This window comes from Apus apus, chromosome 3 (genome assembly GCF_020740795.1).
Source record: "Apus apus isolate bApuApu2 chromosome 3, bApuApu2.pri.cur, whole genome shotgun sequence".
NCBI lineage: Eukaryota > Metazoa > Chordata > Aves > Apodiformes > Apodidae > Apus > Apus apus.
In genome coordinates, this window is record NC_067284.1 from 36030613 (window position 1) to 36297459 (window position 266847).

General features: G+C 39.4%; 5 protein-coding genes across 15 annotated transcripts; 4 read left to right on the forward strand and 1 right to left on the reverse strand.

Moving 5' to 3' along the window:
* The first annotated feature begins 12114 nt into the window (after positions 1-12114).
* On the forward strand, positions 12115-41598 carry SAMD3 (sterile alpha motif domain containing 3). Its single transcript, XM_051613826.1, has 10 exons — positions 12115-12211; positions 12962-13151; positions 16344-16454; positions 24104-24289; positions 24585-24669; positions 30034-30195; positions 38222-38425; positions 38794-38965; positions 40612-40694; positions 41323-41598. The coding sequence occupies exons 1-10, from the start codon at positions 12133-12135 to the stop codon at positions 41596-41598; spliced, it is 1548 nt and encodes a 515-aa protein (XP_051469786.1). The 5' UTR covers positions 12115-12132.
* A 1405-nt stretch (positions 41599-43003) lies between these two features.
* On the reverse strand, positions 43004-125118 carry L3MBTL3 (L3MBTL histone methyl-lysine binding protein 3). Of its 6 annotated transcripts, none has more exons than XM_051615289.1 (22): positions 124978-125118; positions 115488-115599; positions 102326-102437; positions 99981-100140; positions 98846-98984; positions 97651-97735; positions 95241-95332; positions 90602-90706; positions 88903-89038; positions 85167-85258; positions 84466-84617; positions 77576-77652; positions 76041-76126; positions 73647-73757; positions 71957-72071; positions 68658-68760; positions 58198-58344; positions 56725-56889; positions 53859-53944; positions 48776-48939; positions 47674-47736; positions 43004-44899 (listed from the first exon to the last, which is right to left on the reverse strand). In XM_051615289.1, exons 2-22 carry the CDS (start codon positions 115587-115589, stop codon positions 44756-44758), a joined length of 2436 nt encoding a protein of 811 aa, XP_051471249.1. In that variant the 5' UTR covers positions 115590-115599; positions 124978-125118; the 3' UTR covers positions 43004-44755. The 6 variants fall into 6 exon arrangements, with proteins under 6 accessions (XP_051471249.1, XP_051471248.1, XP_051471245.1 ...); XM_051615288.1 differs by having other exon boundaries at positions 56725-56892; positions 84466-84632; XM_051615285.1 differs by having other exon boundaries at positions 56725-56892; positions 124978-125055.
* On the forward strand, positions 120272-125168 carry LOC127382350 (proline-rich protein 2-like). Its single transcript, XM_051613827.1, has 3 exons — positions 120272-120298; positions 123353-123874; positions 124302-125168. Exons 1-3 carry the CDS (start codon positions 120272-120274, stop codon positions 125166-125168), a joined length of 1416 nt encoding a protein of 471 aa, XP_051469787.1.
* A 29675-nt stretch (positions 125169-154843) lies between these two features.
* Positions 154844-166511, forward strand: TMEM244 (transmembrane protein 244). Its single transcript, XM_051616027.1, has 6 exons — positions 154844-154876; positions 159612-159697; positions 160269-160342; positions 163545-163670; positions 165482-165526; positions 166417-166511. The coding sequence occupies exons 1-6, from the start codon at positions 154844-154846 to the stop codon at positions 166509-166511; spliced, it is 459 nt and encodes a 152-aa protein (XP_051471987.1).
* A 10802-nt stretch (positions 166512-177313) lies between these two features.
* ARHGAP18 (Rho GTPase activating protein 18) lies at positions 177314-265522 on the forward strand. 6 transcript variants are annotated; one of them, XM_051615099.1, is made up of 15 exons: positions 177314-177346; positions 225897-226096; positions 228441-228676; positions 231426-231498; positions 237177-237346; positions 239361-239526; positions 242424-242515; positions 245127-245204; positions 247958-248117; positions 250634-250716; positions 252295-252501; positions 253290-253436; positions 259135-259259; positions 260456-260514; positions 263179-265522. In XM_051615099.1, the coding sequence occupies exons 2-15, from the start codon at positions 225919-225921 to the stop codon at positions 263268-263270; spliced, it is 1866 nt and encodes a 621-aa protein (XP_051471059.1). In that variant the 5' UTR covers positions 177314-177346; positions 225897-225918; the 3' UTR covers positions 263271-265522. The 6 variants fall into 6 exon arrangements, with proteins under 6 accessions (XP_051471059.1, XP_051471057.1, XP_051471060.1 ...); XM_051615097.1 differs by lacking the exon at positions 177314-177346 and adding an exon at positions 200125-200293; XM_051615100.1 differs by lacking the exon at positions 177314-177346 and adding an exon at positions 200421-200438.
* The last annotated feature ends 1325 nt before the right edge of the window (positions 265523-266847 follow it).

Below are 266847 nucleotides of genomic sequence, written 5' to 3' on the forward strand. Positions count from 1 at the left end.
ATTTTAAAGTAATGGAGAATTAGCTGTAGCTTGCTTTTGTAATTCACTACACTGCTAGAGACGTGAACCCTTCCAGCCTTCCATTACCTGAAGGTAATGCTTCATTAGCAGCCTTCCAGTACCTGACAGATCCTACAGGAAAGCTGGGGACCAACTTTTTACAACGACTTGTGGTGATAGGACAAGTGAGAAATGGTTTTAAACTGACAGAGGGTAGATTTAGATTAGATATTAGGAAGAAGTTCTTTCCTGTGAGGGTGGGGGCCCAGGTTGCCCTGGAAAGCTATGGATGCCCCTTCCAACCCAAACCATTCTATGATTCTATGATTATAGAAATACTAATGAAAACCTGTTAGTTTCTTTGGAGTAGTTTGGTGTAATTCTTTAGTATCAAGAGATATTGAGTCAAAACTGAGGATGTAGCTAATTATTTCCTCTGAATAAAACTGGATTTCCAGACAATGTTGCAAAACATAGTTGATAATACACCTTGTATCTTTATAAGCATTTAGAAAATGGATAGAATAAGTATGATAGAAGTATTGCTGTGTGCTAACATTTGAAACTTCATTTAGCTGTCACTGCACTACTCTTTGATTGCCTTAAGTATGTTTTAATTACATAAGTAATAACAGTCAGCATTGATTTTTTTTTAGCTCTTTAAGATATAGATGAGTTTTAGATACTTCATAAACTTTAAGGCTATAGAGATAGAGTCAACCATCTAATCTTAACATCTATGTATCATTGGCAATTAATGACATGGGTAATCCTTAGGTGATGTAGGACAAGGTGATGTGAAGGGCAAAACAATCCTGAGGTTGTCAGATTTTACAGTGAAAAAAACTAAAGAGGACACAGCTACTTGTCTGGACACATTTTGAGGCTGCTTGTGCAGCTGTGCGTTCCCCATGACCTCCCAGCTCTGCTTCAGGCAGCAGGATGAAAGAGCTGCTGAACTTGCCTCCAGTTCACCCAGGACTGCAGAGCACAGGCTTTGGGGTGAACCATGGCACCTGTGGGTCAAACTGAATGAAGAGCAACCCATCTCCAGGTTCTGCAGAGGCGCATAGACCTGTTTTATAGCCAGAACCTGTCCTGTGCTATGCTGTGCTCCAGGCACAGCTTTCCAAGGTGCTGGACTGGCCTGAGCAGTGACAGGACATCTGAGCTCCAGCACTACAGCATCTCAGACCTCTCGCTGTGACAGGAGGAGGTCTCAAAATTTTGAGGGTGTTATTAAGGAGCCCAAACTCCCACCTATACTTGTGCAAGAAGATATAAAAAAGAAACATCTGTCTGCATTTATAAGGAAAAGAAGATTTGTAAGTGTAATGTGAGAAATTTCAAATAGCAGGAGTCATAAATCAAGTTGCCTAGTAATGCTGATTTCCCTGTTCTCCCCTCACCTATAGCTAAAGATCATCCACATCAAAATGGTAATGAAACGTGTGCCCACCTTTAGCATATCAGTAAGGAACCCAACAACTTAGGTTAAACTAACAAAGATGATTTAAACCATGACCTTATATTAAAGTGACCATGAACACATTCTCTTCCATGGACTGTTTGAGACTGGGGAGTAATGCGCTGCCAAGCAGCAGTAAGACATGGCCAAAGCACTGACTTCCTAAGTGACTGTCCCAGCCATTTCTGCTACAAACAAGAAACTGGAGCCTTCTGGACTCACATCAAACCTAAAGGCTGGATCTCTGCTGTACTGAATTTGGATCTGAGAAACATGCGGTTTTCAGAAGACTGAGTCTGAACAGACAGCGACAGCAGTATCAGCTTCAGAAATGCAGAGAAACCATGGTACCAGCCATTGCCTGAGACTATGTGAGCATCAAGACATGGATGAGATGAAATGTCTGGAGAATCCCAGAGGCCAGCCATCCCCTAACTTGGACGTCCTACCTCCTTTCACTCACCCTACCAGTATGATTTGTAATAACTGCTGCAGATACGGAGATCAGTGTGATACTAAAGATGATAAAGACTCACCCACCCACTTAGCATCTAAACATTTTGGTCAGGGTCATTCTGAAAAACAGATGTGGTGATTTAGGTTATCATGCCCACTCTGCATGTGATTACGTACTGCATATCTAAACTGACATACAGGAGTGCCCTAACAGCTTGGTTTTAACAGCCTTCCAGCTGCGAAGCAGTAAGCAGCAGGAGGTAATGCTTCACATTAAGGCAGCTCTTTCCAAAATGACTATTTGTCTACATCCTTATTTAAATCAGCACTGGTTCAACAGAGATTTTAAGCCAATACTGCTACCAAAATGAAGTCTTCCTCCACAAATCTGAATGCATGATGTCTGCCTGCCTGGAGGGAGGTGTTTCCTTTCCCTTGAGATCCTCACCCCTGGCAGCTCTCCTGGAGAAGGCACTTAAGCTGAGATCAGACCTTTTCTACATCTCCTCTCCTCCAAACAACTATCCCACCTCATTCTGTAATTGTTGACAGCCTGAAGGTGTAAAGCATATTCCCAAATCCCTGCTAAACTTAATCTGAAGCAGGGATTTAAGAGCAGTTTTCACGTATCCTATGTGATAACCAATAGGTTCTGGGCTAATTTGCAGGGAATTTCTCAAACTGAGGGGTTCCTCTTTACATAAATAATTCAGAAGTTCTGAAAAGCATGGATTACAGCAATCAACTGGGATGTGGGCTTGCTAACTGATAGACTGTCTGAGGGTGCATTCTCCGTAGATCCTAAGACTGGGAAACCCGAACCCTTGTCACTCGGTTACACTTACATAGAATTCCTTAAATATTTGGGGTGGACTTTTCTTCAAGATATCACTTATAACATGGGTGGAAAAGGGGAAAAAAGCAGGGTGAAACAGTCCCCTGAAGGGAGTTTGTGAAGTCTTTTACTTATGTCACAATTACACTATCACAACAAAATAGGAGTTTACAGATGTTCAAACTTTCAAGTTCCTTATCTCCATCTTGCAGATAGAGATTATTGATTATCTTTCACTTGCTGGTTTCAACTAATGTTCTTGTAGCAGATGTGAAGTGTCTTCATGACTTCATCTGGATGTGAAGACAGAAAAACACAGGGAATGGGCAATAATGACCAGTTTGGTGTGGTGGTGTTGTAAGAAATGGGCTGTGTATGCCCTAAATATCAATGTACTAAATAAATGCAATCACCCTGCGGGGACACCTATTTTGGATTAATGCTGGATTACTTAGTTCATCCTTTCAAGCACCTTATACATAAAGAGTTTGCACCAGTGGTTGCCAAAGAAGTTAAAGTGCTGGTACTAGTGTATAAAATAGGCCTATGAGACAGCCTGTTCTGTTTTACAATCCAGCTCAATAATACCCACCTCACCTGGCTTCATATGCCAACACAATTCCTTAACACAAAAACCTATGACTAACTGGATCCATCCTTATGAATTAATAGTATAAAACAAAAAATGTGAATCATGAAGTGGGTTAAAACGTCATTATTCATCATTGTCTCCATACTCGTGTGATGGATAAACTGGAGGAGGATTGCCAGTGGTATTTAGGAATGGTATAATTCAGCAATCCTCAGTCATGCTAAAATAAGAATCCAGAAGTGCTAGGTGGTGGTGTGCACTGCTGAGCAGCAGTGCTCTGCTCTTTGACTCGGTGATTCCTAGAAGCAACCAGTATCTCTTACTGGGCAGGTGCATGACTCCTCCTGCCTAGGGTGTCCTGCCCAGCTTGCTTGGGGAAGAAGGGAAGCCTAGTGCAGGAGAGACCAGGCAAGCCCCCAGCCACCCCCATAGCTGGCTGTCTTCACCATGAGCCAAACAAAAGCCAGAGGTGTTTACACTTGGGTGGGTCAGAGCTGGCTCCTGGGCTTTAAAAGCATCCATCCCCTTGCTGTCCTCTTTCAAAGTGCTGGTGAGCTGCGAGCATCCTACTAATGGTTCAGAAGGTATAGCAATCTCTAGTTTTCCCAGTTATGCAGTGGTCACCTGAAAAGGAACTTCTGGTCAGGTTCTCACTGGCTGGTCAAAGCTGAGTGTGTGCAGTCACCTGTTTTCACTGGTATGACATCAGTTTGCTCAGTTTCAGGGTTTTCTTGTATGTCTTTCCAGTAACTCACACTCTACCTGGCTGATTCATCCAACTGATGAAATGCCAGAATTCAAAAACCTTGTTGAGGTTCTTGTTTCTTTGCTGCCCGGTGAACTTTTCTGGACCTAGCTAGTAGCTCCTTTTAAGATTCCTGGGGTATCTCAGACATGTGGCTATGCCTAACGATGTTACATTTCACAGAGGCTAGTGGAGACCCTTCTCAGTGAAAGGTCAAATCCTGACTTGAGGCACAACTAAGTCACTTGACAAAGTCTCATGTAGATGCAAGACTTAGAATCATAGAATCATAGAATGGTTACGGTTGAAAGGGACCTTAAAGATCATTAGGTTCCAACCTCCCTGCTATAGCAGGGACTTGTTTTAAAGAGATGTGCAACTGTTTGTTGCAGTCCCTGTGAATCTGGAAGGAAAACGCAAGTAAGAAGCTCTTAAGGGACAAATTCTCGTACATCTTTTTTTCCACCATAAAATGGATGCCATCTGGGCTGGGGTGTTACCTCACTGTTTCAACACTGCTGAAAAATCTTACTCTGAGTGCAATAATACAGAATAAGAACCATTGAAGTTTGTGAACAAAATTAAAATTATATATTTCATAATGCCTCTTGTGTATCAAAGGTGTAAGTGCCTTGTAGATCACTTACTCACTGGAAAAACACGTAAATGCTGTGTATCATGTGGTTCCACTTGGGAGCCCCAACTTATGTCATAGTTCAGCTCTGCAGACTCAACTAAGGATAAGCATGGCTATCTAAATATTACCCAGGTTAAAAAGGTTTCTGTATCCTTCTCTTAGGAACAAATATCACCTTTGAGTACTTGCCAGCTGAACAACTTACAACTTGCAACCAACCCTTTTTCATGAGAAAAGACTTGACAAGCCTTTTTTTTCAACCCCTTACCCTATTTTTTGTAAGGTCACTCTGTCTGATGCTTCAGTTGTCTGAAAGTTTTTATGATTCTAAATCAGGAGTGGAGCAAGCAAATAATAGAATCTTGCACCCCTCCTTCACAGTACTTAAAGGATTAGCTTTGTTATTATAAGTACTATACATCATATTAGCATGAGTCTTATTCACCAGGAAAGCTTGAATAGACTTTGAAGTGGAGCAAGTGTAACCTTGCAAGAAGCAGAGCCAGTATAATTCAAACAAAAATATTTCAGAGAAAAGAGATTAGTTCATTTCTCAATTCTTAATAAAGTTAAGCCAGAAAACCAAGCAGTGAGTAGCAACTAATCCTCCTCCATTATGACAGAAATCTTCATAGCTACAATGCACTGCTTATCTCTACACCTGCTTGATGGATCTGTGGATTCTATTTTCAGGCAACTGCCCAGGAAGTTTGTTAAAAGGCACTGATTCATCCAAAACCCACCCAAACAAAACAAACAAAAAAATGTGTTTAGCCTAAATCAGTTTAGCCTGAACTGCTGATGGCATGATCAGATGGATAGCAGCAAAGAAGATAGCTGGGTTATCACTGCTGAGATTTAGGCATTTGGAATGCTGCTGCAGGGTTTAAGTGTCAAAGGTCTCTACTGCTCAGTGACAGAAGCTGGAATCCTTCGCTAAGCCAACAAACACTATCAAAAGTACTGAAGGTCCTGGTGAGAACTTGTACTTTTGGGAAAAAAAAAAGTCAGTGTGATATCATTTACAAGAAGAAATTACTTTTTTTGTTTAGTTTCCTGAAGCAGTCCCAGTTTTCTACTGAAGACCTTCAGCCTGGTTGCTTTCTTTGTGGTGTAGGAGATTTTATTTTTATGACTCATTAATTTTTAACCTTTGCTTGATTTTTCCCCCCCTGTTCTCATTATCCAGTAACCCTGAATTTTTATTTTGGAATAGTTTTCTTAAAGTTGAACATAAAATAATTTGATTTTACAGGGACAGAATTTCCAGAAGTTGTGTCGTTAAAAAAAAAAAAATGGCTTTTTCTTCCATAGCTACATGTATTATCTCATGGCTTAAGTACTGTTGCAAATAATAAGGACAGTCTTATCTTCATGACTATAAATTCACCTTAAAACACAGACAATATAATTTTCTTCCTTTCAAATTACAAAATAATTTGTACAGCTGTAACAGAGAGATAAACTTGGTACTTGGGATGAATCTTGTTGCTGAAATGGGTCTGCTCATTTTTTCCAGTAGCACTGTAGATAGTACAGTGCCTTAAAAAAATAAAAATTTTTAATGTCCATATAGTAAAAACTTGGATGCTAGAAAAGGCATATTTAATCAGAAGCATGTGTATTAAGGAAATAATTTATTTTAAATAATATTTTTCAGAGTTAATTCCTGCAGCAGAGCCATTTGTCTGCTTGATGAACTCAATAAATAGGCACGTTGAGAGCCTTTGATATTCCCCTTAACTCTCATCAAGGTTTAGAAGGGCTGTCTAGCTTGTTTCTCTTTATATTCATCTGAGTGATCACTGTTTTCTTCCTAGATCTTTTTATATAGCCTTACTTTTAGGTGGTACGGGTTTTCCCTTGCATCTGCTATACATTCATATGTATCAGGAGATGCTGCAGCTCTTTGTGTCTTACTCTACAATAGGACAGAAATGAGATCTGAGATGTGCACTTTGAGATTTGCTCCTACATTGGTATTTGAAAGCTCTTTCCTTCCCCTCACATTGCTTCTTTCAGCCATCTCCGTGAATGTTCAGTGCAGTGCTTCACATTAGCCTGCGCACGATGAAGGTCTGTAATAAATTGTTGGCATTTTTTTTTTGTGGGGGAGGCAGAGGTGCTTTCTTAGGGTATTTCCCTACGTGTTATCTTAAAGGTTTGTGAACAATGGCTGTTCTCACAATAACTCAACACTGGTCCAAGACCATGTATTCCACCTTTTAGAAAGCTGCCTGAATCTACTTTTTATTATTTTAAAAATAGATTGGTAGTAAGTGGAAAGAAAGAAAAAAATTCTCAGTAATGCATACAAAGTTAAAATCTGATAGCATCCAAAAAATGCACAGAGGATACTTTGCTTGTATATTTGATATGCACCAATTCTTACTCATCACACTTGCAACTAAGGAGATCTGGCCCTGTACAAAATGTGTCAAATAGCTGTGGTGAATAGACCTGCACGCATCACATTCCTCCCTCCTGTATTAAAAAGTACTAAAATTAACCTTAATTCCAACCTCTACTTCCACGTAGAGGCCAGTTAAATGCTAATAATATATTTGTAGTCTGTGATGCCATAGACCCGCTCACAGGTCAACATGTAAAGCAGATATAGCAACTCACTTTTCCTGTCTAAAATGTTTTAACATATAGGTCAATTCATTTAGAAGTGTTAATTCAAGATGATGAACTACCATTAAACCATTATATTTTCTCAAAGAACAAGCTGCATGGTGAATTAGTTCACACACAGTATGGAACCTCATCTCCTGCTACTGTCTAACCAACTACATCAGCAGAAATCTATACCATAGGTAGGTCTTTAGCTTGATCTGATTAAACCCCAAGATTTTCATCCTTTGGTCTTGAACAATTTTACAGTAGAAGCAAGTGTTGTCTTGACTCACTCGAGGGAAAATTAATTATCATTACTTTAATTACTTAATTTAATTAACCAGGGCTGGTAAAGTCCTAATGACAGACGTTCATCCTAAGTGTTTGAAGAAATGGGTCCCAGTGATCAGCTGTATTTTTAAAGAGACAGAGATCACTCACACTTGAAGTAATGCTGTAAATTGCTAAAATACTATCTTTAAAATGTTGACATTATTGGGTTTTTGTTGTTCTGACTTTTAAGATTTGACTGAAGAATATAAATATTCATGTGTTTTATCAGTCAGAGCACAAGGAGCCCTTCACTGGATATTCATTTGATGCTAGTGTAATGAATATAATAATTAATGAAGACAAATATCAACATCCACGCTCTGTCTTTCCCATTGCCTCCATAATGCTGCTAGAAGACTGGTGTGCTCTTTTCCTAGCTCCTTTACTTACTGTATATGCAAGTGTAATCACTTTTGAGAGGCATTTCAAAGTATTTCTGTGTAGTGACCCTTAAAATGTGTAATCTGAGTTTTTTAAAACAGCCTTTAAACTCACCTCCTTCCCCCCCTAAAGTGTGCAGCCTGCATTTCCATATGTAAATGGACACATTGCTGCAGAGCCAGCTGCATAGGGCTATATGTGCATATTGCTGAGGATGGCTGTAGTTTGCCTGACATTTTTTGAAATGCTGGAATCTGCATGTCTGGGTTAGCAGGACTAGGATTCTAGGATGCTGATCTTCTTATACTGATATTGGAAGACACTGGCCAGCATGACCAATAGAAAGAGGTACTTGCTGAGCTCTCTTGGTGTGAGCATATATTGGTATGAATGCCTGTAGCCACAAGAGATGGGTATCACAGGTAGCAGAGAAAAACGAGTAGTTAAACTGACTGGGAAGGACCCACGTCTCATGAAAGCATTTGCCAGGTAAGTATCATAGACTCATAGAATGGCTTGGTTTGGAAGGGACCTCTAAGATCATCTAGATCCAACTTCCTTGCATTGGCAGGGACACCTCCTACAGGTTGCTCAGGACCCCGTCCAGTCTGGTCTTGAACTCTTCCAGGGAGGGGGCATCCACAACTTCCCTGGGAAACTGTTCCAGTGCCTTACCACCCTCATAATGATGAATTTCCTCCTACCTAACCTAAATCTCCCCTCTTCCTGTTTTAATCCATTACACCTTATCTGATCACTACACACACTTGTAAAAAGTCCCACCCCAGATTTAATGTAGCCCCTTCAGGTACTGGAAGTCCACTATGAGAGGTCTCTTGTAGGTAACCTGCCATGTAGATGTTAATATTGGTGTACATGAGGGATAAGATGAATTTGCATTTTTTGATGTATAAAAGAAACCCTGTATTATGAGGAAGGTGTGCTTGATTTGTACAAACCTGGGATAAACACTGTCTCCTTCCTAAATGTAGTTTCTTTGTCTGTGTTTCTGGAGCTAACTTAAAATGGTAACAGCAGGACTGTTGTAGTGATGTCAGTTTTTAATTGAAATAAGTGATATTTGGGGAAAAACCACATATGGGAAAAAATCACATAAAAGAGAACATAAGGGACACACAGAATAAAAGCAGGGCCTAGATAACAGTCAAACAGTGGGAATTAGACAAAACTAGATTCCAATTAGAGAAAAAGACTCTCCAAGTATTCAACAGCCTGGCCTTGAGACAGGCCTGCAGGACGCCTGCTAGGCAGATGAAAAGGATGGAAAGCAGTACTCCCTTCAGCTTCTCTTGGTTACAGCCTTGGGTACTGGGGAAAAACACATTGAGTAATTGAAATTATGGTATTAATATATTAATGATCCATTAGCATACTAAAATTCACACTCACAGGCTAAAGGGACCACTGCTAACCACAAGCCCCTTGCTCTTTGAGCATGCACAGTGGAATTCCTGAGCATTGCCACTTTAAATGGAAGCGAGGGATTAGTTCACCAATCTTGTGTGCCAGTGGAATACTATTAGAGATAAAGTTCTGTCGCATATTTTTGGGTATAAAAGTAGCATTTGCATTTCAGGAAACTGAACTAGCTTTGTGGAATGCCCCTCTGCTCCGTTTTCTGTGCAGAACTGGATATTAAAGCAAACATCTCAAGCATGTGTGTATTGGCTTCTGGCACATCAGGTGACAGACCCTGCTTTCCAGACAACAGTAGGATGCTAGTCTTCTTATAGACTTTTACACTATTTTAATGTATCTCTCTACTTTTATACTGTTTGGTTGTTAAGGCAAGTATCTCTGCTTTGCATTAGGTTTTATGTTTCAAGTTTTTGGAGCATTTTTTTCCCCCTACTCTTTGCAAGGAAATAAGAAGTGTGACAGGAAGGTGTGATTTTTAATTTACACCAGAGTTCTCAACAAATAATGACTTTTCACACCCTGTTATTGCTGCTTAGCCTGGGGGAGGAGTTGTATGGCTACTGTTGTCATACCAAATTAAATACACCCATATACTTCAGAAGGACATTCCTCTTAACCCTTTTAAGCTGCTGAAGTCTACTGGCACAAGAGCATCAACTGAAGTGCACCTATTTAGAGGGTCTCTGCTATTGAATGAAAATATGTTTTTATTGCAGGATAGTGGGCAGAGTTTTTTTAGTGCAGTGGAGCAGATTCTGATATTTGTGAAGGAGATAAAACCTCATAGAATCATAGAATGGTTTGAGTTGGAAGGGACCTTATAGACCCTCTAGATCCACACCCCCCCCCCGCATTGGCAGGGTCACCTCCCACTAGATCAGGTTACTCAGAGCCTCGTGTTAGCCTGGACTTCACTGCAGGCTCAGGGTATGTCGTGGATCACAGAATCACAGAATTGCTGGAGTTGGAAAGGACCTCTAAAGTTCATTTAGTCCAGCTCCCCAAAGTAGGATAACCTAGAGCACTTTACACAGGACTGTATCCAGGTGGGTATTGAATATCTCCAGAAATGGAAACACCACAACATCCCTGGGCAGCTTATTCCAGTGATCTATCACCCTCACTGTAAAGAAGTTTTTCCTCATATTTATACTGAACTTTCTACATCACAGCTTGTACCCACTGAAGCAAGAAAACATTTGGCCAACAATGCCAGACACTTGTGTTCTCATCTGAAAAACGTTGTTTGCTGTGGATTGCCAGCTGAATTGAGTAAATAAGGGTTAAGACTTTTAACAGACAATAGAAGGCCAGGATGTGCTATATGCCTTAGATAAGGGAAGCTGGAGTCTCTTATCTGTGGTGAAAAAGTTCCCCTTGGCTACGTGAAGTCCAGCTGCAATTGGACTTGTGGTTACCAGCTCAGCCAAATTGCCTCAAGTCAAAAGTTCACTGCGAGTTCTTCTTCCCAAAGACCCCGGCCCACAACCGCCAGACGGTGCTGCACATGCGGAACTAGGCAGAGACTTATGTAAATTATTTTGGGTAAATGATTAGCATAAGCAACACCTCTTCTGGGAGATGTAATGAATATGTGTCATAGCCTTAAGAATATGCATGTAACTGCTAGATAAAAATTGAGCTTTACTGATGCAGGGCATGCAAGTTTGGAGGAGTGATCTCCCTTACGCGTGGTGCCATAATAAACGTACCTACTTTATAACCTTCCCAAAGATGTGAAGTTTGTTTTCTGCACATCAAGGGAAAACCATGGAGCACTCAGTCCTTCTTTCATAGACCTGAACCATATGAGTAAGAAAATTACCCTTGGAGAGTTTTCTTCTGTCAAGAAGAAGGCAGAGTAGAACAAGCTTTGTCTTTAGAAGTCACCTTCTGTTGAGGAGGTTGCTGTTGACTTTGGTATGCAAACCAAGCCACTGTTTCAAGGATGGGGCATGTGGTACCTGCTGGTACCTCGGGGGCCAGGTCTGCATCCCTGCCAGCCCCACTGGTCCTGGGGAGCAGCTCCAGCTGTTCTTCCTCCCCAGGGAGCACAGGAGACTGCAGGATGGGACTAGCAAATAATAGGAGTAGTCCCCAGCCCGCCATTTTCCATGTGCTTTATTGCCCCTAATTGTTGGTAGTTGAGGGTTAAGTGTTTGCTTGAGTACCTGTTTGGTGGTGCAGAGAGGGTTAAGGTGCTTCATTTACTGTAAACATCCATGTGATAGACTCTTTTCTGATGGTGTTGGGATTTTTTCTTTCTGTAAAATGTCAGCCATTTCCTGACGAGCTTGGTGGTGGTGAATTTCACACCTTTTTTCTTCTCTGTGTGGAAACTTGGGTGTTAATGGTACTGGAGCAGGTCTTGTTTTATAAGGAATGAGCCTGTGTCTTAGAGCAGAGAAAAAGCAGGGAAGGGAGAGGAGGTGAAGTAAAGGATCCAAGGAAATTGCCACAGGCATTGGATTATTTTGCACTTTTTTATTCAGAGCATGTAAATATAACATTATTTGCTAAGTGTATTTTTTTTCCTATGAAATATTTGAGCTCAGTTTAGCGTTCAGCATAAAAATAATCCTCTCTTTTGATCTCACAGTGAAATTTAGTATTGCAACACCTGAAGATGGAAAACTGGTCTGTTGATCAAGTCTGCAACTGGTTGAGACAGAGAAATTTAGGAGAACTAGTTCCTAAGTTTCGTGGTAAGCAATTTTGTTGTTTGTGTGGGATTTGCTTAGTATTTCTTTCTGTGCCATTGCCACTGCCTGCCTTGTTTTGAAGCTGTGTGTGTGTATATTATATACTAACTTCAGACTTTTATAGACATTTACTAAGGTGAGAACTGACAGATCTGATAAATCAAAATATGTGTGCAGATGTATTAGGAAGCCTCTGTGACATGCTGGGGGATGAGACTGAGTCTGTATATAAATAGATAAACCTCGAATCTAAACTGGCAGTTTAAAAAGCTTGACAAGGCCTATTTTACATTGGTTAAATATTTTGAAATAGTGTGATGGTTGTGTGAAAATGTCCTATGTCTGAGTATATAATCACTCTACACAAGAGTGTATGAGAAACTGTTACATGAACAGGCTGTTGTGTGCTCTCTTCAAAGACTTGCTTTCCTTCATTAATGAAGTTACAGTCTGCTGTGCTCTAAGCAAGGCTTGAATTAAAGCATTAGAACAGTCAGCTCACTGCTTTTCTATGTTTCAGACTTAGCTTTTTGCCAGGGGAAGGTATCTGACCAGTGACTAGGACTCTTGGCACTGCTTTGGAAAGGACAGTAGCTAAAACATCATCTTTTTAGCAGCTGAAGATGGCTGTCAGCAGCAGGAAGCATCCTTGCCTTTGACCTGTCTTCCATCACCATGTTTTTAGGCATATAGAGTGTTACTGCAACTATGATGCTATTTTACAGTAATTCTTTAATCCCCTTCAATGGGCAGAAGAAGAAGTCAGTGGAGCAGCTCTTCTGGCTCTTAATGATCGTATGGTGCAGCAGCTGGTGAAGAAGATTGGGCACCAGGCAGTGCTGATGGACCTGATTAATAAATACCAGCAACAAAAAAGTGGGCTAGAATCCCTTGCATACTGCTGTGAAACAGCTTCTCCAAAATGTCTAGAAGTAAACAGTGGGTGAGTTTGTACATGGTACAGCAAATATCAGTCCGGGTATGGTTGCATTCTTTTCATAGCATTTTAAACACTTCATTTACTACTAGCTCTTCATCGGTAAGTTCTGACTGTTTTTTCTGTATTTCAATATCTCTAACAACATGTGAAATGCAAAATAAGGTTATTACCTTTGTTTTAAACAGAGCATCAACATTCCATTAATTAATTTGAGCTGCTCTTCATTTTTAGTTCTAGGATCTAGTTTTCATTTGGAGGAAGCATTGTTAGACTTTCACTGTAGCTAAAATTTTCTGTATCTATAATAAAGCTTTTGAAGCACTGACTTTTAAGTATTTGCAAGTCTTGGAGTAAGATAATAATTTAGCCAGAAATAGTGTTTGTGTCACAGGTGTCTTTAATTCAGTCTCTCGAAGGAAGCTCTGAATTTGATCTAGGGTTAAGTATTCTATAATTCCATGGTGTGAAACTAGAGAGATTTTTAGGAAACCAGTTCCACAGAGGTTGTCTTTGCTGAGCATGTTCTGGTTTTTGTTTGAGCAGGGTTTATTTCTTCTTTTTGTGTGTGTTTTCTTTTGGAAGGGGACAGAGGTTGTTTGTGGGGTTTTTTGTAGAGTGTTTTGGTGTGGATCGGCTGGGGTTTGTGGGCGGATGGGTTTGTTGGTTTGGTTCCTCCCGTGCCTCCCCTCCATTCTGATCTATTGTAAGTCTTGCAGTATTGTTTTTCCTGAATGTCTTGAGGAGAAAACATCCTGAGCTCTCAGAGTTGTTTCTTCTAAGCCCCAAAGTCCTGACAGTAGAGAATGGCTTACCTTGAATGCAAAATGCTATTTTTTTTTAAAGAAAGGACTCAAGCACTAAACCTGCATTAGTACACAGTAGTAGCCCAGTAGGAGAGCTCTAGAGAATTCTTAGTAGCAATTGCCTTCATCCCTAAGGAGTTCAGGTTGTGCACCCTGAGATAACTTCACAGTGCAAACCAAAGCACGATAAATGGTCATGACCGGGGTATTTCCAACAAAATTGCACTCATGAGCAGAACTAAACTGCTCATGTAGATACAGGATCCTCTCATCCTTGTGGAATTATTTATGAAACCCTTTGGGTAAATGGTCCTGCACTGTTGAAGGGGAGGAGGTTGTATGAAGAAGACAATGCCACTGCATGTATGGTTTATCACAGACCTGAAGTGTGCAATCAGAGCCAGTCTCAGATCTCCACAATGGGGTCCTGCCTCGCTTGAGTTATAGGGAGCTCCCTCTTTGGAGGTGGAGCAGGTGTCTGCTGTAAAGAAGCGTACTGTATGTGGGCCTTGTACTTCACCCAAAGTGCAGTAGATGCACAATGATTTCAGCAAGGGGGTTTGGAAGAAAATACTTGCTTAGGCTTAGGGCAGTTTGAATGCGCCTTTGGATATTTAGATTTCATCCTTGGCTTTCTCAAGGATGTTTGGCTAGACTGTGTTTCAGGTGTGACTGTTCCCTGTGTACTCCTCAAGTCCTGCAAGTTAGGCCTTGTCTCACGGAAGAGCATGCAGTTGCAGTAGTGTGAGGGCACAGCTTTTCTGTGAAGTTCTGCAGACTCCAAAAAAATCCAATGCTGTAGATTTCAAATATTAGTGAGTATAATAAACCCTAAAATCTTTCTACTTAGTCTTCTTCCCTGGAAAATAAGATACTGGTATTTCTCTATTTACAGGGAAGTTAGGTAAATAAGCTGTTATTTCTGAAACATTTTCTGTGTCAGAGTCAAGAACCACAAAATAAAACTCTGGCGTGTTTAAGAAATATATTCAGTCACGTAAAGGAAAGAGTAAGAGACTTGGGGCTTTTTAGTCTAGAGAGGAGAAGTCTGAGCGGGGGATCTAATTAATATGTATAAACACATGAGGGTTGGGTGTCAAGAAGACAAGGACAACCTCTTCACTTGTGCCCTGTGATAGGATGATGGGCAGTGGACTCAAGCACAGGAAGTTCCACCTCAACATGAGGAAGAACTTCTGTGAGGGTTACAGAGCACTGGAACAGGCTCCCAAGAGAGGTTGTGGCGTTTCCTTACTGGAGCTTTTCAAGACCTGTCTGGATGCCTTTCTGAGTGATCTGCCCTAGTTTTTTGGTCCTGCTCTGGCAGGAGAGTTGGACTAGATGACCTTCAGAGGTCCCTTCCAACTCCTAACATTCTGTGATTCTGTGTATTTTAAGATATGGCCTGAAGCTGTGCCAGGGGAGGTTTAGACTGGATATTAGAAAGAATTTATTTACCAAAAGAGTGGTTGGACAGTGGAGCAGGATGCCCAGGGAGGTGGTGGAGCCACCATCCCTAGAAGTATTTAAAAGCAATGTAGATATAGTGCCTAGCTACATGAATTAATCACTGAACAGGTAAATTAGGTTATGGTTGGGGGATTTATAGGTTATGTTTAGACTTGATGATCTTCAAGGTCCCTTCCAACTAGGATGATTCTATGATTCTATTCTATGATTCTAAGATGATTTTAAAAAATCAAGTTATTCCATGCAGTTTGGGATATAGAATGCTGAAAAAGCTCTGACAGTAAAAGTAATAGTTTATTATAAAAATAAAATCTGTATCCTCGTATGTTGACAGCTGAAACTCTTATTTCTGAACTCTAGAGTGTTCATCTTAATGATGTAGTTTTAAAATTATTTGGTCTCAAATTATTTGCTCAAATGAAGTGTACAAGACAGTATTTTGAAATAATGTAATAAAATACATTTTTTTGTAAGCTGCTTTGACAAAGAGGAACAGAGTATGTAACAAAACAAAAAATGTGTAGAGTGGCTGGAGTAATGCAAAGCAGACTGAAAGGTTCAAGATGGATTTAACCTCCAGAAAAAACAAATGTTCAAGGTTCTAGTTTAATAGAAACTGCCTTACAATACTCTGTAAATTGCTCTTTCATCCCACCCCTTGCATATTCTAAGGGTTAGTTATTCCCAGATATTAGGAGATGCCGAGCTATGGAGACGGAGATTGATTTTCTTGGAGCTTGTAACTGTGTAATAATTAGAATATCATTAGGCAGTATTATTTACAGTTTTCCCTTTGAATTGTCAGGGTTTGATAATTTCTGTCACTGGCATTAATACCTCTTTTCAATGAGCTGCACAAAACTCGACAGTGAAAATACTTTTTTCTTCTTTTGTTTTTTTAATTATTTTTTTTTTCTTTCAGGGTTACTGACAGACAAATTTTAAAGTCTTCTGGTCCTGTGGAGCAGAAAAAACATCTGTGCTCACATGAAAATGAAAAAGGAATAATTGATAGAAGAGTGCGAAAGCAAAAGTGAGTTTCTAATACATTTTCTAAATTTTCTTTGCCATTTTAAAATAACATAGTGAAGCAAAAAGGAATGTTTAGGTCTAAACAAATACTTTATAAAAAGTGATCCTAATTATTGGAGGCCAGGCTCAGGTGTATTTAGAAAACAGCAGGTGCAGAAATTTATTTGGATTCAACTGAATGCATTAGTCAAATGGTGTTTTCTTCCACTCTCCATCTTCGGTCCTTCTTCGCTACCTCATGTTGCATCATGCAGAGGGTGAGAACTAAGTTTGTCTTGTGTAGTTTTTAAGGATAATCTTTTGCAGATGTGTTTCCAATAGCAATCTGGCAAATGAATCATTACAGGATGGCATATGGCTATAAAAATAACGGTCTGCTTCAGGCACCTCAAATGTAGCCCTTGGGAAGGTAGGCACGCTGCTTCCATTTGCTCGCATGTTTTCCTTGGGATCAAAATGAGTAGTCTTAAAAACTGGAGGCAAGGTGAGGAGGTTTTGGTGTGTGGTGGTTTTTTTGTTTGTTTGGGGGTGTTTCTTTGTTTTATTTTTCTTTCCTGCATATGCATCCCTTTGAGATGGGCAGATAGTTTGAAAGAACCCCTTTCCTCTTTTCAAGGCAGTCGTTTTCTTGTTGCAAATGTTTCTCTGAGGGTCATCACCTGCCTTCACTCCTGCCTGATTTCTCCCTCATAGATCTCATTGATTGCTTCGTTATCAGTCTGATGTTTTGAGAGAAGGGGAGGTCTTTCTGTGAAAATGTCTATTTTCTTCATTTTAAAAAAGGGACTAAGTCAGGAATAATGCTATCTGGGAACAGACAGAGGGCTTAGTGAGTCACTTAGTTAACTCTTAAAATGAAGTCCTGCTACCAACTTTGAAAGAACAACACAAAAAACCTAAACCCAAAAATCTTGTCAGTATTGTGTTAGACACAACAAGCCCAAATCTCTTAAAACCCTTGGAATGACCAATTAAAATAATGTTGCAATGATGGTTTTTAGCCTGTACTTCTAAAGGTTGTGTTTTGGGTTTTTTTTTTAATTAATGATTAATAATTTGCCTTGTGCTGTGTAAAGATTTTACATGGGATGTGTAAATCAGTGAAACCCAGAATAGACTGGCTTTAGGAAATGTTTTCAGGAAACGTTGTCAGTCTATAGCTTTCAAAAGCTCATAATGGCCTGTTAGAGGAAAGGGACTACAAAACAGCAGTGCCAGTTGACCTTGGGCAAGGCAGCTGAAGAGGAGGGAAGTCTGCTGCTGCAATGGAAGTGACCCTTCTCAGTGAAGTGCCCTAAAAGTCAGTGGAGCTGTGATGATTTGTATTCCTGAAGACCTGAGTAAATTTTATGAGGGCTTCTCTTTAAAGGTCAGATGAGATGCTGGCAAGTGTCCTCCAAAACAGCTGTTTTAGCTGACTTAAGACTGAGGATAAAGCTGAACAGCCACTAACAGCTGCTATATACTATTTTTGGAGGTGAATACTGCTGTTTAGATATGTTTGTGACTTGACCAACTTTGATGAATGTGATATTATAGAGTTTAGGTTCAATACTTTGTTTTTTCTTTCTTCCTGCCTTCCCTTCTCTATAGAATTGTCTGCATTTTCGACAACTGATGCAAAATTCTAATAGTTTATATGCTTGGGGGGATTATGCCAGCTATAAGCAGGTTGTGTACAGTTGAACAAGACATTTGTTTTAGAAATTTGATTATGGGAACAAAAAAAAAGTCACTTTGACTGTAATATAATGATGGATTCTTAGCCTACAGCATAAAAGTAACCCCCCTGTCTATTCTAGCAATACACTTACTTGGAAAGCTGGACTGGTTGCTTTGTTTCTCATTCAAGTTCCAGTCTATGGGTTTATGTGCCATGGTGAAAAGGTTTTTTTCACATCAGATTAATGGCAGCTATTTTTTGTTTTTTGTCATAATATTAATGACTATTTCTGTTCAATCAACTAGTGCTTTTTTTCCCACTGCTTTAAATTTGGAATATTTGAAAGTTCATGTGTTTATCTCCCCTAGCCTCTCAACTAATGGGGAAGGGAAACTTGAAGGTATTATAGGGAGTTGGTTCTGCATGTAAAACACTCTGGGCTGTCTTACCCTGATTAAAAATTAGTGTAGTTACCCGTTTCTCATTAGCCTTCCTGTATGGAAGAACAGCTAAGAAAAATGATTACTTCTACTCTTCTTTAGTAGGTGTCCCCACGTCATCCACTTGCTTGGCAGCAGAGCAGTTCATTTACAAACACTTCTGGAGTCAGTTCTGCCAGAGGTTAGTTTAACTCAGAGGGGCTGGTTAAATGTTCAGTTCAAATGATCAGTATTTGGCCAGGGTTACACTTGTAGCCTCTGTCTCCTCATTCATTTAATCCAATCTGGAAAGGAAGAACTTAACATTAATGTGGCTTTGGGTTTTGAGGTTTTCTTATTGTTGCTGTTTTTTCCCCAAAAGATCCATGCAACTACAGCTTCAATAACTGGTGTGTTATTGCTCAAAATGAACTCATGGATGCTTTCATGCATTATTAGCACTGGTGAAGTGACTTGGAGTTTCTCTGTGTAGATATCCAAACAACAGTGTTAAATACAGTCTACTATATTACTAAATATTAGAAAAAGATCCGATTATTAAACACACACACTTTTTTTTTTTTTTTTTTTTGGTAAGAGGATGCAGAAATTGTACACTTATTTTTCTTGTATTTAAATTGTGCATACCTATAACCAATGAGGTTTGCAGGTTACCTCAGTGGAATAACTTCTTGCTGGCAACTACAGAAGTAAAAACAGCCAGTCTCTTTGTTAGCATCCCAAGAAGATTAATCTCAAATCAGTGTTTTCCTGTGAAGGCAATAAGGTAGCTACAAAGAATGATTCAATAAATACATTTCCCCTATACCTGCTTTTCTGTATCAGAGTACCAGCAGTCTGATGGCTCCTGGCAGCCTGGTGTTTAACTTGTTGCTAAGACAGAGGCTGTCATTACTTGTAAATGCCTTACAGTGCTGTGAAAAACCAACCTTTTATTGGTTGGTTTATAAGTCCTGTCTGCCTTTCCTCAAGGTGTTTGTTTATCAAATGACATCCCTAACATATCCCTTTTTCACTGTTTCCAGTATTATGGTCCAGCTGTTTTCCTTCAAAGTGTTATTCTGATACAGGTTTATTTGTACATTTATTATTTCTATAAAAACATGTTCTGTAACACTCGAGTGTTGGGTAACAGATTTACTGTCTGAAAGCCTTGAAGTAATTTGCTCAGTGCAGGCTTATGTGCACAAGCAGGATAATGGATCTTCTGGCCAGCCTCAGCAGCCTTGAACTTCTCCGTTTCCTGTGAATTTGGAAGATGTGGTCAGTGCTCAACTAAACCTGGCTCCACTAAGTGATCATATACCAATAAAGCCATTGACAGTTTATTGGCACTGGTGCCCACCTAAATTTGGGCTGATATCACAGACAATTAATTGGAAGATTCATTTGAAAATAAACTTGGCTCCTATCTCCACAACGGCCGTGCTGGCCACCATTCTTTCATGCAGCGGGTGGAGCTGGCCTGGCCCCCCCTGGCCTGCACCCCTCTATGGCTGAAGTAGGGACACCTTGCTGAGAGGGACTGAAGGTGAACACTCCCACATCCAGCTTGGGCAGGCTGAGGGCAACTGCCCTGGCTGCTGGCTCTGACACTTCATGCTGCTCACGATCTGTAAAAAGCTCCTTCCTTTGCTTTTCCATTGCCCACACACCAGTATTGTCGGTCTGTGTTTTAAGTGGTTTATCAGAAATAGACTTATGTTTGCACTTTAAAAAGAAAAAAAAAAGAGGGAGGAGCTAACCTGAAAAATGGTCACTTATTTATTTTAGGTGGTTTCCCCATAGTGGCCTTCCAGTACCTGAAGGGACCTATTGGAAAGCTGGGGAGGGACTTTTTACAAGGGCCTGTAGTGAGAAGACAAGGAGCAATAGATTAAAACTGGAAGAAAGGAGATTTAGATTAGACATTAGGAGGAAATTATTTAACATGAGGGTGGTGAAACATTGGAACAGGTTGCCCAAGGAAGCTGTGGAAACGCCATCCCTGAAAGTGTTCAAGGGCAGTTTGGATGGGGCTCTGAGCAACCTGAACAAGGGGGTGGTGTCCGTGCCAATGCAGGGGTGATATTTAAGATCCCTTCCAACCCAAACCACTCTATGATTCTATGATTTCTTTAGGAAGGGTACTGAAAGAAAAGTTGAAATGGGAGCTCCTCTGGGAAATGGGTGGCTGTGGGGTGTCTATCAGCTCCCATGTCCTGCCCTTGTTGAAGCTGGCACTGCTGCGGGTAACTTCGTGCTCTGCCTAAGGGATACCTGCTCCTGCAATTAACAGGAACTGAAAACTTGAAAGACATATCAAGCACTAGGTAGATTGCAAGTCCCAGGCTGTAGGGAATAACTGGGAAACTGCATTTGTGCTGGAAAGTAGGAAATGTCAGTCAAGTACATGAAGGGAAAAGCATGAGAATGTTTCAGGCACAGATCTCAGAACTGTGAATAGAAAAGAGCGCCCTATTTTACCCTGCTATTGAGAGGGGGGAAAAAAGAGTTTCTTTTTAAATTTCATCAGCTCTCATAATTTCTTCCTTTTGATGGAAATAACTTCTGCAAACTTAAACATTGTCATAAAGTTGAAAGCATGTAATACATGTGTTAGTGAAATGCAACATTTTCTACAACTGCAGACTTTTCCTTTGCTTCATATCGGCAAACTCCAGGTTTTCTTGTCTGTGTCTTCCTTGGCTTTGCAGATATGGGCTTTTTTCCAGCCTACAAATCTTTAGGCAGGAGTCTCTTCCTGATGTTTGGTGTAGACATGAATTTTATCTGGATGTGCCAGACATGGTAACCTGTTGATGTCGGCAAGGTTCTACTGAACTGTGTTTGTCCTCTGAATTACTGGGACCCAACATGATAGAAGATGTAACAATGGGTGTCATAGACACATGGACTTCAGTGAAGCAGACATACAATAAGAAAAGCATGCAGCATAAAATCTATTTATGCTTGTGTTCAGTTGTCCTTTGAGTCTTTTTTTTTAATAAACTAAATAAATGCAAGAAACTGACCCTACTTACCAGTATGCTCAGAAGCTTAAAAATGACAAAATCATACAATAATATGATCTAGTGTTTGAATCCGTTCCTTGGTCTCTAGTGCACTTTGCACAGCTATCTTGATTGAGCTGTCTATATTGATGTCAGGTTTATTTTTGCTGACTTGTTACAGCTAATTCAGGCAGTTTTGGGTTTCTGCATGAGGTTGCACAGGATGCTGAGCTTGGAGACCATGATCTAAAACCTTCACTGAATGATCTGTATGAATTTGCTAGTGTGTAAAATCTTTGCCTTTTAGCAGTAAAACAAGATATTCGTTGGTATTAGGGTTCCCTCATATAATTCAAATAGGTGGGTGGTTTGGGTGTTGTTTGGTTTTGGTTTATTTGGGGTTTTTTAGTGGGTTTTGCCAGATGAAGGAGACAAATGGTTCCTCCAAAACAATGTTATTTTATGCTTTAATGTCTCGGTGAATATGCTGTGCACAAGCAGTGTAAGGCTGTAATGAAGGCAAAGAAACCGCTGAGTGAAACACCCGTAAAACAGTAAGTGAGGGGGTCATCTGCAAAAGCTGAGTGGTCAACAGCTCTGTGACTAGTTGTGTACTTGCTGGGGAGATGCTTCTTAGGATGCAGTTTCATATTGCAGCTAAACATAGAGACCAGCTTGCTTCCTCTATGCTGGTATTTGTCTCACTTCATAGGAAGCTGTACTGGATTCCTGAACAGAGATAAAACTCACCCAAGAAGAAAAATAAAGAATTTCACCACTGTAGCTCCTTGGAGTAACTTGCTGCATGGTGAGAGGCTTTTCAGTACTAGTAATAAGGGAGCAGTGACATGTGATGGGGGTGGAGATGGAGATTAACATTTAGCAGCAGCCAAGCATCAGATTGATTTAGCTGCAGCATTAAATGTCTTGAGGACTGAGAGAAAAGATGTGATGAACTGTGTTTTGCAACCTTGATCTTACCTCTGTCTCAGGTTAGCTACAAGACCAGAGAGGGATGGTTAGAAACAGGCTACGAATGTTTGTACTTACATCTCTAGCAGTAAGTGCTGTTCTCCATAATCGAGGAAAGTCTTGGCTACATGCATAAATCACAGAGCACGTACAGTTTAACTGAACTGTTTCTTCAGTTAAACAAGGTTGCATGAGAGCATTTCTGGGGATGAAATTTAGCACGGATTTTTGTTTCTTTCTAAATAAACTTGTATTTCATTTTAAGGTATTACTGTGTATATTTAATGTGACTGCCCAACAGCAATGATTTCAGCAAAAACTAGTAAAATGTTTAATATTTTGCACTGTGGAGACTAAAGGACTTTTTTTTTATCTTAATTGGACAGCTTGGAGGTATTTTCTGTGTTGGGTAAGGCTGAAGGGAAATGGAATTTGGTGTATTTTTGTTGTACTGGCAAATGTGAAGGGACTGGTTGGGGGGAAAGAGTTACCAGGCCTTCCTGGCTATTAGCCATCCAAACTCCAAGACAATTTTATTTTCTTCAAGTAACTGAGTGCAGTTCTGTGAGCCTGAACTGAACCTGCTAGTCTGTTCTACTTTTTGAAATGGCAGTTCAGGTTCACTGGCAGCATTTTATTTAAAAATTCTTTTAAAACTCTGCTACTTGTTTCCAGATAGTTCTCTGTGGTTTAAATTAAAGCAAACAAAGATTGCAGTGATACCACATAGATAACAGAACTCTTTAGTTAGCTTTGGCACCTCTCACTTGAAATTCTTTATTGAGTCTGTGCTACTAGGACTGGGAAGCTGTATATGTCTGCCAGAACCACTCCACCTTTTAGGTGGCTCTTGATGAATTTCTAACTCAAATGATCTCTTTTTCTTTCCCTGTCTTCCTTCAGAAGAGCAGTGTAGAAGGCTCTCTGGAGGCAGGAAGCACTTGGGTAGCCAGTGGTGATATCCTGCTGATGCCTGATCTCTGCCGGGGTGTGACATTTGTAAACAGGGCAGGTGGTTTTCTTGGGACCAGAGCTGTGTGTACTTAGGGGCTGTATCTGCCTGGTTTCCAGCCTTTGTACTGGAACAGCTTTCTTCTGAGTGTTGATCCCTGCCTCCATCCCTTTACTGCTTTCCCTTTGGGAGGACAGTCTTAGCTGATGTCATGTGTTGTATTTTATTCAATTAAGCTGTTTACTTACTCTCACTCCTAAGTTAGCAGAACTGGCAGGAAACACATTTTAAAGGATGACAGATAAAGTTATTTTGTAACAGGAACAAGTCCCCAGTGCCTTCCTCTGCTCTGCCTTCTTCTTTCAGTTAACAACCACCTTCTAGTGTATGCTGATTAAAACATTTCAAATTTGACATCTGGTTTCAACCTCATATATTTTGATTGCAGCTTTTGTTGGCATTCTTTATGTAGAAACCAAGACAGCATGCCTTGAATTTCTAGAGCAATAACTTTGCTTTGTGTTGAGTTTTCGGTTGTGTTTCTCTTTCCTTCTTGCCTGCATTCCCATAGAAGGATGTGATCATGATTATATACATATTTATTTATTTGTTTGTTTTTTATTTTTACAGAAAAGAACTGAAATCATTTTTTGCAAGTTACAAGACGTTGCAGTGGACAAGTTCTTATTCTTTGCCAGACTTCCCTTATGACATCAAATGCATGTTAGCAGAAAAAAGAAGCCCTGATCACTGTGTGAGAATAAGGATTATTGAATTTTTACAAGCAGACATGACAAAATACCTAGAAGGATCACTGTGAGTAAACATCATTAGATTTATTTGGAAGCATTACTTATTGGCTGCAGAAGTAAATTTCCAAATGGACATAAAGCCATTTTTTTAAATATGGTTGCTTAAATAGGGGAGGCAAAGGGCCTAAAACCTATTGAACGATTTCATACAAACCTTAAAGCAGTTTTTTTTGCTATTTGGAGGTGAACCAATAGTCTTATAAATAGTCAGTTTAATGTAATCAGTATAGACTCCAGACAGTGTCTAATACTTCCAGAATACCAAGTATTTATTTTACATCTCCATCTTGTTTGCACAGGTATCCAAACTGTCAGCAATACAACTTTGTTGTCAGTGCTCTACTGCAGGCATACCCATTCCTTGATGAAGATGGGAATGGCTTTGTAAGTATTGTAAAACTGAAAAATACAGAAATAATTATTTTTTTCCTCCCACATTATGAATGACAAGAAAAGAACCAGGTTCAGAGGAAATCAGTATCAGTTTTGTACATACTGACTCTGTTTAGAGCTGTCAGCTTCACTTTGACAGGTTTGGCAAATCACATTCTTATTCAGTTCTTCTAACTAAGGATTAATCCAGTCACAGCCATTCCTCAAAGTCACTGTGAGATGATGCAGACCTGCACATGAAGTCCCTGGTTGCTTGTTGGGTACAGTTTCTTTCTGGATTAATTTCCCCCAAAGGATAAATTTAAGTAAATGTGACTTATTTTTGTTTATAGAAAAAACAGAAGCAAAGCCTTTTAAAAAATGAGTGAGGACTAGTATGTGACTGATGCTCTTGCAGTGCATTGTAATTACTTGTGTTTTAGATATCTAGACAAGTGTAGTAATACTACTGATTTATATATGTTGGGAATCTAAGCCTAATTAAGGAAAAAATTGAAAAACACTGTTTTTTTTCTCAGTGGGGGTGTAACAGAAAGCAGTGGAAGGAGATTACTTGAATTTTAACTACATTTTTTCACTGTTGTGACCCTGAAAAAGTATCCTGGTCTCACAGGACAGTGTTCACCTTTTGACTTCACATCTTTGCTTTGCCATGTGATACTTTTATAGCATCTTGTAAAAGCTTGTGAGACTCGGGGGATTCTTATCTTTAAACATATAAAGATATATACCTTGTTAGTTACTGCAGAAAGAAAAATAATCTTTTTGAGGAAAAAAAAAAAGGATTAAGGGGTGGCTATTCTAGTTCTCCCCTGAGGCCTGGCATTGTAGGACGGAGGGAACTAAAGAAAACAAACACATCTCAGAAGGGACAGAGGCAGAAGAAGGATCAGAGATCTACAGTCCACCCTTATTTTCATCAGAATTTCTCTCTGAATACCACAGCTGGGGTTCTGGGTAATGCTGTGGCTTCACCTGGCTCCCTTTGTGAAGGGGAGCTGTAATGACATTCTAGGCCAGTCCAAAGAACTTTTTCAGCTTTTAACTTTCAAAAACTGTTTTTAAACAGAGGTTCTTAAGCTAGGTTTTCAAAGGGCTTTCATTGCAGCAGGAGCATAGACTGAGTGAAACTGCTAATAACTCCCTTCTTTGGGAAATGGCTCATTGCTTCCCACGTTGATCCCAGAAGTTGCATAATGGCACAGAGATGTCAGAGTTGCTCTTTACCTTTTGATATTTCTCTCATGCTTCATAGAAAGTATATCTGGAAAGAACCACTGTAATTAAGTGAGGAAGCTGGAATGAACAGTTTGCAATATGGCTAGTCTAACACACTTCAGAGCCAGCCCCTCTCCCATTGCCTGGGTTGAGGCAGGAAAAAAGTGCACTGAAGGTGTATGTCTGCATGCTTCAGTTTGGAGAAGGGGGTGAGGATGAATTATTCTTTTTATTGGCCCTACTGTTAGACATTCTGTTCTTCCTTCACAGTTGTAAAGGCTATAAATACTTCTTTTTTCTTGATCTGAGATAGTTGTGTGTGACAACAGCAACAGCTTAAAACGAACCCTACAACATATGCACAGCTACTTAACATGAGGCTTGTAGTAAAACTGAATTCATATACCTCTAAGAAACAAATGAACAACAACACAAAAAATGGCTGATCACCATTCCTTCATCTTTTGTTGAAAAGTGTCTTCACTTTTTTTGTTGGTTTGGTTTGGTTTTTTTTTGGTTCCCAAAATACGGAACACTTCTTCATTTGCAACTACAAACTATTTTAAACAAGCGATTTAAAAAATGTGTGTAGTATGTAGAAACTTAGCCTAGCACTTCCAATCTCATACTGTTGCAATGAGAGGTCATTAAAGGGTTGGCATGTCAAGATTTAGTAGTAGATTATCCATAGTTCTGTTTTCTTCATTAGGTTTCCCATTTAATTTTGTAGTTGGGGAAAAGAAAGCCTCAGTGCCATTAGCACTTTCACAAAGTCTGTCCAGTGCAACATAGTCAGGATAACGATCCTAAATTAAGAAATTTACAAATAAGTTTGAGAATAAGCCACTTCTGTATTATAAATTTAAAAAGAAGTTTATTTACTGGGTCACTCTAGAAGCAGGAATTGAAAAAGAATTCTCTGAAATTATAAATATTAAAGAAAAATAATATTTTACTAAAGGCAAAACTCATTTAATAGATCCATAGAATCATAGAATCACTTAGGTTGGAAAAGACCTTTAAGATCATCGAGTACAACCGATATGGAGCACTTGGAATGAGATTGATTTCCTCATCTAGTTCCAAGATTAGCTTTTGGAAACATGTGCTTTAAAGTGGTTACCTAAGGAATTTTTCCCATTATGTTTTCAATTAACACGTACAACATTAAAAAGAAATGATCCCCATTTAATCATGGAACAGATTATTAGATTTCTGATCTATAATGTAACCAATGCAACATTTGTAAGTAGTTACACACCAAGAGGTTATACAGAAAAAGCCAAGGTCATAGTCACAGTAGTCAAAATAAAATGGGCATGACACTTTATTGACCACTTGCAAGATATATTCTGTTTGTATTTATTCCTTCCACAAGGAATTTGGAAGGAGTCACTGCCTTTATTTCATTTCAGCCAACGTGTTGAAAGTGGTATGGTTTCAAGAAACCTTTACAGGAGAAAGGAAAAGGGAGGGCTCTCCCATCCACACTGCTTGTCAGGGGCTTTGTGTAAGCAGCTCCCTGGAGCTTGGAGCTGCCAAGCGGGGCCGTGACACTGGTGGAGCCCGGGATCCTGGTGCTGACATGCCTGGTTTATGTAACCACTGCACACTAAATGATTATTCACTACTAAATTGCAGTTTTTAATCTGCGTGTAATCCTTTCCCTCCTATGTCAGATAGACACAGACTAATCCTTCTGCTCCCTTACAAATGTTGTAAACCTTTTTTTTTTTTTCCTTTTTTTTCTGGGGGGTGGCAGGGCGAATTAGTAGAAAATAAAGTTATCAGCTTAAAAAATGGTAACAACAGAACAACAGCACTCTTTTCAGAAGATGCATTACCCGCTAGGGAAACCACATAAATGTGTGTGCTTGCAGTCTTATTCATGAAATAGGTGTGCGAGAAGGGACTTGGCTAAGCTTATGAGAATCCTATTACAGAAACAGACATTGTTAAAACTCTTACTTTATCTGAGGACAGGAGGATGAAACAGCTGAATGTTTTGAAGTTTGAGGGATATTTAAACCTGTATAGGTGTCAGCATATTCTTTCATGTGGAAGAATAAGCAAAAATGCCTCCTAGCCAAACAAGGGTTTTCAAAAGAAAGAAGCTGCACAAAACTCAACTAAGGGGATATTTAAATTGTCAGCTGGTAATGTATTCTGAGATGGTCACATTTTAAAATATTTTAGCAACTGTTGAACACTTTAGAGAAGCGTTAAACTAAGGGGTTTTGTTTGCTTGTTTCTTAAAAAGCCTTAAAACAATGATGTTCCAAAGAGATTTTGGTAAGCGTATAATTCGGGAATATTTGCATCACAATGTAAATGCATTGGGCCAGAACTGGAAATATATTTAGAAATTTAATGGCTCAGGCAGATAGCAAATGGAATTTTTAAGACGTGGTCACCTTTTGAAAGCAGTGCTGGAGTGTAATACTCAAGTTAAGGTTGCAAATATGCCCCAGGAGAAGACTGGGTGAGCAGTTGTGCTGTGTTTCTAATCATTATGCTTAGGTCGGTGACAATATAACTCCTGTTCTGTCAGAATCTGAAGTTCATGTATTAGAAATACAGATAGGTTTGTTTTCTTCCCAGTTCTTGGATATTCACATGTGGCTGGCAGTATCCCCCCAGGAAGGGCACACCTGCCCTGACCAGCCCAGGTCTACCCGAGAAGAGCTGAGGTGGATGCCACAGGAGCTGTATTCTCATAGCTCTTCCACAATCACTTCTCATCATGAAAGGAACTCTTACTTCTAGGAGCTGTAGGTCAGTGAGCAGACTTGGGAGGTGGAAGCATCATGTTCAGCAAGAGGAAGGCAAGGTCACACTGCTTTAATCACCATCTCTTGAGAGATCCTTCCATCTGTGTCCCATGGGTGAGGAAGGCAGGCATATCAGACACACTGCAAGGAAAGATACTGTACTGCTGGCTACTTTTACCGAATTCTGCCTTACACCAAAGTTAACCCTTAAAGTCACATGAGCTTGACTAATAAAGGACACCATTTTGGTAAGAAATTTGGAGTAATAATTCTTCTATTTTTACTGTGTTTTAATATGTCTTGAGTATAGTATCAGGTGAGTATAGTATTGGAGTCAATTTTAGAAAATGGGGTAGCAGCTATTTGAATCTCTCTTGACATGTCCTGTCACACGCACTTTTCCAGCTACTTTTTTTTTCCCCTCTGACTGTTGAAAACCCTTAAATAACTGGAATAAGCATTTGCTTTTGAGGATCTGACAAAACGTTTTCAGTATTCATGACTGCAGGTTTTGCCTGAATAAATGTTTAGCAGCCTTGGATTAGTACTTGCTTCCCCACGTGTTGCTAGTTGGCGGGGCTGGGTCTTGCCACTGCAGGTGAACAGCCATCTGTCCATAAGGATGCACAAAGAAGTTGGGCTGCCAAGGAATGATGAATGGCTCCATTAAATGGGGACTTCATCCATTTGCAGTGCATAACTGCCTTTAAGTTGCAATTTACAAGTCTTGAGGAAGTCTTACAAACACAAGGACCTACTTAAATGATCCTCTTAATTCAGCAGATTTGACTTCAGTTTAATAATGCACTCAATCCAGTGTAACTTTAGACTCCCTGCAAAAAGGACTGTCCCATTGTGTCCTTCCTGCTCCCTTGTGCTAGATATAATAATCATACAAATGCACAACCAGTCAGATGCTGTGAGAGGTACAGGAAAAATAATCAACTTGCAAAAAACCCCAACAACAACATTAGTTTTCTCTGCCATTGGTGAGCTGATCTGATTCACTTTGTAGTTTCATGACCTGATGTCATGAATGGAATATCCCAAAGTAAGAGCTGAGAAAAGGAAAGCAAACTGCAGTTTCACTGGCAGCCCTGGTTATATTGGTTCAGTTACTGTCATCCTTAACAAACCATGCCAGTAGTCATGCTATTTAATTGCCATAGAGTCACCCACCACAGGTGCTTGTGCTTCCTCCAGTCCAGAAGCCACCAGTATCCTGATGCCACCCTACAAATCTTTTTCTGTGTAGTGACAAACTTTTTTATAAAATGAAGTTAGATAAAAAAAGTGTGACCTGCTTTAGGAGTGGGGCAAAATCTTGACAGACATTGGTAATGACAGATTTTTTTTCCCCATGCAGTTGCTATGGAAACGGGCCCTTAAAGATCGTTTCAAATATGTGCGGAGACCTATTGAAGATAATGAGCAAGTCCTGAAGTACAAATGCAAGTATGGCCACAGGCGAGGACAGACCAGGAAATCTGCATTTGCTGAAAACAAGCCTGATGATGTCCAGGTGCAGGTAGAAGTAAGATTTTTGGTGCTAAAGTGAGTTTTGTGTCTTTCAGCTGCTCTGCTGACAGGGAGGCTACCAGCCAGTAAAGGGCAGAACAGAGTGATCTTATCCTATTCAAGCTTATTTTGTACAGAGTTTATCCTATAGCCAGACAGAGTATCCCTGAACAGCTTTTCTTTTTCTTCTCTCCATTTTTCTGTATCATAAATATAAATATAAATGCAAGGATTAACATTTATGGAGCCTATTAGGGCTTAAGAATGAGTCCCACAAAATTGAGAGAGTCATTAACCTTTTTAGTTTTAAATGTTTCTACATTGAAAGCAGGTATGTCTGGCTCTGAGTTACTAAATTATGTCACAAGAAATGTGCATAGCTGAAAAAGATGACTGTTTAATATTCTTTTAAACAAATGCAGTGTGGGGTTTTGCATTCTGTATACTTAGGAACACTACATAAAGGCACCTTTCTGCCAATCCTTGGTACTAACTACTTTGTGGTAAATTTAAACTGCTAAACAAGGAGTCTTAATGTAAGAAAACCCACAAAAACGTTTTGTCTAGAAGCCAATACTGCAGGCAAAACAAAATTATATTCAAAATATCATTAGCCATATCCCTTGGCCTTCAACCCTTTTACAAGTTTGGAATAACGGATCAACCTTGTGTGGGCTTGAAGCCAATAAATCAGGATTTTTTAAGGTTAAAGAGTAGGAAATTAGTTCCAGGTAAAGGAGACCTTTGGAGAATCATCAGTCAAGGATTCCTAGACCCTTTGTGTCTCCACGCTCTCACTTAGATAACCAGAGTAGGACAGTTAGGGCATTATAGGTCAAAGCCAACTGGCAAGCAGTGCAGATGAAAGAGCACATCTGCTCCCAGCAGATGACCTACTTAGCAGCCACACAGCTGACTTCTGTACTGGGCTTTAGTTTCTGAATAGTCCTAAGATGTAACCCTGTCAAATGTACTTTGTGTCAGTGCAATCTTAGATAGTTAATGGTAGGACACTGATAAAAAGATTGTTTACCAATAGGAAATTGCTTACTGGTATAGCTGGCATTTGTTTTTATATCAAAAGAGTAATGAAGCTATTACTACATATAAAATCCTTGACCATCCTTTCTGTTTCATCATGTGAAAAAAATGTTGCTTGGCAAGACAAGCTTCCTGTGAGGTTTAGAGATGTGCTCAGAGCTGCAGATGATGTCTGCCCCTCTGTCTGTCCAAGCCCTGTTACCAGCCAGCAAGCATTTCTCCTCCAAACACAGCACAAGCATTACAGGGCCTCTCGTGCAGGGCATTGCTTCCAGATGCAACATCTGGCTTTCTCCTCCAGTTTCTCTAAAACATCTGTTGATGTGTTCCTCATTACAGAGCCTTATATTCAAGCAGGAGTGATGAGTGTACTTGCTTTAGAGTGGCTAGCAGCATCGGGCAGGTCTTGAGCAAGTGCAGTGCTCAGTGCTGTGAAGTGATTGCAAGTAAGCACAGAAACCCCTGCTGGAGGTGTGTGTCACCAAAGGAAATTTTGCTTAAAATGTTGCTCCCCACTCATCAGGTTGAACAACTGTTAGAAAGAAGCTGGACTGTGCCCAATACAGACATAAATATGAGCCTCCATGTCTGAGGGTTATTCACAATTTGATCAGGAAGGCCTCCTTAATTTTCTGTCTATGGAGTAAGAATCCTCAGTCATTTTCCGCAGTCAGGCAAGTATCCTGCAGCTGCAGTAATCCAGGTGAGAGTGCTCTGAAATGATAATGATCTTAATCTGCTGCAAATGGAAGGTAATTTCCATGAGAGGGGTGATCACACCATGAAAATCATTAAGAAAGGCAAGCCAGTCTACCCTCTGCAGCCAGGGTTGGACTTCTGCTAAGGCAGACATCCAGTGTCTTGTCCTGACCAGTCTCCTTATTCTTTTTTTAGCATCAGAGTGGCACCATAAAACTCTTCCTCTGACCTAAGGAATTATTTGGCTTATGGTCCTTCAGGCTATGAGAGAAACCACCTCCAGGCAGTTATTACAGGAAGGGCCCTAAACTTAGGGGAGCCAGAAGGAATAGGAGGATAGAACACTCTTGGTGTGCATCTTTGGCCAGAGGATTTTCAAAAGGCAAAAGGAGCTGGAGAGGGAAGTGTGATTGGAGCTGTTTGTGATTGGCTTCCATATAATGAAAGCAGGTGGCTCAAATGCTGGCTTAGTCATCTCAGGGGTGGTGACCAACAAGCAAATTGTGCCTTTCAGAACTTTTGAAATCTTGTCAGTCTTGAACAGTGCTATATCTGTGCAACTGCATGAAGGTCCTTTAATCCATCCCAGCCGTTATATGAGAAAACCTGTCAGCAAAGCGACTATGCAAGGATATCTTGTTACCTGAATGTAAAGGGATTGTAGCAGCCTAGAAGACTCTTGGTAGTTCACGATCTTCAACAGCAGTGGAGAGAGAGAGAGTGTACAGTCCCTCCTCTTCTAATGCCTCCAGTTTCTTACTTTCTTTGACAACCAGTTTGTGAGGCCAGTGAGGCTTCTCTGAAACTGTCACACAAGTAAATTTAGAGTAAGGTGTGAAAAGGAGAAACAAGCTCTGACAACACATTGGTTAAGATGGTGGTAGATGTTTGCAGATAACTGGGCCTATTTGCCACATACAGCACTCATGTGGAGGCCTCCATCTATTGTCACCCTTTGCCTGTGAATCCAACAGAAGGGCTGAGAGCCTTGGCAGGACCATCCCCCAGTCAAGGGCTGGGTTACACTGACAGGCAAATGCTGAATGTTCTCTGCTTACCTCCTTAACTTCCTTTCTGCATCCTTTTGGCTTTTTTATCTATTCTGCAGTTTTTCTCAGGATCTTACAACAAAAAGGTATCTTGTTTTTCAAAAGCATTGAGGTAAATTTGCATTTCCTTCAGAAGGATTGTTTTTTTAAAAAAATTAACTTTCATTATTTAAAAAAAATATTTATGGTATAAATAAAACATGTATATTGCCAGATAAGAGAAAATTCTATGTAAAAAAATAAGGATCACCAATTAACATTCTCCTCACTGCAAGATAAGTGGGTGTTACTGGTTACACAATTGAACATCTGGCTAGATAAGTTTGGGTGACCTCAGGAATGAAGGATTCCTCATTTAAAAAGGCTATTTTTTTAGTTCTCTCCTGCACACACCTTTGGCTCTTTTTCTTCAGACATTGAGATAGGAGATCCTGGCTTCAGTCTAGATAGGATTACTTTTCCAATAGGATTACTTTCCTATTGAAATAACTGAGGTTTAACCTTATTGTCACAATTTTACTGGAATATTGCTGTGCTGTCATTAAAGTGGAGAGGATCTAGAGTCCTCCCTAAATCAACATGTGAGAGCCTGATAAACCAGTCAAGTAGCAGCTTTCCCAACCCAGATTTTCCTGTTCACACCAGCACTGTTAAAGTTAACTACAAAAGATTTTATATCACACTTGAACTCATTCTCCAGTAACATTTAAAATACATTGCAAAATGATCTCTCCCTGAGGTAACTTCTTTCCCCCAAAAGAAAGACACTTCTTAGTTACCGTTCTTACCTTACATTCTAAATGAATCCTGCATTTAGGTGTGACCGAGTGCATACTCATTCATTGCACTTTACTAGAAATAAAGAATAAAAGAAAAGAAAAAGAGAATTTGCAAAATAGAAAGAAGGGCTGAAGATAATGGAAACTGAGTTACAAAGCAAGTTACACATAGAACACATTCTGCTTCAAGCATGATATTTTGTAATTTTTTAATAAAAGCGAAAACTCCTTTTGGTGTTAGAATCTAATAAATCATGGGATCAGAAATAACTTGTGTAAAACTCAACTTTCCTGCTGTATCAGAAACCCTGAGATTCTGTTTGAATGAAACTATGCTTAGAAATAATGAACACCATAAATCAGAATGTTTTGCCCTTTAGGTTTTCAGCTAGATTGACTGAAAACGGCTACTAATCTACAAACATCTAAATCCACAATTCCCTAATTCCACACTTGTTCTGCAAAAGACAATCACTGCCATCTGACTTAGTGCATGAGTGAGGTCCCATTGCTCTTTTCTGTTGTTGACCCATAAATGTGCACCACCTGCATTAAATCAGTTGGAATTAGAAATATGCAATGATGCAGTAAATTTATCCTCCCAATTATCTAATCTGTATGTAGCACTATATACACTAGTAGGAATGAAACTGTCCAGAGACAAAATGAAATTATGTGGTATGAAAGGCACAAATCTGCCACTGTGTACATAACAAGGAGTCCCCAAAATCATAGCAACTTTGATCGCTAATGCCAACCCCAGAACTCAGTATTCACTTGCTCTACCATTGCAAGCAGCATAGTTTTACAACAGCCCAAGTGTTTTACATTATACTTACCATTGCCTGTCCCCAGAGTACTTTCTTTCTTATGGTTTCACCGCACTTCAATAAATAAAAAGTAAACTCTGAAACACCAGTGACTACTAAGGCTAGTAAAAAACTGTTGTTAATTGGTGTCCAAAGGGTGCAATCCCAGGCTGGGTACATTTCTGGAGCTCTATTATTTGACTGAAGTGTTAAGCTGTGTTTTATGGCTGGGTATGAATAGCTATTACAGAAAGTATTACTTTAGACAAACTAGGTTACAGAGCTTAAAGCTCAGAACTACTGATACCCTTCTTCAGCCTAAAAGTGCAGCTTAAAAAGGTGAAAATCTAGTGATTGCTCTGAGCAGGCTGAACGCTGCAAGAAAACCAATTTTAATACTGACTTTTGCTTGTGTTACTCAAATGTAATGAATTATTTACACAACAAAGTTTGTTTTTCTACCATTTTTCTAATTGGCACGTATGACAGCAATTCTTCCTTACACCACTGCCGTATGTATTTCTATTGGTAGTTGGCCATTGATGCTTACAAAAATTTCAGATGGTCTCATTTAGCTAATTAATAATGTCATTAGGCTTCCACAGCTCTCAAGGGCAGAGCTGACTACATGGAAAGTCCATCAACTTGAGTGGTGTTTGCTTGACAAGGGGACGGAGATAAGATGGACTAAAGGTCACAACTTGGTTCTCCTTGGTGTTTGTTTCCAAGCAACCCAATCAGTTTGTCTGTGGTTGCAGCACACTGGGCTGTTTGTTTTGCTTTCCTGCCTCTGCAAGTAAGGCACTGAAGGTGACAGCACCCCTGGAAATGAGCAGCTGTGCTCCACATCAGGTGGCTGAAGAAGATCCTGCTCTACAGACTTGGAAGCAGACCCCCCAGAGAAGCCTGTAGTAACAGAGCTGTCTGGAGTCAGAGACTTCAAACTAGCTCTTGCTCAGAGTAAAAGACATAAATGTAATTTAATTACCCCAATAATGTAATTTAAAAACCCTAAACAACAGTCCGAGTTTGTGTCTGTGCACGTGTGAGAAAGCATGAGCGTCTTGAAGAGAGCAGTAACACATTCCCAGGATCAGATTATATTTGTGCAAAATTTTCAGACATGTCCAAGGATAAAATAGGTAATTACTTAATCGTGATGTGCAATTTCTCTCATGGAACATGATGCTAGAAAGTTGGAGGTAGCTAATTTGATGCCAGTTTCTAGAGTTTCAGGAGAAAGCCAGGGAAACCTGATGTCTTTACCGGCCAAATTGGCAAGAACTGTAATGCAGATCCAACAGATGAACATATTGGGAAGGAATCAAGGAAGTTTCTGTAAAAATAAGTAATTCTTCATAAATTCATTAGGTTTTTTTAAGTGTTCAACAACCCTGAGGCCATGGGAAATCCATCTGATATAGTTTACTTAAACTTCAGAGGAGATTTCACCACATGCCTTTGAAAAGCTCTTAGAGGGTGTAATCAAAAGGGATAAGCAGAAAAGTCCTTGCAGGAATAACCAGCTAAAAGAACCAAGAAGGCAGAAACAGTTGGGGTTTTTACAGTGGAAAATATTATTAATGCTTAGTTTATGCAGATCAATATATTTCTAAATGATGTGGAAAAAGAGGAATAGTTGGCTGACCACATTTGGTGATGCTAGTAAGGGTACTAAAGACAAAGACAGAAGAATTGCAGAAGGACCCCATGCTACTGAGTGACAGGGCAAAACACCTGCAGATAAAATTCAGTAGTAACAGATGTAAAATAAGGCACAAGGTGAAAAACTAGTCATTGACAACATTTACAATTATGAGCTCTGAGCTTATTATTACCATTCACAAATGATATTTTCACATTATGCCAAAGAAAATTTGGCATGTTGCTAAGCAGCAGTCCCAGAAAGTATAATGAATGCTCAGAATTATTTAAGAAAGAAAGAAAAAGAAGTGCATTATTACACTGTATGCACCTGTAGTGTCCCAGCATCTCAGACAGTATTTGAAGTTTTACTGTGTTCATTTCATAAAGGAATTTAGAAATCGGGCAAAGACAATAACAAGGGTAACTGAAAGTATGGACCAGCTGTTATTATGTGGAGTGATTAAATAGCTTAGAGCGGTCTTGGCTGGAGATGAGGTGACTGAGGACAGAATATGACTTATCTGTAAAACTGCAGTGGCAAGGAGATGGTGAGTAGGTATTGGATCCAGTACTGTAATTAGAAGGCAGAAGCAGCAGTAGCTAAGAAACAAAAGAAGGTATTTCTTCTAGCAGTGCATAGTTAACACAGGATGTTGTGGAAGGTATGATTTTATTACAGTTGGAAAGGTGACTGGGCGAAGTAATGGAAGAAAAAAAAAATCTTCTGAAGGCTATTAAAGACATAACACCAGTTCAGTGGAGTCCTGACAGGATGCAGGGGAAGTACCACTTGGCAGTTGTCCTTACTTTATCCTTGTTCCCAGCACCCCTCTCAGCCAGGTAGAGAAGGGTGTTGGACTAAATCATCTGACCTCTCTGCCCATTCACAGAAGTACCAGTAGGGGAACTGTCCTGCATGCCGGGCTGATTTCCTTCTGTGCTTCCAATGACTGTTGAAATCTACGGATATACACTATGAAGGAGATGGTTTTTTAATTGTGTCCCTTGTACAATCGTTCTTGGAATACCACATGCACAATTTAGGAAAGGATGTTAATTACGCTGGAATGTTTTAATTGCACATACAGAGCACTGCGAAACAGTTTGGGATGTTGGATGTTTGGCAGCTCTAAGGCAGAATGTTCTGGGAAACAGAAGTGTCTCAACTCCCTCTGCCATTGACCTCCAGGCCACTGCTGCCAGAGACCACAGTGGCACCAGTGGCAATGTGTATGGGAAAAGCCAGTGTAAATGCAGCCTGAGTGTGGTCATTGTAGGAATAATGTATCAGTGTTGCTCTGCTCCATCTCATACTGCATCTCAGCTTGTTTCAATGGACAGTCACTGCATCTTCTGATATAAACTAACCAGCTCCAGGCTACTGCCACAGATGTATTGCTCTGGATAGTCACTCCTCCTCTTAGTAATTACTGATTTTGGAACTACAGCAGGGACAATAATAATGATTTTGAGGAAAACTGTTAATTATATTTTGAAGTACAAAATAACTTACTGAAAACACTAACAGCCAAGCCACTCAAATAATGTTTTCCATTAAGAGTTTTCTTGGTTCAGCTGGTCTCCTTGGGGGTAAATAATGTCAGTTGTGTAAATGTGAGAGTTAGTTGTGTTTTTAGGACCTGTGTGAGCAAGAAAAGACCATTTCTCTTGGCAATACAGACCTAATGTTTCTAAACACTGCGTCATCATTAGAACTGCCTGCTAATTTCCAATAAACCACAAATTAGGCACACGAGACACAGGCACAGGAATTTCATTAATGTCCTCAAATATGTAATTTCAGCTTGGGAGACTTGGCTGATAGCTATTATATGATATGAAACAGATCTTAAAATAACTATTAGAATATGAGGGTGAGTTCACGAGCTGGTACTGAAACCACACTACAGGTAATTGATGCTGAGCTTGACTACCCTCAAATCCCACAAACCACATCAGGTTTCAAGAAGGGTAGCTGATTTGTTACAATTCTGTCCTTCATTTCTTAATAGGAAGAACCTGTTCACCTTGCAGGCAGTGCAATGGATGTACACATTAAGTGGCTTAAGCAAGAATATATGAAAACTCAGAGGAACTGGAAAGAAGTGGATAACAGAATGAATGTGACAATAGAAATACGGAGGAAGATGATCAGCAATAAGGCACCTTTAAAAGACATTCTTGGATTATTTCCTTTCTTAAGATGCCCTTATCAGGTAATAGAGCTATTTCAAATAATGGCATTGAATTCTATGTTATAGATGTGATAAAGCCATACACGTGTATTTTTCTGGATGTTCCCTGTGATATATCCATCAACACTATTCTCTTTAACTCATATTTTTGCTGCTAAATCCACTTCAAAAGATTCACCAGTTCTGTGTTAAACATGCCACACACACTAGTGGGTGATTTGAAGTATTTTGATGTTACTTGGTATAATCTGTTTTGAAAAGAAATAAAACCATCTCCCTTAGTTTATAATCTTAATCAGCTAGTCTTACCCTGTCTTCAAAGCATGCACCTCATGTGTTGTTTTCAGTTTGGTTCTGTTGCTTGCAATAATACCAGTTTTTTCTTTTAGCTTTTTAGGGAGTTCCAGCTTCTCACACACATGGACATTTATAAGAAAACAGCTGAGATTTTGGAGATTTATTCAGAAAACATATTATCTTTGTATGTGGTGAGGAATAATCCGATTAACATCATGTTGCAAGAAAATCTGAAACTGCACACAGAGGAAGACATTCTGAAATGTCAGTACAAATCTATGCTCTGAGTATCAGGCTTTTTGCAGCTTATTGTTCTTACTTATCTAACTAATCTAGCTCTAATTTTGCTGCAAAAACATTTTAAAATGTAACAGTTCTTGAAAAATTTACAGTATGGGGAAGCATTAGAATAAAAGTCAATAAATTACTAGGAAAATTAAGTCAGGTATCAAAATTTGTCTATTGAATAAAAGATTGCAGGTTTGATTAATTTAGCAACTTCCTTAAAATAAGAGTTTTGTATTTCTTGATATGCGAAAGAGTGTAGATTATTTTCTAAAAATACATGCAGAAAAGGAGTTTTCTGGTTTAGAAAGAAAAGCAGTCCCATAAAAAGAGATTATTTCCTTTAGAAAGTGAGGTACTGTTTCTGTGTTTGAAGTCTTCATCCCAGTGAAATAACTGAAGTGGTTAGCACTACCTGTGTTTTAAGTACCCGTCTCTGCAGGGATACCTTGGAGGACCCAGTGCACAAACTGGTGAGCAGGTCCCACACTCAAGCAAAGAGGTCCAGCCACCTCGATGTGTTTGGCCCACTGGCTGCAAGGGAGCAAGCACCTGCTGCCATTCAGCTTCTCTCAGTCTGAAAAGTCTGAGTGTGGTTTTCTGCAGGCCCAAAAGATCAAACGAGTTACTCACAAACTTTATTCTTCCCCAGCTGCAGCCATAGATGCCTATGCCTGAGCTTAGCTCTGTGAGAGGTGCCCCTTTGACTGTCATTTTCTGGCAAACATGCCTAATCCCAGGATTCCAAATCACAGACGACAGAATGAACAAGTATTTCTTACAGCAGTTTCACTCCCTTTATCACTGGGTTGTTTCCTACAGAAGTAAGCAGAGGGGATTACAATATGGGTGTTTTCTTCCTTTAAGCTTAAAAACACGAGTAGTCAGTAGCTCCTGATAGATTAAGAAAAGTCACCAAACAACCTAATGCAGAAGGGCTTTATGGACTTTCTTCTCATACCTTTGGCCTCAGAAAGCTACGGGCATTGTAAGTAATTGCCTTTTTTCTCATACAATACACCTTTCTCATACAATACACCTACAAAGATTTTAACTCACACCTCAGAGAAGTCCCAAGGCCTTTAATTTCCTGTTTTTTCTTACCAACAACTTGTTCTGGCACCTAGATAATAAATGCTTGACAAGAAAGGCTCAGTAAAACTCACCCTACCAGAAGCCTGACCTGCAAAAAAAGATGTTAGTCATTAATAGGGGAACCAGAGAGGTAGTGGATGCCACACAGCCCTCTAAGTGTAGTTCTCTGGCAATAGGGCTCCCCAGAGATGTCTGATTTACTGGGCAGAGAAGACTTTGGGGGCAGGTGAGTTACTCAACCGGCAAACTCCACTAGAAGCAATCCAAAGGCTTGTTTATTGTGAGAAAAATTTAACTGTAGTATTGAGTAGCACTGTCTCATGAATTATTTGAATACTACTGCCCCATTGCCAGCGGCTGAGGCATCTAAACCTTCACTACAAACTACTCTTCAAAATGGTCTGAAGAACACATTTCCTGTTGAGCTGTTAACTGTTTCATCAGCTGCAATCTGCTTGCTCTTCTGCAAAGATACTGCAGTGCTGAAACATATTCATTTGTAATTTAGTAGAAATCCTTGCCTTTGACAGATATGAAAATGACTGCTGCTTGTTTACTCTTGCCAGAAGTTTTTGGAGATGATTCCAGTCTGTTTGCTGCAGTGAACGAGAAGGTAGGAGACAGAGCACCAGCAGTCTTGGTCTCTCCTCCTCCTATGAGCTGCCTAGGCACATCACCTCTGATGGCTCAGCTTAGTTCCTGGAAAAGGATGCCCTTAGCCTACCTTTTGAGTGGAAGGCAAATATTTATAGAAATATTAGCTAAATTCAACACAGTGTTACTATGCTTACTCTCCTATGAAGACAGGCTGAGACAGTTGGGGTTGTTTGACCTGGAGAAGAGAAGGCTCCGAGGAGACCCCGTAGCAGCCTTCCAGCACCTGAAGAGGCTACAGGAAAGCTGGGGAGGGACTTTTTACAAGGGCTTGTAGGAAGAGAACAAGGAGTAATGGTTTTAAGCTGGAAGAGGAGAGATTATTTAGGAAGAAATTTAGGAAGAAATTATTTAGGGTGGCGAGACACTGGAACAGGTTGTCCAGGGAAGCTATGGAAGCCCCATCCCTGGAAGTGTTCAAGGGCAGGTTGGATGGGGCTCTGAGCAACCTGGTCTGGTGGAAGGTGTCCCTGCCCATGGCAGGGGGATTGGAAGTAGATGATCTTTAAGGTCCCTTTCAACCCAAACCATTCTGGGATTCTATAACATCATTTAAAACAATGCTTCTTTTTAAAAAAAAAAATTAGGTGAAGGCGGTGACACCAGTGTTGGAAGTAAAAAACCCCTTCAATGTGACTTCATGTGAGTTTGCACTATATGTGGAAAGAGAAGAGCTGGCCCAGCTTGATGACTGCCCCATGGCCCTGGCCGCACTGCTGGCTGCGTTTCATGTGTTCCATATCCCCTGCCCAAGGAGAATCCACAGTACACTCAGCTTCCTGGAGTCGCTGGTCTTTGAAGTGAGGAGCCCAGCATCCCTCCCCACCCTGCTAAAGGGAGGGCTGGAGGTTCCCAATACCTGAGGGGAACCCCTCTTGGGAGCGTTTGACATTCTGTCAAAATAAAACCCTTTGTCGTGCAGAACAATCAGTGCCATTCTTTCTGGTGAAAGTGTGTTTGTATGTATGTTTGTATGTAACTCTGTTATCTTCAATAATGCCCATCTTTCTGTTGTACTGGCTACTTAAACCAAAAAATTTTAAACCCAACCATTTTCATTATTTTAAATGGAAATTCTACAGCAGTCTAGAGGCATTAGAGATATTAAAATTTTATGAAAAATTTCTAGATTACTGCATGTGTCACGTGTTGTTTTTCCATATGAAGAACTTAATTTTTTTTATAGTTGTTTAATCGTCCACATTTAATATACATACTTGTGAGTTCATGTGACCACTTCACTGCTTCAGATGCAAATCCCTTTGATGTTTTGAAGTGGCAGAAATTAAGGATTTACTTGTTACCACCATTTCATTATACGATGATCACTGAAAGCCTGTTTTAAAATGGAGGGCCTGATTTGTAATTTGCAGGATTATGAGTTTGCACTATTTTCTCCATGCATTAAACCTTATTTTCTTTTTAATATTATTTTTAATATTTTAAAGTATTTTAATATTTATTTTCCTGGACTTGCTAAATAGGGATTTGAGATGAGCAAAGTAGCAAGTATTCACGTAGCAAGAATGACTTCCCTGGGATGCTGCCATGTGTGTTTGCAGCCACAGCTTTGGCGCCAGGGAGACGATGCTTCATTCTCTTTCTGAATTTGTTCCCCAGAACACTTCAGCCCTCTCCACATGGTGACTCTCCTAACTGCCCACACAGATGGGAGCTACCTCTTCACATGGGATATAAAAGTAAGGATTATGCATGTCCTCACTGTTGTGATAAACGTGTAAATAAAAGGTTGGGCTCTGCAGCATAAGTGAGGTTTATCATACATCTTCCAAAATACATTAATTAAAACCCATTTCTTAAAACACAGTACTTTGGAAGTAAATATAAAAAAATTCAGTGAGCTGTTAACATCCGCAGGTAGTATTTGTCAAGCAGCAGATCTCTTCATTGGCTCTCACTGCCAGCTACTGAGCTGGCACACAAGAGAGAGACAGAGGCTGGGGGAAAATCAACTACATGAAAGGAGAGAAGGAAAGAAAAACAGAAGAATTTGGCATTTTACTCATCTCCACGGGCAACTTTAGCTGCCGTCAGTGACAAAATCCAAGTCCTAAAACAGTATTCTGATAGTGACAGCAAGTGGCCTGTGAGCATGAGGAGTGCTTAGGGAGAAGAAGACAGCAGTAGCCGAGTTGCTCATTTAAACTGACAGCCACACTGAGCTAGGATGCAGAATTACCCCACACCACCCTTGGGAACACACAGGTTCATCTGGGAATCCTGGGCACACACAACTGTAACAGACTGTTCCAGTTCAGGTTTTATTTGTATTGTGGTACAGTAAGAGTGCAATCTGAATGTACAAATATTGAACAAAATGTAAAAATATTATTTATGCAATGCTATGGAAGGAAATTAGCAGAGCAATGCAACTTACTTCACACTGACCCTGTTTCACCTCGTATGGCAGGTACCAGTCACCTACATGATCTGGAAGGGGCACAGAGGGCTCTTGAAATCTTAAGGAACTCCAACCAACAAACAGTCTTGCAAAACCTGCAGGAAGATGTACACTTCTTCCAGCTCTGTTCAACAGAAATGCTCTGCTTGTTCTCAGCTCTAAAGGCTGAGCCCATCACAGCACTAAAAGGGCTGCCAAAAATCTTGCTCCAACTCTCTCTTCTTGCAAAAGTACCATTCTGGAACAACCCTCAACATGCAGGTAGTGAGGCTTTCTCCCTTTAAAGTGCATCTGGTTTACAGCTTATGTATATATATCAACTGCAATGACCTTCCCTGACAAATCATTAGAGTAATCCTTTGAGAAAGAAGGTTGCCTCACCTCAGTACCTGCTGGTGGCATCTGCAGCCTGCCAATGACCCACTGAGATCATGCATTTTACACCACCTCAGGGGTGGCGATGCACCACACACATTTAAGTATCCTTTTCCTCTGTGCTTTGTCTTTCCCCCTTCATTTTCTTCATTTCTTCATTTATAAATCAGACTTTCCAACTAGGAAGTAGTGGGTGAAATACTTCTCCCATCACTGGGGAAACAAACCTATGCTGAATATGAAGCCACAGTAGCAGTCCTGGCTTTAGCACACTGGTTTTCTCCACTGATGTGGTAACCATACTGGAGACTGGCATGTGCATGAATGAGTATGTTTTTCTCTTTGCTAATATCCTTACCTCAAAAATACATGTATTTTCCTTCATGTGCTGAAGGACTGTATCAGGCTTACATGTAAAAGCCTGAGACTCTGTTACGCAGCATAAATGAAAAGTCTTCTATGAAGCCAACTTTATTTTTCAGTTGCAGCCTTCTCTATACTCATCTTTTGGTAAAATACATCAAAGATGCTGGTGGAAAAACTCACGTAACATTTTTGTAATCGTGCAAAAGTAAAAACATTCAGTTATCAAAAAAGCATTATAATTTCAACCCCAACAAGGTTTGGTTTGTTTTGTTACACGCAAACAGACAGTTTTATAATCCGTAAATTGATACGTTGTAGCATAAAGTGTCACATATGTAACATTAAGTGTTTCCTTTTTAAATGATGGCACAAATAGGTATCAGCCATAACAGTCCCATCTGGCTACCTGTAGCCTAATTTTTGGCTAATCGTTTTTTATTTTGATAGTATGAAGTAAAAGCTTCAGAAAATTAAAATGGGTACATGAAGTAGTATTTAAGAATTCTTAGAAAATATCAATGTTCCCTTATATAATACAGCATAAATAATTCATGAAGGTTTTCTTGATACCCAGAGAAAGTTAGGGCTCCTAGCTGTCCGAGGAGAAACAGCGCCCTTAGTTTGGTAAATAAGCCTAGCTGACTCTGTTGTTAAACAGTACCTTCTGAAAAGGTTGAGCACTTCCCAGGATTCAGATCTGTACTGGCTCGAGGAGAATATAAATAGTCCACCAGTGCTGAACATACATTCCTTCCTTTCTGAGAGTCCTTACTCAACAGTTCTAGCAAGTCTTTGTGCTTTGAATAAAACATGAGCTCCAGGGGAGAAAGCTGGCTCCTATACATTTTCCACTATCTTCAAAGTTCATTGTGTGAGTTCTTCTCTGCAGCTTTGAACATCAGGATGGAATTAAAGATTTTTAGGGCTGGTCCCAGTTTAATGCTCATTATTTTGACGATGTCTGATTGGGTCATTAGCAGAAATGCTTCTCCATCAATTTGCTTTAAAAGAAGATAATACACAAAGCTATTAGCAGGTCTGACAGTGCAGCAGTACAGACATTTCAGAAAACATGAAAAGAAAACTCCCAGCAATTTCACACAGTGTAAAGGAACAGCTGAATACAAACACTTTCAAATGCTTTCAGGATAGCTTGGATTTCAACCCTTCAGACAGATCAGCTACTCCAAAAGAACAGGATGATGATCAGCTTTCTGCTTGAAAACAACTGTCTGGCTAATTTTTAGATAACCAGTTCTTCCTTTTATACTGACAGTATAAAATAAAAGCTACTGACAAGGAAAACAGGTAAATGAAATAGAATTCAACTGTAATGCAGCACAGTAACACTTTTTTAACATCTAAAATACTCCTTTTATGGAAGCCTCCATAAGTAGTCTGCTGGATTTCACTCCCAACTACAGAATTGGAACCCCCTTCAGGCGACACCTTTCAGTTTATTAAATAACAAATTAAAACAAATTTGGTCCCAGGTGTAAACAGGGGGCAGGCTACACAAAACTGCCTCTTTGACACAAACACAACTTTTCAAAACACTTGAGTTTTTTTTCTGCCAGCTTTGTAGTATTGCTGTTTTGGTAATGGTTGCAAGTGACTATTCTGTAAGCCAATCTCTCTGTCAGCAGGAGGGCTAAATCAGGCTGATTAGGGGTCTGGAATGCAGGTCTTATGAGGAGAGGCTGTGGGAGCTGGGGCTGTTCAGCCTGGAGAAGAGGAGGCTGAGGGGAGACCTCATTCCTCCCTACAACAACCTGAAAGGAGGTTGTAGAGAGGTGCGTGTTTGCCTTTTCTCCACAGTGACTAGCTATAGGACAAGAGGAAATGGGGTCAAGCTGCATCACTGGTGGTTCAGATTGGGTATCAGGAAAAATGCCTTCACAGAAAGAGAGGTGAGGCCTTGGAACAGGCTACCCAGGGAGGTGGTGGAGGCATCATCCCTGAAGGTGTTTGAAAAACAGGTGGACGTGGTGCTTTGGGAGATGATTTAGTGGTTAGAGGTTTTAAGGTGGATGGTTGGACTTGATCATCTTGAAGGTCTTTTCGAACCTTGATGATTCTATGATGAACCACAAGGCAAGGCCCTCGCTTCCATGGGCTTCAATGGGGCGCACTCTTCTTGTGTAGACTTCAGGTCACTTAGGTATCTGCATTAAGTTTTCAGTGCAACATAAGCAGGACAGCTAGGCCTAAAACCCAACTGTGGTTAAATCAAGAGCACTGCTTAGGCTTAAAGATACTAATTTGAAATATAAAGTGTGTAATTAAGTTTCTGTAGGGCTAGAAGACAAGCTTTCTGAATCAGACACACTGCAAAGGAAGACTATGAGGTACACCTCAGCACTGTAAGTGGAGGAACACTGCAGTGAGAACAGCATCATGAAGTTATCAAATACTTTCTACTTGTTTTGTGCACAAAGCCAGACTGGGTGGGCTCAGATCCAGAAGCGTGTGAATGTGGGGGTGCCCAGCTTTTTGCAGCATCTTCACAAAAGCAGGATAAGGGTTCACTTCCACAGCCTAAGTTTGAACCAGCACCTTCCACCTCCTGAAAGACCTACTGAGGCCAACCAGTCCATGCCAGTTGGCCTCACTGGGAAAGATTTAATATACTACTCACAGACAAAGCTGAGAGGCTGAATCCTAAAGAGGGGAAGTATTTTCTTACACTGCTGAAAATGAAAGTGTCTGGGATTCATCCATCTCCGTGGCACCTCCCACAGCAACACACCAGGTTTTATTGATCTTCAATTCATTGGTGAGACACCCTAAATGACATGGGGGATGTTCTAGGCCTGCATACCTGCAGCAACTGTAAAATGCCTGACATCTAAGCAAGTGCAAAATGCCCAGAGATGCAGTCTGTCAGTCCTTTGATATGCAGCTGTAATAGTCATTACGATCTACAGCACTATCTAAAAACTTCTGCTGCAGGAGATTAGCATCTCTCTGTTTCTTCCTCAGGAGGTGGCTTCTCAAGTCTTAAGGACACAATTATTCTTCACTTAAAAGGATGGCTGGCTTGGCATATTACAGTATCAGTCTCTGCCCACTCAGGTGGCTGGGATAAGCACCTGAACTATTCACACTAGCAATTTGCCATCAAACAGCCTTCTAGAAACCAGGCATCAGCAGGAGCAAAAAACCTCTGAGTGGAAAAGAATTAGCTGACATAACTTACAAAGACCTATTGTACCTAAAAGCCCTATCCCTTCCTAATGACAGCTCCAGCATAGCAACTTTCTCAGATACCAGAAATGCATGCCTGGCATGCTCACAGAGTGAGTACATACTCCTTTGAACCTGGTCAGAAGCCAGGAGAAAGAGCACCAAAAGCTAAGTTTGATCAGTCAGGATGCAAAGAGTTTAAGAGGTTGTTATCTTGAATCATTGCTCTGCTTTATTCTATTTATTAACATCCTGCATAATTAAAATAACATATATACTTATAATTTTCCTCAAATCAGATTAAGAGAGAATAGCACCAAACCACAAAGTTCCTCCTCTTCTAAGTCATTTCAGTTGTAGTAACAAAGCTAGAGAAGCACTAGAGACCTGGCTGACACTTATCTTGTTTTATCTTTACTTTATTCCCACTTTGTGACCTGCAAACCAACCTCATCTTCCACACATCTGCCGCTGACTTTAATAATGCAATTCACCCTACTACGTTATATGCATTTTTTAATTATGACATAAAATTAATCTTTCCACCAAGCTTTGTACTCTCTGTCTTTTTGAAATAAAATTCACCCACCTCATCTTTAAACACCTTGCCATGTTCTTCACATCCTGGTAAACTCCGTATAAATTCAGAAACCTGCCACCAAAGCAAACAACAAAAGACTTAGTAAGACCAGTGTTTCTCAAAATACTCTTAAAGGTTGATGATCACCAAAACAAAGTTTTTTAGCTATTGTTTTTACATCCTCATATCAGGTGCTCCATCTTCTCGAAGTTTGTGGAGTCATGCAGCTGGGTATTTAAGGACAGGATTCACAAAATTTGCAAACTATAGGAGCATGTGCTGCTCTTGTTCACAGGACATCAAAGAGTGTAATATGGGTAACTCCCTCAAAATTGCTCAGGTTATTCTATCCATGCAGATCCAGAACCATGAATCTTCTCCCAGTGAACCATTCCTCACAAACCAAAATGGTTGCTGCCTTCCTTTTTATTGTTTACAGCACAGCGATTAGCAAATCCTTTTTTAAAGCTCATGCTTATTTCTTCTCTGATTAGAGATCTGACTGTCCCAGCTGCAGAAAGCTGCCTTAGTCATAGGTATTTCTCAAAGTAAAGCAGGGACTAGACCCTGTTTATCCAAGCATTACTACATACTTGGACAGTGACAGGGCTCTAATCTTGAAATGCGATGTCACGGCCCGGCCATGTGCATACTGTGCCCCTCTGCACTATATTCCTATCCTCCAAACCTGTGTGCCACATCCAAACTATTCACCAGCATTTGCAGTTCTTTGTCTATGCTGACCCCTAAATCCTTCCTCCAAGATGTTTGTGTGGGTGCTAGATGTTGCTTATGTAGACCTTGAGCACCTGATCTGCTGGGCTACACATTTAACACTTTTCTTTCCCTTTTAAACCCCAGTAAATATGTACGTACACATATACATTTATCTATCTCTCTATATATACAAATATGAGTTAATACTTTCTGCATCAAGGGCTGGATGGCAGCTGAATGGGCATTCTGGGGATTTGTAACATTTGGTCTGGCTGACTCTAATCCTCTCAGTACTAATGCATTACTGTTAATTTATGGGGTTAATTTAAAGCTCTGAATCAACCAAGACTTCAAGGGCAGTGGCAGTGAGACAGAAGATACAGGGGAAACTTACCTCGTCTGTACTCCACTTAGAAACTTTACTGGCTGGGATCCCAGCTACATTTGGAAGGAGCTTGCTCTGCTGTTCCCAGCGCAAGGGTAGGCCAGGGATTTGCAACTTGGAAGACACAATAAGTGGCTGAGAAAGAAGCCTCGGTGTGTTGGGTTCTTCACCATCTTTAACAACAGGAAACAACAAACAAGCATTAAATCCCTCAGTCAGTTGTTAGATCAGTCACAGTAAAGCACATTTATTTCTATTCATTGATGTGGGCCTCCCTACACAAGCTGTAATTTTGCTTACACCAGAATTAGAGGAGTACCATGACTGTTCTTCCATGAGTATGACTGTGATTATACTGGCTCTATATAAATGTTAACGACTCCTACATTGAAAAAGTCTTTTCCAACACAACACAATTCTATGTCAACACAGCTGCTGGCACACCACACCACAGGTCAAATAATTTTAAATATTTTGATACAATAAATCACACCCACATTTAATAGTTGCACAATACTATAAGAACAAACTTAATTCCAGGGTTGAGCTGCTATAACTTCATCAAAAGCAGCACTGCTCTGCTACAGAATTCCTAGTGATTCAGTTCCAGCCCACACAACATTTATGCCTCATCCACAACAAACTGTTTTTCAGTTCTTCTGAGGAAAAAACACAAATGTCTGCAAATTCCCTGCTCCCACTGTAAATGAATTTTTTATTTGGAAAAATAACATTTAACTCCTCTGTGCTGCTATGGGGGTTTTTTGCAAGGTCACTTCCCTTTTTATCTCCCTTATCCATAATGGAAGCAATCAGTTCCCATGCCACCAGCTTCTAAGGTAATGTATGGGTGGGAGGATGGTTTTAGCCACATGCTGCTGTTGCTGTTGCTGTCTGGAGGACAGCAGCAGTTGCAGATGTGTGTAGGAGGACAGAGTGCAGAGGCATGCCTCAAATGATGTCAAACTGCGTAAGAAATACACGTTCATTTAGATACTCTGCAAATGCAAAAGCAACATGCCTGCCATGAACTCAGGTCTAAATGCTTCCCAACTGCCAAGTAAAACTGTGGAAGACCTCTGGAATTCATTTCTGAATGAAAGAGCCAACCAAGAACCAATGGCTAATGTTGCTTACTAACATGGCTTCATCTAATCACTCACAAATTCCTGTTTGGATCTCTCCCTTCGATTGCAGCTCCATTCTATTTCCATTTGTGGGAAGTTGCTATTATTCACAGTTCTTCCTGTCCTTACTGTTGTAGTTTTCATACATTTGTGCCCAACAACTAGGGCACAAATTCCTATTATAGGTTTTTGCCAGCACAGTGGGACTGGTCTAGAATATATAATGTGGCCAGTATAGGATGGGATTACATTTGCTTGTGTTCTGCTCCTTCAGCTTAAATTCTTGTTGCTTTCAAGACTTACCTTCATTTTATATCAATGTCCATTATTTAAAAGTTGACTCTTAAGCCATTTAGTCAGTATTGTCAGCCCCCTGATTAAGTTTTTAAATAGACTCTTAATTTTTTCCTAACGTTATAGTCTTACTCTTTGAAGTGAGTTCTCTAAATGTCCATTGACACTTCACTCTTGTTCTTCAAATGTTCCTTATAGCTTCTACTACTACTAAAACCTCAGTGAGAAAGGAAAGTGTGTTGTAAGGCAGTAAGCATGCTGAATATAAGCCTGTTTTACCAAACAGCACCTTTCTCATTGTTCTTCTCATCCATACCCCTGGTATTTTTTTTCTAAAAAGGTCTCTTAAGAGTTGACAATCTAAGTATTTAGCTTTTTTTGTTTGTTTGTTTTCCATTTGCAAAACATACTGTAACATAAATAGCAGACAGTAATACTGTATGAAGAAATTCCAAGCAAACTGTCCTCCATTTTCACGTGTTTAAACAAATATATATGTAAAGCCATATAGGTACACATACAGAGCAGCAGCAATGACAGCTATGGTTACCTATCTATCCCGTACATCTTTATTTTCTGTAGTTTACAGCTATGTCAAATCCTAACAGTTCCAGATGAAAACTTAAAGCTGGGCATCTGTCCATGCTGTGGTCTTTGGAAAATTTCAAGCAATATAGGTCAACTGGTTATGCACGAGATTAGCAGAAAATAAGTTCACTAACGTGACACTGCACAGTGCTAAACCTTGTACTCCATCTGTTCACGTTCAAGAGCTCTATTTACTGACATGGAAAGGAACTCAGCACCTAATGCCTTTGAGCATGTGTGCAAAATGCTTCTGCTTCTCACACTGTGTTGTATCTGCCTCACAGGTAAGATGAACAGCACAAAAGAAGCATCTGAAGTGCCAATTTACCCAACTAGATGGAGGAAGAAACCCAAAAAACAGAACAGTTCCCAACCCTGCAGCAGGTATAACCACACCCCTGACAAAAAGTTGTTTAGGTTTAGTGTGGGCAACTTCTTGCAGAAGACTGTGTTTTCACTATCATCTATGTCTGTAATAGTAGACATCTAAAAGTTCTCCCTACCCTCAAGTTCTGGTGTTCCTTGCTCTGTAAGCCTTGCTTCCCACAGAGAGGCAATCTGTGCACGTGGGCCAGAAAAAATACGTGATGTACTCCAATTTATGTCTCAATTTTGACATTTAAGAGAACAGTAACTTGAGGTTAGCCAGTTTCATCACAGAGCCACAAAGAGCTCCTTGAACCATGTAAGTGAAGAAAATAATCTGCTTGCCAATGCCAAGTGAGACAGCAGAGCCAGATGCAGAAAGTTCAAGCTTTTACCCCTGACAGTCCTTCTCTGCTGACAGCTTGCTTCAGCATCAGCCCACCTGCCTCTACATTATTCTTCACACTTAATGCTGCCTTGCTATCCTTGTCCTTTCTCTGTAACTTCCTTAATTCATCTTTATCTTCTTTGTGAGTTACTTTCCAACAACATATAGCCTAATGTTTCCAAGAAGCTAAATGGCAAACTTTCTGGCTTATAACGAGAGACCATTAACACCGTTCATTCCCTCCTGCACATTCTAGCTCCTAGCACATGCCCTTTTTAAGGATTTTAAGGTTTTTAAGCAAAGGATTTGTGTCTGTAAAAAAAGCTGGTATGAAGGGGCTGTGATTTCAGTGGAGTTCTTTAGCTCCAAAATAATCCTTCTCCAAAAAAGGGAAGACAGCAGTAGAGGTTTTATGAAGTATCAGTAGAAAACTGATCAAGTGAGTATGATGGCAAAAAGAGGCTGAAGGAAAAACAATGTAAGTGACATGCAGAAAAAAACAGGACAAGCAGCACAGGTACAAGTAGTCACAGCTCACAAAAGTCTGCACAACTGCAATTATTTTAGCTTGAGCTTTCCATGACTATGACAGCAAGAACTCAATGATCCATTTCCATCCTGAAAATTAAGTATTGTGGCACATTTAAACAAATTATGGCACAAAATTATGAGCATAAAAAGGAGGTAGAAAGGATATCTTTGTTAAACAGTAAGATAATTAAGTGTTCTAGTTTTATAAATTTAATTATGCAAGACCCTACAGAGAAATGCATCCTAAGTAGGTAAGCAGAGCTTGTTGGTGAATCTACACAAAATCAGACTAGTTTTCTTAGAATAACAGACAATTTAAAATGTTCTAACTATTTGATTTGAAATTTTTTGCACTGTGCTACATAATGCATACTCAACATGAAAACCCTGTTTCCATCCTACTTAAACAAAATACTTCAAATGACCAAAAACTCTTTCATCTACTTTAGAAAGTTATTTTTTTAATGCTTCATTTTCTCCAGAATTCTGAACTACATAATGTTTCAAAACACTGTAACAACCTGGATTTTTTTTTACATCTTTTGCACAGCTCTTGTAATACATGGAATCTTTCATACTTCACACACTCTTCAGTGTGCCTTTAGATCTATCTGAAAAGTGCTGGCAAATGATGTTTTAAGATAAAAAAAAATGTATCCGAGGTTAATAATTCAAAATAAATCATCAGCTTAATTGTATCTTTATGCAATGCTCTACTAGTTTAGAAGAATTTCCAGGCTTTGGGGATTATGAGCTCACTTGAAAGGCATGAAATGTAGCCCTTAAAGAAAACCAGTCATTCAAGTCTCAAGATTTCTGATAAAAGCTTTACAAATTTTTTGCTAAACAACAAATTGCTGAAGAAAAAAAACCTAAAAATTTACAAAAATTAATTATGAGATTAAGACATTTAACTTCTCATTGAACTTGCATGAGTTAATGAAACTATTGAAGCAAAAGCTGCACTGAAACAATGCACTGACTCAGTCCAATAACTAAATAGCCTGAAATACAAATTTTCACACATGAAAAATAACTATCTAGTGTACGATTGTGATGTTCTAGATTTGCGCTGTATTCTTTCTAAACAATGAGGAGAAAAACGAATACTGAACAGCTACCTCAATCTGTCCAACTGTATTAGTGAACAGGCTAGACTTTTGACACAGCAGTACACATAACCTCTCAGAATCACTGAATCAATGCTGGAAGGGACTTCTGGGGAACATGATGCAATCTTCCATTAAGAGCAGGATATTAGACTAAGTTGCTCAGGACCCTCTTAAGCCAAGTCCTAAATATTTCCAGTAAGAGAGATACCACCTCTTTTCTGGTCAGCCTATTCCAATTTTTTTCATTGTGAGAAATTTCTGCCTTATATTCGGACAGAATTTCCCCTGAAGCAACTTCTGTACATTCCCTTTTTTCACATCAGTGATCATCCTGAATGAGAGGTGCTTTCATCTTCTCTGTAACTACCCTTCAGTTACTGGAGGACTGTGATTAGATTCCTCCAAGCCTTCCCTTCCCAAACTCCTCGTCTTTCTTCATTAAATGAAACTTTTTTACCACTATTAATTTTGCACTCATCTTTACAACTGTAATAACTTTCCTGGCAAAGCCTTTGATGATTACAAGATAAAGAAACACAGTGTTCAACTGTAACAGAATTTTTGGACACAAATAGTGAATGGGGAAAATAAGTTACAATGCAGTTTCATGAAGAATTTTGAGAAATATCACACTCCTTTAGCTCTGCAGCTTTTAATATGAAACAAATGAAGTACTGCCAATTTACCTTTAATTTCGTTTGAAATGAGCAGCTTATTTTCTGTCTCTTCACATTCTTTGCTCTTGATGGAGTCCTTTGTTTGTAGTACTCCACTGGGGGAAATAAGATGTTAATTTTTTATTAATACATCATAAAAATCACTAAGTATGATGACATCTCTTGCTAACAATGCTATTAACACATGAGGATTCCCATACAAAGGATGTTGTCATAAAATAAAAAAATGAGAGGATCTAATTACTGACTTACACAGATGGCATGACTACTCACATGAATTTTGCAATGAAGGCTCAGTGTAGTGTAAACTACGATTACACAAATTGTATCAACACACTTGACTTCATAACTGCAACTGGAAAATACACAAAGGAAAGCAGTGGATGTGTCCATGGCAGAAGATGGGAAGAGTAAAGAACACACATATAGCTGCACCTCCTACAAAGCCTTATTGGTTATCCAGGCCCTTTTCAGGAGCTGTCTGAAACAACACATTCCTTTTTCTCCCCTCAATCTTCAACTCCACCCCACCCCACCTCCAGTACTAAACTGACGCTCTTTTGTGCAGCTTTCATGGATCCCACTGAAAATATCTGTATTCTTTTGCTGGTGATTTTGCATTACTTCTTATCCAGCTAAAAGAGCTGCTCTTTGCCTGCTGCCTGTGGCTGCTCCCTCAGCTTTGCACAAACATCTGAAAATGTGGAATGCCTTCTATTGAGAAAAATGGAACAAGAAAGGTGTAAATAAGACAATGTCTTAAAAGCGGGGGTAGGTTTATTTGCATCTTAAAGTCAATCCCTGGAAAGTTCCTTTCCAATCTCTGCCTTCAGAAGGTATTTCCACCCTGCTTTCTTACAGAAATACAGCTTAGATGAACTTGCTGACACTACCCGTATATTTATTTCCCCCTGCTTTTAAGAACTTAGAACATTTGGCCATATCTCACTAAACCAGAGATACTAAGTACATAAATAACATTTTATAAAAACCAGCACCAGACGGAACAATCTTAAAGCCAAGACTGCAAGAAAGCCCACTATGTGAATTCATGCTTTACTCACTACCAGAGAATTAGTCAACAAGGGCCCCTTTAAAAATGTCCCAAACACAGATAAAAAGCCAAACCAGAGTTAATACCTTGTTAGACATCAAGACTAGCTAACCTCAAAACACAAATCCACAGAAGAAGCAGTCTTGTTTAATTCAATTGTTTACATTTATACTACTAAATACAATTTAGATATTAAACACTATTTAGATATTAAGTACTATTTATACTATTAAATACGAGTAAGCATGTGGGAATAAATCAGCTAAGAGCTGCAAGTTCACTGACATCAACAAATATATTTAACTCACTACTAATGGTGCAAAATGAACATAACAAATAGGAAAATCCAGCCTTTGTAGTATGATGGGCAAAAAAAAATAATGTTATGACAAGCAATGCCAGTGAAATGCATTCAGCAGGCATGCCTTCTTGTGCCACAAAGGACTTACCCACTGCACCTTCCTCAGAAATATCACATGCATTTATTTGCTTAAAAATTATTCTCCTGACCTCCACAAACACAGAAAAGTTGGGAATTAATGTGCTACAAAGTAGTGTCATTAATACCAAAGCCACAGTAAATGGTTGCTGTAATTCAAAATAAGGAAGACAGATCTCCAAAACCTGTAACAAGTACCTTCCTCTTTTCTTGAGGCCAATTTACATAGTGACATACACCCAGAAATTTTATCTCACTAGTTAAATACAAGATGGTATCATAAATTGAAGCTTTTGGGAAAGGAGTTGGAAGATAAACTGCATTTTCTTTTAAGAAGCAGTACCATTTGATTACCAAGCCTGAGTATTCACATTTCTTAACCATAAATATTTCCAGAGTGGAATTCCTATTACAGTGAAAGTCTTTTGCTACCCTGAAGATAGTATAAAGGTACTTTCAAATTAAAACTGAATGTACTGTAGGCATGTATTTTTTTGTTTTGAATTTTAATCTCAGGAACATTCCAGAGGGACACAGTTTTTACACATATATTTTTACTAACCAAAATGTTCTAGTATAATTGTATGCAGATACCTCTCTCTAGTTTAAAAAAAAAAAAAAAAAAAGGAAAGGAGTAAGTGGAACTGGAAATTAGCTGGGTAAAATTAAGATTTAACACAAGAAAACAGATCTCATGGTTGCCTCATATGTGGTTGGTCCCTCAATCAAGGACTTCTACAAAACAGAAGATTACCTGGTATAGGAAGATATACACAACTGTGCTGAAGTCAAACATAATTAAATCCATGCTACAAGCTCAGCAGCTAAAGAGCACACAAGTATACATATCTATGTCTTCAATTATGCATATATACTTTGAATACACAACTAAAGAAGATCCACTGGGTATTGCAATAACCAGATGCTCAATATTTTATAACTCTAGCAGTTCATATATACCTAATGTTGTGAACGGTATATTTTACACCTTTTTTCAAAGGAAGTTTATTCAACTAAAAGTCCTCTCTGACTCTGAACAAAGAATGTGGAAAGCTAGATGATAAAATGCAGATAGTCATCAGCAAACTCAAAGAGTTACACAACATACAAAGCCTCTGGGTAGTTCAAAGTTGGCACTTCCAGTAATTTCTCTGTATTTCGTTTTTTCCCCTCTACTCTCTGATATGCATTTCTCACATATATTGTGACATTCCATTACCCCCTATTTCCTGTTTCCTGAAGACAGCTGAAGAACTTCCATCTCCTTTCCCGTTGCTTCCTACAGTTCCACGGACAAAACACTCTACTGCATGCCCTAGTAAACTGCATTTTAAACTGACCCTCTCCAAACAACTCATACTTTAAAAGGAACTGATAGTTACCCAGGTGTCTTCTTTTCTTTCACATCACATAACAGGGGCTTTTTGCAAGGAGATTTACTTTCTGCATCTTCCTGCTTAGCTGTTTCTGGTACAGTTTTCACAGATGATCGATTGTGAGCTGAAGACTTCATACCTATGTGACCAGGGCTGGGGCATTTTCTTTCACTGCTTAAAACAAATTAACAAAATGTTTAAAGCTGAAAGCAGAGGAGTTGTTGTTCAACTTACTTTCTCTATGGGTAAAGCGTCATTAGTGTAACTAAAGAAATACAAGGTTTTTGTTTCTTTTAAGAAATACACAGAAATTTCTTACTTGTCACCAACAAAATTGTATACCCAGGAAATCCAGAAATCATAATACAGAATTCTCTGCCCTATGAAATAAAAGGTATAATGTTTGGCCAATTCAACAGGAACAGAATTTGCTGATTTTATTGTTGATAATAAGCTATCCACTTCAAATCTCTCAATTGCAGTCTCTCAATTGGGACAGTGAAAAAAAAATAGCACTTGGCACAGTCCCTGTCACAGAGAACACTGCTCAACCTATTACTGGCTTCACTGGGATGGTACCTGGGCTACCTGTCAGAGGGTATTCAGATTTCTATAACTCTGCACTTATAAAAAACAATTGAACCAGAGAACACTTTGAAAGCTGAATAATTTGATTTTTGCAGCATGAAACTGAAACAGTCTGTGAGAACGTAATTTAAAATACCATCTATTGAAAATACATGGTCATTACAGTGGGAACTGGAAAACTTAACTGCAAACATTCACATTTTCACATTTACATTAACGTAGCCCTTGAAAACATTGGAAAGCCTCTCTTCTTTTCCTTTCCTTCTTAAATTCTCTCTGTATCCCCACAGCCCAAAAAAAGTGCAAGAGTCAGTGTCCACAATTTCTGATAGAAAGTCATCATCTGAAAATCCATCATCTTGGTATCACAACCCTTTGCTTTTTCCCAGTGCTTCTCCTTGAAGCTTCAGCTACAGACTTCAACATCGTTCTTGCAAAACTAACTCCCAGTAGTTTGATTCCCCATCCCCACAATAATGACAGAATTCATTGCGGCTATTCTTCACAAAGCAACATTAATTTACAGTCAGGTCAGTAAGGCCACCCGGGCAAACAGAAGAAACACAAATAAATAATTTTCTTAAGTGAAACCAACTGGCAAACAATCAATTTTAAATTCCAATTAACCACACAGTAGTCTAGATAGTTACACTGAAAATAAAACATAACTATTGTTAAATCATACACAGTAAAATCAGCATCTGTCTTTGGCAGCTTGGTGACTCTTTTGATAAGCACCGATGAAACATATTCTTCCCTGTTAATGAAATTGCAGATAAATAGGCAGGCCTTCTGAAACCATTTAGCCATTACACAACTACAAATTACACTGCAGAACACTGAAATAAAAGTACTGATGTTAGTCACAGGTATCAATGTGAGCATAATTACTTGATTACTGGAGAGGTGGATCTTTCACTTGCTTCCACTTTTCTGTTTCTGGGGACAGGACTGGCTGCAGGCATCTCCCCACTCAACCGGTCAGGTAAGAGGCTTTCTTTGTTCAAGTTCATCTCTGAGTATGGGCAGCTGACTGCACTAGAAGTTGAAGAAGATAAATGCCTCCTTATTCTCAGACACTGCTCAGTTTACAGGATCACAGACTCACAGAATTGTCATGGTTGAAAAAGATCTCTAAGATCACTGTGTTCAACTGTTAGCCCCCCCCACTCCCCAAAAAAAGCCCACTAGAGCATGTCCTGAAGTGCCTTACCTACATGGTTTTCAAATATCTCTAGGGAGGTCAACCACCCCCCTGGGCAGTCTGTTCCAGTGCCTGACTACTTTTTCAGTAAATAAATTCTTTTTAATATCTAGGCTAAACCTCCCCTGGTAAAACTTCAGGCCATTTCCTCTTGCCCTGTCATTATTTACTTGGGAGAAGAGGCCAACATGCACCTCCTGACAACTTCCTTTCAAGTAGCTGTGGAGAACTATGAGGCCTCCTCTCAGCCTCCTCTTCTCCAAACTAAACAATCCCAATTCCCTCAGTCTCTCCTCACAGGACTTGTTCTCCAGACCCTTCACTAGCTTGAATGCTCTCAAGCAACTCAAATGAAACTACATCAGAGACCAGTTTTCTAGAAGCAGACGCAATCAATTACTATAAAGAAGATTAGAAAAAAAAATGCAGTAAGTACTCATACTTTAAGATGTTAATTAATCCACTGATTAAAAACTTCAACCTGATTGTTTTTAATGTTAATTTTTGACAGCAACTCATGTAACACAGATGGTACTAATTTGTATTACAGCAGACATTCTGGAAAATTGCTTGATTAATGGTGAGCCTGCCTTCTCATACCTTTAATGGTATTTTATACCTAATATACAGGGTGCCTTTGCCTATAACCACCTCTCTCCAAACAAAAAATTGTTATTTTTCCTGCAAAGGAAGATATTTCTATTTTTCCATGTTGACACAGAAGCTGCGTTGCAAGAGCACAGTATAAGACATGGTGCACAACCTCTTCCTGCAGCAAAAGCCCCATCATTGCAGATGCTTTTTTATGATATTCCATTAAAAGACTGTGAGATTTTAACAGTCTTTCCTATAATGCAACACTCCCTATTTCACTACACTCTAAGTAGACAAAGAGAGAATCTGACACTATGGTTTCAAAATAACTTGTAAATATTACTCTAGCAAACGTAAATGTCATACCTCCCACAAGAGGTAGGAAAGGGAAAAACAGCAACACAAATCACAATGGGCTGAACTAGGATTTTGCTCTCAGAAGAATACAATGCAATGTTCAACTGATTAGTCAGGCTACATACTCACATTTCTAAGGCAATATCCCAAATTCTGAAAGGTATAAATATGCCATGACAGTGAATAACATGTTCAGTTTTTATATCTCCATTAAAGATAGAGGAGAGGCTGTACTGCACATAATGCTCTATTTGTGGTTTATGAGCCATGACACTAACTATAATCTAAAACTATGCTTCTGTACTCACCAGTATAATTACAAGAACCTCTACAATGGTAAGATGTAAAACACCCATATCCATTTTCTTTATTTATATAACTACCTGCCCTTCCATAAACTACTGCAATGTTGTATTTGTTCCACTGATTGTTACATGCATGAATCCCAAACAGAAGTGTCTAATATAAACAAGTCTACCTTGCCAGTCACATGTCCTGCCACCTCCAAATTATGAGAACGAAAGAGAAAACCAACAGATTTCATTATCATGTTTTTTTTACAAAGCACAGAATGAAAAAAAGGCCTTTTGTTCAAAATACGCCATACATTCTCCTTTTCCTTTACCAATAAAGCTTTGGATTCCGACTGTATATGAATCATAGAATCATAGAATCACAGAATCATAGGGGTTGGAAGGGACCTCGAAAGATCATCTAGTCCAACCCCCCCGCCAGAGCAGGGTCACCTAGAGTACATCACACAGGAAGGCGTCCAGGCGGGTTTTGAATGTCTCCAGAGAAGGAGACTCCACAAGCTCTCTGGGCAGCCTGTTCCAGTGCTCTGTCACTCTCACAGTAAAAAAAATTTTTCTGATATTCACCTTAAACCTCCTATGCTCCAATTTGTATCCATTACTCCTTGTCCTATCACTGGTCATCACTGAAAAAAGCTTAACTCCCATCTTCTTGACACTCACCCTTTACGTATTTGTAAACATCGATGAGGTCACCCCTCAGTCTCCTTTTCTCCAAGCTAAAGAGGCCCAGCTCCCTCAGCCTTTCCTCATAAGGGAGATGTTCCACTCCCTTCATCATCTTTGTGGCTCTGCACTGGACTCTTTCAAGCACTTCCCTGTCCTTCTTGAACTGAGGGGCCCAGAACTGGACACAATACTCCAGATGCGGCCTCACCAATGCAGAATAGAGGGGGAGGAGAACCTCTCTTGACCTACTAACCACATCCTTTCTAATACACCCCAGGATGCCATTGGCCTTCTTATCCTGAGACTGAACTACTATTAGTAATCTGATTTTGGTCTTACCAACATAAAAAAGGTTGGTGGAAATTTAACATTTCTCTCAACACTAGTGTAAAGTAGGAAATTCCTTATGGCTACCCAGGCCAAGTCACTCAGTCCTTGAGGCGTTAGCAACACAGGAGTCCCAACAGCACATCTGATATTGTCAGTTGGTTCATTTGAAAACAAGACAATATCAACCTTTTTTTTTTTTTTTTTAAGTCCTTGTATAGCTGTGCTGAACTTAAATTATGAAGGAAAAAATAACACCCAATTATGTTTTCTGCATTTCTAATCAAGATGAAATCCCTGCTTAAGGTCATTCCAATCAGACATTCCAAGCAGATGGTGTTCACAACAGCCTGTACAGTATTTTCAAGGGACAGACAGCCATCCATCCTTAGAGGTTCTACACAGGATGGTTATCTTTGCCTTCTTCTGAGAAACCGGGTGGTAGTTCCAACACCTCCTCTGAGATACAAGCACTGACGTTTTTTTTTGCCATGAGAGTCTTTGATCTGGTTTGAGCCAGGATGAAGCCAATTTTCCTTTTACTGTTTTTTTTTTTTTTCAGTGAACCCTCTTTTAGGCAGCACACTTGCTGAAACTAACAGCAAGTTTTCCAGTCAGTGAGTTGATTAACACTGAAATGTTTATAGTTACTGGTGGGAGACCAAAGACACTTTGCTCTGCTTGTTGAATTTGCTGCTTTGGACACTTAAGGAGCAGAAGAGTTGTACCTGCAACCCTCCCGTAGGGAGGAGCGGACTAGACAGACGGCAAAATTGGCAAAACAAATTATTCCATCTATATATTTACGTGTCTCTCCGTATAAATTTTGGGATCATGGAAGTCAAGCCCCTTCTAACCATGGCTGGTGTCCAGGAAGGACTCTGTCTATCCATCACCATTGATCCCCAGGCCCGTGCATCCTTGACCCTCACAACTCTCCCCTCAGCTCCTGTCTGCTCTGCTGCTCTCTCCGGCAGCTCCGGGACATTTCAGAACTGCTCACACTAAGGAGAGTGCCCTGGGAGTTGCTGGGGGTGGGGGGAGGTGATAGAGGGTTTGCACATTCCTGAATATACTTGTATGTAATTGTACATATTTTCTTTTTTCATTAGTATTTCATTAAAGCTGCCTAGTTTAGTTTTCAATGCAGAAGCCCCTCTCCTTATTCTCTCTCTCCTTCCCTACCTGGGTGGGAGGGGGAGCATTGCTGCCACTTGTTTATTTGCCTATCCTGAGTCAAACCATGAAAACTTTCACACCAGGTGTTTACATAGCAGAGTAAGATATAGCCAAATGGGTAGCTGGACTTCAAAGAACTACATTTGAAATAGGGTATTTTTGTGTTAATGAACAAGTTTTAAAGACATGGAACTCAATATATAACCAAAAAATTACCTTCGAGGACCTAACTTTTATTTGTTATTTCTGTTAATCAGAATTTGGAATTTTATTGTAGATTTAACTATACACCTCTACTTACATTTACTTTTTAATCTACTGGTTTTGTCTTAGGATTAGCCTCTGCCAGATGATTTAGAGAATAAATAAACATGAACTGAAAGATGGGGACAAAAAATAGAACATTAGTAAAGAGGGCAAATTGTTTTATATTCTCAATTCTTTAGACTGCTGCATCTATCACAATTATGTCTTTTTTCCCTGCTGCAAGATGAAAGATACGGGCTTCTACTCAGAAAAATATTTTAAGGAGCCAATGCTAGCAGGATTTAAGTTCATCCTGTGATAAACTCACACCACTGTGATGAAATACAGTTATCAGAAATTCAGGAATATATTGGCTAATGTCAGTTCTGCCATTGGTTATAAGGCAAAACATGTCATCTTCTTTTGGCTTCCTATGATCACAGGGGTGTTTTGAGGCTTAAGTGTTTTTAAGCAGTTAGAGGGCTGTCTCAAGGAAACACTAAACACTACCAGTGTGGTATTTAACTTCAGATGTATTGTTAAACAACACTTAACACAACAATGAAATCTGAAAGTACAATTTCATCTCCAGCAGGCTGATTACCAATGCTATTAATATAATTTGAAAAAAAAATGCAACAGACAAGAAAACCCAAGAAAAAGCCTCAAAATTCAGTCTTTTTTTAGAACTTGCCTGTTTATATACTGCCTTTTCATTTAGTGTTTTCTGGAAAAACAGAAGCTGAATGATGATTTCAGTCAACAGAATTTATAATATTTACAGTGCTTTAGAACACTAGATGAGTTTTTCTTTGGAAAAGAATAAATAATAATATAAATAATAATAAATAATTTGATTAGCTGTGTCATTTTTAAAAAACTCCTTGCCAGTCCTTTGATGTTACTATTACTTGGGACAAAAAAAGCACCCCCATGGTTTCCACTGTTGGCTTTGTTTCAATAAAACATGGCATGAATGGGCCTGTGTATGAGTTACATGGCTTCAGATCAATCAGTAAACCCTTCTGCATCTCAACGCCTCCAGCCTTCAGTTCAGTTTAACTTGCCTACTACAAAGAATATAAAATTAATCTTGTTATTCCTACATAAGAGAAGTATTTAATTTATACAGGACTGTAAGTTTTACAGACAACTCATTTCATGGACTCAGACTCTTACTATTTAAGTTATTTAATATTAAATTAGGATTTTTAACTCTTCTGTTAACCTGAGCCTGTACTTCTGCTCCAGCTTGCAGTTAACTCTTAGCACACTATTTTGAAAACAGCAGTTCAGAAGCCAGTTTCCAAAACGATCAGGTGCTAGGGGCTTAACAAGGTCCACCAGAGGCACAAGGACTATGGAAAGAGGGGGGACAACCAGCAGATATCCAGTCTGAAAGCTCTGCTATACATCTGACAGGGCTGTTCACCCTGCAGTGCTGCTTCAACAGCTTTGAAACCAGTTCCACACAAAGACACTCAATTATCATCTGAGCTGATTCAGTAGGCTCAACCTGTGCTTTGGCAAATATTCACAAAAACAACGCCTGACCTCCTGCACAGAAGGGTAATCAGCCACCTCTTAATGCTGAAGGATCAACACAGCACAGCAATTTGTTGCCTGCTGTACATTTTCCATTCTACTGCAACATAGTAGGACACAGAGCTCTTGGAGTAAGTCCAGAGGAGGAGGGCCACAAAGATGATTAGAGGGCTGGAGCACCTCTCTTGCAAAGACAGGCTGAGAGAGTTGGGGCTGTTCAGCCTGGAGAAGAGAAGGCTCCAGTGAGACATTATAGTCACCTTCCAGTACCTGAAAGGACTACAGGAAAGCTGGGGGGGGGAGGGGGTGAGAGGGGTGGACTTTTTACAAGGGCTTGTAGTGATAGGACAAGGGGTAATGGTTTCAAGCTAAAAGAGGGGAGATTTAGCTTAGACATCAGGAAGAACATCTTTAGTGTAAGAGCGGTGAGAGACTGGAACAGGTAGTCCAGGGAAGGCTGTAGATGCCCCTTCCCTGGATCTGTTCAAGTCCAGGTTGGATGGGCCTCTGAGCAAGTTGGTCTAGCGGGAGGTGCCCCTGCCCATGCAGGGGGGTTGGAACTAGATGATCAATAAGGTCCCTTCCAACCCAAACTATTCCATTCCATTCTACTGAAATGGCAGCAGAATGGCTGGAAATACACAGGTCTGTAACACAGTTTTCTGAGGAGAGGGAGACATTGCTTCCAGAGTCCTGCATAGACTCAGTAAAAACTGAGCATTAAAATAAGCTTCTGCTTTCATCAAATTGGGAAAGTCAATAAAGGAATAACACAATGTATCAATTTTTACTTCTTATATACCATTCTGAAGAACTCCTGGGATCACAGGCCTGGGATTTTCAAGTCAACAAAGATCTCATATAATTAGTCCTTTCCAGAACTGTCAGATGGAACAAAAGTATCAAGACAGCATATCCCATTTGTGGTTATTTTTCAACTGCTCTTCTATCACTCTCAAGATCTATCTCTGGGTAGGGTTACACTACTTTCTATACAGTTACACTACTTTCTCTACAGTTCAAGGGTAGTAGAATAAACTGGGCTACAGATGGGTGGGTATGGACTTTAGCCTTCCTCAGACATCTGTAGATGCTCCTATCTTCAAGCATTATGTGAAGTTTCTGAAGTACAGAGTCCAACTGATTACTCAGCCTCAGCTACACTTAACATCAGAAGGGAACAGAAGCCAAGATTGTCTCATAACCTAAGGAAGAGTAAGGTGGTACTCTGGTAAAAGAAAGTTCTTACTAAAGTATTTTTTAATACAGAATATTAGTCTTTATGACTTTTTGGAATATTCTACAAGCCCGCGTGAAGTCACACACAAGTCTCCTGGTTTAGCTGTACTGGTTGGAAATATTACCAACCCCAGCTCCTCACTGCCTTTCAGGTGCAAGTTACTGTCAAGCACTGTCAAGGGATGAGTTTGTACAGCAGCTCCAGGAAAATTCACTTAAATTTCCTCAAACTATCTTCCTTGATGGGTTAAAGAAATGGATTGGACTAACCGATGGATTAGACTTTACCCAGAGCAGCCTATCTGCAGATGACTGCATCTGCTGGTAGTAATACGTGATTAGTAAGAAATCTCCAGCAAGAAGGTCCTGGCAACATCTGGGGGATGTATTTCTGAGATATCCTGCTGGATTTTTGTTAAGTGATGCCTTTTCTTCAGTTGACTTTATGGAAACATTTTTAGCTCATCTGGAAATAAGTGATACAAATGTCTTTTTCACAATTTACAATGCATGTTTATCATCAAAGCATTTTTTTTTTTTTTAGGAGAAAGCTGCTTTAACAGTCTAAAACTGACTCAGGAGCAGCTTATAACGGATTTGGCTGGGGCCAATGATCTTACATAAAAGATAACAAGAAACTTGAGACTGGCATAAAAATCAGATGAGAATTACTTCAGCAGACACTGTAGGAATAGATGCGACATCCTGCAGAGCTGAGGTTTCCCACGTTTCTGCACTGTGGTTCTGTTACAACACAGTCTCCCCCATAGCACATGCAGTTCACTTCAACTTACACATAACACATGTAAAGTTTCTGGAAAAAAATCTATATGCATGATGTGTTGACCCAAAACACTAACGACCCGCTTACAACTAACCACTTTGCATTACTGCTTGAACTTGAGAATTGCTGCATGCATTAAACATCAGAGAGCATACAATTCACAATCATAAATATGCAAGTGATCTGCACAATGCTACCACTGTGCACGTCAGTCTCAGTTTCAACTGTGCAGCACAAAACCCTACATCATCTGGTGATAGATATCAAGTCCTTATTAAAATCAACTTTTCCAAAAAAGTAAGTGCTTTAACCCCAATACACAATTAATCACTGAGGCTTTCATCCGGTTCTTAAGGAACAAGCTCTTTAAATTATTGCAGAACTATTTAGCATTTTAAATTACCATCTTTCCTGCACACAGGCATTTCATGCGGTAGACAGATGTTACACCTCTTCAAAAAGAAGATAAGCACAGTGAAATACATTTCAAAGTTGGCAAGACAAAAGAGGCAAGGGACTTGCTACCAGGCATGGATAATTATACCAATTTCAAAATGTCTTTGTTAATTCAAGAGAAAAGTGATGAAACAATGTTGGCCTTTTTGGGGTGATCTGTATCTTCAAATCTGGAGACTCCAGATAAATAGCAAGTGTCATTATTTTCCTCAGAAATGCTCAAGAAACAAACAAAAAAAATCAGTAACAGGACTGAGATCAATATAGCCAGTGAACAGGACACTTAAAAGTATTAATTTATTTGCTATCAAACAGCAAATACCTGCCTTATGATCAACAAAATCTCTTTGGTTATATTTTTATCCCCTAGTACTATCACGTAACGTGTAAATAACAGGATTGCTAAGAGCACAGCAACAATAACACACAATAGGCTGCCATGAGTTCATTTCTTTTCTTAATATTCACAACTGAGTAAGTATAACAACTTGAAATACCATGAAAAATCTAGTTATAAAAACAAAGGCTACCTGAACTAACTAGACTCAGAGCTCTTTGTCATCCTTTCCCTGTGAAACATGAGAAGTTTCAGTGCCAAAGTTTACTTAGAGAGAAGATCATAAATGAAGAACTCTTCTGACACGTTCACTTTTTGTTGTTGTTGTTGTTGTTGTTTGTTTTAAAGTTTCAGCCTTGCACTAAGGATGGGTTTGTTCACCCAGTTCTAAGAAACTGAGACAAGCCTGTGGTGAGGGAGATAATACTCTGAATTGGATGTCATTGATGTACAGATCAGGTGCATTAATAAATCATACAAGACCCAGTCTACTGGAATATGAAATAAAATGGGTTTCAGCTATGCAACCAGGAAGCTTTTCAGGCAAGCCTGATTTACTTCATATTTGCAGTGGACTACGAACATGAATGTAATAGGTTACCATCCACTAACTGAAGGATGGTAACCTCCTATGTACTAACATGACTGTTTAAGGAGTTATGAACAACAGTTCACCAAAGCTTCTCAAAAGGGAAGGTAAAAAAACTGAAGAAAACCTAACAAAACCACAGAAGAACATTGACAGAGAAAAGGAGAAGGAAAAGGGTAAGAACAATCTGAAAGACAGCAATGTGGCACACTGCGTCATGCTAGAATGATATACTCATACTAAAGCAGGTTTTGTCACTGAAGGTATCCTAGACATCTCCCTTCCTGGAGACAAGCCTTGTACTAGCATCAGGAGTTGTTCTGCTTCCTAACAATACAAAAACAATGCCTCTGCTTTAGATAGGGAAGAAGTTCTTGCTGCAACAGATGCCTTTTGTACATCAAATATGTAAGAACACAGTAAGTTTTGCTGGCAGTCATCTTTGCTAGGGATGAGTCAAGGCTTCAGCCAGTGCTGATACACCACCAAAACTTGGCAGCATAATTCTGGCCAAAAGGACGTAATTCTGCCACCAAAACCATAAAGAGACTGCTAAGCTAAATCATGAATCATCGTTGTTTTAATAATATACTTAAAAAATAGGAGTAGACAAATTACCAAAGAGCAATCCTCTACCTAGATGAGAGCAGAAAGCACAAAACACTTTGAGGAACATATGACTGCGTAAACGAAAAATTCCAGAAAACTTGTGGAAATCCTAGTTTGCAAAAAGGTTTAGGATACTTAATTCTCAACTTAACATGTTACATTAATTGTACACTCGTTACTTAAATAGTCAGGATTCACAAAAAAACATGCATTTTTTACTTAATAATGCTTCCATTTGTTTTGTCATTGTCTTGCCCTCACCACACCCTTCCACTCTCCCAAGCTACTACTCTCCCTATGCCAACTCTCCTCCAGGAGAGTCTGAGATGTCCACCTTTCTGTATTATATTTCAAAAGGTGTTCAACAAAAGTATCTTTTGAAACACTAGGTACAAACAGCAAGTTACCTAGGCTTTCATCTGGGGACATGTGAATTGGAATTTCCTTTTTAGCATTTTTCCAAGCCAACAAGCCAATCCTTGCCCCTACCAATCAAGCAGAACAAAAACACCCAAGCCATGATAAAATTAGTGTCCTCATATTTCAAGAAGTTCCAAAGCTACTGCTTTATACGTATTTTCCTGCAACATTTTGCAATCTGAACAGGAAGCTGAGGAATCCTCATAGGAACAAAATACAGAGTAGCTGAATCTATCAATTGTGACAAAAAATGTGTGATAATCTTATCTCAGCACACCCTGGTGAAATGAAGTTACAGACTGCTAATGTTTATTTCAGTATGCTCACTATGGCAACTGAAACCATTGCGTATTTAGGTTTACAAGATCTCACATTTTTTTTCCAGCGTGCATCTGTTTTCTTGTGAACAACAATTAAAAAAACCCCACATGTGCACGTATCAATCAACTGAGAGAATGAAATTACAGTTTCATAGGACATACCTATGATGGCCGATATGTCTTGCTCTCTTAATGTGCCCAACTCCTTTACATCCTGCTGTAGGACACCCTCCGTGCTCTAAAGCTTCCACCAATTCCAACGGACCTGCATGTCAGGAGAAATTGTAAATGAGATTAAAAACCAAGTATCCAATCTTTACAAGTTACATAAATACACAGGAATATCAGATTATCATAGTGAACATGAAGAAATAAGTAAACAAAGCCTAATTTTAAAGTACTTTAAAAATGCATTATGCAAAAGCATGCATTCAAACAACTTAATCCACTGGAGAAACTATTTTATTCTGTGTGAGTAAATCTCTACAGGAGAGCTACATCTGTATAAAGAACACCAAACAGTGAGGAACTGTATGACTTAGAATTTCTCTCCTATTAACTACCTGTAGTTGCAACCTGGTTGCCTTGCAGGAGTACAGACAGAGTACATTACCTCGCTTCTCCTAAGACAGGAATCTGTTCCTAGTGAGTCCTGACCTCCTCCACTTTTACCTCAAGTTTTCCAGTTAACAAGACATGAAAACAAAGGCGGAAAATACTACTAAAAAGAACACGTCATTGGGAGATACTTGACATTTTCACTTATCTGAATGTATGCGTATTTCATCAACCTGTAGCAATGTCTGCAGAGACATTAAAGTATGTAGCTGTCAAAACCAGCTGTGCCACTCAAACAAATTTGTATATAACCCATAGTTTCATAGTAAGTGAGAGAGACCTGTCCTGGTATACGAAACTGAGAACACCTCCTGTACATCTGCAAACATGCACTGTCTCTCTAGTACTGATTTTAGTTGGTAAGTACATGAACTTGTATCTTCCCCTACAGATAACAATGCTGACATAAAAAGGGATATTTAACTAAATTTTCTGAGATGAAAGATAGATTCTTGCTCACAGATGGATAATTATTATGTATAATTAGGACAGTCAAAAAGTGTTTTTTATCAAATGTTCCATATATGCTAAAGTTACAACACTATAATTACACTGGAGTTCAAAGACTTTGATAAGGCTGTAAAAAGCTGCAATTGATGACAGAACATAGAACTTTATCTTTTCTATCTTCATGCAAAATTGATGTCTATAACATAACAAGTTAGTGGATTGGAGAAGAGTTAACTTAATAGGGATGCTTTTGTCAGGTGAAGTCCTGCCTCACTGATACTATTTTTTCAAAATCATCTCACTACAGATGTTCTCTCTTCACTTAAAAATCCAAACTCTCTAAAAATGTAGTTTAAAAGAGCTACAACTGGCTGTCCATACTTACGCAATAAGCTGCTGCTTGGGTCACTGTGAATCAATACTAAAAATCACACTAATACATGGTTCTTAATTCCCTAACTGCTAACAAAAAGGTCATAATCAATCATGACGACTACACTACATCCTAAAAAGAAAACACTATGAATACATAAATGTTGGGAGCATAAGACCATTATGATGACTCTTCTAGGCTAATATTGCTAACATTGCCTAGCATTCACAAAAAGCTTCTGGTGATCTGAACCACATGAATAAAAGGACTACCTTATTGACTGAGGAAAAAATAACGTGTCTTGAAATACATTTCCTTCCCTCCTTCTGAAACCCTTTCACAAAACGTGAAATGCAATTTAATTCTTTGGAAACAATATTAATATTTTTATAGTATTTTATATTCTATGACATATTCTACAGTAATAACACAAAGTCATATTGTTGGAACAGTATATTATTTAGTAGTAATCCAATTGTAATAGTATATATGCAGTTAATGATTCTTTTTCTATTTAACTGATGGTCACTTTCCCTCCTGTCACATTGTCCACCTTCATTTTTGTAGGTTAACTAGTATTAAAAAGTCACTTCCACCAGTCACTGGCTAAAAGAGACATGTAATGCCTCCTACACCACCACCTAGAGGAGGTGATGTGTTGTATGTGATGAGCATCTGGATTTTATTTCTTTTAATGTCTCCAACAAAATGAACTGATGTGTTTTACACTCCCAGCTGGGTTAAGATTATTATTTTTTCAGTCTTAGGCAACAGAATTGTCACAACCTTATTCAGGTGTTTTGCCATGATACAATTTTTATTTATGTGGACACAGGCTACTTTTTCCCACTGGACTGTTCCTTCATTCAGTGCACAGTTAAGAAATATGTATGCATCTTCTCATTATTCACTTTGTGCTTTGGCTCTTACAGCACTCTATTCAGACCCTGCTTTGATGACAGAATGATTAAGTTCGTAACAGGCAGTGATCAATGTACCACTAGAATGCTCAGAAAACTAATGAATATACTCTGAACACAGTCTTGATAGCAAGCATTTCTTTTTGACACGTTAGAGATGCTCAACTGAGGTATAGATTTTCAGGTAACATGTTCACGTAACCCGTGTGGACCTTATCACAGTTATTTTATGTTTAATTTTTTCAGAGTACTTCACATTGCTCAGCACTTCTTATTCTCCAAGCACAGCTCTTTCTGATTGCAGTTACAGATGTAAACACTCAGCACTCGTGCAAACCATACCTCAGAGTCAAAACACAAAACACTCCCAGAGGAGAGCACTCAATTAAACATCACCTGTTCGAAGTCTGGCTGAAGTGATTTCACTACCATTATCCAGAAACTCAATGGCATAGGCAGGGATATTGCTACTGCTTAAGTCTCTTCTCCCTGCGACCTTCAGTCTCACTTATGATAAATCTCCCAGTTTTTCCAAATAGTTAAGCAAGTAAATACACTATTATTACAGATATCATACTTATGTTAGATTTATCTCCAATGTGAGCAGCATTAACCCCTCGTTGGTCAGCTGAAGAAAAAAAGGAAGTTAGCTGGTTTTGAGGATTTGCCACAGCATTTGAAAGGCGTGCCTTCTCAGTGCAGTCTGGACTCCTTTGAGCTAAAAAGCACACTAACCTTTCAAGAGGATGTGGACAGAGATGTAAGGTGAAACCCTATCCCTAGTGAGTGCCACAGCAGTTTCATCACTGGCTTGGAGAGGGCCAGGATTTTACGCAACAGATCTTTATCATTACTTCAGGTTTTGACTGTGGTTCTTCTGCATACAGAGAAACATGGTATTTACATTACAGTAAGGGTCAATAAAGCTGTCTACTAAAAAAGCAATTAAATACTGACTGTTGATTTTGCACTAAATGTCACATTTACATTATTTTGCATATCCAAGATGCCACTCTTCCTTGGATGGCACTGGCAGGGAAAAAGATACCATTTTACATGTGTCTTTTAATGTCATTACATTATAATGCGATTTCTCTTACTAAGTGGGGGCTGAAGAGGGTGTCCGGTTTTTGTACACCAGCCTGCAGGGTGGATATCAGGGCTATCTACATCAGTCCAATAATCATAAATACTATCCCAGCCATCAAAATGGACCTAAAATCAAAAAGGAGAACAATGCATTTTAGATCAGAAATATTCTCTATAAAATCAGCTTCCCTAGGTAAACTCTAACAATGACACGCTCATTAAAGAAGTCACTTTAAGAGAACTATCAGTGTTACACAGAAAATACATGTACATTAGATTCCGGACACCGACATGCTCTCCATGAAGTAAAGAGAAAGGTGTCATTTGGTTGTTTACTACTTTGTCCATCATTAGGCTCAGATCCCAGGAATAAAGCAACACAGATTTAGTTCTCACATTAATACTTAAATTAAGCATAAATTTCTGCTTTTTTTCCTCTCAACCTCCCTCCCAAAATCCAAAGACGTTTTAAGTCTTCTGTTTGAACAGCATTTAAGAATAGCAGAACAGTCAGCAGAGGACTAAAAAATGGCATTTATCCATAAAAAAATGAAGTCAGAAACCCCAACTTGTAAGTAACAATTATAATAAATCAGACTACACAGGATAAGGAGTTGAAACTGAAGAGAAAATTAAGTATGTGACTTCCAAATAACCACAAGTATGGGTTATCTATGTGGTTTTTTTCAGACAAAAGCTAAACATCTTCAAATCTTTCTCTATACTAGTAAATAGCTCAGAATTCTCACACGCACATGTGTGGATGCATGTACACAGATACATACAAACAGAGTTCTTTCAACATATGCTACAGAGTTAATTACCACCCTCAAAGTTAAAATCCTGTCCTTTTAATAAATTAAGACTGGGGAGGAGGTGTTCTGGTTTTGTTTTTTCACATGATTAACTCAAAGTTTAGATAGAAAGTGTGTAGGTGTGAAGATATTAGTTCTGAAGACCCTCTACCACCAGCTAATGCAGATTCAAAATGCAATGTCAGTTGCATTTTGCCCTTGAAATACCAGGTATGCCTACCAAATCTGTACAAACCACAACCACAAATATCCTTCATAAGCATCTAACTGGGTATCTGGAATATCCTAGCCCTTCTAACAATTAAGAGCTTCAGAAAGTAAAAAAAATACATATTTCAAGTATACAACTTCTGGAAAACTGCAATTTCTTAAAAATACATTATCTGAGATCTAAAGTCTGTTATTAATACAAACTTCAGAATTGCAGAAGTCCCTGACAAGGCACAAGAGATCAGGGACATTTTTTCATATCTCACATCTGTCCTCTTCCTAGAAGTTTATAGAGATAGATTCAACTAACTCAGGCCAAATATTTTATCAGCCCTAATACAAATATCATAGCAGCCCTTCAACATTTGATATTAAATCATTACGTTTCTTGATAGAATACAAAACTGCCATCTATCAACTATTCCCAAAGCAATTTTCTAACATATTCAACTCTGCTGTCTAATTACCTACGTCAGCAAATGTAACTAAGAGGATAATAAAATAACCCCTTCCAAAGGAATTATACACATATTAATCAGTGAAAAGGATGAACAAAAGCTGAGCAGGGGACAGCAATGTGACTCGTTTCTTCCTGTGCTTAATTTTCCAACTATAGGTTTTACAAAGTGTTATCACTCACTCAAGCAGGATAGTACAGTAATACAGAGAAACTTACTTTAACTCTATAGTCATCAGTATCTACAATAGTTGCTACTCTGATAAATACTGGATTTCTCTTGTCAACCACTTCAAGTTTCATGTTTTTCTGAAAGCCATGAGAGGGTTTCTAGAAAAGAAGAATAGTATTATGAGAAACAAAACAAAACCTCAAAAAATCTCACACAACTCTAAAGCATATTAAAACCATAGGAAATGTTATGCCTTCTTTTTCCCAAATCTGCAGGTCCCCCCAACAAATACAAGCACAAAAACATAATTCAAACCTATGTTATGAAACTAGAGAAATAAAGTAACTACTTTGGGAATCCAGGTTCTCCACTCAAGCCTCCCAAGAAAGTAGGGATCTTTAGTTCATGTCCTATAGTCTCCTGAAAAGTCTTCCCAGATATTTTAGCCAACAGTTTGAATGCAGTACTGAATGAAGTACTACATACCAGCAAACTGAAATATCTGTGAAATTGTCTACAGGAAACATACTTGTGTTTTTTAGCATATGTTTTAGTTTGTGCCTCTTACTGAAAACAGAACTAATCCACCATATAACAGTAAGTACTCAGAACAAAGAGGACCAAACATCTGTTTTGTAATACTATTTTGGCAAAAAAAGATCCATTTGTTAGGGATATCAGATCTTGTCTTTGCTGTCTACAGGTATGAAATCTAAAGCAAAATTATTTCCATTTTGAAGGAACATATGCACAAATCATGTTACGCTTTTTCATTTTAGATTTCTAGGAAAGTAATCTATCTGTCCCTCTAAGACTTCCCAAAATATCCATCCTTTTTCCTCTGCTACAGATTAAGGACTCTATTTTCTCCCAAAACACAATACCAAATACTGTGACTGCCTCAGGAAAACTTCACCCAAGCTCCAACACAGTCAGCATTTAATACCCATTAAGTCTGCTTTCTTACTGTTTATTGCATTGGTTACCACTATATCATCTACGTTAGTACAGAAAGCAGGGAAGGGATTTTCTCTGGCTATGAAATCAAAAGGCAAAACACAGCTGATCCTCAAGCAGTCACACTTTTCTTTCCCCCCATTCTCAAAGGCAGATGGCCTTGTCTAAGGTAGCTTAGGGACACACACCACCCCAACCGCTCTGCTAGTATGGTTTCTGGAACAGTGTTGAGCCATGCCAGCTACAGCTCTCCCAGTTTAATGCTGTCAATGCCTGCACATTTGTGGCATGTCCTGTTCAGTTTCCCAGTGCAGATACAGCTAGATGGATCCTATGGGCCACTAGCTGGGTACTCACACAGCCAAGCCCTGTGGAGCGACTGTTCCCTGAACCCCAGGGTGAAAAACTAAAAGATGGATGCTCTGAGATAGAAAGGAAACATTTGCTTTTAGCTTGATGTAGTCAAGGTCAGAGCTCTCTACACTTTTGCAAAGGACTACACCTCTCAGGTACAACCAAATACCTTCCTAATCCTTGCTCCGAATATTCTTGCTGAGAACCTAGGATTGAGACACATTATTAAGGCCAAATGCATTTTGGGGTGATAAGCTGCAGGTCAGTAATAAAATCTGGTGATCTAGCAATCCCAGGAACTGCTGTAAGCACCACATTTCTGTTGTGCTTTGATTAATCCTGCTCTTACGAAAGTGTTAGCCAGAATTAGTGACCTTAATCTGGAAAGTTGAGGCACACCAGTCCCAGTGCACCGCATGAGAAGGGGCTGGGAGCTACCAGCCATCTGATGCTGGCTCCTAAAAGCAGTCCTTTCTGCATTACTGACCAGGCCACTTTCACCACTAAAATCCTAAGAGCTTAAAAAAGTTGGTTGGCACTTAAAGAAACTAGCAAGTACAAAGCTAAAAGAAAAGGCTGTTGTCCACTAACACCATAGTTAAGCTGAGGAGCTGCCTGTGGATGCTGCCCATGTGCCCTAGTCACAAACTCAAAGAAGAAAAAGTCTACTGAAAGATATGAAATACAAACTCTCTTGGCTGCTGCCAGAGACAACAGACTAGACGGGCAACCAGCCTGACCTCCTACAATGATTTTCACGTTCTCACTGTATTTTGTTGCACCATTTAACATGTATGGATAGAAATACATATGGTCAAAACAAGTTATGATGACTCAGTAGTTATCTCATTACTTCTAGTAACTAGGCAGTAATTTCCCATAGCAAATTACATTCCTTAGTAGTATTCTGCAACATTTAATCTCATTTATAAAGATTGAAATAATGAAGTAATAGTGATTCATAATAATTATCTAATAGTGAATTTCAGACTTGCATAAAAATAAATGACCTATTATGCAACTAATTAACTGGATGCATTTGAAAACACAGGAATATCATATATGTATTCTCTTAAACTAATTCATCATATGCATTCAGAAGCATAAAAAAAATCTAAGCATTTTCTCACCACTTTAAATGCCCTTGCAGGTGCAGGTAATGAACTGGTCTCTTCTAAATACTTCTCCCAAGAAAAATGCTTAGCATGTGGATAATCTGGCACAGAAGAAATATGAGCAAAATTAAACACTGCAATGCAAAAATTTAAATTCTAATTTACAGAATGCTTAACACTTGTATAATACTGCTCTGATTTATGATTCAGATTCATAAAATAATTACAAGAAATCCTATTCTAAATTGTCTCTGACACATTCACCATGTAGGTTAAAAAACCCAACAATCTTCTCATATCCAATACTGAGTAGTTAGCAGAAAAAAAAATCACAATTGTTTTGAATATGAGAATATAAATAAACTGGACTGCAAAAATCTGTCCACTTAATTCAAGGAACTAATTCAAGTATTATAAGCCTAATTCTGTATTTTATAAACAGCAACAATTTATTGGCAAGCACAATCTAATCAGTGATAGCTTTATACCACAGCAGAGCACATTTGACTACTTGCTATTCGTTCAGTGAATTTGTTCTACCTACATTTCTGAAAAAATAGCCTGGACATTTAATGTAAGAATAATTTACAGACATCATCAAAAAAGATGTTGCCTTTCCCAGAAAGCTTCATGTTTACAAACACTTCATGCAAGAAACACAAAGACAGCTTTGTTCTTAAAGAAAAGGCAGTGCCTGTCCGTCACCTTGAATCTGCATTGGAAGTTTATCTGGAAGTTTAAACATTATGATTAATAAACTAGACAAGAACAAAACCAACGGCTTTGTTTTAAAAGAGTTTTCACTAAGAAGCTGTAATTAACCTCCTGACAGACAGATTGCTTACAACTTTTCAAGAATGCTAAATATTAGAAATTCTGTTAAAGTTGCTTTTAACAAATTAACATTTTTTCATCTTCTCAGACCACAGATAGCAGTTTCTGCAACAGGGCATTTAGATCATCCACCTATACACAACAGTACTTAAAAGCAGCTGCCTTCTTATGTTTTCTTCTGTATCGTCTCTCTCATTGTGTTTTCCTCCCTACCAAAGAGCCCTTACAAGTTTGACTCCTTGATCACGTAAGGCAATCAACCCTTTATCTTGCATATATAGTTCACAAGATGGTTTTTGTATGCAGCATTCTCAGACACCTGGAATTTTTTTTTAACCTTCTTCACAATATGAATCAGCCAAAAACACAAAGCTGTTCAGACTTCAAGGAAAATCTTTCATGGACTGATGTCTCTTTACTAAAGCAGCATATGGGGGCATATTTAACACCTAACGTCTATTGTACTTCTACGTTCAGTATATTACGTCCTGTAAAGAAATTCAGAAGTCCCCTGTGGGCAACTGTTCTTCTTCTTCCCCACGTAAGTATAAACAGAGTGGCCTCTGTGACAGCATCAGCTTGCAATATCCCCAAATACCAATTCTTCATTACAGAAAGAAAAATTCAGGAGAGGTAACAATTAGCTTATGCAGTTTTACTGTTGCTAGTTGACTATAACCTCCTTAAATCTTTCAGATGTGTCGTAAGATACAAACCTGGTGGGGTGATAAGAGTTCTTTTATGTTCTTTACACCATCCAACAGGATGAATATGTGGACTAGCTGCCTCACACCTGGAGAAGGGGGAGAAAAAGGGGATTGATAAAGCAGTTCTTCAGACATCCTATTACACTTAGAAAACAAAAAAGATCTAACAAATTCCAAAGAACTTATGACATCTTCAACTTACACTTAAACTGCAAACATAACCTGAAGGTATGAACGCATTTATCGCAGACTTTTTACCACCTGAACAAGCATGAAGATTTATTTACAGTTTAATTGGAAGATTAAAAAATCAAACCCTCTAAGTCAGTGGTAGATCTGCATTTAGAAGCTATAATGCTAGACCTGAAAAATTCACATGTAGAGACTCCTGGTAGAAACACACTGGCTGGTTGCAAGAACACAATAATCCCATTTAAGACAGATGGGGTTTTGCAATGCCAAGCTTGAAACTTTAAACTAAAAGCTTAAAGATATTGATTCATGATCCAAGTTGCACCTGGAGACAGATTAGAAAATCATGCATAATGTAATTCACTGTCAATTACAAGTAAAAATTCAAAACCAGATTAAGAGTGGTTTGAATGGAGCTATAAACATGGCAGCACACATGCAAAGTACATCTGAGAAAAACTGTCAGCAAAAGAGAATAAAATGGCATTTTAGGCCACAAACTGTCTTGGAAGCATACAGACCTAATCAGTGATGCAAGACTGCAACTGCTTTAAAAAGCTGATAAAACTCTCTTACTCTAGAGAGCAACAACTTTCTGTATTTTCTGTCACGTGCATCAAGTTTTGCACTAGTGCTGTTACCTGTGATGTACCACAGGTACCAGAGTAGAATAACAGAGACACAGAATAACACTTTTTTTTCCCCCTCTCTGAAAAGTAATTTTACATGATGTCCAAAATTCAGTATGGATGTACTTCAGCAACAGAAATACAGGCTGAGGGTCTCAGAAGCATTGTCTCACAACAAGCACTCTACCTAATGTATGAATCAGCTCTGCTAGTATTTCTTTGTAATCATGGCAAACAGATAACTTTCTAGCAGATAAAAACTATCTTTGATAGATGCTGTGATGACTGTCACAAAAACCAAGAATTCAACTCACTTCAAGAATACCAACCTTTTGACCTACTACAATACATAAAGCTATACTGTATGTACTTATTGTTTACAGTATCACACCAGGTACTCTAAATCACTGAAGCTGCAATTAATAAAAAGAATCAAAGCATTTCACTCATAATTGTGCACTGTTAAAACACAGCATATGACTCCTAGAAATGCTTTGCCTCAAACAAATCAAAGAACAGGCAAGTTCTTCAGGCTCCCTCTGTCCCTTCTTTACAGTAACTGTGAAAAGAAGATAACGAGCAAGGAGGGCAGCACTTCTTTCTTATATCCCTCTCAAGTTGGGAGTTTCTCATGAAATAATCTTACATGGATGAGCTATCCTTCTGCACTAGAAGGATACAGCCTGGTACTTGCTGGAATGTTTTGGAGCAAAGTCCACAAATAATTTTCAAAAGTCTTGTGAGTTACATTTGGGAGCAAGACCCATGCTCATGAGTCACATGTTACTACCAGGATTATATTTAAAATAATGAGGTAAAAAAAAACACTTTCCGGGTCTAACCTCCTAAACGCATTTGTTCCATTTTGCTTTTTCAAACATAGTCTGAATGCACATTTTTATAAAATTTTTAAAAGTAAATGCCACTGCATACACCTCTTGCCTTGAAGATTCAAGAAGCAGCAGGTGACCATGGTTTGTCACAATGAGAGATGCACTCCTGGAAGATGCTCTGATATTACAGAAATGAGAGTGAACATGGAACACACAACGAGTACTGCACACCAGAGCACTGCAAAATAGCACTATAAAACATCCAGAGTATTTTTATCTGGTTTAAAAGAAAAACCTGTTAATTACAGATGCACCTATAAGAAATTTCTGTAACCATGGTGGCCTCAGGAAGAAAAAATACCCCTGTTCCAGCAAAACCAGTTCATATGGTCCATCTTTACCTACTGATTTCACACAGCCTCTTTGCTTCTAACAGTCCGTTTAACAATAAAATGTTGAGATCAGTAAAAGCCACACGTAATTTAAACTATTATGCTTTAATGTGTGTTATTGCATGGACATATTACCTAGTTTGGAAGAACAACAATAGTCCACCAGACTAAGCTCAAGACTTGTCAGCTGGAATGCCAAAGGCTAGTCTGAGTTTTCACATGTACCGTGTATCACAGTATCTCCTTTGTTCCAAAACTGAAGGCAGATCACCTGGCTCACATGCTTCATGGAATGCGATGATTCAAGAGTAGTGAAGATGGTTGCTAGGCCAAAAAAGGTTACCGAGGCTAGCATGAGCTGAAGAATTTTGCACCTTCAAACGAAACCACCCCTGGACTGCAGCAGAGCACACCTTCCACCACACAGTGAGGCAGCGACACTCCAACGCTCAACTAATAAAACAAGATTCTAATGCCTGCACAATGCATGCCACTTGCAATCCATCCTTTCTGCTGTGTGAGAACGTGCAGACAGAGAGACACCTATTATCCATACCAGACACCAAAGCTAAGCCAGGAAGCTGAAAAAGCCAAGGAGCCAAAAGCAGCAAAATGCTCCAGCTGAACTCAAGAGAATCACGCAGAGGGACAGAGCAAGCAACAGCTCTGCTGAGTTACAGTTTAACTACATCTTAGAAAAGACATCAAAGCAGGGAAGAGCTACATGATGTAAAAGGCCAGGAAGAAGTTCTGCAATAAGGAAAGCCACGGGCAGCTGCCAACGTGAGCCCCCAGAGTGTGCACCACTTTGTGTGAAAGGAACACCTGTGCAGTTAACAATCCGTAACGGCAGGAGAGCATGACACAACAGGAGACTCAGCTATGGAAGAAGACTTGGTATTTTTCAATTGGTCATTTTCAGCTGTTCTGTTAATCATTCCCAAAAATCTGTTACATATATGCAGCTCATTAAATTCAGATCACAAGAGACGAATGATAATGCTAGCTGTTAAAAAAAAAATATTAAAAATATTTTTGAAAAATGTTTTCCCAAATGGGTCTCCTCCTGAGGGTCCAGACAGTTTTTATTAAGTAATCAGCATTTTCTTTAAAATAAGCTGTATGTGTTACACTCATTTTCCATTTTGAAATAATTTCTGATTTTCCATTTTGGGGAAACAAACCTTTAATTTTCACTTTATTAAATGTAAATGTAATCTGTAATGAAAAAGTTATCTATCAAAGCCCACTCACACACATGCGTTACACTCACAAATAATAATATGCCCTCAAGAATGCTACTTATACAACTTTTGATTGTGCAGTCATCCAAGTGTGCACAAAAAAAAGAAGAAAAAAAAGAGAAAGAAAAACACAGAAACCATCCTGCAGCCCCATCTAGTGCATAAGTGAGAAATCTTCATCACTGACAGTGGAAGGTTGGTATGATTTTAGGTTTGGACTTCCCAAAGCATGGCCCATGAGGTCACAGTATGCAACCAGGTGTGGTATAGCAAGCCATACCACCATATTTTCTATGTGAAGTCAGATAAGATAGCTGCATGCTTATCTGCATGAAATTGTACAGCTTTAGGGTTAGATATTGGTCCATTATCCATTTAAATAGCTAAAAGCATACACTGTGTTTCATGGTTCTTAAAGACTGTTTTATTTTCTTTTTGGCATAATATAACCCCTTCAAAAATTAATTATCTTAAAAATGAAACAAGCAGAGCACAACTTTTAAGGACTTGGCTGTTAACAAAAGTAGAAGATGCTGGTGGAGAGCAGAACTGGCCTCTTATTTAGTCTTCACACTAAAATCTAGTCTGTTCCAAGATTCATGAAGATCAGAAAATGGTTCAGAAAATCAAAATATTATTTTTCTTCATGAGGCATAGTTTTTTCTATGCAAGACAAAGAGGTGAGTGAAGCATGAGACACACTATTTTCTCACATTCCTGGTAAGGTAATCTCAAAAGCTGCCTGTAGCACCTTCTCTGCAGGAGAGGTTCAGACCAAACCATGGATGAGGCCAGCCAGAGGCCTCTAACCCAGCAAGTCTGACCTGCAGCATGTGCAGCATGGGCCATCATTCCACCACGCCTGTAGGCATGTGGCAACAAGCTAGCACAGCTTCACCTCCTGTACAAGCTCTGGCTGTTTTTGGGTTTGGTCACAAAAAGTTAGGAAGCTGCACTGACGTAGATCTGAGTCTAAGCAGAACATACACAAAAGAATAGAGAATTGGAAGCCAGCATGGACCTTTAGTTAATTTATACCTCAGACATACCTAAAGATTCCTAAATTCTATTTCCAGATTCAGTCAACCTTAAGAAAACTTGGAAATTCTACTCAAAGGGCTCTCAAAGAAGTATTATTTGTTTCATAAAAAGAGATGGGACATATGGAAAGGACCTCATGGCTTGTGTAGTATCGGTCAAAATTCTCCTTCCTAAAGGAAAATCTTTAATTTGTCAAGGTTTTTCTTCCCTCTAAAAGACATCGCCAAAGGACAATTTAATGGAATTTGTATTACACTGAAAAAGTATCACTACCATGCATTAAAGAGCTGTAGTAATGACTAATTCTAGCCAGAGTACTTATTTTCAACCAGTAATGCATTTTTGAATGCTCAGGGAAAAGTCAGGAAGTGCATAGTCACGATGAAAGCCTGAAGCTTAAAAAAGCTTAGGAGACGCTAATAGATTTCTGTATCTAGTTAAATCAGACAACTGTCTTCTCTGTTATCCAAGAAGAGGAAAGAATTTTTATACTCAATTAAAAAGTTCCATCTACTCAAACTAACTAAACCACAAAAGGTATACAGGAAATAAATAAAAAAAAAGGTTGATTGTTGTTGATTGTTTTCAAACATGCACTAAATACACCATTTCTCCTTCATTATAATTCTGAGCTTGAAACTCACTCACGTGCAGGTGCAGAGAAACTGTGAGGCTCTGCTCTGTGTAATCCCAGAACTCTGCATTTTCAATTAGACCACAGTTGGTAGATGTGAAACTTACACACCTAAGAGATTTCAAGTACACTACAAAGATGGTATTTAAAATAAAAAATATAAAGTGGACTGCATTCAGGATGCATTTTCAGGTTCTCTTCCGGTCAGACGTTCCACTGCTCTTATCGTTTGTCATTCTTTTCTCCTGTTTTCTTTCCTTCCTCCTCTATAATCTCTTGTTCTCAATCACAGCAGTGCAGAGAGGTAGGCTACACCCCTCATAAATTAATTTCCATGCACAGTATTTCCAGCAGCATCTTCTTGCTACTTCCAGAAAGGTATTTTATGATTTCACCAAAAGAACAAATCTTCGGCTTGGCTTTAGTATGAATACAGCTCCAGTGATTTCTCAAACACCTATACATTTTCCACTTCAGTTTTCCCTCATTCTTCAAGAAACGTATTATTTCATGCATTCTACATGTGAAATTCAGAAAATCCACTTCAGAATACTATGATTTCAGAAACATGAAGCCAGGTTGCTTTTCCCTCTTCTGAAAAGATTAGTGGACAAAATGCCTGTTAATATGGGAATATTAAGAAGCCTGAAATTCAGTGTGTGTCTGCTATACACAGTGAGAGACACCTGTGCTACCCCTGAACGAAGTACAGATTGTACCCCATTGTGCTTGCCCTAAAAGCCCTGCCTAACTGCTGTTTTTATTATTAATTAATGGTGTAACTGTTACTAGTGAGCATTTCAACATCAGAAAATTCAGAACACATATCCCCAGTCCCCCATTTCCTGCTGCTTTTTACAGGAAATACATGCTCTGTGTTACTTCTACATGGAAATAATCACTGATCTTTCTAGCCTTTGACTCATATGGCCTATTATCCTGATATTCAGTCCTTGACTTCACTGAAAAGCCCGTTCATCACTGCTTCAATAATTTAGTTCTCCTACAGATTTTTTGTCGTGTAGCTCATACTATTATTATTTCAAGAGATGGACTCATTGACACAGTGCCTAAGTAGTTATCTAATACAGATGAAGAACACTTTCTCGTTTTATTTTTACAAACTCAGCCATACATTAAAGTTGCCACTGTCAAACCCTACATGTAGGCTTACAACGCTCTACCTGCTCTGCAGTAACTTACTCCTCAAAGAATGTAACATACATAACTTGGCTCTAATGATCTCCCAAAGGGAGATGCAAGTGCAAATACAAACCTGCACTGTGGCAGCCAAAGCTGGAACTTCCTTCAGTATCTTTATATTTGTATGATGTCTTGCTCCATCCACTGTCTTCTCTACATAGCTACACAAAGCCTCTTCACCATACAACATGCAGAAAGGTCATCTCTAACACAGGTCATGATAGCAGAATCCCAAGTTTCAGAAGAATGTAGAACACTAGAGACCAAAACCAGGTTTTGCCACTATCCTGATGCCTCAGAGAAGATGACTAAGGTTTGGTCTGAACAACAAAAGTGAATCAACAAACTTACAGAGAAATGAAGCTTTTCTTTCCATTTAAATTATATGTAAACCTAATTCCAAGTACAATTAGTGACATTCAGGTGGTGCATATTCTTCATTAAAGATACCAGCCTCAGAGATACTACGTAATTGAAATGAGAAACAGACCCACAACTGCAGATGTAGCTGCACACCTCAACACTCATTTAGCAAAATCTCTGGAAATTTTTTATAAGAAACAGAAATTTTTTATAGGAAACAGGGATTCCTCCAGTCTGCCAGTGAAACGTACTTTGGTGGCCATGACTGCAAACCTAGTAAACTGATGACAGTCTGGAAAGTATCACAGAAAACAGAGCTAACACATTTCTGATATTTCTCACTAGGATACAAAACAAAAACATCATACCAGTAGTCGTAACTCTCATCCCAGTTGTCAAAATGAACCAGAAAACGATTGTCCACCATGTCTGTTACCGTAGCAACACAAATGAAAGTCGGGTTCTTCTTGTCTACGGCTTCCAGCTTCATCCCTACTCGAAATCCCGATGGAATCACTGTCTGCATAGACAGAGTCTTTAATTGAAGATAAATACTATAAATCCAGAAATCTCCCCAGTGTCCACAATCAATATATTAATATCATTTCTAAATTTCCCAATTAGCTGCCCCAACAGAGTGGCAGCACCTTAATTAGTTGACATGAGAGATGCTCAAACACAGAGACGTGTGGTTTATGACATAAAAAAGGCCTAAACATGCTTCTGAAATTAAATGCATGGGTTTTAATTCTGTCTTAGATACTCTCTCTGAAACACAGTGCTTGTTCCACAACATTATGGGGTGAGACACTGTAGTAATAACAAGTCTTAAATTTCATTTAATACAACATTTCTGAATGTGCCATACCAGCTGTTTAAACAGATTAGTCAAAAGTTAATGGATCAGAATCACAGAGGTGAACTGAAGTGGAGACTGTTATTCAATTTGTTGTAAACATTTTTATCTTAAATTTCAGGTCTCGAGTCTCTCTAATGTGCTGTGAATCTCTACTATAAGCATAAGCATACTTGCAGCTTTCCACACCATTAGAAACAATTGAGTACTTACTGCATTCTGGTTTTCGAACAGTGATTTAGGAGCAGCTTGAGCCTTGCATGCCTTCAGGTATGAGGGCCAGCTGAATTCCTCTTCCTTATATCCTAAATGAGGGTCATAAAAGAAGGACACGAAATGACAGGTGTGAGACATAAGGTGCAAAGAGGTACTTTGATTGTAACTGATGAAATTGTTTATTCCATTCAGTTCTGAACTGTTTCTAATATTTCAAAATGGAAAAGATTATGCACTGTTAACTACTTAAATTTTATAGAAACTACACCAGTAAAATTTAATTCAGAACTGCTCATTAGTTCTACCCCAGTATGAACCCAATGAGTCTCTGAGGGAGCACTGATTTGGATTCTTCAAAGTTCTAGCAGGACACACTTTAGTGGAGCTTACAGAGTTCAAAACAAATTTGATTAAGCATTTCTATTTTTATTTGGACATCTTTTATTGGAAAAAGGAACCATATTCCTTATTTAGGGCTGGCTGAGCTTCCTTACCAAAATGTCAAGCTTTCTTTATACCAATTGAGCTGCACTTTATTAGTTTCTTAGAGTTGGCTAGGACTGACATTTGAACTGTTCCTAATCTTCATTTGGGAGGAAGAATAGTCATATAAATAAACCACTAGGCAAGAACTCAGGAGATTTCAGCTCAGTTTCTATTTCACCTTCAAAACAAGCTGGGAAGCATTACTTACAAAGTATCATTCATCTCCAACCTCAGAGTCCTGGCCATAAAGGGACCTGAAGGTACTCAAGGGGCAGAACATCTAGGGGCAGCACAGAAACTACAATCTACCAGGTATTGAAAATCAGTTTCAGTAATATAACAGTTTTATATTACAATCTTCCTTCCTTCCAACAAAACTCTCCAGTCAGCATAGGCTATAAGTCACATCTCTGCCTCTTCCTATGGAACCAAAGTTTCATAGAATGATTTGGGTTGGAAGGGACCTTAAACATCAAGTTCATCTAGTTCCAACCCCCCTACATGGGCAGGGACACCTCCCACTAGACTGGGTTGCTCAGAGCCCCAACCAACCTGGCCTTGAACACTTCCAGGGAAGGGGCATCCACAACTTCTCTGGGCCATCTGTTTCAGTGCCTCACCACCCTCACAGTGAAGAATTCCTCCTAATCTCTAATCTAAATCTCCACCCTTCCAGCTTTAAGACATTACCCCTTGTCCTCTTGCTACAAGCCCTTGTAAATAGTCCCTCCTCAGCTTTCCTGCAGGCTCCCTTCAGGTACTGGAAGGTGACTATAAGGTCTCCCCAGAGCCTTCTCTTCTCCAGGCTGAACAACCCCAACTCTCTCAGCCTGTCTTCATAGGAGAGGTGCTCCAGCCCTCTGATCATCTTTGTGGCCCTTCTCTGGACTCACTCTAACATGTCTATGTCCTTCTTATGTTGGGGACTCCAGAACTGGACACAGTACTCCAGGTGGCGTCTCACAAGAGCAGAGGGGCAGAATCACCTCCCTTGACCTTGACCTAGTGGCCCTGCTTCTTTTGATGCAGCCCAGAACATGGCTGTTTTTCTGGGCTGCAAGTGCACGTTGCTGGCTCACGGTGAGCTTCCTGTCAACCATCAGCCCCAAGTCCATCTACTCAGAGCTGTTTTAGATCCTATCTCCACCCAACCTGTATTTGTGTTTGGGATTTCCCTGACCCAGGTGTGGAACCTGGCACTTGGCCTTGTTGAACTTCATGCAGAAATGGCACCTTACTACCTCTTTGCCCCACAAGTACCAACCAATTTCCCTCTGGTGGTCTGGCTGACACACACAAAACTAAAAAGCTCAGGGCAAGTGCTCCCCAGCTGCTTTTCAGTCTGTTGCTTCTATTTCAGAAACAGCAAAGGGTCTACAGGCCAGTCAGTCTAATAAAAATATGTTCTCAGGCTACCATTAGGACAGCATGATCACTGCTAGCTTTAAAACAAACTAGCCAGGTTCTATCTAAACAGCTGCTTATACCATCAATGCCCCAGGACCCCTTACATACTTACAGTGTAAACCTGTCTCTTGCATGGACTTTCTGCATTTTTTTGTTCTATGCACACAGCACTTGGAAAGAAATCTAAATTTCTGTTGATAGCTCAGCTCTTCTAGTTTCTTAGGGAAAAAAAAATAAAATTCATAATATATATTCTCCAAGACTATGTCTTGGGAATAGCAGGAGTATATGGCTGTGCTGGATGACAACCAGAACCCTGAGAAGTACCATCTTATATCCCCATAATTTGTCTCCCTCTATGTCTCTAATAGGCCTGACTTTCCTAAGTGAAAGACTTATCAACTGTTGCAGCATGGTGAAAAACATAAACCCAAAAGAACAATCTTCCTACCACCTTAAAACTAGAAGAGAAACTGAAAAAACTTTACATGAAAGTGACTCAGAGACAGCCAGTAACTTTCCTCCAGCAGTGTTAATTCATTGTTAACAAAAGCTTAAGCTTTCAAAAACGCATTTAAGATACGGAAAAGATGACAAATCTTCATCACAGACATAAAACTTACTAAGCATGCTGTAATAACATCAGTAACTCTTTAACTGGAGACTACTCATTTGCTACATGTAACTTACTGCTTTAGTGGAGGCCAACCATCCCTAGAAGTTCTGATTTATGTTCAACAAAATTGCTATTTCTACACAGGCAGGTATGCAGAACTATGTCCAATGAAAACTCCTGTACTGGAGCTGCAGCACAGAGCACTCCTGCCTGTAGACTGGAGCTCACACAGTGCTCAGAAGAGCAGGAAATGTCTCTGCATCCTCCTAAAGGCTCAGACACAGAAATGCCACCCTCTCCCATACTGGCAGGCCCTCTGCCTGTACACTTTCACTGGCTTTCCTCTCCTTCCATGCTCCAGCAGTGACATCCACAGTTTTGTATTTCCCATAATGCATCCTCTGGACTCTGTATACTCATTACTCTGCAGCTTTTTGAAACCACATTATCCTGCTTTCACTGTGAATGTCAACACCACATTCATTTACATCTCACTCTCCTGTCTTCAGGAGTTGCTCCCTTCATTCCCCCATACTCCCTTCCTACCCCAAAAGGGAGCCCACTTATTCCTTTTTCATGCTACAGTTCAATGCAGATGCCCTCCATCTGCCAAAATACAGGAGTTACATAATCTGAAACAGAATAATTAAGCCATCATATTACACATACATCACTGTTTACATAAGATATGAAAAAAAATATGCTTTCAGGCTTGTGATCTTACCCTTTTTTCTCCCTCCTTATCTGTTCATTCATCTTTTCACTCTATTTCAAGCTTACACTTTGTGGCAAAAACACAAGCTCTGTGCCAACACACGTACAGTGATGGTGACAGGTATCTAGTAACAAAGGTATCCTAAGACCTTCCACTAAAGGAACCTCAGCTGCCTGTGAGATGTCAATTGAGTATAAATATCACCAGTTTGCTGCTATTTTATTTGCAAAAAGCATTCATTTGAGGTCTAGGTTTGTTGCTTAACTTTCCTTCCTAATGCCTTCCAAATGATTTTTATGGTTCCTTTTGTCTTCCTGTTTTCTCTTAATTTTCATGGAATAAAAAGGCTAGTATTTCAACCTCAAGATTTTAGCAAGACTTAAGGGTTTAATTTTCCATGTTCAAATACTGTGACTAAATGAACAAAATGTTTCTGCCAAAAAAATAATTACAGCATTACACATATCTCAGAGCTATGGAAAACTTACACATTTCATACTAAACAATACCTTTAGGTGGATGAAGCTTGTGACCTGTTTTCTCACACCATCCAACAGGATGAATATCTGAAGAATCAGCGTTCACCCAGAAGTCATAGCAATCTGGGTATCCATCAAAATGGAGTCGTATTCTGTAGCCACAAACCTAAAAGCAAGAATGTACAACATACCACACTATGTTTTAAAACATCTGCCCTGCACGTAACAGCTTCTGTTTAGTATTATGTGTGCTTTCAGCCAGCCTTTTACTTCTGCTCAAGACTACACTGGATGAATAAATCCATTTGATAAAAAGGAAAGCATAAAAAAGAAAAGCTATTTTCAGTCTGAGTGCCTCCTCTTCTGGTGAAAAGAATTAACTAAAAGCTGGATACTGCCATTTGTGTTCAAAAACTTGAAAACTGTTCAACACACCAGAATAAAACAGCAACCCGACAGAGGACCATGAATACACCTGATGGAATCATGGAAAAAGCACAGACAGTGATGCTCTCAAGCTATCCCAATTAATCAATATGCAAGAGAGCACTCAACAGTAGCTAAGTTCAACAGGCTCTCCACAGAGATACTGAAAACTGTTAATAAAGATGAGAAGTCAGTGGAGGTATCTCCCAGGATGTTGTTATTACATAAAGTAATGTTAACCACCGAGAAGAAGAAAAAAACAGGATATACAATCCCTCTCTCTGCAAAAAAGTTCTCCACATCTTCCTGAGTGCCAAATGCAGTAACTTTACTGCAGTCATCAGTGAAAATCTCTTGACATCAAGGTCATCCTATGTTATATTTAATTAATACTCTTACATAACTTCCAGTTTGCCATCTCTAGAATTCTGTAGAATTCAGGTCATCCTGCAGTAAAATATGACCCATCTTTAGCGCTAAGAACAAGCACACAGGAAATATTCAACCACTGACACACCATCCACAAGAAAATGAACGAGGTATCCACAGAAATGGCATTTGACTATGGGTCATGAAGAGGTCCAGAAACACAAAAACAAAAGCCTAGACTTTAAACATATAAACTGCAAAATTTTATCTGCTTAGAATAACAGTGATACAGCTCAGAGTACTTACCCTATTCCTGTTTCCCCATTTTAATTCACAAAACAAAACCCAAAAAGGATCCGTAAGAACTAATGTAAGTAATGTAAGACAGAAAAAATGTAACTGAGAAAAGGGTTCTCACTGATATTATTAAAAGCAAACAAACTACTCATAAAAAATGTATTTTGTTAACTGCAATAGAAAGACAAACAGTTTTTAAGTTGCCAATGCAAGCAATTTCTGAAATCACTGAAAAAATTGTAGCCCAACTCTAACATAAAAAAAGTGTGAAGTATTTGTATCAGTGAATGGAGCAACTGTAAATACTATGAAACCTCTATAAAATTACTATGATTCAGTTGTAATACTTACATTTTTTCCTAATTGTTTTTTATTTTAAACTACCAGGTAACAGAAAAAGCACACATCATCCAATGACTGTAACACATTTTCTCTAGCTGCACACATTAAACAGATGTAAACAGCTGCATGGTACTGGACACAGTAGTCACATGTTTGCCAGGCAGATGTAATACAATGTTAGTAGTTTAAAAGCTACCTTACTACATACAGTTTCTATCTTCCTGTTCAGCTACCACTGTTCCAGTTCAGCCTGTCCTGTACTCCTGCACCATGGCTGCTCACAGCTTCTGCTTACCTCAGCCACTGTCAGAACACAGTATATCGACTGGTGCTCGGGGTCCACACCCTCCAGCTTCATCCCTACTTTGAAACCGTTTTTGTTGTATGGGAAAGATTGATACTGCAATGAAAAGAACAGTTTTCAATACTTCTGAAAGCACACCACAAAAAGACAGAATATCTTTATAAGGAAAAGAGCAATGAAAATACAGTGAAATACACTTTGCATTGTTAAAAGCTTAACATGGAAAAGAGAAGTTGGTGACTGAAAACCATGCTGATACTAGAATGACTTAAAACTTGAGAGTACTTAAGAAAATAATACAGAATTAATAAAATGTTTCCCAAAGGAAAGAAAACAGCATGATTTGCCCTCAACTTTTTTCACTAATTGTCAATAAAACATTTTAACAACGTAATTATTTCATTTTCAGCCTGTACAGTGACACTTGGACCTGGTGGCTGTCATTCCTGTAACAATCACAAGAATGATGCTGTATTTTGCTTTTTCATTTCTACATCTCAGGCCATCAAGGACAAGGTGCAAGGCAGAAGTACAAAACATTGTATATAGGGATGGCCTCTTTGATGCCATTTTCTCCTTTGTATGTTTGGTCCCGATTAGCTCGTTTTCCAGGAGTATTTTAGCATCACAGGAACATGACTACCCTTATATCATAGTACAATAAACCTAGAAGAACATCTTTAAAAAAAAAAAAAGTGAAAACAAGGCTAAGCAGAAAGGATGTTTTCTATCAGAAGACAGCAGCATCCCATGTATCATGCTCCCTGTCTTCTGCTAAAGAAGGAAGGAAGATAGCAGATACTAAGATTAAACTGAAGGGAGTATCAGAAAAAAAAATAAATTAATGAATCTGAAGAGGCTTTTCCACAGGTTACTGAATTCACAGCTAGACAGTTTTTATGTCCTAAATGGTTACATATAAAACACAGGAGAAGCATCTTATATGCTCCCCCTTCCTTCTGTTCCTGTGTAAAAGCCTAGGCTCCCCAGCCATCGGCAGTACCACTGCAGTCAATGGAAGTAGAAGGGTACCAAGGGAGGTACTCAGAGAGGTCTCACCTCCTGGGAAGGAAGGGGAATCCTCTCTTTGGTGGCTTTGGCTGCAACTGATATAACTGAACAATAAACACAGGAGAAAAAAAATAAAAGTGCACAGCACAAGAGCAGAAATATGCAGGAAAGAGGAGAGGAAAGGGAGAACCAGACCAGTTTCAATCAGCTGAAAGTGCTGATTTAGTGGCCAGCTAACAGACATCTATCCACAGCTCTAAGTCCCTATCTAAAAACAGCTTTTTGTGGACCTCAGTTAAAGGATCAGAGCACCTGACTGCAGTACACACATTTGAAAAGTTATTTTGCCCTAACATCACATTTCAAATTTTTATTATCAATGAAAGGTTAATGAAGTTACACTGTGCATAATTCTGGATACTTCCCCAAGAAGAATGTAAAAGCAGTTTGTTTGTTTTTTAATCACTAACCTCACTTTTTTTAAGTTTATCTTGGTGCATGGACTTGCACCAAGTTAATGTCAGTTGCATCATAAATACCTTACAGATAAAAAACCTCAATGGAATACTGAAATGTCAGAAAAACTGACAACCAAGGAACAGTGGTCAAAATTGTAAATGAGATTTTGCAAAAGCAAGCACAAATAAAATTACAAAGAAATGAAACAATTAACAAGTCTCAGATCCATTTATTCTTTCATTATTGTAACAAACATTACTGTACAAGCAGTACAAAATTCTACAAACAAAATACTTAAAATTACGCAGTTATCACACAGGTATTCACACATTATTCACTATTCTTTCCATTGTCAAGCCTAAAACTAAGGCAACACAACCTTTGGTTTCTGTTACAGCAAAGTATCAAGCAACTTTTAGAAGATCAGTAACTTTAATACTATTCAAGAGATTTCAGTTTGGTGCATTATTCAATACATTATCCTAAAGGGAAAGCTAGGACAAAATTAGCCATCACATGTCATCTTTACAACAAACATTTAAAGATACTTTGTTACAGAGAGATACAAGAACAAAAATAAGAGTGAAGGTAAAAGAGGTCAGCATATGAGCATGTCAGACTGAGGATTAGAGATGTTTATGTACGTTGCAAGAACAAAACCCAAAAGATCACATTGGCTGAGCTGGAGATTGAAAAAAACAAAACTCAAGGGTCAAGAATTTTGTTCTCCTCGTGCAGTAACAGCTTGTCAGTCACAGCCTAGAAAATTACTCTATGATTTAAGTACCAGAAATTGCCAAGTACTTTCCATTACCCCGACCACTGCTAACTAAGGGAACAAGTGACACCATGAAAAGTGCTGCCTTTGAACTGGAAAAAGGCTGAAAAAGTTGGGGCTGTTCCTGAAGAAGAGAAGGCTCCAGGGAGACCTTATAGCAGCCCTCCAGTACCTGAAGGGGCTACAGGAAAGCTGAAGAGGGACTTTACACCAGAGAGGGCAGTGATAAGACAAGGGGTAATGGTTTGAAACTGAAAGCCTCTTCAGATTCATTAATTTATTTTTTTTTCTGATACTAATTTATGTTAGACATTGGGAAGAAATTCTTCACCACAAGGGTAGCAATGTTGCCCAGGGAGACTTTGGAAACCCCCTCCCTCGAGGTCTTGAAGGCCAGGTTGGATGAGGCTTTGTGCAACCTGGTCTAGTGTGAGGTGTCCCTGCTCATAGCAAGGAGGTTGGAATCTGATGATCTTTAAGGTCCCTTCCAATCTTAACCATTCTGTGATTCTCTGATTCTAAATAGGAGAGTGAAAAAAAAAAAGAAAAAAGTAATTCTCAAAAGGCAAGCAGAAATCAATTACTCAAAATTGGTGGTGTTGTTTGGGGCTTTTTTTTTAATCCTACTGTTCCCTGATGCTTGCTTGTCATCTGTAAAATGGAAATACATTACCTGAGTATTACTTCTAGTGTTATTGAAAATTTACTCTCCACTACAGGCTTTATATACTGTACACTAAATAAATACTGCACACTAAATGAAATCTCAGAGCTACCCAGGGGCTAAAGACTTCAAAAGAAAATATTAAATAAGATACATTGAATGAGTAAGGTACACTATGGAGAAAAATAAAGGAAATAAACATCATTGTTTAACTCCAAACTTCACCCCTATAGGCAGTACCCAGGAAGGCTGGTACATATGCCTGTGCACAGCAACAGCATTTCATAGAATCACAGAATGGGTTGGGTTGGAAGGGACCTTTACGATCACCTAGATCCAACCCCCCTGCATGGACAGTGACACCTCCCACTAGATCAGGTTACTCAGAGCCCCACTCAACCTGCCCTTGAACACTTCCAGGGAGGTGACATCCACAACATCCGTGGGCAACGTGTGCCAGTGTCTCACCACCCTCACACTAAAGAATTTCTTCCTAATGTCTAACCTAAGTCTCCTCTCTTCCAGTTTTAATCCATTTCCCCCTCTCCTCCCACTACAAGCCCTTGTAAAAAGTTCCTCCCCAGCTTCCCTGTAGCCTCTTCAGGTACTGGAAGGCCACTATGAGGTCAACCCAGGGTATTCTCTTCTCCAGCCTTAACAACACAAACTCTCCCAGCCTGTCCTCATAGGAGACCGGAGACAGGCAGAGCAATGCTTTGTAAATCTACCTTCCAGATAGACACTTGCTTATTTGGATTTTTCTCTTGTTCATTTTTCAACCAGTATATAGCACAGGGGGACATAAGTAAGGATAGTCAGGTCACTGCTGGTTTTGCACAAACAAATCTATGGATTCTGTACATTGCAGTCCTAGTTCTTTACTTTTGTACCTCAGTAATGTCTAAAAGCAACAACTAAAGGTCAGCATCACATGCACGCGTAAGCTAAAAAGCTAAAACCTGCACAAAAGACTCTGCGGTTGAAGTATACAGCAAACAGAAAGAAATGGGTGTGAGGAACAGACTACAACAAAGAAGAGAATTATCAAAAAATAATACCAGATATACATGGCAGAAATACAACAGCTGAGACATGTTCATATTTTGCCAGGTTTTGCAAAAGAGAACAGCACAGAAGCTTTGTGCGTGTACCTACAGAGCTCTCTTCCAAGCAAGAGAGACAGCACTAGAGGAAGCACTGAAATGACAAAGACTACCATAGCAGGCAAAGGACAAGTGAGATAATTATGATGTGACATCTGATCAGATGACAGGTGAAATGGAAACAAGCCAAACTAGTTTCTGATGTAGTAACAGGAGCTGCAAAAAGACAGGTAATATAATCAAAGCAACAAGCAAAACATAACCTTTGTACCACCTTTCTAAACATATTTAAAGAGAATGATATGGCATGAAAAAATGAGGGTATGTATCAGATTTTTAGCTCCACAGATTAGAAGGAAAGGCTGGCAGATTTCAGAAAAGCATCTGCTTTCTGTAGTCTCAGTTGATACCATTCATCTACAACTACAGAAAAAGCAGATAAGTAGTTTCACATATTCTGACTATCTTGATGACTGCTGACAGACAGCATCATATTAACCATGTAGCATTCCCCCTAGAGAAGCACAGGATCTTCAAAATTATTTTTTAAAATTTATTTCCTAGAAATTTCATTATCTTACATGGTTGACTGATTTCAACTTCAGAAGGTCATACCTCTTTAAAAAGCTTAGTAGGTACTGCAACAGCTTTTTCTTCCTCTAGATAGGATGCCCAACACCATGCCTGCCTTCCTTTAGAGGGTACAGCTGTAAAGAAGCAGACAATAGCAAAAGAATTCTGTGACTGTTATCTGCTTAAGAAAAAAAAACACAAACACTTTGAAGTTTACAATACACGTATCTCAAATCCACATATTATTAAATGTATTGATGGTGCTTCTCAAATCTTTTTTCAGCGAAAGTAGTCGCTCTGTGACTTTAATGGTACCAGGAACATGAAGGTTACTGTTTTGTATGGAAAGGTTTCCAGCAGTTCCAATCTTGGTAAGTAACAAGAAAAAGCTTTCATTTGACAAGAACAACTTACGAAGTCTTGCCACCTGTCCCTTTTCCCTTATGGCTTATAAGAAGTATTAAGATACACAATTTGCAAATGTCCAAAAAGATCAGTTTAAATCACAAAGTAGATCAACATTTTACTTTTTTTCCCCAATAATTTATTTTCCAGGAAAGTATTTTCTATTGGACAGTACTCATGACATGTTTTGGGATTTTTTAACCACAGTTGAAATACTTTACCCTTTGAGAGTGTTCAGAATGCTTCTGTCCTACTCCATCACTTCTGTAGTATGGTGGCTTCGGATGAAGAGGCAGTGATTTAACAGTAAATTCTCCAAGCCATCTGAACTGTCATCATTGTTTTGGTCCTCCTTCACATCATTAACATTTGACAGAAACCTCCACTTTCAGGTTTGTTCATATAGTATGAACACTTGTATGCACCTGCACAGTAACTTTAATATTGGCTACAGTCACATCTGTAAGTCAGTTTCTAGGCCTTGAAAATAAGGCACTAAGGGCATTAGCAAAAGCCAGGAATTTCAAAAACAGATGGCTTCTGAGACTGGCCATGTATGCATCTACTTTTCACACACTTCCACTCTGCTCTGCTGATCTTCACCTAAAACATCTCCTCTGTACATGTAGCTTAGCATTTCAGACCATAAGCTCATGCTACCAGAAGGACTTTTCCCAGTCCACAGTATAATTCTGGCCTGATCCTGACTGTGGGCTACTCACAAGAGAAATGAGCCTCTTAAGTAACAGCCTGGCTAAGCATTTTTATGATTAAAATGTGAGCCATAACAATAGCAATGAACTCCTGAAGAAAGCTGACAATGTAACAAAAATTAACAAATTTCAGAATCACAGTGATCACTCAATGCTATTAAAGTACATTCATGTTAGCTGTGATTTAGTCAGTTTTTATCTATTCCATTTAAGGGATGTGCTGCTCAGCACAATAATACACATTTATGTGCTTGGTTCTGAACAGGAGTTAGTCTTTTATATAAAATCTCCTGTGCTGAACTGACATTTTCCCAAATTAAAAAAAAACAAACAACAGAAGAAATCTATGCAGATCCTTCTGTCAGTGGACAGCAGTAATTTCCATAGAGCATCAGCTTTTTGCTTGTATCTCACACACTTCTTTCATCTCAGCTTTGGAAACAACTGTAGAAATAATATTTGTATTTCGGGAGTAATTTTATCTTGGGAAGGGAATCTTCCATAACTTCTATGTGTTGCATCTTCAGTTAGCATTTTATCTGCCTAGTGTGTAGTAGAGCTACTTGAAGCTCTGTGCTGGTTAAATGGCCCAGAAACTTCTGGTAACAGCTCTCAAGTCTACCCTAAGAAGCACTCTGGAGAGCAAGATGTAGGTTTGTGCTTGGTGTAGCACTGAGATATAATAGCAGCTGATTCTCCAGTTCTTCCTAAAGGTACCTATCATACAAATAGCTTGAAAAAAAAGTAGTCATTTAAAATATGTTTTATTACATTTACGCTGCATCTTGGTGCAGTGTACATCCCTTTGGACTGATTATAGCAATTATTCCTAAACTATGCCATAAATGTGTCTATTTCCAGCACATACTGTACATATAAAATTGATGCCCAAGGAAACAAAAGTCAACTTTCACTTGTGCTTAATACATGTCTTTCAACATCTGAAAACTCAATGGGCCTGATTCCCTTTAATATCAGCACTCTTCAGAAGGATGAAAAAACCACCCTAAAATGTGCACCAATTACATTTATACTCACACTCACTATATCCTCCTCCACACCACCTGAGGTAAATAAACTAGATCTCTGTAAAAGGTAATCAATCTCCAAGTGATGGGGTTTTTTTTCCCAGTTTTCACTTGGCTCTCACAGGTCTTCAATCCTCAAAACCTCATTGCTACAAGTAACACTGGCACTCTCTTTTTGCAGAATTCACAAAAACGTACTAAATAGGGAATACCAATTCAGTGGAACAATGCTAGCAATTCACAGTAAGAGATGGATACTACCTAAAGAACTGACAGTTGAAATTTTTTATTCACAGTCTAACTTACTTTGTTTCAAAACTGTTATTTCCCCTTTTCTTTTTCTCCTGGCTTTCTGTGAGACTCTCAAGATCCTTCCTTCAGGTTTGTCCTCCTAAACGAAAAAAAAAAAAAAGAGTACAGTAAACTCATTAGTTCCAGGTATAGTACAGCAAAACCAGAGATATCCAAGATTTGACTGTGACTTCATTTAAATGGCTACTGACATAGCTCTCCACTACCTCAAACCAACCTGCAAACGTCTAATAAACACAAAGCAAGACATCAGAGACAAATCATGGCAAACACGGTGGAAATGACAAACAGAAGGACTCTCAACAGCAAGCATACAGCCAGCAAGCCTTGTCTAAACCAGGGATAGATCATGAAGCCTTCAGCAAGCCTGGCTGAGCTGGAGATAATTAGCAGTGTCTTTGATAGGCTTGTTGCTTTCAAAATAATTCAAAGGAAAACCTCTCACAGCATTCACCTGCTTTTTTCAAATGTCCAATTGCTTTACTAAATATAAAATGGCACTGATCCTTTGTATTTGTTTCATTGTCAGTGCATTATGTTTTGTTAGCCCCTACATAGATGAACAGAGTAAGCAGTCATTTGGGAAAGCAGATGCACAGAAGCAAAGGTGTCCTCTGACTTTTGTCTAAGATGCTGCTATATGGAAGATCCTTCAATAGGTTTGTTCAAAAATGTAGAATAAATCCAAAAGGAAAAAAATAAAAGGTGCCACAAAGCACACTGTGTTGCAATACAGAACAAAACCAAATCTTTACCTCAAGAAAATCAAAAGTATTCTCTTCTTAACTGTAATGTTGCTTTCTTTACAAATAAATTATTTGCCTACAATAATTTACTCATGTCCAGAGTGACAAATTAATAGATATCAGGAAATACATACTCCTATTTTTCTATGCTGAAGACACAGCAAGTCTAGGTTAGTATCACTTTTCCTTTAAATTACTTTTGTTCTGATCTTAAAAAAGGAGGGAAAAGAGATATAAAGCAGCCACCTCCAGTTCACTGTCAATAATTAGAATTCACTGATGAGGCCTAATTAAATTGGTAAGTGAACTAACTACTTATTGTGATTTTGATACAGTAATGCAGACACTCCTCTTTGTAGGGTGATGAATTTATTTACATTACAATGTAAGGCAAAACTCTCACTGAAATACTTGTTGGAATGGGATTTATGATGCATACTAACAGCTTCATCAGGATTCTCCTTCTTCTCCCCATTATCCCTGGACTCTTCTTTGAGAGGTAACTTTGCTTTTCTTTTCCGAATGCCTTTGGAATCATCTTCCCCATTGCATTCCACGCTGGGCTTTTCCTCCTTTGGTTCTCTATTACAAAAGTAACACAATGACACAAAGTCAACACTGTTTCACTGCTCATATTCATAACACAAGTAAAGAGCAAGTAAATCTGAAAGTCAGGTGTTTGTGGGACCCAGGGTATTATACCAAATATATTCTTAGAAATACTACTGAAAATTACATCTGTCAAAATAATTCATCTCAAAGACACACAGCAGCAACTGCAAAAGGAAAGCAGTCAGCTTACAGTGAACAAGTTCTGCATGCTTTAAAAAGTGTGTCTTTTCCCATGTGTCATCAAGTCTCATGGAGAAGCAAACTGAAATGTTTAGGACTGCAGGGCATTTCACAGAAAGGAAAGCAAAGGTAATTGTTAAGCCTGACAAACACAATTGGAGAAAGCTGGCATGCGACTGTACAAATTACTAAACAAGCCATCAGAACAGAAAACTTTGAAGTAATTAGCTAAGAACAACGGGAAATGCACAAAATCATAGATGTTAAAACCTGCCATAATGCAGTAATATGGAATGGACATAGTAACAAAAACCTTTTCTGGTAAGATGCACTAGCTAAACAAAAAGGAACTGAGAAACTACAGTATGCCCATGTTTTCACTCACTGTCATCTATAACACAGCTCTTACACTTAATTATAATTAATTTACCACACCAACCATGTCATTACTGATTATCTCAATTCTAGTGATTATGAAACAGGGTGGGAGTCTGACACTGATTCATGCATCCCATAGACTTTTCTACCACTAGCATCTGACAGCACAGCATAGTACTTTCTGAGCAAAAAAGACTGCCTTCAACAGCAGTGTTAGACAAAACCAAACATTCTTAATGCATTTACATGAGAAACAATGAAAAAACATTATAATCCAACAGAGACTCACCAAATCATGGCTGTTTAACATCTCCCTTTGCCCCACCACTAACATTTTATCCTAAGCTTTTATCTCATGCTGCATTTATGCCAAATTCTTTGTTTCTAATGCTTTATAATAGCACCTACTTGTTTTTTACTTGCTGGGCACATTTCTGGCTGCAAAATTTCCCTTCAGGAACAAATTCTTCTATGGTACCATAGCGGTAACAGTTTTCACAGAAAACAAGTCCATCCATTTTTGCAGTTTCCTTCAACCTTGTAGGGATCCCTGTCTTTTCTGAAAAGGCTGCACAATGAAAAAATAACTTCACTTAGGTAGAGGCAATATATTTTTAAACATCCTCAACAGGCCAAACAGAAAAACAAAGTCACTCCAGTCTTGTCAGAATGAAGAACTGGGCGTTATTTTCTGTGTGGGGTCCATATCCCAGACAAGAAAGTTGGGTTTTCGTATTACAGAGGAATTCTCCAATTTCATGCTTCTGTCATCAGTGACACTTCAATATGGCTTGATGTGGCTACTCACAGGAGTGAATTCTGTGACAGGCACCATGCTGATTGCCCAAAGAATCATTGCTGCATAGAGTCCATCACCTCATCTCCTGCTGACGTGCCTCATTTCTGATCCATATATAGGGTCATTTGGGAAGAAGTTTCTATGGGGAATTATCTTTCAATAGGTGAACTTATTTCTGGAAGTTAATAACTGACTACATCCTACAGTCTCTCACAGCAGTAGCTATTGCTCAACTTGCCTGAGGTCTGTCTACCAGAAGTAAAAAAAATCACTAATTTGTAACCAAGGAATTTTCAAATACTAAGTCACTCAGTTAGAAACTCACTCATCCTAAGCTACTATTTCCCCAGAAGAGGCATGTAGCTTAGGAGAGCATGCCCTTTATTTCACTCACAGGCAAGTACAAAGCACTGACAAGTTATCCAACTTCTAGGGCAGGTCATTGACTTTGGTCCCCCTCAAAAGGCAAATTTCAAGTCACAAACTGTTTCTTTTTCTTGAGCACTGACTGCCTTTGAGAGCAGAGTCAAATGATTCTTGCTGCAGAATAGCTCCACTAGAAGAATACAGAATTTAAGTGCTATATTTACACTCCAGCATCATTACTAGTTCAAAAAAATTATTTCCTCACAACGGAAAATTTTAGCAACATTTTTATCTTTGGGGAACATTAAATTAACCAACGACAGTATAAGGTAGCAGTAGGATGCTTACTTGGTATGATTATGTGTCCATAAACACACTTTAATTCAGTAGCAGAACTACTTCTTTTAGGTTTATCACACTGTGGTGGGTAAATCCATAAGCTTTACTGTAGGTAACTGACCTCTCAGTCTAAGGAGAGAACCTGTTGACCTACTATGGTATCATACTGTTGCCACTCTCATCACAGATATTCATCTGAAGTAACTGGCATTGCCTTGAAGACATATCTACAGATCACAGTAGCTGTGATCTGAAGTTTCACACCTCACAGCTGAGGCCCAAACTGCTTTGCCACTGGTGTAAATGTTTCACCCATTCACAGAAGTCATATGACAATTAATAATTAACGGTAGGGGAGGAGCAAAGGAACTTTCATTGACTTTGCTTACTGTGCTTATACTGATGAATTTTAAACCAAAATTCTGAAGTTTGCTTCTCAAAGTACTTATAGAATGCGTATTTTAAAAGAAAATTGATAAAATATAGTAACAAGGAAAAAAAACTAGGCAGCTTTTAAGTAATCACAAAACTAGTTGTGAAACACACTTTCACTCTACACCACCATTGCTGGAGTCGATGTATCAACATTTTCAGGATTTCTGAACACGTAAAGCAACTTTCCTTGCACAAAAAAGGTGTCTCCTTATATTAGTATTTTAAATCCAGGAAAGTCCTTATTTGTTACAGATACTACAATTATTAGAATTTTATCATTCAAGATAAATGGCTACTATACACTAATTTTAGTACTGTAAGAAAGCATAGTCAGCAGGAGCAAGGCAGTGTAGATATACACTGATTTTGGTGGTAGTAGCTCAGTAGCAGCCAGGATCATGTGAAGGCAATTTACAGTGCATGTACTTTGGCCACCAATGAACTGAAGGCAGTTAATAAAGTCTGTGGGCAGTCAGTTCAACAAAATCCTCAGTTTAAAGTAAGGAAGTTACTACTTTGCAAATTAAATAGAGGGAGAATACCAATTCTGAAGTTAGAAAAAAATAATATTAGAAAAAATTGTGGGTATAATTGAATTTCAGATACTTTACAGCAGAATTATTTCCTTCTGACTTAAAATGCATTTATTTTCATACCTGTTTACACCTCAGGAAATAGGTAACACCATCAGAGATACCTTGTGCATTAAAGCAATTTACTTTTTTACTGGGGGAAGGGAAAATCTTTAAGAAAAACTGACATATTAAACAAAATAAAGTCTACCACAGAAAATGTTTGCCTCCTCTTAACTGACCTTCTTGAGCAGTTGGAACCATCCAGGTTGTGGTAGCAGTTGCTTTTTTAACACTTTCCATCTCGCTTTCATCTGTAATCACTTCCAGGGCCCCAAATTCATTCACTCTAAACTGCAAGACAAAACAAATGGCATAGAGCATAGTAAACATTTACTAATACTCGCTTACAGTGTCTTACCCCATTCACCAGAATAGTTTTTGCACAATGTCCTCACATTTCTATGTGTTTCTGCTTATCCGCTACGCATTGGACACACCTGCCTTTCTTGTTTATGTCAAGCAAAATGCAAACTCATTTTGTTATCTAAAAATATTAATTTGCAATAGATATTGCTACAGATGCAGATCACAAGCAGATCCGTATCTAACTTACAAACACACATCGGTATTTTTATCAAGGAAAAAGGAACTGAATGTCAAATAAAAATGCTTCACAGAGCACAGAAATTTCAGCATCCTCTGAAAACAGAGTCCTTCTCCACTGTAAAGTGCACATAAACAAACATCTCAAGACAGTTTATGAGCTGTTTAATTACATGCTGAATGTGATATTGCTGTCAGCCAGAAGCAAGGCTCAATACCCCACATGCTGTGCTTACACAAGAGCACCGGGAGTTATATCCATCCTGCTGCCAACAGACAAGCGTCTTCCAAATGCTGTAATGATTACAGTGCTACCAGACGAAAATAAACTTCAGCTTCCCTGTGACTACTTGGTTTGCAGGCCCAGCTGGTTACATGGGTTGAACTCAAGGCAGCACTTTGTCCGTGTAAGTCTGCTCTGAACAGGAAAGGGGCTGTTTCTCTGGGCTTTGCCACAGAGGGCAGGGTCTCCAGCAGTGAGGTGCCCTCACCAACAGAGATCAAGAGGAAAAATTGCACCTGAGAGTCTTTCAAAGCTCCCCAGCACCTACCAGTCAGATTATTTCTTCAGGGCAATAGCATGAACCCTATTTCTGTTTCTCTGGTCAGACAACTTCACCTTGGGAAAATGAGAAGGGGAACAATTGCCTGGCACTACAGTGATCACCTCTGTGCCTCTGGGGGCTGCAGGATTAATCCCTCCCACTCAGTTTAAACCATGCTATGGTATAGTACTGAAAATAAGCCATTCTGGCTGAAAAAAAAGGAACGATGACATATACAGCACAACAGTGTGCTTTCACTAACAGTACTTCCAGCCTCAGTATTTGCAAAGAGCCACCAGGTCTTAAAAGAATGTGAGCAGCTCAGAAATAACAAGTTGAATGGAGGGAGAGGAAGACCTCACACAGTCATACAACTTCCAGAGCCAAGATTTTTACTTGCAATCAGCTGTGCTCAAAACAGATACACAAGTGTGGACAAACTGTTGATAAATCCATCTGGACTGAAAGACCAGGAGTTCAGCTTTGAAAGCCAACCAAACGCAGTTACACCACATGCTCATACTCCAGTTTGTGGACGGACATTCACACTGTTCCACCCTAGGAAAAGCAGTGCAGTTAACATTCAGAAGAGGATCCTTGGGTCTTACGGCTCATTTACGCACCCAGACTGGATCCTATTTTGGTTAGGCTCATTACTGCTATTGGTGCTTTGCTACCTTTGCAGTAGGTGGATCTATCCCCAAGAGAAAACCTTCCTTGCTTCCAGGACCTCTAACTGCAGCAGCTGGCTCAGCAAGCAGGCTGTGAGCACAGACTAAAACACAGTGCTGCAGCCCACAAACCAACAGGCCACAGGGAGGTTACTAACCCATCTCTGGGAATGTTCTCCTGCACCTTCATACAGCATCAGCTGGAAAATACACATATCAAAGGTATTTCTGAACAGTCCAAATAATAGCTGTGACATTTCTGCATGATCTGGCTTGTGTTCAGCCCTGACACTACTCACACATTCCTCCTCCACCAGGTCTTCCTGTGGTACACAAGGAGATCACCCTAGCAGGTGCAGTGACCTGCCAGCCCTTCTGGCTTCAGAGGCCTGACTGGCAACCATCAAATGATGAAGACTGACAATGGCAGGGAAGTCTGTCCCCCGCTACCTTTCCACTGGAGGTTCTTCCTGGTAGCACGTGCCTAACAGTTAAGGAAGCCACTCTTCAGTGGTCAGACCACTGTGCCAGGATGCGCTCAGCGACGGAGAGGAACCGCTTGCTACTGCCTCAGCAGGCAGCAGGGCATGACAGTGCGCCCGGGCCCTCTGCCTCGCAGGACCTCTGTACCTCCTGTTTTGCCCACACCCTTGCCTCTACCAGTGACCAAGGCCTCCAGCTCCTGCTCAGACACAAACTTGAAGCAGGTATGTCTGCTTTCACTCATTGCTTCCTCAGCTACAGTTTCAGAATTACTGTGGACAATGATCTCTCCCTAGCTGACCAGAAAAATGCCTCAGGCCTGGGAAGTCATATTCTGGTTTTAGCTGAGGAGGAAAAGCAATTAAATACCTGTGACTGAGGTTAACTGCTTAAAAATGCAATCAAAAGATGTGCAGAGCAGCATGCCACACAAAGTCATCACAGTGTTAAGAGTTGCCAAAGCAATGTGCCAACTAGTATCTACTGCTGGAAGCATGACTAAAAGGATCTAGATTGACAGTGGCTTACGTGTCCATGAAAACATTCAACACTTTTGTAAGCTTCTTCTACTTAGAAAGTAGGCGAGAAAAAAACCTAAAGGTTCTGTCATAATGTGTCTTTTATTTCTGGTGATCCAAGCTCAAATATAGTAAGAGCAGTCCTCTCATATACTTCCCTAGGTGTCTTGACATTCTGGAAGTTTGCAGCAGGTGATACTGAAGAAGGAAACAGTGTCATTGAGCTAACTTCTGAGGACGGATCCATAGCTTTCTGACAAGTAAAGATTTGGTTTTGAGCCACAAAACTCCTTAAGTAAATACATAATTTGGCATTGGATGAAAGGATTTTCCTTAAACCTGTCTTGGTTAAAGCAAAAAGTAAAATCCCCATTGATGGAAAAACAGTCAGGTCACTATTGAGTACTTTTAAAAACCATCTCACAAAGAAGCCTGATTTTTTTTTTTTTACTTCAGTGTTTAAAAGACAATAAATTAAAAGCTTGTTGGATATGAATTTAATCCACTTGACTTTTGTCAAATGCATGTTTGCAAATATTAAGTAACCTCTTAAGAAGCTAAGTCTATCCCACACAACAGTCTTAAAAGGTCAGAAGGCAAAGAAGAAAACAAAGAAGCCTCAACAGCTTTCATGAGCAAATCCACAGCAAGACAAACAGAAATAAATATAATATTTGTGTAGAGAATTTAAATTTCAAAGTTTCATGTACAGGTGAGCAACGAGTAAAAATACGCATTTTGAGCTGCTGCACCTCTTTTAATACAAATATTTCATAAACTAAGTTGGCAGGATGAGTCCAACTGTTGGTGGGTAAGCATACAACACAGAACTTACTTAGCTGCCATGTTTAGCAATTTCAACAAGGATCAAAAGGGAATTAAACAGTAGCTTCCATTTAAACATCATTAGAGATTCCTTCCACTCAAGAGCTGAAAGTACATTTTCACATTATTGGGAAATGATGTCCTGCAATACCAGGACTTCAGCTTATATGACTGCTTATTTAGTCCCCAGGAATATTTTAATATTCATTCAAGAGGTAAAGAACACATTGAGGAAAATCAAGACTTAAATAGATAATAAACATTCTAAATACTTTCTGAACCATTTCTATCTATCCACATGCTTAGTTCTTCTACAGGGATCAAAATTACTATGAATAAATATTTTTTTAATTAAATTTGCACTGAAATTTACACAGGACTGGAAGAAGTATCGTAAGTCACTGAGACGAAGCCTTTGTTTATTGCAGGCAATAGTATCACTCTAAAGTATTTAATGTTTCAACTGCAATGGAGAAACTGCCAGATTTTCTGTTACCAGTACCTCTGCTTAAAGTCCATTCCTAAATCTCTTTCTCAAAAAACCTTCTAACTTTTCATCTACACTTATTCATAGCTAGTTTACACTCATCTATTCTTAACCCAGCATTACTCTGCAGATTATATAGCTCTAGTACCCTAGCACTTCCTCTCTGGGTATACATTTGAAGCAATAAACTCTGTACCCCTAGACTTCATTTCATTAGGCTAAGCACAAGCTCCTCTGCTCTTCATGTGAAAATGATTCTTCACCGTCTTGACCAGCCTGTCATTCTTTGCCCACCACGTGCTGGACTCAACCATGGAAATTCACTTTCTCTTAGTGGATGCAACTAAGCATAACACTGCAGGTGGACTTACACTGTCCCTCCTCCTGGGGCTTTAGGATCTTGCTGTTCTAATGGAAATTGTTCACTTTATCATGCAGGCTGGAAGGCACTCTGTAGTTTTACATAGGGGGAATTGCTAAAAGAGCTTTCAGTCCTTTTTCTCTACATTTCATAAAAATACTCTGTGTATTTGTCACTATATGGGATAAATTTGCAAACAATGTGAAATGTCTATCATAATTCCTAGGAACTCGAACCTATTGGAAAGAAATACATACAATCTAGTTTCGTATTATGTCCTTGCTGTTGCATGTGTCTAATTCAGAGCAACAAAGATCAGACTATCTCCATTTGCTGTTATTTGTGCCCTTTGGGAGTGTACAAGTTCCTACCAGTACCCACGTAGATAAAATTAGAATAAAGGCTTCCACTGTCTTCTACAAAGTAAAAATACTATTTGGGAGAACAGGTAGAAATAAAAGGAAGAACACTTAAAGTACACAGGACAAAAAAGAATAAAAAATCCCACACATCTTAAAGCACAGCTTTAAATATATTAGAAAAAACAGCCAACACTACCATCTACTGGGCAAGACAGGGACAAAGTTCATTGCAATGAAGACAGATGTTGCTGCTTTTCGACAGGAACTTCAGGAATAAAACTGAGCTCGAACCCACAATAGTGTGATTTTGGACTTAGAAGAAACTTGCAATACTTATATTATGCAAAACAAAATTAAATTGAGTAAACACTCTGCAAGCCTATGGAGTAACCAAGAAGTAACTAAAGTAGCAGAGTTATACAGTAACCTGTCAAGAGAACCAACATGGGACTCCAGTGATACAAGCCAAAGAATTACACTCATCCTTCTTGATTTTAGTTACTGTTTAATCAGAGTGATTTTAGTGGGAATGCTCAGATAAATTAGAGCCTTTCTGGCATCTTACAGCTCCTCCTCACTTTAAAGCAAAGAAACTGCCTTTAGACATTTGTACTGTCCAGCTACATCGTGGTACATGCCAAATTATTTTTTTCGTATTATTTAAGTTGAAAAAGTTCGTAAATGTCAGAACTTGTCCATTCAACCATTCTCTTCTTCTTAATGTGTGTAATACAGTCTTCACATGCACAATCACATACTTTTTCCACAGAACCCCTGCCCCAGGCAGAAGCTGAATTGCATTCAGAAAATGAGGCAGCTGTTGGGTATTTTCATGCTTTTTCTTCAAGCATTAAAGCCAGTCTTATTTACTCTACAAGGTTTGAAAGCAGAATTAATGTTTATTTTCTTTTTTAAAAAAACCCACTGAAATAACAAAGAACATGTAACTGAAAAAGCTTGAGGCACTCTAGCAATTACTGTACAATGCACTGCAGAGTAATTCCTGAAACAAAACCTCTGTTCTCAGCCACTTAGAGAAGAAAACAAAAATGTCTCTTCCTGGCTCTTCATCCTTGGAGTACTCGGCTCCCAGCTTATTTCAAAGCACTCAGTAAGCATGTGACTCCTGATGTTTGCCTAGTCACAACATTTTTACTTTTTGAGGGACGCAGAAGGTTAGGAGAATGTGCTCCTGCACCTGGCTATTTCTTTAATGATGAGAAGGGGTCTTGTTTGCATGCTCCTGCTCTGGCAAGTACAACAAAAGACAAACAACTTAAGCAGGATCCTGGACAATACAGGAATCCCTACATCATAAACATCAGAGCTTAAATTCCACACCATGACCAAGGGGAGGGGCCAGACCCCCTCTCACTGGAATGATGCTGTCAGTAAGAAAGTCAAGCACTCCGAGCAGTCTTTAAGATGCTTCAGTAACACTGCAACAGGCTAATTCTCAAGTAAGGAAAAGGAGAGAACAATTTCAATCAAAAGAAAAAGTTTTTGCTTATCTGGGCAGGCACAAGCAGGAATGGATTAACAACAAATTACAACCTTTCAAAATAACGAATAATAGGAACATTCTCTCCTTTCTTCTTAATGGTAAGCTTATGTACCCTCAATACCTCAGTCTTGTCTGAAGTAACATTTATCTACTTTATCTTACTTGGGCTCTTCCAGTCCTCCCACCTCTGCCTCAAGTGCTCAAGAATCATTTTAGTCACAGAGGGCTTCTCAATGGTTTCTCTCCACTGAAAAATGCATCTGTCTTATTATCTCCACCTGAATAGGAAACTGCAGCTAAACAGACTTTCTTAAGGTGACAGAGAAATCAGTGACAGAGCCAGAAGTTAAGGGCTGTTAAGACGATGCTTATTGATCCAGAAGTTGACCTACAAAGCTGCACTACCTTTCAATTATTTTGGCCAAAATATTTCAGAGTATCAAATGCAAATATCTTGCGGGGAGCCTAAGCAAGTGGCAAATAAAAAATTAATTACTACCTGCCAAAATTTTGGTTCCAGTGGGCTGTTGGGCACCACACCAGGAAGGCTCTGGTAGAAGCAAGTGCAGTGCTAAGCCTTCCTGTGTGGGATTTACCTGCATTAATGACAAAACTGTTCCTTTTCCTTCCTGAAATCCTCCACCCAGTTATTTACAAGTGTAATGGCATCTATACCAAAAGATATGGCAAATTTTGGTAAAATAACATGTCTTCACATAAGAGAAGACTCTGTCATGACTGCACATGAAGAAGCCAAATTAAAGATCCAAAGGCAAAGCTAATCCTGGCATTTCTTGGCTTTGGAGTTTTAGCAAATTTTCATAGTGAAATTTCCTTTTTGGTTTTTATTTTTTTAAGTAAGGTAACATCATTTTATGACTGCAGTTTCAACTAGAAATCTAAGGCAATGAAGCACAGCATGAGCTAATTATTTACATGAGACTGCAACAGAATAAAGTTATCTCCAGGTGGAAAAGACAAGGCCACAAGGTGTATCTGCTGGGGTTCACACGTGGTCAGAGATAGTCTATTCTGCCTTGCTTTCTCCTCCGTGCACTACCTGAAGGGAACCTAGCTTCTCTCTAGAGTCACACCTTCCCAGTGGAAGCAGCAATTTAACCCGTACCTGGTTGTTGATGTTTCTCATGGACATCCTCAGGGATTCTCCCCCAAAGACAGAAATGGTTCCCCAGATTCACTGCAGCACATGCCACTGCATGAGGGCAGAACTAGCTCTGCACTAAAAAAGCACTGTAGTCAGTTCTTGCCTGAGATGCTACCAGTATTTCTGCTGTTTAATATATAATAAACTGAGAAAAAAGTAAGCTGTTTTCAAAAAGTTAATTATCTCAAGCAAACCTGAATGCAATTTCAGAATGGGCTTGGGAAAGGATGCACTTTATTGCCTTGGGCTGTTGCAACCTATGCATCCAGAAACACAGCACTCAGTTACCTTCTTCACAGAGCAGCTGGAAATACCAAGCACCACTAACCATTATTCCACCATATTCAACTATTACAGTTGGTTTCCTACAATATGAGCTGCCCAACTTTATTTACAGGTTAATTTCTTCATCATCATTTTATTTTTTTTTCTACATTCAAGCACAATTTGCAAGCTGGAAATACTGAACAAAATTCTGTCCCTGCAGTATATAACTGCTCACTTTCCAAACACAAGCACTAGAAAACTCATTATGAAGTACTTCATAAACTTCTGTCACTGCAGTAGGAAGTGACTGTAAATTATTGCAGCTTTTCCAGTTTAATGAGTACATTTAAATCTTGAAGTGATGGTGTTACTGCCTGAACTCAGCACAAAGATTTAAAAAAAAAAAAAAAAAAAAAAGAGAGAGAGAGAAAAGAAAAGTATTTCACATTTACATTCACACCATGCAGAATAACTGGTAAGCACTGATGTCTTTCAGATGAGCATACATTACTTAGCCTGCCACATGAAGGCATTCTGTAATTTCTAAACTATTTTAAACTCTACTGGAATTCAAGTTTCCTGTTTTATTTACACATCTTGAAAGAACTAATATACAAAGCTAAAATGGTTGTTCTCAGTCTTCAGTGCACCATTCCGAACAATTTTTAATTTTTCCTATCCCCTGTATAATTAGAAATCCTAGCCTTTTCCACAACCACTCACTATCTGTCACACAACATGCTCAAAGCAGTATTAAGAAGTATTAACTATTTTATGACTATTTTTCCTAAGGAGTTTGAACAAAATCTGCATCAGAATGTATTTCCACAGCCTTCTCCAACTATGGGTGACAAAACTCTTTAACAATTAGCACTGCACAAAATCGTAGAAAAAGAACACTTTCAGCACTTTAGCAATGTGGAAACAAATGTAGGTGTAAGAGAACATGAACAGAGGCTTAGTATCTGACTCGACTCCTTTGTTTTGATTAGACTCGGAGGTGAGTTTCCACTGGTGCAGGCTATCCCAGTGAAGTCTTGTAGGCATGAAACTGCCCACAGGACTCCATAACATAAAGAAATTATGCAATTTCCCATTTCTGATTTACTTGTTTGTCTGTATTGTAAGAGAAGTTAAACGTAAGCAATGGTAAGAAAATATTTGAGAAAAGTTATTTGTAAATATTACAAGCATTTAACACTACTTACAGTAGTCTTTTACCAGCTTTTACTCATAGAAGAACTCACGTTCACAAAAATTAAAAAGATGATTGCTCAGATATACTCATCTGATAATCTGAGGTGGCTGGATATTAATATATCACACAAGAAAACAGATTTCTTTAAAAGAGCAGATGTAAAAATAAGCATGAAACTTCATCACACTAGCAGTAAAGAGAAGCAAATGCCATATGACTTACATGACTAAAAATAAGGACTTCAAGTAGATAACTACCCAAAACTTCTGTATCGAAAGGCACTATTTCAACATTTTGGTATACATTAAACTTAAAACATACTCATACAATACAGTTTCCCAAATGTGAGTGATCAAAAGACAGTTTTCCCCAACATCTTAAGTAGAAAAGACTAAATGTGAGAATGGAAGCAATTCATGTCTGCAGTGAACAGTTCAGCTATGGCTTCTTACTCATTATAAAAACCCAGACACTCTAATGTATTACCAAGCTGTAAAAATTGAATCTTTGGATTTGTGCACCTTCCTACTACAGTGTTTTCACACAATTTTTCAATTGCATTTCAACATAAATACATGGCAACTGTTTGGAATCTTCAGTGGAACAAGTCTATAACAATTTTTGAAAGACACAACCTTACAAGAAGTAATTGCTGTGTAAGGTCATTTTCTTTAGGTTCAGGACACAGTATTAAAATACCCTGTTATAAGGGCAGTTCAGGTAAACCAGCCACATGAACCCTATTCTGAGAATTCCAAAAAGAACGTAACGTATCTTCCACAATCACCTTTACAGTTTCAAGGGATTAGTCACCCTTTTAACCATCAGATTTAGAAGCAGACCTGAAAAATGAGTGATTAATTACCTTGAAAGCTTAACAATCCTTACTATTCAACAGCTCAAATTGTTTCGGTACCTATATAAATGCCTCATCTTTCACAGAGTCTTGATGTTCCCTAGTCCAGCAAACTTCTCAGGCTAGTTCTGCATTGTTAAAAAAAATATTCTTCCTTCAGTCAGTGTTAGAATGGCTCAATTTCAATTTCATACAGTAACCCCTTGCTTTTATTAAAAAAAAAAAAAAAAAAAAAAAAGACCAGAATGAGCTGCCTGAACAATTATCTCTGTAACTCTCTCTGTACTCTTCACTAGGTAAAAAACTGGCTGGCTAGCCAAGCCCAGAGAGTTGTGGTAAATCGGGATCAAATCTAGTTGGTGGCTAGTGGTGTTCCTCAGGGCTCAGTTTTGGGGCCAGTCTTGTTCAACATCTTTATCAATGATCTGGATGAGGGCATTGAGTGCACCCTCAGTAAGTTTGCAGATGACACCAAGTTCGGTGTGAGTGCTGATCTGCTCAAGGGTAGGAAGGCTCTGCCAAGGGTTCTGGACACGCTGCATCAATGGGCCAAGGCCAACTGTATGAAGTTCAATAAAGCCAAGTGCCAGGTCCTACATTTCAGTCACAACAACCCCAGGCAATGCTACCGGTTTGGGGAAGAGTGGCTGGAAAGCTGCCCAGAGGCAAAGGATCTGGGGATACTGGTTGACAGCTGCCTGAGCATGAGCCAGCAGTGTGCCCAGGTAGCCAAGAAGGCCAAGAGCATCCTGGCCTGCAATCAGGAATAGTGTGGGCAGCAGGAGTATGGAAGTGATTGTGCCCCTGTACTCAGCACTGGTGAGGCTGCACATCGAGTACTGTGTTCAGATCTGGGCCCCTCATTACAGGAAGGACACTGAGGTGCTGGAGCATGTCCAGAGAAGGGCAACCAAGCTGGTAAAGAGTTTAGAAAACAAGTTCTGTGAGGAGAGGCTGAGGGAACTGGGACTGTTCAGTCTGAAATAAAAGGAGGGTGAGGTGAAACCTCATTGCCTTCTGCAAGTACTTGAAAGGAGGTTGCAGTGAGGTGGGAGTTGGCCTCTTCTCACAAGTAAATAATGATAGGACCAGAGGAAATGGCCTGAAGTTGCTGCAGGGAAGGTTTAGATTGGGTATTAGGAAGAATTTCTACACTGAAAGAATGGTCAGGCACTGAAATAGCCTGCCCAGGGAGGTGGTTGACTCACCATTCCTGGAGGCATTCAAAAGCCATTTAGATTTGGTACTTCACAACATGCACTGATGGCCAACGTTGTGTGGTGTGTGGATTTTTTGTTGTTTTTTTTGTTTAGTTTTTGGCAGGATTTTTTGTGTTGACAGTTGGACTCGGTGATTTTAGAGGTCCTTTCCAAACATGATGATTCCGTGATTGTGTGATCTTTCATTATTTTGGGTACATCACCATCACACACCTGACTGAACCTTCCCTAATGCCTGGACCAAACAATTTATGTCCAAAAATCAGATACCTGTTTGTTTCCAAATAAGAAATAAATAAATAAACACACACACATCCCAACCCAGAAGAGCAACCTTAAAATCAAGCTCATGCTTCCCTGAACAGGACATAGTTAAGAAACTTCTTACATGATTTCTTGAAGTTACTCTCAGCTATACCTCCCAGTCCTTTCTCTCACTTTGTGTGGAAGCTTTCCCATTCCTCCAAATGGCCAAATGGAAGGAATACAATGATACTGCTACAGCGTACAACAACAGAGTTAGGAAATCCAGAGCTCAGTTGGAGAAGAAACTAGCAAACGCAACAACAAGGGCTTCTATATGGCTACAGGCAGCAAAAGCAAAAAGCCACATTGGAGTTGCTGTTCAGAAAGACCTTGACATGCTGAAGAAATGGGCTAACAAGATCTTATGAAGGTCTACAAAAGCACGTGCAAGGCCCTGCACCTGGGATGAACAGCTGAGTGCGCCAGAACAGCTCGGGGGGCTGACTGGAATCACCTTTGCAGAAGAAGACCTATGAGTTGAACACAAGCCAGTGATGTGCCCTGGCATAAAAGGCGACCACCAGCACCCACAGCTGCTTTAGCAAGAGGGCAGCCAGAAGGTCAAGGGAACTGATTATTCCCCTCTATACAACGCTGATGAGATCATATGCAGACTACTGTGTCCAGTACAAGAAAGACACTGATATACTGGAGCAAGTCTATCAGATGTCCAACAAAACAAGTAATGGATGCAACATGCAAGGAAAACCTGAGTGAACATGTTTGCTCAGTCTTAAGAAAAGAAGGAAAAATGTTTCTGTTGTCTTCCAGTGCTTAATCCTACGATATAGATGGGATGGAGCCAGGTTCTTCTCATATGTACAAAGTATAAGGACAAGAGGCAACAGGCACAAGCTGCAAAAGGGGAAATTCCAACAAAGTATCCATAAAAGCAAAAAAAATCACTGTGAGAGTGGTCAAATGCTGAACCAGATTGTCCAGTGAGATCGTGGTATCTCCAACTCTGGAGATGATCAAATGCATAGTGGACAAGGCCCTGAGCAATCTGACCTAAGTCAGCCTGAGGTCTGGAATGCTCAGAGGCGGTGTCCTGAAGTCCATTCCAAAGTGAAATATTCTGTGAATCTGTTCTATGGTTCTGTAATTTTTTTAAAAAGCCACACAAAAACAACACAACACAAAAACACACAACATGTATGTCCTGAATTTCAAACATTTTTTTACTCTTTACTTCAACACTAAAAATTGTTTCAGGTACCAAGTGATATAAAGTTATTCTAAAAACCACACATGTTCTTGTGTGATTCTTTTTAAAAAATAGATTATGAGAAAACCTCATCACTATTAGTCTAAATGGAATGATATGAAAATATTTATTATGGTCAACGGGAAATAGGTGCAATACAGTCTCCAGTATTGAAGCTGTGTTTTTAGTTAATGCAGCACAGGACATCTTCTGAGAACATAGTAAAAAGCATCAAATTTTAAAAAATACATAAAACATTCTAAAAACAAAACTGTTATAATTTACTTCAGTAAATACAATCATTGTGAAAAAATGTAATTAAATGTACTATTCCAATATGATTCAACTTTCTAAACCATACCAAGCTCAGCAACAGTCACTTTTTTATTGAGTCACCCATGTGAAAGCACAGCAAAAATAACTGGGTTTAGAAATAAAAAGAACTAAGAATATCAGACCATGAGAGTCAGTGACAGCATAAAGATTCTAAGGGGTACAGTAATACAGTGCTCTAAGTGGACTGAATTTTCACCCTTAACTTGTGAGATTTTTTTTTATAATGTGCACTTGATTACTTTTGTCTACATAGTGAGGCAGCGTTAATTTATGCCTTCTTACGGGGATGATGGCTGTCTGTGCCAGCACCAGAAACTGAATCAAGAAATTCCAGAGCTAAGAGTTAACAGGCTACAGTCTCTTAACTCAGAGCTGCAGATTCATGTTTTATTCATAAAGGCAGATACCTACACCCCAGCTTGTGAAATGCATTCTTTTGGAATTTAACATTTTTATTTCGCTTACTGAAAAAATTATGTTATCTTACCTTTAGGTCACTTCCTGGCAAAGTACCTATGCCATCCTTCCAGTCCATAGCACTAAACACATCAAACTCTTGACCATTTCCACTAGAGGCAGATTCATTCATGATGCATGCACTAAAAAAAAAATAATATAAAAAATTAAAGAATAAGATTTGGTCTGAAAAGACTCCAAGTGGTTTAATGCTTTTATCACTGGCCAGTACATCAAACACGTTTCATAGATTAGAATCAAATGCTTCCCTCAGCACACTGGCAAAATGGACAACTGATGAAAATGCTGATAATATACATCAGTGTAATAATAACAACGAGGAAAAATCTATTGAAAAACATAAAAAATAATACCTGTTTTATACACTAGGAGGCTATTAATGAGTTTGTATTGGAGAGAATTGAAAAATTTCAAACTGCAAATAAACTGACATGGAGAAAACACACATGAAGTCCACCTAAGAAAACATTTGTTCTGAGGAAGGCAAGACATGAGTGCATGCCTATGACAAATACATTAAGCCCTGACTAATATAATTGCTTTTCCTTAATATCTAACAACATGCTGGTGTGAATGCTTCACCCAAGTGCAAATTAAAATTTACAAATTAATTTGAAACTGTCTTTCATTTTCACTGAGACACTCAAATATTCCTTGTCTGTTTCCATGCAATTTCACTAAATTTGGGCCTGCATTTGTAAAAATGTATACAAATAATTTATACAAGCAATAGAACTAATTAAACCTTGCCACTGACCCCTGGCTTCGGCCCACTTGTCACTGCCACACACACACAGCATCAGTTGCACTGAACTGAAAATGTTCCCCCCAGCCAGTTGTGACTACCACCATCTTCTTCCTTTCCACTTCTTACACACCCAACCATCTTTATAGCTGTGGCCTGGCACCTAATTTACTATTTGTTCAAAACGAAATCTGACTCATTACTTTTATTCTGAAGAACTTCTGTGCTATGCCTAGCAGCTGAAAACAATTTGTAGCAGAAGTAGCTCCATCTTTGGTTGGTGAACTATTAACAAAAAAGCTCACCCCTTTTCAGACTGACACTTTTTAACTACACTAAGTCCTGTATTCCAACTGTAGACTGTAAACTTTTGATGCAAGTATCAGTATTTGAAAACTAAATAGGTAGAGAGCTTCCTCATGCCTGCCCTTGTTTTCTAAAATCGAATTTCTAACTTGAATCTCACTCCCAAAATCTGGAAATACCTATTAACACTCTCTGGAAATCTGGAATTTCCACAGAAAAAGAATGAGTGATATTTGTTCACTCACAGATAACAGAAAAAGATGCAAACCAAGCAGAAGTACCTGCAGGCTGTCTAGAAGCTTTTCACTGAAAGTTTGAGGAGAAAGATGCTTAGCTACTTAACTCTGCTGCATGAAAAATAATTGAATTTATGTATTTTTCAGCAGAAAAAAAAAATGTACTAATCTCTGTAGCACCACCACTTCTGACAGGTACTATTCTGGGTTTGGTTCCACAATGTGGATACCCTTGTATTTCTCCTTCGTTTCCTCCTCATTTCTAGCAGAATTCTTTAAAACCCTAAGCAATATTTTTTAACTTTCTCCATGAGTACTCTGTTACACTAGGGGCACTACACAGAAGCAACAGGATGACAGGAGCTGGACCTCAGTCAGTAACCACTGCTTAGGGTGAAAGCTTCTGTACTCCCCCTTTACCTCATACAACAGGTATGGTTCGCAAAGGGCTCTTTGAGAACACTTCACAAATTCCAAGTTTGAAGTAAGAACCATCACATCATGCAGTGTATATTTTACATCTCTAATTTCAGTAACCCCCTGTAAGAAAGTATTGAAAACCGTAATAACAATGCACAAAATTTTCAAATATGTAAGCATATCTAAACAAATTCAGTAAGAACTGAAAAATCCCCTGAAAGCACAGACCTTATATTTTAAAATCACCTCCAGGCAAAATCCACCACTCTTACTCAGGGCAGCTCCTGCAATATAACTTGGAGGATCTCTGATCCAAAACCATGGTACATTGCTGAGCTTAAGCCCACCAAGCATCCAGCCTCACCCCACCACAGCAGAGAAGCTCCAGACATTGAGTTGTTGGCATGTGTCCAGAGAGCAGCTACTAAGATGGTGAAGGGTCTAGAGAAGAAGTCCTATGAGGACAGGCTGAGAGAACAGGGATTGTTTAGTTTGGAGAAGAGGCTGAAGGGAGGTTGCAGGGAGGTGGGCATTGGCCATTTCTCCCAAGCAAGAAGCAACAGGACAAAAGGAAATTGCCTGAAGTTGTGGTAGGGGAGATTTAGACTCGATATTAGGAAGAATTCCTTTACTGAAAGAGTAATCAGGCACTGGATCAGGCTGCACAATAAGGTGGTGGAGTCACCATCCCTGGAGTTATTCAATAAACGTCTAGATGTGGCACTTCAGGGCACGTTCTAGTGGGCATGGTGAGTTTTCTGTGGGTTGTGTATTGTTGATGGTTTTGTGGGGTGTGTGGTTGTGGGGCTTTAGTTGCTGTTGTTGTTTGGGTGGGTTGTATTGTTTCCCCTCTTCCCCCTCCCCACTCTGGGTGGACAGCTGGACTTTGTGATTTTAGAGGTCTTTTCCAGTTGTGACAATTCTGTTGTTCTGTGAAGAAGGCTTACAGCAAACTGCACTAAGTATGATGGCAGAGGCACAGGCCTTCTCTCAAGAACACAAGACACAAGCTGCTAAGGAGTAGCTGAAAAATTGGATCTATCCATAAACACAGGAAATTTTAAGGACATGAAACATGCTGGTTTAAGCACACTGGTGTAATGAGCTCCCCGTGATTAGCCTGGCCAAGCAAACACAAAGTCATGTTCTGGATCAATTGCAGTTTCTAAGTATTCTTAAATTACCACCCTATTTAGGGGACACTTCACTCAACCCTCCTGTGGTTTATTTAGTGTAGAAAACATGTTCCAATGGTTTCTGCAGAAGGCATGACAGAAGATGGGAAGAGACCTGGGAGGCTGCAGGGAAACACTTCCTGGCAGCAGCTGCTGTCCCACAGAGCAAGAAGCAGCTCCATCAGATGCTGCTGTCCTCGACAGTGCCACTCTCATTACAGACAACCTTTTAACAGAACCAGTTGGAAAAAAAGGACATGGGGGGGGAAAAAACCTAAGAGCCTAGCCTACTTAGGCAGGATGTAAACTGTGCAAGTTAAAAAAAATAAAAGGGCAACAGAAATATTCATGGCGTATTTATCTCAAGAAAACATACAAATTTTAACTTAACATAAGATTTTTAACTTAATTACACCTAACAAAGTTTTCTCAGGGCAGTAAGATATGTTCTATTGTTTGATAGGGTATTTATCATTGTTTTCTTTTTTAAATTAATTCAACAGGGAAGAAACAATCTCTACTTTAACAATCTGCAGTCTTTAGAAACGTTCTTGGAGGGGATGAAAAGTTCACAGGGCAATGCAGATAGAAATTAATTTACCAAAAGGAATTACATTTAACAGAATATCAGTTTCCAGTCTTGCTGAGTTTGAACAGATGAAAGATATGGCTATATCCCTCTACTGATGACAGTAAGGAGTGAGACGGAGACCAATGAAATTGTTACAGCAATGAGGTACTGAAAAAGGATTAAATCATTGCAACACATACATCTAAATCACAGAACAAAGAAAACTACAGAATGTCTTATCTACTCATTTTCATTTTTAAAGCTCGGGTGTAGTTATTTAAACTAGTGTAACTCATTCCTTAATAATTGCATGTGCTATCACTTTTGTTGCTACAGCTCAGGAAAAGTAGTAAAAACATTAGATAAATACAGGGCAAAGTAGCTACAGTACCATGCCTATGCCTGTCACTGAATGCCGTCTGACATGAGGGAAAGGACATAATAGTAAGATCTTGGAACAGTTATCTTCCAAAAGCACCTCCAAAATCTGCTATTAGGGATGCAACTGTATCTGAGTCTTCACAGCCATAAGCTGTAATGTTTATGGAGGAGTGTGCTGCATCTTAGTATTTCAACATGAACTTTGTTTCAAGCATATGTAATGAATTCATTTAAATAAGCAAGCATGTAAGATTACACACATTCTTTAGAAAACCCTTCATTTTTACCAACTGGTTCAACAATAAATGAGCACCTCACAGAGGAAATACTTAATGAGTATAACAGCACTAAAAATGAGATAGTTTCATCTGGTGAAAGACTCTCTAAAGATGTAAAGCAAAGCAACAGGAGAGAATATGCCAATTAAACTTACAAGTAGTTTTTGAAATAATTATGGGGTTATGTACTGAATAAATCAGAAAGTAGTAACAGAAGGATTCTTTCTTTCAGCTAGTGCTTTAAAAAACTACCTGACACCTACCCAAATTTTAAAATCTAAGATGCCACTGGTGAAATGTCTGTACAATTTCTAACCCGTTGGGCCAAGTTGCTATCAAATCACTTGAGCAACAGAAAGAGATTTCAGCTGTAAAGCCACCAGTCAGCATTGCCAGATTGGCATAAGCTGTCTGGGATAGCATGTCTATTATTTTTATGCATCCCTGTGTATTTTTCTTTTTACTTTTTGGGTTTTCTGGGCAGGATAACCTAGCAGATTTGCCCTCTGCTGGTCCTCTCCCCAGCTGGCAAAACTAGGCATGTGGAGCCAGAGGAGGTCTCAGCAAGTGGCACCAAGGGTGAGAGGTCCAAGGGCCAAAGAGAGGTTCCAAGGGAGGCAATGGCCTTACAGAGCTGAACCATGGTTCCTCTTCCTCACAGGGCTGGGTGACACCAGCAATAATGGATGTTCAGGAACAAAGGCAACAGGTGAGTTTTTTGTCCTAACATTTGGGCCTCTCCAAGGAGGAGGCCACTTGGCATAGTACCCATGGGCTACAGGGACACATTTTCCCTATACAGGAAATCAGGAAAACTAAGCAGATCAGAAAGGGACAACTCAAGTGTTCCAGAGCTACAAATACACTAACTTCTACACCAGGGGAGAAGCAGATAATCAACTGTATTTAACATATAAGAACGTGAATACCAGGGCTGACTTGTTACACCACCAAAGCCATGCGAAGCAGCATCACCCCTCCCTCTATTTCAGACAGACTTTCTATTAAGCTAGCTGCTTAATGACAGCAAAAGCAATGCCAACTGACTGCAACCCCACCAGGGTGTGCCCTGCTTTTCTCCTCACAATCCTCTCTTTGAACTAGTTGCACCTCACACTTGTCTCTTTCTCACCCTTCATTTTTTTGCACCAGATTGCTCACTTAAAGAAAAATAACCACAACAGGAACAGTGCAGGAAATGGTAAAAAGCTTTGAGGCTATCCACCATATTTAATACATGCTTTGTTTTGTATCTGTTTATTGGCTCAATTGTTTTAATGTTTCATTAAAAGAAGTAACTGCAGATTACACATTTTCCTCAAAATCTCGTTTTTGTTGTTTAGGAACTACTTTACTAGTTCTGCCATGTTTCTATTCTGTGTATTGAAGAACTGTTTGACTAAATTTCACTATTTTGCCTGTTGCCCATGAAGTTTATTACAAGTAAGTTATTTTAAAGATCAGATATATAACATATATATATTTAAAAACGGACCACAGTTTAGAATTCTTTGCCATTCTTAACACTTCTAAGAGAAAATGGGCCACATTTCCTATTGATTATGTGCCTCTAGCATTATTTCCTCTTAACTGTCACTACTCTTCCACCTGCTAGATTCTCCAGGGTGTGCAACTGTGTTACGTTTGTTCCTGCTTCCCAATACATCATCTTAAATTCTTTATCCTCACAGAAAGAATCTGGCTACAGATGCATTACGAAATCATGTGAAGCCTGAGCCTGTACCAGTGCTAAGGGAGGTTCATGCTGTCCTCACCTCAGTCTGGTCTCTTACAAGCGAGCTCACACAGGTATTGCCTTGCCACTGCTAGAAACTGGGCAACACCGTTACACAAAGCCCTCATCTACTAACTCATTTTCAATTATCCACAGAACGCTACAACAGCAATAGTTACCTAATACCAAAGCTATCCCACCATCTAATGAAGCTTATCACTAACAACTTTCACCTTGCTTATAAAGAAACTGTACCTCATGCCAAAAAAGCATATCCTCTGCAGTGCTTTCATGACTATTTCTGTAATTGTCTGTGCAGTCCTGAGTGGAAGTTTAACCTACTCAGACAGTAAGACTTGAGTACATAACTCTCTCTTGTTTTTCAATTTCTCTCAATTCCTTGAACTAGGCACAAAAAGTTACAGAAAACTTCTGCCTTTATCTGTGCCTCCTTCCCTGTGCCTTGAGAAGAACTGTGACGCACCCAACTTCACCCAACCTCATTCAAATTGTTATTTCTTATCCCAAATTAACTCAATATTCTTCCAAACACCCCTTTTGTCTGACTCGTGTCCTCTTCCACCAGTTCTTAGCAACTTCCATGAGATCTGCTCTCCTTAAAAAATTAAATTTAGCTTTCTCAAGCTCTTAAATACACTCAGCAGATTACTGCATTTATAGACTTCTTGCCAATTCATAAAGAACTCCTATCTCCCACTATGACCAGCAGTTCTACTACTGGAGCACTAACATGCTACAATTACAACCCCGGTATCACTTTCTTCAGTAAGCTCCATGCCAGGTAACCACTGTTTCCTCACAACCATCGCTCATGATCCATCATCCCACTTACCAACAGTATTGAAAAACCCGAAGAATAAATCATAGAATCATAGAAAGGTCTGAGTCGGAAGGGGACCGTAAACATCATCTAGTTCCAACCCCCCTGCATGGGCAGGGACACCTCCCACTAGATCAGGTTGCTCAGAGCCCCATCCAACCTGGTCTTGAACACATACAAGAATGGAGCTTCCACAACTTCCCTGGGCAGCCTGTTCCAGTGTCTCACCACCCTAATACTAAAGAATTTCCTCCTAACGTGTAGCCTAAAACTTCCCCTTTGCAGTTCTGATCCATTAACTTTTGTCCTCTCACTACAAGCCCTTGTAAAAAGTCCCTCCCCAGCTTTCCTGTAAGCCCTCTTCAGGTACTGGAAGACTGCTATGAGGTCTCCCGGGAGCCTTCTCTTCTCCAGGCTGAATGGAAGAGCTCACAAGCCAACCACCAACAGAACATGTGATGCCCAGTAAAGCTGAACAAGTCAGAGGAAAAGGACTCATAATGTCATCATTCTCGTAAGTGATTAGATCTTTTAAAAAGAAACACTCAAGAAAAATTCATTTGATTGCAGGTGAAACATAAATCACAACAACACACAAAAACCAGAGATCACCAGGACTGCCCAATGGACAACAAAAACCATCCAAGAAGATTATATTTTCAGCCACTTCCATTAAAGCACCATGTTCATGAGATGACCAACTGAACCACAGCCAAAGTAGTGGAAGCCACACCGGTAAAAAACCCGTGCCCGGCACCACCTCGATCTAAGCGGAGTGCTCTACTGCCTGCAGCCGCTAGTTCGAAGGAGTTTCTCTGTTACAGATGTTCATCACATTAACTAAAGGGAACGTGACAACTTCCTTGGTAAAAAGCACCAGTTTCCAAAGCAGCTTTTAACTCTGCATTAAGAAAACTGCTTCACGATCCCAAACAGAGACTAATTCCTAAAACAACACACACTTTTGTATCTGGAGTTTCGTTTAGGCTCACTATCTGATTTTTAGCACCCACGACTGAGAGTCCATTCACCAGCAGAGACACGAGTCAAAAGTGCTCAGTCCGACGCCACTCAACTACGCAAGGGAGCTTAGAAAGAAAAACAGAACAACATCGAAAACGCAACTCACGCTACCTTTCGCTGTAAAGCTCACACAGACCCTGCTAATAAGTACGGCTAATTAAAAGCAACAGAGGAGGCAGTGGCCCTCGCCGCCCCGGGAGGCTGCCGCATCTCCTCGGCCTCCTTTCCGGGAAGCGTCGTTACTCACTGGGGCTCACGCCGCGCTCTGCTCTCGGGGGGCACAAGTGACACGGCCACGGGGCGCGCCCCGGCCGCTCCCCACGCAAGCCGCGGGCCGGGCCCACCGCGGCGGCGGGGCTGGGAGCCAGCGAGCCCCGCTAGCGGGGGACCCCGGGGCCGCCCCTCGCCCGCCCGGCGGAGCGGCGGGGCGCGGCGCGGCGCGGCGGCCGGAACGCGGCGGCGAGGCCCGGCGGGCGCGGCCAGCGCTGCCCGGCGCCGGCAGCCCGCGCGGGGCCTACCACCAGAGGTCCCTCCTTGGCCAGTTTTGCGGCGTGTTTTTGCTGCACTTGAAACTTTCTGGAGAAAACCCGGGCTCAGGTCCGCGTCTTCCCCATGCTCGGGCAGAACCACCGAGACAAAAGCGCCCGTCCCGGCCGGCCCTTTGGGGGAAGCGCTGGGGAAAAGCGGTTCTCAAGTTGCTCCGTTTCTTTCCTGAATTCGCCTGTTTTTTTTTCTTCCCCTCCGCCGCGGACGGCTAAACCGAAGCGGGGACGAGTGCCCCGGCGTGCGGGCGGCGGCAGGGGGAGCGCGGTGCGGGCGGGGGTGGGAGAGGAACTGGGTGTTAAAGTGTTCCTGAGGAAGTTGCACAACGAGAGAGGGACTCTTCTTGTTTACGGGTCCTTTACTTATTTTTTTTTTTCCTCCCACCCCCCCTTCCACCCCCCGAGACGGAGATCCGGGAAAAGAAGGCCGTCTCCGAGTGGAAAGAAAAAAAGAAAAAAAAAAAAAAAAACGGGAAAGAAAAACCCCACACGTTACCTTCCCCTTCCTCCTCCCCTCCCCCAGCGCGGAGAAGGAGGGGGGCGAGCTCTGTTTTGGGTTTTTTTTTTCTAGGGGACTGCGGGAGTGAGCTCCCCGGCTGCCCGCAGCCGACCCCCGGGCATCCCTCGGCGGAGAAGTCACCCCTTCCCGCGGGAGGGGCCGGCACACGCCGCCGCCCCGGAGGGCTCGCCCCGCCCGGCCCCGCAGCCTCCCGCGCCCGCCGCCCCGCTCCAACTTTTTCTCTCACGCTCTCGCGTGCGCCCGCTCCGACGAAAGCGGGGGGGGGGGGGGGAGGAAGAGAGAAGGGGGGAGGGGAACGGGCTCCGCTGCGGCCCCGACGCGGCTCCCCCTGCCCCGGGCGCTGCCGCCCCGCCGGCCTCTCCCTCGCCCCGGCCGGGGCCAGGCGCCCGTCCGCGGGAGCGCCTTCCCGTTGTTCGCCGCTCCAACCTCCTTCCCGCCCCCCCCCCCCCCCACCCCGCCTCAAGTCGCTTTCTCCCTCCCCCGTCGAAAAAACACCGCCTCACACACGTTAGCGAGAACAAGTGTGCCTATATCCTGTCGTTATATGCACCGGCTGCGGAGCCGGGGAGGGAGAGACGGGCGTGTACGCGGGGGCCGCTCCTCCAGCCCGGCCGCACTTGGGGCGAGAGCGCGCAACTTCACAGAAAAGCCGCGTCCCCGTCCCTACCCCCTGCAACCCTCCCCCCCGGCCCCGGCTCCCTCCGCCCGCAGCAAAACACGCACTCACGTGTATGTGCAGTCACACACACCGGCAGCCCGGGGCCATCCTCCGGGAGCAGCCCCCCGGCAGCCCGCGGCGCTGACAGGCGCCGGCCCCGCCGCCGCTCGCCGCCCGGAGCGGGCAGGGGCCGTTCCCCGCCGCCTCACATGTCTGCCGCAGCGAGCGCGGCGCACGCACCGCGCAGAGGCAGGAACTGAGCACTCAAGCAAAAGACTTTTTTTTTTTTTTTTTTTTTTTCCGCCTCTTTAAAAAAAAAAAAAATTGCTATGAGCTTTTTTTTTTTTTTTTTCGGTGCGTGTGTGTGTGTGTGTGCAAACTTTCCCCAAAATGGCGGAAATTGGGAGATTATTATTATTTCAAATATCTCTCGCACACAACCACACAAAGTGCAGGAGCGACGGAAAAGACAAAACTCCGCTGCGCGCTGAAGAGGCCTTCGCACACGGGCACCCACGGCACATTCAACCGGTATATCCCGGCAGCCGCCGCCTCTCGCCGCTTCCGACCAAAAAACCCGGGGCTTTTTCGCACCCCTCTCCGCTGCGCATTGCCCCCCTGGCAGCCCGCACTTCTCCCCGTCCTTCAGCCTGTGTGAACAAAGAGCCGGGGCTGGGGAGGGGGGGTTCGGGTGGCAGCGAGCCCCCTCCCTCCCCGCCCGGCGCTCCAACGCACACTCATGCAGCCCCCCCGGCCCCCCTCCCCGCCACCCGGCCGCTGCACCCGCATCACATTGTTCCCAACAGCGCGGCGGTGCCCCGTAAGTGTCATTAAATGGAGCCAACTGACAAGCTCATTGGTGGGGCAAGTCTGCAAAATGTCTCTCCCCTTCCCTTCCCCCTTCCTTCGGAACCCCCTCCCCCCCCAAAAAATATAATAAAAAAAGACCCCCGCAAACACATTTCCACAGCTCCCTCCCCCCGTATATATATATATATATATATGTATGTACATACACATACGTGCGTGCGTGCCTGTGTATGCATAAAAATACATACCGCATATATATATACATATACATGTACTCCCTTCATGTGTTTGGGAAGAGAAAAAGAAATACCAGGCACCTCTCTCTTTCTTTTGTTCCTCTTTCACACTCGTACACTTATGATTTAGTGAGATCCCCGGAGCCCCAGCCGCTCCCCAGCCACTTGCGACTCACTTGCCCACTTTCCCCGGCATTAACTTCCATCCTTTCTGCTCGAGGTGGTGGGGGAGAAGCCCCCCTCCCCTTCCCCAGATACGTTTCGTAAGGGAGGGAGAGGAGGTGCGTCTCTCCCTTTATCTCTCGCGCTCTCTCTAACTTTCATCCTCACCTAAGGGGAAAATTAAAACCCATCGCCAGCCTTTGCCATTGCAGCTCCCTCAACGGCTTGCGGATTAGATCGGAACCCGCCGCTCCTTACCCCCCCAAAATTCTCTCTCTTTCTCCGTCTCTCGAGTAGTCCTGACAAATATGGTCCAGGGCTGCGGGCACAAGTGAGCATGCGCCCGCCGAGCCAGGGCTGGGGAAAGGGGAAACCGCCGCCGCCGCCGCGGCTCCTCTTCCTCCTCCTCGCCTGCGCTGCCGCTGCTCCCCGGCCGCCGGCCACCGGCACCCGGCGGCGATCATCGCCCTTGCCGGGAAAACAAACAAACACAATCAAAAAGAAAAAAAAAAAAAAGAGAGAGAAAGAAAAAGAAAGAAAGAAACGAAAATCCAGCCGCCGACAGCGGCTCCGACGGAGGTGCATCGTCTCGCCCTGATTTACTGCCAACGCTGGAGGAATATTAAGGAGACTTGTGCGAGCAGCCGCGCGCTATTTTTGGACGCTTTCAAAAATAATGCCTTGCACTTTTTTTCGGGGCGTAGGGGGGAGGTGTCTGGCCTTCGGCGGTCCCGCCAGGTGCTGGTGGGGCTGGGTGGTGAGCGTCGGGGAGAACCTCTCTGCGGCTCTTGGCCCCCGTCCTCCACAGAAAGGGGACCTGGGCCAGAGGGGTAGGACAATTCGGCAGCAGCAGTGGAAGTGCCCGTCCCGCAGGCTGCGGGCGGGGGACAGCCCTCCAGAGACCCCCGGACACTCAGGGGGAAGGTCTGACACCGGGCAGCCCTGAGCCAGGATCCCCAAGTTAGGATTCTCCTGCACTCCAGAAATGCAGGGTTCATTCAGCACGTAAATACTGCTTATCATGCGCCTCATCTCGTTTAAAACACTGCCAGTTTACAAATTAAAAGTAGTTTCAAATGTGCCACCTGCCTGAATTCTCTCCCCCCTGTCCCTCTATTGACAAAGAGAAACACTGTCTTCGGCAGTTGTATCTGTCACTCCTTGTTCAGAAACAGTAAAAAACGAAGGCCCTTGTTAATCTACAGGATCGTCCACTGTGGAATTCCCTCACCTGCAAGGAGGTCTGTTAGGCAAAAGAACATCAAGCAAAATAGACCTACACGAGGCCTAACTAGACTGGGGAAGAGGGAGGATGGAAGATTGCAATCAGTTGCATATATGGTACTTCTTAAAGTGTGTGTATATTTATATATGTATGTATCGTTTCAGTCAACGTATAAAACAGCACAGAAACGTAACATTAAATACACTAATCCCAAATATTTTTTTCAGACCACAGAATATTTCCCTAAGGTGACTCTGTCCTTAAGGCAAAAAATGGCAAAGTGAATTTTGACTTTTTAGTGGTTTGGCATTTTGTTGTATATCTCTTAAAATAACTCTCAAATCTCAAGATATCATTTGTTAATCCCAGTAATGATCAGTGTTCAGACTCTCTTGATTTTATATAGACTTCCTTCTACAATTAGAGTGACAACTTTGACTCAAGTTGCTAGAGCAGAAATACTAATAAATAATAAATATCCAGGAATAAATATCAGTATTAAATATCAATAGAATTAAATGCATGGCAAAAAAAATGCATTCTGACTACAAAGTCAGAATAACTAATGAAGTGGTTTGTACAAGAACAAAAAAATCCCTTTCTGCTATTATGGGTGCATACTGTGTTACAGTAGTGTCACATGGTGAAGACAGGATTGCACTGGACGCAGGATAGAGCTGGTCCTCTGGCAGAAGAACTTCTGTCTCAGCTTCCATTAATTAGAGTATAAACTTAATAATGTATATGAAACTATATAAGAATCAAACTTGACATCTCTCCTCCCTTAAATCGTGCCTGTGATCAAACAATTCAGACGTGACTGCGTAGATTTTACCATACTATCTTGAGAGTTTATATTTATTTAAACTATTTTTTTTCTCATAGCAGTAAAGTGGGACTCACGCCTAAGTGTTGGAAGGATTGGTGCCTAAATGCAATATGTGAGTTTTAGTTTACGATGAACATTTCTCTCACCCCTTTGGCTCAAATGGCATTGCATATAGGCTGCAGTTTTTGTCATTGAACATGTGTTCATTAGAAACTAATTACAGAAAACAGAATTAGCCTAATTGTAATAATTAGTGATAATATATATTTAAACTCTTAAAACACAGTTGCAAAAAATAGTCAAGGATGAGAAAATACCTACTTTCCACCAGTGAATGCTTAGTTGAGGCAGTTTATGGGTTAGAAACAAAGAGTAAGCTGTAACTGAAGTCATACAGTGCTTTTCTGAAAACCATTTCCCAATGTTATTGAAATGTTTTATGCAGATAGTTGCCAAATAACTAGATTATTCTATTGTAGCATTAAATTAGCTGGGCTCTGCAGAAGACACTGAAAAAATGATACAATTTGGTGCTATTTAAGACTCTTTAGGACTCTCAATCTGTACTGATTATTTCTCCAGATGACCCTGAGGTTTTCAGGGAGGGTGTACCATACCCTGTTATGAAGATGCCTTTCTAAGAATACAAATAATGTGTTGTCCCACAGTTATTTTATTTATGCTTGAAGGACTTAGTCCCTTTTTCTTTGAAAATCCTAAAGGGAAACATAGACCTTGAAAACCCTGTTATGTCCTAATCTATCTAATCTACTTGTAGAAGTCACAGGACTGTAGCTTCTTACAGAAAATGACAACACAGGTGGAAAAGATCCTTGAAGAAGATATACTGGAAGTTGGAACTGAAACAAAGTATCTGAAGCAGAGCAGAGCTGCTTTATTCCATCAGTAATTTCAAATGGGTAGCTCTTTAATTAAAGGACCTGAGAAATTAATAAAGGTACCCTCTCTTCTCTCTCTTCTTCAGTCCTTGCCCTAATCATATTGTGACAGCTCATGATGTGAAATAATAGCATAAACCCATTATTTTGTCAATAAAAAATATCAAGTAAAAATAATTAAATGCAATTCAAATGTGTTCTTTAAACATTAGTTCTCTTGTTATTTTATTTAACGCTAGACTTCCATCTGTATTCCAAAGACAGTGCATTTTGCACACTTATTTGCTATATGTAAGTATGGTGGTTAATGTGATTTTGGCAGAATGTTTAATGACAGATTTTGGAGTAGCTAAATTTGGTCTCTCTCTTGAGTATTGTGACTCGTTGAATAGGTGTTTGTGCTGTAGCCAAATACTGATTATTTTTCTAAGAGCATGCGTGTGAACATCCATATACATGGCTTCCAAATCCCAAATCTTGAATACCATTTAAGGTGGTGAGAGGAAACAAATGTGTATTATTGATTCAGTTTGCATATTGGATTTACACCATCATGTGATCTAATGTCTCCTCAGCAAATTTCTAAAAATAAACTGAGAATAGCGAATCAGTCTTTACATTTCACCAAACTGCTTAGAGCTTATGGGGTCTTGATTTCTGAAACACAGGCTAAGATACCTTAAAGGTGTCCTTATTTCTAAAACATAACTTGCACATGACATCCTATCACCCTTCTTCTAGCAACCTGTGCAGCTCGTTGTGTGACCTTTCTCACCAGTGACAGTCACCAGTCTGCCACATGATTCTTCCCCAAACCAAACCAGGAGCACAGGAAAGCGGGCTTGAGGGCAATCACTGGCAAAAATCAATGTTGTATATGATACTACGTACAAATCTAACCCAGGAAAATAGAAGCATAAAAGTTGTAGGAAGTTGGGTATAAGGGGAGACAGTGTATGTGCCTGCTAGCAAGAAAGACAAGCAAAATGCAGTCCATGGTGATCCAGTTCTTCTCAACAGTGCCCTTTCCCCCTTCAGAAAACCTGATGTCTTCACAGGTGTGAGGAAATAACAACTGACCCATTAGAATCTTCCCTGTGGAAGTTACAAAGGCAATCAGCTGGTTGGTGGTTTTTTTGCTGCTAATCCCAGAATAATTATCAAAGTTGATTCAGATACCGCACTGGACTGGACAACCTGTAATACTTCCTAGCTTTCAAATCTGAGTTTGTGCCCTGGCCACATCCCAACCTCATTATCACAGTGAGACTTGGGCATGCAAGAGTCTTTTTCCTGGGAGGAAAACTTGAGCTTGAGTACGTGAAAGATTCTGCAACATTTTTGAGCCAGGTCAGCCCAAAATGCACCTGGATGCACTTACTCTAGTTCCAGCCTTGGAAATATTGTTTCTAGAGACCTGCCATATGAAGAAAGGCTGAGAGAACTGATTTTGTTCACCCTTGAGAAGAAAAGGCTTCAGAGAGACCTAATCAACATGTACCGGTACATAATGGGTGGCTACTAAGAAGATGGAGTCTCCCTTTTTACAACGAGACACATGGTAAAAACAAGGGGTAATGTGTACAAGTTATTCCTGGGGAGATTCAGATTGAACTCCAGAAGAAAATGTTTCACCATGAGAACAGGTAGACATTGGAATAATCTCCCAAGGGAAGTGGTGACATCACCTACATTGGACAGTTTTAAGACTTAGCTTAACAGGGTGCCAGGCCATCTCATCTGAATGATATTATTACCTAGAGACGTTGGACCAGATGATCCTTGAGGTCCCTTCCAACCTGGCATTCTATGATTCTATGACTAGGAGTTTCAAGACATTGTAAATAAAATGTTTCAAAGATTTCATCACAAGTCAGATTTCAAAGATTTTAATCACAGATCTTTGCAAGACTGCAAAGATTTCCAGAAGCTTTCTTCATCCTGAAGATACTCAAAGGCAAATAAGGGAGTTATGAGATTGTCAGTAGAGAAGTTAATCCAGAGCAATATTGTCCATTAAAATTGTGGGAAGTCTTGGACCAGAATAAGGAGATGTAAAAGGAGAAAAAATAATTTGTAAGAGTGGGTCAGATGCAACTTAGGACCTCTGATGGGAATATTGATCAGGACTCTTGAGCCGGGAGAAAACTGAAGTTAGAAGCTTTAACATTTGGGTTGGGCATTAGGGAAGGGCTTGGAGCACTGGCAAAAGCTTGAATCAGTTGAAGGAAGCAGGAGAGGGCACCAGCTCAAGTGGTAGGGAAGAGTGGTACAAAGGTATGGTGCAGATTGTGTGGTCTGAAATGGATGATTGGCCAAAAGAAATTGGTAAGAATAAGGAGGGGAAAGGTGGAGAGCAGTAAAAGAGAGATTTAACACAGAGGAGAACAAGTGATGTGGAAAGGGGCAAACAAAATGTGAGGGGGCAAGGAAGGAAAAGGGGAAGAAGGGAGGGAACCTATGTCAGGCAAAGCTAGAACAGCAGGAGATTTCGGTCTTTAAAAATGGAGTTTACTACAAGTTTGAAGAGGTAGTAATGAGCATTATCTTGCTTACTGGTGCAGGAGAGGGCAACAACCACAGACATAGAGCTCTATTCCTTCATGCTCCTTTCTAAGGTGTGAAGGCCCACACTGCATATAAGGGCCACTATCATCTCCCTTAGCAAAAGGCTTTGGCTCCAACCATGCATAAGATTACACAGCCTCGCAGCAGAACATTACATTGGAAAGCCTGTTCAAGCTGGATACTCCAGACCTGTCATCCGAAAGCTAGTAGTCACTCTGAGAGCTAAGGCTGTATTTTTAAATATGCATAAGGAAGACAAGTTGATGAGGCAGCACAGGAACAAACATCACTCTTGGGAACAGAAGCTGGATAAGAAAAGGTTGCAGCCTGCACTCCTTATGTGGAAAATAAATCTGTCGAAATAGGCAACAAAGGGGTTATTTTAATAATTGTTTTTAGAATTTCTAGACATGTAACTGTTGCTGAAAAATATCTAGAAGTGAATAAATAGCTCATCCTGTACGTCTGATTGTATGGCAAAGCCTGGCAGTGCGAGGAAGGGAGGAGGAAGTCCCATCCAAGGCCCTTAGGATGCAATGGCAGGGTGAAAACTTGCTCTAACTTGCTCTCCCTGGAGAGCAAGACAACAGTTTTTAGAGCAACATGTGTCAGACTTAGTGACTCACAACCACGTGTGGACATTCCTAGTAAAATAAAAATTGGTCCAGCAGTAGATGAAGAGGAAAGAATCCCAGATATTGCTTCTACTAGACATATGATCTGATGACTCAAAGTACGCATGCAGACTCTTCTTTCTTTAGTTTCAGTCCTTTTTTATCTAATAGTGTGTTCCAACACTCTGTTTTAAAAGGCATGGATGATGTAAGAGAGATTGCACCTAACAAGCGATAAATGCTTCCTTTATGTGGGATAATGCACAGGTTTACTCTGAGCAAACATATTTCTCCTTGAAGTGACTAATGCAAAAGCCTGGCACTAATGGTTAAAGGCAATAGAAGAAAAAGAGAAATGCAGCTAGGCTGCAGCAAACATTGAACGAAGCTTTTTTGGACATTGCTAAGATGTTTACCTCACCTGAGAATTCAGATTTAGGGTTGCAGCAGACAGGTATCCACTAGGGCTGTGAAATGTGACTGCAATTAAAGCAAGAGACAGAGCATCTCCTGGTAGCTGTTAGGCCCAATTTCCCCTGCAGGACAACAAGAAGTGTGTCCTTTATAACATTTTTACAAGTGTCGTCATGTCACATGGACATGCAGCAATAGCATTGCACTCGTTGACAGGTAACAGAGAATATTACTGGGGCCTGTTTCTGAGACTGACAACCAATGGATTATTCAGAATCAGATAAATTAATAGTCCATTCTTGTCGATCCTGACTCATCAGGCTTTCTGGAGGCAAATCTTACAGTTTCTGGACTTGAACAGTGGGCATTGTGGCTGTATACCTGCTATCATGGATTGAGATATGTAAATGTAAATAGGGGCTTCACTAGGTAAAATGGAGTTTTCATACTGGGCTTTTAAGCTATGTGTTAGCTCCTCATGTTAGGAAATCCATCTGCCAAAATCTTATTTATAATCCAGAAAACAACAACGAGAATGAACTAGAATTCTTACAAAAATCATGTGTGGGGTTGGAAGGGGTATTTAAAGGTCATCTAGTCCAGCCTCCTTGCAGTGCACAGGGACCTTTTTAACTAGATCAGGTTGCTCAGACCCTCATCAAGCCTGACCTTGGATGTTTCCCAGGCTGGGGCCTCCACCACCTCTCCCGGCAGTCAGTTCCAGTGCTTCACCACCCTCATAGTAAAGAACGTCTTCCTGATATCCAACCTGAATCTACCCTGTTCAAGTTTAATCACAGAATCATAGAATCATTAAGGTTGGAAGGAACCTTAAAGGTCATCTAGTTCCAACCCCCCATGCTGTGAGCGGGGAACCCTACCACTAGACCAGGTTGCACAAAACCTCGTCCAACCTGGCCTTAAAAACCTCCAGTGATGGAGCATCAACAACCTCCCACGGCAACCCATTCCAGTTCCTCACCACCCTCACAGTGAAAAATTTCTTCCTAATATCTAACCTAAATCTCCTATCTTTCAGTTTAAAGCTATTACCCCTTGTCCTATCATTATCTTCTCTGATGAAAAGCCCCTCCCCAGCTTTCCTGTAGGCCCCCTTCAGGTACTAGAAAGCCGCTATAAGGTCTTCCCAGAGCCTTCTCTTCTCTAGGCTGAACAGCCCCAGTTTTCTTAGCCTGTCTTCACAGCAGAGGTGCTCCAGGCCTTTGATCATCTTGGTTTAAGGCATTGCCCCTTGTCCAATCCCCACACACCCTTGTAAACAGTCCCTCCCCAGCTTTCCTGTAGGCCCGCTTTCAGGTACTGGAAGGCCTCCAAAATAATTACACACAATAGTAAGGGGTGGGAGTACCTGCTTGCTATAGATTTCAAGGTTGCACACACATTTTAGTGAAGAACTTGGTCTTCTGGCTGCCACAACAAAGCAGACAGAATATTCTTTTTTGCTTTCATTACAGAACTGCATACGTTACTAGTCTGTGCAGGCTGATGCCTGTTCATCGAAGGATCTACTCATGTTGATTTACATTCACAGTTTCCCACAAGATGATTTGATTTCAGCATGCAGTGATAACAGACCTGATGCATGCTCCTAAGTGCTCAAGAGGAAATGAACTACAGAAAAGATACTTTTGCTGAAATGAGTTCATTTTCACATGTTCTAAGGCAAGCTTCACGTAACAACACTTGACATTGAGTCCTCCTAGCTTCTTATGCCCCAAGGAATGCTTTGCAAACTGAAAACCTGCGTGGCTTAAATTTTAGAAGGAAGATGATGTGGCATGGGAACATAAACCATACAATCATTATAAATATTGTAGTGCTGTACTGGGAAGAATATCTGCCCTATTTTAGTTAACCTCCACATTTTTAAACTGGAGAAATTAAGTTAAAAAAGAAAGAGTTTTAGAATTGCAGTGAACAAATATTGCATTTGGGCATGTTGGCAAATTCCCAGGGAACACATAAAATTTGTAAGCATCCAAGAAAGCACAGAAGAACTGGGAGTCTGTTGGCTAGAAACCTACTATATACTTTTCTGGCTCCAAAGAGATGTTTTCCCCTCTCATCACTTATCTGGGCAAGCATGGATGTAACTAGTAATTTCATAAATATTTGATTGTCCTGAAAGCATCATGCATATTCTTCACTTTAGTCACAGAAGTAATCATAGTGATGATGATGTGCAAGGGTACTGTTAGTGCACAGACCTCACCTAGGGGCTATTTTTAACTGCTAACTTCTGGCATTGCTCTTACGTTGATTTTGGAGCTTAGGCTTTCTATGAAGTCAAAGGAGTGAAGAATGTTCCTTACAGTGGGATTCAAACATATGCATTAAAAGTTTATTGCTTTTAATTAACTATACAGTTAATTCAGATACATGCCTACCATTATAGGCTACATGAATAAATGAATTGCAATTCTCAGTCCAGAAACTTTTGGCAAAAACTCTTCTACATAGTGATGATGGTCTCTTCCCATTCATAATATTTCTGAATTCACCTGTCTCAGATGAGGTAACTTTGAGTATCCATCCAGTGAAAACGTATATCTTATCTAAATATATCTGAGCAAGAGAGAAGCATCTAAAGTTATAGTGGAATACATGTATACAGTATATTTATATACTTATTTCTATTAAACATTTAATCTTTTTGCAAGTAAGACTGCTCTTGTCTATGGAATATAAGCCAAGTTTCAGCTGGGAAGAAATAATTGAGTTATATAAGCACATATAAAAATAGACTGACCGGCATCTGTAACAACAGGATCACATTATAATAAAGTAGTATTTGTTGTATAATTTCCTGAAGGCAGAAAACACCTATATAAATGGACTTCTACAAAGAAAGCCATGTAATATTAGGCATCCATGGAGCTCTGCAATGGTTTACATGCATGTGAAGCAAAATATGAACAGTTTGTCTTCCTGGTGCAATGCTGTTTCGCAGGGGAGATGGATATCCAGTTCTGAGCATCATGAGCTGCATCTGTATCAGGAACTGGTTGTAAGATGACATGGTCTGAGAAGCAGGAGCTACATGCAAAAAATATTAAGTAAAATTAAGATATTTTTTTTCTTTCTGGAATAGGCCACAGTACTGTACCATTTTGTTTACGCTACTACAGCAGATCAGAATAGGGCTTTAGTGAGAACATTTCTGCACACATCAGGGAATCTGCAGCTGCACATTTGAATAGGATAGGAAGCATTATATAAACTTACAGCACATGCTGCTTCTCCTGCTGTAATAACTAATATGTCAAGACATGCTTATAGAAAAAGACACATGCATATGTGCACTACACACAAGGTAGATGCTCACCTGGAATTCAAACCAATGTGTATTTGCAACAACTGTTGCCACCCCTCTCTTGCACAGCTTGCACACCCACAAGCTGTCACAGTATATTCCAAGTAATTTAAGTTATATTCTCTTCAAAACTAAAATCCAGAAGTATAACATGGTAATTTTGAATATTTAAAACTTCACAATACTCACAGACCTCTTTTACCAAGAAAAATCTGTTCTTAAACCAATATAAAAAATGCAGTAAGAACACCTTTCTTTAACTACAGCTACCATTACTGGTGCTTAAAGCCAATTTATGAGTCCTTAAAGCTTAGTTAACTTAGAATTAATTTTCCTCACAGTCAGAGCATGATGTTCTCCAAAGTAATTAATATTTCCATACTAATTTCTGTTTTTAATTGTTAATTGTATCATCTATAAGATTATTTTTTTATTATTATTTTAATGTGGCAAGATTTCTTTCATAACAGAGAATGTTCTTCTCCCTGGTATTCTAATGGGTGAAAAATAAATGTTGATAGGAGCTAAGCATGGAAAATTTCAGCCTAAAACATTTTCATAAATAATGACTGAAAATTGGGGATTAGAATTAAACACATTTCTAACCATGTTGCCTTTGCCTCCTTTTAGCTCTAATGTAGAGTTTCTATTATAAGTGCGGGTGTTCCTGAAGCACATATCTGGTTGCTTAACCAATCAAATGCAGCAAAACCTCTTGTTGTTTTTTTTTGTTTGTTTGGTTTTGGTTTTTTTGGGTTTTTTTGGTTGGGTTTTTTTGAGGTTTTGGTGGTGGGTTTTTTTGTGTTTTTTGTTTGTTTGTTTGTTTGTTTGTTTTTTACACTAGTCAGCAACTCTACCTTGATACAGATGTAAAAGCAGAAAGGTAGCAACCTGAGGCAAACTTAGGCTCCAGTTGCCACACGGTGACTCAAAAGTATCTCAGCTGACTGCCAAGAAGAGCAAAAACTAAGTGTTCTCCATGATACACAGCCTGAAAACAAATCAAAACTAGGTCACCAAGAACTAGAACCACCAAAATCCTTTTGCCTTGCTTCTCTTCCAACATGGACCAAATTAAAAAAGAAATCTACAGCAGAAATTTCCATTAGATTGAGAAGATCAATTCTGCATAATGACTGGTGATTTTTCTAGTTAGCTTGTATGATCAGGCAATGTTTCAGGTGCATCACTGTAGACAAGAGGGCATTGATCTCTCAAGCAATGTATCTGCCTTCTTCTATATGTATCCCTGTGAGATTGCACCAGCATGGTCAGTATATATGTTTTTTAAATGAGGCAAAATCTAAAACTAGAAAATAAATTGTAGTTCTAAACCCACTCAGTGAGTGGTCAGCCAAGAGCCCACAGAAATCAAAAGGACATTGATTGCCAGTGAGAACTGGGCTCAAAAACATTTAGACCATTTTGAAAATTTTGCCCATTTCTGTACACAATCTCATATTTCTGCAGCCAAAACTTCATGGGTTTAGTGGATCTCGCATTTATACTTTGGAACTTCAGGATGTGAAAATGCCTCTAACGTTATAAGCATTAAGGAAAAAAAAATTCATTGTGTTTTACATATGCTTGGCATCAGGAAAAATGGATCTATTTGACCAAAAGTAAGCTATGTAAATTAAAGCAACTAAACAAAGTGACAGTAGTAATTATAGCAAACTGTTGACTGTAGCAGTCTCTATGGACTGCAGTGAGCAGTACAGATTCATCTGATCTTCTATAGATCTTTCCTATTGGACTCAATAGGTTTGTGAAGTTTTAACTTACAACTTTCTAAAAGCAAACATTTCAAAAACTGACGTAAGCAAGATAAGAATTCTCTTGACGGATTCAGTTTACCAGGGAATACTACTCACTGTACTGATTCAAAATTTACCTGCAATTAATCCCCACCTGGCAACCAGAAAACATAGGAAATTCTGTTTGAAAGCATAGTTTTCAAATTGCTGGAGAAGAATTCAATTGCTCAAACTTTAACCTAAATCTCAAATAGGTGTTTGCAAAGTTTGGTTTTGTTTTATTGTTTGGAGTTTGTTTGGGTTTTTTTGCTTTTGTTTTATTAGGTTTGTTTTGTTTTGCCTTTTTTTAAGCACGGCCATTTAACAGCAATGGTATTAAGTTGCAGATCACATAACAAAAAATTAATTTCCTTGGCCATACCGTTTCTCATCTTCCAAATGTTCTGGCACTCAGTTTCAGCCCAAATGTTCCTTTTTTTGTCATTCCTAAAAGCACACCACATTATGCCAGCCCCAGGGAGGGAGCTTGCAGTGACTTTGCATAACTGTGCAGACTGTGAGTGCAGCTGAGGCTCCCCTGGGTCTGGAATACACAGCTGAGAGATTTCCCCAGCTCCAGCAACGACTCCCGTCCCCACTCATCCACCCCAGTCACTCCACTCCCAGCATAAATGAAGAAATCCTTCAGGCTTAGATGGCAAATATAAGACTTCTCTGTCGTCCATGTATAAAAGCTTCCACAGGCTGCAAATAGCTCAGTGGGAATGGCAAAATAAATAACTTGGTCAAAGATTTCCCTTTTTGACTTCTGAACCTAGCTGTTGACTGTTCATCTGCTAGGTAATTACTCCCAGCAAACATGGTTGCAAGGAAGAAAGTAGTTGACAAGAATCACTGCTTCCTGACAAAACTAAACATCTCCCATGCCTGTCTGGCAATCCAAACTCGTGCTACATTGACTGTGAGAGGATCTGAAACATTTGGTCTTTTACCAGCACGAAAAAAGAGTAAAGTCTTAATGTCCACAGACCCAAAGTACAGGAAGTCTTGGTGCTCTTGAACTCAACAGAGCTTCAGCAGTGAGCTCTTCCCCATGAGCCTCCAACCAGCTCTCTACTGCTGCCATAGGACAAGGCATCACAGGAATCACACAGGACATTTTGCAGCAACATCCACTGGGTGTGGGAGTCATTAGCTTCTTTGAAAATCTGGATTATATTGTTCAAGTATCTGAACTCAGTCATACTGAGTCTTGCCAAGTAGCTTCAAAATTAGCAGTTCTGATCTTCAAGGTGAGAAAACGTTTCACTTTTTCAATATGATGAATTTTTGTTCCTGTATATAGAAGCTGAAAAAAAAACAACCCTCAATTTTGACCTGTATGGAATTGAGTAACTACTAAGTAACCTGGAGCTACTAGAGTAAGGAGCAGCCTAAATTAAAAAAGATTGCAGTACCACCTTATAATCTTAATGCACATAAGAATTATGTATATAAGAATATGTTGTTTTCCTGTATACCATACAGAACATAATTTTGCAGACAGTTAGAAAGGTGGACCTTAGGCTTATATAATTCTGTGAGGATGGTAATATGTACTTGGAAGAATATTTTTAGTGCATATATTTTTGGTTGAATATTCTTCATCTTTATAAACACAAAGCTTGAAGTTCCTTTAAGGTTTGTCACCTTGGAAGCTATTCCCCTGGAGACAATTAATACATAGTGTTTGGAACTGTATATATTACGATTGGATCTGACAGCACAGTCTGTAGTGAAGATGTCCCAACATTTCTCACTTCAAGACACCTCTTTTAGTTACTTGTAACTTTGCTAAATGGCTTTTGGGCTGAAAAAATCTTACCAGATGCTTTTCTTAAGCCTCATTATTTTCTTGTTTGTTTCTCCATTTACAGATTTAAAAAAGCAAGCCTTAATGAGAACAGGGCTAGACAAGAAGTGTGTTGTGTTGCCAGTGTTGAAAATGTCGTGGGTTTTTACCTTAAAAGTTTTATTCCATCCAGTTGTTGAAGTAAAAATATTAAATTGGACAAGAATGGAGGGGCTTTATGCTGGGGAAATATTCTTGCTGTTCTTCTGAAAATCTATCCACATTAAAAGAAAATTTTTTTTGGAAGTGTTCAGAAAAGATTTGCTGGACATTCAGCTGTAAACTCTGAAGAGTCTGTCTGCTGTGAACCTACTCAGGCCCGCACAGACAATTTTTCATGTGATTACAGCCGAGCACCACAAAATGTCTGCCTCTCCTGCACCTTTCTGTTGACAGATTGCAGAAAAGAAAACGAAATAATTTTAATGCAGTGTACACAAAAGTGGAATTTAGGAGTTCGTGATTACTATATACATGGAGAAAGAAATGGAAGGATCATGATGAGTGAGAGGGTGGGATTTTAGAGCACAGGAGGAAATTCTTCAGTATGAGGTTGGTGAGATGCTGGAACAGGTAGCCCAGGGAAGTTTTGGAAGGCCCATCCCTGGAAATGTTCAAGGTCAGACTGGATGGGGCTCTGAACAACCTGATCTAGTGGCAAGTGTCCCTGCCTATGCAAGGGGGTTGGAACTAGATTATGTTTAAGGTCCATTCCAAACCAAATCATTTTATGATTCTATGATTGTGAATTGCCATAGGTATAGGCAGGAGACAAGGACTGGGAGCTTGTGTGGAAGATGAGGTCTGGAGCATGACAAACAAACAAGATGGAGAAAGGAAGAGAATTTGGGTTAGCTGAACAAAGGCACTGGAACAAATATGTGAGTAGAACTAGATGAGTATTTCAGGGAATGGAGTAAAAAATGAACACCAGCTAAACCAGAGGATAGATAGTGCAAGAGGGCTAAGTGGCAGTTTAGGAGCTGGTCAGTGGTTAAAATTATTTGGGTAGGTAAGAAGGAATGTAAAATACATTAAAAAGACTAAATAAGAGTCAAACAAAACATAACAAAAAATATGTTTGAAAGGTGCAATGCAAGGTAAAATCCAAGCTTTTATCACATAGGAGATGGTAACATTGATACTGCTTTCGAAACTTTAATTTTAACCCTTGGGCAAGAGCATGATGATACACTATTATGGCATGATGATAGAATATTTGTTCTATGGAAACCCAGCCTTACACAGGGAACCCCATTATAAGAAATCTCCTCTGGGTTTCCTCAAGGTTATAAATTGAAGATTACAAAATTCCTGCTTCATTGGCTCTGGCAGGCAGAAGGTGTGAAATGCAGTAAGCTGTGTATTGCTAGAAGGAAAGCCACGTGCATGGAGATGCTGAAAATTAGGTTCCTTCTTTGCCTCTGACAGTTCTTATAGGATAATAAGCAAGTAATTTAATCTAACTTTTCCAGATGAGCATTAGTTACACATTTTCAGAGAGCCACTCTGAGATCTGAGATCTACCTTGAAATAGTGTTGGCCAGTCATAGCTGAATTCTGCTGGAATGCTTCAGACATTAGGACTTGAAAAGCTAGGTCCTTGGCACCTTGGACACTGAATACTACAAGAGTTTTGACTTTAGCTTCTTGCTTTCCCATTCCACAGCAGTTAACTCTTCTCACCTTAAACTGTTCCTCGGGTCCAGATGTGCCTCCAAGTAGAAAATTTAATTTGCTTATTCCACAATGGATTTCAAGTTGAAAAACTCAATAAACAACTCTTATTCATGCAAAACTGCATGGATTTGTTTGTTTCAACTTTAACATTTATTTCAGTCCTATAGAGCTTCTGGCACTTTTTTGGTTAGCTTGTGATTCATTTCATGCAAGTGGTCAACTAGGTTCTTGAATTAAATACATAAGGAGAAAAAAACGAAGCATTCTGGAATGGGAAAATCATTGTAGCTTGTATGTACTGAATAAAAACCTATGTGGTTAAGCTTTGTAACTAAAACAGAACCAGCACTTTTGGATAGAAACCAGAGAACAGTTTGGAGTTAATGTAAAATATCATGTAGACAAATGCATTTCAGTGGAACAATAGTCTGAAGTGTTGCATTCATTTTATTTTCAAACTCGGGAAACCCAGACTGTGATTCTTTCATACCCCACTAGAGTTTATTACATGACAGCTAATGTAGGAAGATACAGAGCCAGAAACCTGGGGTAGAAATGGCATATTGTTTGTAGTAGTGTGGGAGGATGAAGCTCAGAAGAGTGTTTTCCATCTTTTAATGACTCAGGTATTACATTCTCAGATGAGCTCGTAGCAGCAGAACAGCTTGCTATGTAATTTCGCAGGCTAGAGGATTGAAAGCAAAAGCAAAGGGTTACACAAGGGAAAACAAAAGCCTGCTTGGTTCAGCTGAAATCAAACTCAGGACACTCCTAATCCTGGAGCAATGTTTACAGCTCATAATCTTGTCATTAGGAAAAAAAAAAACAACCACCCTAAAATCACTAACATCAAAACTGGAGATAGCACAGAATTTTTTTTTTTTTCATTTTATTTTTTTTTTCCTCAGAATATTAAATGGTGAAAAATTAAACTAGAACCTGTAATTTGCTAAGTATGTGCTAATTTTTTGCTTCTTCCCCCACCCTTTTGCTTCCTCATTTTTGGACATACACACTGTGGCAACTTGCATTAACAAGTTTAATATCATGTCCCTGTGAACCAAACATCCAAGTAACTCTGTAGCAGAAGAAATTCAGGTCTCCTAAATTCTACTGAAAAAGGCTGTAGGAGAAACAAACAAGCTGCTGAGACCCCATTCTGTTCTTGACACAACTTTTAACACAACAGAGACAATCCGTTCCCTTCTGAAAAAAGGTCACTCAAAAATAAGGAATGTTTTTTGGGGTAGGGTTTTTTTGTTTTTGTTTTGTTTTTCTATTTTAAAAGTGTATGAGGATGTATGGACACTTTCTAAAAAAAAATTCCTTAACAATCTGTTACCAAAAAATTACTTCAGCCTCCAAGGTTGTGAGGGTGTTATGCTGGATTACAGATCTAAAATATTGCAGGAGTTTTCTCTAAGTGTTAGAACCCATAGCCTTACCTCCTATGTAATAAAACTAGGTTTCAGCCAGTTCTCTTCCTGTATTGCATTAAAAATTAAACTACTGATGTAAATGAATACAGTTTCAATGCTCAGAAGAGTAAGAGATTTGTTAGCAGCATTTAAGAAAGATGGGAGGAGAGTGTCGTGATAGGAAGAGGGGTAATGGTTTTAAATTGAAAGAGTGGAGATTTAGGTTAGATTTTGGGAAGAAATTCTTCACCATGAGGGTAGTACAGCACTGGAATAAGTTGCTCAGGGAGGTTGTGAATGCCCTTTACCTGGAGGTGTCCAAGGCTAGGTTGGATGAGGCCTTGTGCAGCCTGGTCTAGTGAGAGGTGTCCCTGAAGTTGGAACCTGATGATCTTTAAGGTCATGGAATCGTAGAATCACCAAGGCTGGAAAAGACCTTTAAGATCATCAGGTCCAGCCTATGACCTAACACCACCACATCAGCTAGACCATGGCACTAAGTGCCACATCCAGCCTTTCCTTGAACACATCCAGGGATGGTGCCCCCACCGCTTCCCTGTGAAGTCCATTCAAGTGTCTTATCACCTTCTCCCTGAGGAATTGCTTCCTAATATCCAACCTAAACCTCCCCTGGAGCAGCTTGAGGCCATGGCCTCTTGTCTTGTTGCTAGTTTCCTGGAAAAACAAGCCCAGTCCCCACCTCACTACAACCTCCCTTCAGGTAGTTGAAGAGAGTGATAAGGTCCCCCCTGAGACTCCTCCAGGCTGAATAACCCCAGCTCCTTCAGCCTATCCCTATGACTTTCCCTCTAGTCCTTTCACCAACCTGTTGCTCTCCTCTGGACCTGCTCCAGCACCTCAACATTCTTCTTGAAGTGAGGGGCCCAGAACTGCACACAATACTCGAGGTGAGGCCTCACCAGTGCTGTGTACAAGGGGAGAATCACATCCCTACTCCTGCTGACCACACTATTCCTGATACAAGCCAGGATGCCATTGGCCTTTCGGGCCACCTGGGCACACTGCTGGGTCACATTCGACCAGTTGTCAACCAGTACTCCCAGGTTCCTCTCTGCCGGGCTGCTCTCCAGCCACTCTTCCCCAAGTCTGTAGCACTGCCTGGGGTTATTGTGGCCGAAGTGCAGACCCTGCACTTGGTCTTGTTGAATTTCATGCCATTGGCCTCAGCCATTGACCCATCCTGTCCAGGTCCTCCTTGCAGCTTCTTCCTTCCCTCCAGCAGATCGACACTGCCCCCCAGCTTGGTGTCATCTGTGCCCCTTCCAACCTTAACCATTCTATGATTCTGAAACAGGACATAAAAGGTGACACTTGTGTCCAAGGTCATGGTGAGAGCTGATGACCTAATAGGCGATGTGATCTCAGAAGATGTACAACACTTCACACTATGGAGGAAGGAAAAGTCCTCTCAAGTATTTGGCAAATCTAATGTGGAAGTTTTTTCCTTTCAACCTCCAAATCTGGTAATGAGTAAAAATATGAATGTATGAGGAGGACACCTTAAACAGGACTCTGAAAGCAAAAATCCTTGGCAAAGCCTTAAAGCATTAATTCATTCTGCATGAGGTCCTATACCCGGTGTGGTCGATCACTGGTACATCAGAGGAATATCAAAAAACTTGGGATGTCTTGCTTACACGTTGCTAATTGTTCATGAGGGAGAAAAATGCTGTACTGATTCTTGCTGGTGAATAACTAATGGCCCTATGCATGAGATGCAATTGTAATGATTGCTTTACTGCACAGCTGCAATTTAACAAGCACGCTGAGGGCACTGCCTATGATATCCCTGAGGCCTATGAAGGATGGAGATAAACATCACTTCACTAGCCACGGACTTTGTAAAACCAGAGGGACCTGTATGCCTATTCTGTCAGTCCACTACACTTTTTCTCAGTAACTGAATTAAAGCAGCAAATCTTTTTATAATAAATCATGCCTGGGAGTCTTGACATGTGTCCTAAACCCTCTGCATATTTTTAAATGTCAACTTGCCACACCAGTAGAAATTAAATCAGAACCCCGTTTTATTTTTGATAGCAAAGCACTGGTAAGATGAACTAGTGTTAACAATAAATCCCAAGTTGGACTTGACAGCCTATTTCCATAAGAAAATGACGATACAGCTGCTGATCCTTTGCTTTTAAGAACTGTTAAAAATCAAACAAGCTAATTCACAAAATAACATGGTAAAAATTCAGGTTCCAAATAGAAACTAATCAGAGATGGATACAAACATCAGTTAATGGCACAGCAAAGACATTAGGTATACACATGTCATATGTACATATGCTAATATAAGAAAGTAAAATTCAGCAAGCAAGATAGCTTTTGGCTAACTGCTGCTTTTAAAAGGGATCTCAGTTTCTGATTTGTGTTTCAGGCCAACGCACAATAGCAAAGTATACTGACAGACAAAGGCCCATGCCAATTGTTTTTAATGTAGGATCACAATATAATTTATGGCATTATGAAAGCAACAGTAAAGTGACCCTGGTGTGAAACTGATAAAAACAAGATCTTTAGTAGATTAATGTGTTTTTATAAGTGACCGCAAATAGCACTTGTGAATGGAAATGAGCAGCATCTACTTAGAAAAGCCACCCATTACTGCAGGATTAGGAGCGGAAAGGAAAGGATAATATCATAAGAGGTCCTGACTCTAGCTGAGGCTCTGTGTGAACTGATGGATGCACAACTCTCTAAATCAGGGATTTGTGGCACCTGAAGGATCGGGCACTGCAAATTTTAAGCATTGACATGGGTCCTACACAGCTGGGCAGACACAAAAGGGGATTTTCATTTTTAGATCCCTTTTGTCTCTGTCAGTATGTGCCACTCACTACCTCTTAAGTACCATGGAACATACCTGGTACCTAAAATTGAATGATGGGCCTGAACTTTTGCTTTTTTGCTGTGTGATGTGAAGTTAAAATGTTTAGTACAACAGACTTGATTTAGACAAGGAAACAGAAATAAATATGATATTTACTTACTGTACGCGCTTTCAGTACCTAAGGTTAAACAGCCATCTGTTTCTCTGGTGTAATTCCAGTGGTTTCAACAAAATCAGGGCAGGATAAATTTGATGCAATACATTCACCCGGTCACCTAGCACACAACTGAGACGTTCCCTTTGTGTGGAAGTCTGCCTACAATCAGTTTGCCATCTAGTGGCAACTATTTTGAACACAGACATTAATTTAAAACAGTAGACGTTATTTTAAATACCGGGGTCTATTAAATCATCTGAGGTGTATGAAAACACATTACCAGGGAAAAACTATTTAGAAGTCTCAAAGGGTAACTGCATGCATACCCAACGTTGTACATACAGACAAGGAAAAAATCCTGACTCAAGGTGACTATTTGACACAAAATTATGTGCTAATTGTGCTAATAATTCCTGTACAGTGTGGTTACATATATCTCACCTGTGGTATTTTAGATAAAAGAAGACAGAACGAAATACTGATGATTAGACACCTTCTAATTCACCCATCTTCCCCTCTTGCCATTTTTAATCTGAGGTTAAAAGCAATGCTATCACTGAAAATTTTTACATAGCCCAACTGTTGCCCTACCTGAGTAGTCTTGATGACTGGAATGGCAGCTGCTCCTGTGGGAAAAGCAAAGACACAGCCAAGTCAGATTGTTTGTATTAAGGTTATGAGTTACTAATAGACAGACTAGTCACAGCTAGCAACCACATGCCATACCTCCTAACCCAAAGCAGCTACCAGAATCTGCTCAGGAAATGCAAAAAAGATGTACTTTTCAGCAGTGGATGGTCTGGTACCACTTATGCACTTACGTAAGTGGGCTTATTTTCCCTATATTTAATGCTATTCCTGAGAGTAACTGGACATTTATTTACTTGTAGTACTTAAATTATCTTTGTTACTGTAGTATTCATTGTTTCAGTATTATTACCACATGTAGTGTGACAGAGAAAATGTATCTGACATAGGGAATTACTGTCTTCTTATTATACACATAAATGTCTCATTTGTCTCCAGACTCCAAGTGGCAAAGACTTCTGCCCTCCTTTCTGCACAAGTAGTTCCACACATTTTCCAAGAAGCTTACGAAACATGAAAACCAGTGTCAGAATACAGTGTCCCTAGACTTGATTTTAAAATAGTAAAAAGATAGGAGCCCTGCATGTCTAAATCCTACTGGGAACCAATTCCATAATCATAGAGATTAATCTCTTGAGAGCCAACTGATGTCAGTCAGTCTAGAAGGCATGTCAAATAGCTAGCAGTAGCTAACTTCGGTGAATGACAGGTACCAAAGGGTGACAAAAGGTCAGAGATGAACACAGGTCCTCCAATTTTAAAGTAGAAACATAGAATCATGGAACCATTTTGGTACGAAAAGACTTTTATGATCATCAAGTCCAACCATTAACCTAGCATACTACCAAGACCACCACTAAGCTGTGTCCCTAAGCACCACATCTATACCTCTTTTAAATACCTCCAGGGATGGTGACTCAACCACTTCCCTGGGCAGCCTGTTGCAGTGCCTGACAACCCTTTCAGTAAACAGTTTTTTCCTAATATCCAATGTAAACTTCCCCTGGTGCAACTTGAGGCCATTTCGTCTCGTGCTATCACTTGTTACTTGAGAGAAGAGACCGACCCCCACCTCACTACAACCTCCTTTCAGGTCGTTGAAGAGAACAAAAAGGTCTCCTTCCAGCCTCCTTTTATACAGACTAAACAACCCCAGTTCCCTCAGGTGGTCCTTATAAGACTTGTGCTCCAGACCCTTCATCTTTGGTGCCCTTCTCTGGACACACTCCAGCCCCTCAATGTCCTTCTTGTAATGAGTGGCCCAGAACTGAACACAGTGTCAAGTACAGGGGAACAATCACTTCCCTAGTTCTGCTGGCCACACTATTCTTGATACAAGCCAGGATGCTTTTGGCCTTCTTGGCCACCTGGGCACACTTCTGGCCCAGATTCAATAAGTATCCTGAATAGACAGGGAAATCCCCAAAACACTGAAAATTTGAACAATGTGATGTGAAAAAATTTGACTTAAATAGTATTTAGGCTGCTGAATTTTGTATTAGGATGTCATTAACTGTTATCCTGCAGAAAATAATGAATTCTATTAAACTGGAGCTGTGCTAAAAACCTGTTGAAATACATTTTTAGATGTCATAAATACAATTTTTTGTTTGCTTTCTGACAAATACAAACTGGATCTAATGTCAGAGGAACAGTAAAATTGAGTAAAAATTCTTTAGATGAGAGAATTTATCGGGTTTCTGAGCTTAAAAATATGTCTGCTTACACTATAGTAGTCGAAAACATAAATATACATAGATGTTTCATTGACTCACTGAATGCATCTGCATTCAATCTCCTGTTCAGTGATCACAGACAAATGCTCAATTCATTGAAAATATGCTTTAGCCCCAATTGCCAACCTAGTTTTGATAAAGTGACTTGAATTCTGTTCTAGGTCATGAATCATGGTCTCAAGAGTTAATTGAAGTTCTAATGGCAGGGTCAACAAGGTCAAGTGAATGAGCTTGTCTATATGTAATTAGGGCAGAATGAAAGATAATGAAGTTCAACAGGTGTAACTGAGAGCAGAAGCTGTCTGCTGTATCAAAGTGCTTGACTTGAAGATTCAAAATTGCTTTTGGAGTGAAAAGTTGGGAAAAAATACGTTTTTACTTATCAGTGGAAGAAATCTTTCTCTAGAAATGACAGGTCTGAAAATAGACAATGTCCAAGGGCTGTCTTTACTCTCATTTTCAAACCTGCTGAGCTCAAGAATGTGAACAACATGATTGTTTCAACAACACACATTTTTATTTTCTAAGCAAATGTAGTCTATCTATGACAGCAGAAAAATTAAGATAAATGAGAAAAATGTGTAGATGGAAATTCACCCTGGATGTGGCTTATTCTACATCAGATCAGTTTTAGAATCTCTGTATTTTCTCATATGAAAACTAAAGATGGCAAATAACAAAAATTATGAATTTGTGGCGCTTTTCAATCTAATAATAAAATACATACTTTATCCTGATTCCTCTATATAGACATCTCTTGCTCACAAGCTTGCTGTTTTTAAAACAATCACTTTCCTCAAATGCCAATAAACAGCAAAAACGTTCTCCATGAAGAGGAAGAAGTGCATGCAAAATGATTTATTGCATAATCCTAAGAACCCAGTGTAAAAGCACTGAGGCAGGTTCATTTAAACTCCCTCTATGGAGAGTAAAGGGAAACGTGTGAATGTGTAAGAGTCCCAGTAGTCCTTCCCCAGCGGTCCCCCAGCTGAATATTAACACATTTATGATAGCTATTGGCAGTAAAAATTTCTTTCTACTGCCTCACCAGCCCTTGAAATCAGCCCTTCAATCAGAAGGTGCACTTCTGCAAATGAAAAAGTTCAGTTTCCATGCCCAATCAATCCCAGTATCTCTCATCAGAGCACCAGAAAGGGATGGTTAATTAGTGCCGTGTGTTACTGCGCTGGGGACTCCTGCCTGCAGTGAACAAAAATGAGACCATTAGGCCATTCATAGAGACTCTGCAGTTATATCTACCCCAGTAAATTAAAACAGTGACTGGGAACACTCTTGGGCACAGAAATGGGATTGCACATTCCATTAAGTGGTGACGGAAGAAGTTTTGCTCACAGTGGCAAGCACAGGTGGGGAGGCTGGGCAGGCCTGGGTCACGTCGCCCAGGAAGCTTGTGGGCAGCCACCCTGTCTGATAGAGTATTCTTGCTTGTTATTCTTTCACATAACATGTACAATTCATAGCTGAGTCAGTTATAAAACAGGTAATCCCGTTAAATGGTCAACCATTCCAAAATCACCCATTATATCCTGTCAGCTAGATTTTGGCTTTTTTTAATGATGGAAAACCAGGCCTGGTAGCTGTTAGGTTGTGTGGTACAGCCCATCTTCACACCCTTGAAAGAGTGCAAAGAGGCAACGTTGGAGGGGGAACCTAAATAATACCGTGATGAACTGCTCCCAAACCCATCAAGAAGAGCCATTGGTCCATCTCCACAAGCCCAGAGGAGCGTAGACACATGGTGGCAGGTGGAAACCCAAATAAGAGTCTCCTGTGGAGCAAGCACCTTGTCCAGTCTCCTTCCAGTTGTCTACTAGGAGAACCTCAGTTGCCCAGGTGTGAAACCCCTTAGGATGAGTCACTGGGAGCAGCTCTCTGCTGCTCACCTGTCACGTTGATGGGGTGGGACACATTATGGGAAGCAGGGGAAGGGCGTTTTTGAGATTGCCCAGTATTTATTATGGGATGTTTAAGGGATTAATCAAAGGCTGGGAAAAGGAGGGATTTAGGTGATTTGGGGAGGAAAAAGTGTGGAAAAGTGTGTTTGTGTGTGGGAAGCTGGGCCAATAACTCAAGTGGGGCTGCAGCCTCAAGGGGTTTTATGTCCAGATCTCAGCAGCTGGGCAGACTGGGATCCAATGGCCAGATACTGGCTAGGCTGTGTGTCTGACCCAGCTGCTGCAAGTATCTCTACCTTGTACATCGGTATAAGAGTGTCTTCTCACTGTGGGCATCCAATCTGTTCAGCCAGGGAGGGGAACAGGGCAAGTCCATGGGTATTGTCTGGTTGGTGTGGCATATACATACACCGATATAGCATGTGTGTGATGTACATGTATGCCCTGTATCTGTGTGCTTACTGGGAATACATTTCAGTCTTGATACTGTTTGGACCTGGGGGCATGGAGCTGCAGCAGCCTTGCTCTCAGACTGTTTGATCCAGCATGATATATTTTCCTCTAGCAGCAGCAGCATTTTTGCAGCCCATTCCTCAGTTGTTGTGGGCCTAGTCCTAAAGAGATTTTCCAGTGCTTCACTGTACTCATCAAAAATCCCACTAACACAACAGGGATGCCAGAATACATTAAAAATGTGAGCTTGTGGTAACCAGCACATGATGCTTCTCAGCAGAAAGACCAAATATTGATTTTTTTAAAATACAGACAATTATACTTGGTTCTTAGATATACAGTGGGGCCAGGGTGGAGAGTTTACATTGCTGCAATTGTGTTATAGCTTCCCTCTGGATAAACAGAAGACTTAATTTTCAGTTCTATCAATCTCACAGCATTCACAAACAATAAAATTAATTTCTTATTTGAATAAATAAAACCTACTAAATTCTTTCCTTTGCCAATACTTTCAAGCTTTATATTGAACTTGTTCACAAAGCCAACAGTGTCAGTTACCAAAACAAAAGATGTTATTTACTATTAATTAAGCCAGCTCCTTAGATACAAGTACCTCATTCGGTTAATTATCTCTAAAATAATCCAACACATTTCCAATTTGCAAATCAGAAATACTTATACCATTTTTTTTAGTTGAATTCTTTCAGTAATATGAACCTTTTAGAGTTCATAAACTTTTACACTGAAATTCAAGGGTACAACTTTTCAGACCCTAAAAATTAATCTCTTATTTGATTAAATATGTTGAAACCTCTTTGACATGATATCAGGAATAAGGGCATTGTTAAAAGCAATCAAAATATTTGCAACTAATACTAGACATTCATAATCGTAGACAATAAAAACATATTCCTGCTTCCACTTAATTCTCATATTTTCCATCACTCAAAATTTACCCATCTGTAACCAAGGTTAAAGAAGGAAAGAATGTAATTACTTCAATCCTCATGCAGGTAGAGCCTAGACCTCACACAATTCTAGCTACTTCCATATGGGACCCAAGCCGTCATTTTAAGGCTGTATACTGCATATATGATCAACACCAAAGTGTATGGGCTGTTTGTCATAGGATACAATTTAGCTCTATTTTCTAAAATTGATAATAACAACATAACGTATTCTAAATCAAGAAATGTTAGTGCTTTTTAATTTAAAAAATGCATTTTCATCATGTTCCCTTTATGGCATTGACAGAGTATTCCAGTCACCACAGTAAAAAGACAAAAGTGTTGGCCAATTTTCCAAGCTCTTCTAGCCTCATACACAATGTAAGTACAGTTCCTCCCTATCAGCAGATGGAGACAGAGTACACATGTTTTGATGTCATCATCCTTCAGGTAATTGAAAACTTCTCACCACACAACCCAGACAACATCCACTAGGTTGATCTTTGTATTTTCTTAAAGACTCCAGGGTAATGATTCAACTTACCTTGAGTTTTAGTAATTTCCCTGAATACAAAACTTTTGGGATGGCTTCAGAATTACTTAAGAAATGTGTTTCTGGGTCTAAGCTCTACTTCTGAAGGCAGAGTGCTGTAGCACAAACAATCACCATAACAGTAACACAAACCACTTGGTAACTTCCATGAGAGACATTCGTGTAATATCGCTGTATGATATAGTTCTTCAAATTGTTTTTAATTATTTTTGCAGTTCTATTTGGCAGCATCATAAATTATGGACCTAAATGGCAACATGCTAAATAAAACCCATTAGTAGTAAGCTTAGGCAACAAACTTACAAGGAAGATGTATGAAAAATTTCTCACGGTTCGTTATTACAAATTAACTTTATGGTTTGGCCCAGGTAGCAGACAGGGTCTAAGTAGTCAGGGTAGTATTAAGTGCCATTATCAGTTTCTTAAAAAGAGATACTGCCCTATGGAATTAGCCTTAATTTCACTTTCAAAAGATGTCTTCAGTTATTCTCTATTCTTCAATCGTCTGCAGTTATTATTTTTTCATTGTCCCTAAAATCTTGTCCATTACATATAGTTACAAAGAAGTACATGGGTACAGTCAAATTCCAAAGAACAGTATTTATTAACTATTCTCAAACACATGAGGGTAAAGTATTGATATCCTACCAAAATAACTGTTTCCTGGGTGTTTCCATAAGCAAACCAACACAAACAAATGTCTATTAAAACTTTTCTTCTGTCTCCTTCTGCTGAATAGAAGTAGTCGTATGTCCTGTAGCTGGCCCAGTGAAAAAGAATTTGAGCAAAGTAAGAAAAGTATTCCATTATCTCAGTTTTGCTAACAGCAACACAACCTCTCTTCTGTTAACATTCACTATTGAGTTATTTAGTCAGTATTTTAGGTCGATTACAGTTTGTGCCACTTCTAATTTTGATTTGCTCCTGTTTACTGGGTTACCACTACTCAGGTGTTTCCAATCTTGCAACAAGGATACAACAGAAATATTATCCTGCCTGTCAACTGTATAATAGGAATGGGAGGAACCTTAGTTCCCAATAAATCCATGCTTGCAGCTTGCATTACATTGCAGTCAAACTTGGTGACTTTGTCTCTCAACCTTTTTCTGATTAAATGGACTCTTTGTGAAGAAGTAATTCAGTGAATATAATCTCTTGCTATGTTTAAAAGTTGTCTTAGATTAATTAAATCCATTACTTTTTCAATTATCTTGCTACTTAGAGTTACTGCAAAAGTGTGTGCAAATTAATTTTATATCATGACTGTTTTCAGCTGATACTTAGGGGTAGATAGGATGCTCTTTGAATTAGATCTTTGTTCCTTTTCAAATATTTTTAAATTGTTAAAGCAAATATTTCTTCATTAATTTGCTTCTTGTCACTATTGCCACTGTTTAAGCAAATTAATTTGGTTTGTTGGATTTTTAAACTTTGGTTCAGACTATGCCTTTGACATCACTTCAGCCCTCTAAATAGAACTTAACTGATGCACAGATTTTTGTGCTAGCATTTTGCACAGGAAGGAATTTCACACAATACCACCAGTAATTTGCCTGGCAATATTCACAATCTGGAGCTATCAAAACCATGAGCGAAAGCTTTTGTTTGCTGAGTGCAGACTACATTTTAAAGCAGATAACATTTATTTTGTATGGTTAAAAAAGCATTAAAAAACCCTAATGAAATTTGCACATATTATGTTAATTTTTTAAAAAAAGCTCATTCTTGGTTCAGTTTCAGAAGTGTTCCTTTGTATGATCTTCTTTTTCCAAATAACACAGCATACTGAATCATAATGTATCTCTAAAAATTAAATAATAGAATAAATAATAGAATTCAACCCAACTGGTTAAGGTTGGAAGGGACCTCAAAGATCATTAGGATCCAACCTCCCTGCTATGAGCAGGGACACCTCCCACCAGACCAGGCTGCACAAGCTTCATCCAACCTGGCCTTGAACACCGCCAGGGAGGAGGCTTCCACAGCCTCCCTGGGCAACATACTCCAGTGCATTACTACCCTCATAGTGAAGAATTTCTTCCTAATACCTAACCTAAATCTCCCCTCTTTCAGTTTAAAAACATTACCCCTTGTCCTGTCACTGCCCTCTCTGGCGAAAAGCCCCTCCCCAGCTTTCCTGTAGGCCCTCTTCAGGTACTGGAAGGTGCTATAAGGTCTCTCCTTCTCTCCTCCGGGCTGAATAGCCCCAGTTCTCTCAGCCTGTCATCATAGCAGAATCTGAATCCTTAAAGGAACTGCTCAGTAGAAGCTGGATCTGTTCTAAAGCACAATAAACTTAATTCTACTGAAAGAACCAAATTTGGTTTAGGAAAAAAAAGATTCATAACATAAGTCCAGCATTTCTTAACCTAATTATACCTAATTTAATGTGAATTATACATGACTTAAAGTGATAGTCAGGAGAAAAATATCAACAAAGAACATTGTGCAGAATGTACCATTCCACATCTATACTGAATAGAATTAATGTTAGAAATTGCAAAACTAATTAAAAATAGGAAGGTATAATAACTCCAAAGAACTGTGATCAAATGAATGCTAAAAAAAAAGCAAACAGAAGATAGAAAATTGTATTAATAATGTTGTTTCTAAATAGCAAGGTCATATTATAGATATGCTTTGGCTGACTGTAGCTATGAAAGTAGGAACACTAAATGAGCTCGTAGGATTTTCTCTTTGCTCTTCAGCGGCTTACAGTTCCCTCGCAGATGGCTTCTGTCTCAATTCAGTTTAATCCAATCAACCCACCTCACTGTGTCCTATACTCATCTATAAGACTGGTTTTTTTGGGTGAAAAACAGCTGCTTCTTCCTGCTGATTTTGGCATATGGAATACAGCAACAGCGCTTCCTTTAGTTCATCATGTGTCCATGGCTCTCAAGGTCAAAACTGCTGAAACCAAGGTAAAGGAAATTGAGTTTGTATAGTGTTGTATGTAATTCAACAGTATTTAGAGAACTAGCTACTGTGGGGCTTGAAAGAGCTGTTACATACATTCTTATAGAGTGTTCTTCAATGTTCTCTTCCTAAAAAAATAATTTAAAAGGACACTTTACACTATAGTACTGCAAAGTGCATCTTCTAAAAAGGATTTCAAAATAAGTGATACAGTTCAATTTATAAGATATAATTCTTGGAAGTGTCTAATAAAACCCTAAATATGCTGACACCAGTGACTTCCTAGGATTCTTTCTTTAAGTTGTTTTAATATATAATAAATGACCCTGTCATTTTCAACTTGTTTTTTTTTGCTTTAAAACCTGAGGATTTAAAAGGGAAAAAATAGTTTTAAAATTCAAAGTATTCTGAGATTTTAAAAAAAAAAAGTTTAAATTTAAATTGAAAGATCAAATTACAAAAATTAAGTAGAACATGTTATAACTGGAAAGTTTTCAAAAGGTTTTCATTTTTATGGTACATGCATTTCCTTAGCTTACTTGACTGAGCAAAGCATGCTATGCCTCAAATATCACTACACCCCTAAGACAGGGACTAAGAATATTCTGAGTGCAACAGAAAAATCCTGGGCCTTTGATGCCTATGAAAGTTTGTTGCTGACTTCAAGAGAGGCTAGGAATTCACCTACTGTAATTACAAGTCAACAGGTCATTGGCTCACAGCCATCCTCCAGCTCTGTGATTGTCACTTCAGTCCTGTCTCACCACTTTTATTACACTTATATTTTTATACAAATCTAAGTCTAGAGCAGATAAGACTCCAAGGAGACAGTTTCTAGAGAAAGGGCAGTGGATAAAGGAGAATTACAGGAAATGCACATCTGCTGTGAGCGATGGAATGAAAATTATTCCCACCAACAATGTGCCAAAGATTAAACTACCAATGCTTAGAGATACTTTGAGGGGGTGGGAGATAGCATGACTGCCAAACTTTCACGTGACATTGCAGTCAGTTAACATTATAGTGATCATTGTATACACCATGGAAAAGAAGGGATCAAAAGGACTACTTGGCCAATTTTCCTTTAGAATAAGGCACAAGAGAGTGGAAATGGGAAAACCATATTTAGCTCTCAGACCAAATTGCTTAAGAGAAAGTAATTGTTTTCAGTTTTTGCTTAGCTTTGTTTTGATGTAGGGAAGGAAGAAAAGATAAGTGTCCTGTTCATTTACTTATTGACAAATATCAGTTTATACAGGCATGATGGATTTGTTTCCTATTGCATTAGAAACTAAAGCTTCTTGATGTCTCTCCTTGTGGGACATAGATGCACTGTTCTATACTTAACACTTCACAGTCTTTAGCAAAAACAAAGTAAGTAGTTTGCTAAATTCACAGTATCCACACTTCTGTCAGTGTCAGGTGGTTCCATTAATGTGTTACCTACTGCACAACCATTCGAAGAACTAAGGCCAGGAGTGAATATGTTAGAGATGTTTGAGTGAAGCTTCATTCAGAGAGGCATCTGGTTTTGCTTTGAAGCATCTATTCTTTCCAAAGGCAGTTTGTTCCATTGGCTAATTGTCTTTCCATTTAAAAATGTCCTTCGTGCATCTTTCAAATTTCTCTAGCTATAACTTGCAGCCGTTTACTGCTTCTGGCTTTTTTGATAGATTAAAGAGCCCTTAAGTACATGGTATTTTCTGCCTGTGAAGGTTCTTATCCATCATAATCAAATTAGCCCTCAGAGCTAAACAGATTGACCTCTTTAGGGCTGTAGTCCTGATGAAAAAAACCAAACAAACCCAAACAACAAAACCTTTCTAGGCATCATGTCCCTTTTGTGGCTCTTCTCTGGACCTTCTTAATTTCTTAACTTACTTTAAAAATTCCTGGTGCCAAGTTGGATGCCACTTTGTCTTCCCAGTGTGTTTAGAGATAATACTTCATCCTTATTTCTATTCATATTCTCCCATCTCAAAGCCTAAAGCCTTAAGGGCTTGTTTGTGTCACAATATTGCAAGAGAAGCTCATAAAAACAAGCCGGTATGAGCTAACGTTTATCTACAGCCCTTCTCAGAGTCACTACCTCCTTGAATAAGGGCTCCTTTTACCAGCAAATAACAAACTAAATCAAAATGGCAATTGTACTTTAGAGCTGGCTTGTGTTTTAAATCTTTCACTGCAATCTTACCTGCCAACTCAGTTAAATTTTAAAAGGGCGACTGAAAAAAATATTCTATACCTTTTTTTTTCTGTTTTTTCTTTATTGATTGTGCTGCACTTTGTCAAGAACATTATCCAACTTTATCCTTAAAATCCACAGCAATCGTAAGGGCACTCAATAACCAGTTTTGATAAAAACTCTTGAATAAAAGGAAATAAATAAAAAGAGCAACTCTCTTTCAAACTTTGTAACATGGAAATGATTTTTGAAACTTCACGGTATCTTAAACATTTGGGATTTTATGTCTCATTCCTTTAGTCTTAGTTGTTCTCCAAGTAATTACTCTTCCTTTTTCATTATGAATATGCAATTATTATTAACCCTACCTTGGTCCCTGTAACTAACTTACACACATGTGGTTCCTTTTACCTTTCTTCAGAGTCGAGACCTATTCCTCTATTAGTTGTTACCTATTTCTTTCAAAATTGATTCCAATTGTAAATATGGTATAATCATTCAAAGAGATAAATGCTGGCTTCTTTTGCATTGATATAATGCTTCACTATATGCAACCCATAGTCTCTGATTGGCATTCTGATAGACTGAGAAATTGCATTCAGACTCCTATATTTTACCACCACATTTATGCAGGGCAGCTTTTCATGGATTTACTTCTGAATTAATAACTGTATTTGGAATATTTCATCATCTTAGTCTTCATTTTTCCATTTTTAATTTAATTTTGATCAACATAGACAAGAAGTCCTGTAAAACATCAGAACCTCCAACATCATTACCTCATTATTGCATAATGGATCACAGTTTGGAGATCTATGGAAGTCTTGCCAATAGAGTTAGCTAAACACAGATTGGTAGTTTCAAATATTTTAAAGCCAAACTGAAGGAAGGACAACAAAATTCTTAACTGATTACATGTGTTGCACCTACACTAAGAATTTATACAATACTTTACTCCTAAAATAGAAACTGTAATGCTTTCATAGCAAAAAGCAAAACATAACCACAGATCCTTCCATTGTAAAGCAGCATGTAGCACTATTAAAGCTGGATTATATGGAACTGCTAGCAATTCTCTTTTCTGTCACTGTCTCTCATTATTGCTTTCTATCAAACTGTCTTCAGAAGAAAGTAAAAAGTAGAAGATGCAAGATGGAGGGTAAAGATAGAGAAGAAAATGAACCAATGAAGAGCTGGAAGTTTAAAAAATGGCCATTGAAAGAGGAAAGGAACAAAGAAGTTAATTATGAGGAAAGGAAAAATATGACATCAAGAAGCAGTAGCTACAGTGAGAAAATACCACCTGATCTCTAGTCTGTTAAAAAGAAAAACTGATTTTGCTGACCATTGTACTGACTGCAATAAGCATCTTCAGTTTAAAGCTCTAAGCAAGCACAGAATATTGCCAAAACAGTTGCTCAAGCTTGATGCATAGAGATGTCTAGTTCTGATGCCCCATGATTCCCTTTAAAAAAACAGAAGCACAAATTAACATCTGGAATGTCATAGTATAACTACAGAAAAACAGAAACTAAAGTGTTCTGCATTTGCAAGGCTATTATTTTTACAAAAACATATTAACCTTCAACATGTAATTTTACATTACACTTGTAGGAATGAATACAAGTCCTAGGGGCTGCATTATTCAGGAAACTACTTTAGAAGATCAGAGATATGTGATCAGAGAATGGGTTGACTTCAAAGGATCTCAAGGTGTTTTACGAACTTTATCAGGCAAAAGCTAACAGGTTTTTCTCTGGCTGCGTGAAACTTCAGTTTAGTGATGAAGATGCTGAAATGGAATGAAAGAAGTAATGGTACCAAGGTATCTTAGAAAACATACATTCTTTGTGTAATCCTGTGTATGGTGTTTCTATTTTCTTGAAGTCACAGCATTTGATCATAAAAAAGCAGTTGGTTTATGAAATCCATATTTTTAGGGGTATTTTTTCATTTTGGAGCTGAAGGTTATTTAGAATTAATTCACAATTGAAATTTGAAAAATATTTAACAGATGTGCCTCATTACTCATTTAAGTTGTCTACATCCTTACCTTTGAAAATAAGCACTGGGTTGACGTGTTTTCTAGATGTTGGTATCTTAACAGTTAGTGCTTGAAAATTTTCTGCATGGTATTTGTATACAGTTTCATCATATGTACAAAGACAGTCAGTTTTTTTTCAGTTAAAAACTAGACTAAGCCTAGGTTAAAAAGTAGTTGGGCATCTGGATTATCTCAAACTCTGAGTCTCCTTTGTAATAATTGTAAAGAAATGTGCTTCTCATTCTCTAACAATTATAAATTCAATAAATAGTTGGTATACAATAATATAAGATAAAAACAAAGAGCCAAACATTATAACAACACATTAGGAGCTGAAATGTACCAAAGAACTTTTAAAAACTTTTATATAATTGTGAAGAGGAAAAAATCCATCTAAATATTTCATTTTCTAAATTATTTTTTTCACATTATGGTTGATAGAAATCTGGAATTGTTTCCTTAGTTATGTAAACATGGCATTAGGTTTTACTGTCTTTTTTTCCTTTTGCAGGTTGTTCTGGTGAACCTGTTGATATGCATAGCAGTTTTCTATGCTGTGTACTATGTGGTCTTATCCCTGTGCTTTGCAGTATTCAAGTAAGATTTCCTTGTCTTTAGTCTGAGATGAAGGCATGCCACAACTGGGTTTAACGGGTAGAGCTATGATCCTGTAGAGGAGGTGTTCAGACTAGAGACACCCAGTCCCAGTTATCCCATGAACACAGGTTTCTAATTTGTTGACATGTTGTACAGGAGCCTTTGTTCAAGTGCACAAATTGGCAAACACCAACTCAAAACTAATGTAAGATGGTGGTTCTAATCTAGTGCCTTGCACTTGCACCATATGAATAAATGAATGTAAGAGCAAAGATGACATTAAAAAAAAGGAAAATAAAATTTCACAGTCGATAAAAAAGACAAATTATATTCCTCAAGAAGCCGATTAGCATATACAGTACCAGACATGTCTTAAAGAAAAGGAGAGATCATGGGCACTGCATACAATGGCAAGACCACTACACACAATGGAACATAGAAAGCTTGTAAAAGCTCAAAGTATTGCATTTGAAATAATATTTAAAAAAATAAAAATAAAAATGTGTAGTATAATCACTAAGGCTTTATTGAAAGGCTTTACTGGTTAAATGTATCCTTTCTATTTCCACAGGATTAAAATGTTGGATGGTTTGGCACCTTTTGATTTTAAGACAAAACCCTCATGGATTAACCCATATTATTTAGGTAATTGGTTTCTCTCATTTTTTTTCCCAGCCAAGATAATAGATTGTACCTGGACGTAAACTTGTCTGTCTTATGGACATATTTTAAAGGTGTTTCTACACTGCATTTAAATGCTTCTTTATCTTCTCTGCACTTCCCATTTCTCTATTGCTACTTATCATTCAAGTGATTGTTATGCTTTCCCTGGAGTTGTTCTTCTGATCTTGCACCACCTGAAGAAAATATGCTGCTTTGGTAGGATGCTTCAAAAAGAGCAAGAAAAAAGCACAGATATTTGTAAAGTGTCAATACTGATTTCAGATTTTAAAAGAGCATTTCAGTTATAGTAGTGGAAAAGAAAATTAAATCATATTCCATTAAAATTACCTTTCAGGACCCTAATGTAATCACTGTATCTCAATATTATTTTTTTCTCCAAAAAAATTATATCAGCTAGTTTGATGCAGCATGTTTATATGCCAAAAACAGCAGCTCTATCATGCAACTGGTTAGTACTCCACCCTCCTCTCCGTCCGTCCTATGAAATAACATGGAATAGCAAAGCATAGCAGGATCTGCTTAAAGTCTGTGGGCACAGAGACAGGGCAAAATTCTCTGAATGATGTTGCTAATGAGCCTCATTCATGCCTGTTAAAAACAGAATTATGTATTTAAAAGATCAGAATAGAAATATACTTAGTGGCCTAGTTTTGTAAAACAGTTTACAGAGCATCATCTACACTAAGCATACTTTCTCAATTATAAAGTTATTGGCAAAATTTGAAGGGAAGCTATCATAATGAAACACAATAAACTAAAAAAAAAAATCTAAAATGCAATCTCAAACATTAAATTTTTGAAGGGTTATTTCCTATGTTCCTAACTACATGTTGTTTTCCAGTTATCTTCTTATTTTTTTATTATTTTTTTTTAACTACTGTGTGAAAGATCCATAATATAGCAGGAACTAACTGACTCTATAAAGAAAAGAACAAAATTGAAAGGCACAAAATGCTGTCAAATACATAAATTAAATAGTATGAAAACATAACAATGGTTTCTCTAGTCTCAGCTACAATACTCTTAGATGACATGATACTGCAGTAGTAAAAAAAATTAAATAATTTCCTTAAAAATGTGACTTTCATATGTTTGGGTACTTAAAAAAAAGAACAGAATGTAAGATGGAAAATTATGAATTACAAATACACAATTATGGCCTGTTGTATGAGAACTCAGGACTACAGCTAGAAAAGACATCACACATTTTCCAAGCATAAAGTCAAACTTTGCCTTAAAAGTGATTATTTTTTATCCCATTACCCTCAGTAGCAAGTAAACAAGCTGAAACATAAGCACCACTCTATCACCGTGTTGAAGAATACACTACATCAAATGTCATGACGAGGTTCCTCACCCTTCCCAGTTTAGCTTCTGGGCTGTGGTCCTGCCCACAGAGGACGCATGGCTAGCCTACCTTGTGGAGTCTCCTTCTCAGAAGACTTTCAAGACCCATCTGGATGTGTTTCTGTGTGACCTGCCCTGGATTCTGTGGTGGTCCTGCTCTGGCAGGAGTGTTGGACTTGATCTCCAGAGGTCCCTTCCAACCCCTACCATTCTGTGATTCGGTGACTCTGTGATTCTGTGATTGCTTTTGTAGAGCTGCACTCTAGGTCAAAAGAAGCAGCCAACATAGACTGGTGGCATGGCATGGCTCAGTATGATCCAGCAAAAGTAATAGGGAATAGAAATGCACCATCTACCACTGAAAAGAGGAATTTTCTTGATCAGATAATTTCAATAGTCTGTTTTTGCAGCATAATTTAGTTTTTGTCACTTTGCTGGCAATCCCCCTTCATGGCTTAGCAGAACACAGAGCTAGCTGCTGAATGTCAGGCACAGTGAGTGCACAGTAGCTGTGACAGCCTTGCTATCAGCACTGACAAAAGCCAGGCTCCTGGTTGTATGTCCCACGAGATCCATACAGTTGGATGGCCGCTGCTTACCTTGTAGGCCCTCTGCTCTATCTCCCATTGCATGTCTTTTCTTCGAATTGTTCTGATATGTACATATACACACAGACATATCAGAGAGTGAGCGCATGTAGTAACAGGAGGAGGGAGAATGATTTCAAACTAGAAGAGGGTAGATTTAGGTTAGACATTAGGAAGAAAGTGTTTTCCTGTGAGGGTGGTGAGGCACTGGAATAAGTTGCCCAGGGAAGCTGTGAATGCCCCCTCCCTGGAAGTGTTCAAGGTCAGGTTGGATGGTACTTTGAGCAACCTGGTTTCGTGGGAAGTGCCTATGGCAGGGGGGCTGGAACTAAATTATCTTTAAGGTCTCTTTCAACCCAAAACATTCTATGATACTATGATTCTAAGAGGAGACTCAGAGGGGACCTTATCACTCTCTTCAACTACCTGAAGGGAGGGTGTAGTCAGGTGGGGGCTAGGCTCTTTTTCCAGGCAATGAGCAACAAGACAAGAGGGCATAGAATCATAGAATCATAGAATCATAGAATCCTAGGGGTTGGAAGGGACCTCGAAAGATCATCTAGTCCAACCCCCCTGCCAGAGCAGGGTCACCTAGAGTACATCACACAGGGCCTCAAGCTGCTCCAGGGTAGGTTTAGGTTGGATATCAGAAAGTAATTCCTCACGGAGAAGGTGATTAGACATTGGAATGGAATTCCCAGGGAAGTGGTGGGGGCCCCGTTGCTAGATGTGTTCAAGGAAAGGCTGGATGTGGCACTTAGTGCCATGGTCTAGCGGATGTGGTGGTGTTAGGTCATAGACTGGACCTGATGATCTTAAACGTCTTTTCCAGCCTTGCTGATTCTGTGGTTCTGTGATTCTGTGATCAACCAAATCTATTTGGCACCATATGCAAAGAGAGTGGATGGTCCCCAGTTAAAATTCCCAGATCTTTTCTCCTACAGGCTGTATGAACTGCCTGTAATCCTGATAATCCTCATGTTTTTCAAAAACATTAATAGCATTTTAAAGCCTGTAGGCAAATCAGGGTAACCCATACAGATGTCTGTGGCAAAATGAGAAATGAACTTTAAAATTAAAACATTCAATATTTAAATAATAATCACTCTTATAAAACATAATTTGCATAACTATCAAACATTTTAACTTCCTATTGCTATTATTTTTAATATAAGAAAAAAAAGCCTTCAAAACTATGTTTGGTGTAAGTATCCTGTTTTCATCTGCAGTTCTTGTGATATCATTGGAAATAACTTTCTTCATTTGTGGTCTGCTGTTTGCCCTGGTTGTGGAAGAATGGGTCTGGGATTACGCTGTAACAGTTACTATTATTCATATCATCATAACTTCAATTGGTAAGTAGGTTTACTGCTAAATATATGCATAGTATCACAAACTGAAGGACCAATCAACTGTGATTCATCTACTGCATTACTGGATCAACTTCATAATTTTTCCTTAAAGCTAAATAAATATGGATCTCTAATTTGGTTAGGTTTGACTCATGCATGTATGTAAACCCTGCCATTTAAAACTCAATTCTGGTTTTGTTGCAGAATTTTAAAATACAATTTTCTTATAAAATTTTCAGAGTTTTAGTTAATAATCTGGCAGTTAACATCAAACAGATCCAGCCTAGATACAATATCAGTGTCTGGGAGGTGTGTTTTTCTCTAAACTGAGAAATTAATAGTGGTTCATGTCCTGACACTTTCAGATTTACTCATTAAAGCTTTAGCTCTACTTCAGAGTAAAAATGAGGCTTGCTTCAGCAAAGCCAATTCAGAGTTTTAAAGTTAGATCATTTGAACTGAATCTCATTGAAGAAAACAAAGCATTTTACCACTGAAGCTGTTTTGTTTTGTTGTTTGTTTTTGTTTGTTTTTTCTCCTGAAACTCTACCCCTCAAAGGAAAGGAGAGGAAAATAATTGGCTGCTACAAGTGAGACTCATCATCACTTTTTGCCAGTCCCTGGCAACCTGCTTCCTCTTCTCATGCTGTCTAGAAGAATGCCACTGTGGCTAATTAGGAAATACAGTTCAACCTCATTTCTGCCACAGACCATTTGGAGATTTTTATATATTTTTTTTCCTATAGCAACGAGCTTAGTACTTTTATTCTAGAATTTAGAAAAATGGAAAGTATTGCTGACAAATCAGGATTTCTTCCCTACTACATAATAATTAATGTTCCAATGCTTTGTCCGTTCATCTTTTAGCACTTTATACAGACAGGGATTCCCCAGTTCTCATGAGAAGTTAAGCCAGAGATCAATAGAGATTTAACCTTAAAAAATTAAGCATAATTCCTTGTCTCCTGAATTTGATTTCCTGGAATTTAAACTGCTGTTATTCCTTATGAATAACTTTGGTATTTAAATCAAGACATTTACAAAAACTACAACAGAAACTGCTTTGTATATAATTTATACAGGAAGGTATCTTTTATCATTATATTAGATGATGCATTTTGATGTCCAAACAAGCCCAGATTTTTCATTGTTTCTTTTGGATGGCAAATCAAAGGTCTGCTGGCTGACTCTGATCTGCAGCATATGCAGTGTGCCTCCCAGCTCACTTTACTACTTCTACAGCCCTGTTAGGCTTTTCCTTTGGGGTGGAATGGCAATGCTGGCCTTCAGTTAACCATACAGTGAGGGTGTGGGTCAGCTTGTGTGATGCAAGGGCAAGTGCCTGACACAGGAGAGAGCGTGCTGTGCAATAGTGCTAATTTGCAGTGAGCAGACCCAGCCTGTGGCTCATGCACTGCATCACCCACCAAACCGAAAAACTCAGGCAGCTTAATTTATTTGGGTTGCAGCAATATGTAGGTGCTCCACCAGGGGATCCATGTCTCTGTTGTGGTAAGCCATGTACAGGTAAGTAACAAAAAAGATATTTCTTCTGCAGAGTCTAAGAGCTCAGTTTAGCAATCACTTACTAGGTTTAAGACTTGCCTTGCAGGAGGATTGCTCACCAGGCTGCACTTAATGGTATGGCCAAGTATCAGAATGATCAGGACCTAAATATGCATTTGCAATTTCAATAAATGTAAAGTATATAATTTATGAGTCATAACTAAGCAGACCTTTGATAACAAACATAGCGTTTGCATGTCCCCATCCTTATTGTTAAAAAATTTACGTTTCTCCTCTTCTTCTTGCAGTTATGTCTGAATTCCCCCTGATGTTACACTGGTGGCTGGCATTAGGTATAGTTACATTCTTTAAATTATTAGACTCTGTGTAGAAAATTATTATTTACAGTATGATTTTTTTCTATTCAATGTCTGTTGTTTTGCTAATTTGAAAATTGTAAACATTTAAAGAAGAAATACATGTTTTTCATTTGTACTTCTTTTAATGACACAGGCAAGTAATGCTGGGCTAACCTTTGCCTCGCCTTAAAAAAATCTTCTGTTGTAAAACCAGAATGTACTCAGCTTATCTTAATCTTGCTGAAAAACAGCAGATGCAATCATGCTCTTGAAATAGACCATTATTAAGTCCTGACTAATCAAACTATCTCACTTAATTCATGTATCAAAAAGATAGTTGCCAAACTAGTCTTCCTTGGTACCCTTTATAATCCGTGGAAAGAAACAGGCATGTCCAGAGGCAACTTTCATGAACACTATGCACAGGCACATAGGATAGATGAGATCAATCCCAATCATCACATTTCCCTAGAGTAAATGGCAAACCTACATTTCTGAATGTTTAATTTTCTGGAAAATTAAAAGCATAGCTTTGTACTAGAATATATTATCTTGAAAAATAGTTAAGGGAAAAAGGACTGGCTTCTGTTCTTCTTTCCTATACGATGGATAACAAGGATCAACAGCTGCAGCAAATTCCTAAATGATGGGGACAGGCAAACAAATTCTCTGTCCTGCAACTGGTTTTGCAATAGCAGCTGCTGGGACTGATATATTTTTATGTGGTTAGAGTCTTGTGCAAGATGTTAAAGTTGACAGGCCATTTAAAGAAAAAAAAAAAAAGAAAAAGAAGAAGATAAAAATTATGTGTGTTTAAAGTTTTATTATGACATTTGTATTCCAGTATAAAAATTAATATAAAACAGTCATATATTTTCTTTCAGGATCTGGAGTAATTTTGATGACTTGTGGAGGACAGATTTTGGCATATTACTTGTTCAAAGACAACTTCATTTACCCAATTCTAGATGATTTTTGAAAAGGAAACTTAGAACTTGCCTTTATACTTGCATGAATTCTATGGTTTCATTAATAAATTAAGGTGAAGTTAGCAATTATCTAATCATAAGAGTAATATTTAGCTTACTAGGCTTCTTTTGTCTTACATTTGTTTGCAATGTCAATGTCATCACCTTTAGCTGTTGTGTGTAATCACTTTAAGCTTTTGTATATATTTTTTACATTAAGGAAATAAATAGATACACTGTGTCTTTTTAAATAACAAACTATAAGGAGGCTAAGAGAAATGATGCAACACACTTGCAAAATCCTACAAGGAAGAGGAAAAAAAAACAGATTTGAATGTAATATTTTCAGGGTGCTTGTTGCCCACTCTGTTTTATAAAATGCTGACTCTAATTTAGGCTCAAGTCTGACTTCTCACAAGTGCTGCAAAACTTTAAAGTACCCCTATCTGGCATAAATCACTGTAGGTTTATAGCAGTCTTTACTGTCAAACTCCTGGCAAAGAAGAATCCATGAACAGCACATAACTCTGCATTTCTTCCCATCTTAAAGCTCTCACCTAGGAGCTGCCTAAGACAACAGCAGGCTGACTGTCACAGTTTGACTCAGGATCAAAAATTAAACCAGACACAATCGTGCTCTTGATCCCCTCCCACACAGGTAGGGAAAGGAGAGAGAGAATAAAGGAGAGAGACTTTCCAGATTGAAAGCTAAACTAGACAGGTTTAATTAAACACTAATGATAACAGCAAATACGTACAAATATATACAAGTATGTGCAGGAATGTGCAAAATTCCCATTGCCTCCCCCCACTCCCAGCAACTCCCATAGCATCTCCTGAGCTGTGAGCAGTTCCAAAATGTCCCAGAGCTGCCAGAGAGAGCAGCAGAGCAGACAGGAGCTGAGAGCAGAGCTGTGAGGCTCAGGAATGCACAGGTCTGGGGATTAATGGTGATGAATGGATGGAGTCCTCCTCAGATGCCAGCCATGGACAGAAGAGAAGAGAAGAAGAAGCAGGAAGGCAGGGGCTTGACTTCCGTGATCCCTGACTTTATACCAAGTCTTATGTGTGTATATATGTATGGAATATCTCTGGCAGATTTTGCTGTCCATCTAGTCCGCTCCTCCCTACAGGAGGGTTGCAGATATGACTCTTCTGCTCCTTTAGCATCCAAACTTAAAGTAGAGCAAGGTGTCCTTGGTCTCTCAGCAGTAACATAAACATTCCAGCATTATCAATCCACCAGCCGGAAAACTTGCTGCTAGTTAAAAGAGAGCTTGCTGAAGAAAAAAAATCAGTAAAAAGAAAATTGGCTTAATCCTGGCTCAAACCAGGACACTGATATGCAGTCCCCAGTGTCTGGTTGACTCTTGCTGCCAGGGATGCTACAAACCAATGTTTTTTACAATAGCTTCAGGCTATTCTCTCTTTTGCTGATGATCCATTTATGGTCTGGCTGTGCTGTAATGAGGAAAGACAAGTGCTACCAACAGCCACCTTTTAAAGTATCCCTTTCTCTCTCCCCCAGCTGCGTGTGGCCAATCTCAAAGTGCAAGTCTGTAAGTAGTGGTAGTTAAAAACCAACAAAACAAACTCCAGCAGGGGCTTCAAGTAAATCTTAATCTCTTTAACCATAATAAAGTTGTAACGGGAAAACTGCGAGAAGGCAACTTCATCTTAAATACCACACTAGTGATTGAATGTCAACTGCAGTTTGCTTAGACTGGATTGCTGTTTGCACAGGAGTGCTAAAGTCTGTATTTGCCTTAATCTTATTCAATAGGTAATGCCTCTGAAGGATCTGTCCCTGCTGATCTAATCAAACATCTTAAGACTGATGGCAAGATTTACAATTTTCAATTAAGTTTCAATACTGAAAGTGTATATAAAGTGAGCAGCATGTTTCAGAAGACTACCAAAAGAATGAAATGAGTTTGTCTCTCATGAATGGCAGATATGTAAGTCATTGTAGAGACAAACCAGGCGTGTAAATCCATAGCATTGAAAAGACTCAGACTTTACAAGTTTTCAGCATAACACATTGCATAGTGAAGTCAATAGAGAGAGTGAATTAACTGACAGGCAGTGAACACTGGTCATGGAATGTTTTTATGTTTTTAGTTTGATGGATTTGTATCTCCATAAATATTAGTGGGCAGATAGCTGACTCATATTATGTGTCTGAAAAATATTTGCACATTTCTTTCAGTTTTGTTTCAGTTCAGACTATAAAAACTGATGGAAAGGAATTACCATCACATGTAAAGTCATATGTCTGTTCTCACATAGTTTGTGTGTGCAGGTAGTGTGCCATGTGGCAGAACATGAGTGGATTAGATATACAGTTAATCTATGGGTGGAACAAGTGTCTATTTTTAGCCTGACGGGATTTTCCTCTGCATGTGTCAGCCCAGCTGTAGTTTGTAGTAGTTCTGTTGCCCATTCTTCACACTTTAAACTTTTGGTTTCTATTTAAAATCTTAAATCATCAGCAAGAGATACCTTCAGAGCAATACAAAGAGTGCTCTAGTCCCAGAATTTCTCCAAAGCACGTACAACTATTCCAGTGCTAGAAAAGCAATCACAGCAAGAAATCTATCAAGGATTAAAACCCTCAGCCCAGCTATTAAAGAGTCATTAACTTTTTGCATTACTTTCAGATACAGAATAACGAGACAATTTCAGCAGTATTTGTTTCATCTTTTCTGTTATGCTTATGTTGAGCAACCATGATAAATATTACACATAATGTTTTAAGTGCAGACGAAGTTCATTTTACACAAATTTTCAACATGTAAGTAATATGAGTTATACCTGTGTGGGCATTACCTGGTTAAAATCCTTCTGAGGTTATCCCCAATTCTATGTGTTTTCTATTTGATACAACAAAACAGTACTTTTGAATATGAGAAACCTGCCTATTTCTGGAAAAATAAAAAAAGGTGATCCACCTGAATAACTTGCATGTGACTAATGGATAACAGTCAAGACAGGTGGGAAAGAAGAACTCCTGGAGGAAAAGAAGGGTGTTGTCTGTGTTTCACAACAGACCTGCCAAAGACTCAAGACCGTTACAGAAAGCAGAAGGGAAATAGGGAAAAATGCAACTGGGACATGTGTTTGGAAGAAGACACAAGAAATGAGAAAATGAAAAAAGACAAGATCAGTGAAAGAAGAAGAATCTGCAGACCAAACCTAAGACTGGACTCTTACATCATGAGACTTGTATGGCATTTGTTCATCTGTTCTTCCACTCTCTTTTCATCACATCCAACCACCTACTGAAGGAGATTGTAGTTTGCCTCAATTCAGCCTTCTCTATGAATAGCTCTGCATTCATTCTTGTTCCAAACAGTGAAGCATCTTACTTGTAACACAGGTGAATGAAATGCATTTATTTGGAGACTCCAAGCATTTATTCCTAAGCTAACAGTAGTGCCTTTAAATGTAATGTCAAAGTGTAAACCAATTCAGTAAGTTGTTCTGGGACCAACAAACTAACTGAAATGTGAAAAAATGGTCAAATGTAAAACTATGGAGTAGACAGACAACATGATGATTTTTAGTTGGTGTTTCTCATTAAAAATATAGATTAAATACTTATAATTTCAGACTGAAGAGCTAGTTATTCAAACTAAGCCTGTCATTTTTCCACCTATGTGAATTGCTTGATCAACATTTCCAGTTCTTTTGCACCAAATTTAAAAAATCAAACAAAACAAAACCCTACAGTATTCATTTCTGTATTACTAATAATACCAACCACTGCTGCACCAATAAATACAGAAAACAGTATGAATAATACTAGATCACCAGCAATAGGTGGATGAGTCACCTGTTTACAGTCTCCTACATTGGATATTCAAGATTCCTATGACCAAAAGTGTCTTGACAAGAAATTCCCACCATGACTGAGTGGGGATGGTTAAACACAGAATAGATGTGAAATTCTTACATGTTATTCTTTCCAGCATCTGGTATGTATGTTGTCACACCAGAAAGTTAGATCCTCGTTAATCTCCACAGGTATTTAGAGTGTTATTTAAATATTTTGTATCTTCCAAATGTGACTTACTGAGAATATTTATTCCTTGGCTTAAGATCCTGTGTAAGGATCCATCTGCTCAGTAATGACTAATACTCTAATCTCTCCTTTTTGTGTGCTAATCATAGCCCCAGACAGCATGCACTCTCTCATTAGATGTCAGAGAGGATAAAGGTCTTAGGAATGGTTATAAAATTTGATGACATCATTAAAACCTTTTATTATTGGCTTTAAACCTTTTAGTGTGAGGCTATGGTTTTAAGACAGACTCGTTTGCTCAGGAAGAATGATATGGACTCCTTTATAGTGGCGAATCCCCTTTCAGACATACCAGGATAATTATGCCTGTGTTGTAGGGCAGGCACGGTCTGTTATGAGCTTACACACTACTCCATCCATTCTCCAGTTCAGGGGACCAATGAATGCATCGCAGTGCTCTCCAAGTTGACACATGCCAGGTTTCCTCTGCAAATAAGGGTGAAAAAAAGGGAAAGATATGTGCTTAGATCTCATCCTGACATGCTGGTGTAGCATGGCATTGCCTTGGACTGGGGATGTAGGAAGTGACACTACAACAGCAACCATGGACAACCAAAATCTGAGAAAAGCCCTTGGCCTCAATCTTTTAAGGTTGCCTAACCCTAGAAAACTGTCCCAATCAAATACAAGGATAGTGGTTGAAATTGAAGCCTTTAAGAAATATGTAAAGGTACTTTCATTCTCCTGCTGTCATTGTCCTAAGTCAAGGATAGTGACAGCCTGGACATTACTGTTCCGTATCTTCTAATGAAAATAAATCCTAATATGAGATTATTTTATGGGGATTTGAAAAGTGATTTGTAAACAAAAGGTCCACTCCGACTTCCGATAGCAAAGATCCTATTATCTGTACTAGAACAATAGTCTATCAAAGGATCCCTCATATGTACCAGACCCTCTTTCAGAACAAGCTGGTTACCAGTTTTTCAGCAGCAAAAGGAGAATTGTTTAAATAAAACATGGGTGATGGCAAAATGCTCAAATACATAAAGAATCACTAATTTCCTAGCAGCCTTCACCTTTTCACTGAAGCTATATCTACAGCACTAGTTTTCAAAATAGACTGAAAAAGTGCCTTGATTCACTTCATAAACCTTGATGGGGATCCACACAAAGATATACTTTTTAAAAACACAAAAAAGATCAAGATATTTGATTTCTTCTATGCTACGAACTGCAAAAAATGTGTAGATATTAGTCAAATTACATGGGCAAATTCAACAGTAAATCATATGTATACAGATTGTAATGTAGCAGTTAAGATTAAGCAGAATTCTAAATAATTGATTTAACTCTACTGGAAAATTACAATGAATACTACACAACTGGGCAATACTCCTTAGTGTAATCCCAGGAGAAGAAAGGCCAGGCTGCAAGTGGAAAAGGTGGAGGGAAGAGGGTCTTTCAAGAATGTAGCTGCTTCAGTATCCAGGAAGAATGACAAAGAATTTGTAGGATAGGAAACAACTAACCTAGCAGGTAATCTCTCTCATGAGAGATGTGCTGGTAACTAGGTCCTGGCAAAATTTGTCAGTAATTCATTTTAAGATAGCCCAAACTACCTGTGAACACAGTTAATTGAGTTTTGCTTGAAGAAGAAATAAGGTGAAGAGTGCCAATGCCTGTTCATTTCAGTCCCATCAGATCTCAGTTACTCAGGTTGGACTCAAAAGGGTACCTACAACATGAGAACTAGAGGGCTGTAATGACAGTGGATATATTCACATCTACAGCAGTAAATTCTCTAGATTGCATTAATCAGTTAATTATTTGGTGTACCTTATTTTTCCAGGAGCTTTTTAAACACACAACCCTTGCTTTAGAAAGAAATGATATTTCCTGAACATTTGCCATTGAAACATCTGAAGAAAAATGCAAGATTTAATTGAAAAGCAACTACTGTTTTCCATTGTCAGGAAATGAAATAACATTGGGGCTTCAGGTTTTGAGCAAATAAAATCAGTTTTGATTAAAAACAAAGTTGCATGAAAGTGATTTTTTTTTCTCACAAAAGTCTGCTTGGACCAGACGGTATTTTTAATGGAAAAAAATATTTTTTCCCAAATGATAATGTTTCATACCTTGTTTGTTGGATATATTTTTAGAATGTGTTATGTGTCACTAGATAAAATTTGCAGACTGTTCCAGTTGCCGAGGTAACTGTTATTTTAATGATCAGCAGAGAGGATCATTATGTAAAACATTATGTTAATTTCAAACACAAAATTGATGTCTTGCTGTTACCTTGAACTGCATTTTTTTTCCCTGCAAAAAGCCTTTTCCCATGAAAATGAGCTGTATGGCTAAGTGCTCAAGTATCCTTTTCATACTGATTCTGGTTGGCTTTGGAGATGAGTTGGGCAAAAATGACATCTCACAACCAACTAACAAGAAACAAACAAATTTCAAATCACCATAGTTTGTACAAAAATAGTAGAAGAAAAATTGTTCTACATATTCTTAACTAATATATATGGACAGTTGGTGGGAATTTTTGGAAGGCACATATCTTACCATAATACAATTTTTAATTTTAAATGCATTATTGTTTAGTTAAGGAAAGCAAATTATAAACCACATGCAAGTATTGTTTATGAGTAAATATGCATAATATCATCCATGATACAGACCAAGAGATTAAAAACCTGGCATTTAACTTTTGCTTTTTTTACTGGATATATATCTACTAGATTATATGAGCAGTCCAAATACCATGCATTTGTCATTTTATTGCAATCATAACTGCCCTGAGGCTGCAGTGAGAACCTTGCTGATGTTAGTAGTTTGTGGTGTATTTCTGTTCTGAGACCTGCTTTCAATAATAATAATAATAATAATAATAATAATAATAATAATAATAATAATAATAATAATAATAACAACAACAACAACAACAACAACTTAATAATAAAAATCTGTACATTTCAAAATTATCAAAGCTAAATCTCACACAAATTCTATGGCTCATAATGGCATCTGCTGCTGTAGAGCACCAGCCTCACAAATGGAAATTCACTTGTGTTTCCAAATCCAACTCAGTTTTTGTCATCTTCTGCCTTTCGTCTGGAGTTCTGCCTACAGATTGCCTTAAATTCTGAATGCTTAGTTCTCCAGGTGGAATTGGATGCTTTTATGTATTAGAACATGATATACTCAAGACATCTGATAGCTCCCATATTCTCCTCATGTTCCATGATAATCACCTGATCCATTTTAGAGTTAGTGGACTCTTCTGACAATACTCAAACTGCATTTTGAAGGATGCTGTATTTATATAGACTGTACCTTTTCACTACAATGAGCTTATTTGAATCCCTTCCCAAGGATTTCCTCTGCAGGCAAAGCTCTGACTTCAAAAGGTGATAGCTCTTTCTCAGATTCTTTATCCATAATCACACTGGTCTTCCTCTGTTTCAACCTCACTATTGCAACATTTCTGACATGCTGAGGTTTGTCGATTTGTACACAACCCAGTCAGGACTGCAAACTGAAAACATAAGAATGTGAAAAAATTGAATTGTATCAAATCAGTTAGATACTCTAAAAAGAACACACGATGACAGAGCTGGGAATAGCCATCTAGTAACTAACAATTGCCCCTTTTCAACAGCTTATACCTCATTTGTCCACTATGTGTGATCAAACACCTTGCACTGAAAAGCTTTGCTTTCACCCTTAGCATGGTGAAAATAGTGGGCTAATTTGTCAGTCCTTAGAATGATGTGAAACTTTCTGATGGGTAGGTAGCCTTCTGCTAGAAAATGCTGATTACATGACATGAAAAAGTTTCAAGGAAAAAAAAAGTTGTTGAAATTTGTTGGCAGAATACAATCGAAACACATTGTTCTGTTGACTACTGAGTTACACCAGAACATGATGATTTAAAAAAATTAAGTCAAACAATGGAATAAAGAAAAGTGATACTGGAAAAAACAACAACACACCTCCTAAAGTGTATGTTTAATTTCAAACATTTTCATAGGTTCACTTAGAAATTGTAAGCCAAACTTTTCAGAATTTTTGTTTCATGGAATGTTTAAATTTTCACAGCAAAGAAAGGCAAGGCAAGGCAAGGCAAGGCAAGGAAAGGAAAAATGGAATATGTCAGATCAATTTTGAGTCTAGTAAGATGATTCATGTGTTTTTGTGAACAATCTCTTTGAATTATAACCGTGTTCTTAGATCATAGCTACATCAGATTTTTAAAATATTTTTTCAAACAAATTTGTTATATGAATAAACACAAGCATAGAATCAGTAAGCAAACATTAGTTAAAGAATGCTAGTAAGAAATAACAAAATTTAAGAACAAATACTAAAAGGGGTATCACTGAGTACAAAAAGAAGCCAGCTGTGTTAAATACTGCTAGCGGTGAAACTCCACAGAAGGAGCAGAGCAGTAAACAGCACAGGGAGTAGCATAAAGACCATGAGAAAAAGTCTGCAAGTCAGTGGCACATATTTTGGAGCTCTAGTTGACATGAGCTGAGAAATACAGATAGTATATGAAGGATTTACAGGAAATAAAATAGTGATATTGATGAAAACAAGGTTGAGGATAGGGGATATAAAGCTATATGTAAAATGGGCCAAAAATACTCTAAGTATCAGTATTAACAACTAAAAAAAATTAATCTATTTTAACTACCTACAGCATCCCTTTTGTGTTTCCAGATTCTCTGTATTCTGTCTGATTAATCACCAAAAACTAAACACAGTTTTTTCACAAGTCTGATACTGTCAAGATCATGCAGACAGAAATGATTGGAGACTACAGCAAACCACAAACTGAGTTAAAATTCTGTCAGTGGGGATATCCAAAGAGTGGTTTCTAGAAAAACTGAAATACAGTTGACAATAGCTAATTTATTTCAAAAGGCTACAGTGATGGAACAGTAACTTGCATGCACAACCTTCTAATGTTGTCTAATCTTAAAAATATTTAAATTATACATTTGTGGCACTTACTTACTTCCAAGCTATCCACAGTCCCCAAGTACTTCCTGCAGAACTAGAAACATTTCATGGACTGTGACTTTTCTCTTCAGTAATTTGAATGTTAACAACACAATGAAATGCTTCATTGAGGTAAGTCATTATTATAAATGAACCATTCTGAGTCAGAAAATACAGAACACATTTTTGTTCGCAACCTTTCCTCATACAAGTTAATGTGTGCATTTTGATTGTCTTTGAATTACTTGTAGTACATGCTACATTTTCAAGAGTCTTGCCTGGTTCAGTGTCCAGGGTGGATGCACAAGAAGGGGAGAATAAAGCTGAAGGGATATTCTCAAACTGGAGTGCACTAGAAACAAAGTAATTAATATCAGTAGATTTGAAAAGCTGGAGTTAATGTTCTGATCATCTGCTCTGTGATCAGGTAGACTGATCCTCAGAGTAACAAAGACCACTGAAATTTTCTCCAAATCCCAAATCAAACAGATGTAGGGGGTATTTGTAGTATTTTATATGAGGAAGTAACCCATCGCTGAGATACAAGGTCCAGTAGTGCTTTATGTAAATTGTCTCACTGTTTCAGTGCCATCATGGTAACATAAAAGGTGTTTCATTGCTCCCAGCCTGGAATTCTCGATCTTCTCTTTCCCAGCCTGGATTTGTCTAGCTTTTGCTTCAGTCCTTTATTTCTTCTTATGCCTTTGGTAGATTAAAGAGCTCTCAGCTACAACAAATCCTCCTGCCTAGGTGCTCACACACCATAATCAAATCACCACTTCTTTCCCTGTCCTCTGCTGAACCAAATGAGGTGCAGATGTCAGTTTCGTAGTATGCGGCAGGTTGTGCAGACCTGCAATCCTCACCCTTGCTCCTTGTTGACTTCTTTGCAACCGAGCAGCCTTTGGAAGACCACCCAGACACCCTGCAGATCTCAGCCACGCCACACTTAGGAATGGGACTACTCTCCCACTCCGGTGGGCACTTCCACCCTCGCACCTTCCTGCCTGCACTCTCACACAGCACAGGGTGCCAGGGACACAGGTTCACACACCTACCTACCCCGAGAGCTAACACGCCTCAGCACACCCGTCACCCCCAGCTGGGGAGCTTGGCGTCGGTGTCCAGCTCTCAGGGAGAGGTCTATCCACCAAGACCCCACCGGCCTCCCCAGGTTTCCACCCCATCCCGGGGGGAGGTGGTGGCGAGAAGGCTAAGGCAGAGCTCCTCACGGAGGACGCTGGGCCCGATCCCAGGCTCTCCTCCCCTGCGGGGCTCGGTGCCCGCTGTCCCGCCGTCTCACGGTTGCCCCGTCGCAGGGCGGAGCTGAGCGCAGGTAAACGGGCTGGGGGTGCCCGCGGGGTCCCGCCCCGACGGCAGCGGCGGGAGTCGCCGCGCTCTCCCCGTCACGAGGACGCGGCGGGTGCCTCCGCGGCCGGACCCGCGCCCCGCGCAGTGCGGGCGCCGAGCTCTGCCCCCCTGCCCGAGCGGGCGAGGGGGGGCCGAGGCCGCGCAGCCCCGCGTTGGGGCGCCGGCCCCGCCCTCCGCCCGGGCGGGCTCCTCGGCTGCGGGGCCCGGCGGCGGTCCTGTCTGCCGAGAGGCGGCGGGCGGGGGCAGGTGAGCGCCCGGGAGGCGAAGCCGCTGCCGCCCCGGAGGACCTGAGGACGGTGAAGCGGCAGGGAAAGAGCGGCTGAGGGAGGAGCCCTCTCGACGCGTGTCCCTCCCGCCCCCGAGGCAGCGGCGGGGAAGGTGACCCGGGAAGATGGTGACGGTGGTGACGAAGCTGGTGCATTACCTGCACCTGAGGTAAGGGCGGGCGAGCCCGACGGCCGCCCCGCCGGGCCCTGCTGCAGCATCCCCGCTGCCCGCCTCGCCGAAACCGCGGGCAGCGCTCGGGAGGGAAACCCCGGCGGCTGCCGCCGGTGCGGTGCGGGGCGGTGCGGGGCGGGAAGGTGCGGCAGTCAGGGGGCACTGGCGCCGCTGGGGAGAGCGTGTCCGCCCCCGCAGCCGGTTCCGATCCAGCCGGGAGCTTCCATGTCCGCTCCCTGCAGCTTCGGGCTTCATCCAGCCGCTGGCTGAAGTGCGTCTTGCAGCACCACAGGGTAGCAAGGCGCTTGCGGGAGATACCGGTGATTACTTTATGGGCTGAAAAGTTGATGTCCCTGCAGCACTCGTGTGGCGTAACTGTAATAGCATGGATTAGACAGATTGCATATTTCTTCTTTTTTTTTCTTACGTCTCTGGCGGGAAGCATTACTAAGCCGTTTTTCCCGGTGTCATCTATTCTCAATAGAATTTAGTAGATAAGTGCAATTATCTTTTTTTTGCATTGAATGGAGAGAAAGCAAAAAAACGTGCAGCCCTGGTGATGTTCCCCTTCTGTTTTGTTGAATCACAGTTTTTCTCCTGTGTATAAATACTTAATGTGCATCAAAAGACTTGATTGAAGACGAAAAGAAAATGTATCAAGACAGAGTGCAAATTGAGCTAGAAATTCAATTTGTGAAAGCAGTTGTATTTTGGTGTACCATTTCCATGTGAGGCGTGCCAGCTGTGGGAACTGATTTCATGAGCTACATTTTTCCCAGATAACCATAGGAATGAGTGGGAAAAAAAGGTGATCAATTGTACTGTAGCTTTTTACTGGTGTGATTTAAGTCTTGATTCCCCCAATATCTGCAGTCTGTAGATATTTTTTAACAATTCTTAAAATAATAATACTTTGGCATCAATTGCATGAGAAGAACATGTAATGTCACTAGTTGAACATGAGAGACTGTACTTAAGCTTATAAGAATAGCTTGTGGCAAGATGAGACTGTGCCAAAAATAATACACTGGGCAGCCCAAACAATTACTATAATCAGAGAACTAGAGAATCATAATTATGCCCTTAATTCATTACTTACTGAGAAACATATAATTAATTCACATCACTGTAAGACTTGCACAGATAGCAGAAATGTGGACATCACAGGAATCTGTCTTTCCCTTGAATTTGATGCCTTGTAAAATGGAAGATCCCAAAGCTATGAGAATAATATTACAATCTTGGGCACCATACAAGTATTCTGAAAAATACCCTTTCTGAAAATCTGTAAATACATTGAAATACAATACTCATTCTTGCTAGAAGAAATCATGTAGCAGTACTTGGTGTCTTACATTTACCTCAGCTTACTAGCCCTTATGGAGGATTGCTCTGTACCCATTAAAGTCAACAGTAAAGGTCCCGCTCAGCTCAGTTGTACACTTCTGATTAGTTTCAGTCAGACAAAAGCAGACTCACTGATTGAGAATGGAGCAGCCAAGAAAATAGTTGTAAAAATACTAAATTATGTTCTCAGCAAAACAAGATGTTTTCATATAAATATATTTTATGTCATTATGTATATAAAGATTGTGCATCAACTGAAAGCAGAGCAGTGTACTAAAACCACGATGAGCTGTGATCCTTGGGAACAACAGACAAAGGAGATGGTGGCAGATGGAGCAGCTCCCAACGACACCACCAGGCAACCCAAGCAAACTGAAGACAAAGGCGTAGACTTATGAATGTAAGACATTCACAAGGGGAGTAAACATTCAATGGTACCAAGGAGATCTCCACAGTAAATTATATTACAGAAATTCAAACTGAAGCATGGCTGTGGTAGTTCCTCATTTAGGAAAGTAAGATGATTTAAGCTACACAGGTAGAAAAGAGCAGTCCCAGACCTGGAAGTGATTTTTTGGAAGTTCAGTATTGGTTATGAATTAATTACCCATTTTTATAACCTGCCTCTCAAGCTGGTTACATGAAATACAAAAAGTTTCTTAGCTGAATCAGCAAATAATAACACTTTTTTGGAGTGGCCATGAAATTTCTGCTTTCACATGAGAAATTTCTGTATCTTTAAAAAGTTTGCCAGCAAATAAAAAACTTCTGCTAATACTGTCAGTCACATTTTCCTTCATCCCTCTGATTCCAACATCTTTACACACACAGAGAGGTCTCACTTGTGTTGTGTAGGGCTTTGATATGAGCATGAACTTAAGGATCTGCTTCTTAAAAGTCATGATCTTTGCCTTTGTGGTTCAAGATGTGGCCAAGGGAATGAATGCTGCCTGAAGAATGTTTCTCGTTGGCCTGGCACATTTTTCTAAGGAGCCTGGGATCGAAAAGTTTGGGCCAGGACACTGTACCACTATGACAACACCTCAGCATGTGGCTGTGCATGGTTATCTTGAGAAAGGAGCAGAGAAGAAAGTAAGGATGAGGTATCAGAGGAAGGAGCATGTCTCTTCCTCCTGCTTAGAGGTCCAGCTGAAGTTTAAGCTGCTTGATCCTGCTGTTAAAAAGACACATGGTCTGGACCTCTTGGTTCAGCATCCATGGCTATCATACTGTGACTTCCTTTATCTCTCAAGTTGGACAGTCAGATAGGTTTTACTTTGATGCTAAGACGTGGTAGAGTCATATTCAACTTTAAACAAATACTAATGGCTAGAAATACAGCATAGCTGAATGAATGTAGCAAAAGAAGCATTTGTGGAAGAATGTCAACTTCTGTGAAGGAACTCAAATTACTAGAACAATTTTTTTTTTTTGGCTCATGAGTTATAAATGCCACAAATCCATATTCAACTCAGTGTGTGAGAGTCAAATATGAAGTTAAAAAAACCCGACAGTCTGTACTCATATGAAATCAAGCGTAACGCAATAATTTCATTAAATGGTAAAACTAACAGAGGAACTGCAAAATCAGAACTCTGATCCCTGCCAAATATTTTGCTAGATAAAATTAGGAGTGGTTTTATAGTCCTTGGTTATCAGAAAACTACTGTTTATTAATGAATTTATAAGAAGTTATTGATATTGTTTGAAAGAGAACTATGACACTCTTTTCAAATTAGGACCATAACTATTTATTGTACAAAGCCTCAAGTATCTATGGAAAGTTGTGCTAAGTAAGTTCATTAGATCCAGTTAAAATGTGTAGTAAGAGACAGTCTTAGCATTCAGGAAAGTGAAGCAGTGGTTCAGTTCATGCTTTGCAAAAGTGTCACATTGAACTAGTTAAATGGCTGGGATGATCACTCACTGGAAAGGGAATTGCTTCAACTGAGAATTTGGATCCTTGCTGCAAATTTATGCTCATTCAAGTGAATACAAGAAAAGATGACATTCAACCATCAGAAGAGTGCAGTACTTTACCTCTTCAGTAATACTGCAGTAATACTTTTGTTTGGACACAAAAATGAACAAAGGTTCGAGACACAAATAGTGTCCTGTGGAAAGAAGGTTAGATCACTTCTAAAGAAGAATTATTAATAGAATCAGTGTTCTTACAGTAGTATATTGTATGTCCTCTTTGTCTTGGGCCAAGTTTTATTCTGAATTTAATAGCAGTTAGGGAACACCAGAAGTTCAGCAGTCTTTCTGATTGCTGTGAATAAGAAATTAATTGTCTAAAGAGAAAGTAATGTGCATTATTTTGTATCTCATGAGCCCTACTCTTTCCTCTGTGAGGAAAGCACTCTGTTCAAGCCTGTCACTCATTGACACCTCTAGGTGGAGGCATCCATCGCAGTCTGGGTTGCTCAGATGTGCAGATTAACATGCACATAAAGAAAAACAATTACAGTTGTGGTAACATTTGACAACTATGAGAGAAGTGAGCTTTAGAACCAGTTTCACTCTGTCTCAGATGTCTCTAAATTGATTCTTTGCCACAGAGGCGAGTTGAGGGACCTTCTCCCCCATATTTTACTGATATGGGATCACTACAGCAAAGGGTGGGTGTGAGAGAAGAACTGGTCCCCCATGTATTTTTCCTGTAGGAGATTTTAATTCTGTTAAAGCAATTTTGGTCCTCTCTGCTCTTAACAGAGGAGAAGCGTATGGTTCCACATTTGGTGGCCAGCACTAGCAACAAATGAACATTTTAGATAAATGCTGCTTTTTGCTATTATGACAGGAAATGCAATTAGACCTGGGCATAATGAGACAAAAAGATTCCATAGCCAGAGAAAAGCACGTGTTTTCTACGAATTAGAGCCCAAATATTGATTTGTAATTTTATATGTATATATATATATGAGATAGAATGGTTTATATCTCAAATAATCTTGAAAGACTACCATCTGGCTCTAGACAAACTAAAGCAGGAAACTTAATTTGGATAAAAACCTGCTGTGGATAGTTAATTCAGTTAAGGGATCAATTTCTAATAAAATTTAAGGATTGGTCTGTGGGATTATCCTGTGAAGTCCCTGCAACAACAAATTTGTCCTTAGCTTTTGTTCCCCACATTGCCACAGTGGCAGTTGGCTTTCTGGTAAACAATATACCTAGTATGGTCAATAAAAACTGATTGAAACAAAATTGAAATTATTTAAAAGTTACTGCTATCACAATAAAAAAACTCATTAAATAATAGATGATAATAATAAAAGTACATTAAAATATATCTTTGTAAAATGTAATGGTGCTATGATGTAAAGAAAAAAAAAAAGACATTTTTAAGATTAAATTTAAAATAAGAATTAGGAATGCATGCACGTGTACATGTAATTGTTACAACTGGAATCAACAAAGACCTTCAGTGTTAAGGGATAAGACAAACAGAAAATGAGGTGAGAAAAGAAGTGTTGCAGTAAATGTCAGTTTGAAGTGTTTTCTCTGTCCTTCAGGACTGCATTTCTGTTCCTAAGCAAGAGCAGTTTGCATGCAATTAACACCCTGGTATATGCTGACTCCCCCTGCATGCTGTCTCCTTAGCAATTTCCTTTGAACTCTCTCAGCAGAGTATAAAGTCCAGTTCAATTTGATCAAGAGGAAATCATGATGACCTGTATGTAATAGATTTAAGTGCTGTATATAATAGATTTAAGTGCGGTACAGGGTGTTATGTTTTCTTTCAAGATTCCTTAGAGCAAATGCAGAGATAGCCATTTTAATGTTTGGGGTTTTGTCTTGACATCCATTTAACAGTTCACATCAGATTTATAAATCCTTCATGACATTTTTGCTAAAGGAAACATTACTTCATCTCCTACACTCCTAACAACAGCATGTCATTTTCTTAGGTGAGTCAGAAGTTCAGATCACTGTCAGAGGTTAGTGACATTAGTCATTTGTGATGAAAGAAAAGCCTCTATTAATGCTTATGCACTAGGATTAAGATGACTTGAATGCTGTAATCCTTCCTGTTCGACTCTTGGCATCATGCTGCCATCTGACAACAGCTGTTTCCTCCTTAATCTAATGAAGAAAAAATTGTGGTAGATTGTTGCTTGCACCATTACAAGCTCAGACGTGTCAATCAATGTTTAAGTAAATACATGTATTTATCACAATAAAAACCTCTTAAATGCATACACATATTACATATAGTATAGTCCTGTTTATTTTGGCATCTGCTTTAGTAAGAACCCAAAGAACCAATGCTTCATTTTTAGTTCTGCAGTGAGGATCATGCTACATGGGACAGCAGGATCCAGAACTTGTCATGAGGCAAAAAACAGGCTGTTGAGGCACACTGAAAAATGAGTAGACATTGCATGTCATGACACTTTGTAATTGCCACTCTTGGCAGAAGGCCAAGCATTAAGTTTTCAGTCTTGCGAAGCTACTGGAGCTGGAGGATCTTGCCTTGGAACTGGACATCAGACTGACATCTATTTCCTGTCAGCTGCTACTTTAAGGACATGAAATTACATTTGCCTCAAGTATTTCCCAAGCTTCAAACAGCTGGAGTACTTAGGTGAAGTATGCAGTTCCAAAACTCATCCATAGGCACTGGTTTCAGGGACAGCTACTGGCATGTTCACATATATTGAATATATTTGGTTTTGGAGATGAAATAAAGACTTGCTAAATGTCAAAGTATAACTTGAAAGCAGAAGAATGAACATTTGTATTTTTTTTAAAAAGTCTTCTTTTTCGTTGGTAGATGCAGAGCAGACTGACTGCTGTTTGTTGTGAAGTGGGGAAATTTAGCCTAAAGATCCCATCCCTCTTTATGGATGTTTTCTGAGTTTAGGTTGGGAACACAGTGTAATGCAGACATGGATAAAGTGGAGAAAAAAAGGGGTCACACTGAAAGTCAGGCAAGTAATTCTGTACCTTTCAGGAACAGAAACTCAGAAATGAAGGATCCCATTAAATACTTTCAGTTGAAGTCCTTTGAATTGAAAATAAAGACTTCCATATTTACAGGAAGAATGGAGGCAATAGCAGGCACCTGGTTTGCACCCACCGTTACCCAGCACTGTGTGTGTGTGCTGTAGATTATGCTAAGGACAACCATGCTCTTGAATGTACAGGAAAAGGGAGAAGGATAATGTGAGTGTCAGTTTGGGAACTATTATGCTCTGATGCAGAGAGTTATTCTAAAAATTATTAACAGCAGAAATGCCCAAAGCCAGCTCTTAACTTCCATCAGTAGAACTCCCCTCTCCTGCTGGGGAAAATGGTCTCCCAAAATCCACCTACACAAGCCCAGTAACATTTGAGGGAGGTGAAAATAAAATTGCTGTTTTGCAAAACACAAAATATTCCTAATAGCAGGACAGAAGTCACAAATCGTCCTACTCTGCTGTCTACTCTTCCTAGCAGGTATGCACTATGAGAAACAGAATTCCTTCCTTCAGGCTGAGGATGGTGATTTCACAGGTTGGAGCACACCATGGACTGGCTGCACAGAGACTGAACTTCTCATTCGCTTCTAGAATTGTGCTCTGCAGTTTGTGCAACCACTAATTTGTAATTTAGAGGATCTTTGGACATACTCTCGTATTAGCTAAGATTCATGCTAAGACTGTTAGCTTAGCAAATCCCTGGGTTCTGTAGTGCTCTTTTGGATTAGCTGCTTCCAATAATAAGACTTTGTATGCAAAGAAGAATAGTTGGGGCAAAAGAAAAATATTGCAAGTCCTAATAGATGGAATTAAATATGGCAGCTATTTTTATGACACTGCATAGTGTATGAGTAATTATCAAATATTTAGGGATGAAATGGAAGGAAACAAAATATGGAATACTGCCCTATATTAAAGACCTGTTGTGTAAACTGTGTTTAATACCATCTTCAAAAAGATGAGTTCTTGCGAGTATTCTCAAGCAGGAGCTCATTTATTTGCACGATCTACCTTGGTTTAGTCTGATACAAATGCAGTTTATTTAAGATTCTTAGGTTTCAGCCCTACTTACTCAAACATAACACCAAAACCAAGTGATCAGCAGGGCAGTCTGTAGGCATCAGTACGACCTGGATTATGAGCCCTGGGGCTGCATGTCAATGTAGTTCTTTGAAGGTCACAGGAGCTGATAATATATACTGACATTTTATAGTGACAACAGATCTTTTTAAAAAAGTATTAAATCCAGAGGTATTCTTAATATTTGTACTTTTTGCTATAGCAAAAGTATCTGGCAGTTGTAATTCTTTAACTCAAAATATCACTCAGAAATATGGAGTGGTGCAGAGGATGTCTTTCTGTTTGTTCATTGACATTTTTGATGTTTACATTTCCAATCTGGGCATAAATGCAACAGTTTTGCCTGACTAAAGTGCACCATTAAAATTTAAATACATGTTTATTTTGGTAATACATGATTCACTGAATTAAGATAGCACTGAACATCCACTATGAGCTAAAAACCTGGCTTGCAATTTAGAAACGGGCCTGTGTTCTGCAGAGAAGTACACTGTCAGTGTTATTCTGTGTTTAAAATGTTTCAGCTACAGGGCGTTGAGTTGAAGAATTGCTTCATTTCTTCAATGCAGGAGCAGGCCAACCTCTGCATCACAAGGTCCAGGTTTAGGCCTGAGCTCTTGAGAGTTATTTGGGATCACGGTACAGGAAATGTAATCCCACGTTTCCTCAAATGGTGATGCTTTTAAGTCTAATCAGAAAATTGTATCCTCAGAAAGTTCAAGAAATGAAATTATAACTGGTCGTGTTAATTTTTTAAAAAAGTTATTTTAAAAAACAATGCAACATAATAGAAGGTTTTCTTGCTCTTGTCCTATATGATGAATCATAATCTGTATTTTTTGACATTCATACGCATTCACGCTACTTTAATTATTGCAAGAATTATTTGAAATTATGGCCTATTTGAACATAAAAGTAGCTCTACTGGATTGGACCAAAAGTCCACCTATCTAGTATCCTACCCATGTTTAAAAGGCACCAGGGCCAACATTCCCAAAGCTCTTGCCAGCTTGCAGCCATAGGCTGCCAGGCAATTTCTGAACCAGATGTTCCTTCTATGTATATCCTAGTAGTCATGGATTTTGTTTCCTTGAACATGTTCGGTCTTGCTGAGAACCTGTGTAAGCTTTCTGCTTCCCCAGCATCCTGTGGCTTGCAATTCTGCTGCCTAATCACACATTATGTGAAATGCCACTGCTTTCTATGTGTTTTGAATCTGTGTTTTCATTGTAGTTATTTCCTCTTAGTTCTGGTACTCGGATGGACAGTGAACGATCCATTGATACAACTTTTTTTCCCCTTCAAGGTTTATATCTTACTAATTTAGGTCCCAGTCTTCACCTGCAGACCATCTTCCTGCCCTCTTTGGGTGTTTTGGGGTTTTTTTTCAGTTGATCCTATAACTTAAAATAATTCTGATTACTTGTATGAGCAAGGTATACCAACTATGCCCTAAATTAGAAATAGTATTTAATATATTTTAAATCTGAATATTGTTTAAACATAAACACAGCTTTCATTGTATTTTGTTTGGATGTTGGGGGCAATCAGCCTTGTGACAGAAAACCTGACTGTATAATTTAGGCCAATACTTGCTTTGTTATTAATACACATTGTTTACTGCAGTGTGACTATGTTATGGCAGAAGAGTTTGCCATGTACTTTTATGGCTTAAAACACTTTCTGACACATGAAATGCAACACAGAAAATGTCATTGGTAGATTTGTAAGTATATTCCCAATATTCTCCTGCATCGTGCTATATGCCTGTAATTTAGGAATGGTACATAATCATCTATTCCAACATTTCTGTACTTTCTGTCCCTAAATGTGAATAATACAAAATACAGTACACATACTGGGTCCTTCTGCTTTGAAATGTAGGTTCTTGCAAAACAACTGTGATGAAGCTTTATTTTAAAACATTAGCCTTACTTTTCATTAGAGTACTTATCTGCAGTAAAAAGAATGAAAAATGAGATTGACAAATAGTTAAAATAATCTGAACTGAATAGTTAAAAGTAGGAAACTCTACTGTCTAAAGCAGGATACATGAAGCCCTTGGAGGCTGGCATTCATGGTGGGAGGATATGGCAGCATCCTAAAGTTATTACGAGCTTACAGCTTGTTGGCAGCTAAAACATTACGTATTTGCTTTATGGGGAATAACAGCATTCCAGTTTTTCCCATGTAACAAGTACTTCGGGCAGCACTTAAGACATTTAAAACTATTATGGTTTTATAATGTAATATATATTTCTACATAAGATTATAGCACACATTCTACATTGTGCTGATTCTTTGTGAAAGTATCTTCCTGTGATTACTGTAATGAAATGCACTTTGCATAGATAATGTTGTAGACCTTGATGCTTCCACAAAGAGATAACTCTCAGATTTGGGTTAGGAAAAATAAAAAGCTTCAGCTTGAAATTGGCTCCAATGAGGATACACTCTTATTGTAACAATAATCTTTTATGGCAATTTTGCCTTATTTTTTAGTGATGCCCCAAAGCAACCGAAGAGAAGAAAATAACAGACTAGGAAAAGAAAAAAAACAAACATATATTAGTAGGCATGCAGCTTTTTTCCCCCTTAACTCTTTACTCATGGCTATGAGCCCCAGAAACATCATACAGACACATGACCTTTGTGCTGCTTCTTTGGCAAAACTAAAACTCATAGATATGTGGAGGTTCAATGGTGATTAATTTTCTTAATTTCTGTGAGTGATTTGTGGGTTTCTGCACTCTTGGAAGTGAGCCTGTCAGTGAGAAATGTGATTTTTAATAAAAAGTATCTAGTAAAAGTCCCACAGAAGCTACAGTAGAAAAGCACTTATACTGCTACAGCCACATAAATACCTGAGCAGGCATTAAATATTACAAATACTCTTATATTGATAAAATTTACCTATGCTAAAGTCTTTTTTCTTTACCTATTCTAGAAGAGTCCAACTGGCAAAGTTAAAGTGTAGAAGGCCCTAGTGAGAAAGCCCCCTTTCCATAATTTTTCTAACTCTCTTGGGAAGTGCTCCATAATAGAGCACTGTTGACTGGTGCCCAGCCTGAACTGTAAATGTCTTCCAGAATGTGAAGGGAGAGGGAGCTAACACCTGGTAATCCCATCATTTTGGTGGAAGCACTGGGGGAAGAATAGCATGTGAATACTTGTGGAGTTTCACATTGCTTTTCCTTTCTTCCACCTGATTTTTTTTGCCCAAAAGAAAGGGTGGTTTAAATTTTTTTACTACACTGCCATTTCATAAAAGACCTGTGTAGTACAAAGAATGATGTTGAAATATATCAAATGGTGATCTAGGCAAAAAATGCAAACAGAAAGAAGAGTAAGAAAATCATAGAATCATAGAATCATAGAAGCATTCAGGTTGGAAAAGACCCTTGGGGTCACCGAGTCCAACCATCATCCCTACTCTACAAAGTTCTCCCCTAAACCATATCCACCAACACCACATCCAAATGACCCTTAAACACATCCAGGGATGGTGACTCCAACACCTCCCTGGGCAGCCTATTCCAGTGTCTAACCACTCTTTCTGTGAATTTTTTTTTTCCTAATGTCCAGCATAAACCTCCCTGTTGCAGCTTGAAGCCATTCGCTCTTTTTCTGTCCCTAGTTACCTGTGAGAAGAGACCAGCACCAACCTCTCTCCAATGACCTTTCAGGTAGTTGTAGAGACTATGAGGTTTCCCCTCAGCCTCCTCTTCCTCAAACTAAACATTCCCAGCTCCTTCAAGCATTCTTCATAACATTTATTCTCTAGGCCCTTCACCAGCTTCGTTGCCCTCCTCTGTACTCACTCCAAAATATTTGGTTGTCCTATAATTATCCCCAATGAAAAAAAAATATAACAAACAAAACCAACAAACCAAACAAAAACAACCCACAAGGAATATGCAATTTAAATATTACAAATGTTTTATGAATCCAAAAGCCAGAGAGCAAACAATTCACACATTATTTTGTTTACTTATTTGTCAGAAGATAATTTAGAAGCCCAGTTTGGTGAACCATCCAGCTCCATGTGCACCAGGCCACCAGCAAAGCAAGGGGACTGAGTCACAGAATGGTTTGGGCTGGAAGGGACCTTAAAGACCATCTAGTTCTAACCCCCCTGAATGGGCAAGGACACCTTCCACCGGACCAAGTTGCTCAGAGCCCCATCCAACCTGGACTTGAACAGATCCAGGGAAGGGGCATCTACAGCCTCCCCTGGACTACCTGTTCCAGTCTCTCACCACTCTTACACTAAAAAATTTCCTCCTAATATCTAATATAAAACTACCCTCTTTCAGCTTAAAACCATCCTTCCTCGTCCCCTCGTCTTATCATTACATGCCCTTGTAAAAAGTCTTTCTCCAAAGTCCTGGTAGGAGCCACCCTGGTGTCTGTCTCCCTTGCCTCCCATCAGAGATGCACATAAAGGAGCCTGGGTGTTGCAGCTCATATTGAACTCACAGGACAGAAACTCAGGGCTGAAATCTTAGTCCCAGGAAAATCAGCAGAAGTTTGGTCTCTGACTCTGGCAAAGTCAACATTTTGCTCCTCATGCTCTGGCTTTAGAAAAGCTGCTGTTTTCTACTATCCTGTCACTTGTAACCCCATTTTCTAAAGCCTTTTCAGCCTCTGATGAAGTAGGGCTACATTCTTCACAAGCACTGATGATCCCAGCTATGGAAATCTGATAATTTCTTGCCCTACAATGTGGGCATTTGCCATATAATTTATCAATTTGCCTTTTATCTATTTATCAGTATTTATCATCTCTCTGTCCCTAAGAATAGGACCTAACATAATCTATGGTAATGTCAATTAGGCAATTAAAATTTTTGGAGAAAATTTCTGGTCTTTTTACGCGTGCGTACACAGGCAATGAGGGAGAAAAAACATTTCGATAAAATTTGAGGTTTGCTGTTTTTTCTGTGGCCTCTGTGCTGGTTTTGCCATGCTTCTGATTTGTCATTCACCTTGTAGCTTGCCCTCTTAAATTCAGATTATATGTGATAACACAGAATGAAGCAAAACAAAAACAATGTGATTTTCATAAGACTACTACTTAATTACCCCTAACCAGCTAAGCTAAGATAAATGTAATTTTATGATATTTGTTAATATCACTGGGGAAATTGCAGACTTTCCCAGAGCAGAGGTACTTGTTTGTAGTTGAAACATTTGTACATCAGCCAGCAGGTGATGAAAGCTCCTGGAGGTGATTATCCCCACATGTATTTCTGTAACATGTTGCAAAACAAAGTTAAATTAAATAGATGTTAAATTCCCTCAAGAGCAGCAGAACTCATAGTATCAGAAGTACCTTCTTTGTAATATTTTCCACCAAGTTTCATTGTCATGCATGTTCACGATGAGTCTCTTTTCAATGAGATTTTTTAAAATACCTTGAATTACAGAAAGTGGTTACTGCTGATGCTTCAATTGTAAAGATGGTAGAAAATGAGTTTGGAAAAAGATGTAAACCCAAAAGTTTAGGCAGCCTACTTACTATACAGGGATTGTTAAGATGCCTAATTACTGATAAAGGGATGATTCTCTGACTGGAAACAATGTGTCCCTTCAAAAATGTTACCTTTCATGAATGTAAAATGTGGTCCTCAGCTTTTTGCCTCTGTCCCTCATATACTCAGGTTCACAGTATGTAAATTTATACAATGCTTTCTTTTCTGGTCAAGGAAGGATAGAAAAGAGCAGGTGATGATTCCTTCATATTTTAGATAATTTGTCCTATGATAACAGACAGATAGAATCACATAAATTCTGAGATGGAAATATTAGTGACCGGATTATAGTGCCTTCTGGCAATCTAATTTTTTATTTAGTAAAAACATATGAAAATGTGTAAGGGGTGGGGTTCCCTCATCCTGGGAATTCCTTTCTGTCCCTCAGGAAAATATATGCTTCCATTGATGCAAGTTAGTAGCACGATTTCCATTGATTTTCAAGTGCCAAGATTTAACCCTCCCTGGATTTGACAGCACTAGCCAAGGGATGGAGATGCCTCCTTGTCAAAGACCAAACCCCAACCCACCTGCACGAGGTGATTGCTCACTTGGAGCCCCACTTCCCTGTGGCACTGAGCCATTCCCTGGCTGCTCTGCCCTCTTACTGCCTACACCTGTGCGTCTTCCTCAACAAACCACCCCACCTCCCAAGCCCGTTTTGGGTCCTAGACTCTCATCCTGATTTTGTTTGTGACTGTTCTAATTTCTCCCAGTGATTGCATTTCATAGATTGACATTTCAGGAGACCTGATCATAGGTGCCCTCTTAATATTGGTACGTTATGTGTATGCTTACCTTTACATATATTCACATTGCTTTTCCTCATATGCACGTTTATTTAAAAGATTACTTCGGCTTCTCTCTTTTTTGTTGCTTTATTTTTTTTATGGACATATGGTGAACAGTGTTGTACATAGTGTGAGTTGTTAAATAGTAAGATACTATATTAAACCAAAGTAGATCTAATAGCTGTAACATAAATACAATTTCTTTGGTTAATATCTTCCAAGTGAACTGCAAACATTCTCTTTTTCCTGCAGAAACTACACAGATGATATCCTGATGTAGGCAACCTTTCAAGTTTAGCCTTCTGTAGCTCCAGTTATTGCTTCCAAAATACACAGCGGTGCTAGAATATTCTTGCCTTGTATTCCTGCAGGTCTGGCTGAACTTTGCTCTGCAAACCTGTCTATCACCATTTCTCTGTAGTTAGAGAAGAGCAAATTAGCTGCAACAAGTGAGTTATTAAATTTAGTAATTTGTGACTGTCATAAATGTACCCTTAGAGGACTGAGGTCTTAGAGGCTACAAATTTGATGCTTTCTTTACAATTACTTATGACTAGTGTGTGTGGCTGTGTATCAGTCTAGAAATACTTACGGACTTTATAGTTATAGTTTATAGCTATGTACACGGTACTATAGTACAGCTGTAATACTGCTCTGAGTTTTTATTATTCTTGCTGTATGACTGGTATTTTTTCAGCTTTCTCACTGGCTGCTGTCAATCACCAAGAAACAAATAAAAGCTCAAATATTTATTTATAGTATAATTTTTTTCCCAAGTATTCATGTTCATTTTCCTTGTAGCTGTTATTCATGAGAGTTATATGACAGTCACTTTTGAATAGCTATGAAGAGCAAATAAAAAGCATCAGAAATACTTTTAGAAACAAATCAGGTTTTTTCCTACATTTTATGTTTGTGAATTTCTTCAAAATCTGGCCAATCTTTGTTATAATGCTGCTATTGGAAAATAGCTTCCAATTCCAAATTCACTTACATTCAAATTTAATTCAAAATTACAAGTGCTAAGCTCTTCTGTCAAAGCTAATTTATGCAAAAAATGCAGAAAAAATTTTGCTTGTGTTAATTGATGATTTTATACAGAATGCAAGTATAACAGAAACAAGCCTGGTAAGATGATGAAAAAGCAAGACAAGAAAGAATGCGGGGACTTTTATTCCTCCTTTCTGATTTGTCTCTCATACTTACAGACACAGTTTTAAGAGATATTGTCCCAGTAATGTGATATTTCTCAAACTGTAGTCTGCATTTCACATGTGGTTGAAGTATGGTTCCCTTCTTTTGGATATTAGTAAAATTTAAGGAAAATGCAGTTCTGAGTCAATATGAATTATTTTTTTTATTTGTATTGAATTCAGAAGACAGTTTCAATTCAAAATATCAAAAAGAATGCTAACAGCTTGAAACATTCCATATTAAGGGTGGCTGAATTTGCATTGTGTAAAATGTGAGAGAAGGAAACATTTATTCTAAGATTTGTTTGGGATGAAAGAGAATGATGCAAAATGAATATTTTTGTCAATAAGAAAGAACTAAGAATATTTTGCTTTGTGTTAACTTCAAGTTTTACTGGGCCATCTTCAGTTTCAAAGGCCTTCCAGAGAAGTGGTTTTCATTCTTGCAGCCCATGACTCATGCAATTGTTCCTTTCTTTGTTCTGAAGCATTTCTTCTCAGCTCTTAGTAACAGTTCTGGATTGCTCTGGCTTGCTCAGCTTAGGGTTGTGTCACCATTTTCATGAGCTTTTCTGACTGACTAAACTCAGAAGAAGCTCTTCTCCTTTGTGGCTGCTGTGTGTTTTACTTTGCCAGATATTTCTGTGCCGCAAATTCAGCTGTGATCAAATCTGCAGGCAACAGCAAAATTAGAAGGCTAATGAAGAGTTCCCAGTCAATGTGCAGACTGACTTCGTGAACATGTGTGTGAGAGAGCATAGTTTCAATTTCCTAGCCAGATGTAGACTGAAAAACCCAGCCCCTACTCAAACCAGATTTAAAGTGAAGAGGGAATAGCTGGTACAGCCCATGAACCTGAGTAATGGATACAGCTTGCCTTTTAAAGCAGCAAATCATATGTTTATTTTCAAGTATGTTCTCCAGGCTTGCTAGCACCATCTCTGTTTCACTTCATGAAACTTCAGCTGGTCAACGCATCCATTCAGTTACACCCTGAATGCTGGATATAGGGGTCCACTTTTTGATCCCTGTATCAGGAGAAGAGAGGTAGATTTGTGAGTTTGAGGAATCTTCTCTGCTCCTGCCTCTCTAATGGGTTTGGTGTTGGCTGCAACGTCCACAAGAAGAGACAAACTTAAGATTTCTGATGTTCATATGACAGCATCCTCACAAAAACAAAGTGAATGCCCCCTACCACTCTGTACGTATCCCTTGGAAGAGATTTCAGAATCAGCTTCCTTCCTATGTGTGCTTTGTTGTGCAAACTGGTCAGCAAATCTGCTGAAACTGTGTCATATACATATATGTTCATGTCAGTCGTAGAAGGACTATAAACACTGATGTGAGAAACAGCTAAAACGTGTGAGAAAAGCTAATTTTTTTTCCACAATACCATGTTTGTGCTATAGTCAAGAGAGTATTTGTGATGTACAAAGTCCCAGTTGCTCAGAGTTCAGAGCCCTCATGGTCAACAAAAGGAAGTGGAACATGATGCAGGAGGAGTTAATAAGGATGGTCAGGAAGATGGAAGTTCTCTCCTTGAAAGAACACCAAAAGCACACAGCATGTCTAACTCAGAAAGACTCTTTTTAAAGGGTTATACAGCTGCCTTGTATAAATGTAAACTAGGATTGAACAGGAACATGAGATGCCATGCTCCAGAACTTTTATTTTATCTTTAATTTTCATATGCTAGTAGAGTATATGTACTCATGCAGTACATGCATTTGGTGTGCACCACATCTAGGTGATGCCTTGGGAGAATTAAGAAGGGCTGAGGCCATTATATTTGGAAAATGCAGTGTCTTTTCATAATAAGGGGCATATGTGAAGTCATGGTTTATAAAACCAAAATTGTATCAGACTAGCTCGAGAGCAAGGGGGTGTTCAGAGTCACCAGTGAAAATCCCTTAGCAGCCAACACTCATGCTGACTTGCCACTTTCCAAAAGTGCCGTGAAATGTCAGTTGTGGTATTAAGTTTTCCCCAGAAGTCCTATGCCTTGTGTACACACTGCAGAGTGTACTAGATTTATCATTTGTTCTCTGTGCTTGTGGATACAGAAATCCATGCCATTTTATCCCTATTGAATCACGCACCAAAAGAAAGCAAACATAGTGATGTAATGGGAAGTAATGTGCTGCATTTTTTGGTACCTTCCTATGTAGTTGAACATATGGAGCATAATCCTTATAAATAGCTAGATATTATTAGCCTCATTATATGGATGGGGAAAGGGAAACAAGAATTGATACGAGGGTTTGTGCAAGGTCACACTACAAATAAAAATGGATAAATTACCACTACTGAAACTGATATACCTCTGGGTAAAATTCAGCAGCTGCCTGACCATGAGTAAAAACAAAGCAGACAAGATGAGAACCTTAACCACCCAGCCCTCCCTTGTCCCCCTCTCCTTGCCCCACCCCATGGTTTATGTAAGGTGAGCAGATGGGCTGCAGTGGGCAAAATCTGAACTTCTCCACGGGGTGCATTCCAGAAAAATTAAATTGGATAAACTAGGATAAATTCATGTGCTCGTTAGTCTTCGTATGGATAATCTTGAAAGCAGCATCGATGGTGACTGTTTCACTTTTTGCAGTCATTGAATTAAGAATTACAGAAGCAGCCACCAGAGTGCACCAGATCCATTTCAGAGCAACTTGAAAGAAACGAGACAAGCTTAAGTGTCCCTCCCTTTTCTTCTTTCCTTCGTTTCTTTTTGCTATGGGAAACAAATCCGCTGTTTATGTATGTGGAGACCAGTGAGGGAAAAGGTGAAAACTTTCAGAAAGCCATGAGGGTGTCAGCTCTCTTGCCTGTATCCATGTCCTTGGGAGTTGCTTCATGTAAATTTTGTCTTGCTTACTGAATTCCTCCCATTTATCGAGCTGCTTCCTGATAGTATTGGACATTTTATTCAATTTTAAAAAAAAAGAAAAAAAAAAGAGAAAATTTGAATATACAACACACATTAGCTTGCGGGGTCGTACCATAAGAAATGTTGATAATGTGCTGACTAGCAAACGTTACCAGCTTTCTGTGTGCAAGTCTGCTTTCTGTGTACACATGTGTGACTTCTTCCCCATCTCTGATATTCAGGGATATGTGAGCTGGTCTGAAACATCTGATCTGAAAAACCTCCTACACACTATTACTGTATATTTCAGAGTCCTGTCGACTCCACATTGTGTGTGCCACATGGTACACATGCTAACTGAACATTGTGTCCTCCATATTTTGAAGTGTAACATAAAACCATTAAAGGTGGAGCTTATCTGACAGATGTGGCCATCTGCATGTGACCTAGTTATGTAGTCAGCATTTTAGTCAGTGGAAATAAATAGGCCATTCTAGAGCACGATTCATCTTTATGTCCTAAAGAGGAGGTCTAACATATGGGCTGAGTATTTTACCCTCTAAAGTTCATTTATTTCACAGACTTCCAGTGGAGCATAAAACCACTTGCATGGGTACAGACATCAAGAGTTAAGTAACAGAAATCATACCCTGAGTATGTAAGCTGTAATATTTCTTTTTATTATTTTTCCTAGCATTGGTTATTAACGGTGGCAGAACACTATTCATGTATGTCGTTCTTTATGTAGTGAGATGCAACAATACATGAAGGGTGAAGCTTAATAATGATTAGATTACATCTTGCAATATACAAACAACTTTCCATTTCATGTCTTCCGGCTGCTAACTGAAGCCTTGGCAAGACTATTTGGACAATGGGAATGCTGCCATTTTATTTGAATGTGAATTAGGTGAGTGAGCTGATGAGACATTTTCTGCTCAGTTTAAAACCCATCTGAACAAATGTTATCGTCAATGGTATAGAAAGGATGAAACTGTCCTGCATTAAATGTACAATTGTTCTTTCTCTGCAGCACTGCACTGCTTGTCTAAACCCTCCAGCACTGGTTCCAGAGGGATCTCTGGATCTCAGCAGGAGTCAATCCATCTACCACCATTTGAGTCAGCCTGTGAATTCAAATTTGTAAGCCCACCTTTTCAATTTCCTCAAGCTAGTGCTTCTCAGTGGATTGCATTTTTACTTGCAGATAATTGACACATCATCAGGAACATGGAATGTGAAAAATCACCCATCACCTATATAAAATATGTAATCATATACAAAATATGAATACCAGTGTGATTTATTTTTTTTTATTTGGGAAACCTTTAAAAAGGAAAAAAAAAAGCTCTGCAGTGAAGAGTCAAAAGCATACGTTGAACACATGCATGTTCAAACCCTGTAAAGCAGTGATGAAGGCTGGTACTGCTGAGAAGTTCCCTTTTTAGCAATTGCTTTGTAAAGAGAGCATGACGCACGAGGACCTTGTGTGATCTGCTTGGCTCTGGTGACTGATTATATGAAGTGTAAAGGCACTGTGTGACATCTTAATCTAAATATTTAAACTCTTGAAAAGGAGTCTTGGATTCTGGAGCAAGATAGACTGATTTGTAATCTCCGTTTTCAATTATATCTCCTTTTATCACATAAAGCTATATGCCTCAAATGGTTCATTCTTATCTAGTTGATTATGAACAAACTTACTTTCCAAATAAGCATTCCCATACCTTGTTGAGAACATGAATACTAACTGCAAACTCAGTGATTACTGACTATAAGTTTGTTTAGACAGAAGATATAACAGTGAAAGAGAGTGGTGATATTCATGTCAGTTTACAGAAATACTACATCTGGAGGTCAAAATTGTCTAGCTGGCTCTACTGTAAATTGGGAATAATTTAATCAAAGAAAACTATGCTGGTGTTATGCTGCTGCAACAGTAGAGAGTTTGATCCTATCAAGTTGTCAAAGATAGTAAAGAAAAAAGTGTGCTTACAGTTAAGCTCCTAAATCCACTTCTACATCTGAAGTGCATCACATTGAAGACAGATTTAATAAGGGAATTCAGTATCTCTGGTGGTTTTATCTGTAATTTAATCCCTATGCTCATTTATTAACAGAACCTTTTTTCTTTCTAGTTCCTTTTCCCACTCTCCTTGTGATATAAAAGCTTTCTTACTCCCCAGTTGACTGGTACAAACTCATTCTGGGTTTTGCCGTTCTCCCTCCCTAGCCCCCGGTGACCAAGGCAGGTTCTTCCTGTTCTGCATTTGCAGTGACATTTTCTTTGAGCAATCCTTGTTGATGCCACGATGGCTGCATCTTGTTTCTGCCTTCTTTTTACAGCACGGAAGCACGGAATGTTGTGTCTTAATTACCATGTGTTTTAAGATGGTTATCAAAGAAAAAGCAGTTCATATGTTTGTTCTTCTAACACCTAATATATATTTAGTTTGAGCAAAGGGCTTTGGAAACCAGTCATTAAACATGGAATGCTTTAAATATTTTTGATATTTTTTTTTTTCTGTTATTTTTTAGCTATTCTTTAAAGGAAGTTTTATAACTAAGTAGGGTATTTGGCATGCAACCAATTAGCTGAAGTTCTAGAAATGGCCAGGCCCTAAGGACCCTGGTATTTACAATTTCTGGTTTTCTTAGTTTAGTTTAAAAGAGAAAGGTTGGGTCCTGAACAAAACAGCTTTTCATTCTGCATAGACGGACAAGTGACATGTGCATTTAAAGAAAGAGCCAAAGGCATCAGCAGGTAATTGTAGTGACAGACATTAACAGGATATTTTCTCATCTTATGCTGATGTACTTCTGAAGTGACCAGTGAAAATAGGTAAGTCTTGTTTGTGTGTTTTGCCCTTGGACAGTTTTGCCTTTGAGTTTTGCCTTTTCAATGCAGCATGAGGGGTGTAGAGAGAGTGCTGTACCTTTGCAGCAGGAGTGGAGGGAAATCTTTTCATCTTCCTAAGTTTTGCAGTGGTTTCATGTCCTTGTGTATGCGTGCATGTGAGTAGGAACATTGCTCTTGGTGCACACTGCTAGTTAAGCTGTTGTAGCCATGGTCCTAAGCCATTCCTGAAGCAGACCTGTAGTTGTGCCTTCTCTTTTACTGAGTCCCTTTGGAAACTGAGAACATCTGTGGAGATGAAGCAACACTCCATCGCCTCTTTTATATGCATTATAAATCTGCCTTGATACCACTGGTTAAAAAATCCACATAATTCAAAATAGGTATGTTCTCTATTCTAATTTATATGCAAATCTTATCTGGTGGTACTGCTATCTGGGTTTTTTTTAGTAAATTATTTATTTTTTAAAAAATATAAATACAGAACTTTTGATTTAAAAATTAGCAAATTTTATACAAAAAATATATTGTCAAAACACTTTGGCCAGCTGCCTGTAGATAAAACATCTTACAAAAGTCATGGAAGAGGCAGACTTTATTAAAACCTACACCTACCCTCAGTTCTTCTCATGAACTTAAAACTAAGGCAGCAGTTGACCTTCAGTGGTGTAAGAAGTGAAAAGGCAGGTCTGCAATGGTTGGTCTATTGGACATCAGCCAAGTTTTCCTGTGCTTGCAATACTGGACTCTGCAAGATTTCATGGTGACATTCCCCTTTATAAAGAAATCAGGGATGTCTTGTTTGGCATTCTGTAGGTCACCCTTTTAAGAAGAAATCTACTGGATTAAATTATCTGCTTAAGTCAATGATAAAATGTCTAGATATCACCCGTGAACTCTGCAAAATCACCAGTTATAAGTACCAAGGACTCTGAAGGATAAACTGATCTTGCTCAAACATGACGGGAAGTTCTTCCCATTTGCTTCTCCGCTGGGAGCAACTTCATAGTGACCCTAGGTCAAGATTTCTCCGCTGCCCCTGCTTGGCATCTCTGTGCTGGACAACAGCTGCACAGAAAAATGCATCATCCAACCATGACTGCATAGAGCTTTCCTACTTAGGTGTACAATGGTTTAAACAAGTGAAGGTTCAGACTCCAGATACCTGCATGCTGCAGAACACCTCACATGGCCTGGTACTGAACTTGTCAGATATTTAAGTGCAAGCGAAGTTGTATGATTTTGTTTGTTTGTTTTAAAAGGAAAAAGGAAATGCAATGCAAGTTACTCTCATATTAATCGATTCACTTATGGCAGAAAAAAACAATTATAGGTCGGACGAAACACGTTTCTGTGAATGCAGACACAGATGATAATTTCAAGTCAGTGAGTGAACCAGTTTAGTGGCGAGGTGCAGAGGAGGGTGGCCCTACAGAAAAGCTGACCCAAGGGTGCCCTTCTCTGCCTGTCGCTGGTGGTAGAGCCTGACCTTGGAGATAATGGCCGCAGGTTTAAGGCACAGCAGCTCTGAGGCAGCTCAATCCCCTCCTGTCCTTGCCACCTGCTGGTTTTTATGATGATAGCTTGTAATTAAAAAAATAGATCATTTTTGTGTATGAGAAGTTAAACCGAGCACAGAATCCTCTTTTGATTCAGTGAAAGGGATAAGGTGCAAAGCAGACCCTACAAGCATTCCTTGTTTTTCTTACCACGGTGCTGCGTTTGCACCAACCTCCCTGGGCGGGCGCAGCGCGGGGCACGCAGCGCCCACAGCTCGCTCGGGGCTGGACCTGCCGCCAACTTGTGCTTCATTGACTGATTTCTTACCCCTCAACAAACTCCAGCCGGACCAGGGAACGCCGCTCGTTAGCCCCACACGACGATGTGTGGAAGCACACAGAGCGCTACAGCGGGCGGGAGCGGCCGCCGCTCCCCGCGGCCCGTGCGGGGCCGAGCCACCGGCAGCCGGCCCGGCGCAGGGCGGCAGGGCAGCGCCGGGCACCCGCTCGGTCCTGCCCTGCTGGGGAGCGGCCGCTGGCTCGGGCCGCCGCCGCCCTCGCCCGCGGGAAGCCCGGGTGCCCGGGCCGGGAGGAGGGGCACAGCACGGCCCGGCCCGGGCGGAGGGCCGCAGGAAGCGCTGCCGTCACCCGGCCCTGCCCCGCTGCGCTGCCGGCGGGAGGCTGGGCCGCGCCGGGCCGCCGGGCTGTCCCCAGACGGGATGCGGCGGCGCACGCCATGAACTGGCGGTCTGGCTCCCGCGGCGTGGTCCTCACCGCCTACCACCCCAGCGGCGGCGGCGGCGGCGCCCCCGGCGGGTGAGTGGGGCGCGGGGGGCCCGGCCCGGCCCGGCCCGGCCCGGCCCGGCCCGGCAGCAGGTGCGCTCGGCGGCCGCGGAGCGGGGGCGGCTCCAGCGGCGGGGCGGAGGGACGGAGCCGGATCAGCTGGAAGCTGCTGAGGAAGGTGTTTCTGCGGCCCGCGGGGCCGGGTGGGGTTCCTGTATCTCCGCGCTTCGTCCCGCACCCTCCCAAACCGTTTCTCCTTTCCTTTGTCCGCGGCTTTCTGTAAGAAGCCCTGCGCGTCGTGGAAACAAACTCCAGGCGCGTCGCTGGGCTCCTGAGAGCCGAGTGCCAGGAGCAGACGCCGGCTGTTGCCAAGGCGTCGGTAGCTGGGAGCTACCAGCCGCCCCAGTGCGCGGTCGGGGTCACAGCCAGACTTCCTCGGTGCGGTTTTGCTGGGCTGCGGTGGTGAGTGCTGCCCGGCGGCTGCAGTCCCGAGGCTTTGGGTTCAGGCTGTTCGGAGGACGCAGCTCCTAGGTTTTTGTATCACGTCTTTGTGCTTCGCTGTTGTGTTTTGTTGCTCTGGGGGTTTTTATGCGATAAATGGAAGGAAGGTGCAGGTAAGGGCAAGATGAGCTTTTTAAAGCGTTTGTGGTTTAGTTTGAAAGGTGAAACTGATCACGGGCAAAGAAGCCAGCTTGACTGAGATGAAGGCATAGGACCTCCTAATGTCTCGGGGCAGAAGCTCTGCTGGCTTTTCTGTAGCAAAGACAAGAGACCACTGGGAATAGGAGTTTTGTCTTTATGGTATGTTCAGTCTTGTCTCTCCCTTGCTGAAACTGTAAACAAAGGTCCCATCGATAAAGATGGGACTTTGGTTAGAGCTGAGATGGCACCTGAAACTGGGAAGGTGTTGAAACTGGCACACTGCTTCCGTGAGTGCATAGGAAGAGCATGTCTGATCAAACAGAGTGTAGTCTGGTAAGGAGAAGATAAGAGGAAGTACAGAGTGTCATCCTATGCAAGAGATAACTGATTCACCAAGTCACACCAAGATTCCATGGCAAAGGCAGGAGCAGAACTGAGAAATACAGCCTCCCCCGTGTTTGAACCACAAAGCTGTGCCTCTCTTTATTAAGGTACTTCCGCCTCCATAGCTAATGTTATTTATCAACCCTGGTTTTTAAGCCCTGCTGTCCTCTTAGCTACATAGATAAGGGCTCTGCAAACCTGGTTGTTTTTTACTGAATGAAAAATACGTGCATTTTTGCAAGAAATCACAAAATCCACCACCCTCTCTGTTATTGTTTGTGGTGCTTTTACAAAACTCATATATCTCTCCTCAAACTTCCCGTGGAGGAGGGACAAGGTAAGAACTACTTTCCCTGCTCCTTGGGCTAACCTCTCAATAAGGATCTGTATATCTGTAGACTGTCAAGATCTTACATGGGGCTGCCTGGATACATGCTCTAAGATGCAGGCCCCAGAGGCCCCAGACATGTGAGCATGGTCCTGGGGGCCCCTCCGTGTCCTAGAAACTCGCCTTCCGTGCTAACGCAGCGGCACTAGGAGCTGCAATCTCACCGAGTCCTCTGTAGCTGCTTCTGGGGACAGCTTCCTGGGTAAATTGAGACTTTGCCATGCAAGTAGTGGTGGTCCTTCACAGGTTGTTCTGGTGTGAGATTAAGGGAGTGTGGAGGGAAATTAATGTGAAAAGCAGTATAATTTCCTTAGTTTTAGCAAATAAATACGTACATCAAAGCTGCACAGAACAGGGGATTTCCAGAGTTTCCTGCTCTGGCAGCGTTATGGCTTTCCAGGCCATGCACATTTACCGTTTAGCTCATTAAACTGAGATTTTAAAGGATACTCTCTGGCTTTCTGTTGTGCCACTCTAAAATTTGGACCACAGTCCTGCCTCTCCCTTTCTCATTAACCAGGATCTCAACCCCATGGTTCTGATTCATCTGCTCCCTCCTACCCTGGGTCCCTGGTGTCTTCCCACTTCTGAAGTGAGAGAGTTGAAAATGTTATTCTCATGAGGCAGGGAGGGAGGGGAAGACGGCTTCTTATTTTTTTAGCTTTTTAAAAACAAACAGACATTGTTTTTGTCTGTTGACAAAAACATTGTAACATTGTACAATGTTTTAAAACATTGTAACACTTCTCTGGGCTTTTTACCCCCCGTTTTTTTAACTTTCCTTTTTCACCAACATTCCTAAGGTGCAGAGCTGCATGGTGATAATAATAGATCAAACACTCTAACCTGTATAATTCTGAAATATTTTGTGGCAATAAGTTCTTCCATTATGCTCTGCACAGTGTGTAAGGGTACCAGTCCTGCCATCCAGATTCTGCATTTTTTTACTGGTATGAAATTGGAATTTATTTTGCCTTTTTAAAAAATAAAATAAGGACACCTTTCAGTATCTAGGATAGCATCCCTGCTATTTTGAAAACCCTGTATTTTTTAACAGGGATCAGCCTATCAGGAAACCCATGACACACAGTGCCAGCTGTCATGAAGGAGCCCTTTTGGAAAGATTAACAGAGAAACTGTGTTGAATTTTTTTTTTTTTTTGTAGACATTCATAATAGTGCATGTTAGAGATTGCTTTGTCTTTGGAGGGCTGGGGAAGCATGGCACTGGTACATCCTGGAAAAAGCAATACATTGGCTGTGCTCCGAACAAAGTGGCATCCTAGGAAATGGCTGGACTTCTGAACCTTTTATTTTTTCCTTCAGGCATATGAGAAGTCTTGCTTCATAAGAATGAAGAATTTTGCTGATCTAATAGATTGTTGAGCTATTTTTCTGTTCTTTTTTGGCCCTTGGCAGGATGGGCCTGTAAAATATTTCCTTTAGGAAAGGCTTACCTTTCCATTGGTTCATTAGACTGAATTCTAGAACAGGCTTGGTGTGATTGATTCCAAGTTTGACAGTTTAGGAATATTGTCTTGATGGTGGAGATGTACAGAATAACATCAGAGCTGTCTTCTTTGTCATAGAAAAGTTTATTTTATGTTTTACTTTAAAATAACAGTTAAAGGAATATCTTCATCTAGTGTAGGTATTGATTGTGGGTGACTTCTGTGGTGTACCTAAGTATTTCTTTAAGAATTCTTTAGAGAAATCACAAAGGCAGATTAATCAGTATCAAACTGAATTTTAATGGCACTCCTTTCTATATTACTTCAGTTCTCCCACTTTCCAGCTTTAATCAGTTAAATCCACTAATGCTTTATTGGTGGTTTTGCAAGGTGTTTGCACAAGCTTTTACATCTTTTATTCTTGTTTTTCCCGTGGAACCGTTTGTTTCTATATGGACTGTGGAAAGTAAGAGTGAAGCAGATAGCTTTCAGTCCAAGACCCTGTTGCAGTGATTGCTTGTAGGTGTGTCACCCTCATTCACGTGAAATGTGAAATCCACACCCTTAAGCATAGACTTTTAGCACCATTTAGGTTCCTTGCTGGGGAATTTTACCCCACCTACTGTGGCAGAAAGGACTGCAGGTCCTGTGTCATATTTGCCAGCCACATGGAGGCGTTTCAGATGACAACAGTCTTCTCATATGGCTGTATGGGCTTACCCTCAGGCACTGCAAATTGCATCCAGATTCCTCTGCAGGACTATTTCTGTCCTGTAGAGTGAGTGAATGTTTGTGTGTATACATAGATATGTGTATGTGTGGGTATATATATGTAAAAATATTTTTAAAATGTAATGATAAGGCTAAGACCAAGTATTCAATGGATGGGGAATAGGATATAGCAAACAAAAAGTGAATGTATACAGAACTAACTGCATGAATAAGGCAAATAAATGTCTGCTGCAGAGTATTTCCAAGAGCCAAGCTTCAAGTGCGAACTGAGTAATAGATAAATTAATTTAAATGTGGTGGCCCCTGGAGGTTGACTTTGGTTTTCTCTCCATGCCTTTGTCCTGTCTGGGAGACTGCTGTTCTGTGTTTTCTCCCATGCTGCACCAGATTGTCCCGTGAGTCACAGCCTCCCTTCTCTGTATGTTTTCAGTGAGTCACTGTGCTTGCTCACCAGCAGCCAGCACGTGCACTTTTGCTGCCACTTCATCTGCACATCTTTAAATGAACATTGGAAGACCAGTTTGAGTTTTAAGGCTTTAAAATTCAGTGCTTGTTTAACATAATCTGCTCCCAAAGGGCCTGTGAATCCTCATGTTGCTAATCATTTGTTAAGGACTCCAACATTTGCTGGAGCCTGGGACACGGCTCTTCTTCCTCAGGGGCCGTGCAGTTATATGCACCCTCCCTTATTTGCCCCATTTAAATCTTGCATTTGGTTTGCCAGAACTCACTTGCAAAATGAGAACAATGAGATGAGTTTCCATGGGATGGAACTAAACCCCAGGCCAGTTCTGAAAAGAATGCTGTAACCTTTAGCTGCTGTAGGAGAGAAGATTGCTGCCTCCTCAGGTCTCCTCTTTCGAGTGACACCTGCCAGCCAGGGTTTGTGGTCCCACCATCCCGCATCATTACTGAATCTCCATGACTTTGGGAGGTATCAGCTGATCTGTGTGGCAGTGAAACCAGGGAGTCCCAGCTGTGTTTTGCTGTAGATAAGTGCCCTTTTTGGTGGGTTACTTTGTTAAGTCTGCATAAAACAAAATATTTGTCTTTGTAAGTACGTGCTTTACTAACTTAGGCGTTGTAGCATCTATGTTCACTGTGGGGATGGGTGACAAATGAGGAACATAAAATAGTTTGTATTTTTTACAGGCAACTGTTGTCTGAATCACTCACTCACTCACTCACTGCTTGATCTCCTTGAGAAAGAAATCACATGATAGATGTCCTTTAGGCTTGGAAAATGACAAAGAATTCTGTTATGAATTGCCCATAATATATTATTTTTTTCAAACGTTGACCATAATAGACATCACAAATCACACATAAAAGGGGAGTTTATTCTTTCCTTACCAGAATAATCTGCCTCATTCATTGTTCAAATATTTGCTCAGTTTAATCTGAAGATTTAATAGTTTGCATCTTAAGCCAAGAAGAAATCTAACAGTAAGCATGAATTTATGCCTTTTTTCCGGGACAGTTTCCATCTCCGTTCCTTTAGAGAGAAAAACTCTCATTCCTTTCCCCCTCTTTCCCCACCAGTGACTTGAATCTAGTGAAATAATGTTCAGTGTACAAGCAACAAACTCACAAGCTGATTACTCACAACAGACTTAAGTTGGTGAGGCCTTTTGCAGTTTCATTTGCCATCTGCTAGTGCAACACAGATTTCAGGTTCTCCATATCATCACAGCATTTGTTGTTCCTAACCCCTGTAACCTGTCTTTCATGATGGTGATGGCTCAGCACAGTACCTTCCTTGTGTTGCTTTGCTTCTGCAAAGCCAACATCTATCACACCCTGACTGACTTCGCAAAATCATAGCTGTCTTACTATCTGCTAAGTTTACAGGCTCTGCATGAGAAGTGTCTTTCTCTAAATGCATTAGAAAAATATTTCCTGGATTTACCTTCTAATTTGGACAGTGTTTATTGTCCAATGTCTACCAACATCTTCAGATAAGGCTGACAGGCAATGATGCATTAAATTGCTTGATTTAACATTTTTTTTTTGTCTTTTGTACTTCATGCACCTGTAAATACATAGTATATTGCAGACCCTTAGTGTGTTGCTTAGTTACTGATGTATTAATCCCGGTAACTTGATCTGTTGACAGCAAGATTCAGTATCCCAACATTTCCTGCTTCCTTGATTCAGGATTCTTGCTTCATCGAGTTCCCTTTTCCCCCAGTTTGCACGTTATTCCTTCTTTGAATTTATCTTTCTCCTGCCTTTGGCTCTTGCTATGTCTTTTTAATAGATTAAAGAGCCCTCCTAGTGTCTGTTATTTATGGTCAAGTTGCTGTTGAACTTTATTTTGGTAGATGGAGCAGATAATTCTCTTTGACTCTGTTTCTTCAGTCTGAAAATCCTTTTTTTGACGCTTTTCTTCAGCATTTTCAGCATCCTTCTTTACTCTTGCTCTGTATGTTTGCTTCTTCACCTTCCAGCCTGAATTACGTGCAGTACTTCAGTGTCAATCTCATGAGTGTCACCTACACAGGAAAATTCACTTCCTTGCTGCAAATTACCACTGCAGCCAATTGTATATACTGCAGTCATGCACTCTTGCTTATCTAAGCATGCTGGTGGAGCTCACTTCAAGTTACATGTTCTTTTTGAGTCCTAGATCGGCTCAAGCTCTTCTCTTTCAGTGCAGTCCCCATTGTGTACACATAGTCACAGCTTCTTGCACTTAGGCTTTCATTTAGCATCTGTCAGTATAATAAAACAGCTCACTAGGTGACCTAGATGATTCAGTGTCATGGATGTAGGTTTGATTTAACGCCTTTTGCTATCACTAAAACTGTTTTATTTTGTTCTACTTTGGGTCAGGCCCTTAAACAGATATAAAATGAGAATAACTGTGCTGAATCAGTGGAGCTATATAGCAGAAAAGAGGAAAATCAGGGCCCTCTGTATATAGGCTTTCCGTTTTTTAATTACATACAGAGCAGGAAATGTTATACTTTTCTAGCTATGAGGAATGTGAAGCATAAAGGCCTTTTAAACATTTTAATTAAGGGCTTTCCCTTTTTTGCTCCAGTGTGTACTAATCTAGATGATACAATGTATAAGTGCTATTATAAGTATGTAGTCTTCATGCAAAACTAGAATGTAGCTGAACTTCCCATAAGCAAAGCACCTGAGGAGCTGTGCAAATCTGAACTCCAATGTTAGGTCTAAGTGTGGTAGCAAACAAAGGTTTTTTAAATTGTTTCTCAAAGTTATTTTTCTTTGAGAAGCATAAGACTGCTTTTGAATAAGACTAATAGCGTTCTCAGTCTGCTGATACTGGCACTCGATTAAGAAGTGTTACAATCTATTGTGATTGTCGATATTTTACTCATTTCATAGCTGTTACTGTAGAGGCTGGAGCTGAAAGCTGTAAGATTTTAAAAGGCTACTCACATATGTTTTGGTAACTTCTGCAATGCCAGCACCTTTCTCTACAGTTAATGTTGTTTTACTAGAGTTACTGAGTACCTACCTTCATTTTTTTTCTTCTGTGAATCAGAATACTATGGCTGAATGGAAGCCTTAATTACAGCAAGCGATAGAGTGAGGTTCCTGCTGTCACTGGCCTTGCAGATTCCTGTTACACATGGGTCACTGATTGCCACTCTAGACTCCCCAGTAAATCTGCTGGGCCAAGGGAGGAAAAATTACACACTCCGAAGTTTTGAGTATTTCCAACATGACAGTGTACTGTTTTTTGAGGGCTGCTTGTTTTGCAGTGAGCTTGCCTCTGCCTTGGAGTCTTGATCTCATGATAATCATGTTCAGGCAGGGAATTAAAAAATGTATAGCTGAATAAATAGGGGGGGGAAAAAAAAAAAAGGAGGGTTTTTGTTTTTTAAAGTATTTGGATGTGTATAAAATAAGTAGATGACTTATTTCTAAGCTACAATTTTAGCTGTCATTTTCTCAGGTATATTTTTGGTGATGCCTTGAGCAGCATATGGAGGAGCACTGAAGCCAGTTGCCCCTCTGCACTCCCCAGAAAGCTGAAACTATGAATATATCCTTCAGTCATTCTTTTTTTGTCAAGCCTCTGGTATTACAGTGGGATAAAAACATGCACAAAAATGGTACTTACATGGTCATACCTTCCCATGAGGATAAGCTCCTCAGTATTCCCCACTTTTCTGTGACTGCTACAGCACCCTGATCCTGTTAGCCTAGAAATGCTTTCATGAAAATTTCAGAGATTTTATCTGTCATATTTCTGCAACATCCTTCTTTCCTAGGGAGGCTTCTTAGGTCAAAAGGTGTCAAAAAAATGTGTTAGAATGTTTACTTTGCAGGGCCCCCAGTATTGTTGGAAGACTTAAAGTGGTTTGGGGTGAAGTATTTGAGGAGGAGCAAATGTGAATATTTTTAGGATGCATAGAATTGTTGTTAAAGGTACACCACACATGAGGAATCTATAAGGTAAGGATAATGCTGTCTTCAGCAAATAAATTAATATCTTATCATGCATACTCAGTGCCAATCTGCAGCAGAACAGTTGGCATGTTTTGCTTGATTTAGCATCAGTACAAATCTTCAATTTACCATTCCTCAGGCTACCAGCAGTCCCTAAACCCTCTGACAGAATTCACTCTACCTGAGGGAAGTCAGTTATTCTGACTTCACTTCCCTGTTTGAAAATAAGGAAAATGCTTAAGGATGTGTGAGAACTGTTTGCTCAATATTTAGTGATAATGCGCTCAGTGAAGTTAATTGTTTAATTTTTATTATTTGTAATCAGTTTATTGTTTTTAGCTGATTTCTTTGTAATTGTCAGAACAATAGTCGGTGGGACCGTAGGCCACTGATGAAATATTGACTCTATTAGAAACTCTCTGCCTTTACTAGAACACAACAGCAAGGCTCAGGAGTATATTATATCCAGAGATAATAGGGAGCTTTGCTCCTGGTTTAAGAGGGCACAAGGTTAGATTTTTAACTCTATAAATCAAGCAGAAAGTTCTTGTAGGCTCATTGTGGACCATGGAGTCATATGGTAATTGTGGTTATAGCTTTGGCTATGAGTCTGGGATCTCAGAAACAAAGCAAGATGCTTGGAGCAGTAACCAGAAGCCTCATCTACTGAACAACAAGGAGGCCCTTGTGTGTGCTGTCATACACACAACTGTGACTAAGTGGCCCGTCACAACAGGAGACCAGAGCTGTGCTTGCCAGGGGCCAGCAGAACATGCTTTGTTTCTCGGCAGTTGCTCAGAGGATGATAGATCCAACAGCTCTGCAGTGTAGATTCTGTAGCCTCACAGCCTGATTCCCCTTGCCATGAGCAGGTAAGGGAACACTGGTAATAGTATTATCACTGTAGAACTAGCCATCCCCATCATTACAATCAGAGTGTGAGCTTTCATGTCCTAGTAAACTTGTTCTGATGACTTTACTGTCATCTTCTCCTGAGAAGCCTGTATTTCAAGTAGACTAGAGGGATATCTTCCTGTTCTGTTGCAAGTATCATCACAGGAGAGAGATACCACACTATTTCCTGAAACTTTCTCTTCTCAGCTCAGAGTGCCTCTTAAGGCTTGTCCTGAACCAGCAGGAGTTTTCATGTAGGTGCAAGTCATGGCTGTATTAGGCTGAGATCAGTGGAGGCTGAAAAGAGTGGGCATATAACTGGAACTAGATTTTCCTTCCACTTCTCACCTACACCTTCCTAATGTTCTTTTTGCCCTGCATTGGCATTTCTGAGCTGACTGAAGTATGTTGAGCTGAATTAAAAAAATATCCAACTGAAAGCAAGTTTTTTGCAAGTGTTATCAGACAGATTAGTTTCTTAAAGTAGCTCAGCAAGTGACCGCATCAATGATGGTGCTGGCACAAGGGGAGTGATGGAAACCCACAGGAAAGAGGGATTTGAAAGAACTCTTTGGCAGCATCCTACATCTGTGCCAGCTTAATGTGATCGTTAGGAGGCTGCTATTTGACAAGGTAACTGATTTTTGTGAGTCCTAGTACTGACTGTGGCCACATCCGGTGAGAGGTTGTTCTGATATCATTTAACTCCATTGGTTCAGATTTGCTAAAATGATAGTTGATGGCTTACTGAAAGTTTTTTAGTCAGTTCAGCTACAGCTTGTCCTTCAGCAGCCACTCCAATGCTAGCATAAGCTTAATCTCCAGCTCATTTAGTCTTGACTCACACTACTCAGTGATTCAACCATGTGCATGATCTCTACCTGCAGAAGGCAGGCTGCAAAGTGAGAAGAGATCCTTGGGATCAAGGTGCGTTGTGCTGTGGAACCCCTGCACTCCTTTTATAGAGCTATGGATAACTTCCCCTCATTGTCTGCATGTTCCATCATGCAACCTGCCTCATGAAAAGAAACAAAAGCCCAGCTTGGATTCCCACACACTGTTATGAGGTGAATTAAAGTGCAGCTTCTCAGTTATGGTTGGTTGTCGGTTGATAAGCTCTTGAAAGGTTGCTGAGTAGTGCCTTGTTTAAACACACTTTTCTTTGCCTTGAACTTTGCACCACAAAGATTGCTTTGGTTTCATAGTGCCCATCAAAACAGTATCAGGAATGAGAAGTATAATCAGAATAGCTCATATGATTTCTTATAGGAAACACGAGCTAACTTTTCATAGCAGTAATGTTTCTGTTTTAAAGAAAAAAGAGACTGAAACATTAAATATATAAGACATTTTACAAGTACCAGTAATTTAAAATATTAGGTACTCATTAAAACGTCCAAGCATCTCTCCAGTGATCCAAATTCTATCTGCCTTCCCTTTTCAGAGAAGGGTGTTTACACTGCGATGCCTGTTCTTTGCGGTGAAAGCTAGGAAAAATACTTTGTTTGTTTGAACGTCTTACTGTGGATGTTGCAAAAAAGAACAAGCTAAAGCATGATCTTTTTTTCCCTAGTAAGTAGTAGCTGCTCTATAAACTATGAAGTTTATAGAAAATATATGAGTATCATGCTGTGAAAGCTGGTATTTGTACTTCAAATCAGAAAACAGCTTAGGAGAATGTATGGTATTGCAATCTATGTGATATGACCCAGTGTTTTGGTTTCTGGGCCTTCCTTGAGCTTTTGAAGTGATTGTTAAAGAAATTCTAGTAATCCTGTTTTAGGCATGGAGACATTTGCTTACATGTTTTCTCTCACCATCCATTTACTGAGTTAATACAGATTTCATTAAACACAGACCTCAGTACAGGTTGTTACAATTTATCTTCAGAAGTTTCATTTAAAATATATGATATATTTAATCTCTGAAATACTTACTAGGTGCAAATTCAGTTTTTATTTTATTTACTTTTGAAGAAGTTGCTAAAGGAGTTTCTGTTAGTTAGCAGGTGAGAGTTAGCAGTGAGCAGTTAGCTGGGGTGAGGAATCACAGCATGGTAGATGTTGGAAGGGACCTCTGGAGATCATCTAGTCCAAATGCAGCTGGAGCCAAACCATTGGTCAGTGTGTCTACACAGGACCCCCCAGCAAGAGGCAGGGCAGGGGATGGGATGAGACGGAATGTGATGACAAGCGTTCAGCATAAGCAACCTTATATAATAGTCTTTTCAGACCTTTCAGCTTTTGGATTACAGTCTAACCTAAAATGGCATAGGAGCCTGTAGGGATTCATCCAGATGCCTTATTTTAGCAAGGGAATTATTTGTCCTTTGAGGTAATATTGGCTACTTATGCAATCAAATATTTCTCACATCCAAAGAAACTTTAAAGATTGCAGAAGTGCACATTCAATGCAGAAAATATTAAGGCGGCATTTACTTTAATAGCTCTGGTAGGAAGGGGCTCAACTGTGTCACCTTGCCTGAGCTTGAAGGATACATTTCTCACCAAATCAGTTCCAGATATGTTCAATTTCTTTATCACCTTCCCAGCACTACTGCTATGTACTGGTTCCCTAATTTTTAGGCTGCCTTAGGGAAGCCTTCAGTGCTGGAAAGCCAGCAGTGTCCTGCCTGGTGTCATGAGGTAATATAAGGGCTAGGGATGAGACAGAGTGGTCTGGCAGTTCAGCTTCAGAGCTGGGAGTGAAGGTTTTGCAGGGTGCCCTGCAGCTTCTGCTCTGGTTTGCCTCATACTTCATTTCCTTTGCTGTCTCTGCTCTATGCACCCAGGTCAGGCCCACTCAGGCTGTCTTTCCTTCCTCCTCCCCTTTCTCCCAAATTGCAGGCTTAAGTCACTGTCATAATACGATGTTTTCAATTTAAAATAGAGTTTTCATATGTGACTTAATATTGCATGTACCAAATGCTTTGAGGTTGTTTGTTTTTTTTTTCCTGTATGTGTGTGTCACTGTGTAAAAACATATGGCATTAATTTGTAGAAGATGCTTCTTTTAATGGGAAGTACAGATGTCTAGCATGGGGAGCTTGGTCCTGTAACTAAAAGTCACGGGTAGTAATACTCAAGAGTGCATAACATTGCTCTTGTTCTTCTGCACACAGCGTGTGTACATATGGCAAAAGAAAATATGAATTTGTATTTATAGAAGCATCTGCATATGGATTATGCCTTATTTCAGATTTAATGGGTTATTTCTGAAGCATTGTATTTAATTTTCCTTGATTACTGAGGTCTGTAATCATAGTTACTTAGTGTTATGAGTATGTGCTATTTTTACCCTGTTTGCACAAAGGAATAAATCTAAAGTTGAACTCAGAGATTTAACCTCTAGATACATGGAGAAAGTTAAAAGAGTACAGTATCATTTTGTACTTGAATATTTTTGGTGGCACTTAACCATCCACTGAAGTGTTTTGTTTGGGAATGCAGGGTAAGAGTTATGGCCAATATTAGTGATGCAGTAATTTTAAAAAGATGGATTGATGTTGCTTTATATAACTGATTGCCATCTTTCAAGATAGACTGATACCGTATTAAACCAATAATAATGGAGAATGTTATCAGCTCAAAAAACATAGGTGGCACCTATATGTTGATTTACAAACTACTATCTTTCATGTTTGTAAGATGCCAGTAAAGAATGAGACGTTAGTTAGGAAGGAAAACAAAGGATTTTTCTAAATAATTTCTGTTAAGAATTATCATATAAATAATTTATAAATCTAAGAAATGACACAGTTTGTTGTGTTGGGTTTTTTTTGCTTACTACCATTCTTGCAGTCTTGCGGAATTCTTGCAGTCCCTGCCTGCATCCTCTTTTTGATTAGTGTAATTTAAACTAAAGTTAGCAAAAGCTCTTTTGGCCTTCCACTTCCATAATTCTGGAAGCATTTCTTTTTTCTAGTTTTACTAGCAGCACCTGTTTTTACTCGGCAGAGGAAGCAGTGACTGTCAGCCTTCCCTTTCTGACCAGTCTTGAACGTTTCCTCTGGCTGCCTGTAAATACCATAACAGTCGTCCATGACCATCTTAAGTTTTGAGGAACTCACTGCCCATGTACCCACATGGAAGGAGACTGACTGGTTATACCAAAAAACAATCTGATCCAAGAGTAAAGAACAAAAAGATGTAATGTTGATAGTGGAAATAAGAAGCAATGGTTACATGTGTAAAAATGTGATCAACTAATAGTAAAATACATTTGGGGGGTTTTGCTTTTCATTTTGAACAGTTACTCCTATTAAGTTATTGGTATTTAATTTGTATGGTTTGTTTACTTTTTCATTATTTCCAATATTAGTTTCTTTTCCCTTTCCTCCCCCTATTGTTTGGTTTGTAGTATGTTCTCTTTGATTTTCCCTTCTCCTGGAACAGCACAAAGCCTCTTTCAAATCCCTACTACTGAAGTTTTGGTTTTGCGTTCAAGTGCTGCTGCTCTGCCCTTGTGGGCAGGTAGCACGGTAGTGAAGGCTCCAGTAGGCATTTAGTGATGGGTGACCTGCTGTCAAGGGAGACTGAGACTGCAAGAACTGATTAATTACTGCAGGTAATCTGTCTTCCCCTCTCCATTGAACCTCTAGAACCTGACACAACAGTAAACACAATATTCCTTCCTTGGTGTCTTGTCCGTCTTGGGTTGTAAGGCATTTCTGCTGTGTGTGGAAGGTTTTTTTCTGAGTTGTGATGGTGAGACAATGGAGCAGCTGGAGCTCTTAAATTACAGATCAGGTGTTTATGTCAGGGCTACCTTGCACATGAGTTCATGAATCATCATATGATAGAAGGTTGGAAGGGACCATTAAAGGTCATCTAGTCCAAACCCTCTGCAATGTGCAGGGACCTTTTAAACTTGATCAGGTTGCTCAGAGCCTCATGTTTCCAGGGATGAGGCCTCCACCACCAATCTGGGCAACCTGTTCCAGTGTTTCCCTACCCTCATAGTAAAGAACATCTTCCTGATATCCAGTCTGAATCTACCCTGCTCTAGTTTAAGGCCATTGGCCCTTGTCCCGATTCATCTGTCTATTCAAATTGCTGGCTGTAAATCTGTATTTAATTTGTAAGTGAAAGACATATTTATACATACAAGAACCAGTAAAGCTTTTCAGGGAGCTGGGTTGAAAAAAACATGTGTTTTTATATCTCTTTTGCCAATGATCAGAAAAGAGAAGTGGTTTGAAAGGAGGAGAGGGAAGGAGAGAATCTGTAGTCCTGAGTTGCTTCCTGCTTGCTTGGTTGCCTGCTGGCATTTAAAAACTAACAGGAATATAAGGTGGGAGTGAATACATTAAAGACATTAAGCCTTTGGAAGTTAGCACAGATAACAGAGAGGGCTGCAGACAGTTCAGTTGTTAAACTCCAGGAACTGGTATTTCCCAGGAATGTTTGGTCAGACGAAGGAATTTGATTAGGAAGGAGATGTTGCAGAAGCTCATGGCTTTAGCAGTTGCCATTGAAGATAAAAAATAAGAATTGTGACTGGGAGTGCCCTTTTCAGTCTCTTTTGCTGAGGAGACAATGGACTTTGCTGCTGCCCTCTGTTTGGTTGCTCTATGGGGAGGGGATGTGAAGGAAACAGTGGGATGAGGGCAGACCTGCATTGTCCTCCTCCCTTGCTGAGGCATGCTTTGTCTGGCTCCTACTAGAAGAGTTCCTCAAAGCAGGTTTGCCTCAACTGCAGAGACATAAGCAGGGTTGTTGTATTAGCTCTTCTGAGAGCCGGGGAAATCGCGGCAACCACTTTTGAAGCTGGTTGCAAACATCTCCTTCCTCATGCTGACCCTGAACTAAACCCAGATGGTCTATCCCATTCATTGTCCTTGAGGCCTCCCTCTCTCCTATCCCCTTGCCTTTAAGAAAGCTTCTTAAAAGCATCCTGTCTCATGTTTTGCTTCTGAACAGACCTTTATCTCTCTGTATACTGAAGTGCTAGCCTGCCTTGCATGTGCTGGTCTCCTCAACCCTTTCTGCTTCCTCCTCTCCTCTCTGTCTCTCATACAGCTGCTGTGAGAGCACCTTTATCTACTTCATCTTACTGGAACTTTGTTGATGGTTTATTTGGACAATGAAAACAGTTTCCCTGAAAAACGTCTTTATGCTCAGGCGTGAATTTCCTTGCCTGCTGTTTGGGAATATTCATACAGATTCAATTACAATTTATTCTGAATGTAAGGATTATATTGTAATAAATTGACTATGAGTGTGTGCCAGTTGCCTTCAAGCATAAACAAAATTACTGAATTGTGCTGTAGGCCTTACATTTGCAAGTAACAGGGTTATAGGTCTAACTAACAGATCCTTTAACATGGTAAGAGCTAGTGCTTTTAGAGAGCTAATTGCTTTTAGAGACACAAAAGTGACTTCAGTATAATTTCGTGGCTGTCACTGTACTTTACTAGATGGTCGTGGTATTTGCCATGAGAGCTTAAATTGGGCTTTGTTGCCATGCTAATTTTTTTCCACTGTGAAAAGAAAAATAAATTATTTAAATCTTTCCTCTCTGTGCCTCTCAATAATGGAATTACAACTACTGTATCTATTTCACTTCCTGGTTTATTCTCTTTGATATTTTTGGAGCCTGAAGTAATCACACAGGCTTTATCCTCTTCTTTGGGACAAGATTAGTTCCAGTGGTTCTCTTAGAAGTTGACAAAAAATGTGTGCTTTTAAAATGTGTATGATGTGTTCAAATATTTTCCCAATAAGCAGCATGAAAGTTGTTACAAAGGACATATTTTACATAGATTTTGTAATTGGTAGGAATTGTAGAGAATTAAAAGAATCAAAATTGCAGAGAAAAACATCTGTGTCCATATGAAGACAGCATTTGAAAGGAATAAGAAAGGTAGATGAACTGACCAAGGGTGAGAGCTAAACGTGAAAAAGGAGATCGGAGTGAGGCCATTCTTTTCATTTTCCTTGCTGTGGGCAATACATTTTCTTGAAAGCTGGAGTTTTAAACACAGTTAGGATTGTATGATAGGGAATATACTGGGTGTTTATTGAGTTTGGAGAGTGACTTCTGTTTTCATTCAGCAAGACTTGCAGTTTTGTAAGCACTTTCAGCTCTTCCAAAAATCTGCAAAAGTTGTAAATCTGCCTCTAACATGGTGCCACTTGTGTGACTGTACCTATACAGGTCACCCACGTTTCTTTGTCCCCTTGTTTTCCCCTCTGGTTGATTTGGCACTCCAAGGAACAGCTATTTGTTGTTCTAAAAGGTATCCTTATGAAGTAGAAATGTGAATGTATGGGCAAAATGCGTTTTCAAAGCTTTTGAGAGTCTTCATTCTAGTGTTATGGGAATTAAAAGGGTCAGATTGGCAGGACCTGAGACAGTACAATCTACTTAATTTTGTCAATACAGAAGTAAAACCAAAACCGGTTTCTTCTGATACTACTTCTCTGTTTAGGTAATTGTGACAATTTTTTTACAAGTCTGATGATACATGATGTTCTGTTTAAACATCCAAATCTGAGTCCCTGAGACTCACCTATCACTAAAAGAAATAAGCAGGCTTTTGTGTTTTATGTTGCATGATAAAGCTAAAAACATGCACTGAGTTGAACAGCACAAACACTGGAATGCAGCAAGCCCCCAGAAAACAAGGAAACACAACTGGCAGTCATTTTGTAGGGACAGGCTTCATGGCTATAGCTGTCAATCCTGAGTTCTTTCTTGCCTTCTGTGTAGTGGAACAAGGTCACATTTATTCTGGAACAACCTAGGATGGCATATCAAATAACGCTCTTTGCAAATGTTCAAAAGTGTACACGTCACAGTTCTAACACCTTTCTTGATAATAAACCATTTCACATTATCAGCCATAAGCAGGGGCTAATGATCTATACTGTTATTTTATGTAGGGTGTATATGTGTATTAGTTTACCATAATTATAATTTGTCTAATCAGAAGTAAAAAATAGTAGAGTCTAAATGGCTGAGTAGGGTGTAAGGTCCTATTAAAGGAAATGTAATGAAGTATTTTAATCTTCTTAGAAGTCCTACATATAATTCAGACAGATTAAGTTTTGGCATCGCACCTGGAATCTCCCATTTCTGGTGCAGTGGATTAGAATATTAAGTGTAATACTCAGTATCATTGCCACAGTTTCCTTCCTGTTTTCTTCAGTGACAGGTTAAGGTTGAGAAAGGAGGAAGGTCATATTCACTGAGGTAAAAAATCCTCATATAAATAATAATGAGGATTTGACTGGAAACAGTACAGTGTGTATATATATACTTCTTAGACTTACAGTCTGGCAGCCCTAACCTTGGCCTGTTTTGCATTTACTATTCAGGAAAAGGCTTAAAATGCCAGATTGTGGAGGTTTTTGGGTTTTTTATTGGGTTTGGGGTTTGTGCGGGGTTGTTTTTGGTTTTGTTTTTTTCTGTTTGTTAATCTCCCGAGCAGTTTTGAGCAGGTATTAACAGCAGCTGATGGTATTACAAAAAATCCTAAGAGACCTGATTCTCCTTGCTCAGCCTTTTTTATGCTTATTTAGAAAGTTAGTTCTGTTTCATACCCTCTCTGCAACCACTTTGTACTCTGTCCTTGGAAGGAGACCAGAGCTTTGCATCAGCTTCTACTTCTCTGGGTTTTCTTTGGAGCTTAAGGGGGATTTGGACAAGTTTGATTGCAATTGACATTCAGAATGCCCCCTAAGGTCATAGAGCTGCCAAAATAAAATTCTTTAAATTAGGAGAGGAGCGTTAATTGTCAGTTCACCAAAGATACTGGAAATTATGTATATCTGTTACTGTTATCTTTGCATGTCCTGTGTGACTCTCTTGAAAAGACTGAGTTGTAGGAGAGCTTGCAGTCAGTCATAGAAAGACTAAGTAATAGAAAAGATAGAAAGAAAATGATGCAGTTGCTGCAACAAGTGACAAGATTTAGGAACTAGAAAGCAAACCAGAAGTACAATCCCAGACTAAAGTTTCTCTAATGCCTTCTAAAAGGTATGAAGCACTTTAAAAGAGGCAAGAAATATTTTTGCATTGTTCTGGACACCAAATCCTGGATCTTGGTACGTATTGCTCAAGGATTACCTGCTTCTCATGAAAACTAGTGATACTGGCTTTTGTTTGACAGGAGAGTTTAACTATCAATGAAATTGAATCTTTTTAATATAAAAAGATGAAGACATTTACATAATTTAACTTCAGTTACATAGCATCACTACTCTGTGCTTTTATGCAAACTCCATTTACTTTAAGAGAACCTGCTTTGATGGGCACATCAATTACAATTTGATCTTTTATTTAACATAAGACTTTGAGAGATGTTCAAAGCTGCACTGCAAAATACTGGATACTGTGCAAAGGGGTGGTGTGATAGGAAGAAATTTATTCAATATTAGTTTGAAACCATTAGAATAAGTGATTCAGTAATAAAAATTCTTCCTTTCAACACATCTTCGGAATTCAGACCTTGCTTAATTCTTCATGTCTGATCTGTGAAAGATCAGGATGCCTTTCTGGTAGGTACTGTGGCTATAGGAAGGTCTGGCAGTCACTTCCCAAGCCAGTGTCCTGGCTAAGAACAGGGAGCTCAAGCCAGACAATGGCTGTAGCCATTAGATTATCTTGGTTAATTCAGCTAAGAATTCTTTGCAAGGGTGCTTTGCGGTGCTACTTGGCTTCTTGGAAGGAAGGGAGGGGTGTGGGGAGCTTTAGGCTTAGGGGCTTTACTTATTCCCACACTTCTGTAGCTCAGCCCTCAGGATGAGAAGCAGGACAGGAGACGACATTGTTTCCCTCTCCTTATCTTTTTAATTGTTTAAATTTGAAAGGACTTGGGAAGTCCTGTATTTATATTGAAAAGCACAGCATCCCATGGATGTGATTGCTCAGTAAATAGTTGTCCAAATGGGCCACAGTACCCACAGGCATTTTTTGGTTGTTTAAATCTAGTTAGCCTTTGTACAAACTTAAACTTACTAATGTGATTTACTGCTTAACTTTGTAGCTCCTATGTCAACAGGATAATGCTGTTTTGAGCATGCTACTCTATTTATAGCCACAGTGCTGGAGTCTACCACAAACCCACAACATCAGAGCTTCCTTTTATCTGCCTTGCAGTTCACTTAGGGTCAGATCTCCATCTCTAATTCTCAGTTGTCCAGTGGTGAAAGACTCCAGAATTTTTCTTGTTTCTGTCACTGATTTGCGACATAAAGTTGAACAGCATACTTCACTTCTCTGGGCCAAATACCCACCCCTTTTTTTCCCCTCTCACAGCATTTGTGTGTCTTGTTTATCAGATTATTATCACATCTAGCTATGTGTTAGTATGATGCTCAGAGTCAGAGACCCCCAGTATCAGCTGAGGTATGGCTGTAATAACACTGCTAATAGCTTTCTATGGAAATGGCCAAATTCACACTGGTTTTTGAGGTGATGATGCCCTTTGCATGGGCATTTCAGAAGTTGCTACTGTAACGTAAGTGTAGTCAGATTTGTTTGTGTCATTATATATAACTCTGGCAGTAAAGTCCTAGTTTATTGGGATGCCAGAGAGTAAATCTGATAGGGCTGCAGTGCACAAGACTTTGCCTGTACAAGAACCCCAATAGCAGTGGTTAATGGCCAGGATTACTAAAAGCTTTAAAGGCCAAGCATACGAAGATTTTATTTTCAGTTTACAGCTTAAGGAGGTGTAGCATTCCAGTTTGACAACTAATTATACCAGTTATAATGCATTGCTTTTTTTGCACTGCACTCAGTTTTGGAAATTAGCTGATAAAAATGTTTGTGAAACTGTTTGTCTTGTGGAACACTGAATTGGCCTTCAATTTGGCACCTCTTTGAAGACAGTGTTTTAAGACTTTCATAGGCTTTGTTAGGCAGCTGTGGAAAAGGACCATATTTGTTTAACCCCAGAGAGTTGAGTTCTAATTGAGGTTAAACTCAGTAATTAATCACATGGCCTCACCCCTTGTTCCACTCCTGATACTTTTTATAGTTGTGACAGTTTTTGTTCAGGAAAGATCCAGGCTGAATTTTGAATTCCAAAATTTGACCAAAGTGGGTGGAAAAAATAATCCTGTACAGAAATTCCTAATTTGTAGGCAGAAAAGGTATTTCCCACTTCTCCTTTAATTTGCGTTTCATCCATTGTTGTATTCTATTTTTCTTTTTCAGGAAGAAGATAACATATTATAGAGACTGGTGTCTTTTTGCTTTATGTTCATACAGTATTTAGTAGCTGGACTTTGTCCTTTCCTGGAGTTGGAGAGCTCTCCTGTAGTAATCCTGTTAGAGGAACTCCAGTTCACTTTCAACAATGTTAATCTATTAGGTTTGGTTCAACAGTGAATTTATATTCCCTAGTTTCTGACCATGAACATCCTTGCATTTAGTATTTCTGCCTTTCGGTATATTTACACATCTAATACATGCATGTCCATATATATCATATATAAGGGTGCTGTACAATTGCGATGCTTGTATAGAGATGTAGAAGGATTATGTTTGGATCCAAATGAGTCGCTAGGACTAAAGAAATTACAAAGATTGTATTTTTCTCATCACTTACTCTTTTAAAACACAACTTACTGAATTCTTGAAATAAGGGCAAAATTAGGTTTCTGCAAATTTAATTTGGTTAACGTGTGAAATCATAGAAATCATAGAATCAACAAGGTTGGAAAAGACCTTCAAGATCATTGATTCCTACCATCTGTCCCACAACCCCTAACTGATAGACCCATCTCCTGAAACACCACATCTACCCATTTTTTTAACACCTCCAGGGACGGTGCCTCCACCACCTCCCTGGGCAGCCTGTTCCAAGGCCTCACCACTCTTTCTGTGCATAAATTTTTCCTGATATCCAGTCTGAACCTCTCCTGGTGCAACATGACCCCTTTTCCTCTTGCCCTATCCCTAGTCACTAGGGAGAAGAGGCCAGCACCCACCTCACTACAAGCTCCTTTCAGGTAATTGTAGAGAGCAATGAGATCTCCCCTCAGCCTCCTCTTCTCCAAGCTGAACAGCCTCAGTCTCTCATTGAAAGATCTGTTCTGCAGACCCCTAATCAGCCTAGTTGCCCTTCTCTGCACCCTCTCCAGCATCTGAAATGCCAATGAAAGTACACCTTTCTGACTGATTAATCTCTAGTATCAGTTATGAACTGCTAAAAGGACACTGAAACAGACAGGGAGACTTAGATTTCACAGGAAAGGAAATAAGGAAAACAGACAACTGCACTAGCATAAAGTTATTGCTGATGAAATAAAAGGCTGACAGAACCTGGAAAAAAAGCACATTTTTACTATTGTGTAAGAGAGTGATTAATGTGAAGAGTAGTTTTTTTCTTACAGGCTGAGAAAGGACACAGTTGGTCACAAAAGAAAAGGCTGAAGAAAATATTTGTGCAGAGTTCTTCTCCCTCAAGTACTTGCCACAACATGAAGCTTATCAGTGCTTAGTGAAATAACCTAAATTTCTTTCCTTGTAAATGTAAGGAATGGTGTTCATTACAAGAATTGTTTTTAATGGCTCCCCTGATGAAGCAAAGGTGCTTCATCTCACATCCTTGATGTTTGCATCTCCAGTGGGTGAGACAGGAAGATTATCTCTGGTAAGACACTGCAATAACTGTATTGAAGAATGGGGGCTCAGTTTTGTTCTGACACAAATAGGCAGAAATCTCATGGGCTACAAACGGCACGTGTCTGAGTATCAGAGATGAGAACTGGGTGTGTAATTTGGAAATGAGAGAATTGCACTGCTCTCTGTAAAGCTATTTGAAGAGTAAACTGTTTACTAATTATTGAAAATAGATGTTAATAAGATTTCAGTAGACGTTGAGAGTGTTGTTAGTGAGATCCTTAGTGGAAATACGAATTTTTTGGGGGGTGGGGTGTGTGGGATGGAAAACCTGCTGGAGACTAAATTTACCATTTAATAATCTGAAATGATAGATGAGTGGTGTTTGAAAATTACTGCAAGCTTACATTTTCTGGGGGATAAGAGAGATCTTGAAGATACTTGTGAAAGCAGCTGCATTTTTCAAATTATAAATAGAAAAACTGAACACCTAAAAACTCAAGTGTGTGCTGGGGAAGTAACCTGTTTTCTGCAACCACAGTAATATTTTTTTTTTTTTTAAATGAACTGTCCTTACTTCCTACCAATAGTTTTTGAGAAGTCAGTCTTCTACAAAATTTTAAAGCTTGCAACATGGGGTATTTGAAATACTTTTTAAATATAGTTTTTAAAAAAGTCTTTCAGTGAATGTGGGATTAATTATTTAAAAAAAATCTCTTGTCATCTGGATTTCTTATAATAATATTACTAGGATTCATTGCTTTTACCTCTTCTTCTCTCTTTCTTTCTTGGCCTTAACTAGTTCCCACCTATGCATTTTTGTTGTGTGATATGCAACTAGTACTTACAAAGCATATGTTTGGAGAATAATTGAATTTAGTGCAAGGTCACAGCAGAAATCCCATGCTCTTGGTCTTGTCAACAGATATGTAAAAATAAAAATGTTAATTGGCAACCTATTTTTCCTTATGCTGTGAGTTTTAAAAATTACCTTTCTTTTCTCATCTGCATTAACCTATGATATCAAGACTGTCCTCTCTGTCCTCAGAGGGTCTTTCTTGTTTGTGCCTCTGTGCACAGGGACTCATAGGCGGGACAGAGATGAGGATGCCTGGCATCACTGTTATGTGGATTATGAACCACATACTGCTTCACTGGCACCTTTCTCTGATGGGGCATGCAAAGCAAGAAATGTTGAACTAAGTGGAGTGAAAATGAGATCTGACCTGTACTGTCAGCTAAAGTTTTAGTAGTTGTTCTCTCCAAGCATGAGCCTCTCTCTGCCCTAACCCATAGAAATGTGACTTGCGGACGTGGACAAATGCAGATGGCTTTGAAAGGGTTTGCAAAGTCCATACAGGGACTGGGGATAGGGGGTTGATTGAGTCCAACAAGGGAAGACAAGGAATTGGTGAGTGGAGCAGGAGAGGTGTGGCAGCAGGCGGTGGCCTTGGCTCTCGAAGAGCCCGTGCACTGCTAGCACTGGGGCTGCAGGGTGGGAATGGGCCTGAAGCAAATGGATTTTGAAGGAGAAATTTGCAGCAGAACAGCAAGGTTTTTGTGGGAATATTTATTGGAAGGTTTTTGTGGTCATTCATGTCCTTCTTTCTCTGAGGGCTTTCACGATGAGAAGTGGCATTACTGCTTGCTCAAAGTTGGGAGTTGCTGTATTTGTTAGTGAGAGATGGAAAGGTCAGGCCGGGAAGAGCCTGTCAAGAAAAGCAGCTTATGTTTGGTTGAGTAGAGCAGACTTGTGAGTGGTGGTTGAAGGGTAGGGTGCAGTCTTTGAGAGTTAGTGGAGTGTTTTTAATGTACAGCAAATCCTCACAAGACCCTGAAAATGACCTTGAGTGCTCTGTCTTGAGTATCAGCTGTGCGTTTCAGGACACAGACTTCTCTTCTCTGAGATAGCGCTTTGTCTGGGGAAGGTAATGAGCTGGCTTTTCTGGGAAGGACAGGAGGAGCACTGCCCTGGAATCATGGCACAGAGCCACAGCCTGCTGCTGCATATCCCACCTCAGCCTGCCAGACCTCCCTGGAGTGCATGCTTTTAATGTATTCAATCTGTTAGTTTTATCTTTTGCATGGTGTGCCATGGTGGTTAAATTTCAGCTGAGGTGAGTCCAGCATAAGCATGTTGTTCCAAAGGTGAAAGGCCACTGCAGAGCTGCCGAGTAGCTCCACAGGGTTACGCCGAGGGACGATAAGCTGAAATCTGACTGCACTTAAGCTGCTGTTCAAGTGTACAGAGTCTGCTTCTGAGAAGGATCCAGTCTGTTCTGAGCACCTTTAGCCCCAGGAGAAGGGAAGCCAGGGCAAAGGCTGGGAAGCCCAACCTCCTTTGGCTACACTCAGCACCTCCATTGGCTGCTGGGGACACTTCTGATGTGTCTCCATAAAGGTCTTTCTACAGTGATTAGTGTTGTCAGAAGCAGCACATGTCACACATGTGACACACCTGTCAGAAGCTGTATTTATTGTATTTATTTGGTAACATTGACTACTAGCAAGAGGTTGTTATTGCCATTGATGCAGAAGGTAAATAATCCTTTCTATATTTTTTTCCTGGGCTTTCAAATAAGGGCATGTTAAAGAATGATGTTGGGGTGCATATTAGCTTGGTAATTCATTGTCATTTATTAACTTGTACCTGGAGCAGAGAGTCAGGGTGGGTTGAAACTCATAGTCCTTCCATAGGGCTCTTTACCTTTAAAGCCAAAGTTCATACAGTTGTTATTTATCAGAGAATCGAGCACATATGGTGTGAAAGGATTTGTGACTTGGACACACAAGGGGCTTATCTTCAGAGAGAAAGGTATGACTTCTTTCCTTAGGGACAGTTAACAAGCGTCATTTGTCCCAAGATACAACGTAAGGACGAGGGGCTTTTGTTTAGTTCTACATAAACTTACAAAGTCAGCCAAATGGGAAGGCAGGACTTAATTTGCTGTGTTTACATTTTGATAAATCCACAGTGCTTGATCTTTGATATATTCTTATCTCGGAATAAGTTGTATTTATTACTTAACTCCAAACCATGCCTTCTTTTTTAGAATATGGAGACAAATTCAGATGTAAAAGATACCTGAAGCTGTTCCTGAAATGTTAATAACTAATTATTTTTTAACACAGCAAGAGTTTTTATGTACTGTCAAAACAGTTGAGGAAAATTTAGAAAGTCCTTAGAAAGGACCACTGGAGATCATCTTGTCTAATCTGCTTCCCACTCAAAGCAGGGCCAACTCTGAAGTTAGATCAGGTTGCTACTCAGGTATATACACTGATACTCTGAATCAGTTTGTGGCTTTTTATTTGGTATATTTGACTGTTAGGATGACCTGTAACTTCAATGACATCATTATAACCTTTGCAGTTTTTAAGAGGAATTCTTTGCTAGGTCAGTAGTAAATTTTGCCAATGACTTAATGAGGTCAAGATAAGATCTAGAGGTTTCAGCTTGTTAGTTTCTTTTTTCTAGTCACAGATATACTTAAGATGGAATATACCTTTTGAAAGCCTTAGCAACATACATTTGGCAGGGTGAACCAAAAACTAGTAACATGAAGCTATAGAAATGGTAAGCTTTCAGTCAAAGAGGAAGCAAGATAGAAGCAAATAGTGGCCTTTATTAAAGGTTTGGACTCTCTAGTTTCCTTTAAAAACTGTAACTTAAGTAGTTCTACTTTGTCTTTTCCCATATGTAATTAAGTCATAGGTACCAGACAAAACATTAATAAAAAATAAAAGCAGAATAGCAAAGGAAAATAGTACGGATACTGTCAAGCTATAAAATTTTACTTGGGCAGAAAGAATATTTTGAAAAATTCTTTATGGATGGTGATGCTAGGAAGATTCATACCATGAAGCTTGTGGAATTGACTGTTTTGAGTTCAGTTAGGAGTTTAGTGTAACTTGGTTTACTAGAACTTGGGTTCATTATTTCTTTAAAACAGGTTCCTGTGCCATTCTGGGTTGGGAGATACTTCTGGTAGAAACGTTAAAAGTCGGTTCCAAATATTGGAAGTAATTACAGTACTTTGCTTTGACACTTGGACACAATTCAACTCTATCTTCACAGATATTAATATATCCTCTTCCTTCAAGTGCTAACCCAAAAATTGCTTTTTGTTTCATGTTTATAGCCGTCGGACTGGCCAGTATACAATGAACCATGACCATTCCAAGAAGACGCCTGATGGAGCATCGTTTGATCGTTCAGGATCCCAGGACTCTTTGGATGAACTGTCTATGGATGACTACTGGAAAGAACTTGAAAACATCCATGAAACCGGAGGAAATAATCATGAGGAACGAGTAGCACTTGTACTGAAAGAGCCAGATGGTAATGAAATCTCTTCTTGTGAATGATCATAATTTTGCTGATTTAAGGATTTTTCTTTAAGTCTTATTTCAAGAGAATGCACCCAGCAAACACACTTAAATCAAAAAGGAGGTCACTCTGCTGAGCATGCACTTTGAAAATTCTGATGCATATCACTAGAAACAGGCAGTGCCCTGAAAGACAATTGTATTGGAGACAAGTAAAAGGTTGCCTTTTCTTTAAATGGCATTTACAGAACATCAGAAAGCTGCCTGTGCTTGCAAATCTCAGCAATTGAAGCTTTATTTGCAGTTTACTGTTAAACTAACTTAGCTTTTCACTCTTGGTGTATGTTGTTTGTCGTTGTAGCTATTGTGGATAGAAACCTCACGCTTTAGAAGACAAGCCAATGATTAACTGGTTTAAGTTTAGTGAGTAACTTTCTACGCTTGTAACTATTGTGACTGTTAAGTTGTATTATTTTTGTTTCTCAAAAGCATCAATTATGGGCCACTCCTGAGGGCATGATCTTAGAATAAGGGGCAATTTCTTTATTTTTCTAGTCCTGTCAGACAAAAAAAAGTAGTAATGTCCTTTATTCCACGTTTTTCTCAAAAGTTACTTATTAACAGTGCAGTATCTGCCTCTTCCATTCTAACAAGAGACTCAGTCTCAGTAAATTAAAAGGAGAGTTTTGCATTTTGGTATGGCCTCTACATGAGTGAGAAGAATGTGTTCCCATAGCTTTCAAAAGCATATGCACTTCTGCCTCCCTAGGCATTTTGAAACATCACTGCTGTTTGCAAGTGCTCTGCAGAGGAGAGCAATGAGGCCTCTGGAGAAAGCAGCAAGGCTCTGAGCCTGCGTGCCGGGGAAGCAGGGCGTCTGTGGAGCTGCGAGGCTTCTCCATAGCAGCAGAGCCCATCATTCTGCAGCGCATGAGCCTTGTCTCTTAGCCCAGCTCACTGATGTTGCTGTGCCTTCAGGCTCTACACTTCAAAACTCACCATTTCCAGTTTTATTTACGTATAGCTGCCTTCCCCCTAGTTACCACTCCAGCTCAAGCTGCTGACTGGCATGAAGACCAAGTGAGTCAACACGGTTGAGCTGATCAGCTTGACCAATGTTGCTCTGCCTCATACCTTGCCTAATGTGCAGCACCTCACCTGGGTATGAGTACTCCTGGACATGTGGGACACTGCACCTGGCAGATGAACCTGCCTGGGTGGGGGCTTGCTTGAGATGTGGCCTTGCAAAGGCAAGACAGGGGAGACATAGAATCATAGAAACGTAGAATGTCTTGGGTTGGAAGGGACCTCTAAAGAGATATACCTTGCTCACATCTGCTCTGCAGAATATATGTAGCCCTTCTTTCCAGCCTTAACAAAATCAGAGAGTTTTGTCAGGTGCTTAGGATTTGGCTGCATGGCCATAGCAAAATCTGTACTTAAAATTTTCTGTCTGTTTTCTGAATGCTGTTAATATTCAAATGCCCGCTTGGTTGTGCACTGGGCTCCATGAGAAACTACAGTCAATATTGAAGCTGACATGCCAGCTTTGGGGTAGTTTTAGGTATCTGATAAATGGGAATATTGCATGAGCATTCGAGGGGTTTGTTGATATTCAGCACGCGCTCGGCTCCTACAGACAGAACTTAGTGTTTTAAAAAAATCATCGTTAGAGAGATGCGATTTCAGAAGCAGACATTTTGCCATTGGTGACAGTTTTTAATAGGTTTCTCCTCTGTCACGTGCAGTGATCTGTCAATAAAGGATACCTTATCAGATATAAGACTAAAGCAACAATTGTTTTGTGGGCTGTTAGCAGACTGGAGACCATGTCGTGAGAACTGATGCAGAAATACCATTAAGGTGACTCCTGTAGCTTGGTTTGTCCTTCATTAAATTGAGCTACTGGAGAGTTGTAGTATTAATGTATCAAGAAAAGTGGGCAGAATCATGTCAGTAAAGGAGCTCAAAAGATTGAGGATTGAACTAAAAATCAATGATGCGGCAATGATCAGAGGCTTTCAGACTTCACCATACACATTTATATATAGATACATTTATAAGATGGTATATGATTTAATAGAAGTGCTGTAGATAATTCTAAAGATTATCCCATAGCGATTTGTATTGGATTAACTATTTTTAAAGTGTTGCTATAATACATTAACCCTTTTGAAGCACTGTAGAAACAACAACTTTATTCCAAGTCATGATAGTGTAAGTAACTGTTGTTAATCGTGGATCCTCTTAGTACTTTCCCCATGAACTGCATTACCTAGACCATGTTATTAACATCCAGTGTGCTTAAGAGTACTTGAAAGCCAACGGTTCTGCCTTTTTCTCTTTGCCTTGCTCAGAAGGGGAACTGGAAGAAGAATGGCTGAAGGAGGCAGGTCTATCAAATCTGTTTGGTGAAAGCTCTGGTGACTCCCTGGAAAGTGTGGTATTTCTGTCCACACTGACCCGAACCCAGAAGGCCGCAGTAGAAAAGCGAGTAGAAACTGTCACGCAAACCATGAGAAAAAAAAACAAACAGCATCAAATTCCTGATGTCAGAGATATCTTCAGGCTACAAAATGACTCAAAGGGAAAAGTAAGTTCCTTGTTTCATTCTGGTAGAAGGAAGAAAAGAAAATGCAGGGGTGGGGGGAGATGAGAGGGACACACAGACACAAAAGGGATATTTCCAGAAGATTTGTGTTTTAAGTTTTCACTGGCTTCCATGGCAATTTTTTACTAGATGTATGGTAATAGAATTTGTTCAAACTTGCTTAAGCAATTTTAGTATGTAGAAGGAAGTATGTATATTGGCCTTGTATTACATAAGGGTGATGAGTAAAACAACCACTCCATGGTCAATATACTAATCTGAATTAATTTTAACACATGCAAAACTCAAGACAGCAATTACCCAAAGAGCTACAAAAAGCCCACTTTTATCTTTGTGTGGTAGTGCCCTGCAGCCATGCTTAGCAGTCTGCCAGGTAGGGAACAGTACCTCTTTCTTAGTGGAAACTAAGGAAAAAAAAAAAGGGACATCAACCTAACCTCCTCCATTTTGTCTAGGTCTTTATGCCTGTCAGCTGGGGGCTTAGACCCTGTACTACCTGCTAGGGTCTATATGTTTCCTTAAAGTGTGTGTGGGAAGTTGCTGTGTCAGATCCTGAGGGGTCCTGTTTTCCTTTCATGGGAGAGTTCCTCTCCTATACGAAGGAAAGGAGAAGGAGGGAAATGCAGACTATATAAGAATTTCTCTTTGGAGAAGTGTGTGTGTCTTGTCCCCCAAAAGCAACAAGATCTTCAGCTGTAAGAAGACTCTGACCTGATGAAAGTTAATGGCTACCTTACCTGCCCCATCCCTTGTTCTTGCTGCTGCTGTTCAGTGCAATGATAGTGGTGGTGAAAAGCATGGCAAATTTTGAGGGGATTTAACTTCCTCCTCCCCCTCTTCTTCCTCTCCCTCAGCAACTCCTTTCAACTTCAGTAGAGGTGAAATGCAGTGGGAGGAGTTTGTAAACTCAAATGTATATTCTGGAGGCACAACTTGCTTTTCACTGTTCTGCTTTGCATGTGTTTGCAAAAGGGATTTAAGTCCAGAGAAGTTTTGTGGCATCTGATTTGCAATTGACTACACCTAAAAAATTACAAGATCTAATAGCAGAGCAATTTGGGTAAAATATCAAATAGCTTAAAACAGTATAATTTCCCATTCAAGTATGTTATTTCATTAAAGCACAAGAAATATTAATGTTTCTATATTTAAGGTACACATTGTAATGTTTGAAAATCATATGGCACAGTGTTCAGTAGACTTCTGTGTCTCTTAAACTACATTTTGATATTGATGACATCAGTGAGAAGTAATGCAAATACAAATAATTGTAGCTACTTAAGATGTATAGAACAGAAGAATATTTATTAAATACAGAAATAACTGGGGAAAAGAGAGAATACTCCTAAACCTGTCTCCTTGGCCGAAGCAAAAGAATACAAGTATAGGCCCTCAAACCTATACTGCATTCCTTTCTCCAAAGGAAGATAATTATTCAGAAATCATTGTGTGTGGTTATTCATCTCATCTGTCAGAGGAAGCCTGTAGTGAAGTAACTTCTACAGCCTCTGTAACTTGTAGGTAACCTCTGTAGGTAACTTGTCCTGGTGCTTTGTTACTCAACCCTCATTAGAAAGCTTTTTTTGTAACAAAAAGAGGACTGAAGCCATCTGCAGCTGTATAAAGTCATCCTGTCTTAATAATAGTTTCCAAAAATCCTGTAACCTCCCTTCACCTGGAGGAAAGCAGGAGGAAAGGTGAAACAATAGTGTTGATATTTTGCATCAACGCAACAATTGTGTTGATGTTTCTGAAAAATTTCCTGCCATATTCCCAAAGAGAATCTATACTTCTGGTACCTTGACAGCTGCACAGTCTGCTTCTACTGCTCTGTGAAACAGTAATAATTTTCTGGGAAGTCATGCTATCTTATTCCACCTCTCAGTATTCTTGCTTTTTAAAGAATAAATAAATAGATTTGTGTTGGTAAGAGAAATCTTTTAAAAAAAGGGTTTTTTTCCTCTGTAAATATGAAATTATAAAGTGCTTGAGTAAAATGCAATTAAAAATCTAGAGTGCTAAGCACGCATTGTTGATCTCAGCTGCCAAAGAGATAATAAACATAATACGTGGGTAAAAACATAAGTGGGTATATGTATACCCACACACACACATATATAAAAAATATCTTTTCTACATGTTCTGAAGGATTTTTTCTATAGGAGGTGTCATCCAGCTCATGGAATGTGACAGATTTTGAGGCTGGCGAGTAGTAGAAAGGAGATGGTTCAAATCCTTTCCTGTTTTATTGCCTCTTCGAAGTGTCCTGATTTTGCTGTTGGGAATCTAAGCTGTAAGCACAGATGTTAATGTCAGGCAGCCCTGCAAAAAGGATGGAATTGTTCTGTAGGAGAGGCAACCATGTAAGCTTTTGAAAGATGAAGGAATCTGGACTGAGTCGGTCAAAATGTCTCCACCAGATTCCCTTTCCATATCCTTTCCAGTACAAACTAAGGCCTCAGGTCAAAGAATACATTTTCTTATTCTTTGCAACTCTGTAAAATTAAGTCTTATACCCATTTATACTTTTAGGAAGAGGAGGAATGGACTTAATTACTATTTTTTAAATTACCTAGATTTCAGATCCTCTTAGACTTTGGCAAAGTCTAGATGTGCTTTGATATGCTCTTGAATTGCAGGAGTATGTGGTTTCATCCACCACAGCATCATAGGAATATCTACAAACGTGTTTGGGTTTTATAGGTGTATCTATCTATTGTTCTTTTCTTAGATCTGTGATGGAAGTGAATCCTCAACTGTGAGAACAAGTGAAAACAAAAATGAAACACAAGATGAAACAAAAGGTAGTGTCAAACAACTTTTTTTTTTTCCTTTGGTTTGTAGGCTTTCAGCTACACAAGCTACTGCATAGGTCCATATTTCCAGCAGCTTTTCAGAAAAAGAAAATGAAATTATGAGAAACCTCTTCTGTCCTGAGTTGTTGTAGTGCTGTACAACTTTTAAGTGTGGCTGTAGAGTCCTTTGTGCCATCTGGGAAACCTTGTTTCGTACCAGTGATTGTTCTATAATCAAATCATCTGGGAGAAGTCTCTTTTCATAGCTTATGCTTAGATCTTTCCTGATCCTTAATTTATCCCTTCTGGTTTATCTCTACTGTACATTACAGGAAATTAAGCACTATACACAAGCTCATCAGTGCATACAGGAGAAGAAAGACAAATGGACTATAGACATCTGAAGAAAGTGAGAACTGGCTGTATATCTGCAGCCCAAAATGAAAGAAAAACAGGAATGGAAGAGAAAAGTTGTTTACCTTTTAAAGGAAAATTGAAAGGAAACAGCATTCTGTGTGTGTAGTACTGGGTTGTGTCAAACAGTGTGTAATTGATTTCACAAGAGGGGTGCAGCACCCATGGAAGGCTGTTCCCTCTCACTGACAGGTAGGACAGAGCATCACAGAGCTCCTTAACTATCTCCATAGTTTCTGTTTTGAGAGTATGAATTTTGGTGGAAGACTTGGACAAAGCTTTCTGCTGTTCTTCAGGTCCAATAATAAAAGGGTGGCTGCCCTGCCTGAATGTTTTTCTGTGTAATCTGCTCTAGAGGATCCTGCTCTAGCAAGACAGTTGGACTAGATGATCTCCAGAGGTCCCTTCCAACCCCTACCATTCTGTAATTCTGTGATCTTTGGTTTCTTTGAAGTAGGGATTGCACCATGCCTGTTATGCCACCACACCCTTCATTGTAGAGGTCAGGATGTTATTAACTGGCAGCCATTTAAGCTTTAAGATACTGTGTTGCTATTCTGCATTGTTTGTATGTGGTGTTTTCCTCTTCTGGGAGACTGGATAGCACACAGTTGTCACAGTGAACCCTATAGCCACTTATCTAGGCAGGAAGATCAAATTCCCTGCTGCAAATTACTAACCTGTAATTAAGTTGCTAAATAAACTTCTGTTCCAGTTCTAAGTATACTGACCAGCAGTATTCTGGAAAAGTTGTTACTTTAGAATTGAACTTAGAAAACAGCAACAGACAATAAAGGATGTGGATGGAAGTCGAAGTGGGAGAGATTAATAGAAACCAGCCCTGAATATCACAAAATCTGTGCATTTCCAGAAGTGCTGTTAATCCTTCCCTCCCTCCATCAGTCTCAGCAAACCTCACTCCAATAAGAACAGTAAAAAATTGGGAGGACTGCCAGAATGCTGGTTCAGCACATGGGAAGGAAGAGATGCCTGGTGCTTGTGTCAATAAACTGCACTGTAGGATTCAGAGCTGGAAAATTACCAAGCAATTATTACCGAGTTTTTATCACATCTGGTTCTTTTTTTCCAGTGGCCCTGATGAACCCTTCAGAAATGGGAAGTTCTGAAAGTCAGATCCCATATGGTCGCTCTCCTCAGCACAGATTGTGATGTGAATGGCAAATGCAGCCTGCTTACATCCTGATACAGTTCTGCTCTTGTCAACCTGCTAAAGCGGGTTCTGCTTCCGCAATTGGGTTAGGATTAAAAAATCGGTTAAATTGCAGTCAAACCATGCAAGTTTGGTGATGTTAAAAACACCAGACCTGTTTCAGTGCTGTGATCTTTGTTCCAGAATGATGAGCAAATAAGTGTTATACAAACAGTGACTGAATTTAAGGCAAAACTTAAACAATGCCTGATATTTCAGAAATACTAAATATTCACGCAACCCAAATCTGAAAACATTATTTTAAAATGGAAACTCCCTTTGACATAGAAGTAGTACAAGTTTTACCTGAAAAATATAATCTCAGACTTTATTTTTAAAAATCCAAAGCTTAAATTGAGATGTCTTAAAACTGTTGGAGTAGGGCCAGAGTAATTCACTCTACAGGTGATGACTGTGTTCTTCTGTTTGACATTTGAATGCTGCATTCCCAAGTGCTTCTGCCAGACTGAAGATGATAATGGTTTGTCCTTAGTACATACATGGCTGTGTGAACCTGTGCATATTCCATGTTTCTTGCCAGTCCAACACACCTTGTTTCTTGCCTAAACAATGTCAACAAACTCAGATAATAATAGGGAACTATTACATTTTTATTTTCTTCCTGGTCCTGCTCAAACAGAACATTTTAATGAGTTCCTAAGATTTTTTGTGGGTAGATGCATATTTGAATTGTTTTGGAAGGACCTTCTCTTACTGGCTTTAAGTGCCTCTTTGTTTCAGAATGTGTCTACAGGAAATGAAAATTCGGAATAATGTATTAAAGTGTCAGAAGATGTTATCATTTTAACAATCCATAACACTCAGAAAAGACCTTCAAAGCTAGCAATAAATTCAACAGCTGTGAAAGAAAAAAAGGAATTCCCTTTGGATGCCTGTGAAAAGGAGTAAATAACTGTGTTGGTTGAGACATCTCAAGAAATAAAAAGGAAAGAATAAAGCAGAGGAAAGCTAAGACTCGTTAGCTTAACTAGAGGAGAAGTAAAAGTCGGTTTACTGTGGGACTGCAGTTGTCCTCAACACACAGGGTTAGGTACAAGGATAGAATGTTAGATAAAACCTTTGTATAAGAGCAACCTCAAAGCATAATGATCTAGCAAATGGATGAACAAATTGTTTATTGTGTGTAATGTGAGAGAAAAGAGCTATAATGTTGCCTTCTTGATAGGGAAGAAGACTAAAATGTGGTTGCACTATTTAATGAAAGGGTTTGTTTCTGCTTTTCATTTGACATGATAAATGAGGACTCTACATCTGGAGTCATAAAGTGTTACTGAAAAGATCACAAAGTTTATTATTTTTTATTTAAAGTCATCTATGAATTAGCATTTTAGATAAATGCTTTGTCAGTCAAAAAAATCCTAAATCAGCCTTTCTACCTTTCCAGTTATAAATTAAGGCCTATTAGCATAGATCCATTGGGGTATTCTCTAGAGTCTCTAGCAAAACTAGGAAAAAGCAAGGTTGACACTTCCAGTATTTTCATGTCCTAGTAGAAAGAAACCCAAAATGTGACCATTGCCCCACTCCTGAAGAATTCCCACCATTCTATGTGATCCTTAGATAGCACTGTGAGCCACGGAAGGGGTAGAGAACTAATGCAAAATATGGTTTCCACATTCTTATAGACAACATTTTTCTGTATCGCACTTGCCTTTCTCTCATGAAATGTTGCATGCATTTAGCAGTTTGGCAGAACACCAAAGCTGCTTCCTCTTACAGCTGCTTCCTGGTTAATGAAGGCAAAACAGCCGGAGCCAAGCTATATGATCAATAAGAAACTACCCACAACAGCAGCATTTCCAGACCTTTAGAATGTGCACAGCATTACCTAGACATCTGTTTTACACAGTGCCTTCCTATGACCAGAAGACTGAAACAGGAGCTACTGCTTTATTGTTTGTTAACATCAGATTCCTCCCAGGCTGGTAGGAAGTATGTAGGTCATGTATAGGCCTCATTAGCATGACAAAAGTCTTGGGGGATGGGGAACTGCTTTCCTTTAGTTCAGATACATTAAGCAGTTTACAAGATGTATACAGATAGACACACAAGGAGGCCGAAGATCAAAGCAGGGGATGAATTTGACCTTGGATATGTTTGGTTACTGAGTCTCATATGTCTCTTTACCAAAAGGAGCAGCTCTAGTTTCAGGATCAGCTTAATCTTTAGCGTATGGCCCAGGTGTCTTTCAAGGTCTTGCGGAAAGTGAGCAGAATCCATGCTGGAAAGAGCAAGTGGTGAGTAACACACAGAAGAGGCAAAATTTGGAAATGGTTTATTTTACTTCTCACAGCATTGCTTGGTTTTAAGTAGAGTTATAGTATTAACTCAAATCCACCCTCTCTCACTGGAAGTGTCTCAGCTCTGGATCAGTTACATCAAAGTGGGACTGGTTTTGTACAGCACTGTGCCTGACCAGACCAGTGACTGGTGGCTGAAGCCACTTGTAGGTCTGTCAGTTTGGCCCCAGCAGATTGAGGTTATTTTCAGGACTCAGTAAGAATATCAGAGATTGGTCTTGTTTTGTGTATAGTCTTTCAATTAGATGCAGATATGATTCAGAAAGCAATTTTAGTTTGTGTAATTTTTTGTATTAACTTGATACTTCATGTGTTGTTTGGATTGCAGGCTTGCAGCTCAGTGCTTTCTCAAACCACTGAAAGTATCTGTGTAGAGCAGCACTTCCCTGATACATTCTCTTTTAATCATTCTGTCTGCAGTTTTTCCCTAGTTTCAAGGTCAAATGTTGCTGTAGCTGTTTTCTGGGAAATTTTTTCTGGCTTGGTGTAGCATATTTATTCCAGGCCATACAAAAAATTCTCACAGCAATAAAAAGAAATCAATATTCTTATACCAATATATATATGACACAATATTCTTATACCAAAGCAAATGCACTGCTTATGGTTCTCCTCAGCTCGTGTCCGTTTCCATCCCACTTTGTCCTGCATTTGTGCCTGTTAGCTTTGAACAGGTTGTAGTCTCCTGTGAGTAGGAGCTAGTGGAAGAATCACAGTCTCACTGAAATGAACGGGATTGATTTGTTCATTTTTCCACTGGTTCTAAGAAAGTCTGAATTTCATCACAGATACTTGCTAGGTGCTTGTAATGTCTTGTATGAGGAACCGAGTCCTGGATGTATTCTTTAAGAAATACCACATAATGCGAGAGATGGTGAAGCCATCAAAATCTTTCCCTGGCTAGATTGTCTTTGATGCTTTGTTACTTACATTATAATTTTCCTCTTACTTCTTTCACAATGTATATTAATTTCAGGCTGAAAAAGCAATGGTTCATTTCCTATGAAATTAAATAACTTCTTATTCTAAAAGCCGAACTGCTTCTCCGTATTTTCCTTTTTTTTTTTTTTTTTTTTTTAACCAAACTGATTCTAAATTTTTCTAGTATTTGATTCGTTTGAGGAACAAAGAAAGAGAAGTAAGGCCATTGATGTGTACTTAATCCTTCCCTGTTTCGTGGAAACATGTCCAAACAGTTTTTAGAAATCTAGACTCTTTAGATTGAGGTGAAGACAGGAATGTTGGGACAAAAACATAATCTGAATATTCCCTGTTATTCCCAGATGTTAATGCTTTGGATCATTGAGGAAACATTGTCTTTTGCTTTTGAAATTTTAACAGCAGAAAGAGTTGCCAATTTGATTGTAGGATGTTACAGTCTTTGAGGCTTGAAAGTGTTTGATGGCAAGAAACTTCTGATGCCAAAGCTGTTTGGCTCTGAAGGATTCTGGGAGTCTGTTGTTTGAGGTGCATTGCTTCATCTTTTCATAATAGATAAATAGGAGAAAATGTCATACCTAGGCAGAATTATCTGAGAAAAACTAGAAAAGATGGACCCTTCCATGAAGCTAAATTTTCAAATAACATTAAAAAATACAGAAATTAGTGAATTTGCGACCAAGAAGTTGATCCTTTGCACAGCATTAACTTGTACTTGGTTTTAAACTTACTCTCAACTCTCATGCACTGAGTGATTGTCAGATGTGCTGCTGTTGATTATTAGTTTTTCACTCTGTTTTCAGGTCCAAAGTTCAGTCTTCAAACGGATGAGCAGAAGAGCCCTCTTAAAGACATGCCATTTCCAGACACTGACATCAATTTGGAGATATCATTTTCAGAACAGGCAGCTAATCTCAAAGACAGCTCAGTAGGCAAAATGTGCAAAGGTGGAGGGGGTGACACTCTTCTCCCGGTAGGTGTTTCTTACTTATTGCTGCCAGTCTTTGTTTTTACTGGTGGTATTATTTGGATTATATTTATCTGATAGTGGGTGAATTAGATTTAAAAGAATGTTGTTGGTCTATCTCCAGCTTTGTGGAGATGGACCTTCTCAAGATAACTTATTATGGAGAACAGTATTCTCAATAACATGGAAGTCACTTCTTTTATACCTATTTATCGTTGTCTGTCTGGCAAAATGCACTCTGTGTAAGCAATAATGAAACTGGTAGTATTAAGATGGAATAGTGGCTTAGTGGTAGTTGTGCAGAAACTGCTTCCTTACTTCATTTGTTTACAGCCCCTTTTCCTGTTACTTGAGGTGAGATGCTTTACATCTTGTAATTTAAAATCAGAGCCTGTAGAAATGTTATGCAGTTACCCTATGCAAGTAGGTGAGGGATGAGAACGAAGAACGGAATGGTCTATAGAAGTCTAAAGTCAAACAGCAGGAAATGCAGTAGTTTGTGCTCAGTTTTACTTTCTAGCTCTTAATAAAAAAGGCTCATTCTGAATGAATCCAAATAAATACAGAAGATACTCCAAGACGTTTTGTTGTTGATCCTCAGGCATCTCTTTGAGGATCTCTCTCTACCTAACAGTCCGTGAACATGCTGTTACGTATGGCCTGAAAACTAATGACTGGTGTGAAAAATGTCTCTTTTTTCTAACAGTGCATGCAAACATTACTTAGTAACATAGTGTCTGAAGTAATAATGTTCCACAGTTCTTCAAACACTTAATTTAGATAAAGATACATGCAGTTCTTCAAGCAGTAATTACTCCATGTATCGCAGTTTAAATATTATGAACCAGACACTAATGGATATTTAGAAATGGATTCTAAGGTATTTGAGTCATCTTTCTCTAATGCAGCCTATAACAAGGAAATGAAAGCTATACTCTTAACATACTTCTGTATATATGCATGTATATATTCATAATATGTACGTAATCTGTACTTCCAGCTAGGCTTATGAATGATTGCTCAAAGACATGGCTATGGGATTTCTCCTCCAATCATTAAAGAAGTGGCAAAATTGTAGGAAAAGGAAGGGAATTATCTATTTAAATCTACTAAATTTGTATTTGTTGCACCTTCACCATTGGCAGCTTTACATGTTTGTGCAAGTCAATGAAACCTCAAGGCTGGAAACTGACCATGTATCTACAATTTGTAAATCACGTTTACGTTTTGGTATGCACCCTTGTAGTCATGTATCATAATCACCAATTCAGCTACCATCACTGGGTTTGTTCAGGATAAGAAAATAATTCTGGAGTATAAAATATGTTTCAAATGGAGGAAAGCGTTATCAGCCTTCCTTCTTTGAGTCTTAGAAGCCTGCTGGTGAGGGGTAGAGTTAAACAGCTCTGTGAGCTGGGAAGCTACTCTTTCTCACCCTCTCAGTGCAGTTCCTTATATTGGTCTCTAACTGCAGTTTCTGATCATTTAGTGCAGTAGAAATGAGCCCTAATTAAGCGTTCCCCTTCTCTAAGAAGGGAAACCTATTATTAGGATTGTTGTTGTTGTATTTGTTATTTTTATTATGGAAGCCAAATATTTTATTTCGTGTGCCTAAGTGCGGAGGGATTTCTATCCCAATTGTACACACATAGGATTGTTCATAGACAGCCATTTCCACCTCTGTAGGCATTAAGCACTGAAACAGGTGCCCACAGAGGTTATTGGGAATTTTCAAAGTTCAGTTGGACAAAGCAACAAGCAACCTGATCAGACTTTAAATATAGCCTTGCTTTGAGCAGGCAGTTGAATTAGATGACCTGCAGAAGTCACTAAGAACCTAAATATTCCTATAATTTTGAAACCATCTTCATTTCAACCTATCTGGAGGATTCTTCCATGATTTAGTTAGTACCAGCAGGCTTCATGAGGAAAGGCTGTGCTCTGAAGGAAGCACAGCCTTCGAGCTAAGTAATTTGTTATGACTTGGATTGTTCACTCTGCTGCAAATGTCTGCTTTTAGAACTTCAGGCTGCCGAAGGACAAAACAGGTACCACAAAGATCGGTGACCTGGCCCATCAGGACATGAAGAATGTCTATTCTTTAGCACTGATTGAATTAACTGCTCTCTATGACGTACTTGGGATTGAGTTCAAGCAGCAAAAAGCTGTAAAAATAAAAAACAAAGGTGAGTTGATGTTTCATATTCTGAACCAGATGTGTCTGTTTTAATCCAATAAAATAAATGCATCCAGTTCTTTATGATTTTCCTGCAGAAAATGTTATTAATATATAAATAGTAACACAGATCCTGAGCAGCATTTAATTAAACACCTTAACGCAAGGCACACTTCAAGCAAGTTCATGCACATAGTCACTCCAGCTACGAGACTCTACTTGTCATCTAAAGTTAAAACTCAGGTCAGCCACTAAGCAGCTAAACCAAGGACTGAAGAAGGGGAACTATTTTAGTAGCATGCTGTGCAGGAAGAATTGCTTCACGGAAGTTCATATGTGCTGTTATGTTTCCTGGGAGGGCATGTGTATGTGCTTTTTTTGGGTATTCTTTCCCTGCTTTCCTGAAGGCAGGTACTGGGCTACTTTTACAGTTGAACTCGATGCTCTTAAAGGTCTTTTTCAACCTAAATAATTCTGTGATTCTACCTGACTTTTTTTGCTTTTGTTGCCCTTTGGCTGGAGATGCTGGCAGCCTTTGTTGCCTGCTTTCCTCTTCTGTCTGGTGCAAACTTTCCTGTGTCACACAGGCCTTGCCCATCTAGTATTTACTCTGGCCATGATGCAGCTTTTATGCTGAATGGGCATCATATCAAGTGGAAGGCACTGGAATAGATTGCCCAGGGATTGCCCCTTTACTGGAGGTGTTGAAGGTCAGGTTGGATGATGCTTTGTGCAGCCTGGTCTAATGTGAGGTGTTACTGCTCATAGCAGGGAGTTTGGAACCTTATGATCTTTAAGGTCCCTTCCAACCTTAACCATTCTATGATTCTGAGATTTGGGCTGTTGCAGCAGATGTTGAGACAACTACAACATGTAATTTTGCTCTGCAAGCTGTTGGAGCATGTGTATAATCACAGTGCTTTCCTTGGGAACATAGGACACATGGAAACCAGTTTCAAGATGCTAGATATCTTCAGTGCTTTGTTTTCTGTATTTCTGGCTTCTGCTAAATGCTTAAGAAGAGCTTGAAATGTTACCAGTTAATCGCAAGTCTGCTTTGTCCAAAAGCCTGTTGTCAAGGTTCAGTGAATGTGTGAGTGCAATAGCTCATTTTAAGTAATTGAAAGCAACAGAGAAGGTTGAGAGATATATAGCAAGGTATAATAGATTCTTCAGAATATGCTCTTTGCTTTACAGTAGTAAAAAATAACTTTTTTAATGCAAAAGGTATACACAGGTCTCATCTGTGAGACCTTTATCCCTTAAATGCATTTTATTATTTCAGAAGGGCTTGTGCTTTCACTAAAATAAACAGAGAAAACACTTTCTTCTCTTGTATTTTGTGTTTTAATTTTAACTGATACTTTTTACCATATTTATTGCTAATTGAACTTAACTCATCTGAATGACAAGCAGTCATGAAAAACATTGAATTAATTATAAAGTTTTTCAAAAGTTAAAAAAAGATGGGCTAGACTAATGGAAATGTGTAGGAAATAGACCAGACATGTCACCCTTTCTGCCAAACAAATCTGCTTTTGCAGTGTAGTATCTTCAGTGCCTTGTTGTTCTACCTGACCCTCACCTCTTCACTCCTGAAGTGTTGTTTGGCCTATTGATTCATACAATGGTGGATCTATTGGCTCTTCCCTTTTGTGTCTGAATATGTAAAAGTGATGAAAACATAATTCTTCTGGGGAATGCTGGGCTTTGCCCAGCCCTGCCTTGCTGTTGAACTCTTACAGTTTGCTTCTTCAACTTCCTCTCAGTAGAAACTTCTATTATTGAAAAGATGTGCAAGATGATAAAATGTTGGGGTATGGATAATAACTGTATATACAAGTCCCTACATGTTTTATAGGTAGACTTTTAATGCTGATAGAGATAGAAGAACTCCCTGATTTGGCACTGAAGTGGATGTTTCTTTGACATATATCACATTCCCTCAAGGACTGACATATTTTTAGTAATTACAGCTGTTCTGTGCTCAATATTGGCATGGCAAGATACCAAGCAGGAGTTTTTAGCTCCATGTAGTGCTATAGCGTGTTTCAGAAAAATTGCACGTACAGCAGTTATCAGTACTTCTGACTGAGAAGCTCTGTGTCAGCAAACTGGGTTAGTTGTTACTAGCATAGCTCTCTTTCATGCTCATTCACTTCTATTCAGCTGGGCTTGAAGCACATGGGAGTCCAATTTACTTGAAGACTAAGGCTAGTTTTGCATCAAGGCTAGATTAACTGAGACTTGATTCCATTTTATTTTTTTAATTTGCATTGCCTTAGCACTATTGTAAAGGCTGTTTTCTAACCAAGACTTAACTGTACATTTGCTTTTCTTTAAAAAAAAAAAAAAAAAAAAAAAAAGACAAAACATCCTGGATGAGATGGTGATCTTTCTATCCTGCTGATGTTGTATAATGCAAAAGCACAATGGTTGAAAAGCTCATCTTTAAAATCCTCATAGAGAGAAGTGTTCAGAGTAACTGGGTGATAATTACATCAGTCTCATTTTAGTAGCTGAATTTACGTATATTTTATTGATGCCAGTTGTATCTAAATATAACTTGCATTGAGTGGTGAAGATCTGCATTTCAGGGTCATCACACCCCTTCTGCAAACCAGAACCATGCAGATGGTTCATTTATGCAGTTTGCTTCACTGTACTGCAGAGTATGTGGATAGCAATTTGAAGTCAAAACAGAAGACTCTTGGTTTATGGTTGAAGGAAGAGATGAATGAATCCTTTTAGCCAGAATGCTTTGTGTAATAACTTAATTGACAAAGACATTAAAACATTCCATGTATTGAATAGATTTACTGTTTCAAAAACATGATTTTATGCCATTATCACATGTACAGGAACAGATGTGGATAATATCTCAGTTTATTTTGCTTTATTCTTCAGACTCTGGCTTGTTTGGTGTCCCACTTTCAGTTTTACTGGAACAGGATCAGAAGAAGGTGCCAGGAACCAAGATCCCACTGCTTTTTCAAAAGGTAAAAGTGCACAAACTAGTCAACTTGTTACATACCTGCAAATGACAACGTTGTCCATGATTTAGATGCATATTTTTCAGCATATTACTCTAATCAAAGTTACTGTAACTTTTATTTGCAGCTTATTAATTCAGTAATGTGACTCTGTACTTTCCATCAGACACACTGAGTTAAAGGAATAAATAGAACTATAGAATGTTTTTAGTTGTAAGGGACCTTAAAGATTATCTACATGGGTGGGGACACCTCACTCTAGAGTTCATTTTTTGTTTCAAGTGGTCTCTATGGTTTAGACAAGTTACTAATAAGCCTGTGAAAGCTCATTATCAGCCTACGAACCCTAATTCCATTTCATAAAGGGGGTGTAACTTCTGTCATCAGTAGGGCTGCTCTTTATTATTTTTTTTCAGAGCAAATACTTGAAATTCTGTAGAAATTCTCGATAGCTGGCTCACAGGCTGAACCTGCCTTTCTAGGAAGTGTTTTTCTCCTTTCAGAAGTGATTTGGCCACATGGCAGGTGGTTAGGGAGTGGGGATCAGGCCACATAACTATCTCAGCCGATGACAGCAGCCATTTCCCAGATTTGTTGCTTTAGTATGTGAGAAGATGCTTTGTCATCATGTGATGGTAATGGGGAAGATAGTAGAAAAGATGATGGAGATGCTGGATTTACTGCCCATGCATTATGAGTGCCATTGCATGAGAAGGGAGAGACCAAAATGTGTGGACCTGTCATGACAGTAACAGAAGCTCCATGCTGTGTCATCACCGTTTCAGTGAGTCTGGGGACCTGCTTGTTAAGCTGCTTTTGAAGAAACAGAAAACTTGGTTTTGCTTCACTCTCTCAAAACTACTGTGTCATTCATGCCAAAAATCGCTTCCTCGGGATCATAAAAATACACTTCTGGGAAAAATGCTATCTAGAAAAGAAGAAATCAAATGAAAAAAAGTGGTTGATCTCTGTGCTATCTTGGCAACACAGTAAGCATAGTTATTCAGGAAGAAAATTCTACATAAACATTTCTAGCTTATAGATGTGATTTCTTTTGCAAAGTGCAGACATCATTTGGAATGCAGTTTTCTTTAAATGAGAATATGAAAAAAAATTCCCATTTCTTCAGCCTATTCTTGACAGTACATGCTTTCTAGGAATCGGGAATTTATATAAAGTGCAAAAATGTACACTTTTGTGCATTCTGCTTTTCAAATGTATCTTGTTTATCACTAAAATGAAACAAACCAAGCTAATAGGAAGGCAGCTTAATTAAAACAAATCTTTTAATAAAAATTACACCAGGTTTTTATTTCATTGAGGAATTACAATTAAAAATAATGACATAATTTATCCTCGGGGTTTTCTGACTGGGAATTTGGGGGTAACACTGATCCATGTATCTCCACCAGAATTTTTTGTTGATAGTAGTTCAGGTCTCTGGCATAATAATGAAGCAAAGCAGCCCTGACAGGTTTTCCCATAGGCAGGAGACTGGTGGTGGCCAGCAGTCACCCCTTGCTGCTTGCCAAGGGAGCATTTGTGAGTGACTCTGTGTGAAGGAGTCACGGCCATTGGCAGTGCCACCAAGTCTTCTCCAGCTAGATGTGGTGGTGGTAGCAAGTCACACAAGAAACCCACAGCATCTTTGTGTCCAACAGATGAGAGTGGCAGCCACTGGTCTTGTGTAAGCTGGGTACAGTGAGAGCTGGATGCTGCCAGTCAGCACTTTTTCTTTTTTTAACCCAGGAGAATGTAGCAGGGTGACACAGGCTGTTTTCTAACTTTGTGGCTTTTTCTGTCTGATATTTTTATGGCATTTAGCAGTTACATATATACAGTGCTAAGTAACCCCCCTTTAATTTCTGTAACTGGAGAAAGCGCAACAGTGTTGCGTAATTTTTCTTAGTCCAGAGCTGGCACAGGAAGGTGTGTAACAAAGGCACTGCCCTGGTTAAACATTGTGAGAACCATTTGTGCTAAAATGATGTCAGCAGCTTTTGATGTTTACAAATTCTTCTGAAGACTTTTAAGTGCATCCTTCACTGAATATTTCCCGGCATATATTTCAGAGAAACATAATTTTACATGTTTACAGTTTGGAAACTGTTGAGTTTTTTAGGAGAATGCCAGGACTTTAAAAATTGAAGCTTCCTTAAAGCCCAGAAATACTTAGGTTGTCTCCGCTAAAGTGGTAGAGTATTTGTGAGAAAGTTATTACTGTATCTCTAACATTACCTTCATTGTTTTGATTCAGAGACATTTTAGCAGGTGTAGTAATTGGGATTTATTTTTGAAGACATAGTAATTTTGGAAAAAAATTGCTTTGGTCACCGAAGGCCTAAAAAAATGCAGTTTTCTTTTTGACTAAAATACACAAATTCTCCTTTAATAGTGTTCATAAAACAGCTAAGAGCCATATTAAAGCATTTTTCAAATACAACAACTGCAATCCATTTGTAAACCATGTTTGTGGGTCTACTTGTTAGAGATGTGCGTGCACAAATGCATGCATTCGCACACACACGCATACATGAAAACTCAAGTATATCAGAACCACCTACCAGGGATTTTTAATTGGCATCTTCCTTCATTCAGTTTGCTTTGTCTTTGACAGTTGATTGCCCAGATAGAAGAGGCAACTCTGGAAACAGAAGGACTTCTTAGAATACCTGGAGTCGCAACAAGAATAAAGGTAAAACATTGCACCAATTCTCAGCATCCCCAAGAAACTTCCTTGCACTTGCTGATTTTATTTTGATGTGGAAATATATTTTAATACCAGGATAATACCAGGTTATGAAAATTTTCAAAAACAGAAAGCAAAATCTCTTTACAAAGAAAACTGAGTTATATTAGCCAAGAAGCTGATGGTTTCATCCAGGGTAGTTTTGGGAAGAAGACTGGAGTTCAAGTTTGAAGAAGAGTCAAGGCTACGTTTCAAGTTCAGTTGTGCCAGAATCTCATTCATTCTTGGCACGGGCTTTCCAGCCTTTTGGTTTTTCCCTGAACCAGCTTTGTAATCTGAATAGCTCGTGCACAGTATTTCTACCCCAGGAGGAAGCTTTTCCCTGGCACTGTGAGGCTATTTTAATAGCTAGACTTAACCCATGTTATAGGGCAAGGCAGTCAGCATGCACTGAAGAACCTCTCACATTTATTTTTATGAACAGCAGTATAACTACTCAGCTCACTAAGTGCAATCTTGTTACTGACCGACACTTTGCAGAATGAGTGCCAGTTACGTGCAGACTCTTCCCCAGTATTTCTCTTCATGCAGGATACTAAATTCACAGCATGAATCATGCCGAGTCAATGTGTTAAAAAGAGGGTCTGAACTGGCTTTAAATTCTTAACAGAAAGAAACATTTAAGAGGATTCAGCTGTCCAAAGACATCTGCCAACCTCTGTCTGCCAACCTTTGTCATGTGGAACTTGGTCCACCAGCTGGTTCATTAGAAAAAAACAGAAAGAAAGGAATATTCTGGAAATTGGCTTTGTTTATTACCAATAACTAAGATTATTTTTATTTTTTATTATTTTCCCCCTTTATTTTCCACTTTTCATCAGTTCTGCATACTGAAATGAGTTTTGAAGTGAATTTTTTATTATTATCATTTGTATATTTTATCAGTTTAATTCGATTTCCCAGGCAGGGGATCATTCACTTTTTGACTTGCATTATTTTTTTGCCTATTTATTTGCAGGAGCTGCTTCTTTGAATTAAGCAACTGTTTTATTAGCAAAGATGTTAAGTTCCTTTACTTATTCAAATAAGAAAACTTTATAGAAAACAAAGAATGTAGCATATTAGAGCACTAATGTTTTTTCTTAAACTTTTTCCTCCTTTTTTTTTTCTTCTATAGAAAAAGAAAATATCTTCCTCCTTATGTATTTTTCTATCTTATTCTAGATATTTTAGAGGAGTTATTAAAAAATTGCATTGTACATCTACAATACCCCATAGTTAAATGTATTGACTGACACACTAGGGTGTGTAGTTTACATTTCTATTCTTGCCTCTTCACTAAAGCAGTGAATTCTATCTAGTTGTTTAATACTGCATTTGCCACAGTGATTTGGTCTTAATGTGGATGGATGAGTTGATGAGACTCAGAGGGAGGATTGTCATCTTGATGTCTAAAGCTTGCTCTTGTTACTGAGCAGTAAATAATACACACTTGACTTCAGATCTCTGAGTTAGGATCTTGACACCTTTGAACCTCTTGCATAATCAGTGGAGACAGAAGATTTGTCTGGAGGACAGCTGAGAACGTCCAATTCTTATGTCAACCTAAATGTCCATGTTTTCTTTGGAAATAGATCGATTTGCACTTGGACAAAGTTAAATTTAGTAAGAATGGTATATTAAAATGTATCTAATATCCTCTGTGCAACGTGTCCTTCTTGTCCAGATAAATAATAAAGGCCGTATTTTTCTAGCATTTTCCCTCACTTGATCTCACAGACTTTACAAAACCAGCCAGTGTCTCCGTCCTCATTTTCTGTCTGGAGGAACAGAGGTGAGAAGAAGGGAGGGACTTGTGAAAGGTGCCTTAGGGCCACTGGCCCTGTATTGAGGCCACTTCCCACTCTGCCATACTGGGAAATAAATGAAGTGGGTGCAAGGCTGGGACTGATGCTGAACACGAGACTGAAGAAGGACTCTGTCCTTGCAGCCTGTTCTCGTTTGTACATCTCTGGAAGCCCAATAATAGCACTGCCATTGGGAGCAGGGCAGGTATATTCTCATGTCTGTCTGCTGCCAACAGTATCCCACACTTCCCCAACCCTAGAGTTATGAGATATCACTGAAACTTTCAGTGCTATTTCTTCTGCTGCATAATGTCATGTTTTGCAGTGCAGTCCCCTTCCACAGAGGGCATATTTGGCATCCAGTGCTAGGCAAAGCTGTATATGTCCAGCCAGTGGTGTGGAGTTCCCTGTGGATGGCAAGACATCCAGTCACACAGCACTTTTACCTCTTTTTTAGAAGAGAACCAGTCTCAGTGTATGTTTTGATAGGAAACTGTGTATAATGGATGGATGTATAATTGCCATATTTGCTTATGAAAATGGCCATGCATGCAATACAGCAACACTCTTTGGTAGCAGTCTCAGAACTGCTATGTGTATCAGCCACATCTTAATATTTTGGGGGAGGGGAAGTTATAACCCCTGTGTGAATGAATATGATACCTGGTTCTTACAGTATATTCTACATGGCCCTGAGGCAGGCCCATGGGATTTTTTCTGATTTGACCATCTGTGGCCATTCTTGTGTGTTTGCTTTCAGTGCTCCTGATCCCGTTTGTCTTTTTGTAGCAAAAGATCATCAGCAGCTGGAGTTAAGTGATATTTCAGATATTGCTTTCAAAATATGGGAAGTATTGCATGACTTTTACCAGCCAAGTGTCATTGGTACCCTCTGTATCTACTGCCTTTCAGAGTCTTTGCCAAGAACTGGAAGCAAAATTTTATGAAGGGACTTTCAACTGGGAAAATGTAAAGCAACATGATGCAGCAAGTCTTTTAAAACTCTTCATCCGTGAACTGCCTCAGCCACTCCTCACTGTAGAATATCTCAAAGCTTTCCAAGATGTGCAGAGTGAGTAATGTCCTTTCTGTCTCAGTTGTGAAGAACTGATGCCAGTGCAGAGAAGTGCCTCTTTGCTGAAGAAATATTTTCACTAATAATATGTGAAACTGAAAAGCAAATTTAGTAACAACATTACTTCTCCCAGAAAAAGACTGGACATATTTTTTGCTAATGTGCAAATAGTATTTTCTTGGAACATCTACTTTAATAATATAGATACAAAATGAAAGCTCACTGCCACTTTCTGGTAAGATGTTTCTGATAGTCATTAGGAGCTGCAGATGAGTTGTTAGGAAATTGTGTATGTTGTATCAGGTTATAAAAAATATTTGCTTCAAAACAGCAAAGATATAATCATTCTACAGAAAATCTAACAAATGGTAATGTATACTAATTAGAGTATTTTTTCTATTTACAAGAGGAAAAGTTAAAGTAGAATAGTCAGAACTGTTGATCATGCCTGGTCCCTTGAGATCAGCAAGTTCCTGTGAAAACATCCTTCTTGCCAGCTGATCACCAAGACAGCAAACATACCAGCTGTAATTGGAAGAGAGCAGCTTGGTGATAATCAATCAGGAGTGAGCACCTGATTAACTCCCCAGCCAACACAGGAGTGCAAGTCTCAGAAAAAAACTATTCCCCTCGTCTACAGGTAGAGTGATGGCTGGTTTCTAAGGGACACTTTCAGGGAATTCCCTTGGACAGGCAGACAGAATATTCTTAAAAACTGTGGCCTGTGTCAGTCTCTGTGAGTTGTCTTTCAAGGCCATTAAGTTGGTGGAAGTAGGGAGCTGGTGCTTAGGCCTGCTACGTAGTGTTGTTGATTTTGCAGTACTGAGCAGAAAGTTAAAGCTGACCAAATGCTTTCAAATGATGCTGGCAGAAAACAGCTCCTCCAGGTTGTTGCACTTGCTGGATACTGATTGGAACCAGGGGGGTTTCTGCTTGCTGCTCCTGAGCTGTCTGAAAGCTTATGTGGTTTTACTTACCCAGAGAATACTCAAGTGCCAGGATCCAAAACACTTTCTACATTGAACCAAAGGATTTGATGCAAAACAGACATAGCACTTCATAGCCTTCCATTGGTTTAGTTGTCTGCCTGTCTTATTGGTTACATGTAGTAAGATTAGGTGTTGGAGAAAAAGGGCCATCTTTGTGACAGTAATGAGTGCTTTTCATCTTACTGTGACTAAGTAGTGTGGTTAGAAAAAAATACTTAACTTCATTGAAACTATTTATTTTGTTAGTTTAAGTACTTCAAAATTCAGTTTTTATTTAGGTGAATAGACAGAAACCTTGATTTAAGTAAGGTATTTTAATTGTTTTGCAAATTTTTTTTGTATTTTATTTTCTTTCCTAGGAAAAGGTTGATTCTCATTGCATTTTGAGCATTGTGACTTGGTGTTTTGGAACTCAACTTAAGCCTTACTTTCAATGTCTGTCTTTCTAGAGCAGGCAGATACACTGTTATCACTACGTGCATGTTTTAAATGCCTATACAATTTGTCATTCATTTATTCAGATCCTTGATTTTCATTATGGCAGCAGGCAGACAGCAAAGTGGTTTTTTAATTCACCAATGAACTTATTTTTGTTTTTTAAATCTCCTAAACTAATTTGGATGAAATAGCAGTTCAGTTGGAATCCCAGCAGGGTGCAGAACAGCCCTGTTGAATTTTGAAATAGTGTGATAAAACTATGTCAAATGCAGGTACCTCCTTCACTCGTTTTATGTACGGCATGATTCATTTAGAATCTGCTGAGAAGACTTGCCAGAGCATGTCCTCTAACGCTTGACAGGAGGAAGTTTATCCCAAGTGACAAACATTAGTGAGTTGAGGCTTTCTGCTGCTCCACACTGCCAGAATGTAGGAGCTCTTTTAGGAGGTGGGGGAGTGTAGGGATCCAGTCACCCTGCATCTTGGACTAAGGACGCACGACTGAGCAGTTGGCTAAAAAGCAGAACTAAGATCACTTTAATTATAGCTTGACACATTTGGTACAGCACTCACTGCTGTAGGTATGTGTCAAGCTTTGCTGCTTTTGGCTTTATCCCCACTGGTCTGCCATTGCAGCTGCTGCTGCTTATGTTGCTGGAGACCTGCCTTATTCAGCAACACGTGGTATTCATTCTGTGTGGGTGACTTGGGAGACCATGCAACTGTTAAGGCAATCAGAGAAACTGTGAAAGCAGTTTTGAATATACCCTTTCATATGTTGGGGCACAGGCTTAAAAGGGGAGGAACCGTTAGCTGACTATTTCTTCTTGTAACATTGCAAAATAATCACAAGGCATCTAGAAAATACTGCCAGAAGACTGCTGAGTCATGCAGCAACTGAATTCTGGAAGAACATTTGGAAATGAGTGTCAGAAAACAAGGATCTGCCAGCCCTTTGTCATACTATGACAATTAGCCATGTGTGTGCATTCAGCATTTTTCAAGAGGTTTCCACTTAAAATCATGCTTTTTGAAGAGGACAAATGACAGTTTAAAAATACTGAGGTTCATGTGCTTCACTGGCAGATCTTCCAACGAAGAAACATCAACTTCAAGCTTTGAATCTTTTGGTTCTCCTTCTACCTGAAGCAAACAGAGACACTCTGAAGGTTAGAAATGTTAATACTTTTTTCCTGCACAAATATTTTGTCTGTTTCTGTGAATCCACTGCAATGAATGCTTTTACTGTTCTTTTTTTTTTCAGCTCAAAGTTAATGCTGAAACTAGTGATACTTTCTTTTTCCATATTTCACAGAACTTCAGAAAAAAAACGCCATAGGACCCTCATTTCTCCCAAGTGACTAGTAACAATGTGACTTGAATTCTTTCCAGGAGGTTGCAATAATGATCTCCTAGTGAGCGACCTTTTATCTTGCAAGTTTTCTTCCTTTTATAGCAGCAGCAGTCATTATTTCCAATGCAAAAAATAAACAGTGTTAGAATAATATGGGTGAGAGTTTGCATTGACAAAATGGGTTGAGCTCTTCATTTTCATTCCCCACTTAGCTGTGTGCTGTTCTTTTCTACTCTCAATAGGCTCAAAATTTACACTTCCTATTGGTATTTGCAGCATGTTACATGGAGTCTTCCAATTGGGCTTGTCCTTTTATAGCAAAGCTGTTCTTCTTTTTCAGAATATGCTTGCTGTTAAAATTGCTACAATCAAAAATTAATTTGCAGGGTTTGTGTAAGATGCAGAACATCTTCTGTTACAGGCAAAAAATCCTACTGGGTCTTACTGTTTAAATATTATTTTCTTTTTGAGTTTATTTACTGTGCAGAAGCAGTTAGGAGCGCTCCTGAGTTGACACATATATCTGAAACTGAGTTAATTGAAGATTGTCTGTTTCTAACTGGCTACCTGTCGTTCGCAATGAAGTTAAACACACAAATTGCTTACCTTACAGAACTAGCCATTCCCATGTTTCCATAAGCAGTACAGCTGGCACTATTGTGTTCACTTTCAGTGTAAGAAAAGCCAGCAGTAATGTTTTTGAAAGCATCTGTGGGGTGCTACTTATGCACCTACACAACGAGGGGTTTGGAAAATATCTTACTGTGCAGGGCTTTGAAGTCACTTGAATGCTTTTGAAAACGTTATTCACAAAAATAACAAGAATTACTTATGGAGTCATAGAGTTCTCAGGGTTGGAAGGGACCGCTGAAGATCATCTAGACCAATCTTCCTGCTTGCTAGAGCAGGATCACCTACAGCAGGTCACACAGGAACACATCAAGATGGGTTTTGAATGTCTGCAGAGGAGACTTCACAATCTCTCTGGGCAGGGCAGCCTCTTCCAGGACTCTGTTACTCTTACAGTGAAGTTTTTCCTTATGTTTAACATGAACCTCCTATGCTCCAGCTTGTGCCCATTGCCCCTTGTCCTGTCATTGGACACTGCAGGAAAGAGACTGGACTCTTGGCCTTTAGATATTTATAAGCTTTTATGAGATCCCCCCTCAGTCTTCCCCAGGATAAGCAGACCCATTACTTACCCCATTACTGAAAGGAAACAGAACTTTCATTAAAGTCTCGTAAAGAAACATATCCACACTTCCTTTTATTGATTGCTATTAATGTGCTATAATTAGGAATTAAGAGCTTTTTCCAAAAATATGTAACATCATGTTTCACTTGTAACTTTTTCATGTGCAGAGTTCAGCTGTAAATTCTGCTGTTATTTCAGGTACTGCTTGAATTTCTCCAAAGGGTAATTGATCATCGAGACAAAAATAAAATGACACTGAAGAACGTTGCGATGGTGATGGCCCCAAACCTTTTCACCTTTCATGGATTTGGCTCAAAGACTATTGAACAAAGCGAGTTTGTTATGGCAGCTGGAACAGCAAATGTCATGCGCTTTATGATTCAGTACCAAAAACTTCTCTGGACAGTAAGTGTATTCTTAAGGGAGGGAAAAATAATAAATTTTGCAAAGAAGTATGAATAAAGAAGTAATAAGAACTTAATTCCATGATTTAGAGAAGAATCGTCCCCATCCAGCTGGGTTCTTGCTCAAAGGTAACTCTTACAGGAGCAAGACAGAATCATTGCATGCTATGGTAGAGATAAGCTCTGATGGCCAGAGTTTTAATTTTGTACGTACCATATGTGAGCTCAAAAATAAGTCCTTGGGGAATCTTTGTATTTGGCCCATCAGTATGCATTGTTATGAGGAATTTATTCTTTTCTACTTAGAGATACTAGCAGGAAACATAGTGTTTAGTCCATTTCCCTCTTGGACCAAACTCAGTATTACATAAAACATGTTTTGATAAAACATGAAGTTGTGCCATGGTCTCAGGCTAAGCTCTAACTGATTGTGGTACTTCAGGCTTTGTTGTCCATCAGCAACTTTAAACAATTTTGACCTTTGCTGCATGTGAGGAAAAGGTCTTACTACTGTAAAGACTAAGCATTCAGGGATTTTTTTTTAGGTGAGGAAAGTAAAAACACTGCATGATTTCACCTCTCTTCCCCTGAGAGCTTACTGAATGGAAGAATCACAATTGGAGATATTTTTAAATTTAAATATATATGATTTGGTTGTTAAGTATTACTGGAAATCAGTACTATTTTTTTTGATTCAACCTGACATTCTGTCAACTTACAAAGTTTTGATAAGTTAGTTACTTAAGGAAATGATGTATAAATTCATACATACTATCTATATTCATGTAGATTCCTAAGTTTATTGTCAACCAAATAAGAAAACAAAACACTGAAAGCCAGAAGAAGGAGAAAAAGGACAAAGCTATGAAGAAACTTCTGAAAAAGATGGCATATGACCGGGAAAAACATGAGAAACAAGAGAAGACCCCTAATGATGTAAGGAACTTAAATCTGAAATGCTTTATTAATAAGCCCATAATCTCTAGTGAAAAAGTAGATATAACGGGGGAATATCTACATTTATTTAACTGATATACCAGTAAATAGAAAGTTCATATGGGTTTTGTAGTTTATGGGTTACTAGGATGACACATTTAGGGGCTTGTTTGTTTATTTTCCAGGATTTTTCAAAATATTTCTGTTGTGAAAAATATCTCACAGGTTGTTTCAATTTGGACATCTGAAACAAAGGTACGCTAGGGTTGCATCTGTTCAGGGAGCAAGTATTGTGACAACAATCAGTATTACTATACCCACATTTGGATCATAGAATCACGGAATGGTTAAGGTTGGAAGGGACCTTAAAGATCATCAGGATCCAGTCTCCCTGCTATGAACAGGGAGATGTATTGCTGCCCAATGGAAGCCACAGCAGACCATGTGTTTATTTGAAATATATATATATATATATATTTCACTATTTGATATTTAACAGTGTTTGGAAACTTCCTCTGATAGGAGTTCCCAAGCCACTGAACTTTTTGCCTCAATGAATCTTAAACTGTTGGAAAGTGGAGCATGCCATGCATACATGCCCTGCCCACCCCAAGAAACCCCAAAGGATGAAACAAATTTTAAAAACCCCAGAAAACTAGTACTTATGTAGCTATTGTCCAAGAGTCTATTCCCATCTTATCCCTGTGCGTATCATTTACAGTTCAGTATCTGTGATGTGGAGGCTTAAGTTTCAGTGTAACTCTCTTCACACATTTGTTACAATGAAAAAAGAATACTGTGGCATTAGTGTGTAAATTTTTCCTGTACTTTTTTATTACTTCCCATACTTATTATATTTTAATTGATCTGTTCCCACTGACTTCAAAACTTTCCAAAACTATATTTAATGTACCTTGAAATTGCTTATTATTTACAATATCAATGATGTTAGCAATTACATCATTAGTAGCCTATGCAGTATGGTATACTTAATTATACATTTGAAATACAAGATTCCAAAGTTATTTAAAATATATAAACAGATAACACCAAATATGTGTATCCTGATACTATAATGAATACGTATCAGATTAGGGTGGTATGAAAATACAACCTTGTGGGTTGAAGTCATATTGACGATTCTGGTGAATTAGAGACATCTTGTGGTAGCTTGTAAAAATGCATTGGTCTGCATCGTCTGTTTTTCTTGTCTAGTGTAGGTGTGGAAAACTTATAAAAAAGGGTTTTTGTAGTCTAATAACGGCATTTTTTTAAGATATTAAGCCAAAAAATAGGATATGGAAAATTAACATGCTATAATATCCCTTAAATCTGCCTCGTTTGACCTTGCAAGTATGCCTTCTAATTTTTTTTCAAGTGTGCAAATTGCTGGATCCTTTGAATAACTGCATCCAGCATCTGCTGCAGACTTATATTTCAGTGTTTCTACCAAATTTTGCATGCAATATTGGATATATCTCTTAATGCCCGAAATTAATTAATTCCCCAAGTACCACTTTGCCTTACTTTCGTATCTATCTACACAAAGGAATCTGTACACAGAATGGGGACTTCCATACAAAATTAAAATAAAGCTAATTAAGCACTGACATTGGTTTTATGCTCTCTAATAAGAAAATAATTATTTGAATACAATTCAGGTGAGTTATGATGGCACTTAATGCTGCCATCCCCTGTTCAACCTAGAAATAACAGCAAATACACTGAAATAGGCAAATGCTGTTCCAAATTTAGGCGTTGGATTTTTTGGTAATTCAGTGCTGCTGTTCTTTTAGGGTAAAATATGCTTTATAACATATATGCTGGCTCCACTGGGGAGCCAGGGCTGAAGTCTCATGTAATACATTCTTGCTCAAATGTAAATGTAAAGTTACTATTCAGTAATTTTCTTTAAGCCTTAGAATTCCATGGGGATTTTCTTCAAAATTAAATGGTACAAATTTTTCACAAATCCTTCATGTGTATTTGAAGCATTCAGTAATTTGGGTGCCTGAGAGCATATTACTCTTAAAATCATACAAATTGATAAGGCTTCATTTTGAATGACAATTTTATACCCTTTTCTGATTAAAAACTGAGTCGTTCTTTAAGGAAAATATATTGTGGGTTTTATTTTTTTCTAAGTTTTTCAATTTATACTGCCTTATTTTGAAATTGAGGTGATTTTCCTGTGCAGTTCTTGAACAGCATTTCATCATTAGATGTCAGATGAGTTATGGTGAATCCTCACTCCAGTGAAAACTGTTTTAAACTTTTGAGAGTTAATTATCTCTTGTCCAGCTTAATAAAAACTAAGTAAAAGTTGCTATTTTCTACCACATGCTGTGGCACCCCACATGATTAAACATAGCTGGACAGAGCTTTAGTCACTTCCATGCTCTCCTGAAATGCCTCAGGATCTGCAATCTTAGTGGCAATCATGTCATTTAGATAAAATTTCATCTTCTCTCTGATGACGCCATCCTATCAATCAAATTTCTCCTTTTAAGACAGAGCTTAAACAGCATTTACTGCAAACTTTGGCAAGATCTTTGTACAGTGATGAGAGTGGTTAAAATTAGAGGGCTCATGAGGGTTAATTGAGAGTGGTTAGTATTAGACTTGTGAGGGTTAATTGCTTTTCTGCATTGCTATGAATTCCTATGGCCCCAAGTCATTGTTAGGGTATTAAGTCTTTATGTTGTTGTTGTTGGAGTGCATAATGCTCTAGCCAAGCAAAGAAAGATGCCTTCAGGACTGGAAATTTACCTATTAGCATTAACCAAATTTATACCATCTGTCATTGTATTCCTCTGTATGTTGCAATTGTTTAAAAAAAATAGGAGAAGTCATGTTAGCAGCACAACATGATGCTACTATCTAATACAGGTTAGAATAACCACTGTGTTCCATAGCCATTCTGTTTGCAAAACCTATTTAAATTTTCACAGTATAACATTACTGACTCTTGCTGAATTTATTATCCACTGCAGTGCCAGATTATTTACTAAAAAAATAAATAAATATGTACCCACTAAATAATTTCTCTTTATATAGTTTTAAAGTTGTTTGTCCCAATCTAGGTGCAACACTTTGCAGTTCAAAGAGAACAGCTCCATCATATTTCTTTCAAACTTTGTCTCCCATGTAGCAAGATCCTTTTGAATTCCAGTTTTGTTCTTCATAATGCTCGTGCTCCATTCCTGCTTGGCATCATCCACACATTTAATAAGTGTATCTTTTATTTGGTCATCTGAGTCATTAGTGAAAATACTGTATAGTCACTTCATTCTCTTTTCATCTGGCCTGATGAATATTTGAGTGTGTCATGCAAAATGGAAGAGACCCACCTCAGATCCTGTAGCCAAGCAGCTGCATTTCTTTTGTGGTACATTGATTCAAGTCCCTCTAAAAAGAGCGTTTGACAGAAGAGGATTACCTCACAGGTGACTGCTGTGCCTGCTACAACGTTGTAGGGCAGTGTATTTTCCATCAACTAAGTATGTATATCTCTTCAGGTTTTCAGGTTTTTAAAGTGTGCAAGTACCTAACTCAGCCAGAGGTTTCATTGTTGTAAACCTCCTCCTGAGAGAACCTGTGAGGCAAGAGGGGATTCACAGGCTATTTATAGGTGACCTAACCTTCAGCATCTTGTCATTCATCTTATAGGTACTTGGCTTAGGTGTTGGAATGTGGAGCCCCAATTTAGGTGTTTTGAACTGGGCTGTGCAGAGATCAGGTCCTTCTGTGACTCTGCTCCTAGACACTTGATGGCCACATTTTCTTTGCCACCAGCTTGCGCAGTGAAAGGGCTAGGGGATGTTCAGTATCTGCTCTCTACAGTTGGGCACCATGAACATATTGTGCAGCTGAGCATGAGTTCTTCTGTAAATTCAGGTGGTGAAAGTGGCAAAATGCACTCGTTAGCTGAGCTTATAATGATTCTGTCTGAATAAGCAAAGCAATTATTCTGTTTGATCTCTGGCCATAGTATTACAGCTCTGTGGATGTTTCTGACCCCTTCTCTCATATACTCAAAGCAGACAGGTTTTAAATCATGTAGCATATGCCTGCTGTATAGAAAAAAAACTGTTATCCAGCTGAAGATTGGAAAAACTCCATTAAAATAAACTGTGACAAAATGATACAGAATTATATAAAGAAAAAGAAAACAAATTTCAGTTTACTATGCTGAATTTGGTGAAAGTCCAGTGAGGGACATCTGTAAATAACCATTTTATCCTTAAAAGTTTCCTTTACTTTTGCCAGGTTCCCAACAGTTTGGAAAAGAGACAAAAGATTTTAAGCAGGATTTAACTTCCTGGCAGATGGCAACAGCCATTGTTTCCATAGAGAGAGGCCTTAAAGAACATATTTGACAAATTTAGGGAGGCATGTAGGGAGTTGCTCTTTGAGATCCATAGCAACCTTATGAATATTTGATTCCATTATTACTACAAAGCAAATTCTGAATTTGATGATTCTTAATGCGTTAGATACAAATAATTACTATGTCTAATATTTTTAAATCAATAAGTAATAAGACTGGATATAGAAGAACTGAAGAATTTTTTGTTTAAAATTACTTTCCTGAAGCTCATCACTGCTATAATAATGAGCCAGTAGCTTTCTCAGGAAGCTGTGCTTCTGATTCTGTTCGCATTTATACTTGTTCTTTATTCATTTAACTCAAATGGCTTCAGAGAAGCTCTTCTGGATTCACAGATGCCCAGATTTGTTCATTGATTATGGAAGAAGAAATGTTCAGCCTTACAATTGTAGTAAATGGGGGTGGAAAGAAGAGAATGAACTGTCATAATCAACCTTGACTACTGAGACTCTTACATTTCTTTCCCTATCAAAATGAGTCCATTTGGGTAAATGGTAATGTAACACGAGAAGAAAAATGACCTCGGGATTTCTAGGAGCAGAAATTAGGACCTTATTCATAAATAAATTGTGCCTTTTGTAACTTCAAGTGTCATGTACTCCAAGTTGAACAGAAAAACTGTCCTTTGGAGCCCTCCTTCTCTGTAACTAATATGATTAATATTAATCATCAAGGATTTTTGGGTTGAAATAAAATACAGATCCAACATGTAGTCAGACCTGTAGGTTGACTAGCTGATTTTTTTCTGGAGAATAAAAAATAGGACAAAAAAGCTGCAGTATTGAGTATCTGTTTTAAAAGGAAATGATATTTGAAAAGAGGAATCACTTAAAGTAGACTGAGCCTTGAAAACTTTGTGATTTCTTCTTTTTCTGCTTGTATTTAAGATTAAATGAAACTGGAAAGGCTTCTTCTGGAAGTTTTAGCAGGGGTGGTGGTGCAGGGGGGTTGCCTGGCTTTCCTGCCTGCAGCAAGTCTTTTCCGTATCCATCTCATATGCTTCTTTTCTTACCAAAGTGTGTTCTTAATCTAGCAGTAATTGTTATTGTTATTCTTAACATCTTTGAAAAATAATTAAACACTACTGTTCTTTTGTTCTGAAGTTCTCCCTGCTGTTAAAAAGAGATTTGAAGGTCTGATGTAATTTACTCAATTACTGTGTAGTTATCATATTTCTGCAGCAAAGTGCAGTAGCTAGTAGTTAAGTACAGAGCCCTGTACTAAGTTACTTATTCCATACTGTATTTTGAGAAGCTCATCAAAGCCAGCTGCTAGCAGCTTTGTTCCAGCACTGTTATTGCTTTGCAGGCTGATGTTCCTCAGGGAGTGATACGGGTACAAGCGCCTCATCTTTCCAAAGTTTCCATGGCAATCCAGCTGACAGAAGAACTGAAAGCTGGTGATATAGTAGCCAGGTTTCTCAGCCAGAAAAGGTACAAGCACATTTTTGTTTTGTTACCATTTTGGGAGGAGTGGCTTTTCATATGTAATACAAAGAAAAAAGTTTTCAAATACTTTAAGTCCAGGTGAGTTAATGAACTTTTGGGGCGAATTTAGCCATTAGAATGCATGCTTCAGGAAGTAACTTAATGTTTCAAATGTCTTTAAAGCTTACAAAGACGTAAGGAATACATGAGTTCTGTTGGGAAAAGAAATAACTGTTATTTAATCTGATGGGCCAGGAATAAGTGTGTAACTTTCTGAGGAGAAAACAGAATGGAATGCCAAGAAAATAAGTCCAGGAAACAAAGAGTGAGGATAAGAGTAAGAAAATATTATGTACAAAAATTGAGTTATATATAGCAACAGTATAGGTATTGAAATATAAATGTGTGCAAATGTCATGCACGTGCAGTGATTTAAAAGGAAAGCTACATTTGAGTTGTAAAAATCCATTTTAAAAGGGACAGGTTTTAATCAAGCTTTTACATCTGTTCTTATATATGAGGAAAGTAGGACATCAGAAGAGACTTAACAAGAAAAAATATTAAACATGTGTGTATCATATATGACTATTCATGCTAAAGCAGTAACATGGTGCACTAGTTGAGATTAAGAAGCTGCTTTTTCCTAAATCCTGGTTTAGAGGTTTACACTTTTGGCAGTTGTTTTCTGGCTGTGCCTTAGCATATATTCTTACAATTAAGCAGTGAGAATAATAGAATCCCTTTGTAATACGGGGACTTTATTCTTCCACTGTCTGTTTTTTACTTCTTTTAGTTGCAGCAAAATTAAAACCAGCAAGAATGTGGTTTCTTCCACCCAATCATAAGGCTCTTTCTGAAATATTAAATGTCTGAGGGGAGTAGATTTTTTTGCAGCAGCAGTGAAAGAAAAATCAGAGGGTAAATTATCAGGCTATTTGCTAGTAACAACAGAATTCTCTTGTGAATTCCACAGTTTCTTCACATCTGTCTTATTTTGTCTTTTCTATAATGTATTGCTCACTTGCAGGACTATTCATTTGCCCTAGCATGCAAGAGTATTCTTGTTCACTTACTGTGTCAGTAAATGAGTATAATATAATATGATCTTAACTAGCGTAATTTCTTCCAGACATATCTAAGTGGCCAGTGTACAAGCACTTTCACAATATAGTTACTCTTTGTGTTGTTTTTTTTCCTGGCAGTGGAAATGTCCAAACTCTCAAGAAAGAAGTCTTTTTATATGAAATAGGAGGAAATATCGGTAAGAATGGCTTCTGAACAATTCCTTTTGCTAGAATAGGATTTCTTGGCACATGGGGTCTGTGGGTTTCACTGTGTTTGTATTTTTATTCATGTCACTAGTTCTCCTTGACACTAAGACAGTAAGTTAACCTTGGGGAGAAGGAAGAAGAGATGTTGGTTTGATCATCATATTAGTAGCATCTTACCTCTCCCAGAGGAAGATGGCAGCTGTAGCAGGTGTTCTTGATATGTGTGCACAGTGAAGAAGCACAGAAAGGCTGTATAGGAAGGTTCTCAAAGTTCATCTTATTCATCTCTTTAGACTGAGGCATAATAAGTGAACTTAAAGTCCTTCATGGTCTGAATTGGAGCATTGCTTGCAGGTTCCTTTGGGGAAAAAAAGCACTTAACCAAAAAGATGACCTAGTGATAAAATTTTCCAATGATCAGTCTTTCCTGCTCTGTGTCTTCCAAACACACTTGATTAAAGCAAGCAGCAGGTCAGCAGGGTTAATGCTAAAAGACAATTTTGAACACAGTTGTGAAAATTTCTTTGATGAATGCAAAAGTATTTTTGCATTGAGGATCAGTTTCTCATCACTATTTTTCATATGCTCAGCAAAAAAAAAAAAAAAAGGAACTGGAAAACCGTATTGAATTGGACTTACATTTACTTTTCTCTTATTAACTGTTACCTGTTAAACTTTAATTGAAGTTACAAAATTCCATTAATACACAGTACTTCTGTACTCTGCAAATTTAAGTCCTGTATGAATATTGCTACTGCTAGCATTTTTTCTTTTTACCTAATCACTATTTTAAAAAATATTTTGTTTGTGTCAAAACCAAAAGACTTAGAGTAAATTAAAAAGAACACTTTTCTATGTTCCCTACAACAGGTATGTTTTAGTGTTTTTACAAAGTCTAATGGCAAAAAAGTTACTAAGATAGCTGGATGCCAGATTAATGTATTACATGTTGTCTTCTATGTCTAATATATATGTAAGTCTGCTGACTGTTAAAGCAGGTTGTGATCCTAGATGTAAGGCTTTTTTAAAGGAGTACCTTTTTTGTTGTACAGAGGTATAAGCATTGTAAAAAAACATTTTTGTAACACTGAAATTCCACTGAAAATGGAAACACATGACAGAAATTGTATGTCTCTTAGAGAAAATATATGGCTAGTTGCAGATTATTTTTGTAGCAAAGCAGGATAGAAAGCTTAGGTATTTCCTCTATCTGATTGCTTTGCCTCCAAACAATTTCCACTTTAATCAGCCCTCACAGATACTAGTCCTTATTAATACTCTCAGTTGAGAGAAGAGAAACTACCTGTCTTTAACCTGCTATACAAGTTTAAGTAAAGCAACTATCCCAATCTTTGTCGTTCTTTCTGCCCAAAGTGACTGACTTGTGTGGAGAGAGCCCAAAAGATCTAAGACTCAACAGGCTCGTGGTACACTCTTATGTCTACACTTAGGCTGCTAGTTCTATTGAGTGCTGCAATCCTGTCCCGTAGCAGATGGAGCTGCTTAAGTCTCCACACGTTTCTTGAGTACTCAATAACACTATCAGCCTTCAGGACACTGAATGTGACTTCTGCCATTGCTTCATGATGGGGACTGGATACAAACATAGCAAACCTTGTCCCTGTGCTCTTGCTGCTTGACCATGCTGCACTGTGTGGGGAAGAGGGCCTAGATTCAGCAGTGTGGGCAGTACACATCACGTAGGTTGAGTTAAAAATGCTAGAGGGAAGGACAGGCTGTCACCTGGCAAGGAGAGCAGCTGGGGAGGGAGCAGATGTAGGCCGAGCCTGGCTGAGCAGGGAGGCTTCCCTTCTTGCCTGCTCTGCTCAGGAAGCCAAAGAGCTAGCAGGACAAACCCAGCTGCAGCATCACACCTTTGCTCACCTCCTGCTTCAGGAACACATGGGCTTGAAATGTCTGGCTGGGACATGAGTCATCTACCCCAATCACTTGCATAGTGAGGCAGGAGAGGGGCTGTGAAGTACAACTGCAAATGCATGAGATAATGCTTTGCTTGTGAGGGAATGGGAAGAGCATGTAGATCTTGATGGATCAGCATATGTTATTTTCATCGTAGCTCCTAGATATAAATGAATTTCTTGTAACGCACCAACACTGTACTACTTTGCCCTCCTAGGACAGTAACCATGACAAGTGCTATGCAGAACTGCTGACCAAGAGGAGCAGGATAAGGAGTAAGGCCTTCTTAGCAAGGACAAACCTTGCTCAAAGTTTCCATTTAAGAAGGGGAAAACAACCTGAAATGTTAATGGGTTTCTATGCGAATGTGAACCTAGTGTTTTAACCACATGATTTAATGTGATTTAACCACAAGAGGACTCGGGCATTGCTCCTTTTTTCCTAAACCTTCACAGAGAGGAACTCCCATGTACATGATCTGTGTGATGACTATGACACAGAACATGCCACAGAGGTGGCACAGCCCCTACTCTCCTTCCTTCTTCCTCTGTCCCCTTCCTCTCAAGACAGATGGGAAGGGTAGGAGCACTTGAAGTTTTTTAGCTGTGTTGTACTTTTTTTAGTACCACAGAAAGGGCTTGAAAACCTAAATGGAATAAAACAGTGACAGGAACTTTGAAATTACTATTTTTTTTCAATACTGATGTAACCACATATATTTCTTCTGCTTCTAGGAGAACGCTGCCTTGATAAGGATACCTACATGAAGGACCTATACCAGCTCAACCCAAATGCTGAGTGGGTTATAAAATCTAAGCAGAGCTAAGCTCACAACTAACAGCAAAAGAACAACCTGTGGACTTTATTTGTAAGGCTGAATGTTTCAAAGGGATAGTCTGTCCTTATTCAGTTTAAAAAAAAAAAAAAAAAAAAAAAAAGTTAGGGAAACCCAAATGTGATTATCAGTAAATTGTCAGTTTTAGTCACAGTAAAGTTTTGAAGATAGCACGGTTTTCCCACTCATATTTGAAATGAGAATAAGTACCTTAAATATTTTAATGGCACTAATCTACCTCCCATCTGGTAGGTCTTGTTTCAAAAGAATTTATTTTTCAAACAGATGTTTAACCTCTTTTGTATTAGAGATCTGCAATCTGTTGGTGTAGAATTTTGTGTTCATACAGGTCTTTACACTGCTAGTATACTGGAGAAAAAAATGCTGATCAGCACTTCTGAATGGTACAGTATTAAAAATGCCTAAAACCAGTCATATGAATTTCCCAAATAAGGGTGAAATTCACAGGAAAAAACTGCAATGCAATATATTTTGTCTTTGGAAGTCCTACTTTTGTTCACTTTCTAGGTAAAGTTTGGTGAAAACTATTGAAAAACAACTGTGAAAATGCTTTCTATGCAGCTTTTTTTTTTTTTTTTAATTCTTATTCTGGTTGATTGTATTCTTGAGAGTATTTAAAGAAAACAAAACAAGACCAAAAAAACCCAAAACCCATGAAAAAAAAAAAGGACCATGTGACAAGGTGAGTAATTTTTAAAGCTTACCACTCTTGGCAGTGTTCTTTCTGGAATATTGTCATGCACAAAAAAACCTTTAGTTTTTTCAGCAATGATAAACAGCTGTGTTACATAGACTGGTTTCAGGGGTTTTTGACATCTGATAGAGTGCATTCTGTGAACTGCCAAAACCTGCCAATTGCTAGCATGATTAAAACCTTCAGGAAGAATAAAATTACTGTGGAGGGGAAACTGTTGTCTAAATTTCATAGGTAGCAAATTACCAAACTTTTCACTCAAAATTGGTGTAAAGATCTACTGTGGAGTTCACGTAAGCTTTTTGGATATTATCTACCATCAGCTGGTCTATCCTGGACGAGGCTAGAAATCAAGCTCTGATTTCTCTTAAGCTGATAGGCACTGTCTAATCCAATTTAAAAAAATTAATAGTCCAGTGGTGAACTATTGAAGATCCTTCTCTTTGCAGGGAAGGACTGAAAGCTCCCCATGGAATTCACTGATAATGAATGATAGACTGACGTGGCTTGTTGCAGCACAAAGAGCTGTGGACTGTAGCTCCAGAGCCCCAGTCCCACAGCAACACTTTGGGTTCACTAACTTGTGTACCACTTTACAATTTCTTTGTAAACTAGCTCAGCCCATGTCTAAGGGCTCACACCTGTGTGCTGAGTACCTGAAATAACTACTGTGAAATTATATCCTTGGAATGAAATGCTTTCTTTCAGTGCACACTGGGAATTACATTGACCTCACAGGGAATATTCTACATACAATCAAGAAGCAAATTACTACTTTTTTTACATGATCAAAGCTGATTAAAGGAATAAAGGGCCTTTCTGCTGAGCTTTGCATACAGGCCCTGACTGTGTTGTTCCCAAAGTAATCACTGGAACTCTCCATTTTATATCTAAGCAGTGAAACTGAACTCTGAAAGGTCACAGAAAAAGTCAGCATCTACTGCTTAGTTATCCACAGCATATGAACAATTTTGAGGGCATTTTCTTACAGTCAAAGGCTGTCTTCATATGGAAAGGAAGCACTGAAGGGTTCTCAAATGCAGGATGAATAACCTAGGAAATTGTTTTAATGTGACTGTACTGCCCTTGAAGATCCATCTAGTTGGGCACCCCAACATGGTGTGGCCACTGTGGGGGAACCCTGTAAGATAAATCACTTTTGTCAGTAGAACAAACCACACTCCCTGTTCTTTAAAGGTAAGGAGTAGAGAAGAAAACCAGTACAATGCTTGGGTATATACTTATGAATCTAATGTAATAAATATAAAGGGGTTTTGTTATGTAAGACAAAAATAACGTCTGTTTTCATAATACATTATAGTTCTGTAAAAAATTACTTGTTACTGGAACTCTAGATGATATTTTAATCAGGAGCAAAGTTCAGATGATAGGAACAGCTGTACAGTTTCAGTATGAAATTACAACTGCCCTGTGGCTATGATCTCTTAAATAACTTTGTTTCTGGTTTAGTGCCATTCTCTTTTTTTAATTTAAAAAGCTCTTTTGTAATTAAACGGTTTTTTTCTGACTTCTTTTCTCATTTGAATTCTTACATTTGTACGTAACACACGAGTGACACAAAGCAGTGACCATTTTTTAATTTCACACTTTGTATCTTTGTAGGTAATTTGTAGTTTTGTGTGTGGAAAGATAACACTGGTCATTTAGAAGGAGGATTGCAACATGAATACCTGCTGGAAATGGAAATACTGGCTGGAAGTTAAACACTTTGCCGCAATCACAGCACACCTTAGCTAAATCCTTAATATAACACTTACTGTGTATGTGTGAGGGAACAACAACCCTCTCAGCATTTACTAAAAATACTGGCTCTTAAGTCCTAAAAATTAACAAATTAAATTAGGGCACAAGGGAGAAGTCCAAAATGCATTCAGGTAAGCTGATAAGAATCTTTTATAATTAAGAAGATAACGCTGTAGGAAACACATCCACAGGTTTTTTTTCACCCAGCTGACAGATTAATGGATTTAACACTTAGTGTGAATCTCATAAGGGCAGAGCAGTGGGGATGCCTCTGGTGCAGCTGTACATCCCCACTGCTCTGCCCACACTGCAGGACTGGGATGGGGGCGAGAAAGGCGTGGGGAAGCAGGCAGTAGGTCCTCGTACCACTGCCTGGATGCTGTGAAGCATGTAAGAGTGGTTTTGTGCTCAAAAAAAATCCTCCAATGTATATTTGGGGGGGGCTGAGAGGGTTCGCCAGGCTTGCGTGGGATGTTGACACCTTTCTTGCACTGCCTGTCCTCTTCAAAGACCTGTTTGCACTCATTTTCCATAGCCTCCTGTACTTCTCCACTTTGTGTGAAGCACGTGTGCCATCCCTGGATATAAAATCATAGAAGCATAGAATGGGTTGGGTTGGAAGGGACCTTAAAGACCATCTAGTTCCAACCCCCACTAGACCAGGTTGCTCAGAGCCCCATCCAACCTGCCCTTGAACACTTCCAGGGGTGGGGCCTCCACAGCTTCTCTGGGCAACCTGTTCAATGTCTCCCCACCCTCATGATAAATAATTTCTTCCTATTGTCGAACCTAAATCTCCCCTCTTCCAGTTTTAATCCATTACTCCTTGTCCTCTCACTACAACCTTGTAAAATGTCCCCTCCCATCTTTCCTGTAGCACCTTCAGGTACTGGAAGGTCACTATGAGGTCTCCACAGAGACTTATCTTCTCCAGGCTGAACAACTGCAACTCCAAAAACACTGAAGTTGTTCTTGCATTGCAGATCAACACGCAGCATGTGTGAGGTTTCACAAAAGTGGTAGGGAACAGGAATATGAAGAGTCTAGATGGGTGGAAGGCACTGGCTGAGTTTCCTTCAGGCCTCCTAA

Excerpts from the sequence above, each read along its gene's own strand:
- SAMD3 (XM_051613826.1), top strand. The coding sequence starts at position 12,133 with ATGGAAAACTGGTCTGTTGATCAAGTCTGCAACTGGTTGAGACAGAGA. Across the intron at positions 24,290-24,584 it reads AAATACCTAGAAGGATCACT|GTATCCAAACTGTCAGCAAT; the intron begins GTGAGTAAACAT and ends TTGTTTGCACAG. Across the intron at positions 38,966-40,611 it reads AGAGGAAGACATTCTGAAAT|ATATGAAAATGACTGCTGCT; the intron begins GTCAGTACAAAT and ends TGCCTTTGACAG.
- L3MBTL3 (XM_051615288.1), bottom strand. The coding sequence starts at position 115,589 with ATGAATGAATCTGCCTCTAGTGGAAATGGTCAAGAGTTTGATGTGTTT. Across the intron at positions 72,072-73,646 it reads CTGATGACTATAGAGTTAAA|GTCCATTTTGATGGCTGGGA; the intron begins GTAAGTTTCTCT and ends TTTTGATTTTAG. Across the intron at positions 48,940-53,858 it reads CATTTCAAACGAAATTAAAG|ATGGTGAAGAACCCAACACA; the intron begins GTAAATTGGCAG and ends CTGTTGTTAAAG.
- LOC127382350 (XM_051613827.1), top strand. The coding sequence starts at position 120,272 with ATGGATGTTCAGGAACAAAGGCAACAG. Across the intron at positions 120,299-123,352 it reads TTCAGGAACAAAGGCAACAG|CAACAGAGGAGGCAGTGGCC; the intron begins GTGAGTTTTTTG and ends GCTAATTAAAAG. Across the intron at positions 123,875-124,301 it reads GGAAGCGCTGGGGAAAAGCG|GGGACTGCGGGAGTGAGCTC; the intron begins GTTCTCAAGTTG and ends TTTTTTTTCTAG.
- TMEM244 (XM_051616027.1), top strand. The coding sequence starts at position 154,844 with ATGGCTCTCAAGGTCAAAACTGCTGAAACCAAG. Across the intron at positions 159,698-160,268 it reads CTGTGCTTTGCAGTATTCAA|GATTAAAATGTTGGATGGTT; the intron begins GTAAGATTTCCT and ends CTATTTCCACAG. Across the intron at positions 163,671-165,481 it reads TATCATCATAACTTCAATTG|TTATGTCTGAATTCCCCCTG; the intron begins GTAAGTAGGTTT and ends TTCTTCTTGCAG.
- ARHGAP18 (XM_051615097.1), top strand. The coding sequence starts at position 200,214 with ATGAACTGGCGGTCTGGCTCCCGCGGCGTGGTCCTCACCGCCTACCAC. Across the intron at positions 226,097-228,440 it reads TGTACTGAAAGAGCCAGATG|AAGGGGAACTGGAAGAAGAA; the intron begins GTAATGAAATCT and ends TGCCTTGCTCAG. Across the intron at positions 248,118-250,633 it reads AGCTTTCCAAGATGTGCAGA|ATCTTCCAACGAAGAAACAT; the intron begins GTGAGTAATGTC and ends CTTCACTGGCAG.